A 251,797-nucleotide genomic window follows, 5' to 3' on the forward strand; every position below is an offset into this window, starting at 1 on the left:
CCACATGCCAGGTTGGTACCACCTACCTGTGTGTCAAGCTGGTCCTCGAGATTTTAGTGTGGGTGCTGCCTCCATCGTCTTGGGATCTTGCTGCTGTGGCATGAGAATCTGCCGCTGCCCAGGCTACTGCTGCCCTAGCGTGGTGGTCGTGCTGCTTTCTTTGTGCGTTCTCCGTGCGTGTGCACCTCTGGAGACACACTGCTTCCACTCCCAAAAGTGCACCCTCTCTTTGGCCGCCTGCCCCTGGCCCACCTCAAATCTGCAGGCCCACCTGTTGTGTGGGTCCAGGTCACTCATCTCTTCACTATCCTGCTGACCTGACCAGCTCCCATGGCCAAGTTGTCCAGTTCACAGCACCAGCTAGCTTCATAACTAGGGCCAGCCTCGCACCGACTGTCCCATTCTCCTGGTCTGCCTGACGTTAGCAACCTGTCTCATCAAACGCCCGCCGGGGTGTCCTCTCAGCATGTGGGGAAGGGCTATTAATCTTCCCTCTGTGATTTGGGACCGTGTCCTTCAAAAACCAGCAGACGCCCTTCTCCAAGATCTTTTTTCTGCTTTGTCTTACAGGTGTCTCCCCTGGGCTGTCTGTCTGACAGGTAAGATAGCTATGTGCCTGTACACACCGAGCGCTGTCTGCAGTTGGAGAAGTATCTTAACCTCGACTCTAACTGCCCTGCCCTCCCTTGCTCAGAGCCGATTTCTGCACAAAGTACACGATGGTTCACACGTGTGTGCTGAGATGCAGTGATTATGGATTCACAGACTTCCAAGGTGGTGCCGACAGAAGAGAGAGCTTATAACTTGGTTTCTGGGAAGCAACCAAGATGGGGGTGGAGAGGAAGAAACGTGGATGGGTAGGAAGGAGCAGGAAAGAGTGAGGGGAGGGAAGAGGGAGTATTCTGTAACGTGAAACGGGAGGAAGAGTCACAAGAAAAGAAGCAGAGCCCCTGGGATGTGGCAGAAATGTTGTGTTAAGCAGTTCCACATCTGGGTCAGTCGGGGCCCAGCCCTGGACTGGTCTCCCAGAGACGACCAGGGAAGCTCTCGGGTAGGCTGGGTGGGTACTCACATCTCAGGGCCTTGTTTCATCTGTTTCCCAACCGGTAACTGTACTAACTGTTTCAGTGCCTCAGTGACCCAAAGAAAGGAAGGCCAGGAACACCCAGAGGAGCCAGCTGAGCTTGTTTGTAAAAAGTCAAACGAGTCCTTCCCCGGAACCCTAAAAAGCCAGAAGGATCGAGACAATTGCGGTCCTTGCTCCATGCCTTAGCCAGTGATTCTCAAAGTTGTTCCAAATGCAGATTCCCAGCTGGTGTTTTTAAACAAACATTCTGGGTACTGCTAAGTAATCCTAGAACTTTGAGAAACACTACTTTTCTCCTTCAGTCCCCAAACTGTACATTTTTAATAAAATAGAGATGTGTTTATTTTTAAAATTTTCTGCCTCATTGCTAAAACCCACACCTCCTCAACTCACTCATTTTTGAAACCAGATGCATGACCACCTGGCCACTGACTTAGACATCAGTCACAGGGATCCCCCCAGTGTTGTGTCTGCCCTCTGGGAGCCGACCAGCCAAGACGGCCATAATTAGTGCCTTGCACACAGCAGGGCTCAGTAACTCTTAAAATCAATCAGAGACAGACAAATACGTAACAGATATACTGATGATGAGCGTGAAACTCAGAAGGTAAGAACAGAAGAAGGTACTGAGTACAAGTCAGAGCCAGGTGTGACTGGGTGTGGGAGCAAAGGTGAGTGCATCTCTAAGAAGTGAGGACAAAGATGGAAGAAATAGAGACACGGAGGTTCCAAATCTAGATGGTGTGGGCTTAGGAGGCCATCCCTGTCCGCTAATTAATTGTCTTAATTCAGGGAAGACACTACTTTGGTTGGTTCATACAGCTTACGAGCACCGCCCCATCCTCACTCTCCCTTGCACTCCCCTCCCCCTCCTCCCGCCTAGCCAGACCAGACCTAGGGACCAGGCATGATAAAACGTTAGCTAGGAAATTACCCTGTTCTCAGAGGCCCCACAATCCAGTGATTCTGTTTCTTAGGAATGGAACACCCATCCTTGCTTACGGTTGAAATTCTGGAAGGAAGAGGAGGATGTTGGATGCAAACTGATGGCCCTTGGATGATGCCAGAGTAGGATTTAATTTCTGAGCCACAGCTCAACGTATCACAAGGAAGCCTGGCGGAGGGAGGAAGGTGAGAGGCGTTTCTGATGCAGGTCACACACATGGGACAGCTGTGGCAGGGAAGGGCCATGTCTAGCCGTTCAGGCTTATTTTCTGGAGGCCTCACCCCACTGTAGCCAACATATTAAAATGCCTTCATACTATATGTATTGCTTTATAAATAATTTGAAGGGAATTTTATAACTTTGCTTTGGAAATTAAACGACTATGAGTAAGTTTTTTTAATGTATAGTTGGCTGTGACTTCTCAGCAATCATCATGCATAGAGATGAAATCTAACAAGTTTTGTAAATAAGATGAGAATATTCTGAATATTAAATTTGACAGAATAATGAAACTGACAGTATTGTGTTTTATAAACATTTAATTACATATATTTTTGTATTTTGGTGCCAATGACATTATTTATTTATTTATTTTTACTATCTATTCTTTAAGCCTCGGCATGTGGGATCTTAGTTCCTTGACCAGGGATCAAACCCGGGCCCCCCATAGTGGAAGCGTGCAGTCCTAACCACTGGACCGCCAGGGAAGTCTCACCAATGACATTTTTAAAGGTTTCAGATGCTTCCGTACGCTTTCGGCACTGTGCTTAAATTAAGGTGCCCAGCAGCTAAACCTGCCCCGGTGATGGAGGACTTTGACTTTTTGGTTGTCCTCTAGCAAGCTCTCTGGCAAACAAGCAGAGTGTCTGATAGATGGCCAAGCTGGGTTGAAACCCAAGGAGATATATAGATATAGTATATGGTGTTTTTCTGGTAATGAGGTTATTTAATACTATCCAAGAACCTCATTTTTTTTTTTCAGAGCAAAGTTGATGTATTTGGTCAAACAAGATATTGCCTCAAAAAAACTTGGGGAAGCCAGGGCATGAGAAGGAGTACTTGGCATATTTCTTCTTGGCATATTTCTTCAAGCCAGATTTGGGAGTTGGCCATATCTCTGCTTACATGGCTCATGGCCTCAGGGTTCTCCAAGATGAGGAATCAACACTAATGTGAAAGGGGGCATGAGAGAAGGGTCTACTTTAGCCCTGACTGTGACCTTCATGGAGACATCGGTGAAGTGGAAGGGATAAAAACCTTTTGTAAACAACCCAACCAAAGAACCAGGGAGGCAAAAGCCATGCAGGGTCTGGTGTGTTCCATGTGCTGGGGAGGCCAACTTAGAAAAAGTCAGAAAAAGAATGAGCATGACTATGATTGGAGGAGTCATCTTCTTTTAAAAAAAAAAAAAAGAGGGCTTCCCTGGTGGCACAGTGGTTGAGAGTCCACCTGCCGATGCAGAGGACATGGGTTCATGCCCTGGTCGGGGAAGATCCCACATGCCGCAGAGCGGCTGGGCCCGTGAGCCATGGCCGCTGAGCCTGCGCGTCCGGAGCCTGTGCTCCGCAACGGGAGAGGCCACAACAGTGAGAGGCCCGCGTACCGCAAAAAAAAAAGAATATGAGCATGGCTAAGATGAAACTATCAGTTGGGGACTTTGAGATAGCTATATTTACCATGTTAAAGGATCTAGTCTAGTGGAAAAGGTGAACAACATGCATGAACAGATGGGGAATTTGAGAAGAGAATAGGAAACTAAAAAAGAAATGGAAAACCAGAAATGCTAGAAGTGAAAACCTTAATATCAGAGATGAACAATTCCCTCAACCAGTTAATCAACAAACTGGACAAAAGCAGAGGAAAAAAATCTGTGAGCTTGAAGCTAAGTCAGAAGAAATGTAAACAAACTGTAACATAAAGAGGAAACAAAGGAACAATTGAGCAAACCCAAAACTAAGCACCGACTTGAGTGGGCCAATGACAAATGGTCTAACACACATAATTGAAGTCCTAGAAGAAGGGAGACAGAATGGGGCAGAAGAAATATATGAAGAGATAATCACCAAGAATTTCCCAAATTAATGAAAGAGAACAAACCACAGATCCAAGAATGTCAGAGAACCCCAAACAGGATAAACACAAAACACACCTAAGCATAGCATAGTCTTAACTGCTGAAACCAAAGATAAGAGAACGTCTTGAAAGCTGCCAGAAAGAAAAACAAATTACATAGGAAAGTAAGAAGTCGTCTCATCAGAAACTTTGCCAGCCAGATGGTTACTGAGGCCTGGCTGTATCCCTGCCTTGTAGGTCTACAAGATAACCCAGTGGTATTCCAGGACATTCCCCTGTTTAGGGGCTGATATTAGCTTAGGTGGGTTTCAGTTACCTACAGAAACAGTAACGGGCTGGAACTGAGCAGTGGCTCAGCTAAGCAGTGTCCTCCAGGGCATGGGCTCCAGTTCTCCACAGTGCCCAGCCTTCCTACTCGTGTCACACCCAGCCCCCTCCTCTCTTTACACACACCCGGCCCTGAGCTGGCTGGTGGCTGCCTCACCCCTTAAAAACTATTGGCTGGGAGCTGGGAGGAGGCCGAGTAGGTAGAGGCTAGATATACTAGTTGACTGGCCTGAATGCCCCTCAAGGTAGGCCCTAGGATCTGACTGTTGCCTCAGATTCTTTCCCCAGGGGACTTCCCTGGTGGTCCAGTGGTTAAGAATCTGCCTTCCAATGCAGGGGACACGGGTTCTATCCCTGATCGGGGAACTAGGATCCCACATGCCACAGGGCAACTGAGCCCGTGAGCCACAACTAAAGAGAAGCCCTCGCACTGCAGCGAAGATCCCATGACGCAGCTAAATAAATAAATAAATTTCTTCCCCCAAAGGTGACCTAACCTGGAACAACCAAAGCTGAGTCCAGCTGGCATACCTGTCAGGGCTCTGCTGTCTGCTGAGGGGACGGTCGTCGCTATTAGCAGTAACGTCTGTGGGCGGGAGGGCAGCTGCCAATAATTCAGGGTCTCCATGGGGGTCAAGAAGATTCAGGTTTCCTCTCCCACAGCCCCCTTTCTAAGAGTCCCTGTGTAGGCCTCTGTCACCTCACTTTCAGAAGAGAGTCCCTTTCCTGCAGGAGCCACAAGGAGGCAGCAAAGAGCAAAGTGCTTGTTGAAGGGCCTCGGCTGGCCCGGAGAACAAGAGGGCCAAATGAAAAGTACCGGAACCGCTGAAGGATGGACACAGCTGAAGCTGGGTGGAGTTCATCTGAGAAGGTGCTTGGCTGAGTGAGGAAAGCTAGTATGGCAAAGATTAGGGGAATGAGACAAGGGATTCCTGACCCATCCTTTGGACATCTGGATCCTGCATGTAATTCTTGGTGGCTTCAGCCTAGGGCCACTTCCTCCTCGCTTGACCACTCAGCCCCAGGAGGGTCCTCAGCTGTGCAGTTCAGAGATCTCTCCTTGTCAATGATTCTTCAGGCAACTATTTTTTAGGAACTCCTCCAGAAAGCCCTACCTGAAGACTTCTTCAAACATGTATCACGTCCTCATTCATTCAACAAATACCTATTGGGTAACTAATACTAGGCACTATTGTAGGCATTAGGGATACAGTGCTGAAGAAAATAGTTGTTTTTTTTTTTAAAGTGATTTCGCAGAGCTTACATTCTATTGGGCAAAAATGGACAAATAAAAAATTAGTAAAATACACAGTATGTCAGATAGTAAAAGATGCCATGGAGAAACACAAATTTCAACGAGGGGTAAGGTACCAGAATGTAGAGTTTACCTTTTTTTTTTTGGCCGCACCGCTAGGCTTTTGGGATCTTAGTCCCCCAACCAGGGATTGAACCCATGCCCATGGTAGTAAAAGCGCCGAGTCCTAACCACTGGACTCCCAGGGAAGTCCCAAGGTCACCATTTAAAACAGGGCATAAAATAGGCCTCACTGAGATGACACTCGAGTAAAGACTTGAAGGAGATGAAGAAGCGAGCCCTGGGGAAGGGTATGCAGGCCGAGGGAACAGTCTGAGGTGGGAGCATGCCTGGCATAGTCAAGGAATGGCCGTATCTCCATTGTGACTGGTGCCAGGTGAGTGAGTGGGAGGAGAAAAGCAAGGAAAGTGTTGGAGAATGACTGGAGGGACAGATCACATAAGGCCTTGTAGGCCACAGTAAGGACTTTATTTTCACTCTGAAAGAGTAGGAGCCATTTTTTTTTTTTTTTGCAGTACGCGGGCCTCTCACTGTTGTGGCCTCTCCCGTTGTGGAGCACAGGCTCCGGACACGCAGGCTCAGCGGCCATGGCTCATGGGCCCAGCCGCTCTGCGGCATGCGGGATCTTCCCGGACGGGGGCACGAACTCGTGTCCCCTGCTTCGGCAGGCGGACTCTCAACCACTGCGCCACCAGGGAAGCCCCAGGAGCCATTTTTTACTCTGAATAAAATGGAAACCATTGCAGAATTTTGAGCAGAGAAGTGACATAATCGGACCTCACCTTCAAGAGCATTGCTCTGGCCATAGTGATGTGAACAGACTGAAGTCTGGGAAGGGGGAAACAGGGAGACCAGTTGAACACTGACAATTCCTTTTGCATTCAGGAAAGTTTAGGAAATGAGCGCAAATGCTATTCCCCCTACCAAGATGCCTCTCCTAGTCCTCCCTAAGATGCCCCCTTCTCCTGGAGGCTCTCTCAACCTTTGTTCATGCATCTCTTCCAGCAATGGTCATCTTGTCTTTGTTCTGGGATTATTGTCCTCATCCCCCCAGATCTTAAACTCTTTAGGAGCAGATGCCCAGTTGCTTTCACAGCTGTAGCTGCCCCCAGTACAGAGTGCTGTGCACATAGTAGAAACCAAGTCAGAATTTTCTCTAAGGAATAAGTGATCCCATCCCTCCATAGTTGAGCTGCCTTGCTCTTGCCTCTGAGGCTTCTTCCGGGCTGTGTTTCTGCCTGGAGAGCCACATCTCTTTGTGTTAAACGCTTAACCATCATGACAGCCCTAATTCGGTCTGTTAGCCATACTACACGACATAGCTTGTCAATGGCCTGCAAAGGCAGCCTGTCAGAGCTGGCAAGAAGCACATACCAAACACTGTTTGCCAAAGCCATTGGCCTCTCTGGAGGCTACTGAGAGCAAATTAAATGAGTAATTATTGAGTCCTTAAACATTTATTGAGCACCCACTGTGATGTTATGCTCTGTACTAGGCAGTAAGAGTATAAAAGTCAATAAAACAAACTTCTAAGGAGCTTACTGCAAACATAGGGTACACACCACATGCAAAGCACTGTAGAGGGAATAAAAATAAATAGAACTAGGTCCTTGTACTCCCAAGGACTTACCGTCCACCCATCCACCCGTCACTTATTCAGCAATTACTTAGTGTACTGTGTGAAGGCTGGATGTAATGATGACACTGAGACACAATCCCTTTTCACAGTCCAGTGTGGAGACAGGGTAGTAAATAGGGGGTGCTGGCATATGTAACAAACACAAATACAGTACAGGGCAGGTGATATAATACAGATGCAAAATAATTGGAGAACAGGAGAAGGAGACGTTCATTGCAGTGAGGCTCTGGAAAGGCCTTCAGGTCTAAGTGGGATTTCAACAGAAAGCTGAAGGATGGATAGAACTAACGCAGGTGGCAGGGGGGTGGGGAATCCGAGGGAGTAGAATACTATAAGCACGGAGCATGTTTACGGGCCAAAAAGTAGTCAGTGTGGCGTAGTTCATGGGTAAGAAGCCAGGTGTTACAGGAGCAAAGCTGGGCTGAGATTGGGTTTGGATGAGCTTGAAGGCCAAGCTGAGGATTTTCCTCAGCAGTGGAAAGCCACTGATGATTTTCAAGGAAAAGAGTGATGTTACTAGATCTGCACTTTAGAGAGGCAGCCGTGGCAATGTGGAGAGGCTAGAGAATGGATGCAGGGAGACCAATCAGAGGAACAGTAATGACGATTTGAACTAAAGTAGTGTAAAGACCCAGCTTTGAATGGATTTACTCATTCATGCCCTTATTTTGTTCACAGACATCTCGATTATGTGCAAAACCTTGTATTGACTGAAGGTGGGGATGGAGCAGACAGGGAGAAAACAAAAATAAGACCCAGTTTATGTCCTTAAGGATATTATAACCAAGTGAGAGACATGGACCACTAAAACGCTACCACAGTCTTCCCTTGCTTCTGTCATGTGATACTTGGTTTCCCTCCTGTTCCCCACACTCCTCTGGCTCTAGTAGGGGTGCACAGTCTTCTGCCTGTACTCCAGGGGTCGCTTCAGGGCCTGGACACTCTCCTCATGCGTCAGGATATCCCAAGATGACTTCATCTTCCCTTTTGGCTTCAAACATCAGCTATATGATGACGATTCCCCCAATTTATCCCTAGTCCCAATCTCTCCCCGGAGTCATAGAGCTGTATACCCAAACACCCAACCAAGCATCTCAACTGATTGCCCACTGGCACCTCCAACTCAATTCATCCAAATAAAACTCATCATCTTTCCTTCTTACCCAAACGAGCTTCTCCACTTATGCTCCCTATCTCAATGCATAACTATCACTCTCCATTTACCGCCAAAGCCAGAAACCAGGGTATCATCAGTGCCTCATCTCTTGTACCACTAAACCCAGTCTGTTATCAAGCCCTATCCAGTCTACATTTTTTTTTTTTTTTTTTTTTTTTTTGCGGTATGCGGGCCTCTCACTGTTGTGGCCTCTCCCGTTGTGGAGCACAGGCTCCGGACGCGCAGGCTCAGCGGCCATGGCTCACGGGCCTAGCCGCTCCGCGGCGTGTGGGATCTTCCCGGACCGGGGCACGAACCCGTGTCTCCTGCATCGGCAGGTGGACTCTCAACCACTGTGCCACCAGGGAAGCCCCCAGTCTACATTTTATGTGTCTTCTCCTTGGTGACTACCCTAATTTAGGCTACTGACTGATCTCCCTGTCTCTAGTTTTGCTCTGTCAGTCTATGCTCCATACTAAGCCAGAGAGATCTTTCTAAACTCCAGATCTCATACCATGCTCGTTTAAAAACTTTTTAATAGCTTTTCATGAATTTAATCATGGCCTATAAAGATTTGTGTGACAGCTCTTCAGCCTGGCTGTATGATATTCCATTGTATGGTGGACCATAATTTATTTAAGTAGTTTTCTAGTGATAGATGTTTGAATTGTTTGTAAATTTTTGCTACCGTAAATAATGCTATTGTTGTTATATATAGTTTATTTTGCATGTGTGAAAGTATACTGGATTAGAAATTATATTCATTTGTAATTTTGGCAAGTACTGACAATTTACGGTTCTACCGGTAACATATATGAGGGCCTGTTTCTCCATAACCAGGCCAAGGGCATATTGTCAAACATTTGGATTTTTTGCCTGTCTATAGGTGAAAAATGATATCTAAATGTAGTTTCAATTTTCTTGTGTATGAGATTGAGCATTTTTTTCATATGTCTAAGAGCCATTTATCTTTCCTTTTATGTTAACCATCCCATTTTGTTATTGGATTTTTGTTCTTTTTCATATTGATTTGAAGGGATTTTGTATATACCGAGAAAATTAGTCCTTTTGTCTGTGGTATGAGCTGCAAATATTTCCCCCAGTTTGCCATTTGTCTTTGTTTATGGTGTTTTTTGCTCTGCAGAAATTATAGATTTTTATGTTGACAGAATTGTCTTTTTTAATGCTTTGGGAAACTTTGTGCTATACTGAGATATTTTCTCCACTACAACATATAAATTTATAGTTTTACTATTTTACATTTATTTAAACACAATTGATTCATATGGATTTATTTTAGCGTAAGGACTAAAGTAGAGATACCACATTATTTTTTTTCAGGTGGCTACACAATTGTCTCAATACCACTTACTGTATAATCCATCTTTTCCCTACTGATAGAGAATGCCATCTTTATCATATACTAACATTTTAAATGTCTTGTGTCTATTTCTGGACTCTTTATTTTGTTCTCTTGATCAAATTGTCTATGCTTGCACTAGTGTCCTCTGGATTTTACTATTTTAGATATTGTAGCTTTCATTGGTTTAATATCCAATAGAGCTATTCCCCTTTCATTAACTTTCTTTTTCAGAATGTTCATGGTTATTCTTGATGCAAAAATTTCCGTATGAACTTTATATTCAGGTTATATAGTCTGTTGGTATTAGATTGTGTTAAATGTATAGATTAATGAGAGCTGACGTCTTTATGACAGTGAGTCTTTCAACCCAAAAATAGAGTATGCCTTTCCATTTATTCATGTCTCCTTTTGTGTCCTTCAATAGCATTTTTAGTTTTGGGCACCTACATCCAGCACACTGTTAAGATTACTCTTGGTTACATTACATTTTCATTGCTATTGTAAATGATACATTTTATTCTCATATACTTTCTAATTGGCTGTTGTTTATTGACTTTTTATAAATTAATTTGTACCCACTTTGCTAAAATGTCTTATTTGTATTAGTTTTTCAGTTGATATCCTTGGATTTTCCAGTTAGGCTATTATATCATAAATAAACAATGGTAATTTCACCTCTTCTTCTCTAGTTTTTTTTATCTCATTCCTCTCTCTTCTGTAATTAAGTAGGCTAGTACTTCCAAAGAAGTGTTAAATAAAAATAGTCACAGGGGCCATCCTTGTGGAATACCTAACTTCAATGGGAATAATTTAGGTTTCCTCATTAAGTGTGATTCTGGCTTTCCGACTGAGATATATACATTTTGTCATGTTAAATAAGTTGGATGTTTCATAAAGTTTGTGATTCTCTACCTTGGGGACTGATATTTCAGAGAGATTCAGTCTGTATATGAGACTCATCCTTTGCAAATGGTTTCTCCTCCCTTAGAGAAAAAAAAAAAGGTGTACAGATATCAAGTAGAGTTCATGTTGACTTAAAATGCATTGTGAATCCAAAGGCAACTTTGTACTGATCAACAGCTTTATTAAACTTGCCTTCCTAAGAAGGTATATTTGAGCCAACAGCAGAGAGATCCTGTGTCCTCTGACCAAGTGCCCAGAAGGTAACAGCCTTAGGTGAAAGAAAAACTGGTCCTGCTCTAGTGGATGGGAGCCGGGAAGGGCTGTGCTATCAAAGTCTGGGTCCTAGACTGACCACCTGGCAGGAGACACCAAGACCCAAGCCCTAAGAACAGTACCAACAGCTAACATTTTTTAAGCACTTGCTATATACAACGTACTTGTTTAAACAATGAGTGATTTACTCCTCAGAACCATCCTACAAAGTGGGTACTACTATTTCCCCGCAGATGATGGCAAACTGAGGCAAAGAAATATATTAACTTCTCAAGGTCACAAGATGGTAGGTGATAGAGCTAAGGTTTAAAGTCAGGCAGAGCCTGTATTCTTAACCACCATGTCCTAATCCCCCAGATGAAGGAGCCTGGTGCCCTGAGTAAAGATCCAGGAGAAACCATGATGATCGTGGCCTCCACGGTAAGCCACGTCTATCCCAGGGATAGTGCTGCACTGTGAAAGATTACCATGGAGCCAGGGACAGTTAACTGGAGGTTAGATGACTGGTGCCATTGCTAAGTTTTCTTTTTATCCACACTCTTCTTTTTGTTCCTTTGCTGGCTCCTCCTCTACCTTAACTTAAATGTTGGAGTGCCCCAGCCATGGGTCTTGGACCTTCCTATTCTCTGTCTACACTGTCTCCCTAGGCATTGGCACTATCTTCATGAGAATGATTCCCTAATGTATATCTCCAGCCCAGGTCTCCTCCGTGACTGGACTAGTGTGCCCACCTCTCTACTCAACACCTCCACCAGGATACCTCACAGGCATCTCATACTTAACCTGTCTAAACAGAACTCTTCATTTCTGCGCCTATACAAACCTCCTCCTCCCACAGACTTCCCCTTTCCCCTAGGTTTATTTAACATGCTTATTCAACAAATATTTATTAAGTACCTACTATAGCAGTGAACAAAACAGGCAAAACCCCCTGCCCTCATAGACCTTATATTCTACTGCTGGGGGACATATAATAAACAGGAAAAAAATAAGTAAATTACATCACACATTAGGAGAAAATAAATGCTAACGAAAAAACAAAGCAGGGAAGGGATACAGAATGCAGGGGATGGGGACTGAAACTTTTAAAAGACCAAGTGAGAGAAGCAGGAGATGAGGTCATGACCTCATGAGCTTTTACTCCAAGGATGATGGAGGATTTTAAACAGAGGCTTGATATGAGTGGATTTCCATTTCTTTTAGCTGCTGTGAAGAAATTGGAGGAGAGGCGGTAAAGATGAAAGCTGGGAGACTAGTTAGGGAGCTCTTGCAATAGTCCAGGTGAGAGAAGGTGAATTCAGGGTATTTGGATCAGGAAATAGTGTTGGAGCTGGTGAGGTATGACCAGATTCTGGATATATTCTAAAGAGGGGGGGTTGTCTCATATCCATCCAGGTACTCAGGCCCCAAATCTAGATCTTATCCTTGATTCTTCCTTTTCCCTCATATCCTATATTCAATCCATCAGTAAGTCCTTGTGATTCTACCTGCAAAATATACATCAAAGTCACTATTTCTGCCCATCTTACTGCCCCCACAACCCAGCTAAACCCCCTGAGTTTACCTCTCTCACTTGGATTGCTACAATAGCCTCTTCATCTGATCTCTCTCCTTCCTCTTTTGCCCCCCTACAATCCATTCTCCACAAGTAGACAAAGGGATCATTTAAAACATTAAATCATATCACAGGATGGATGCTTTTGCTTGTCATACTTTAAGGGCTTTCTAATGCGTTAAGAATAAGGGCCAAGGGGACTTCCCTAGGGGTCCAGTGGTTGAGACTCTGTGCTTCCACTGCAGGGGACATGGGTTCGATCCCTGGTGGGGGAACTAAGATCCTGCATGCTGTGCGGCATGGCAATAAATAAATAAATAAATAAAATTGTTTAAAAAAAGAATAAAGATCGGGGGCTTCCCTGGTGGCTCAGTGGTTGAGAGTCCGCCTGCCGATGCAGGGGACACGGGTTCATGCCCCGGTCCGGGAAGATCCCACATGCCACGGAGCGGCTAGGCCCGTGAACCATGGCCGCTGAGCCTGCGCGTCTGGAGCCTGTGCTCCACAACGGGAGAGGCCACAGCAGTGAGAGGCCCGCGTACCGCAAAAAAAAAAAAAAAAAAAAAAAGAATAAAGATCAAAATCTATACCATGAACTACAAGGCCTAATGTGATCTGCCCTGATGACCTCTCTATTCTCATCTACCTCCCTCTTTTTCTTGATCATCCTGTTCCAGCCACACTAATCTCCTTCCTCCTCCTCAAACTCACCAAGCTCTTTTCTGCTTTGGAGTTATGCTGTCCCCTCTGACTAGGTCATCTTAGCCCAGCTCTTTGCCTAACTGGTCCCTTATCAGCTGTCAAATCTCAATTCAATTGTCACCTCCTTAGAGACCTCCCTGATAACTCTCACCTAGTATAGCTACTATGCTATATCTAGTATAGTCCATCACACCTTGTATCAGAAAACACAATCTTTCAGGGGAAATAAAATAGGTTAATACTCATTAAGCAAGATCACAAATGAACACGGGACTCTTGAAGCAGAAGGCTATCATACACTGTCAGGGCCAGAAGCGCTAGCCTCCCATCTGACACTTGAGTCGCCTGGCAATGTCCAGGTGATGTGTGCTTGACACCTCCACTGAGGGGACCACCCTAGCTGCTGGACAGCTTTGGAATTGTATCTTTCTTATTCTGAGCCGCAGTATGTTTCTCTAAGGCTATTACCCTTTTGTGCCCCTCCAAGGAAGCATAAAACAAATAGAAACCCTCTTTTACAGGACAGTCTTTCTGGTTTCTCAAGACAGCTCTCACACCCCCAAACTCCCAACTTCTCCTGTAGTTTTGTCCTCCCATCTCCAGGGCACTCTCCTCTGAAGGTGCATCCTTGGGTCGTCTTACCTCCCGGGGCCCACAGCTGCCTCCAGGAATCCAGGTGGGGTCGGGCTGATGGGAAGGGCACTCCTTCTCCCAGGGCCTCTACCTTCTAGAACCGCGGCCTACAACCCTCCCTCCGTTCCTTAGACATCAACCTCCCTGCCCCTTCTATATGTCACATCTCTCCGGCTAGAGGGAGCTCAACATCATCTCCCCGTGTTGTGCCTAGCACAGGGCCTGCCACAGAGTAGTTTCTCTAAAACCTTTGGTGGAATCAAACAATCCATAATTGGTCCTGAGAAACTATCAAAGAGTCCTAGATGTCTCAGGAGGCCGCAAGATTCGGAAGCCGAAATCTAGTCGGCCGCCCGGCCCCACCCTCGGGCCAGCCCCTTCCAGCGTTGCCTCATCTCGCTACTCAGGCTATCCTGCCCCAAGTCTCGCCTTTCCCTTTAATCACTTTCTCCAACCTGGATCCTATAATCCCTGACGCCTCCCTATATGTTGTCCCAATTGGGAAAGCCTTTAATTTTGGCTGTTAACAAAACAGCCACACCTTCGCTACCACGTCCACGGCCACGCCCCCTTACCCAAGTTACCGGGGTGAACCGGAAGGGGTTGCGCAGCCCTTAGTTCGTAGACCCGGAAGTAGACGGGCCTCACGGAAGCCGGCTTTGGCCCTGCGGCTGCTGCCGTCGCCGCGGAGAAATTGTTGGAGCTGGCAGCCTAGGAATGGTGAGACCTCGCGGTTCGCCTCTGAGTGTTCTGAGCAGAGTTGGGGATGAAATGGAGTTCTCCAGAGTGCCGCTGGGGACGACACCCCGCCAGGTTTGGGGCCCCGCCCCGGGAGCGCCCCGATAATCTGCGCATGCGTGGGCCGGACCGGGCCAGAATCTGGTCCTAGAAGTTACGCATGCGCAAAGGTGGCATGCCGAAGGTGGGGTGAGAATTGGTCTGGGAGTCACCCTTTCCCCGCCACTGGCCCGTGGGGCTTAAACCAAGGCTGCGAGGGCATCGGGGTTCACTCGGTGCTTTGCTTTTGCGTTGCAGGGCTGACTTCGTCACCACTCCTATCCCGAGCCCGTGAAACAGACCTGGACTAATCCCCTACTGTGGGTGTGCCCTTGGGGGGAGAACGAGGGGTGGAGGGCCGGAGAAGGCAGGCGGCGCTGACCCTGCCCCAGTCTACCCGCGGAATCGGGCCCTTCACCCTCTCCCCAGGTGGCAAGATTCCCAGCCGTATCAAATGGTACGGCGCGAGGAGCGCACCTGGGGGCAGGGCTAGAACGCTGCGCGGAGAGACGCCCTGGTCAGAAGGGGCGGGACTCTCCGAAGCGGCGCGCTCCGCAGAGTCCCTACTACCTGAGTTCTCCGGGCTTAGGCGAGGGCCCCCCCCAGGGTGGTTGATATTTGCTCAGTTCCCAAGCCGCGTTTTTTAGCTTCCACGAGGTACCACCCATTAAATCTTCAGCCAGAGCTTCAGATGAAAAAAGTGAGATGGACTGGTGGGAGTTCAATCTCCGTTTCCTTTTCCCTGCTTTGAGCTGGGAGGGGAGCTGCATGGGCAGCTGACAAAAAGTGAGCCAAGAATCCCTTGTTTCTTGCTAGTTTATAGTCAAGGCCCTTAACCTAGGGGCTATGAGTAGAATTAGAGTGGTTTGTGAACCACTCTAATGTGTACATTTTTCTAGGGTCCATAGCTTTTATCACTGTCTCAGAGATGTCGGTGACCTTCGAAAGACTACTGGTTTATCAGGGTCATATTGGCAGAATATATTGTGTCTCTTCTCCTGGTGTTTTCCCTAGCTTATGGGATCCTGGGGACCTGTTCCAGTATAAGGAGGTGAAGCTGGCCAGTTCGAAACCTGAGCCTCAGGGAGCCTCATTTCTCCTTTGCAGAATCTCTTCTCAGCCTCTAAGCTCACCTGGTCAGAATCCTTGGATGAACCTGTGGGACCCTTCCTTCTAGCCCTGTGGTTTGGAACCAGTGGCTTTGGGACTGTGAGAGGATGGACAAAGGTAGTATGAGGCCGGGCCAGCTCCCCAAACGCTCAGGCGCCAAGCATCTGCTGATTCCACCCCGTGCCTGGCACGTGTGTCTTTCGGTCCTGGCTGGGCATTGCCACCTCCCCCTGGGCCAGCACCACCCACGTACCTCTCAGCAGAGGCCACAGTTGACTGACTTGCTGTTGAGCTGACGCTCTTTGGCATGGCTGCATTTTGATGGCAGAGGGAGCAGTTATGCCCAGAGCCCGGTGTGTCGGCATCACCAGTCTGACCTGAGCACCATGTGCTGCACGACATGACACGTGGCACCGGGAGAACTGCCCAGCGTGGAAGGTCTGGGCCCAGATGGGATCTGGATGGCCAAGGAACTCCCACCTTAAAACTTCAAGTGTCAAGGAAGCAGGGGAGGGACCAAGAGGGCTGGTAGGGGAAGGGGGGCTGAGGAGGGTTCCCATGTGCAGAGGCTCAGGGCTCTGCTAGGCATTTAGGAGGCCTGGGTTCACCACTTCTCTTCTTCTAGATTCTCAGGGGCTGCTAGATTCATCCCTGATGGCATCAGGCACTGCTAGCCGCTCAGAGGATGAGGAGTCACTGGCAGGGCAGAAGCGGGCCTCCTCACAGGCTTTGGGCACCATCCCTAAACGGAGAAGCTCCTCCAGGTACTAGGGTTTGAAGGGCCAGAGGCTGAGACTGCTGCATGCCTTCACCCCTGTTGGGAATGGCTCCCTGAGCCCCTCTGGAGCCCAACTGTTGGCAGACTCTTGTGCTTTTCCTGTCCCTACTAAGTCCCTCCCAATGAGACTGAGAGCACGGGAGGGAGATCTTAGGTTTTGGACAGGAAATCTTTGTGGTACAGTACACTGTCATCTCAGGGGTGGAGCATAGCAGTTCCATGCCCCATCCACTGAGCCAGAGCAGTTAGCATCCTACCTGCTGGGAACCTGCTCTACTTTGGGGGCTGGGTGTGTGTGAGTGGGTACCGGGGATGGGGCACAGAGCGTTCACTGGGTAGGACTATTCTCAGGTTCATCAAGAGAAAGAAGTTTGACGATGAGCTGGTGGAGAGCAGCCTGGCTAAGTCCTCTACCCGGGCAAAGGGGGCCAGTGGGGTGGAACCAGGGCGCTGTTCGGGGAGTGAACCCTCCTCCAGTGAGAAGAAGAAGGTAAGGATTGGGAGACGTGGGGAATGGAGAGGGGTGGGGGCCAGTGCCAGATTTTGTGTTTCCCCACAACCTTTGCCAGCTGGCAAGAGCCCTGCAGAGGAGGCTTGTGAGAGGATCAAGCTGCCCCGGCCCACCTCAGATGCCTCCCTCCTGGGAGCCCATCTCTCGCTACTCCGCTTTTCTTGCTGCGCCCATCACCACCCTGTCAGTGCATCCTGTGTCACATTCTGTGTGGGAGGCACAGAGCATGCATCTATTCTGGGAGCAGACAGCCTGTTCCGAGCATTGCTGGCTGTAAAAATAACCCCCAGGTGGCATTGCTCTGGCCCCAGACACTGTACCAGCAAGAGTGTTTTCCTGGTATCCTCCCCACCCACCCTCCATGCTGGGGTTGGGGGGCGCCACCAGCAAAAAGAAGACCCCATATGGTCAAGGACTGTGTAGAAGTACTTTGATGGGGGCGGGAAGGGGGAGGGATGGGCACTGGAAAGCTAGGCCCCCTGCCTGTGGCTTGTTGTTGGGTGGGGCTGGAGCTGCCACACAGTGTGCGAAGCTCTAGGCCTGAAGCCCTAGCTGCCCTGATGAGCTCACTCTGCTCCTGCCCTCTGCCCAGGTGTCCAAGGCCCCCAGCACCCCTGTGCCGCCGAGCCCAGCCCCAGCCCCTGGACTCACCAAACGTGTGAAGAAGAGCAAACAGCCACTCCAGGTGACCAAGGATCTGGGCCGCTGGAAGCCTGCGGACGACCTCCTGCTCATCAATGCCGTGTTGCAGGTAGTGCTTCCCACCACAGGGGTTGTGTTTGCCTTCTCCCCACAGCCTCCAGTTCCCAGCCCCCCATCTAGCCCGGCAGTGTCCTGTAGGTGGCCCGGGAGGGTTCTTCCCAGCTCTGAGGCTGGAGCAAACCACTCTGGGGCCTTGCAGACCAATGACCTGACATCTGTCCACCTGGGCGTGAAGTTCAGCTGCCGCTTCACCCTGCGGGAAGTCCAGGAGCGCTGGTACGCCCTGCTCTACGATCCTGTCATCTCCAAGTGAGTGGGCTGGCCCCAGCAGCGGCGCGGTACTGGGGACACCAGAATTTGGCTCCTGAACAGAAAGAATTGTACAGGGGAGGGGCCTGGGAGGCAGGGCTCCTTGGGGTCTTGTATCTTCTGAGATGATACTGGAGACCTGCCAGGCTTCAGGGGGAAGCTGCTTCCTGATACCAACCCTGCTAATCCAGGCTGGATGTCAAGGAAGTAGCATGAGAGAAAACACCACATGAGTGCCAGGAGCCCTGTTCTACCACCGTGTGCTTTGTGGTTTGGGGCGGTCACCTCCCAGCCTTCCCACACTGACCTCCCACAGTTTCTTCCTCCAGAAGAAGGAGTTGGAACAGAAGAGCACCAGGGCCTCTTCCAGCTCCAACAGTCCAAATACACCTATGCACACACACAACACACACTCTTCCTTCTCAGTCACTTCGTTTGATATCATCAGAATTCGGTCGAATGCTTAACACCCATCTTCTACTCCACAGCCCTTGTCACCACTTAAGCTATAGCCACAGCCCTGATATACCAGGAAATGGACAGGGCACAGCTTGGGAAAGAGGAGGTGGCTAGTGGGTGGCAGCTTTGGCCAAGTATGGAGAAAGTTCTTGGGGCAGGAGCAGCAGCTGGTCTCAGGATCTCCCTCCGGACTGGCCTGTAGGCAGCTGTGCCCTTGAGCCTCTTCACGGGGTTGAACACAGGAAGCTGAGTTTTCTGAGTTGCCTGTTGATGTTTTCGGCAGACGCACGAGGTCACAGGTCCTGTGCTAAAGCCTTGGGCTCTTCCTGTAGAGGGCCTGGATCTTTGAGTTCTGGATCTCAGAGGCCTGCAGGCTTTGGAGAAGTAGGAACCCCAGATTGCTTGACACCCTTCCTTCAACCCTGCCCTGCCCTCTATCTCCCTCCTGCCCAGGCTGGCCTGCCAGGCCATGAGACAGCTGCACCCAGAGGCCATTGCCGCCATCCAGAGCAAGGCCCTGTTTAGCAAGGCTGAAGAGCAGCTGCTGAGCAAAGTGGGATCGGTAAGGCTGAGGGCTGGTAATGCCGAGGGGCAGGGCAGGAGCCGGCTAACCTGGAAAACTGACTGCGGGGAGGCTCCACTGCTTGGAGACGCACGTACACCTGCAGGGCCTTTGTGGACCGGGTCCTCAGGGAGAGCCAAGCCTGGCTTCCTGGGCGGCAGTAGCTATCACTTTTTCCACCTCCTTCTGGGGACTGGGGCAGGGGGCACGGATGGTACAGCAGAGACAGGAGCAAGGAAACCCAGATGCCCAGAGTGTGCTTCTTGCCCTCCAGACCAGCCAGCCCACCTTGGAGACCTTCCAGGACCTGCTGCACAGACACCCTGATGCCTTCTACCTGGCCCGTACTGCCAAGGCTCTGCAGGCCCATTGGCAGCTCATGAAGCAGTATTACCTGTTGGAGGACCAGACAGGTAACTGGGCCCAGGAGCTGGCAGAGTGAGGGTGCGTGTATGTGAGTGTGAGTGTGAAGGGGGCTGGACACAGCTGCCCTCAGGTGCCCTGTAACAAATCCCTCCGTGGCCCCCAGTGTCTTGTTCGTCTCTCTTTGCAGCAAAAACCACTTCCTTCCAGAGGGAGGGAAAGTGGCTGGAATGGTCTTAGGATCATGGTGAGGGTAGCCAAAATTGCCTAGAATCCTGAACAAAAAGACTAAATGGCAGAGTTGTCTCCCACTTCTTGACTTTTTTGGTTTTTTTGACATGTTTTACCATTACATAAATAATAGTATATTCTTCACAAGTAACATTCAAACATGAGTAAAATGTGAAAGTCCCTTCACCGTTCACCTGTCCCCTTTTCCCACCCACTTTCTCTAAGGATTTCTGCCTCTTCCCTCTCTCCACACTCCTTCTCACTGCCTCTCCTTCCACCAAGCATTTGTGCTGTGGGGCTGTCTTCAAGCCATTCCCAAATCCCTACAGGGACTTTAACCCAGGCCGCCTGTCTTTCTCCTTTCCCAGGGGCCAGAAAGCTTCCTCTCTTCCCTCACCAGCAAAACTCTCACTCTCCTAATAACAGATACTAGGAAAGCAGTCTGATTAACCTGCAGGAAGCTCTTCAGTTAGATTTGGGTTTCAGGGTCAGACTTTCACAGTCCAAGCACACTTTACTTCCTAAAGATTATTGCACGTTGGCTACTATGTAGTTGTTCATACTGTTCTGAAAATGAAGCTTCAGTTCTGCCTGTCACCTTACTCGCTAGGCCCTGCAGCTTCTGGATAATAAAAGATTCCTACCAGAGGATTTTAGGAAATCTTGTCAGGGGAGGCCCCATCTTTCCTTCCTGAGGATCTCTGCAATTTAGTGCCCAGTGGGCAGCCGTCTTTATTCCAGATATCTGCTGCTGCCTCAGGCTCAGCTATCACTGACCTCCTGCAGAGAGAACAGACACTGGATAAAGTTTATTTTTGCTGCTGTTGCTAGCTCCTTTGTCACTATTTTAAAAGTTACCATGTGTATATTTGTTTTTTTGTTTGTTTGTTTTTAACAAGTTTATTTTATTTTTGGCTGCATTGGGTCTTCATTGCTGCGCGCGGGCTTTCTCTAGTTGTGGTGAGCGGGGGCTACTCTCCATTGCAGTGCGTGGGCTTCTTGTTGCGGTGGCTTCTCTTGTTGCGGAGCACGGGCTGTAGGCACGCAGGCTTCAGTAGTTGTGGCACGCAGGCTCAGTAGTTGTGGCGCCCGGGCTTAATTGCTCCGCAGCATGTGGTATCTTCCTGGACCAGGGCTCGAACCCACGTCCCCTGCATTGGCAGGCGGGTTCTTAACCACTGCGCCGCCAGGGAAGCCCCTATTGTGTATATTTGTTAACGTAAAGGTATAATATTTCTCTTCAAGGGTCGTCTTATGTGGATATTTGATTTCTCCTTTGCTATTTCATGCTTGGAGTCCCTAGGAACAGGGAGTATACACTGCTTACCTATCAAGTCAGCTGAATACTAGGTTGGTAGGATTCAGGCAGTTCTGGCAGGGTGACTGCCCCAACCCCATCTCCCCACAGTCTGAACTAAGGTGGAGGGTGGTGGTGATGGAGCATTTGTGGCTCCTATGCAGCCCCCCTCACTTCCCTGGCAGTGATGATACCTCAGGGGTTGTCAAACTCCTCAACCAGCAGTCTCACTAGCTAGTCAGAGCTGCTGCTGAGCAGATGCTGCAGCCCTGGGAACAACTGACACTAAGGCAGGAGTTCTCAGATTTGGGGACCCCAATCGCTTTTACATTTTGACCAGAAAAGAACTGAAAAACTTTCATAAAACAATATTTATCCTGAATACATCTGATGGATTCTGATATTATTGCATTCCGTTTCTTTCTTTTTTTTTTTTTTTGGAAAAAAGTGAATCTCATGACCTGTTAACGTGTCATGACCTACAATTTGAAAACACTGGCTTAAGGCTCCCTTCTGACACATCCTGAGTGAGACTTGACAGGCACGTGCCTCTCAGCCCTTTGCCGAATGTGGCAGAAAATGTTTGGGAGCATGTGATGTGGTAGAAGAGGCAGTTTGGATTTGCAATCAGGAAAGCAGGCCTTGATTCCTGGCTGTGTCCTGAACTAGTCACATAGCTTAACCCTTCCTCCTGTATCTGTTTTCTCATCTGTAACGTGCAGCTAATAGTAATGCCTTCCCTATGTAGTTCAAGGCTTTGTAAGTGAGAACTCTTCGCACACTGAAAAGAGCGTGCAAAGGTCAACTTTTTTTTTTTATTATTTTATTTTTATTTATTTTTGGCTGCGTTGGGTCTTTGTTGCTGCACACGGGCTTTCTCTAGTTGCGGCAAGCGGGGGCTACTCTTCATTGAAGTGCACGGGCTTCTCATTGCAGTGGCTTCTCTTGTTGCAGAGCATGGGCTCTAGGCGTGCGGGCTTCAGTAGTTGTGGAGCGCAGGCTGTAGAGCGCAGGCTCAGTAGTTGTGGCGCACGGGCTTAGTTGCTCCGCGGCATGTGGGATCTTCCCGGACCAGGATTTGAACCCGTGTCCCCTGCGTTGGCCGGCAGATTCTTAACTACTGCGCCACCAGGGAAGCCCCAAAGGTCAATTTTAATTCCCTTCACTTTCTAGAACCACCTCTGCCCCCCAGCAAACCCCAGGAATGCTTTGTGCCAAAGTAGCGTGCAGTCTGATCTGCATGCATGCTGTTACCTGTATCAGGTTAACTTTTGTTGATTTCAGCACGAGGCCGTCCCCATGGGCTGTCTTTACAGTTTGTCCTCTTAGTTCATTTGTCTGCTCAGCAGCTTGCGGTTGAGTAGGAGCATTGGCGCTGACCCTCCCTCTGTCCTTCGTTCAGTGCAGCCGCTGCCCAAGGGGGACCAAGTGCTGAATTTCTCCGACGCAGAGGACTTGATTGATGACAGTAAGCTCAAGTGAGTGGCTGGGGCCACAGGCAGGGCCCCAGTGTCTCCGCAGGACAGAGCTCCCTGTGCTGCCTGGCCCTGCCTCTCCTGCTGCAGGGAACGGAGCCCAGCCCAGACTCGGCCTGGAGCTCCAGTTGTAGCTGTTAGTCTCCCTGCTAAGCGCCCTCCCCGGCCCCCCACCCCCGTTGTATCTTACCCCCACCCCAGGGAGGGAAGCTAGGCTAAGGCCAGAGGAGCAGCCCACGGGACCACTGGGCTGAGGGACTGAGGGATCCTACTGAGCCCAGTAGCACCTAATGGTGATGGCAGGTGAGCTCAAATTGGAGTCTGATTCATCCTTCCCTTCTCGCCCCCCAGGGAAATGCGAGATGAAGTCCTAGAACATGGTGAGTGTGCCCTGGTGGGGACAGTGAGGGGGTGGGAGCTCCTGCTGGAACAGAGAGAAACAGTACAAGGTGCTGGTTACCTCAGCGTGTCCTTCATTACCACCCCACCTCACCCCAGAGCTGACAGTGGCTGACCGGCGTCAGAAACGAGAGATTCGGCAGCTGGAACAGGAACTGCATAAGTGGCAGGTGCTAGTAGATAGCATCACAGGTGAGGAGGCCGGGGGACCAGCAGGGTCGTGCTCCAAATCCCTTCGCCCCTCCCTGCGCCCCCTTGGCTGCTTAGCTGGGTTCACCCTCGTTTCCCAGACCTCTGGCTCCTTTCCCTTAGTGGATCTTGCCCTGGCTCCCTGCCTTCCATGCTGTGGCTCTCAAGAGTGGGCTCCTCTCTGACATGAGCTGCTCTCCCCCAGGCATGAGCTCTCCGGACTTTGACAACCAGACCCTGGCAGTGCTGCGGGGCCGCATGGTGCGGTACCTGATGCGCTCGAGAGAGGTGAGGCCGGCCCAGCCCTCGCTGTCCTCATCCCCATCCCCACCCCTACCTCCCCCTTCCTAGGTTCCCCTCCTCCATCGATCTTCCCCTCACTGCCCTTTCTATGTCTGGTCCCTGATTTCTCATCTTTTCTGGGCCTGTGTGGACTCCTCCCCATTCCTCAGGTTCCAGCCCTCACCTGCCCCATTTCCCCAGATCACCCTAGGCAGAGCAACCAAGGATAACCAGATTGACGTGGACCTGTCTCTGGAGGGTCCGGCCTGGAAGATCTCCCGGAAGCAAGGTACCAGCGGGAAGCAGTGTGAGGATGTTGCTCCCAGCCTCTCGCTGCCCTCCAGCCCTGGGGCTTGGTCTCCGTGGGAACCTCAGGGACTGGGTGGGGCTGAGGAGCTGGCATTTTAAGATCTCTAACTTGGGAGTCCTGGGTGCCTTCTAGCGGCCCCAGGAAGCAGAGGGAACATGGGGGTTTCAGGCCCTCTTCTGGCCTTCCCCCCATCCCATCATACCCCCGTTCCTCTCTATTCCCATAGGTGTCATCAAGCTGAAGAACAACGGTGATTTCTTCATTGCCAACGAGGGCCGGCGGCCCATCTACATCGATGGACGACCTGTGCTGTGTGGCTCCAAATGGCGCCTTAGCAACAACTCCGTGGTGGAGGTGAGCTGGGGGGGAGGTGGAAAGGCCGGGATGAGCCCCATGGTGTGGTGAGGGAGCGTGTGGGCCTGCCCCGGCCCCCAGTCTCACCCCCGTCCTTAGCCACCTTCTCTCCCGCCCGCAGATCGCCAGCCTGCGATTCGTCTTCCTCATCAACCAGGACCTCATTGCCCTTATTCGGGCCGAGGCTGCCAAGATCACACCACAGTGAGAAGTGGTGGCAGGAACCCTGGGCTCTCTCTGGCCTCAGTTTCCCCTGCCCTCCCAGACCCCTGGAGCTGGCAACTCAGGCTCCTGGAAAAACCAGAGGGGGCTGCGGGAGACTCAGCTCCTGGCCCCTTGATCTGAGCCTCTGCGGGAGGGCGGGGCTGGCCCTGGGGAAGCCCCTAGAGGCTGGGCCCCTCAGGCTGCCTTAGTGCCAGAGCCCCTCGCCTTCTCTCTGCAGAGGCCCCTACCCTCTCCCCCAGACGCCCACCTTGGTTCCGTGTCTCCAGCTGGTTAGCTTCAGACTTTTCCTTTATTATTTTTCTTTTGTAAATACAAAGCACTGAGTTCCCAAGTAGTTTCTTTTATTATTCTTTTTTTAATATAAAAAATGTGGGGACAGGTGAGGCAGGGGCACATGCAGGGGATAGCAGAACCCCTCCTTGGCCTCAGGCCACTGTCCCCCAGCCTGCAGAGGGAGATGAGACGTCAGAGGAGCAGGCTGAGGTGAGGAAGGGCCCCAGGAGTAGGAGCCCAAAGATTCCTAGCCTGGGGCCTGCGGCTGAAGAAGTTCTAGCCCTCCCTGTGAGAATCCGGGGCCAGGCCCTTGTTTGTTTGCTCTCAAGCTCCCTGCCCTGAGCCAGCGGGCAGCACGGAGTCCCGGGGTGGCTGCCACCCTTCCTCCACCCTGAAGCTGGGCAGATGGCAGCATGTCTGGCAGCAGCTTTGGGGCTGGCGGTCAGACCCCTGTGCCTTCTTCCTGGGTCCACTGGACTGTGCCAGAGCCGTGGCAGCCAATCAGCACCATCTCCAGGCTTTGGGGTTCCCAGGGCAAGGCCAGGCCCCCTGCCCCTGGCGGCGGCTCTCCGGTACTGGCAGCCTCGGCCTGGTTCATGGGCTCCGGGGGCCCAGTCCTAGCCCCTTCTTCAGGAGGCGGTGGGCCTGGGGTGCTGGGCTCGGGGCAGAGTTCTCCTGAGCCTGGGGGCTCTGAGTCAGAGGTGGAGGTCCAAAAAGCTGTGGCTTGAGGCCAGGGGGAGCTCTGAGACGCCGGGGGGCCCCAGGGCCAGGGTGCCACGAGGGGAGGGGGCCCTGGACGAGGGTGGGGCCGGGTCCCACTCAAGACAGAGCCAGCTGGGGGCTGCAGGCAGTAGGAGGACGTCCCAGTGTCCACACACAGAGGCTGCAGGAGCCCAGAGGCGCTGGCCGGGCAGGGCCCCTCTCCTGACGCCCGAGGGGATGGGCCCTCCCCATGGGGTGCCAGGATGAGCTGCACAGCCTGGCGAAGGGACTGCAGCCCCTCCCGCATCTGCAGCACCTGCTCAGACAGCTCCATCACCTGCAGGGAAGGGAGGAGGGTGGGAGGAGGGTGTGGTCAGTGGGGTGGGGACCTCACAACAGCAGGCGCCCCCACCCTTGCCCCTCACCCACCGCCTGCCGAAGCTTGTCCAGCATGTCTGTGTTCCTCACCTCGCTGGGCCCAAGGGGGACAGTGAGCAGGCTGTTCTCTGTGGACAGTAGGGTGGGGTTACCAGGCAGGGCTGGTGAATGAAGACAGCGTGGGGTCCAGGCCTCCGCCCGCTTAGCGCAGACCACACTGGCCTGGCCAGGCCTGCTGCCGCCAGGAACAGCCACTTACAGCCTTACCTGAGTTGCTGAATTCTGTGCAAACCGCCAGGGGGCCTCGGGCACACTGGCTTGTGCTTCTCCCTCAGGAAGCTGCCTTTGTGCCTGTCTCTTGTTCTGTCCTCCAGGCAAGGGGACACTACCTGGGCCGCCTGGCCTGCCCAGGGGCCACTTCCAACTCTGCTTCCCCAGTCCTGTATCCCCCCCAGTGGGCCAGACACGGTGCTGAGGGTTTCAGCACCATTATCTCATTTAACATGCACAACCACCTTTTTACAGATGGGAAGCTGGGGTGAGAACCGAGGTCACACAGAGATCTGGCAGCAGAGATCTCACCAAGCTCCATTCCAGCTACCTTCCAACACCAAGGTGCTGGTCTTACCCACTGCCCTGCCCAAACCATGCAGGTGGGTGAGGGCAAGAGGGCACCCAAAGTCTGTGCCCTGCCACTTTCTCAGAGGCTCCCAGGGCAAAGAGGCTGCCCTGCCAACTTCCCCCCGGACCCGGGCCCCAGTACCTGGTCCGGGAGAGGGGCTGCTGCTACATTCTGGGCCAGACCGCCTCACCCGGAAAGAGAACTTGGGCTGGTCAGAGCCACAGCCGTCCTCAATGCCATCTACTACCCTGTGGACACAGAACAACAAATCAGTTGACAGACAGCCACTGCAGTGTTTCATGGGACAAGATGCCCCACTGTCCGCAGAGGCTGCAGAAGCTTGGAGCTGGGCCGGGGGCTTGGGGCCCCAAGCGAGGGGTAACACGTGGTCCCTTCCTCTAGGAGCTCGCAGTTTCACTAGGGATTCAAACTTGAATGAGGTGAAACAGCAAGAGAGTTCTGAGCAGTGCGTGGCATGAATGGTGGAACGGGGGCAGCAGGGAGGAGGAGGAGTCAAGGAAGGCTTCTTGGAGGAGGCTGGAGGGACAGATGGGCATCCAGGGCAGGGGTGTGCCTGGCCAGGGCCCCAGCCCTATCACTGCAGCTCTGCCCAGAGTTTAGTGGCCCAGAGCTCGCTCACCTGGGGCTCAGATCTGGGGGTACATTCCATGGCACAGAGGGCAGCCGCAGCCCCTCTAAGCTCTGAGGGTGAGCAGAGGGGCCGGCCTCAGCCTGCAAAGCTCCTGCCCTGCCCGGCCGCCCTCTGCCACCCAGTGGGTGCCGGGGTGCTGGTCGTCGTGGTGATAGCAGCTTGGCGGCCGAGGAGGATGAGGTGCAGCTGGGGGACAGCAGGGGGCTGGAGGGCTCATCAGCTGGGGCTGGCGAGGCTGTGGGGCCCTGCTCCCCGTCTGTCTCCTTCTCCTCCAGTGTGGACATGAGGGTGTTGTCGCCGCTCAGGGAGCTGGTGTCCACCTGGGGATAGTGGGGGACAAGGAATCATCATGGGGAGCTCCCGCTATGTCCCACTCACCACCCCCCCGACCTGGTCTCATCGCCCTAGACAGGAGGAGCTGTTTTTGTTAAACAGGATGCCCAGTGTCTCCCACCTCCCAAGGAAGAGACTCGGCAAGGGAACGGGGTGCTTTTCTGCTGCCACCACAAAGCCACCAAGCCCCGGAGGCGTTTGCTGTCCCTCAAAATGCTAGCCAAGTGTGGACACGCTGTCCCTCTACTTGGTCCCTGAGGCTAACTGAACTATCCAGGAGGACCTGGTACCAAAAACCGGTTTGGAATTAGTAAGATAAGGCAAGAAAATTCAAAAGCCCCTCAGAGCAGTCCTGTGTCACTGTGAAGAAGCAGGGGGCACTGCAGGGCTCTCTGCAGAGGCGGCCTGGAGACTAGTGTGCGGCCTGCCTGGCCCCGACCCATGGGCACCACCCCTCATCTGTGACCTCACAGCCTCCTTGTCTGGTACCGCTGGACTCGCGGGCCGTCTCATGGGCCGGCAGAGCTGGGAGTGGCGGCTGAGCAGAGCTGGGCTGGGCTCTAAAGGACAGTGTGAGAGTGTGAAGGGGCAGCAGAGCGTAGAGCCCCACCACCACCACGTGCGGGGTGCTCACACGGCACTCCCACAAACCCCTTCTCTGCCCACACCCTCACCTCTGCGGGGCCTCCGCCAGCACCCAGGTTGTAGCTGAGCTCCCCTCGGAGGCCCCTGCTGAAGCGGGGGGCGAACTCGGGGTACAGCGCGAGGCTCTCGTGCAGGCCAGCCAGCTGCAGACACTGCAGGACGCAGTACGTCAGCCCCTTCACATCGGCGTTGGCCTTGACCACCTGCTCACGCCGGGGCAGCTCACAGCCAATCAGATCGCCCTTCCCTGGGAAGAGGAAGCAGAGGTCAGCAAGTCCTGCCCCTCAGCCACCCGAGCCGAGATGGGGGTTGAGTGGGGCCTCTCCAGCCAGGACAGGTGGGGAGTAGTGGGGCCCGGGCCCTGGCTGACCCCTGCTGCCTGCCTCACTGGCTCCTCAGACAGGCTCGGGGTGAAGAGCACTGTGACCCAGGTGCTCAGGCACATTTGGGATCAAAGCACTGTGCTGAAACAACCCAAATTTCAGAGCTGAGACACCAGTTCTAGTGATTCCCAGGTTGCCTGTGGATCAGAATCCTCCGGGAAAGTTAAACCAACCAGACTCCCCGGGGCCCATCACTACCTACAGAGTCATAATATGTACTGGAGACCCCACAATTGTTAAGCCCTGCAGGTGACTCAGAGTGTGTCCAGGAACCAGTATGTGGAACCAGCAAGTTAGTGCTGTGTGGCACAGTGAAAAAGGCAGGGGGCCGCGTTATTTCACCGCCCTGAGCCCTGGTGCCTCATCTATATGAGAGATCCTGCATTGAACTGAGTCTGTGGTGCTTTCGCGATCTTACCAGAAGGTGTCAATGGAGGGTTTTCCCACCACCCGGCTGAGACTGCCACCTGGCTGACAGCGATTGTAAAATGGCATCAACTCGAGTCCGCATCCTAATCTCAGAGATGTTAAATTGTGGGGAAAAAATGTGTGACTTAGAATCGATGAAATAGGATGTCTCCAATCAGGGACATGGTGATACGTTAGTGTAGGTAACGTGCCTGACACATAGATGGCCAATCAAAGTTCATTTCCTTCCCTTCCCTCCCGAAAAGAGTCCCCTATCGATCATTCCCAAGAGGTATGGCATGCCACCAGGGCTTGGGCAGAGCACTCACGGCCCTCACAAGGCAGCTCAACCCACGGCCAGACATTTCATGAGATTAGACAGCGTTTCCTCATCCTTAAGGAAAACGATGGCTCGCTGCCACCCCCGCTGTGGGCTGCCTCACGCTGCCAGCAGAACTCACTGAGCTTAAAGGCCTCCTCTAAATGTTCATGGACTTTTGCTCAAATTTAAGTGCAGAACGCATCGTCGTTAAATCTTATTTTCTTGGTTTCAGGCCATCCTTCTGGTTCCTTCGGAGAGCTGTTTGCATCTCAGTGTGATCATCTGATGAATGAGCTCTCTGTCCTCACGTGTGTCATCTGGAAATAGGATAAGTATGTATTTCTTGTCTTCATCCAAGAGGGGAGATAAAACCGAGAAATAGGACAGGACTGAGGACGGAGTTCCATACCACTGGTCTCAGGGACCAGAGCCTGCCCTCCAGGCTGGCCTCTCAGACACAGCCTCCAGCTCAGCTCCTCAAGGCCTGTAAGGTCCTCCCTGCACCGTCGCCCAGCTCACCTCTCTTCGTCCTGCCTCTTTCCTCCCCAACTAACTTTGCACACTTAGCTGTTAGTTCATACACAGAGGTAAGGGCCAGAAATGACACTGCTAGATGTGCCGTGAGCCTTAGCTGCAAGGAGAAGGCAGGAAGCACCTGGATGTTCAACTAAGGAGGCAGGTGGGGGATGGGGTGAAGGCAAAGCAGAAAACCAGGCCATGATGAGGGCTGGGGAACCAGGCATCCACCAGGGCATCCAGAGGGGCCACGTCAACAGAGGAAACAGTTCATCCGGAACATGTGGGTAGGGACAGGATGGATCAAAGGTGGCTTAGGTCCCAGTGCTGGGGAATTCTGGAGGCAAAGGCCACGGCACAGGCGGTGGCCACCCGTGAAGCTGTCTTAATACCGAACGTGGATATTCTGAGACCTGGTGCCTGGCATCAGAGAAGAGAGATTCTTTCAGGACCCATGCCAGCTCCCAGCCACGCTGCTTCCTCAGCTCCCAGCTGAAAACCATCTGCTTAATAATCCACTAGACAATCTTGCTTTGGAGTGACCAGTCTGCCACTGTCAAAATCTGCCTTTTTGCCCTTCTGAATCTCTCCAGTTCCCCATCATTTCTCAAGGACTGCCAGCCATATGTGAGTGGCCATAACTCCGTTTGTTCAGAGTCCTGGCATTAACTCCACGTAGGGCGAGAAGTCAAACTCATGAACGACACCTCTCTCAGCTCGCATGGTATTTCTTTCTTCTGTTTCCTGTTGGAAGACCATCCTCCTCAAGGAAGAGAGGATGGACACACAGTCGCTGCTGGGCGTGTGGTCTTGCTGGTTCTCCAGGTTAATGACAGGCTTCAGCCCCTCCAGGCGTCAGCTGTCCCCACAGGGAGTCTGCAAGTGCTGCTGCCTGAGGATTTGGCTGTGGTCCTGGCGCCTTCCATCAGTGTGTGAGGCCCTCCGTGACCCACGCAGATCACAGCATCCCCACCCTCTGGGGTCCCTGCTGAAAGCCTCCCACAGCCCCGGAGCCTGCAGCCCCGTGTTGCCCACTACCCTGAAATCGCGCCCTTTCTGCGGGATGAGTCTCCCCAGAGCAGAGCGCCTAAGAACACAGTGTTAAGAAGCCTGAGGTTTAGAGTTAGCAGACCAGGTTCTAGCCTTAGCCTGCCTGTTCATTAACCTCTTGGAGCCTCAGTTCCCTTCTATGCAAAATGGAATAACGATCATTCCTCCGCACTGGGTTTTGTGAGGTTTGTGTGAGTTGAAGCATGTAAGGGCCGGGACACAGGGCTGACCCCGCTGCGGGACCCCTGGGGCCAGCATTATTATCATGTCAGTTCTGAAACTGCAATCTCCCCTTCCTTGTCTAGGGAACTGATCCCTCATCTTCACCTCTTTCTTTTGCCAAGAAGGGAAGTGTATTCAGAGTCTGAGCTCTGCTGTCACCCATCGCAACCCTGGGCTTGTTCGAGGACCTTCCCTAGGAAAGTAGCATCTTCCCTCTTGGGCCTGGCCGGGGTGGGCGGGGAGGTTGCAGTGAATAAGCATGGCGTTCACACACACCTCCGGTCAGTTAATCTTCAACAAAGGAGGCAAGAATTTACAATGGGAAAAAGACAATCTTTTCAGCAAGGGATGTTGGGAAAGTTGGACAGCCTCATGTAAATTAGAACACACCCTCTCACCATACACAAAAATAAACTCAAAACGGCTCAAAAACTTAAACATAAGAGATTACACCATAAAACCCCTAGAGGGGACATTGGCAAAACATTCTCTGATATAAATCGTATCAATGTTCTCTTAGATCAGTCTCCGAAGGCAATAGAAATAAAAGCAAAAATAAACGAATGGACTAATCAAATACTAGCTTTTGCATAGCAAAGGAAACCATAAACAAAGTGAAAAGACAACCTATGGAATGGGAGAAAATATTTGCAAACGATGCAACCGACAAGGGCTTAATTCCCAAAATATACAAACAGCTCATACAACTCAACAACAAAATAACAAACAATCCAATCGAAAAAGAACCAAACAGACATTTCTCCAAAGAAGACATACAGGTGGCCAAGAGGCACATGAAAAGATGCTCAACATCGCTAATTATTAGAGAAATGCAAACCAAAATTTCAATGAGGTACCATGTCACACCGGTCAGAATGGCCATCATTAAAAAGTCTACAAATAACAAATGCTGGAGAGGGTGTGGAGAAAAGGGAACCCTCCTATACTGTCGGTGGGAATGCAAGTTGGTGCAGCCACTGTGGAAAACAGAATGGAGGTTCCTCAAAAAACTAAAAAGGGAGTTGCCGTATGATCCAGCAATCCCACTCCTGGGCATATATCCAGACAAAACTCTAATTCAAAAAGATATAAGCACCCCTATGTTCACAGCAGCAGTATGTACAATAGCCAAGACATGGAAACAACCTAAATGCTCATCGACAGACAAATGGATAAAGAAGATGTAGTGTATATATATATAATGGAATACTACTTGGCCATAAAAAAGAATGAAATAATTCCATTTGCAGCAACGTGGGTAGAACTAGAGATTATCATACTAAGTGAAGTCAGTCAGACAAAGACAAATACCACGTGTTATCACTTATATGTGGAATCTAAAATATGACACACATGAACATACCTACAAAACAGAAACAGACTCACAGGCATAGAGAACAGACTTGTGGTTGCCAAGGGGGAGGGGGGTGGGGGAGGGTTGGATTGTGAGTTTGGGGTTAGCAGATGCAAACTATTATACATAGAATGGATACACAACAAGTCCTGCTGTATAACAAAGGGAACTATATTAAATATTCTGTGATAAACCAGAATGGAAAAGAATATAAAAAAAGAACATATATATATATATGTATAACTGAATCACTTTGCCGCACAGCAGAAATTAACACAGCGTTGTAAATCGACTCTACTTCAATAAATTAAAAAAAAAAAAAAAAAAGGGCTTCCCTGGTGGCGCAGTGGTTGAGAGTCCGCCTGTCGATGCAGGGGACACGGGTTCGTGCCCCGGTTCGGGAAGATCCCACATGCCGCGGAGCGGCTGGGCCCGTGAGCCATGGCCGCTGAGCCTGCGCGTCCGGAGCCTGTGCTCCGCAACGGGAGAGGCCGCAGCAGTGAGAGGCCCGCGTACCAACAATAAAAAAAAAAAAAAAATGGCGTCCATGCCTCCCTTTCTCCTGCCTGAACACTCTTTCCAGCACTTTCCTCCTTAGCATTTGATTTTCCTCCTTGACAGGAAGTGCTCCCCTCCGTCCCCTCACAGACCGAAGGCTGGTCCTTCGCTCAGTCTGGCCTACAGCACCCGTGAGATTGAGTTCACCTTGTGTTGCCGCCTTGTGGTCACTGGGTCCGCTCTGAGCTTTGCCCAGGGCTCCATGGCTACTCCTGACCCCACCCTGGCTGTTTCTCCCTGGTGGCCTTGCCTGCGTCTTCTCTCCGCGTTTTCTGCAGATGGGGCCCTGGTTCCACCCGCCTCCCCGCAAGCCCTGGCGTCCTCCGTCCCACCCTCACAAACCTAGGATGGCGAGCACGGTGCCGCCCTTGAGCACCTCCATGGAGCCGGAGCAGACGAAGTAGAGGGCCTGGAGGGCGTCGCCTTGGTGGATGAGATACTCGCCAGGCGTGCAAAAGGCGGGCCGCAGGGCCAGGGACAGCGCCCGCAGGCAGCCGCGGCTCGCCGCCTCAAACAGGGGCAGCTGCAGGACCTCCTTGTGAAGGTGCATGGCAATGTCTGCGCGGAGCTCGTCCGGGAGGCTCTGCAACAGCTGCGGGTGGGATCAGGTGCCGAAGGTTAGGGTGGAGAGTGGGAGGCAGCCTCCCGCCAGCCCTTTCCACCCCGAGGGCCTCAGAGCAAGGGCAGGCGTGGGAGGGGCCTTGATTCCCCCCTCCCCCCCCTCGCACAGCATCCAGCTCCACACAGGGTCCAATCAGTGAGGGGGGCCGCCTCTGCCTCCCTCTCAATCACTTTATCCTCCCCGCCCCCCATGGGCAGCCCTGCTTTCCCCCTCCCGGCCTTAGACCTGGCCGGCAGTGAGCAGGGCCTCTAGACCTAGCCGGCAGTGAGCAGGGCCTCTAGACCTAGCGAGCGTGGAGACGGGCCTCCGAGCCGGCCCGGCTGCCTTCTGCTCCTTGCCGCTGGCCGCCCAGGACAGAGCGGAGGCAGGGGGGTCAGAATTCTGCATCTCTTGCCCTCCAGCCCGCTGCTCCTGGGACTCTAGGCCGAGCGCACACTCCTTGAAGGAGCAAAGGCAGGAAGGGCCGGCCCTGGAGGCCTGCGCACCTCGGTGGTGTCGATACCGTTGTTCACCGCCCAGGTCGCCTGGAAGTACTCGAGCATGCGCTGCTTGAGGGGCTTGGGGATGCGGTGGATGCGGATGTAGTCGCGCAGGTCGCGGGTGCGGCTGTGGTACAGAAAGCGGCGGGCGTACATGCGCTGGATGATGGCCGTCACGTTCCCAAACACCACCGCGTGCATCAGGGCTGGGGAGGGTGGCGAGAGGGGTCACCTCCAGGACCAGCCTGGCCCGGCCGGACACCGTGCGGGACACATCTGTCCTCCCCACCCGCAGCCCCGCGCTGGGCAAGGCCCCCGGCCGCTGTGTGGGGTGGAGTCCTGCGGCCAGGTGGGCTCTCCTGGCCCTGGGCTCGGGTTCCTTGGGGCCCCTAGGCGGAAGCACCTCTGGGAAGGACCTCGGGGCCCTGTGGGAGGTGGGGAGGGAGGGGTGGCCCAGGGCATGAGTCGGGGAGAGGGCCCTGGACTGGGAACGGGGCAGGCCTCACCGCCGATGAGCATGGTGCAGATGGAGAAGATCTTCTCCGTGTCCGTGTTGGCAGACACGTTGCCGAAGCCCACGCTGGTGAGGCTGCTGAGTGCGAAGTAGAGGGAGGTGATGTAGGCGCTGCGCAGTGAGGGGCCGCCCAGGAGCTCGGGCCCCGTCCTGTTGGCCTCGCTGCTGCTGCTGCTACAGTTGTCACTCTGGCCAGAGCTGTTCCCTATAGCTGGGCTCCGGCCCACCAGGTAGTAGGGGGTCTCCAGTCGGCGGGCCAGCTCCTGCAGCCAGCCTGGGGAGGGGGCAGGACAGCACTGCTGCACTGTGGGCGCAGGTGTGCCTGCTGGTACCCCCGGGGGGGGGGACACACATGGCTGCAAATCCACCCCCCACGGCTTCCTGCCATGTCCGTCCCTCCTCTGCCAGCCCGGCGTGCCCCTGTGCACCCCCTCCCCCCTCCCCAAGACAAGCACACGAGGTCGAGACTGTCATCTCCCCAGACGGTGTCTCTGGGTGCCGAGGCTGGAGTGAGGAGCTCTGCACCCTCCTCCCTGTGCTGGCGCTAATCCCGGGGCGGTGGGCCCAGCTGGAGGGGGCAGAGGGACTGGGGGGTTCATTGCACCAGCCACAGCCTCATCCGCAGGGCCGCCTCCTCTGCCTTGTCCTCCCAGACTCCTCTTGCTTTTTCTCTGAGCTCCGGAAAGCCGCCCCCGATTCAGCCTCATCCCCCCCACCCCACAACCACACACACCACCCAACCTCATGCACGCGTTCTCGGGCACACCGACGTGGACGTGTGCACACACCAGTAAGGCTACAGACACAGTCGAGAGGACAAGGACACACGTGTGTGAGCACAGTCCCAGGAGCACAGCCACGGCCTGTGCACACTTGGGAGAGACAAGGGTACGCGGGCGCTTGCACACTGACACCCAGGTAGGAGAGGGACACACCTGCATGGACACGAGCACACAGGTGAGTGCACTCAGAGGCCACAGACAGGCAGGCCACCGCCGTGCACACAGCTCTCTACACGCAGACACAAGCCAGCCTGGGACACTGAGAGGAGAATAAAGATCGCCCCAGTCTCATCAACCCCCCATTCTCTGGTCTGGCCTTGGAGGAGGTGGGACTGCGTACTGGGGTCTCTCAGGAGCCCACAGCCGCCCAGAGTTACTCAGCCCAGCTGGAGGGCTGTGGGAATTCTAGGGTGTTAGATGGGGGTTCCCAGGGTCCACAGAGGTCCCAGGGGTCCTGGCAGAGCTGGGGGCCATGGGGAGCAAGGGAGAGAGAGCAGATCTAGCATAGAAGTCCAGAGGGTGGGCTCAGGATCACACGCTGCGGTGGGACCCACCTCTCCACGTGCCCCTCCCCAGCTCCCTACTCCACACTCACCCTAACATCGCACATGCTGCTGCTCTCTGTGGCCCTCACACCCCTCCTCCCACCACACACCCATTCATTCAGCAATCTCACACGTGTGCCAGGAGCCGGGGGACCCCCAGAAGCTTACTGCAAAAACGTCTCACAGGTACACAGCACCCGAGGGTCCCGGGATGGGGCTCAAACCCACGTGCTATTGGCTAGAGCTAGAAGGCTTCCCGGAAAAGGGGACACTGGTGGTTTGTCTCAGAGGATGGGTAGTTTTGAGACAAACTGAGAGGGGGTCATTCCTGATCTAGGGAAAGGTGTGGGCTAAACCTAGAGCTGGAGACAAGTACAGGCGAGCAGCTTGGCTTAGCTAGAATGTGGGGTCCGCACTGAGGGAGCAAACTCCAGGCTAAGGAGTTGGGGGGATGTGTAAAGTCCGGAGCCAAGGTGAAGACTCACCCTCCTGTTATTTGAGATGTGCTGTGAGAACGCAAGGAAGTACACAAAACCCTTCAGTCGTTACTTAGTTGGGCCTCTGAGGTGAAGCCGTAGCTGGGTGAGGAGGGGGCTGGAGGGTGGAGAAGCAGGAGGGTGAGGGCAGGATGCAGAGGGGTCCCTCCTCACTCAGTCTTGGTCATGGGGCATTGGCAGCCCCTGGAGCTGGTGGCGGGATGGTCCCTCTGCGTGTCGGCGGCAGAGGCCGTTCTGGAGGCTTTCATACTGAGAAATGCTCTGAGCGACCTCCCTCAGTGTTTAGCACACTCTTGAAAATCCAGCCCATCTCCACGGGGCTAATGGGATTCTGGGGCTGGAACTTTATGTCCACACCAGGGCAGTGGAGCAGTAGAACCAAGGCAAGGAGGCAAAGGGAAGGCACCTCCCACCACACAGAGCTGGGCCAACAAGAAACGCCACCCTCACCCATGGACATCCCTCCCGAGGTGGACTTAGGGAGGTCTGGGTGTGGCTCCCACCCAGCTGGGGGGTAGTTTCCCTGGAGAAAGAAGGGGCAGATGATGATGTGAAGGACTTGGGAACTCCCCTAATGTGAACTAGCCCCTCTGGAACTTAGGGTTCAAGGGTGTGATCTGCCCAACAGTCAGCCCGCCCCTTACAAGCCCCATGCTCTCCGTGGAGGGGCTCAGAGCCCCTCTGGGAGCCAAAGGTGTTCTTCATGTCAGCTCAGCAGCCCCTGTGACGTGGTCAGAATGGAGGATCCCCATGGACGCAAGACACTGGGTGTCTGGGCTGTGTGTGGGGAGGGGACTGACCTGGGGATGTGGTGTGTCACCCACGTAGGGGTTGGGGCTCTGCATCACTGTTACCCATCTCCCAGTCCTCTGAGCATGTTCGTCGGGGGCGTCTGACCCCAGAGCCGCCTCCGCCACAGCCTTCCTCTGGGAAGGGCAGGCGCCAAGGAGCTGACATACTGCCTGGAACATGTTGGTTCCTGTGCTCAGCAGCTAGAGCTTTGGGGAATATCCAAGTGGGCCTCTGGGCTACACACCAGTCTCCGTGGGCTTGGCGAGGGAGGGAGGATTAGCGGGAGTCTCCTCGTCCCTGGGAACAGATCAGAGCATGTTTCTAAGGCCAACCTGGACTCTTGGTGACCGACCCCATCAAGAGAAGACAGTCATGGGGGGGGGCATCTGAGCAGCTGGGCTCTTGCCCACTGACTGGAAACGGGGGCTAAAGGCCAGTTACGGGGAAGTTGCCAGAGGGCTGGAGGGCATGGGAGGAAGAAGGTGTGTCCAATTTTGGATCTGCGGGCGTGGAGAGTTAGACGTTGTTGGAACAGAACGGTCTGGAGACAGAGAGAGAGGATGGAAGTTGAGATGTTCACACCGTGGTGCCAGTGGAATCGCCCAGGGAGAGCAAGGCGGGGGGCCGGGGAAGGAGGAGGCCTCCTCACAGGGCAGAGAGATGGCTGGCAGGGTCAGGTGCTACAGGGACTTCAAAGGGATAAGAGTTTGGCCCCAGAAGGTCACTGTGACCTTTAGGGTGACATTTGGGGTTGAGAGGTGGAGGTGGAAGCCCTCCTGGCAGGAGTTAAGACGTGAGTGGGAGGTGAGCAGAGAGAGGAGCTGCGAGAGGGGAGGTGAAATGAGAGTGAAGGCGCTGGTGGGACGCAGAGAAAGGCTGCATTTCGGGCTGGGGAAGGGCTGAAGCAGCTGAGAACCATGCTGCCGGAGGTGACAGGAGTGGGCAAGGGGCCTTAGGGGCCAAGATGGTGGGGGATGAGCTTTTGAGAGGGTGGCCGGAAAGCGCCAGGCATCGGAGCAACCCTGGAGAGGTCTTCTGAGAGGGGTGGGGTACCCAGCGGGGCAGGCAGTGGGCGAATGTGAATGTGGCACAAGCTTGACCACGAGGAGGCCATGATGGGTGAATAGACTCCCCCAGGCAGCCCACCAGGCTTCCTCCACAACGTGGGCCTGCAGGAGAGCAGGCCTGCCTCGAGGTGGTGGCTCTGTCACGCTCCCACCTGCACACACACGCGCCAGCCCCCTCATTCTGCTTACAAACACACACCTACTGGCACACATGCCCCTGATACACACCTATGGGCATGTACACATGCAGACTTGCACACATCTCTCTGCTACCTTACATCAGCTCACGGACATCCCCTGCTAGACACACACTTGGACTCACATTTCCCTGACGCACGCACCCTCAAGTGAACAGACTCCTTGGGCACATATGTACACACACACGCACACGCGTGCGCGCACACACACACACGCACACACACAGAGGCAGCCTCCAGTACCGATCTCAGGCAGCTCGGAGGCGCTGCTCTCGATTTCCCGCTGGCCGATGTAGAACCAGATGCAGGCCACCCAGTGGGCGAGCAGGGCGAACACGGCCATGAGCAGGGTCAGCACCACGGCGCTGTACTGCGAGTAGCGGTCCAACCGCGGGAGCAGGCGCAGCAGGCGCAGCAGGCGCAGCGTCTTCAGCAGATGCGCCCCGAAGTACTGAGGTGGGGGGAGGGGGAGGTCACCCCAGGGCCGGCCCCCCCCGTTCTGCCCCAAAGTCCACCCAGCCCAGCCGCACTGACCACGTTGACCTTGAAGGCGTGTAGCAGGTCGAAGGGCAGCGCCGCAATGACATCCAGCAGGAACCAGGTGCTAACGTAGTGGAGGCAAATGGACTTTGGGGCAAACACCACCTGGCCCGACTTGGACACGAACGTGGTGCGGAAATTCAGCACAATGTCTGGGGGAAGTTGGGGCGGGAGTCAGCACCGGTGGGGAGGAGTCACATTTTCCTGGGCACCTGCTCAGTGTGTAACACTGTCCTGGGCCCTTTACCTGCATTGTCTTAGTTTTCGTAGTAAGCCAGAGGGTGGATACTGTGCCTATGTGATGGAGGGAGAAACCAGCTTGGAGAGGCTATGACTAGCTCAGGGCCAAGTAACCCATTAGTGATGAAGACATATTCGGAGCCTAGGTCTGATTTCAAGGCCCACAGGTCATAAACGGGGGAGGGCAAGGGGGACACTGGGGGGCAGTAGAAGCCATGCAGAGTATCCCCATCAAAGCCCGGGGGGTCACTGGCCCAGGGAGGGGTGGGAGGCACAGAGCACACATACCAAGAATGAAGAGGACCTCCACGGCCAGGTCGCAGACGCTGGGAGGGCCACGGGCGGCACTGGGCTCCCGGGCTGTGCTCACGCACACGCTGTAGGGCACGGTGACAGCCACGTAGAGGGTGGCGAGCAGGATGAAGCCGTCCCAAGTGGCCCTCAGTGCCCCACAGTGCAGCAGGATGAAGGGTGACTTCCGGATGGCAGCGACTTTGTACTCGGGCAAATTTGGCTTCTCTCCAAACACCCCCTGAATGAGAGGCAGGGCAGGTCCAGGCAGGGAGAACAGGAAATTGGCACAGACTGAGTTTGGATGGGGTCTGGGACAGGCATCTGCCTCCTTTCTCTCCCTGCATTCTCAGAATGACCTCTGACACAGGCATCAGAGTCCCCTTGTTATAGATCAGAAGACTGAGGATTGGTGAGCTCAAGTGACTTAGGTGAGGTCACACAGCTGCTTAGGGGAGGAGCCAAGATTGAGCCAGGGCCCATCTGACTCCAGGGCCAAAACTCTCCGCCATACCTTCGACAGATGAGGCATGTGACATTCTCACCACAAGTCCCAAAGTGCTGGTGGGGCCTGAGTAGCCCCCTGGACATTCTCTCTGTGGTGGGCTTGGTTCCCCTTCTCCATCTCCTCAACCAGCCCCTACCCTGCCCCACCCCCCAAACACACGCCCTAGTGCCAATCCACCTTATTGAGCTTGTGCTTGCCCTTGGGCTGCTTCTGCAGGTGCCCAGACAGGTGGTAGAGCACAGCCCGGCTCCGTCGCCGGTTGGCATTGAAGCCTTTGGACCCTGCCCGGCCATATCGGCGTCGGCCACCACCTGCAAAAGAAGAGGGGCGGGAGAGAATGATGGGCGAAGCGCTCACACGCCTCAGTCCAGGGGCTTGCGGGTAGGACACCAGTTGCTGGCCCACGGGCTGGTCCGGCTCACTGCCTAGTTAGTCTATTTAGAGCTGGGGGCACCAGCGTTTCTCACTTCCTGGGGTCACTTGCCAACACCAGCAACGGGCAGTCCTGGGGGTGCTTACAGACACTCCCCCCAGTGCCTGCTTCTAGGAGAAGGAGGTTTGGATCCAGGCAAGAGAGGAACACCACAGGGAAAGGCCTGAGAGAGGGGAGTGGGAGGTAGTTCCCAGGGTGGGGGAGTGCAGAGCTAGCAGGAGGCCATTGGGCAGAGTCGAGGCTGCCCAGGGCTGGGGGTGGGGGATGGGGAACAGAGAGCACCCCCAACACCCCCAAATGGCAAAGAGGCCTTGGAGCAGCTTCTGATGACAGCTTTGTGAGCTGTCCAAAGGCCACCCCCAGCCCTTAGAGGATGCAAGAGGGGAAAGACCACAAGGACTTAAAAGAGGGCTTTGGCCAGGGCTCCCCAGACAGGTTTGCATGAGGACAAGGAACCAGGTGGGTCTGTGCTCAGCCTCACTAATTGGTGGGAAAATGGTACTTCACGGGCACTAGTGGAATTTGTTTCTTTCAGTTTCTTAGTAAAGTTGACTTTGAAAGTCCAACTTTGTCTCCACAAGCTCTCCGTACCTGGGCCTGGGGAGATGAGAGCAGCACAGGCTCCTCGGCCAGCAGAGCGGGAGTCCGCGAGTGCAGGCGGGGTGGGGGGCCCACAATGGCCCCGCCAAGGCTTGAGGTACCCAACACCCCAGCCGCGGCAGCCAAGTCGGCAGCCCCACAGGCACCCACCTGTCTCCTTCCAGCTGTCGGGGCCCCCTCGGTTCTTGGTATCACTGATGTCCTTGTGAGAGACCAGGAAGAGGGCCACCTCCCCTTTCTCATTCTTTATGGGTATCACATCCAGGAGACACCAGAATGGGAGCCCTGGGCACAAAGACAGACTCAGCCCAGCTCCCATTCTCCGTCCGAGGCAAGGTGACAGAGGGGCCATTGACACCCCTGGTCAAGGCACATGCCAGCTCCACTTAGGACACTTAGACTTGATCCAACAGGGCGGGGGAAGGCAAGGGAGAGCAGAGACGACAGTCAGACATGTGTGTTCATAGATCTGTCCTGCTAAGTAAGATGGGGACATTTTTCTGCTGGGGTGGGAAATCCAAGATGGGAAATTGAGTACCGGCTGAGATTGGGGTGAGGACCGAAGAAAGGAGGGGCCAGGAACAAGAGGAGGGGTGGAGAAAGAGGAGAGGGGAATGTGGGAAGATGGGATGAGATGGGGAGGTGGAGAAGATGGGATTGGAAAGGAGGGACTGTGGATGGGGTGGGTACCAGGCTGGGTGAGACCGCGAAAGTAAGGCAGGTTGGCCAGGCGGCCCCTCACCGCTCTTCCGGTACAGGATCAGCTCGGCCTTGAACTCCTTGTGCTCATCCAGGGCCTTGCGGATCTGTTGGCGGACGAGCTCACTGGTGTCTGGCCCATAGAGGAAGGAGCAGGCACAGCCCCGCTGCATGACCTCGGCCCGGGAGAAACCCGTGAGGTCGCAGAAGCCATCAGAGCAGTAGACCACAGGGAAGAGCCCCGCCACCTGGGCGTTGCCCAGCACGAAGTTACTATCTGCAAGAGAGCACCCCTCAGAGGAGGTGTGGGGTGAAGGGGCACAGGGTCTACTACCCCTCCTTTCCCAATTGCCTGCAATCAAAGGGTAGGTGTTACAAATCCCAGGAATCCTGTGTGTGAGTGTTTGGGATGGGGAGTTGGGGGAGGGTTAGGACAGGAGCTGTTTATGAACAGGAATTAGAGTGTCACCTGTGTGTCGGTGCCCTGCAAGGTCCCACTCCTAGCATCGTGTGTATAAGTGCATTCAAGAATTGGCATGTGTGAGCCCTGAGGTTGGTGAATGCAGCCCCGTGTGGGTACTGTGCCCTCTGGAGTGTGACCTGAGCAGCTTGGGGTAAGGGGTGGGGTTAGGGATATCCAAAGGAGGACTGCAGGACCAGTTCTAGGCCAGCCTCAGCCCCCCTCCCCCCGCCCCGCCAGCTTCTGCCAGGTTCACTCACCAGCCAGGTACTCGGGTTGGCTATTTGGCTCCTCCCACCGAGACACACTTGGACGGAGAGGCAATCCAAGCCACCATCTATTCTGCACTCTGTTTGAGCCCCAGTTGCCTGAGCCCCTGGCTCAGGAATTAGTGAATGTGATCCACAATGGGGGTGTAAGAACGGTAGCTGAGCTCTGGCAGCCTGGAGCCAGGAGTGTATTGGGTAGTGGGGGGCGCTGAATCAGCAGGCTGCGGGAGCCAAGTGCAGGCAAAGCAGATGGAGAAGCCTGGGGTGGGGATGGTCTCAGAGATGGGCTTCCACCCCTATCAGGAACCAGAGACAGAGGCAGAGAGCTGGGAAGCCCCACTGGGGGTGAGTTTGAAGGAGGAGGAGAAGGGAGGGGGCTTTCACGACTTTCCCAGTGCTCAGAGCCCCGGAAAGCCAGGATCCAGAAGCTCTGGTCACCTTCTCCAAACTTCCCCAGTCTTAGTGGGAGTCCCCAAACCTATCCTTTTGGGGCTAGAGGGCTCAGTGGGTTTAGGCTGGTGGGTTTAGGTGGTGAGGTGAGGTTGGACTAACAGTGCTCTCCTGAGTCCCGCCTACTCTATCTTGGTTTGCAAACCTCTTTTCTAAACCTGTTTTTTTTAGCCTCTAGGCTGTCCCTCGAGCACCGCTTCCTTGCCTCACTTCCCAACCCGCCAGTTCGAGGGTAGTCTCGGTGGGATAGCGCCAGACGCAGGGATGGGATAGGTTACACTGACTAGGTCGGGGTTCGCGACCCCAGGAACAGACGACATGACCGGCCCCCAAACCCAGAGAGTTCTAGCCATTTTGCCTGGCCCGGGGCAGTGTTGACTCTGAATTTTTCGGAAACGGCGTCTGGAAGGAGACGGTGGTCCCAGCTAAAAGTGGGGCTCAGGGAAGAGAGGGCGAGAGCAGGAGGGCTCCAGGCTGAGGTGTCTGGGTGCAGGACTGACGGGAACACTGGCCAGGGACAGCTGGTCCGGGAGCCAGTGGGGCGAGGGTCGGGACTCACGCGTGCCGTCGAAGCGCGTGGCGATGGTGTCCAGGAAGGTGTTCTGCGGCGCCAGGAGTCCCCGCATGGCCGGCATCTTAGGCGGCTGTGGCCGCCTGCCCCATCCCTCCGGGGCGAGGGGGCTCAGCGCCGGGGGAGGGCGCCCAACTCGGCCGCCCCCCGCCGGGCCCCGCGCCCCCTAGCGCAGCCGTCGGGGGGCAATGCCCACCCCGGACTCGCAGGTCCCGCCAGCCGCCCGCGCGCAAGGGGGCGTCCCCGCCGTCGGGGCCCGGAGCATGGCGCGCGGCTCCTCGCGCCCTGGCCGCCCACGATTCCCGGACTCCCGGCTCCGCGCCCTCTGTGCTCTCGGCACCTTCGGCTCGAGGTGGCTGCAGCAGCGGCTCCCGTTTCGGCTGCGGGTCGGCTCCGGCTCGGGCTCCGCTGGGCACCAGATCCCCGCAGCTACCTCCTTCTGTCGGGGAGAAGCGGCAGCCTCCCTCCCTCCCTCCGGCGCCCGCAGCCAGCACCGGGGTAACCATGGAGACGGGGCACACCCAGGCAGGGCTGCCTCCTTAAAGGGACAGGCCTCCCGCCGAGGGATTCCCCCCTCCCCTCGGGACCTCGTGGGGGCAGGGGAAGCGGCGCCCTCCCTCCCTCCCCGCGCCACGCAGGCCGCCCGGGCCACCCCGAGCCGCCCCGCCCGCCCCTCGGAGAACGACGGGCAAGCGCCTGGTCCCGCTCGGGCAGACTCAGCCGCAGGGGTGAGGCGTCTTTCTCTGCAGCATGGGGGTTCTCAGAGAGCCTGGCAGCCTCTCCTCCCCCGGAGGGACCTGAGGAGAGCTCAGGCGGGGGATGAGCGGGGGGTGCGTGGTTTAGAAGATTTCCCCTAAGAAAAATGTAATGGGAAAGGGGGCTGGGCCAGCAGGTGGAGGTGGTGAAGACCGGTGGTTGGCGGAGGTTGGGGCAGGGGAAGTCTAAAAGGAGATTTGGGGGAGGGGGTTTAAACCCAGCTTTTAGGCATCCAAGCCTTTCTTAGCCTCAACTTGACCCTCCAGGGAATGGATCGATCCGTCACTAAGCGACGCCGCGGCTGGCTGGAGCTGCCAGGAAATAGGAGGGTGGGTAGTCCTGGAAATAGGGTTTAGACGACGCTCTCCGTGTGTGCCCGGGAGGTGGAGGGGTGGAAAGTGGAAATGAGGTGTGTGGGGATGGGGGCGCCCCAGATCCTTTGTCTTGCCCCTGTGTTTCTCTCTGTCCCCCTTTGCCGCTCCCAGGCTGCGCTGAAGGGTCAGGTTGCAAATACAGGCAGGGTACAGTAGATGTCAGACGCCGGGGGAAACTTCCTAACCGTGCGCTAGTGGGTCTTTGCGGGCGGGGAATGAGAGGACCGAGTCTCCGCTGCCCCTAGCGCCTTTAGTCCTAGAGAACTAGGCTCTGCGCTGAAGAGGGAGCGGGGGCTGCAGGGACCCCCACCTCCAGCGAGGGGGTGGGGAGGAGGGGCCGGCGGGCGGTGCGGAGCCGGGCCCTGGGCGGCAGTCTCTCACTGGTCTCCAGCGCTGCGTCGGTCCCAGCAGCCTCGCGTTGCCAGCGCCGCTCCTCCTCCCTCCCACGATTTGCCAGCGAGCGCGGCTACCGCCCGCGCCCAGAGGAACCGCCGTGGCCAAAACAGCAATTTGTTCCCGAACGAGCGATGCGGAAGGCTCAGCGCCCCCACCCCTCTAGGAGACACAACCGTAGTCAGCAGCATCGGAAAGGAAGGAGTGTCACCCGCTCCACCCACCCCTCATCTGTGACGAGGGCCAAAGCCCCAGGCACCTGTATTAAAATGAGCTGGTGCTTGGGCAGGAAGAAGAGGAAGCGTCCCCCTCCCCCAGTCCCCAGCGTCCCACTCTCTCACATGGGTCCAGGGCTGCACAGTAACCCCTCCCCCAACGACTCATCTTTGCCCCTCCAGGCGACGTTCAAGCGCTCTGCTGAGGAGCGGCTGCAGTTTAGGAATCGGCTCACCTTGAGAGAAAGGATGAGGCTATGAGGGAAAGCACCCAACTTGAGAACAAGGCTACTTACCCAGGTTCGAATATAGTTCTGCCACTTGCTGTTGTGATTTTCCTTGCATGACTCAATTTTCTCCTCTGTGAAACGGGAACAATAACTACCTCAGAGGGTTGTTAGGAGGATTAAAAGATTAAAGGATGTAGAACAGCGTGTGACATTTGCAACATGTAAATATTATCTGATTTTGGATCTTATGGGAGCCCTGAGAAACATGCAGAGTAGATGCTACTTCCTCTCCATCTCACAAATGAGTAAACAGAGGCAGAGAGAGAGGAGAGACTCGCTCAAGGTAACCAAGGTGGTAAGTGGCTAAGGTTCCAACCCTGACACACTCCCAACCCCAGGTCCAGAGTCTGCCTCACTCCAGCATAGCTGGCTCCCGCTGTGAGGACTCAGAAACAACCCCAGGCTAGCTGTGTGGCACTCACAAGGACTGGTCATCTGGCGTGTGCATCAGATCCAGACGACCCTCCCGTGGAAGCCCAAGTGTTCAGACTTTGAGTCTTCAATCTCCTCCGCCTGTGCTGGTCTTGAACATCAAGCCAAACCATATGCTTTGGGTCAGGGTGAGCAGGCGGTAGACAGAATACGTGGGGTGCCCCAAAGAACCACCATAGCTGAGATCGACTTGGTGTCAAAGCACTGTGCTAAGTGCTTTCCTTGGATTATCCGGTTAACCTTTATCATAACTCTGTGAGGTAGTCACTGTTATAATTGCCAATTTACAGATGAAAACATCGAGGCGGAGAGGTTAAGATGCACTGCCTCCTCCAGAAGCTCCAGGCACAATGCCTGTGTCACTGTTTTGGTGCTCTGGTCCCCATTTCTGGGAGAAGAAAATATACTAACGTTTATTGAATGTTATGATCACTCTTCTTATCACAGAATGAAACAGCAATGTTTTGGGCTTTAAACCGCTTCCCCCATTGCCCTTCAAAGAATTTGTGTGAAAGTGTGTATGGGGTAGAGATGCAGCCACTGACCCTTTGCTTTGGCCTGGCCTGATTTAAGGTGCCTTTTCCATCTAGATGAGTGTCTAGGTCTCAACCCACTTCACTCTTTCACTTTACCTAGTCCCTCAGGTCTTCCTGCCAGACCTGGCTTATGGTGAGTTCCTTGCCTCCTCCTTCCACCCCCACAACCCCCGCACCCACCCCCCATGCACGCGTGCACACGCGCGCGCGCACACACACACACACACACACACACACGCGCGCGTGTAGACAACAGGGCACGGCAGGGTGTGTGTGGGGAGGTTAGGGGCCACTGGGCTCCCCACTATAATCTCCTCTTCTTCTCCCCTTTCCCCAGTTCTTGACTCACTGGCCACAGTGGGGAGTCACAGGGAAGGGAAGGTTGAGAAGGAGCCCTGTTCAGAGATAGCTCAGAGCCATTGTCAACAAGGAGAAACTCAGGAGGCTGCGTTTTGGAGCTGCCGTGGGAGGCCTGTGGGAGTATTATCTACAAAAGGAACAAGGAGAGAGAGGAGGGAAGAGCAAAGCAAGAAAAAACCGCTCAAGACACAAAAGATGGAAAAAGCCCCCCTCCCAAGTGCAGGCGGAGTCAGTTGCTGTGTGCAGCCGGTGAGAACAGGTGGCTGTCGAGGAACAGAGTCCAGGGCCCCTCCCGTCTCCTCTCCTCTTCCTACTCTCTCCACCCTCATTCCTGGAGGTCCCCAGGTCTGTCTCTCCTTCTCAGGCTGTGTGGTGTGGTGGGGAATCTCAGGCTTTCAAGTCAAACTAGTCTAGGTTTCAATTCTAGCTCTGCCACTGTGTGACCCTGGGCAGGGATGGGGGACGGGCGCTCATCTCGAAGAGCATTAGTTCCTTCATTTGTGAAATGATCCTTTCTCAGAGGATTGTGGAGAGAGTGAGATGAGCTTAGTAAGTGGTTGTGATTGTTATTGAGAGTCCCCCCGAGCACTTGTCCTGCCCCTGGGTGCTGGGACCCCAGAAATGAGCTCAGCATGAAGCCTCGCTGAAGGTTCCCCATTCCCACCAAAACAAACACACCATTTTGGAATACTCTGAGGCCTCCAGTACTTGGCCGCCCCTCAGCTGTCTCATTCTAGGCCATGCCTTTTCTTTTAGTGGAGGATCCTAGCTAGTGTGAGGAAACCACAGTAAACTTTCTAAAAGGGAATCCTGGATAAGCTATTGTATATCGCATGGCTAGTTAAGTGGAGGAAAGAGATCTGAACCGGGAGTTAACTAGGTTGACAGCAGTTTGCTACCACGCCACAACGCTGGGGTGCCTTGTCCTATCCTTCGGTAAACAGCCTATTAAAAGGGGACGGTGTGGTCGTTTTGATGAGTGCCCACTGTGAACAGCCACAGGACTTCAGGCCGTGGGGATACGCTGCAGTCGACCGTGGGCCCCGCCTGCCGGAAGGCCAGTTTACCAGTCCTGCCTGCAGTCAGCAAGGGAGGGAGTCTGAGAAATCTTCTCAGTCTCTCAACCTGCGTGTTCTAGCAGCACCAGAAAATGGGTTTGTCTGAAATCTAGTTACAGAGAAAGCCTAACTGGGTTAAGTTGAAGAGAGACATAAAAAGGAGACCTGACTTCTCCCTGGGGAATCAGAGTGGGTGGTATTTGTTCCTGCTGTTTTGACGGCTGTGAAGGGGCGGGGGGGGGGGTGCTGGAGAACAGTTTTGCTGGTGGTGGTGATGGTGCGTGAGTTTCCTCACCCAGAAAAATCCTCAGATAGCGGTTCCCCTTGGTAGGGAGTCACAGACTAGAAACAAAATTCCCTCAGCACCTGTATGGAAACGATGTTCCCTGGCTCTCCTCGGACCCTGCCACAGCCTTGCTCCCTGTTTGCCCATGTTGGTGCCGTCAGCATCAGGCCTGTGCCACCCAAAGAGCTCAGAAACGGGAGTGGGGGTGGCTTTCCTGACAGTTGTCAGGACAAGAGGGCACAGAGCTCACCATGCTGGGGGGATCTGCACTCAGAGGAGAAAAGCGGCAGCAGGAATAGGGTGACTGAAGTATTACTTTTTTATTTTTGGTTAATTTCTCGTTCTATTTTGTTGGTTATTTTTGGTTTTATTTTTATTTTTGGTTAATTAGGTCTGTAAGGCTGGAGATCAGGGAAGTCCTTCATGCACTTTTTAACAGGGCACGAGAGACAGAAAAGTAAAGGAGTTATGGCGAGTGAACGTTGAACTAGTCACAGGTTAGCTTGGACACCAGGGTACTGTTGTCAGCACCTGCTTGACACCTACCTTACCACTCCATGAAGTAGTTACCAGTCTCCACTTCCCAGTTCAAGAAGAGGTTCAAAGATGTTACGTTATTTGCCCAAGGTTAGTTGGTCACATAGCTACCAAGTTGTGAAGCCAGAATTAAAATCCAAGTATCGGTCTCAAAAGTCCAGGGTCTTTCTACTCTACCACACTGCCCAGCCACCAGCCCCTGCTGAGCTCTAAGAGCTCTAGTTCCTTCACCTGCAAAGGGGTTGAGGAAAGAGCTGGAACCATTTATCTTTGCCTCAGAACTCAGCACAGTGCCTGGCACCCAGCAGGTGCCTCAGTGTTTGAAGCAAAGAATGTGCGCAGGTGGCTAAAGCCACCAGAAGTCCAGCTTGGCTGACTTTACGGTATGATGTTCTGCTACCAGCATTATGGTCTGGTACTCTGAACTGGTTAAAATAGTGACAAAACAGCTCCTTGTATCAGTTGCTGACCTTCAAACATGTGCCATCTCGGATACCCATTTCTTCCATTAAGTGTGCTTCCGTACGCATATCATCCTCTCCAGGTGGGATGAATCCTGTAGATCAAGCAAGACAAACCCTCATTTTGTTAGGTCAAATGGCAGGATTTCCAAGGGCAACAAGCCATTACTCTACTGACCTTCTCCAAAGCAGAGGTTCACAGATTGATAACCATGTGTCCTGGCTTTTCTAGGCCACTCCCAACCTAAAGTAGTTTATCCTGTTGTTTCCCATACATACATTCATACTCACAAGACTGTACCCTGGTTTGGGATTCTGAAATACGAGGTCACCCTGTCTATAAACCACTGAGCAAATGCCTGATCACCGCTGGTATGGTTCAAGTTCAAGCACAGGCCCTGCGAGCAGTGTTTCTCCATCATACTCACAGAAGACAGCAAGGCTCTTTCATGCAAGACTATTACCTTGTACTCTTTTATCTGTATGTGTCAGTTGCCCCAACTAGTTTTATCAGCCCCACAGAGGGCTGTGTTTTAGTTATCTTTCTCTCTCCTTAGCTTCCAGCTCAGCAGCTGTACAAAGCACTCCCAAACACTGTTGGTGAGAATCCATGCACCTTTTAAGAGTACTTTATCAATACCTGTATGAGCCAACAACTCCACTCCTAGGAACTGATCCTAAAGGTACACTCTCACTTGTAATGAGTGATGTATGTATTATATTGACGAAATATGCTCATTTCATCAATACACATAATAGCAAAAAACTGAAAATCATCATTAGGGACTGGTAAAACTAATTATGATAAATTTATACAATGGGATACTATGCAGCCATAGAAAGAACAAGGTACATTTACGTATACTGACATGGAAAGAGGTCTAAGCAGCATACATTCTTCTGATATATGTATATAAATACAGAAAACCTCTGGAGGGATAAACAAGAAACTTAACAGTGGTTGCCTCTGGGGAGGGAATAAATAGTCCAGAGTGGGATGGAGGCTAACTTTTCATCATCTATCCTTTTGAACTATTTTTTTTAAAACCATTTACATATATTGATTTTTCTTCAAACCAAACAAAAACTAGTTATAAAAAGTGAGGACAGGGACTTCCCTGGTGGCGCAGTGGATAAGACTCTGTGCTCCCAACGCAGGGGGCCCAGGTTTGATCCCTGGTCCGGGAACTGGATCCCACATGCATGCCACAACTAAGAGTTTGCATGCCACAACTAAGGAGCCCGTGTGCTGCAAGTAAGACCTGGTGCAACCAAATGAATAAATAAATACTTTAAAAAAAAGTGAGGACAAGTTAAAAAAAAAGCAAATTGCTCAGGAATACACATAATATAATTTCCATTTATGTAAAAGAAAGAAAAAACATATTTGCATGTTTGGATTTAGAAAATTTGTGAAAAGATAAACAAGAAACTTATCAGTGATTTCTTCTAGGGAGTGGGACAAGGTAGGGGAGTATTTTTCACTTTCACATCATGTATCCTTTTGTACCTTTAACAAAATTAGCCTGTATTACTTTTTTAAAAAGTGAATTTAAAAAACTGCCGCAAATAAGGGGCCTACGGAATATTTGATGTTCATAATGAGGCCACGCTAATTTAAATTTTCTCTCTCAAGTGGCACATAACTGACAAAGGTAAACCTGAACTTTCAATCTTATCTCTCAGGCTGGGAAAGGACAGGACATTGATCTCTAAGAGGAAATGGAAAGGGAAGGAGAAATGATGGTTAGGAAGGTTGTCTCTGAACACACAGCAGGAACTGCCCAGGGTACAGAGCCTCCCTCCTCTTGGAAGGAAGAGCTGTTGTGGGGAGCAAAGAATGAGCTGCACAGTTCAAACTTAAGGTAAATCTCACTTCTCTTCACTGAAGAAAGTCAAATGGCAAATTTAGGAGAATATCTACAACGTGAGATCCTAAATGAATTATGGTTTAGACATATCTAAAAAAAAGGTTGTAGGATGCATATAGTATGCTCCCTTTTTTGTAAAAAACAAAACAAAAAATTAAAAGCCTATATATCAGGCTTCTCTGGTGGTACAGTAGTTGGGAATCCGCCTGCCAAGGCAGGGGACACAGGTTTGAGCCCTGGTCTGGGACGATCCCACATGCCGCGGAGCAACTAAGCCCGTGCACCACAGCTACTGAGCCTGTGCTCTAGAGCCTGCGAGCCACGACTACTGAGCCCACATGCCACAACTACTGAGCCCATGTGCCACAACTACTGAAGCCCACACACCTAGAGGCCGTGCTCCACAACAAGAGAAGCCACCGCAGTGAGAAGCCTGCATACCACAAGGAAGACCCAACACAGCCAAAAATAAATAAATTTATTTTTAAAAAAGCCTACATATCTATGTGTATAAGCACATATATGCTTTGAAAAGGTTTATAAGGATATATGCCAAATTATTAACAGTTATTACCCCTGAGGAACAGAATGAAAAAGTGGAAAACTTACTTTTTCCTTTTATATTTCTGTATTATTTGATATTTTAAATGCTACTTTTGTAACTAAAAACAATGTGTAAAAAAAAAAGTCATAATTTTCAAACTTTTTGTGGTCATAGAAAAAGTCTTCAAGTATTTTTCTATAAGGAGATTTTAACTTCAACTTCAAGGCAGTTTTGACAAACATGTGGCTTCCCATCTGTTTAGGTGGTTAAATACAGTCTTACCTGGATACGGGCATAGACCTCATAATTCTTCAAGGCCACTTCAATCTCTGGATTTCCTATAAAGTGTAGGTAAGCAATTAATCAGAAAAGCAGGGCTTTTTCCTGATACAGCAGGCTGATGGTGATGTTGGATAAATTCCCCCAAATGAGGTGGCCAGCCCCTTAGAAAATGGCTTCCTAGTACTCCTTGACTATTGTTTTCTTTACTGAAAGACACACACACACACACACACACACACACACACACACTTTTTCTCTCTTTCTTTCTCAATCTGTGCAGCCAACCTGAACCCTGGCAGCTCATCTTCAGCCAAAGAGCTAGGGGAAGCCCTGAGGCAGCTAAGTGTTCTGCACCACTGCCACTTACAGCCTGGGCTTCAGCCTTGAGAGAACAAATGCTGGGGAAGAAAAAGCTCTGCTGTTATTAAATCATAGAGGCTGGGGTGGGTGTGGCACTCTGGCACCAGCACCGCCTGCTACATGCAGGAACCCAGTTACATTGTGATATCCACTACTCCTGTGAGGGGACAGGCAGTGGAAGACAGGGGTGTGGACAGAACCTTTGGTTGCCTGGGTGAGCTGTTGGCAGCTGTGGGTTTTCTGAACTGGTAGGCTCTCCTTCAGAAAGTCACCATTCCCTCTCCTACAGACCTCTTCCCAAGAGGAACCGCTGCATCTGCTCATCCTGGCTTTTACATTTCATTTGGTTCTGAAGGTAAGCAGTGGACAAATGACTTAGGAATTGGACACCCTCATTTAAGCCCCGAACAAGCTGTTCGAGTGACTTTTACCCCATGAGGCCCAAAGAAAAAGAGGTAATGAAATGAAGTCACTTCCTGCTGTGAAACAAACGTGGGACCGTTTATGCAGTTGTTTTTATTTATTCAACTCTAAAGATTGACAGAGGCAATTTTTTGATGGTTAACACCTTAGATTAACACAAATTATATTGCTATAAATTTGGTTCAGGGTCAGAATAGGAATCAGGAAAGAGGGAGAACAACAACAAAAATCTTCAAACACTGAAACGAAGAAAGACTTTTTTTTTCCTTTAATTAAATGCTACTTTCCCATAGACTTCCCTAGACTGGTTTGCAGTCTAAGGTAATAGGAAACAAGGCTGGGGCATTTGGAAGAAACTGCAGGCTAAGCTATGGTGCCAAGCAAGAGGCTGAAACCCCGATCTGAGTGTCAATCTCAGGCACGTTCTGGGAGCACAGGCAGATTCTCAAATGTTTCCTAGTGTTCTTTCCTTTTCACCCATTCAGTTTCCCCTTCTCTGGCTAATCCTGGACAGTACACAACCCCCTCATTGCCTCCCTTGGTCACGTTGTTGTTTACAGGGAACCTGACTGGCAAGTGTGGCTTCTGCTTAGACTGGAAAGGCAGCAAGACCAGCTGCCTGACCCAACTCCTCCTGAAAGCCTGGACAGTAGGGGTTGCTGAGGAAGGCCTCTTCAGGCCCCTGAAAGGCCTGCGGTACTGGGAAGAACACTGCGTACCCTTGGGAAACCTGGCAACAGGTGCCGGTGACTCCTGGGGGAAATGAACAGTCAGAATCAATCCATATCACTGGGAAAGGTCAAGGGAAAAAACAGCTTCCCTTCCAAAAAAAAAAATGGTAAAGCGGAAATGAGGAGAGAAGAACCAAAACATTTAGAATGGCATTAAAAGTGAAGGCGCAAACTTCTTTCTGTCATTAAATCTAACTACAAGTTTCCTAAAGTCCAGTTACCAAGTTGAATTGTGTGGGATAGAAGAGACAGGCCAGCTGGAATCTCCCTCAAGAGTTCACGGCTTCAGGCTGAGAGGTCCTGGGTTTGCGCTGGGGGAGCCCCTTTTTGAATGAGGGCTTGGGTGGGCCGGGCTCCATGCTGGCTCCAATTCCATTGGTCCCTGCAGAGTGAGTCTGGCCCCGTTCACTAGTGTTTCCTGGCGCCTGGGATGGAGCGCTCTGGTACCTGGAACCAGATGAATACCACGAGCTGTTTCTGTAACGACCCCCACTGTCATGTCGTCCTTGGTTCGTGGGGTCATTGGACTTTGGGCCTTGTGGCCTGTAGCCTTGTCCTCCACGTCTGTTCCCCGGCAATACCTAAGGATAAAAGAAGACAATGTTCAGAGCACTGTGGCGTTAGGGCACCCCGTTTGCTCCAGTTCAGTTTATTGAGGAGTATTCTGAAAGCCTAATAGCGGTAGCCCAGGCTTGGGACTCAGTTCTCTCTTAAAACCCACAGAGTTTGATCAGCCAATCCAATCTAGACACTAATCAGAATTAATAAATCATTCACTATTTACCCCCTGCTTTTCACCCCTATGCTCTTCTCCACTGAAGAGCTTTTCTTTAGCTGGGCAGAAAAGGAGGAAAGAGCATCCTCTGAGGTTGTTACAAGCCCTCAGCTGGGCAAGTATCTTATCACGCGTCTGAATTTTGTAGATCATAAGCCATTTGTAAAGATAATGAACATCTGGAATAATAAAATAAACATCACTATGATCTACTCTGCTATATATCGTGAACCACAGATTAAATCACGCTGCTGTGACATTTAACATACCTTTCACATCACAACCCAGAAAGCTTATGGCATAGCATTTTATTTTTGTCCTCCAATTCCAATGTAATACCAGTCTGAAGAATTACTGACAGCACTGCCTTGGACTGCTCTTATGTATCTCCTTCAAACCAAGGAAAAGGGGCTTCCCTGGTGGCGCAGTGGTTGAGAGTCCGCCTGCCGATGCAGGGGACGCGGGTTCGTGCCCCGGTCCGGGAAGATCCTACATGCCGCGGAGCGGCTGGGCCCGTGAGCCATGGCCGCTGAGCCTGCGTGTCCGGAGCCTGTGCTCCGCGACGGGAGAGGCCACAACAGTGAGAGGCTCGCGTACCGCAGAAAAAAACAAAAAACAAAAAACAACCCAAGGAAAAGAAACTATGGATTATACTTCAACTTTCTAGTGGTGCTGCTTTTCTACTTCAAGATGGGTACATGACTCCCAGTGTGACCAATTACCAGGCAATATACTACTACCTACAAAGCTAGGATCACTGCCAACATCAGAAAGTCAGCAGTCTTGGCGACAGGAAATCTAAACTGGCTGGTGATTTGGAACATACATACCAAATGCTTTCTCTGGAAATAACTGAGGCTGGAGGGATTCAAAATAGGTGTGGAATGGGCATAAAGAGAGGAAGGTAATGTACTGAGCTGTCAGTGTTGAAGCTGTGACAAACTGGCAGCATTTCTTCGTAAGTTGCTCAGTGTGGAAGCTAGGTTACCTCTCGATGAGGCTGGTAGGGCCGGCCACTGGAGTTTGCTGTGGTTGCAAGAGTCTCCCCCGGTGCCGAGTTTTTCTTGTTAGCACTTGTATGGCTGGGAGCAGAGGCACAGGTGGAAGAGGAAGCAGCAGAGGCATCACACAGGCTACTCAAAGACACAGATGTCACCGAGCTACATCGAGATCTGGTTGAATAGCTGTTCTTTGGATGGGACACTGAGACAGAAATGTGAGCGATATGTGGTCAGACGATAGAAGAGCATGGTGGGTAACGTATTCCCTATTTCTCCATCTCACAATGAGCAATTTAGGATAAAGGACTGTCTATCTGAGTATTTGTAAAGATAAGCTTAGAAATAGGTAACGGGAAGGAAAATCTCCCTTCTGCCCTCTTCCTCCACTCCTGCCAAATCCCCACTGCTTTGTAAGTGGCCCATCCCCCCACCAACTAATGACTTCTTGGCGTTTCCTACCACCTAAACTCCTGGCTTTGGCTCCAGCGGCTGACTAAGCCTAGGAACAATAGTACGGGCCATATGTTCGCTTTCCTATGCAAGGAACATTCTAAAGTACAGACTTCAAAAAGAAAGAAAAAGTTAAATAAAAAGCCAAATTCTTTTTTAAAAATTTGAATGAGGCAAGATGAGTTACATATGAACAGAACTAGTCTTTACAACAAATATCTATCTTCCCAAGGCTCTTTCTGCAAAAATAACTCCAAATTCAAAATATCAATCTAGCTGAAAAATACTAATATTTTCAATTCAAGTTTTGTCAGAATTCAACGGTCTAAAAGTACCCCATAGATGTTTTTCCTTGGCTTTAAGCCTGGGCTAATGTTGAACTCACAATCACTGCCCTAGGTCCAACATTTATTTCACTTTCACACCGAGACAGAAAGAACGTAGGAGTCAAGCTCGGGGTCTGGGTTTGACTGATGTGTCGCTACAGGCTCTCACCACAGAGGCACCGCCGTGCCCCGCCTCCACACACACCTATTATGCGCTAGGCAAAGCAGGTATTGCTATCTCCACCGAGGAGTAAAATGAGCGGCCCAGTGTAGAGTGCAGAGGCAAGGATTCAAACTTGGTCTGACTCCAGGGCCACGTGCTCTTTATACTATATACCAAACACCTCTCAGCTCAGCAGGAAATGATGAAGAAATATGACCGCAAGTTTAGGGAGCTGGAAAATGCCTAGCCTCAGAGCTCAAAGCATCTGTGTCCACTGACTTATTAAGTATCTCAGAGTTCCTTTTCATAAAAACAAGCAAACAAACCAAAACCCAAGAGGGACTGAGGAAGAATCAGGGGAGAAGCCAATCGGCACTTCAGTTTCTAGTTAGTAGAGGGTGGTCTTCTCATCACCATCTCCGGCGCCCTGAATTTCTCAGCACCTCACCTTGTCCAAATGAATCTATGTTCTTCTTTAGGGTCTCTACATCACAGGTGAATCGGGCCACTCGTCCCAGATCCTCGTCATATTTACGTTCACTAACAAAGTGCTGGAGAAAAGACAAAGAAAAGCCTCCAGTGAGACAAACAATATATGTGGGATTTATAGCTTGCTGTAAACAGATGAAACAATTACTTTCAATTGTTTTCTTTTTGTGCTTCAAAGTTCATTACCTACATGGCCGTCATATTACCAATGCTGGGTGATGGACAAAATTCAGTCATTTTCCTTAAGGGCCCGAAGATAAGTCCATTTGGGAGCTTTATGAAATGCTAATGGTCATTAGGTGAAAATCAAGAGAAACTCTGGAGAAAGAAGGAACTCATGATGGAGGACCACCTTTCTCTCCACTGTTAGCTACTCTCCCCATTGTTCCATTTTATACACAGGCAGAGGCAGCGGAAATGCTCATAAGTTACAACAATGATTCCTTAATTTAAATAGATGATTTGGTGTTCTCTAATATAAACTTCCTTAGTAAACCCACTTCAACCGCTTTATACAGTAGGATTTTTTAGTCCTTGTAATAGGAACAATTTCTTGAGATGGAAAATCATTCATGCGAAAAGTCAGCTTTGCAAATGAGAAGAGTTTGTGCTGCAAGTAATTTAATCCTTTTAAGCAGACTGAGCTGAGAAGTAACCATCCCCTTGGGTCAAAAACTAACTATACTATAGAAATAGCGGGGCTAGAAACATGTCAGGAATAAAGTGCTTCTGGGGGTCTATTTCAATAAACCATTTCTAAGGTAGTCTGGAATCATTTTTTCAGATGTACAAGAGAGTAAGAAAGAAAAGTTAAAGGCCTAGATATAATTTAGAAGAACTGAACTCAGAGCAGTTCTCTAACCGGGGGTGGCCTAATTCCACTTTGGATTTTCAAGGGGTGGAATCAAGTGCATCAGAATCCTCGGGCTGCACCGAGAAGCAATAAACGGGAGAGGAGAAATGAAAATTACCTCTGGGACTTGAAGTCCTAAAGCTTCAGAGTATACTGTGACTTAGGAAACCACAAGAATCTCTATAACAAAGCCTTCAGACATGTAATATCAGTCTGAGATTAATTCTGAAACACATTCTAGGGTTTCCTGAGCCAAAGACATAACAGGAATGACGGAAATAAAATGATCTGGAAATAAGACATTTAAATTGCACAGCACCCACTTCAGTACACTGAAAACGTGGAGAGAAACAGATCCTTAGTCAGCCTGCAGAAATATTTCTAGCAGCTCTTCAACCACGTGGGAAGGGGAACAGATGAAGCCTGTGAGAGCCAGAATTCTTATCTAATTCCAAAGGGGTTTCTGGCTTCTCCCAGATAGTTGAATGAGACTGACTGGCATCAGTGCGAGGAAGACTTTCTATAAAATTTAGCAATATAGTCTTAGTTAATCAGAAAACGGTAATTTAAAACTTGCATTGTTGATTTCACTATTTCTCCCCAATATAGACTAAGGGGAAGGAGTGAGAGAATAATAACGCGACATAGGTTTGTGTGAAAGACTGGGTCAGGATGGTAACAGGGATGCCTGTAAGGTCTCAGATGATCTTCCATCTATGCTTTTATTTTACAAAGGCTGTTATATAGCCTCCCCAGCATGTATTCCTCTTAAATATGGCAATAAATCTCACACGTTCAGAAAGAGCAGAGTTAGGGCACAGGAGCAGAGAAGGCCATACAGTTCACGGTTTAGAAACAATTAATTAGAATGTCAGTGTCCACAACTACCCATGAATAACCCAACCTCTCTCACGTTCCCATCTTAGTCTCAGAAACACTGTTCTTTATATAAGAATTTAAGACATCTGAGTGTGGAATCCAAGTAATCTTTATAAACAGTTTACAATATAATCAACACCTCAAATTGCTCATTTTTCTCTCATAAAATCAGAATTGACCAACCAACTATTTAACTATCTACTGAACACCTATTGTGTGCCAAGGCATTGTGCCAGGGCACTGGAGACACAGCAGTTCCTGTCACTGTAAAGTTCACTATCGAGTGGGAAAGGCAGATTAATCAAATGCACATACAATTATAAGTGTGCTAGGAAGGCACAAAACAGGGGGGACACGTCAGGAAAGTCAGGAAGGATGAGGTCAGGAGTGAGATGTGTGCTGGGAGTGGCAGGGGGAGGGAAAAGAATGTTCTGGACAGATGGAAAAGCATGTGCAGCAGCCTTCACAGGAGGGAACAGGGTATGCCTGTGGAAAGGAGAGCGAGTATGGCTGGAGCAGAGGGGACAAGGGGGATGCTGTGCAAAGCACGGCAGAAGGGCCAGACCATACAGAGCCCTACAGGCCGTTAAGGATTATAGCCTATCCTGAAAGCAACGGGAAGTTTGAAGTAAGTTCTGTAATGCGAGGGACAGATATGAAGGGGTGGGGAGGCCAGGGCAGTGGCAAAGAGGAGGAGTGGAATCAGTTAGGAGGCTACCACAAAGTCCAAGCAAGAGATCACTGTAGCTTGATCATGATGGTGGTGGTGGAGACAAAGGGAAAAGGTCAGATCCGAGATTGCGCTGAAGGTCAAAGGGACAGGGTCTGCTGATAGACTGAACTGTGGGAAAAGGAGAGATTCCCTAAGGTTTCCAGCTTGGACACTGGATAGATGACAGTACCATTTACAGAGAAAGGGAAAGGGCCAGGAAAAGGGCCAGGTTTGGGAAGAGGAGATCATGAGTTAAATATATTAGATACAGCACTTTAGTCCCTGAGGGTAAGAAGAAAGGCAGAAAGGAGAAGGAGGTTCTACCTTGATATCAGCTCTGAGCTCAACCAACTGCTCCTCTGACATCCGAACAGCCACATCAGTCATCTTCTTTAGAAGTTCGGCTTTCTTCTGACGGCTGAGCAAAATTTCCACTGTAGAGGAAAGGGAGCATGACTCTTACGGTCTGCTAAATAGGACAAAGAAGAACTAGAAGTATAGGCCTTGCAGGATGTACTTGGACAGCCAAAGGCTTAGCTGCCCACCCATCCAGAAAGTGAAAATACCAAAGGTCCAGTTTCCACCTTCTTGAGGGACTCTGAAGGCAGTTTACATGGTAAATGCTTTTTATGAATCATAAAGACTCATACATCACTTGTCATTTCTCTTTCTCCTCTTCCCACTTAAAAAAATTTTATCAAGACGCATATAAATTAAAACAAAAATATGCACAAGGTAAAGAATACATCTAGAATAAATGGGTATAAAATGAAAAATAAAACCGTCCCTCCTACTTCTGACTTCCAGAGGAAACCACTGGTAACAATTTCTTATATATACTTTCCATTATACTCTCTGCATATACAATCTCTCTCTCTCTTTTTTCCCCTCACAATGGTCCCTCCTTTACCTTCGCTGGTTTTACTTACTATGTCTTGAAGTTCATTCCTTAGTAATACATTCGATTCCCCTCACTCTGTTTAATAGCCACCTAGTATTCTACTATGTGGATATACAACAATTATTTACCAAGTTCCCTAATGATGGACATTAGATTATTTACAGCCTTTCAAGAAGCATCTTCTCTGGCTTGCTCCCAGATGTGTAACTCAGGTATGGCCATGAAGAATGACAGACAATAAACATTCTCTCAGAGGAGGAAGCCAGGGGTTACAGAGGACAAAGGGCAAAAGAAATTCTCTCAGGAAGCAGATCTAGGGGCTGCCAAATGAACCAAGGAACGTTCTCTACCACTGGGGCAGGGACTCTACTATTCCTGTCCAGTAAGCTTTGATCATTGCATGTCCAAGTGGGAATTTTTACTATAATTATCCTCTTCTCTCCCTATCTATGTAATAACGTTTCTTTCAGTTTATGGAATGCCAGACCACAATATACCATAACCAGAGCTGTTGGAAGATCTGAAACTACCCAGAAGTCCTGGACTTTCAGCTGAATACGTGAACTAGAGGAGACTGTGGAGGTGTTGCCATCAAGAAGGAGGTGAGTGTGTTCTCATTTTGGAAAAAAGAGGACTGCAGGGTAGCTGAGGGGTAGACTGTAGCAAAGACTGTTAGTGACTGAATATCCATTCTCCTCTATCAGAAGTCTAATGTTGTTGGGTACCAATGTGCTTAGGTAAAAAAAAAGCTACATTTCCTGGCTTTGCTACACATAACTGTATCATGTGGTATAGTTTGGCCGTTGAGATCTAAGCAGAATTCAGAGGCGAGGCTTACTAGAAAGCTCTCTAAAGGAGTCTTAGCCTGCATGTAACATTTTGCCCTTCCCTGACTAGAGCCGTAGGATGTATATTTTGACCATAAGCACAATGTAAGGATGGCTGGGGAGAAGGATAGAGAAGCCTGGGTCCCTCATATCATTTTTTTTTTTTTTTTTTTTTTGCGGTACGCGGGCCTCTCACTGTTGCGGCCTCTCCCGTTGCAGAGCACAGGCTCCGGACGTGCAGGCTCAGCGGCCATGGCTCACGGGCCCAGCTGCTCCGCGGCATGTGGGATCTTCCCGGACTGGGGCACGAACCCGTGTCCCCTGCATCGGCAGGCGGACTCTCAACCACTGAGCCAACAGGGAAGCCCAGGACTTGGTTTTTATTCTGATTTAACTTTAGTAGCTGTAATTGCACGAAACCTAGTTCTTATTTATTTAAATAGTAGTATCAAGGATATCTAGACACCACTGTGCGTTTAAATGCCATTTTTCGTTTTGTAGACTTAACTGATAATTGGCCTTATTTGTGTGTTTCATCTGAAAACTCAGAGTTTTCCCTGAGTTCTTATATTTTGAAAGCATTAAAAGGTTTACACTAACAGAGATGGATAAATGCTAATATTTAATCTAAGGAAGGTTAAAATTTGCTTTGTTACCCAGAGCATTTTTTTTTGAAGGAGGAATTTTCATTTGTTTATTTATTTTATTTTTTTGGCTGCGTTGGGTCTTTGTTGCTGTGTTTGGGCTTTCTCTAGTTGCGGTGAGTGGGAGCTACTCTTCGTTGCACTGCGTGGGCTTCTCATTGTGGTAGCTTCTCTTGTTGCAGAGCACGGGCTCTAGGTGCTCGGGCTTCAGGAGTTGTGGCTCGCAGGCTCTGGACCACAGGCTCAGTAGTTGTGGCGCGTGGGCTTAGTTGCTCCGCGGCATGTGGGATCTTCCCAGACCAGGGGTCGAACCCATGTCCCCTGCATTGGCAGGCGGACTCTCAACCACTGTGCCACCAGGGAAGTCCCCTCATATCATTTTGGAGATGCCCTACAGCCCTGGACTGCTTACCTCTGGACCTTTCATTTCATGAGAGAAAAAGAAGCTCACATTTCTTTAGGCCATTCCGTGGCATGCAGTCAAACTCAATTCCTAACTTATACACAGAATCCTGTAACCTACTGAGAAACTAGTCAAATTTACGTGAGAAAAAAATAGAATTTTTAAAGAGCTACATCAGGTGTAAAGCTGAATGTGTTTAGCAAGTTTACTTAGTCCAATTTGCCACATATATGCCACCCATGGGCTGCTCATGCCCATGTCTGGTTAACCGATAAGGGCACACTTTCCCAGTAAGTTAGGAATATGCATACAAAAGTTTCTCAATACAAAGGCCCAACAAATACAAATGATCTGTTGGTCTGGCTCCCAAGATAAAACCTATTTGCCATTTGTATCAAATTCACTTTCTCTCAGCTCCAGCATTCTAGGATTCTAAGATAAAATTACAGATCTCAAGATGTGTCAAGTAAAGATTTCTACACATATCATATAACTCAGAGGGCCTAATTATATGACCTTGGACAACTCACATTTTTCCAAGGAACTTGTTTCTTCGTTTATGAAATGAAAAAAATAAAACAAAATAAAATCCAAAAACCTAACTCTCCCATAAGGTTGATATTAACATAACATATGAATGAGTGTGAAAAAACTCTCAATTGTGAAGTACTATGAACGTATAATTAATAAACTATAATATGTAAAGAAAAGAAACACCTTTTTGATATTATTGGTAAATGAGTAATTACATTAGTGTCATTGAGAACTAAGATTTTTAGCATGAGAGAGGTGGACTGTATTTGATAATTGATTGACCATGAATTGATAACTGGTTGAGGCTGGGTGCTGGGGGTTAATTATATTAGCCTCTCTATTTGAAATATGTTCAAAATTTTCTATAAAAGATGTATTTTAAAAAGCACCTTCGGACTTCCCTGATGGTGCAGTGGTTAAGAATCCGCCTGCCAGTGCAGGGGACACGGGTTCAAGCCCTGGTCCGGGAAGATCTCACATGCTGCGGAGCAACTAAGCCCGTGCGCCACAACTACTGAGCCTGCCCTCTAGAGCCTGCGAGCCACAACAACTGAGCCCACGCGCCCTGGAACCCACGTACCGTAACTAATGAGCCCACGCACTCTAGGGTCCACCTGCTGCAACTACTGAAGCCCGCGCGCCTAGAGCCCATGCTCCGCAACAAGAGAAGCCACCGCAATGAGAAGCCCGCACACTGCAATGAAAAGTAGCCCCTGCTCACCACAACTAGAGAAAGCCCGCGCTCAGCAACAAAGACCCAATGTAGCAAAAAAAAAAAAAAAAAAGCACCTTCTTCTCAACAGTTAAGGACTATGTCTTTTTTTTTTTTTTTTAGGGGCTATGTCTTCTTACTAATTTTATTTTCTCTGAAACTTCAATTTCAAAAAGAGAACACATAGGTACAAGAATGGACTGAAACTGTCACCGGAAATTTCAGGATATACCACTCAATTTAAATGAAATCTCACCTCTGAAAAACAATGGATAGCATCTCTGTTATATACTTAAAATTTCATTAAAATGGATCAAAACTGAACTCAGCTCAGTGCTTCAAAGCTGCCTCCTCTGGCCCATGACCACAGACACAAATGATTTAATTGTGAGTCATCATCTCAACCTATTTCCATTCTCACCAGTTTGAGAGTCGGTTAAAAGAAACAACCTTCCTAATTACAAATCTGGCATTCAATGCACGAAGGAAAAACTGTTGAAAAGTCCCAAATCAATGCCATTGTACAAGGTGCAGTTGGCATTCCTTTCTTTTCATATAGCTGTGTATCTTTAACCTAACCCTTAATAGAAATGACAAAAAACAGATATCTCGTTCTTCTGTATAAAACCCCACAAATTATCCAAGTTAGACTATTCCTCCAGACTCCATTTTAGTAAGCTTTCAAAGAACCCTCGTCATGGGTATCCTGAACCTTCAATTAATTGACTTTTTCCCTACCCAATGATAACAGACACTGAGTGAGGTTTCTACAACCTGAGAAAACAAAGGAAGTTCTGAGAGAGGTAATGACAGGAAGGTATACACTAATTGTAGGCAACCTGGTGACGTCTCCTCTGAACATGCCAAAGGTTTTTTTCCAAGTAGAAAGAAATCCAATGGAATTGTTCAATCACTGGAGGAAAAAACAAAGTAAAACCCAGGCACCTGCAAGATACTTTATTTTCCTTAATTCCCTTAATTGGTGCTGTGGTGGCAGACACCATGAAGTAGTCTCTGAACTCTATATTCAAAATATTAAAATTTGGCACTATTGAAAAACAGGCTCTTGTAAAGTTGTTTCACCTGAAAGGATTCCTATGCCAGCATGGTACAACTGCTCAAGACTGTTTAACCAAATATATAAACTCTTATTGTGGCATCTATATTGAGCTTTCGTTATGGGGGTTGAGAGGCAGGTAATAGCTTTAAGAAAGATCAGTCTTACTTGCTTCAGCTTTCACTTTGTCCATTTCAGCAAGCAATGCCACTTCTCGATCCATTAAACTAGGAAGGGATGACAAAGGGAAAAAAGGTTTGATCAGAAACTCAAACAGGAACACAGCACATTGTTAATAGTGGAGAAAGACTTATGAGTTTGTTCCCTAAAAGCATACTACAAAATAAACACTGTATATACCACATGAAAATCCTATCTCACCCTCAGCAAAGACTGTTTGAAAGATTCCAATAAAGAAACCTAATTCCCTTTTATTTCTCTATATTACAGTAAACCAGTAGCTACTCATCTAAGAGTTGAGAACCAGTAGATGGCAGTAGCAAGCTACAAAACATTTCTCGGTAAGTTGTGCTAAAGCGGAAGTCCTCATGGAAATTACATATTTCTACATGTGTGCATACTTTTTATTTTATATTTTGGTCTATAAAATTGGACAGCTTTGCTTCTAATGAATTTTTACCAGGCAACACTCCTGCTAGGGCAGGATAAATTTACCCACGATTAGGATTTATAGCTCTTCAACATTTTAGCACAGTTGCACCAAGTCCACTGGTGCTTTAGTCTTAAGAATGCAGAGTAGTTAAAAGACATACATATACTGTGCTGGTTTCAGGTAAACGTTTAATAGTAATCCAGAAAAGATGGAATCAAAGGTTTCTGGAAGGCTTTTTACAGAAAAAGAACATTAAATGGTCAATTAGAATTTTCTCCACTGCAAATGTAAACGGTTTGTATGGGAAAGCTTTTCTATGTTCTTAGATAAGAGCCCACCACCTTCAGCGAACATATAAAGAAATAATAGGCTGCCCTAGGATTAAACCTCTGGATGAAAATAATTTTCCTTACCATATCAGTTTTGCTTAGCGGTGGCAAACAAACAAAACCCCAAAAACAAAAACACAAAACTAAAACTTTAATACCTGCACACACAGGAAATGTTCCAAATCTCTTCATATTTGAAATTCATTCTAATTTCTCCTTTTGAGTGGGAATATAACTACAGCGTTAATAAAAGTTCTCTTCTTGTTTCTGGTTGTAAAACTAATCACACACATGTGCATATATATATATGTATATATAGACACACACACACACACACATAGACACACACACACACACAGTCTAATTCAATTTAGCTCAATATGTTGTTATGCTGGCACAAAGTAGTTAATATGGAGACTATAGTGAGATATACAAAAAAGTATAAGGCAGGGACATTTCCTCAAGGAGCAAAATCTGTTACAGTAAAGTGCTGGAGAACACAGGTTTGATAATCATTACGCATGATGTTAATACACAGACTTGTAAAGAAACAAATTTGGCTGGCATTATTAATCCCAAAGCACCAGACTAGAGAGAAGATACAACTATTGTGATAGGGTAGCAATACTTTTGCTAAGAAAGCATTCCCCAAACCTTGGCAAATATTTTGCTCCAAGAACTCTAGCAGCATTTGGAATACCTAAAAGGCAAAACAGAAGCACATCTGAGACAGGAGCTACCAGGCTTCGAGTTTATCATTACCTCTTCTGCCGCTGAATCACCTTAAGATGCAGACACTGTGTCCATCAGATGACAAATTTGTCTCTGACAAAGCTTGTAAAATGTTTATTAAAAGAGCTCAGCAAACAAGTAAGACTTTTGCAGCTTAACAACCTTTATTATGAAAAAGTAGAATGTCACATGATACTTTTTCAGCAAGGAAAAAAGTTCTGCACTGTCACAATAAGACTTTTTTGTGTCAGTATGAGCTACTACATCGCGATGGTACTTTTTTTTCCCTGCAAGAATGATTAGCATCCATTTACATAACCTTTGTCTCTTGAATAACTCATTTCTTAAGAAATTCACAGGGCAGTGTGTGAGCAACCGTATGACCACATCAATTAAAAACGAAACAAAAGCTTACCCTTTCATGCCAAAAAAACACTGAAAAGCAGTAAGCACTTCTATTTCTTTTTGTTTGTCATGTTACCATCTATTGATAACACCTACTGAAAGGTCCTGTGATGTCAGCCAAGCATTAAACAGAGGAATCTATTGGCTAACTGTTGGGATATTTTCTCAGAGAAAAGCCTGATGAATCTTGGCAATTTTTCATTAAATTTTTTACAAGTCTTTAAAATGGAAAAATGAATAAATGTTAAATCATATGTAGTGTAAGTGCCCGACGATTAGCTTTTTTGGTTATAATGTAAGTGCCCAACATTAAGCTTTCGGTTGCCGACATTCATAGAGCCAGGCCACCCCACCTATGAGGTTCCCCTTTTAGAAGGCCCTGGGAGACCCAGATAACTGACCCACTGGAGTGATCCTACTTTTCCTTCCCATGCTTTCTTGCTCTTATGTTTTAAATTTACTAATAAAGAACCCGCAAAACCCTAGGCACCCCACCCTCAACCCCAATAAAGGCATGACCCCAGGTCTGTACTCTCCTTAGGCACACTTTGCTGTGTGGTTCCAGGCATGCCATGTAGCCTCCACGACTTGTGAGTAATAAACCTTGTTTTTTTCTTCAAAATGCCCTGAGAGTTGTTGCTGAGGTGCATGTGGCAATAGTAAGAACCACAAGGGTCAGTCCGCCACAACACTGGCTCATAGGGGCCCAGGTGAGTGCCCCCAGGCATTCCTAGCTGAGAGCGTCACTAAAGATAGGCTGACACCAAAACAAAACACTATTAAGAACTTTCTTAAAAGTACATCACATAATGTATTACAGTTGTGTAGAAGAATAACTGTATTTTAGGTAATTAATACTAAAGCATTTAGGGATGGCCATGTTATGTCTGCAACTTCCAAATGGTTCCACCAAAACACACACACACACACACACACACACACACACACACACACACACAGAGCAAATACACCCATCACTGTACTATCCCTTCAACTTTTCTGTATATTGAAAGTTTAAGTGCGGAAACATGCGCATCACAAAATAAACAGAGAAGGTGAGAAGAGTGCAAAGGTGGGAAGTAGGCTAAGCATAAGATAAATAGCAGAGGCATTTTTCACAATTAAAAATAGTAATTTACTGTAATACAACTTTCTGACAATGAGGAAACTTAAGCTAAAGTTTCCACCTGTTCTAAGCTGTATGGCGGTCCCAGTATGGATCTGTGGCCAAGAGATTCAAAAGTACCTGTGGTTTGAGGTAATAGTTTTCAGATGCCATAGCTACAAGCAATGAGTCCTCTCAGAGAGTGATGAAAGGCTCATTCAGACTGCCAGACTTTCTGTTACCTTTCTTACTCAGTACTTGAGGGTACTAAGCTTGCAACTGTTCTGTCAAGGCTTTCCTGAATGGAAATACATGATGATGAGCATCTGAGAACACTGGACTCAGAAACTGATAATGAAAATCCACTAAATATTGCTGGGACTCTGTTTAGAAAGACACTAGGTCTTATTAAGCCTGGGCCTCATACAGCATAGAGAATTTCCATATCCTTTCTTTGACCATGAAAGATGGTTTTGGATGTCTTGTCACTGTTAAGGAAAAAGACTGGTAAATGTCTGAATGTTCTCTATTTCCTTCTCTCCTTACCAAGACTTTTTACCATCTTCACATTTCCTCAACTTACTCTAAAGCTTTTGCGTAATTTAGTTGGTCAGAGTAGTTGTTCCCATAGCGTCACCATTAATATCTCTAAGATACATTATATATCCATCATTTGAAACAAGCCCTTTAATTAATATATTTAACATGTAGCTTATTGATTAAAGCTATTGCCTTCAGTAATTCCTTGGTACCAAAAAACTGTGAACTGTCATTTGTTTATGGTTGTTGCATTAGAAAACAATGTTATAATAGAAACGACTCCGGCAATTCCTGAGCCAGCTAATTATTTCAAGCGTTTATACTCTAAACCACTCAATAATGTTCTTACAAAACATTTGAACTTGATTTTATTTGCTGAAAACCTAAAACCTATTTATTCTAATTCCACTAAAGCAGAAATCCAAGCAAAGCAAAGCCAATGCAAACACCTTTATTTCTCTGAAGACACTTCTCCCTTCTCAGATAAAACAACCAAAAAAGAGAATTTTCAGTAGTTTTTGTGAGCAGAGAATTAATGATGCTTCAAGTGTTTCATAAAACGCCGTATTCCCAGCACTGGTTTTATGAGTATGGTACACACATCTGGGCTCAAAATAGAAACAAAAACCACCAGTTAGGCAGCCAGGTCATTTTGTTGAGCTGAACAATTGGGGTAAAATGAATGGAAAGAATCAGCTTATTAAATCAAATTTGAATCTTATGAAAACTCAGTTCCTCTTTGTTAGGAGGCCTTTACAAAGCATGTGATGTAATTTTCATATTTCAAGAATCTCAAGTAGCTTTTAAGACGTTAGAATGTGGATATAAGCTGTTCTTGTGGGACAGGCCCTTAATGGAAAACCTTTCTGTTCTTCTCCAGTGGTCAAAGCATCTCGATTCTACAGTAATACTAGAGACCATATGATTCGATGATATTTTACAATATGTTTTGGGAAAAAGAAACAGTAGCAATCTAGATTACCAAGGAGCTCATTGTTCAAGTTTCTAGCTGGTAAGGAAAAATAGTTGGAGTGTTAAGCCACATAACGAGTGGCTGACTTGATCCTAGACCAGGACTTGTTTTTTTGAACCTTCTCTCTGGATATGATAGCAACGTCTAAAGGGAGACATATATGGACTAGGAAGGCGAAGACTGAAAAAATAAAGGCAAACAGAGATACCTGGTAAGACACAAAAAAGGAAGTATGATATAGTGGAAAAGTATCACTTAATAACAAGTATGACTTTTGGCAAATTATTTTTTTCTGTGCCCATTTTTTTCATCTATAAAATGAGTATAATATTACAAATGATATTGTTATATATAGATATTGTGCATAAAAGTTTCTGACATACAATAATACCTCAATAAATGGCAACAGCAATTATTCTTATTTCTGTACTCATGTTGATTTCTCAGTTTCAGCAGAATATGTTTAGTAAAATGCCCTCATATTACTCTGGTAAATCATTATATGTTCCAGATCCACTGTCTAGAAATTCTTTTTTTTTTTTGCCACGCCTCACAGCATGCAGGATGCTAGTTCTTGGACCAGGGATTGAACCTGTGCCCCCTGCAGTGGAAGCGCAGAGCCCTAACTACTGGACCGCCAGGGAAGTCCCTTTTTTTCTTCTTTTTTTTTCCCGATGTGGACCATTTTTAAAGTCTTTATTGAATTTGTTCTTCTGTTTTATGTCTTGGTGTTTTGGCCGTGAGGCATGTGGGATCTTAGCTCCCTGCCAGGGATCGAACCTGCACCCCCTGCATTGGAAGGTGAAGCCTTAACCACTGGACCACCGGGGAAGTCCCTAGAAATTCTTAAATAAACACATACACATACTAACACAGTGCAGGCAGTTATAAAGAGGTGAATCAAAGATAATTTAAGTGAAAAGAATACACTACAAAACTACAATCTCACTATGATTATATCTATTAAGATCACGCAAGCTTATAGATAATGGAACACAAAAAATAAAAAATTAATTATGTGTTAAGGTGGTAGAGTTATATGACTTCTATTTTTTTAAAAACAATTGTTATAATTATGGGAAATATAGTAAAAATAAGAGGGAATAAAGGAAACTTAAAAAAAAAGAAAAACAAAATTCAGATTCCTTCATCAAACGCTCTCCTTCTACTTTAGCCTCTGACTTATCTCTCACTACTTTCAACTATTGCCCCTTAGCTCTAGCTACACTGTGAAGTCCCTACATGTCCCTTCTATGCCTTCGCTTATATCATATCTCTTAAAGGATCCCCGCCCTTTCTGCCAGTGTAAATTCCATGCGTTTTCAAGGCTTGATAATGATTCATTTCCTCCCAGAAATCTTTTCTAATTGACCCCCTCCACAGTAACCTTTCTCTTGAAATCTTCATGCCTTTCCCACAACTAAGATCTGACCTGAAGAATAACTGAATTGCAAGTCACTCCAAATTGTGACTTAAGAAGAGTGATTTAGGCCCTTATGAATTACAACATAAAAAGAACATTAAATATTTTGGATGGAATGGTCCTTCTTATAGTTTTGTTTTATTGAACTAAAAAAATCCTTTAAAGATGTTCATAGGCTCAGTCAAAATCCTGGTCCTCTTCACTCTAACCCTATTCTATAACAACTGAATTCCTTAGTCCCTAAATTCCCTGCAGTGGGGTTTCTCTGTTACACAGTCTTTAAGCTGAGGAGGAGATAACATATGAGATATGCACCAAGAGTCTCTAGCCTTCTTCTCAAGCTTTAGTGGGGAAGTGAGCCATCAGTGATGGGTGGGATGAAGAGCATAGGTTACTGGGAGTCAGAACACACAGATTCAAATACTGAGTCTGCAACTTACGATGTCATGTTAGGCAAATAGCTTAACCTAAGACTCAAATTCCTTTTAATAGTAAAGTAAAATATAAAGTTCCCTCTGCACAGGACAGAAATCTGGATGAATAAATCAGATAGTATGATTGAACATGTTTGGTACTGTCAAGTAATCTTCATATGGTATTTAGTTATTTTCACAGATGGTTAAAGGGTTAGAATTTTAAATCAAAGAATATTGAGAACCATGGAGGCAGCTAGTAGAAATAAGATATCAATGTACTAAACATGTGAAAACTGAAGAATAATTTAAAACTAAAGAGTGCTAGGTACCTTTCTGATAACACATTATAACAGTAGCCCATTCCTTTATTTCTATGGTTTTTAGACATTTTTGAAAGTGCTTTCATTCATAAAATTATTTTCTAAATTTTCAGCATCTCTATAGATGGGCTTTACATTTAAGGATCTAAAAGCCTTTGTTAAGTTTATTATAAGAAGAAAAGAGAAGCTCAAATAAAAGGAAATAACTTTTCTAAGGTGAATGAGGAATCAGCCAGGAAAAACTTCAGTCTTAAGCACAGGCGTACATTGACTTTATGTGCTGTAGAATCCCAAATTTATTAGCCATTTTCTCCTCTTAGTAAGTACCTTTTGACTTTCAATAAAACAGAAATTTTATTTAAAAGGCAGGCTGAGTGTGTATTTTGTTGGCACTTTTCACCGACACATATTATGACAACTGTCCGAAGTAGTTTACACACTCCAGCCTCATGTTCTACTTCATGCCCTACTCCTTAACAGCCTTAAACTTGTCAGCTAGGAGCTCCAACAATGTGTCAGACAAATTTTATTAATTAACAAGAAAAGTAAACCTGGGTCTAGAGATGATTATCACTGGATCACCAGTAAGAACAGATTTGACGTTTTACATCCTGGGACGCCTCTGCTTTTACCTTCCCACAGGTAAATGTCAGCTTTCATTTGGCCTCGATGGGAAAGCAGTTATCGGCATAATTCCCCTAATGCCCCGTCAGGTGTAATGTAATCTTACCGTTGCAAATTTGTTAGAACGCTTTTCTTTTCTTTTATACTGTAACCAACGCAAAAAATGGCTTCCTAAGTGACATTAACTCCAAGCTCTGGTTCAGTGCCAAAGGGAGTTAGCTCACCTGCCAATTATATCTTGACGTAGAAATTACAGGGGCATTGAAATAAGCCAGTTTAAAAACCCAATCATCCAGAGAGAAGGCTTTACACCAGCAGGAAAGGGCAGGTAATGTCTTTCCTCAAGTTAAATTGACCTGGTTTCTACGCCTGCTAATCAATCCTAAATACACAGTTTCTAGGCAGGAAACCATTTCATTTGTCATTTATTAAAGGAGGCTCCCCCTGACTGGGTTCCAAGTCAACAAGGACTCACAAATCTCTCTCCTGGAACTGTATTTCCGGGTTCAGGCTGGTTCTGAATGGAATCAGATCCTGTGGCTAAGTAATCAGTAAACTAAATAATCATGGAGACCGGAGGTTTGTCAAGGCAAAGTTGTGATGCTCTGCTCTTAGCTCTTTATTCTTTTCTTGAGCCAACAATATCTGATACGATAATAATCCAGAGCAAAGGGCACGGGGCTTCCTCCCAGAGGGTCAGGGAGAGGAGAAATCAGCTACCTAGAAAAATTTCCAGGGGAAGTTAGTTTATTAAAGGTGAATTTTGGAGAATTGGTTGGATTTAGATAAGCAGAAAATATAGGAGAGCATTATTAGGCTGGAAAAATGGCCTTAACTAGTATATGGAAGAGGAAATGTGTACGTTAAGTTTTGAGACGAGTAATCTGGCTAGAGCAAAAATGTATAGAAGAAAAACTGAAGATATGACATTGAATTTCTAGCTGTAAAACCTGAAAGGGGAAACTCGGGATTCAGGACAAAGCATGGGTAGACTAGCAGATGAATTATCCTAAAAGTACTTTTTGGTTCGTGGACCACTCTACACTTTGCAAATGATAAGAGCCGTGGTCAGCAACTTTCTGGAGGCTTTATTTTACATCTTTGTTAATTCACTCCCTTCTTCAATTCCACAGAACAGGAGGACTGAGGCTACCCACGCTCCCTCTATCTTTTGTCTGCTGTGGCATGAAGTGACCAGACTAAGTTTGTGAACAGAGACATGGCTGAATATGACCTCAGGAAACAGCCCACAGACAGGCAAGAAAACGGATGGACGGTTGGGAGGAAGAGTGGTGTAGGTCCTCCCTATTCATGAAAACTTCCTCTCACATTTCAGATCCACGCAAGTTTTACAAGTAAGCAGAATGGACAGTCTTAAATCCCCAAATATCAACCTAGCTGCTTGTCTTCCTATCATTTTACTTAATTTGGTCCTTAGGTCTTTTCCATTTTCAAAAAAGTCCCTTATAAAATGCAAATACCCCCCCGAAAGGAGTTATGGTTTAAAAATTAGTTACCACTTTACTATCTAATAGTTAAAACAGCTTCAGTGTTCTAGAAAAAAATTAGAATATATTTCTCCTCCCAAAGATTCTCTAATCTATAATCAAATATATTCGATAAATAGCTCCCTCTTGTAAATTCACAATGCAGATTAGCACTGAAAAGGCATTAAGAAGTCCAGTAGTAAAAAAAAATTTAAGTATTTTCAAACCTCTTTAACTACTAAACCCTATTTCCCCTACAGAACACATATATTTTAAGATAGAATTTTTAAAAACAAGCTTAAAAAACACAAAATTAAAATAAATCAATGATTAATAATAGGGCACAGAAGAGACCATTAGGGTGGGATGCATTAGGAAAACAAAGACATCTTTTCTACTTTATAACTTTGTTCAAAAACATCATGTCATTGGTTACAGATTCCTCGTTTAAAAGACAGACCCTAATGTAAGGATGCATGACCTACTCTTTAATTATTTGTCCCTTTCCGAACAATGTTAATATTAATTTAGGCCCATTCCTAAAGCATTACGAGTTCTCTCTACCACTCATTCCCACACTGTGACCACAAGTAGAATGAAGCAGAAAGCTAAACACAGCATAGGATTTTTAAGTCTTTCTCCACTATGTAGAGTAGTTAAGAGTTTGGAATTAAAGAATTTGGTGAATGACTAACCATCTTTTTTAAACGATCATTTTCGTGCTACTGATATCAAAAGCAACGTAACTTACCAGCTCTGCAATTCAGCAAAAGCTTGTTTCATTTTCTTAATGGAAGCATCCATCTCTTCTTTAACTACAACTCGATATCGTGCAAGAGACACTGTGCAGCGCTGGAGGTCTTTCACAGATTTTTCAATATTAGAACCTTGAAAAAACCCCAATAAAAAAAGGAGCACAGGTGACTTGAAAGCTGGATCTGAACACCTAAGCATGTAACGTAACAAATGTCACATGGACTAAGAATACTTCCTAAATGGCCACACTCCTCAACAAAAAAACTAATGTTTTCATAGATTTTTTTTTTTTAAGTAAGTACTGTAGACAAGATGGAGTAGTAGGAATCGGATTTACCCTCCTGTCTTAAAAAACTTCAGACACACACAAAATATATGAAACAGTGGTTTTCAGACAATGAACAATAGGCAGAGTACTTCTCACCCACTACCCCCCACCCCCCTGCGAAGAAAACAGACACAAAAGAAGTGAGGACTGTGACTGCCCCCACTTACTGCCATAAGAGAGTGTCCAGGCTGCAATGCAAGGAGGAGAAATCCGAAACTGAGCCTGGAAGTCTCCCTGAATTGAGGGGACAGAGTTGAGAATTCAGTGAGGCCAAGGTGGCTAGAATTCTCAGGGCAGAATACTGGAGAGGAGAAAGCTACGCAAAAATGAAAAAATTGTACAAAGACCTACAGAGGATTCTGAGTGCATGGGTGTGCAGAAACTACCCGATGTTTCGGGTAAAAGAACCACTGGAAAGCAGCAGGGGGAATAATCCTCAGAGCTTACCCAGACCAGGAATAGTTCATGTTCATACCAGCCAGAGTGGGGTACCCGGTAGAGTACTTAGAAGGGTACTGCCTCAGTAATTAGCTCTAGACTAAAGGTTGCTCTATTTCCATCTAACAAAGCTTAAAAAAGCAAGCTTCAGATTGTTTCCAAGTAACAGTCCCAGAATAAATCACAAGAATATTTAAAGAAATACAAAAATATCTAGCAATCAACAAAGAGAAATTCACAATGTCTGGCATCCAATAAAAAATTACTAGAGGCAGAAAAATATGACTGATCCATAATGAAGAGAAAAATCAATGAATAGAAACAGGTGCAGAAATGACACAGATGTAGAATCAAGTAGGTAAGGACATCAAAAGAGCTAATGTAATCAGATACCATATGTTCAAGAAGGTAGAGGAAAAGCCTAAGCACGTTAAGGAGAGACATGGAAGATATTTAAAAAGACCCCGACTGAACCTCTAGAGATGAAAAAAAAAAACCAAAACACACAATGTCTGAGATGAAAACTACACTGGATTGGATTAACAGCAGATTAAAAACTATTAAAGAAAAAAAGATTAATAAATTTGAAGACGTCAATTGTAGAAACTATCCAAAATGAAATGAAACACAGAGAGAAAAAAACTAAAAGAAAACCTATGTCAGTAGGTACCAAATTTTCAAAACTCTCTAAATAACAGGATTTAGTGGAATACAATTTACCATGCAGACATTACAAAACTGATAAAGTTCTTTCTCGGTAGTACAGTTTGAAGCATTGTATGTGGGTAAGCCAACACTGGAGATAAAGATGAAATACATTTACCTGCCCAACACATTTTAACCAGTTTCTGAGAGTTCTGTTAACCTTTTTATATTCACCAATGTCAAAATTATTACAACTGGTAGTTGGAATAACTGATCTAACAAATGTATAATGTGCCAAGATACAGATTTTCAATTTTTTATTTAAATCCTTCCTCATCTCAACTTGATTTCTTTAACATCTACCTAAAAGCTTTCAAGCCCTGTGCCTTCAGTTTTGCTTGACTAAACAGTCTCAGACTTGCCTTTCTGCACCAAGTTGAGGACTATATTAGAAAGATGAAAAAGGAGAGCCTCGCTAATTAAGTTTGGCTCATGTGGAATAAATAATTCAATAAAGAGCTACAGGTTACAAGTGTCTTTTACATTTCTCTGTTTCATTTGTTCAGGTGAGTGGACTGCCATGCTTAGATGTATGGCAGAAGGGCTATTATCTCAATCTGTTTAATTATTGGCTGATTATTTAAATAACTGTTATAGTTTAAAAGAAAAGCAAATGGCTACCATCAGTCAATGCTAAGTAAATGCTTAAGAGAAAATGACCTTGTTTAAAGCTATAGTCTTACACGTATCAGTAAGAGCATGAAGTGGTGAAGAGAAATTAAAATATTTCTTCAAAGTGTCATTTCAGAGATGGCAGAGCTTTCTACTGTTGAGTCAACCAGGACATAAAAGTGAAGGAAATAGCACAGAAATGTTGCAGTAAAGCAAATAAAACAAACACGTTAATGTTAGCAGAAAAGTCATCCTGGCATCCTTGACTTTCACTCACAAAAACGATCCCCATTATTGTAGCAAGACTGTACAGCATCTAAACTACTATCAGACTCCAACTGTGTACACAAAACGGGGAAAGGGTGGGTAGACACTGCCTGGAAAACAGAAAAAGTATTACCTGCTGCCCATTCTGAAACCTTACCTATGAGAACAAAGATAATTTGCCCTCTTGAGCTAAAAACACAGATTTTATTGTTTTCTCTCAAAGGAAGGCCTCTGACTTACCTAGCTTTTTGTTGGTGGAAGAGAGTGGAACACCTTCCATTCCTAGATTTGAAAGCTGAGGTCCTATGGCAGGTCTTGAGAGAGATTTGGCAGCATTTCTATTCTGTTGAGAATTCTGAGCAGAGTGCACAGTCAAAGGCCTGGACTCAAAATCAGAGACACCATTCTCCAGCATGGATCCTGTCAAAGGAAGCGGCCAGTATATTAGAGCACAATTTAGGGGTCAATCAAGCAGTCTAAAATATACACAAAGAAAAAAGGTAAAAATGCGCCAAAACGATGCCTCTTTAAAGGTTGTGAACAGAATCAACTGACAAAATAGAACAAAGAGCAGAGTCAGTGAGGCTATGAGTGTTATCTGGCTTAGCCCTAAAAGGCATCCTAACTGAAGAGGAGGGTGCTTTGTGAACCCATCTCCAGACAGGCTAGCTCATTCCCTGTACCTTGGTAACTTCCTTGTAGTTCTGGGCACAAGAAAGTGAAGAGAGTCAATATCACCACCTTCTGACAAGTTTCTGTAAGTTATGTCGAGGAAAAGATTTTTACACTGTCCCAGGGAAAGAAGGGTTTTAAAAGCTTTAGGGAATAGAAAGGGCAAAGCGTTAGGAAATGAGCGGAAAGCTAGTTCAGAAGAAAATGAAAGCCATTGACTATCTTTGGTTTGTTTGAGGTGTTATGTTTTTCTCTAAGTCTTTGTGTGTGTGTGCATGTGAACTAATCAATAAAAGAACATCTGTAAAGTACAGCATAATTTTAAAATTGGCATTACATTTATAAAGCCAGCAGCAACAGAGCAAGTAGAACTGGATTAACAAACAAGTAATTAAAAAGCCTATCTTAAAAAATATATTCCCAATATCTTCCCAGCACTCATCAAAATGGTTAATGAAACAAAATGTACAAGATACCTGAATTTACAAATAAAACTAACCTTAATTCTTTACTAAAAAACAAATGTGGGACTAAAAAAACCAACAGTCTACTTCTAATGAAAGCCATGGGATTACAGTTATGCTTATATATTCCTCATTGCGTTGGGTTTTAGAATAATAATATCAACATCAACTCATCATCATCATTTTCCTTAATAAGTGTGAAATTAAAAAAACACCTTAAGGTCATGTTCTGTAATCTCTAAGTACTACGGGACTATTAAATTAGAAGATTTCCATAAGGCTGATTTAGACTAAAATTAAAATATGAGACAATGGAACAAGAATTATATTTTTCTAGGCCTTTGATAATTACAAAATGTGACTCTTTCACATGAGAGGTAACAAAACTAAAAAGTAGAAGACTAACTAGATTTAATTTATTGATTGGTTTCTCAACCAGGAAGCCCCTGTATTTTTCAATAGAATGGAACTTTTCAAAGACCTGTTGTTAATGTACTCACCTGTTCTATCCAGCATATCTTGTGTGGCAGACTCAGGATCCTCCAATTCTCTGGCATCTATTGAAAGTGCCTCCATACCTTCACTGAGTGAGTCCACAGATTCAGTATCATTGATGGCACCGTTGACATGGTAACCATTAATACCACCTTTCTCTGAGGAAGGCGCAGACTGTTCCTCTTGAATGGAAACCAGTTTATTGGAATCTGGGATACTGTTACTTGGTTCTGCTGCAGGTTTTGGTTTGCTTTTCTTCTTTTTGTTCTAATGGTTATTAGAGATTTGAAAAAAAGAAAAGAAAAAGAACACCCCCCACAATCCAGAGAGGTAACTCCAGCTACCCAAAGGCAACCAATGTTACCAACTTCTCATTTGCTCTTCCAGAAACTGAACACATTTTTGTATATGTTCAAGTACTGACTAACATAACTATGTAAGATACTTTGGATAAACTCAGACACATAAAAATAAAATATTAAAGCATGGCAAAACCCACCATAAGAAAGATCAAAAGATAAATTAAAAAATGTGGGGGCTTCCCCGGTGGCGTAGTGGTTGGGAGTCCGCCTGCCAATGCAGGGGACACAGGTTCGTGCTCCGGTCCGGGAGGATCCCACATGCCGCGGAGCGGCTGGGCCCGTGAGCCATGGTCGCTGGGCCTGCGCGTCCGGAGCCTGTGCTCCGCAACAGGAGAGGCCACAGCAGTGAGAGGCTCGCGTACCGCTAAAAAAAAAAAAAAAAGTGGGAAAAAATGTGTAATATATACAAAGAGCTAAATATAAAGAGAGAGCTCTAACAAAAAACAAACAAAACAATAACCCGACAGAAAAAGTGGTGTAGGATATAAACATGTGGAATGAAGTGAAACTTCAGTCTAATAAAGACAAATTAAATCTGCACTGCAGAGGATGCTGCATCAGAAATCTGTCTCCCCACCTAGACAACAATTACACTGGCAGAATCTGTCTAACTATTTTGGAACTCTGGAGTCTATTGAAGGCTTATAATTTCCAGGAGAAGACTTGGATGGTAAATTGTGGTTAATTTCAGGCAATTTCAGTTCCGAGCTCAGTAGCAGATTCTCACCCTCCCACCCCCAGCTAGGGAATAGGCAGCTGTGCACCTGTTCTTGGAACAGCTGGCACGTAGCTTGCTGAAGCGAGGGTAGTCAAAAAGGAACCTGTCCTTCAAATATCTGGGATCTGTGTTGTGATCACTGACTGCTGCTTTTGATTACAAAGGTAGAGACAAAGAGGTAGGCAACCACTGTTGTTGTACCTCCTCCCACTGTTGCAAGCCCCTACCCCTCTGGCTGAAGTGACCTTCAGGGGAATTAAAGGGGTGGTCCCCTTCCTCCCCACTTCATTTTTCTTTATTCCCTTTTGGGAGCCGGACATCAAAGACTAGGACGTTCAAAAACAACTTCATATACAGAAAAAATTTCAAAGTAACCAATGCATGCCCAGGGAAAGGCTTAGAAAAGACCTGAGAAGACCTTAAGTTTACACCTTAGGCTGACCCTTGGTTCAGAGACAGCTTACAACAATTTAAAAATATAATAATAACAAAAACCAGCAAATCTGGAGAAAGGGGGAGAATCTGATTTCCAGAGTGATCAAATTATCAGATTCAAATGTCTAGTTTTCAACAAAAAAATCACAAGGCACACAAAGAAACAAGCAAGTGTGGCCAATACAAAGGAAAAAAATAAATCAACAGGGCTTCCCTGGTGGCACAGTGGTTGAGAGTCCGCCTGCCAATGCAGGGGACACGGGTTCGTGCCCCAGTCTGGGAAGATCCCACATGCCGCGGAGCGGCTGGGCCCGTGAGCCATGGCCGCTGAGCCTGCGCATCTGGAGCCTGTGCTCTGCAACGGGAGAGGCCACAACAGTGAGAGGCCCCTGTACCACAAAATAAATAAATAAATAAAATTTAAAAATAAATCAACAGAAACTTTCCCTAAAAACGACCTGTTGGGAGATATATTAAAGAATTTATTTAGTTTTTCATCCAAAGATTCACTTTAATTATGTAAACTTGGATTCGTAATATGTTCCTAAGCTAGCAGTTTCTGTAATGAGAATTTTTTTTTCCTCAAATGCCTAGTGCATTTTTTGTTTTGTTTTTAATTTAAAGACTTTAAAACAACAGTCTTAAAGATGCTCAGAGAAATAAAGGAAGATGTGGGAAAAGTCAAGAAAACAAAGTATGAGCAAAATGGAAATATTAGAAAACCTAAAAAGAAATCAAAAGAGAAATTCTGGAGCTGAAGAGTATGATAACTTAAATTTTTAAAAAATCACTAAAGGGATTATTCAAAGGCAGAAGAAAGAATCAGGGAATTTGAAGATAGCACAATTGAAATTATTGAGTCTGAGGATGAGAAAGAAAAGACTGAAGAAAAGTGAACAGAGCCTAAGGGACCTGTGGGGCTCTATCAAGCAAACCAACATAGCATCGTGTAAACTGGAGAAGGGGAGGAGGGAAAGGGAAGAATGTTTGAAGAAATAATGGCTGAAAACTTCCCATATCTGGTGAAAGACATGACTGTAAACATCCAAGAAGCTTAATGAACTCCAAGAGACAGTGAGACACATTGTAATCAAACTTTCAAAAGATAGAGAATCTTGGGCTTCCCTGGTGGCGCAGTGGTTGGGAGTCCGCCTGCCGATGCAGGGGACGCGGGTTCGTGCCCCGGTCTGGGAGGATCCCGCATGCCACGGAGCGGCTGGGCCCGTGGGTCGTGGCCGCTGGGCCTGCGTGTCCGGAGCCTGTGCTCCGTGACGGGAAAGGCCGCAGCGGTGGGGGGCCCATGTACCGCAAAAAAAAAAAAAAAAAAAAGAAGATAGAGAATCTTGAAAGCAATAGAGAAGCTACTTGTCACACACAAGAGATCATCAGTGAGATTATGAGCAGATTTCTCATCAGAAACTTTGGAGGCAAGAAGGCAGATATAATCAAAGCGCTAAAAAAAAAAACACCTGTCAACCCAGAATCCTATATGTGGCAAAACTGTCTTTCAAAACTGAGGGGTAAATTAAGACATTCACAGATAAACAAAAGCTGAGGGAGTTCATAACCACCAGACCTGCCCTGCTGGAAATGCTCAAGGGAGTCCTGTAACATGAAATGAAAGAACACTAGATGGTAATTTGAAGGCATATGGAGAAATAAAGAACTTGATAAAGGCAAAATACATGAGCAATTACAAAAGCTAGTATTATTGTAACAATGTTTTGTAACTGTACTTTTTGTTTTCTACATGATTTTAAAAGACTAATACATAAATAAAAACAACCAACTATCAGTTTAAAACCTAATATTACTGCAACTTTGGTTTGTAACTCCAGATCTTGTTCTCTACATAATTTAAGAGACTAATGCATTTAAAAGAATTATTAGTTTATATTTTTGGGCACACAATGTATAAAGATGTAATTTTGTGACATCAACAACCAAAAAGGGTGGGGATGGAGCTGTAAAGGAGCAAAAATTTTGTATGTTATTGAAGTTAAGTTGGTATAAATTCAATTAGAGTGTTATAACTTTAGGATGTTAAATGGAGTCCCCATGGTAACCATAAAGAAAATAGCTACAGCTTATACACAAAAGGAAACGAGACAGGAATTTAACCATTTCACTACAAAAAACTGATTAAACACACAAAAATACAGTAGTGTAGAAAATGAGGGACAAAAAATCTAAAATCATTGAAAACAAACAGCACAATGAAAGAAGTCCCTCCTTATCAGTCATTACTTTAAATGCAAATGGATTAAACTCTATAATTGAAAGACTGAGAATGGCAGAATGGATAAAAACACACTATCTAACTATAGGCTGCCTACAAGAGACTCACTTTATATTCAAAATCACAAATAGATTGAAAGTGAAAGAATGGAAAAATATATTCCATGCAAATAGCAACCAAAAGAGAGCAGGGATGGCTGGACTAACATCAGACAAAAACAGACTTTAAATAAAAAAAGCTTACAAGAGACAAAGGACATTACACATTAATAAAAAGTTCAATACAGAAAGAAGATTTAATAATTAGAAACATTTATGCACCTGACAGACCGAGACCATCAAAATATATGGAGCAAGGACTTCCCTGGTGGTCTAGTGGTAAAGAATCTGCCTTGCAATGCAGGGGACGCGGGTTCAATCCCTGGTCAGCGAACTAAGATCCCACATGCCAGGGGGCCACTAAGCCCATAAGCCACAAATACTGAGCCTGTGCGCCTCAACTAGAGAGCCTGCGTGCTGCAAACTACAGAACCCATGTGCTCTGGAATCCGCATGCCACAACTACAGAGCCCACCCACCCAGCCTGCATGCCACAACTAGAGAAGAGAAAACCCACACGCCACAACTAGAGAGAAGCCTGCGCGCCATAATGAAAGACCCTGCATGCCTCAACAAAGATCTCACATGCCACAACTAAGACCTGATGCAGCCAAAAATAAGTAAGCAAATAAATAAATAAATAATAAATCTTAAAAAAATTATATATATGGAGCAAGAACTGACAGAATTGAAGGAAGAAATAGTTCTACAATAATACTTGGAGACTTCAATACCCTACTCACAGTAATGGACAGAATAACTAGACAGAAGATAAGTAAAGAAATAAAGGATTTAAAGAATGCAACAGACCCAATAGATCTAACAGACATATACAGAACACTCTACCTAACAACAATAGAATACATATTCTTCGCAAGTGCACATGTGACATCTTCCAGGATAGATGATATGCTGGGGCACAAATGAAGTCTCGACAGATTTTAAAAGATAGGTATCATACAAAGTGTCTTCTCTGACCACAATGAGATAAATTTAGAAATCAATAACAGAAGGAAAGCTTGAAAATCTACGATACAGTGAAAATTAAACAACACATTTTAAAACAATGACTGGATCAAAGAAGAAATAACAAGGGCAATTAGAAAATACTTAGAGATAAGTGAAAATGAAAATACAATATACCAAAACTTACAAGCGGTGCTAAGGAAGAAATTTACAAATGCTTACATTAAAAACTAAGATCTCAAAAAAATAATAATAATAAAATAAAAAATAAACAACAACAAAAAAACTAAGATCTCAAATTAACAACTTAGCTTTACAACTTAAGGAACAAGGAAAAATATAAATAAAAAGAACAAAGTGAACCCAAAGCTAGCAGAAGGAAGAAAATAATAAAGATTAGAGCAGAGATAAATGAAATAGAGAACAGAAAAGTAGAGAAAATCAATAAAAGCAAAAGCTGGTTCTTTGAAAAGATCAACAAAATTGACAAACATTTAGCTAGATGGACTAAGAGAAAAAGAGGAAGATTCAAATTATTAAAATAAGAAATGGAAGTGGGTACATTACTACCAATTCTATAGAAATAAAAAGGATTACAAGAAAATACTATGAACAATTGTATACCAACAAATTGTGTAACCTAGATGAAATGTTTAAATTCCTAGAAACACAAAACCTACCAATACTAAATCATGAAGAAATAGAAAATCTAACTAGTAAGGAGATTGAATCAGTTATCAAAAATTTCCTGACAAAGAAAAGTGCTGGACCCAATGGCTTCACTAGTGAATTCTACCAAACACTTATGCTTGTCAAACTTTAAAAAACAAAAACAAAACAAAACAAAAAATGGCTGAAGAGAAGGGAACATTATCTAACTCTTTCTATGAGGCCAGCATTACCCTGAGACTTAGCCAGACAAAGACACTACAAAGCAATATGCCTGGGCTTCCCTGGTGGCGCGGTGGTTGAGAGTCCGCCTGCCGATGTAGGGGACACGGGTTCGTGCCCCAGTCCGGGAAGATCCCACATGCCACGGAGCAGCTAGGCCCGTGAGCCATGGCCGCTGAGCCTGCACGTCTGGAGCCTGTGCTCCGCAACGGGAGAGGCCACAACAGTGAGAGGCCTGCGTACCGCAAAAAAAAAAAGCAATATCCCTTATGAACATTGATGCAAAAATTCTCAACAAAACAGTACCAAACCAAATTCAGCAGCATACTAAAAGGATTATACACCATGACCAAGTAGGATTTATTCCTTGAACACAAGAATGGTTCAACTTAAGGAAATCGATCAATGTAAAACACCATATTAACAGAATAAAGGGAAAAAAACCCCACATGATCATCTTAATTGATACAGAAAAAATATGTGACAAAATTCAATACCTTCTCATGATAAAAACACTAAAAAATGGGGATTAGAAGAAAACTACTTCAACATAACAAAAGCCATATATGAAGACCCACAGTGAACAATGGTCAAAGACTAGAGCTTTTCCTCAAAGATCAGGAACAAGGTAAGAATGCCCACTTTTGCCACTTCTATTCCACACAGTACTGAAAGTTATAGCCAGGGCAATTAGGAAAGAAAAAGAAATAAAAGACATCTAAGAGGGAAAGGAAAAAGTAAAATATGTTTGCAGATGATATGATCTTATACGCAGAAAACGCTAAAGATTACACACACACACACAAACACACATACACAGTTAGAACAAATAGATAAATTCAGCAAAGCAGCAGGATACAATGTCAACACACAAAAATCAGTTGTACTTCTGGGGACTTCCCTCGTGGTCCAGTGGTTAAGAATCTGCCTTCCAATGCAGGGGACGTGGGTTCAACCCCTGGTCAAGAAACTAAGATCCTACATGCCGTGAGGCAACTAAGCCTGCGCACTGCAACTACTGAGCCCACGCGCTCTGGAGCCCACGCACCACAACTAGAGAGAAGCCCGCACACCACAATGAAGAGCCTGCGCTCCGCGGTGAAAGATCCCATGTGCTGCAACGAAGATCCTGCATGCCACAACTAAGACCCAATGCAGCCTAATAAATAAATGAATAAATAAATAAATATTTAAAAATAAAAAAATATAAAAAATAAAAATAAGAAGTGGGGGCGAGACCAAAGAATCAAAAAAAAAATCAGTTGTACTTTGATACATGAACTAACAATCTAAAAAGTAAATTACAAAATAAATCAATTTACAATAGCATCAAAATGAATAAAATACTTAGGAATTAAGTTAACCCAAGGAAGTGAAAGACTTGTACAATGAAAACTATAAAACACTGTGGACAGAAATTAAAGAAGACATAAATAAATGGAAACACATTACATGTTCATGAACTGGAAGACTTAATATTAAAATGTCAATACTACCCAAAGTGATCTACAGATTCAGTGCAATCCATATCAAAATCCCAATGATATTTTTTGTAGAAATAGAAAAACCCATCTTAAAACTCATATGGAATCTCAAGGGACCAAAACAATCTTGAAAAAGAAGACCTAGAGATTATCATACTAAGTGAAGTCAGACAGAGAAGGACAAATATCATATGATATTTCTTATATGTGGAATCTAAAATAATGATACAAATGAACTTATTTATGAAACAGAAACAGACTCACAGACATAGAAAACAAACTTACGGTCACCAAAGGGGAAAGGTGTGGGGAGCAGGGAGGGATAAATCAGAAGTTTGGGCTTAAAATATATACACGACTATATATAAAATAGATAACCAACAAGGACAGGAAACTACACTCAATATCTTGTAATAACCTACAATTGAAAAGAATCTAAAAAAGTATATGTGTGTGTGTGTATAACTGAATCACTTTGCTATATGCCTGAAATTAACACAACACTGTAAATCAACTACATTTCAATAAAAATTTTTTAAGAAAAGAAAAAGAGGAACAAAACAGGAAGACTTACACAACTTGATTTCAAAACTTACTACAAAGCTACAATAATCAAAACAGTGTAGTACTGGCATAAAGACAGACATATAGGGACTTCCCTGGAGGTCCAGTGGTTAAGACTCTGCCCTTTCATTGCAGGGGGAGCGAGTTCGATCCCTGGTCAGAGAACTAAGATGCCACATGCCGCACAGCGTGGCCAAAAAACTTAAAAAAAGAAAAAAAAAAAAAAAGACAAACATATAGACCAATGGAATAGAATAGACAGCCCAGAAATAAACTCTCACATATATGCCCAAATGATTTTTGACAAGGGTGCCAAAACCACTCAATGGGAAAATGACAGTCTTTTCAACAAATAATGCTGGGAAAACTGGAATGTCCACGTGTAAAAGAACAAAGTTGGACCTTTACCTAAAACATTACACAAAAATTAACTCAAAATGGATCAAACATTTAAATGTAAGACCTAAAACAATAAAACTGTTAGAAGAAAATGATGTAGGACAAAAGCTTCACAATACTGGATTTGGCAATGATTTCTTGGATATGACATCAAAGGCACAGTTAACAAAAGAAAAAAACAGACAAATTGGACTTCATGAGAAAAAAGGCAACATACAGAATGTGAGAAAATATTTGCAAATCATATATCTAAGGGATTAATATCCAGAATATATAGAGAACTCTTAAAACTCAACAACCACAACAACAAAAACCACCTGATTAAAAAACAGGCAAAGGACTTGAATAGACATTTCTCCAAAGAAGATATACAAATGGTCAAACTCATGAAAATGCTCAATGTCACTCATCATAAGGAAATGAAAATCAAAACTACAATGAGATATCTCCTCATACTCATTAGAATGGCTATTATCAGAAAAAACAGAAAACAAGTGTTAGGCTGTTGATAAACTGGGACTCTTGTGCGCTGCTGGTAGGTATATAAAATGGTACAGCTGCTGTGGTTCCTCAAAAAATTAGAATTATCATATGATCCAACAATTCTGTTTTGGGCTATATACCCAAAAGACCTGAAAACAGGGTCTCGAAGACATATTTGTACATCCATTTATTCACAACAGCTAAAACATGGAAGCAACCCAAGTGTCCATTGATGGTTGAATGGATAAACAAAATATGATACATACATACAATGGAATATTATTCAGCCTTTAAAAGGAAGGAAATTCTCTAATATGCTACAACATGGATGAAACTTGAGAACATTATGCTAACTGAATAAGCTAGGCACAAAAAGACAATTACTGTATGATTTCACTTATATGAGTTATCTAAAGTAGTCAAAATTATAGAGACAGAAAGTAGAGTGGTGGTTGCTAGGGGCAGAAGGGAGGTGGGAATGAGACTTACTTTTTAATAAGTATAGAGTTTCAGTTTTATAAAATGAAAGTTCTGGAGATGAATATTTGAAAGATGCTAAGAGTAGATCTTAAGAGTTCTCATCATGACAAAAAAAATTTTTTTGATACCATTATGGTGCTGAATGTTAACTAGACTTATTGTGGTGATCATTTCACAATACATATAAATAGTGAATCATTATACTGTACGCCTCAAACTAATATAATGTTATGTGTCAATTATACCTCGCTTTTTTTTTTTTTTTTTTTTTTGCGGTACGCGGGCCTCTCACTGTTGCGGCCTCTCCCGTTGCGGAGCACAGGCTCCGGATGCGCAGGCTGAGCAGCCATGGCTCACGGGTCCAGCCTCTCCGTGGCATGTGGGGTCTTCCCGGACCGGGGCACGAACCCGTGTCCCCTGCATCGGCAGGCGGACTCTCAACCACTGCGCCACCAGGGAAGCCCCCTCAAGTTTTCTTAAATTAATTTTTATTGGAGTATAGTTGATTTACAAAGTTGTGTTCATTTCTGATGTACAGCAAAGTTAATCAGTTATACATATACATATGTCCACTCATTTTTAGATTCTATTGCCATATAGGTCATTACAGAGTATTGAGTAGAGTTCCCTGTGCTATACAGTAGGTTCTTACTAGTTATCTATTTTATATATAGTAGTGTGTATATGTCAATCCGGTATGTTATCTCAATTTTTTTAAAAAAAGAAGTAAAATATAAACCCTTCGTTGGCATATTAGTCCAGATATTAACTTAGAATAAAAGCCAAAAACAAAAACAAAAAAGAAAAGGAGAGAGAGAGATCTGGAATGGTTAAGATGGTAAATTTTATATGTGTATTTTACCACAGTAAAAAAAATTTGGAAAAAAACTGCACTATAATATCATTTTTCAGCTACTGGATTAGCAAAGTTCAAAATGTTTCATAACACTGTAGGGTTGAGGGAATAAAGAAACAGGCATTTTCATATATCACTTGTGGGAGTGCAAAGTGGTACTCTCTCTATAGCAATCTGGTAATACTTATCAAAATTACAAATACATATACACTTTGACCCAGCAATTCCACTTCTAGGAGTTTATCCTAGGTGATACTAACACATGCAAAATGATATATGTACAAGGTTATTCACTGAAGTATTGTTAATAATAGCAAAGGGTTGCAAACAACCCGAATGTTGATCAATAAAGGAACGGCTAAGTAAGTTATGGTACATCTAAACAGTAGGATGAGTATACATTCATAAAAAAACCACGAAAGCTCTTTATATATTGACATGGAATAAGCTCCAAGATATATTACATGAAAAAGGAGCAAGCAAAGAGGAGAATATATACTCATATTTGCTTATATATATGTATAAAATATCCCATAAGATACATAAGAAATTGATAATACAGTTTGCCTCTGGTGTGTGGAACCAAATGGCTGGGAACTATCCCCAGGGATAAAGATGTTTCAGTATATTCACTTTTATAGCTTTGAATTTTGAGCCACATGAATATATTACCTATGCAAATACTAAAATTAAAACAAAAATCCTTTACCTTTTATTTTGTCAAACCACAGCTCTACTAGAAATACTTAATTCTATTTCTAAGGCTAGACTGACATGACTGAATTAATTTTACCCTAAACCCCTTTCATGGCCCTAACAGGAATACTAATGTAACGCTAGATATAATTTTTTCCTCTCCACAGCTCTCATCTCTCTTTCTCTTAAATACTTTCTCCCATGTGAACTGGCTGAGTTTTCATATCACTGTCCTATATATATAATACCTGTCCCAGTAACTGTTCATGGTTACATCCTATTGAACTAATCCCAGCAGTTAACTGAACTAGATTTGGGCGTTTGGGACTGCCAAACTGAAGCCATTTTTCTTTCTCCAAATTTTAAGAAATTTATGTCTCCAACACATACTTTTCCAGCTTCATGCATATCTCACATCACTAATAACCTATTATCCTGGGCCAATAAATTAATAAGCTGCTGTTCTCCAGAACACACACTCACGTTAGGTGAAAGCAATGGGAAGAAGTTAAGCAAATACTCAAAGCTACAGGTATGGAGAGCTTCAGGGGAATCTGTAGTAGTATTAAGTTCTTCTTAGAAAAAATTCTCAAGGGTCATTGGGGTCAGGCCTGGTTTAATCAATACTTAACAGAACTCCTAATGAAGTGATGTGGAGTCATCAAGAAAGTATTCCAGTACTCCAGCACTAACCTAATATAGACCCTAAAGAGATTTCATAGAGATACTTGATTGAAATTCACACTTCAAGCACTTCCTAAAGGAACCAGATTTAGAGTAAAGAGCTATGGGAAGCATTCTGAGGCCAGCTAGTATCCTTTGGGGAAAGCACTTTGGTTTTAAGTGGATAAGGAGAACTAATATGTTAGACACTGTATTAAGTACTTGCATTTGTTCATATTATTTTCCTATTTTAGAGATAAGCAAAATAAGGCACACTAAGGTTAAACAATATTCCCAGGAAATAAAGCCAGTAAGTAGTGAAAAAGGATATAAATCCAGTTCTGACTGACTCCACGGCCCAAGTGCCTTCTACCTCCCTGAATTGGACCATCAGACCCCTCCGCATAGCTAATAGTAGCAAAGCCCCTCTTTAGGCTTTAAGCCAAAGCTCATTAGTATCAGAGATCACAACACAAGTGGTCTGACCTAAGAAGCTGAACTATTTTAACTGACCTGTGATATGAATTATGTTGAAAACCGCTGGACTAGATCACTTTCTCTAGAGGACCTCTGCTTTCCTTGACATGCTCTCTAGTTTCACCCCTGCCTAATATTAATAATATTAATACCCTCTGCAATTGCACCATGGCAGAGTCATTCTGCTTCCTGCCCAAAATCACGTGGAGGAGATTGTGTGGTATTCTATGTACATAGCTGTGTTTCAGTGTCATAGAAGAAAACTTTTCTTAACCAGGGAAGCTGAAGATGCATATGTAAATCTTCCAAATATTTTGGCAGAGCTTAAATTTTTTTATAATACAAATATTGATATCACACTTCTAAATTTAATTCATTTTTACCTTTTTCTTGCCTGTTACTGTCCATTCTTTGAGTACTTCACTGGCACTACCTGTAAGAGAAACCAATTACATATTTCTTCTCCTACCACATGCATGCTCAAGCAGGAATTAGTGTCCCCGAATTTTGTAACTGCTGGAAAATCTCCAAAGTTCCCAATAGGAAAAGTTAAGGTTCAAGTCTCTAAGCTAATGTAATGAGATAAACATGTCATGCTTACCTTTTAGAATACCTGCCCATTTAGATTCCCCTTCTCCATTCAATTTCCTCAGTAAGTTCTTCCAAGAAGAGACTAATGTAGCCTGACCATTTTAAAGATTCTTTTATTTATATATCTTTGACCGAATACAAAGATGACTGGTTTCAGCCCAAGTACGGTATCCTCTCTCCTCCAGAAGATTACACACCACCTTAGCTACACTGTTTCAGAGAGAACTGTATACTACCCTAGACCCAAATACTAACATTATAAAGAAAACAGATTAAGACGAAGAAAAACCTTACAGTATTTGGACATGTTTATTCTATACTGGTAAATTCAGAAAAAGAGAAACGGGGAGACCTATTCTGATGTCGCTGTCACTGTTCCCTGATGCGATAGCTTTAGGCAGTTTTTCCCAAACAAGTTATGTGGAAAGAATTTTGTAAAACACTCCTCAACTCTATAAATCAGAAGGCTTGGCTAAGCTTACCATTTTTTGTATGGTAGATAAGGATACTCAAACCCATATATTTGAATCACTTGCCAGAGCCAGACTAAATGGTACTGGAGCATGAAAAAGAATGTTGAGTCCCTGAATCTGCCATCTGTGGCTGAGCTACTGGACCACTACTTTGTCATTGTTTCTTAAATTCTTATTACACCCAACTCCAATCAAGTCCCTTATACCACTGGCCACCTAATTTCTTCTTAACTACCATTAGAGAACGTTCTGAATAAAATGATGGAGTCTTCTCAGCTTGTCTCTTATTCCAGGTATTATATAGCTTATGAACGAATTACTTCTAGGGCTGAAATAGGGAGCTTTAAGAGATATCTTTAAAAATGGCATGGTATGTTATGTTATCATGGCGTCTGCTATATCATCTATGAAACACCAGATTGCCGAATGAATGTTATAGAATGCTGAAGCAACTTCTATTTGAACAAATACAAACTTATAAAAATATTGAGCTAGGATTACCTTCCATGAATGCTTGTACTGTTTTGTCCACACAATTATCAAAGTGCTGCAAAACCAGGATAATTTCATTGTTACTCTTATTGGGAACTATTGCACGTACTGCATTTATCTGGAAAAGAAGACAAGTTCATTTAATTCTAATATCAGTAGGTCAGCTGGAAACTGAGATCTCATACAGAGAATAACAGAAAGGGTACCATTTCATTTTTAACAAGATATATCACTCTTTAGTGTCAGTGTGAGTACATACAACCAACTCACTGGGAATGATTAATAGATGAGTGATAACAGTACATAAAAATTAATTTCAAAACTTAGAAAAGCAGAACATTTCTAGAAACAGATTTGTGCCAGGGGATTTCACTGGTGGCACAGTGGTTAAGACACCACGCTCCCAATGCAGGGGGCACAGGTTCGATCCCTGGTCGGGGAACTAGATCCCACATGCTTGCTGCAACTAAGAGTTCACATGTCACAACTAAGGAGACCGCATGCCGCAACTAAGACCCAGTGCAACCTAATTAATTAATTAAAAAAGATTTGTGCCAGATTTTGTTTCAAGGAAGGGTGGTTTAATTTAGGTATCAGGTATTAATTTAGCATCAACATTTCCTCATTTTTAGCAAATTACAGAGAAAGGTGGGAAGTTTAACGAACCACCAACAATAACAGATTTTTTTTTTTTTTGCGGTACGCGGGCCTCTCACTGTTGTGGCCTCTCCCGTTGCGGAGCACAGGCTCCGGACGCGCAGGCTCAGCAGTCATGGCTCACGGGCCTAGCTGCTCCGCGGCATGTGGGATCCTCCCGGACTGGGGCACAAACCCGTGTCCCCTGCATAGGCAGGCGGACTCTCAACCACTGCGCCACCAGGGAAGCCCAACAATAACAGATTTTTGTACAGCATTTTTCAAAACGTTTACTTCATATCATTTAATTGTATAATAATGCTTAAAGATAATTTAAATTATTATAAACTGTTTCAGGTATATAAAACATAATGAACACTCACTATATGACAGCCAGTTTAATAAAATAAAATATATGCAACTGAAGTGCCCATGAAGTCTCTCCTAAACCCCATTTCCCTCCTCTCCACAGAGATCTCTACCTTGAACTTGGTGTTATTTTGATACATGTTTTTGTACTTTTATGATGTATGTATGTATCCACAGGTAATCCATATTACTGTTTTGCATTACATAAATATTATCATATCGTACATGTCTATATTCAATTTGTTTTTTCATGTAACAATTTTTTTAGATTTATTTTTCATGTTGATAAATGCATCTTATTCATTTATTTTAACGGCTACATAGCATTTCCATTGTATGAATATAGCTAATTTATTCATTCTCCTGTTGATGGACATTTACGTTCTTTCCAGTGTTTGGTTACTATGAAAAATGTTATAATAAATATTCCTATGCTTATGCTTACTTGCTGAATACTCAGTGCCTATGACAATGTTTAGCAAATTGTTAGTTAAAAAAAACAAAAAACAAAAGGGTCTTCTGTGAACAGTGAGAGGATGCCTCTATTGTATATAACCACTAGTAGAATTCCTGAACAGTAGGGCATCTACAATTTCATTAGAAATGCCAAATTTCCCTTTAAAACAGGGAATTCCAATTTTGTCAGTTATTCCTAAGGTATTTTAAGGTATTTTATATCTTTTGAGATTAAAAATACTTTATAATAATTGCATATTCTATTTTCATTTTTGTATATCGATTTTATATCCAGCTATTTTGATGACTTCATTATTCCTAATAATTTGATGCTTTCTTGGTTCTTCTATGTAGACAAGAGTATTGTCTATAAATAACGGCAGTTTTTTTTTCTTCCTTTCTAATCCTTATAATTTTCATTTCTTGTCTTACTGCACAATGTGAAATTGGTTATTTTTTCAAGAAGACCTGATTCTTTTTGGTAGAAAGTGGTAGTTAGAAACCAAGATCTAAGAGCTACGTGTGTTTATTGCTACCAGGGAGTCATTATTTCTAGGTCCTTTCAGTGGATAGAGCTAGGAAATTTTGTTTCTTACAACATAAGTTCATATATAATAATGAAAGTTCAAATACAGTATTAAAAGGTTTGGGTTGTTTTGTTTTTTTTGCGTGCCATGTGGCTTGCAGGATCTTAGCTCCCCGACCAGGGATCAAACCCAGGGCCTCTGCAATGAAAGCACAGAGTCCTAACCACTGGACCACCACGGAATTCCCCATCTATGCATTTAAAATGATGTATGTTATTTTTCATTCTGTATTTGTAAGCATTGTATATTAGAAATGTTTTCAGGGTATCTAGTCAGCCATACTGCTTGAAAGGGAAGTTCTTTTATAGACGAAGAGAAGTAAAGTATCTTGTTCAAGTAATTAGCAGAATCTGTATTAGAACCTAAGTCTTTCTTAGTACACTTGTTTTCATATCATTCTATACTTTTTTTGTTTCAGGCTTAATTGAACAATGATAAGGTTTAAAACCACACAAATGGGAAGGTATATAATCTATAATACAAAGAGGGCAAATTTGTAATATACATTTTTGAAATGAGCAAAAAACTTAGCACTGATCACTAGAAAATGGGCTTCAGGCAAAAATAACAGATTCAATGATAAAGGTAAAATTCTGATAACTTAAAATGTGAAAGTGTTTATATTACTGAACCAATATATATCTATGACTCCATAATCAACAATATACTTTTTAAATAAGACAGAGAACACACATAAAGCTTTTTTTTTTAGATGTTTTTCTCAGTATAGCTCATTAAGGGTTATATTACTAAAAACAACCTTTTCTTCCAAAGGTATATTACTTAGAAAATTTATTTCTCTTCTTGCTCTAAAGTCTCCTGGACTTAAAAATCCTCTTCAGGTGAAAGGGTCGATCCTGGGACTTCCCTGGTGGTCCAGTGGTTAAGACACCATGCTCCCAATGCAGGGGGCCCGGGTTCGATCCCTGGGCAGGGAACTAGATCCCACATGCATGCCGCAACTAAGAGTCTGCATCCCACAACTAAGAGTCTGCATGCTGCAACTAAAAGACCCCACGTGCCGCAACGAAGATCCCACGTGCTGCAACTAAGACCCGGCATGGCCAAATAAATAAAAATCAAAAAATAAAAATTGGGTTGTCTTAAAAAAAAAAAAAGGGAAGATCCTACTCAGATTGTTCTTTAAAGAATGTTGCTAGGGTTTCCCTGGTGGCGCAGTGGTTGAGAGTCCGCCTGCCGATGCAGGGGACACGGGTTCGTGCCCCGGTCTGGGAAGATCCCACATGCTGCAGAGTGGCTGGGCCCGTGAGCCATGGCCGCTGAGCCTGCGCGTCTGGAGCCTGCGAGTCCGGAGCCTGTGCTCCGCAACGGGAGAGGCCACAACAATGAGAGGCCCGCGTATCGAAAAAAAAAAAAAAAAAAAAAAAAAAAAGAATGTTGCTAAATGAGATACACACTTAGCCATATAAATATTGTTATAATATTAATTAATTAATATTAAGATGTCTTCAAGAGAATTTAGAATAAATATATGTATATGTATACATGCAAAGCAAATTGCACGTATAGGCTCTGATTCCTCAAAACCTTCATGGTGGTTACTCTCTGATATACAGTGGCATTCATACAGTTTTGTTCTTAAAATTTCACTTTCTTAATGAGTTTGTATAGCCATTGATTTTATTAGTATCTAAATTTTAACAAAACATTCAAGTTTCTTATCCACAGTAACTAGTCATACCTTCTCTTTCATGTTCTCAAAAACTCCTCCCTGGGCCAGTACAGTATTGGACTGCAAATCAAAAATGAATCCTGATGAATCTGAAACAATGAGAAGGAAAAAATATATTCAACATGGTCCAAAGCTAACACATAATCCATCCCATAAAATGGAAGGGCCAATACTAGCTGCTTTTCTCCCATAGACAGCTAACAAGAAGTTAGTTGTTATTTTGCAAATTCTATTATATAGATAACTGATAACTACATTTGCATTAAAATTATAAAATTAATTTTATTTTAATAGAAACTGTCACAGCTTGAGAAAAACACTAAGTACATCACCTATATTAGACTGTCCAGTAATCCTTGGTATCTTTGTTAACTATCTTATGTTAATTTAAAAGACCCTCTAAAGTAAAGTAGCTAGTAAATAGCTCCTCAAGGTAAAGTTTAATACTAACAAATATGAAAATGTGAGAATGAGAGCTTCTGTGGCATTAATAATAACAACACATAAAAGTACTTTCCATCTTCCAGACTGCAACACACACACACCATGTTCTTAGACTATGAACTCCATGAACACATTTGTTTGTGTTCCCAATATAATACTTGATAAAGCAATGTACTTGAGTTTACATTACCAGCACAAATGGGAAAACTTAGTTCAATGTAAGTAATTACAGAAAAGAGTTTGGCTTCCCTGCACTTATAAAGAAGGCTATCTATGAATTTAATCAGTTTCTTTACCCGTGACTATATGATCAACAAATTACCTCAGCTTTAACACTTGACAACTTTGTTTTAATCTAATGAGATGCGATCCTAGGACATGGTTAGAGTGCTTCTCAAATTCTGATGTGTATATTTAACATCTGGGGAAATCTCCAGTTAAAATGCACGTTCTGATTCAGGAGTCTGGCGTGTGGCCTGAGGTTTTTACTCCCAAACGGTATCAACATTGCAGATCCATGCACCATACTTGGGAGTAGCTTGGGGGTTAGAATTTCAACAAAGCAAGTAAAAGGGGAAATTTGAGAAAAGGGGTTGCTGTGGTCTGAATGTTTGTGTTCTCCCCTCCAAATTCATATATGAAATCCTACAGTGATGGTATTAGTAGGTGAGGCCTTTGGAGAGTGGAGTCCTCATGAATGGGATTAGTGCTCTTTTTTTTTTTTTAAATTTTATTTACTTATGTGGCTGCGGTGGGCTCTTCCTTGCGGAGTGCGGGCTCCAGAGTGTGAGGGCTCAGTAGCTGTGGCGCGTGGGCTTAGCTGCCCCACGGCATGTGGGATCTTACTTCTCTGACCAGGGTTTGAACCTGCGTCCCCTGCATTGGAAAGCGGATTCTTAACCACTGGACTACCAGGGAAGTCCCAGGATAAGTGCTCTTATAAAAAAGATTCTACAGAGTTCTCTAGCCCCTGCCACCATGTGAGGACACAATGAGAAGTCTGAAACCCAGAAGAAGGCACTCACCAGACCGTGGTGGCACTCTAATCTCAGATTTCCAGCCTCTAGAACTGTGAGAAGTAAATTTCTGTTGTTTATAAGCTACCCAGTCTGTGGTACTTTGTTACAGCAGTCTGAACGGAATAAGATGGGGGTATAAAAAATACAGTAGCATACTAGTGCGCTTTCCAAATTCTTTTACTATTATTTCAGATTTTTAAAAAAAATTTTTTAACATCTTTATTGGAGTATAATTGCTTTACAATGGTGTGTTAGTTTCTGCTTTATAACAAAGTGAATCATCTATACATATACATATATCCCCATATCCCTTCCCTCTTGTGTCTCCCTCCCTCCCTCCCTATCCCACCCCTCTAGGTGTTCAGAAAGCACCGAGCTGATCTCCCTGTGCTATGGGGCTGCTTCCCACTAGCTACTGGTTCTACATTTGGTAGTGTATATAGGTACATGCCACTCTCTCACTTTGTCCCAGTTAATTAAAGCCTCTTTTACAGCTCAGTTGTTATCCTGTGTTTTAAAATACCTCCTAGTTGCTGTGGAAGACTGATAATTATAAGTTAGAATGATAACAATATTTTGGTACTAAAAGTGGAAAAGAGGATATGAATAGAGCCAATGTCATTCAAAGAGAAACTATGTTTGCCAATTACCATTGAACTGTGAATTAAGTTAGATTTAACCTCTGTAATATTGGCAGTATCATGATTGTTCCCTGAATGAAAAATCAGGTCACATTTACACAAACTCAGTATTTAAAGCCTGAGTTTTCCAGATGACGACATAATATGGTTAACTCCCAATTATCTTTATTAATTGAAAAGAGACACAGTACAGATAAAAATCTTATATAGCCAAAATACTAGTACCCAGCAACCTTCTCAGAACTGCTTTAGGTTATCCAGATGATATAACCTGACAGTTGTAAGTGCAGATGACCCTTGAACAACATGGGTTTGAACCGCCTGGGGCTACTTATACACAGATTTTTTTCAACAGTAAATACTACAGTACTACACAATCTGCGGTTGGTTGGATCCACAGATGCAGAACTGTGGACACTGAGGCCCAATTGTAAGGATTTTCCACTGCACTTGTGGGTCAGCACCCCTAACCCCCATGTTGTTCAAGGGTCAACTGTACTCTCTCCCAAAGACACATTAATGAGCACTGAGATGATACAAAGGACATCAGTAATCTTACTAAGGAATCAAACCACCAATCTCTTTTAGGGAAAAGAGGGGATACTTAAGGTAAAACAGCATTTTGGAATCTATATTTAAATGAACTATTCGTATTTCTAATTTCTACATCATCTAACACTTTTTATTTTTTTTTTTTCCTTTAACAACATGCTAGATGAAACCAAGTGCAAGGAAAACAAAGGGTAGTTCTGCAAACACCTTCAGTTACTGCCCCCTCAAATTAGCATAAGTATTATTAGGGTTTATTTGGCATACCAGTTAGGATAATGATTAAAAATACATAAAGCATAAGAACCTAGGGGCAGGACAGGAATAAAGACACAGACGTAGAGAATGGACTTGAGGACATGGGGAGGGGGAAGGGTAAGCTGGGACGAAGTGAGAGCGGCATGGACATATATACGCTACCAAATGTAAAACAGATAGCTAGTGGGAAGCAGCCACATAGCACAGGGAGATCATCTCGGTGCTTTGTGACCACCTAGAGGGGTGGGAGAGGGAGGGTGGGAGGGAGACGCAAGAGGGAGGAGATATGGGGATATATATATATATATGCATAGCTGATTCACTTTGTTATAAAGCAGAAACTAACACATCATTGTAAAGCAATTATACTCCAATTAAAGATGTTAAGAAAAAATACATAAAGCAGCTGTTTCAGTCAGGATCCCAGCAGGAAACAAACAGCACACTTAGACTGGGAAATCTGAAGAGTTTAATGAAGGGACTATTTTCGAAGGTGCTGGTAGGGAGTAGGGAAACCACAAGATAGAGCACAGTACTCCTTGGCTAATAATAGCAACGTATATTGCTACTGGAGGTTTTAAAGAAGGTAAGGAGGGAGCAATTACTGGAACCCAGAGAGAGCAGGCTCTTTCATCTTTGTTTCATCTGGTGTGGAGACAGCCACAGGATAATAGTCCGTTAGTCAAAGGACACAGTAAGCCCACAGTGACCCCTCAGGGAAAGATTGGGGGAACAGATACTCCTACCTCACTCTCCTCCTTGCCTCTGGTCTCCTGTCTATGCTGCCCAATAGCCAAACTCAACCAGAAGCCCAAGGGCAAGAAACCTGTAGTCTGACCTGTAGTCTGTACAAGTCAGCCTCCCAGGGCACAAATGCCCATTTTGTATTTATATTCTAAATCATGAGTTCGCCAAAAAGGGCAGCAATAATTTAACATCTTAACTTGTCTATTCACCAGCTAATATTGCCTCTTTTTACTTAAACCAACAACTCAAGTAGATTCAAAACCCTGCTTCAATGAACTGGAGCTTAAGTGCCTCTCAACATGACAGGGAAAGTCATTTTTAATTCCCACCAACAACATTTAGTGATTTAACAATTCTCTTATTTTTTCATGCAAAGAAAGCCTAAGATTTACTTAATTCCATTGGTAGGAAATAAGGCAGGGTCTCATCCTTTTATAACTACTCTATGATAGAAGGTCATGTATATTCTATCAGAAATAAATTTTTAAAGAAAAAAAAAATGAAGTTAGGGCTCCCCTGGTGGCGCAGTGGTTGAGAGTCCGCCTGCCGATGCGGGGGACACGGGTTCGTGCCCCGGTCCGGGAAGATCCCACACACCACGGGGCAGCTGGGCCTGTGAGCCATGGCCGCTGAGCCTGCGCGTCTGGAGCCTGTGCTCCGCAACGGGAGAGGCCACAGCAGTGAGAGGCCCACGTACAGCAAAAAAAAAAAAAAAAAAATGAAGTTAAATACTATACTCTGGCAAGATTCATAAAGGATATGAGGAACCCTTGACACTGAGCTTTCTTATTATCATTTATCTCATTCTATCAGGAACCATCTCACAGGTTTCTTGGAATTATTTCAAATAGCACAGATTTAGGAACATTTTGGGAAAAGTATACTATTTATAGGATCACTGACATATCTGTAAATATTGCAGGCTTTGTTATTGTTTTCACTGCCTTCAAAAATCAGGCAAAAGTTATGTCAATGAGGATAACATAGAAATATCTGACTATCACATATATCAAACCAGACTTGAGCAAGTTTTTTTAAAAATTGAGGTATACGGGAGGATCCCACAAGCCGTGGAGCGGCTGGGCCCGTGAGCCATGGCCGCTGGGCCTGCGCGTCTGGAGCCTGTGCTCCGCAACGGGAGAGGCCACAACAGTGAGAGGCCCGCGTACCGCAAAATAAATAAATAAATAAAATAAAATTGAGGTATAATTGACATATATGTAACTTTATATTATGTAGTTTCAGGTATATAGCATAATGATTTGATATTTGTATATATTGTGAAATGATCACCACAATAAGTCTAGTTAACATCCATCACCATACATAGTTAGAATTTTTTTCTTATGGTAAGAACTTTTAAGATACACTCTCTCAGCAACTTTCAAACAAGCAATACGGTATTATTAACTATAGTCACCATGCTGTACATTACAGTCCCAGGACTTATTTATTTTATAACTGGAAGTTTGTACCTTTTGACCCCCTTTACCCATTTGGTCCTCCCCCAACCCCCCATCTTTGGTAACCACCAATCTGTTCTCTGTATCTATGAGCTCTTTTGTTTTCAAATTTTAGATCCCACATTTATGTGAGATCATACGGTTTGTCTTTCACTGACTTATTTCACTTAGCATAATGTCCTCAAGGTCCATCCCTGTTGTCCCAAATGGCAAGATTTTCTTTTTTATGGCTGAATAATATTCCACTGTAATATATACACCACATTTTCTTTATCCATTCATCCATCAATAGACACTTAGGTTGTTTCCATATCTCAACTACTGTAAATCATGCCACAATGAACATGGGGGTACATGTGTCTTTTCGAGTTAATGTTTTTGCTTTCTTTGGATAAATATCCAGAAGTGGAATTGCTGGATCGTATGGTAGTTCTATATTTAATATTTTGAGGAACCTCCATACTGTTTTCCATAGTGGCTGCACCAATTTACATTCCCACCAACAGTGCACAGAGTTCCCTTTTCTCCACATCCTGGCCAACACTTGTTATTTCTTGTCTTTTTGATAATAACCATTCTAACAGGTGGGAGGTGATATCACATTATGGTTCTGATTGCATTTTTCCTGATTAGTGATGTTAAGCACCTTTTCATGTACCTGTTGGCCATCTATCTGTATGTCTTCTTTGTAATTGAACACATATCTCAACCAACTTTGAAACATAGTCTAATTCTGTTTTTAATTTATAATTTAACCTGAAGACCATATTGTATTCAATGTTTCATAATTAGTTTGGTTAAAATGTCTGATTATTCACAACTCTCAGGATGGAAGGAAGAAAGGCAGGCAGGCAGGCAGGCAGGAAGGAAGGGAAGGAGGGAGGAAAGGAACAAAGGAAGAGAGAAAACAGTATTCGTGAGGATGTGGAGAAACTGGAACCGTCATACCTTGCTGGTGGGAATGTAAGATGGTATAGCTGCTGTGGAAAGCTATATGGTGACTCCTTAAATACATAATTAAAGATAGAATTATCATATGATACAGCAATTCCACGTCTGGGTATACACACAGAAAACTGAAAGCAGCAACTTGAACAAATATTGGGTTGGCCAAAAAGTTCATTCAGCTAGTGAATACATTGTTCAATAAAATTCTTGGTGAAGATGAAAAATGTGTCTTTTAGTTTTACTTAAACCCGAACGAACTTTTTGGCCAACCCAATATTTGTATACCCATGTTCATACCAGCATTATTCACAATAGCCAAAAGGTAGAAGAAACAAAATGTCCATCATCAGATGAATGGATAAAGAAAATGTGGTGTGGGGCTTCCCTGGTGGCGCAGTGGTTGGGAGTCCGCCTGCCAATGCAGGGGACACAGGTTCGTGCCCCGGTCTGGGAAGATCCAACATGCCGCAGAGCGGCTGGGCCCGTGAGCCATGGCCGCTGAGCCTGTGCGTCCGGAGTCTGTGCTCCGCAACGGGAGAGGCCACAACAGTGAGAGGCCCTCATACTGCAAAAAAAAAAGAAAATGTGGTGTGTATATATATACACAATGGAATATTATTCAGCATTAAAAAGGAAGGAAATTCTGACACATGCTACAACATGGATGAAGCCTGAAGATATTATGCTAAGTGAATTAAGCCAGTTACAAAAGGACAAATACTGTATGATTCCACTCATATGAGGTGACTGGAGAGTCAAATTAAAAGAAGGGAAAGTAGAATGGTGGTTGCTATGAGCTGGGGAGGAAGGGGGAAAGCAAGATCTTGTTGAACAGATAACAGAGTTTCAGTTTTGCAAGTTGGAAAAGTGTGGAGATGGACAGTGGTGATGGTTGCAGAGCAGTGTGAAAATATGCCACTGAACTGCACACTTAAACATGGTTAAAATAGTAAATTTTATGTCACGTAAATTTTATCACAATTTAAAAAAATTTAAGTTCTAATTATAAAGAATGTTAAGAAAAGAAAATAGCATTGTTTTCTAATGTAAAATTTTAAATGTAAGGATCCCTTACTGAGATTCCAAATTAATCTCTGCAAAAAATATTTGGTAAGCACCTACCATGAGCCAAGCTAGGCATTGAGGATACATTGGCAAACAAGACGTCTATGGTTCCTGCTCTGAGTTTTATAGTCTAGTGCAAGAGACCAGTAAAAATAAACAATCTCTCTAATAATGATAGCAACTATGCATAGCTTATTAAATTGCACAGTACTAAATACATATACTAGATGCCCACCATAACACTATTTTGAGGCAGAGATTTTTTTTTTTTTTTTTTTGGCTGCGTTGTGTCTTCGTTGCTGCACGTGGGCTTTCTCTAGTTGTGGTGAGCGGGGCTACTCTTTGTTGTGCTGCATGGGCTTTTCATTGCGGTAGCTTCTCTTGTTGCGGAGCACAGGCTCTAGCCAAATGGGCTTCAGTAGTTGTGGCACGTGGGCTCAGTAGTTTTGGCTTGCGGGTTCTAGAGCGCAGGCTCAGTAGTGGTGGCCCACGGGCTTAGTTGCTCCACGGCATGTGGGATCTTCCCAGACCAGGGCTCGAACCCCTGTCCCCTGCATTGGCAGGCAGATTCTTAACCACTGAGCCACCAGGGAAGCCCAAGGTGGAGACTGTTGAAAGCTTTACTATTTAGGGTCCTACCTAAAAAGATTTAGCAGAGCTAATATTATTAAGGCGCGGTAAGGCTCTTTGAAAGTACTAAAGTGAATTAAATCTGATTATCAATGAGAAGATTGTTTCCTTCATGGAAAAGTCTGTTCCCCCAAATTCCAGGCTGCTTACAGTAGAGAGAAGCATAGAGGGGGCTCAATCCAGACATGGAGTAAGTCTAAGGATTCTTACAGGGGCTCATGCATTTGTGTCTTTGAATTTAACAACTAAAAACTCATGGTTTTAGATTGTTTATGTATTTTTTTTATTGACATGATGGCAAATTATTATATTATCCAATCTGACAAGTGAGGAGAAAGGTGGAAATATAATCCCTTCCAGAATACCTTCTCTTCACTTTACAATGATGAGAAAAGTCAGTCATGGTACTATTCTTTACCCAAACTCATACAGTAAGAAACCTACTGCAGAACCAAGGACAGAGTCCAAGTTTTATGCTACACACAAAGTGCCACAACTCATCAAATATACTAGTTCTCAAGTTGCCATTATTTTAACTAAAAGGTGGTATATCACCTTTCTTCTAAGGATCTCAGATTTTTGTTATTACTCACTGATGTTCCTCCTACATACATGAAACAAGTTGGATTACAAAATTATTCACATTTCACCATGGCCAAAGACAGGCCATACAGTTAAGAGCCAATTAAGTGCAGGTAAGCCCAGAGGTGAAGAACCCTAGACATACAGATAACCTAACAAGTGTGATGATAACTTGTCATATTTTCCCAAACTGTATCAACTTCCTTTTAAAAATTAAAAAGCAAACTCAAAAGCAGAGGCTAAGTGCCAGAAGTGGTATCTCATGAACAATTAAACAATCTGAAGTTCTCCTTTAGACTGAACACAGCCAGTACTCAACCACCTAAAAGAAGATAACTAGTCTCTTGCAATTGCTTTTTTTGAAAAATTTGCCAATTTTGAGAATAATCCACATATAAATCACCCTTAAAATTACAAGTGGAGTTCAGTTTCTTCATGGGCACTAATGGCAAACATAGGGACAGGGGTTATGTTGCACAAATGTGAGTGCAAGGAAAAGAAAGTTATTGTCACAGGCACTACTAGCTAAAGCCTAGAGTGTATCCACAACTTCAAAACTGAAGATGCCACCAATTTCAGTTTCCTAGGTGGTAATTCTCTCTTCTGTCAATTTACCTTCTAAGCTTAGAAGAATTATGACTGTTTTGGTAAGAAATAAGACACTTATTTAAAAAGGGGGGATATGTGTAAATAAAGGGGATTCAGGCTTAAAAGGGAAGCAAATCAGAGATGAGAAATTTAGAAAGGCAACTATGTCAAAATGCCATTTTGTAAGATTTCTAGTTTGCTTTAAGTAATTCTACTATAGTACACTAGTGTAGCTTTCTGAAATGCTAGCACTTTTATATGTTTAGTTGTTTAAAAGTTATTTAAGAAAGCTCCATCCTAGTTGCCAGTCCTCTTAGTAGGTTGTAAGGAGTCTCATCGATTGGTCTTCCTAGCCATTTCGGATGACTAATGTGGCTTCAGTGTCCAGAAAAATCCACACTTCAACTACCAATCAATCTGCTAAGTAGGTCTTCAATGAAAGAAAGCAGCCTTTTATCTTCCTGTTGCTTCTGCTTTCACTTGTCATCTAGTGTTTTTTCTTTTTCTGGCCGCACCGCGCAGCTTGTGGGATCTTAGTTCCCCAACCAGGGACTGAATCTGTGCCCTCGACAGTGAAAGCGCGGAGTCCTAACCACTGGACCACCAGGGAATTCCCTTGCCATCTAGTCTTAAGAGCTGATTAAATTTTTTCTTTACTTTGCTCCTTTGAGTGCTTCTTCAGCTACATTCTGAAGTACGTTGTGCCTCTTTTTATAGACAAAGCGCTTACACTGGGAAATTTCCTAACATCTAGAATAAGTTCTGATTTTTCAAGGCAGAGCTTGATGGGAAGTCACGGGTTTTATTATGCAAGCAATTAAACCCTACTTTACTCTCACCAATAGATTTTCCCAGGTTTCACGCAGATGCAACAGAATAAGCTTCTATTTTTTAAGTTCCAAAAGTTCTTGAGTGTCTCATTATTTAAAAGGTTCGATGGTTGAATGGTAGATAGGAAATTCAGGTCACGTTTCAAAACTGTCTTAGTAACGTATTCTAGAGAATAGCCAGGAGACAATGATATTGATTTTAATGCCAAACTTCTTCTGTCTCAATGCCATCTCTCATTAGTCTGAAATTAGTTCTCCCACATGTGAAATAAAATGCATAAGTAAAAAAAATTATTTCCTACTCCACACTGTCCTTCAGATTCTCAGAATTCTGCCAGCTGTTTCAAAAAAGAAACTCAATTTCACAAGTCAAAAAAATTTAAAGCACTTAAAAACTGTGATTTTTTTTAAAATAAAGAACTCAAATCTTTAATTACTAAGCTCAGTACATGTTATTTGCTGATTCTAGATTATCTCCGAGGTAATGTTTTATATGCAAAACTCTGTATGTAGTTCCAGGGATGACATGAATTCAAATAGTTACTTCGAAAATTATGAAGCCACGTGATAATTATTTTGATATCTGTTTACAGCCAACTTTCAAGGCTTTTTTTAAGGAAAGCGGCACTAAAATAGAATAAAAAGTAAAATATCTAGTTAAGACCTTCTTTATTTCCAAGCAGTGAGAAGGACGGACTGAGTTTTACCTTTCTACTTGTTAATCTCTCCCAGCCTTTTGTGAAAGGAAGAAATAAATTGTGATGTGGCTAAAAGATGAACAGCCAGTAAAAACGGGGGTGGCGGGGGGAGAATCAAGGAAACTAGATAATCTAAAAAGCAGAAAGTCAGTCTGCGAATAAATCAAGTCTTCTAATATGCCTCTGTGTGAGCTGAGTCTGAAGAAAAACATTAAGTCTGAAGAAAAACATACTTTCCACTGCTAAGGGCCTATATGCAGGCTCTTACAAGTCAAACCCTCTTTTCAGGTTCCACTAATATTTCTCTGTTTAATGGATCTTCTATGTTATGGGATCATTACTCTTGGATGTCCTTACAATATATACCATAGTTCTGGGCTTATTTCGTGCACTGGGTGAGTTGAATGCATAGGTTTTTATTTTTGTTTTTTAAATTCTTTCCTATTCCTCATGGTCTTTCAGATTCTCAAGAATTCTGCCAGCTAATCCAGGAAAGAAACTCAATTTCATAAGTCAAAAAAATTAAAACACTTATGAACTGTGATATTTAAAAGTAAAACAAACCTTCAAATACTAAATCAGTGCACACTAGCTGGCAGAATTCCTGAGAATCTGAAGGAGAGTAAGGAGGAGCGATTTTTTTTTTTAACTGCATTTCATTTCATATGTGGTAGAACTAATTTCAGTTTAGATCTGAGAGATATTCTGTTTGTCATTATAAAAGACTTTGCTTTGCATGTTCCTTCTAGTACTGTAAAACAGTGACTGTCTTCCCTCTCCACCCCATCTCATCCCCCTTGCTTCAAAGTACAGAAATGAACAAGGCAATCCTAATTGCATGCTTCTGTCTCCAACAAAACGATGACTTTTCTCATAATACACAGCACCGCAAAATCTGTTACTCTTCATTCATTAACCTTCACGCAAATAAGAATTAAATCTGTCAGCTTTTCTTTCCTAAACTGACTTATGGATCAATAATCTACTTTGTTTATAAATATTTCTATTTCTAAATAGTTGCTACAATTATCACAAAGTGGACACTAGCTTTTAAGCATTATACTTGTGAATGTAAGAAACATGCTACCTAAATAGCACGCTTGTTTAAACCCATTCTACCTTAATGAAATGTCTTTAAAAAAATTTTATTGTGAAATATATGGAATTATTATATATGAAATTACAATTATAGAATGGAATACTTTATGTGTATGTGCATTTACAGTGTACACACACATAAAAGTATTACAGCTTGATCATTTACCACAAAATAAACATCCAAATACTATTACCCCAGTTAAGAAATAAAACGCTAGTACCTGAGAAGTCCTCCTTATGACCCCCTTCATCATTATCTCCTCCCATCTGCCAAAGGTAACCACGCTCCAAACTTCTTTTCTTTATAGTTGACACCGCCTAAGCACATTTGACTAAATATTAGGGTATAGTTTTACTTTTAAAAGGAATAATTCCGTACATATTTTATTTTTGGTGCATGACTTGTTTTGCTCAACACTGTAAGATCATGCGTGTTCTTGCAAGTAAATGTAGTTTGTTCACTTTCTTTGTTAAAAGTGTTTCATTGTATGAGTATGCCATGGTCTGTTTATCTATCCTGCTAGTAATGGACAAGTGGGTCGCTTCCAGTTTTGGGACAATACAATCAACACTGTTTTGAATATTCTTGTACAAGTCTCTTGGTGTACCTGGAAATGCATTTCTCTTGAGTATACCCAGGAACAGAAGTTAAGTCATAGGGTATGCATATCTTCAGTTTTAATACATAATATCAAAAAGTTTTGCAAAGTAGCTGCACAAATTTAATCTTCCACTAGAGGTTTTTAAAAACTTCTACTGCTCCACATACTCACACTCTTGGCACTGTTACTCTTTTTAATTTTAGCCTTACTAGTGCAAGAGTAGTAGTATCTCACTACTACTGGTTTCAATTTGCATTTCATTCATTTCTAAAGAGACTCGGTGCCTTTATATATGTTATTAGCCATTTTAATACTCTCTTTCCTGACATGCCTACTTTTGCCCAGTTTTTGGAGGGAGAATTGTCTTTTTCTTATTGATCTGTATTAGTTTTCTATCATTGAAACATGATGCAAATTTCTTCTCTGTGACTTGCCTTTTTACTCTCTTGACTGTGCCTTTTGATAAATAGAAGTTTTAAATTTTAATGTAATAATACATTGACATTAATTATTTTCTCTTTTGGTTAGTGATTTTTATATCTATTTAAAAAGTCCTTCCCTGAGATGATGTCAGAAACTTGCTTTGAGGGACTTCCCTGGTGGCACAGCGGTTAAGAATCCGCCTGCCAATGCAGGGGACACAGGTTCAGTCCCTGGTCTGGGAAGATCCCACATGCCTCAGAGCAACTAAGCCCATGTGTCACAGCTACTGAGCCGGCACTCTAGGGCCGTGTGCCACAACTACTGAGCTCGCGTGCTGCAACTACTGAAGCCCGTGTGCCTGAAGCCCGTGCTCTGCAACAAGAGAAGTCACCGCAATGAGAAGCCCACGCACCACAACAAAGAGTAGCCCCCACTCACCGCAACTAGAGAAAGTGTGCGTGCAGCAACGAAGACCCAACACAGCCAAAAAATAAATTAAAAAAAAAAAAAAACTTGCTTGGAAATAATTCACTGGGGGTGGACACGTGTTGTTAATTACGGACCTGAGTTATGGGTTTATGGGAGTTCATTGTACTATTCTCTCTACCTTTTATACAAAAAATTTTTAATTTCTATAATAAAAATTTTTAAATGTTATTAAAAACTCCTGGAATAAGTGATTATAGCAAGGTCGCAGGAAACAAGGTTAATATATAACTGCAATGAACAAGTGAAATTTGAAATTATAAATACAATACCATTTACATTAGCAAACCAAAAAAATATTTAGGTATAAATCTAACAAAGTATGTGTAAGATATATACGAGGAAAACTACACACTACAAGCCTCTGAGGAAAGAAATGAAAGAACTAAATAAATGGAGAGATATTCTATGTTCATGGATAGGAAGATTCAGTATTGTCAAGATTTCAGTTCTTCCCAATTTGGTCTAGGTCTACAGATTAAATGCAAACTCTGAATGATACAATAATAGTAGATACATGTGATTGTACATTTGTCCAAACCCAAAGAATGTGCAACACCAAGAGTGAATACTAATGTAAACTATGGAATTTCGGTGATAATGATGTGTTGGTGTAGGTTCATCAATTGTAACAAATGTGTTACTCTGGTGAAGGATGTTGATAATGGGGGAGGCTATATACGTGTAGGGGCAGGAGGCATATGAGAAATCTCTACCTTCTGCTCAATTTTGCTGTAAATCTACAACTGCTCTAAAAAATAGTCTATTAAAACACTTTAAAAATGCTATTAAGGAAAAAAGTAACAACAACAAAAAAACAGTCTTTCTTATTCTTAGGTCTTGAAGATATTGTTCTTTTTAATAAATTTATTTATTTATTTATTTATGGTTGCATTGGGTCTTCGTTGCCGCACGTGGGTTTCTCCAGTTGTGGCGAGTTGGGGTTACTCTTCGTTGCAGTGCGTGGACTTCTCATTGCAGTGGCCTCTCTTGCTGCAGAGCACGGGCTCTAGGCACATGGGCTTCAGTAGTTGTCGCACGTGGGCTCAGTAGTTGTGGCCCGCGGGCTCTAGAGCACAGGCTCAGTAGTTGTGGTGCACGGGCTTAGGTGCTCCACGGCATGTGGGATCCACCCGGACCAAGGCTCGAGCCCATGTCCCCTGCACTGGCAGGTGGATTCCTAACCACTGCACCACCAGGGAAGCCCTAAGATATTCTTCTAAATTATCATTTATGAGCTTTGTTATCTTGCCATTCACATTTGGGTCTATAACCTAAACCTTGGAATTGATTTATAGGTACGCAGTAAAGTAAGAAACAAGAGTTATATATTTTTTCCACATGGATTTCTAAATGTCTCAGAACAGAAAAAAGACCATCCTTTCCTCAATGCTCTTCAGTATTACCTTTTAAATGAACAAAACTCCATATATGAATAGATCTGTTTCTAGATCTGTGTTTCTAGATCTCTGTGTTTCATTTGTCTATGATTCTATTTTAAGGCTATCCCACATGGTCTTTTTTTAATTATCTATCTATCTATCTATCTATCCAGCCATCCATCTGGGCTGTGCCAGGTCTTCGTTGCGGCATGTGGGATCTTTAGTTGCGGCATGTGGGATCTTTAGTTTCAGCATGCGGACTTCTTAGTTGTGGCATGCATGTGGGATCTAGTTCCCCGACCAGGGATCAAACCCAGGCCCCCTGCATTGGGAGCACGGAGTCTTACCCATTGGACCACCAGGTAAGTCCCTATCCCATATAGTCCTAATTACTGTAGCTTTATGATGTCTTAACATCTGACACAGCAAATTCTCTGACCATCAAGAATTCTTTGGCTATTCTTGGCACTCTGCATTGTTATATACATTTAGAATCACTTTGTCAAGCTACAGAGAAATAATGTTTTTTTTTTAATGGGAATTGCATTAAATCTATAAATCCATTTTGATTTGACTCCATGTTGAGTCTTCCAATCCATGAATATGGTACATCCTTCTATCTAAATGTTCTTTCATTTCTTTCAATAATGCTTTATCATTTTCTGATAGTGTTCTTACACATTTTTAATTAAATTTCTTTCTATTTTATACTTTTGGTACAGTTGTAAGTGGCATCTATTTTTATATTTCATTTTCTAACTACTTATTGCTGATATAAATAGGTGTGACTGCTTTTTGTAAAATGATCTTATATTCAGCAACACTGTTAAAATCACTAATTTTAGTAGTTTAGATTCTTTTGGACTTTCCATGTATGGTATCTACAAAAATTCCACAGCAAACATCAACACAGGGTGAAATGCTGAGGGAGCTTTTCCTTTGAGACCAGAAAACAAGACAAGATGCTTGCTTCATTACTTCTTTATTCTTCCCAACTTTATTGAGGAATAACTGACAAATATAACTGTATATACTTAAAGTGTACAGTGTGATGACCTGATATGCTTATACACTGTGGAATGATTACCAAGATAATTAACACATGCATCCTCTCACATAGTTAACTTTCTTGCTTCACTACTCCTAGTCATCTGGCGGTCCTAGCAACTACAATAAAGCAAGAAAAAGAACTATCATAAATATTAGAACTCTATTATTCACGGATCATCTTATTTCCTTTCATTTACATTTTTGATGATTTGTTTTTCTTTTCCTAACTTCCTAAGATGGACACTTAGCTCACTGATTTGCAGACTATTTTCAGGCATACCTCAGAGATATTGCGGGCTCAGTTCCAGATCACTGCAATAAAGTGAATATTGCAATAAAGTGAGTCACACAAATTTTTTGGTTTCTCAATGCATATAAAAGCTATGTTTACACTATGGTGTAGTCTGTTAAGTGTGCAGTAGTCTATGCACATTTATGTCTAATTATGTCTAAAAAAAATCAATGTACATACCTTAATTTAAAAAATACTTTATTAACCATCATCTGACAATACAGGGTTGACATAAACCTTCAATTTATAAAAAACGTAGTATCTGTGAAATGCAATAAAGCAAAGTACAGTAAAACGAGATATGCCTGGACACTTAAAGCTAAAAAAAAAATTCTCTCTAGGCATGGTTTTAGTTGTATCTTACAAGTTTTTATATATAAATTTCTGTTATTTTTCTGTTTAAAATACTAATTTCTATTTTGATTTCTTTTTTGATCCAACTGTTATTTAGAAATATTTCTTAATACTCAAACATTTGGAGACTTTCTAATTATCTTTTGGATAACTAGCTTAAATGTACTGTGTGCATAACAACCTGTATGATTTTAACTATCTAAAAACTGTGGCAGCTTGCTTTATGACCCAGTATATGGTTAATTTTTAAAATGTTCTAGATGCACTGGAAAAGAAAGTAATAAACAAACAGTTGTTGGAGGTACTGTTCTACATATGGCAATTAAATATTAGCAAATTACATTTGCTAATCATATGATTCAAATATTTTATATCCTTATTAATCCCTCATTTGCTTGTTTTATCAGTTACTAAGGGATCTGTGTTAAGAATGTACTATGACTGGAACTCCCCTGGTGGCACAGTGGTCAAGAATCTGCCTGCCAATACAGGGGACATGGGTTCGATCCCTGGTCCAGGAAGATCCCACATGCCGCGCAACAAATAAGCCCATGCACCACAACTACTGAGTCTGTGCTCTAGAGCCCACGAACCAGAACTACTGAGCCCACGCACCACAACTACTGAAGCCCGCGGGCCCTAGAACCCGCGAGCCACAACTACCGAACCCGTGTGCTGCAACTACTGAAGCCTGCGCACCTAGAGCCCGTGCTCCACAACAAGAGAAGCCACCACAATGAGAAGCCCACGCACCACAACGAAGAGCAGCCCTCACTCACCACAACTAGAGAAAAGCCCACGCTCAGCAACAAAGAGCCAATGCAGCCAAAAAATAAATAAATTTTTGAAAATTTATTTTTATTTTATTTTTTTACTTTAAAAAATATTTTATGTATCCTTATAATTGTCTAATATGAGGAACAGTCATTTTAGGATAGAGTTGCAAAATTCAGAGGAAAAATTATTTTTTAAAAAAGAATGTACTATGACTGTGAATTTGTGTAGTTCTTTAAATTCTGTCAATTTTTGTTTTAAAGCTGTTATTAGAATTAATTTTTCTGTTAAATTAAATCCTTTATCATTATGAACTGCTCCTCCTTTATCCCTAATCATGCTTTTCTGCCTTAAAGTCTACTTTGGCTGATATTAATACATCCATATCCAGAACAGTTTTCTTTTGCTTAGTCACTATTTTTTTCTTATTGTGGTTAAAAAAAAAAAAAAGCCATTTACCATCTTAACCATTTCTAAATGTATGGTTCAGTAGTGTTAAGTGCATTCACATTGCTGTGCAACCAATCTCCAGAATTTTTTCATCTTGCAAAGTTAAAACTCTGTTATCTATTCAACAACACCCCATATCCCCTAGCCCCTGGCAACCATCATTCTTCTTTCTGTTTTTCTGAATTTTACTAATCTAGATACCTCATACAGGTGGAATCAGACAGTATTTATATTTTTGTGATGGGCTTATTTCACTTAGCATAATATCTTCAAAGTATATCTGTGTTGTAGCATGTAGTAACTATGCTTTCAATTTAATAGTTTTCCTGGAGATTATAACATCTATCATTGACTTGAAAATTCTAATATTAGTTGGTAGCTTTACCATCTTCATTGACAAAGCAAGAAAGCTTATGCCCCTCCAAACTTATGGGCCATCGATTTTGTATTATTCTTTATATATTTTTAAATCTTAATAAAACATTCTTATTGTTTTATACAATCAATATTCATTTAGATTTGCCCACAAATTTGTGGTTTTCATTGCTGTTCGTGCCTTCTTGCATCTCCAACTTTCCAACTGGGTAGTCTTTCTTCTGTATTCAATACCTTTAGTACTTTTTTCAGTGGGGTTCTGGTAGTGATGATTTCTATTTTGGTTCATTTTTGGTGTTCTGTTGTTGTTCAAACCATTTATTTGCTCTTTATTCCAGAAGCATATTTTTACTGTAGATGATGTGTATAGAACTGTAGACTGGCAGCTATTTTTACTCAGCCCTTTAAAGATATCATTCCACTGTCTTCTGCCTTCTATCATTTCTGTTGAGAACTTAGCTCATGTGATCCTTGCAAGATTGTTGGATTTTCAAGATTTCCAGTTCTCTGCTGAATTTCTCCAAGTTGTCTTTATTTCCTTGAACCTTTTAAGAATAGCTGTTTTAAGTCTGTTTTGGATAATTCCAATATTTGGGTCTCCTGTGTATCATTTCTATTTCTACCGTTTCTTGTTCCATATTGTTATTATTTCATTGCCTCATGTTTCTAATTATGTTTTATTGTATACTAAACACTCTATTTTTAAAATTTATGGTAAAAGTAATTTGTGAGGTTACCTTCTTCCAGAGAGAATTTGTCTGCTAGTACCAAGGCACCTACATTACCTCAAACCTATCCCAGAGCATAGGGGATCACAAGTGCCCCCTCACACCCCAGAAGGCCTTCTATATCAACTGCAGTCCACTTGGCTCCAGGATTTGTCAGCATTCAGCTTCTCAGCTGCTCTATTCTCTTTGCTTCACCCAAGGGACTGCCACTTATATGAGTTATCAACAGCAGTCAAACTCACAGAGACAGAAAGTAGGATGGTGGCTGTCAGGGGCTGGGGGAAGGGAGAATAGGGAGTTACAGTTCAGTGAGTACAGAATTTCAGTTTTACAAGGTAAAAAAAATTGAGGAGAGGAGGGGAAGAGAGAAACATATAGGTACCTCCGTATAAGATGAAAAGTACCACAGGATAAAGAAATGGTCATTCATGATCAACTATGAAATTTGAGTGAGCTGTTTTAGTGTTTCGGAGGTTTAAATATCAAATGTGGAGGTATTTTATAGCTGAATAGTTTTACAAAGGAGAAAAGAGGAAGAGAGAGAAACAAATTTAAATGCAAGATGAAGTCGACAAAAAAACTACTTATGAATTTGTTCTTATCATTGTAACTTGATATAGTTAGACACTGATAGGCAAACAGTTTTTACGTCTAGAACAATATTAGCAAACCTGACTGTTAAAAAGAGTCTAATATACCACCCCCAGAGATAGTGATTCAGAATTTTTTTTTCCATATCCAGGATGATTCTGATACATGGTTAAGTTTGAGAGACAAAATTATCTGACAAAATCAGTATTCTTAAAATATTTAAAAAATTACAACGTTTGGTCTCACCCTTCTCTAGTCTCTAAAGGCCAATTAGGAATAATATAAGATACACTAGTAACCTGTGGGAATCACAACTAAGCCTATATTCCCAACCTTGGGTTACCCCTAGAGTTGGCCTTCTATAATCCAGTGCTGGATTCAGAGATCAGTCAGAAAAATGTAAAAAGTTATGTATATCTATTCCACTATAAATTCACATTATAAACCTGATAGGTTCTCAAATATTTGCCTTAGGTTCTACTCACAGGTTCTTTTGTTTATCTCGTGATTTTTGGCATTTAGGTGTCCAACAAACAGTATACATAAACCAAGGGTAAGGCCCACAGGAGATTTCTGGCAGAAACATTTCTTACCTAGTTAACTAGTAAGCCACATGAACCAGTAGACCATTTAAGGTCTAAAGACCCACCCTCTGTTGCCACTACCTAACTCAGTGCTAGCCAAACAATCTATGATAAAGAACTAGCTGTTGTTTTAATTTCTAATCCTTTGAGGACCAATGCTTTTATAAAATACAATAAAACCAGGCTGAAGGGCTAGGATGGCATGAGGGGTTCAGCAAGTCCTCTCCTTAAAACGCAAGTATTAAACTGAACAAAACTGCCAAAAACAACCATTTCAGGGTTATGGAAATCAACCAAAGGCACACAACAAATTACTAAGAACCTGCCAGGGCCTTATGTCAAAACAGTGGAGTCTGTACCCTTCTTGCCTAGGACTGCTCCCATTCTCCTATTTCCAGCTCCCTGGGGAACAATAGCTTTATCAGGGCAGGGCAAACCATGAAAATCAGCAGCTTTACTGCCAAAGAAAGCTACCTTGATCTGGAGAGGAGGGCAAAACCTCACAGCTCCATCAGCTCACGTGCAGAACTCAGTAGGAAATGAATAGAAAAACTTGCTGCTTTGCTACTCTGAAGCTGGAGTCTTGGTTGGCTGAGTGGTAAACAAATAGGAAATTATTTATTTATTTATTTATTTTTTAGCGGTACGCAGGCCTCTCACTGTTGTGGCCTCTCCCGTTGCAGAGCACAGGCTCTGGACGCGCAGGTTCAGCGGCCATGGCTCACGGGCCCAGCCGCTCCGCGGCATGTGGGATCCTCCCGGACCGGGGCACAAACCCGTGTCCCCTGCATTGGCAGGCGGACTCTCAACCACTGTGCCAGCAGGGAAGCCCCAAATAGGAAATTTAACAGGGAAATCCTGGAAATGAAAGAGCCATAGAAAAGCTAGATAGGGAATTCCCTGGCGGTCCAGTGGTTAGGACTCCATGCTTTCACTGCAGAGGGCCCAGGTTCCATCCCCGGTTGGGGACCTGATATCCTGCAAGCCACATGGTGCAGCCAAAAAAAAACAAAAAAAACAAAAAAAACAGAAAAATGAAAAGCTAGATAAACTTTCTACACATCCCTAACTAAATGAGAAACTCTGTACATGTACAGGGGAGACCAGTGCAAAGTCAAAGCAAAATTGAGAACTGTCTGAATTTTGAATGTGCTCCCCAACGCACATAGATCAATCAGCAGAGGATAAGAGTCTATAAGGTTTGAGATGTTTGAGCACAACCTTGGTCCAAATCATTGGCTGAGCACTGAACACTGCAGACACAGGGACAACCCATAAAAAAACAAAGCTAAAAAATAAAAATTACAGGGGCTTCCCTAGTGGCACAGTGGTTGAGGGTCCACCTGCCAATGCAGGGGATGCAGGTTCGTGCCCCGGTCCGGGAGGATCCCACGTGCCGCAGAGCGGCTAGGCCTGTGAGCCATGGCCGCTGGGCCTGCGCGTCTGGAGCCTGTGCTCCGCAACGGGAGAGGCCGCAGAGTGAGAGGCCCACGTACCGCAAAAAAATAAAATAAAATAAATAAATAATAAAAATTAGAATTTAAAAATGTGCAGATATATTAGTGGCTGTACACATGGAGGAGGTAGATTCTTCAGTTTTAAGTCCAGACTAATTCTTTAAATACCCTCCGAAAATTAATACCAATCCAGAGTTAACACAATATATTATGTAAACTATCCACTTTTTAAAAAAGCTTTAAGAAAAGGAAGATTCACTCATATACAGGAAAAAACCCAAACACCTGTCAATAGAAACTTATTCTGAGAGGGTTCAGTTGGTGCACTTAACAAAGACTTCAAAACAGTTAATATAAATATATTCAAAGAATTAAAGGAAAATATGGTCATACCAACTCAGCAAATAGAGAATCTCAATAGAGAAATAGAAACTATGAAAAGGAGCTAAAAAGAAAGTCTAACTGAAAATACAATACCCAAATGAAAAGCTTACTACATAGACCTAATAGCAGATCTGAGATGGCAGAAGAATCAGTGAAGTTTAAAAGAAATCAACAGATGGGCTTTCCTGGTGGCGCAGTGGTTGGGAGTCCACCTGCTGATGCAGGGGACGCGGGTTCGTGCCATGGTCCGGGAGGATCCCACATGCCGCGGAGCGGCTGGGCCTGTGAGCCATGGCCGCTGAGCCTGCGCATCTGGAGCCTGTGCTCCGCAACGGGAGAGGCCACAACAGTGAGAGGCCCACGTACCGCCAAAAAAAAAAAAAAAAGAAAGAAAGAAAGAAATCAACAGAAATTAAACAATCTGAAAAGTAGGAAAAAAACAAGAGAAATGAACAGAGCCTCAATCACCTGTGGGATAACACCAAGCTTACCACTATACATATAACAGGATTCCTAGCAGGAGAGGAGAGAATGAAAGAAGCAGAAAAAAAATTTTTTTTGATGAAATTATGGCCAACATTTGATGAAATTCCCAAAAGGGCCATACCAAGCTGTATCACAGTCAAACTGTTAAAGACAAGGAGAAAATCTTAACAGCAACAGTAGAAAAATCACTCATCACAAACAAAGAATAATATGACATATTCAGTGGAATGGCATATTCTAAGTGCTAAAAGAAAAAAAAATGTCAAAGAAGAAGTCTATATCCAGCAAAACTATCCTTCAAAGATGAAGGTTAAAATACAAACATTCCAGACTTTTAAAAAGGCTAAAAGAATCCATTCCTGTCAGATCTGCCCTACAAGAAAAACTAAAGGAAATTCTTCGGGCTGAAAGGAAATAAAACCAGACAGGAACTCAAGTCCAGAGGAAGGAATTAAGGGTACTCAAAATGGTAAATATTTGGGTAAATATAAGAGACTATGGGGACTTCCCTGGTTAGCAGTGGTCAAGAATCCGCCTGCCAATGCAGGGGACATGGGTCCGAGCCCTGGTCCGGGAAGATTCCACATGCCGCGGAGAAACTAAGCCCGTGTGCTGCAACTACTGAGCCTGCGCTCTAGAGCCCGCAAGCCACAACCACTGAGCCCGTGTGCCTCAACTACTGAAGCCCCCACGCCTAGAGCCCGTGCTCCACAACAAGAGAAGCCACCACAATGAGAAGCCTGTGCACTGCAATGAAGAGTAGCCCCCGCTCGCCACAACTAGAGAAAGCCCGCACGCTGCAACAAAGACCCAATACAGGCAAAAATAAATTAATTAATTAATTAAAAAAAAAAGAGACTATGTATATATTTTTTTCTCTTTTCTTCTCCAAATTTCTCCCAAAGGTATAAGATTGTTTAAAACAATAAATAACATGATATTGTCATAATTATCATATAGGGTTATATCATACATAGATATATGTGAAAATAATAGTACAAAACAGAAGGAGAAACTGCAGTTTGCTAAGCTGGTTATGAAGCTATTATTGTAAGCCTGGCAAGTGAAGCAATACAGCAGACTGTTTAAGGATACCAAATCCCAGTCTGGCACCAAATTCCAGATTTGGTCCTTAGTAGCTCTGAGGTGTTGGGGAAATAATTTAATATCCCTGTGCCTCAGCTTCCTCACTTGTAGAACAGAGATAAGAAAAGTAACTACGTTAGAGGGTATTTTTGTGAGCAATTAAACAAGGTAATATACATAAACCCTTAGAACTGTGTCTCCAAATATTTTGTGTTAAATAGTATTATTCATGAGATGATATCTAAACAAATGACATATGCATATCTTATTTCTGTACACTGTCATCTCTTGAACTTCAAACACTGCTATGAAATAGAAACTATTACACGTGCCGCAACTAAGGAGCCCACATGCCGCAACTAAAGGAGCCAGCGAGCTGCAACTAAGGAGCCCTGGAACCACAACTAAGGAGCATGCCTGCCACAACTAAGGAGCCTGCCTGCCGCAACTAAGACCCGGTGCAACCAAATTAATTAATTAATTAATTTTAAAAAAGGAAACTTATTATTTCCCATTGAGAGGGAAATGGGTCCCCAATTCAGGTCTTTCTGACTGAAAATACTCTGTTCATTCTCAACGTGTCTACATCTTCACTCAGGCCAAGGTGGAAGTCACAAATGACAAGCCTGGCTTGGGTTCCAGCCCTCTGAGGATGAGTCTTGCCTCAGCTTTGGTTTTAATGTCTGCAACAACTGATTATAAATGTTGCTGTGATTCTTGCACGGCTTTCCATGTGTTTTGAAGCCAGTTCCCCAGGCTTGTTTATCATATTTATTTTACTGCATTTAAAAAAAAATAAGAAACAAATGTTTGGACAACAAACTAGGGCTTATATATTATTCAGCAGAATAGGGAAGGATTCCCTACCTCATCTGGTAGGGAAGGATTAATTTTTTAAAAAGCCTCTTTTCAGGATCATGGAAAGCTTCTACTCTTCTGATGTAACCAATTCACACTCTAGCCAGTAAAAACAAGAGTCTGTTTCTTCACATCATCTCAAATTCTGGGTTATATCATTTAACATTTGCAAAGCCCATGGGCTAAGCAGTTTCTTATTGTGAGTATAAAAGAGGTCGACTAGCTTGTTATATGTTTATTTATGATTTGCTTTTCATCTTCTGAGAACTGCTTTTTAACATATATTATCCATGTTTTTAATAGATGATTCGTGTACTTCTTACTGGTCTTGAAGTACTATTTTCAGATTAAGAGTAACATCTCTTAAAAAAAGAAAGAGTGTATATGTATATGTATAACTGATTCACTTTGCTGTATACCTGAAACTAACATTGTAAATCAACTATACTCCAGTAAAAATTTAAAACAAAATAAAATAAAATTACCCTGTAAAAAGAAGAATAAAACAAAACAAAACAAAACAGGAGAGGCAATGAGGCTATACTAGAACAAAGTTACTGTATTTTACCAGAATTAAGTCAGTATTAGCCTGAAGTAGCTTGTGGTAAGTTAAAGGTGCATATTGCAACCTAGAGCAATCACTAATAAAATAACTATTTTAAAAATAGCTTTAAAAAAATCAGAGGAGGGACTTCCCTGGTGGTACAGTGGTTAAGAATCTGCCTGCCAATGCAAGGGACATGGGTTCAATCCCTGCTCCGGGAAGAACCCACATGCCGCAGAGCAACTAAGCCCGTGCGCCACAACTACTGAGCCTGTTCACAACTACTGAAACCCGCGCAGCTACAGCCCATGCTCCGCAACAAGAGAAGCCTCTGCAATGAGAAGCCTGCACACCACAACGAAGAGTAGCCCCTTCTTGCCGCAACTAGAGAAAGCCTGCGTGCAGCAACGAAGACCCAACGCAGCCAAAACAAAAACAAAACACTAAAAAATATGTTTAACACAAAAGAAGGAAATAAAGGAGTAACAAAGGAATAAAAATGAGACATATAGAAAACAACAGATGGCAGGCATAAACCCAATCATACTGATAAATACTTTCAATGTGAAGGACTAAATAATCAAAATGTAGAGTTGTTAGACTAGATAAAAAGCAAGATCTAATTATATGGTGCCTACAAGAGACACCCCTTAGACTCCAAGACACAAACAGATTGAAAGTAAAAGGATGAAAAATATATTCCCTGAAAACAGTAACTGTAAGAGAGCTGGAACGGCTATATTACTAGCAGAAAAACTAAAACTTTAAATATATTACTAGAGATAAAAAGAACATTTTGTAATGATAAGAAAATCAATACATCAGCAGAATATAACAATTATTAATCTATATACACTTAATAACAGAGTCCTAAAATATGTGAATTAAAAACGGACAGAATAGGGTTTCCCTGGTGGCACAGTGGTTGAGAGTCTGCCTGCTGATGCAGGGGATAAGGGTTCGTGCCCCAGTATGGGAAGATCCCACATGCCGCGGAGCGGCTAGGCCCGTGAGCCACGGCCGCTGAGCCTGCACGTCCAGAGCCTGTACTCCGCAACGGGAGAGGCCACAACAGTGAGAGGCCCGCATACTGCAAAAAACAAAAACAAAAACAAACAAAAAAACTGACAGAGTAGAAAGGAACAATACACAATTCAACAATTACAGCTGAAGATTTCTATACTTTTCTCTTAGTAAATGACAGAACAAGTAAACAGAAAATTAGTAAGGATATAGATGACTTGAACATCATGATCACCCAACCTAACTGACATAGATAGAACACTCCACCCAACAATAAATCAATACACATTCTTTTAAGGCACACATGGCATATTCTCCAGAACAAATCATATACTAGACAAACACATCACAAGAATGGAAAACTACAGACCAATATCTCTCATGAATACAGGTGTAGAAATCTATGACAAACAGAAACCAGTAACATAAAAAAAGATACATACTATGACCAAGTGGGATTCATACCAGGAATGCAGAATTGGTTTAACATATGAAAATTAATTAATATAATGCTCTATATAAATAAAGGACAAAAACACATGATCATAACAATAGATCAGAGTTTCTCAACTTCAGCAGTATTGACACTTTTAAATAAAGCCAAGCACATCTTTGTTGTGTGGAGCTGTCCTGTGTAGTGCAGAATGTTTACAGCATCCTGGACCTAAATCCACTAGATGCCAATAGAACCCTAGCCCCAAGCTGTGACCACTAAAAATGTCTCCAGACATTGCCATATATCCCCTAGGCAGCAAAATCATCCCTGTTTGAGAACCACTGAAATAGATGCATAAAAAACATCTGACAAAATCCCAATACCCATTCATGTAAAAACTCAGCAAGGTGCAAGATAAGAAGAGAGAGGAACTTCTTCAAACTGATAAAGGGCATCTAGGAAAAACCTACAGGTAACATCATACTTAATGGTAAAAGACTAAATGCTTCTCCTCAAGAGTGAGAGCAAAGCAAAGATGCCTGCCCTCACACTTCTTTGCAACAATATACTGGAAGTTCAAGCCCATGCAAAAGGCAAGAAAAGAGAAATTACAGTCATCTAGAATGGAAGAGAGGAGGAAAACGAACTTTATTCACAGAGGACACAGCATTATATATTGAAAATCTAAGTTATCAACTAAAAACTACTTGAACTAATAAGTGAGTTTAACAACAACAAAAATCAAATGTCTCACTCACAACAGCATCAAAAAGAATAAATTACTGGGACTTCCCTGGTGGCGCAGTGGTTAAGAATCCGACTTCCAACTCAGGGGACGCGGGTTCAAGCCCTGGTCAGGGAACTAGATCCCATATGCATGCCTCAACTAAGAGTTCATGTGCCACAACTAAGCAGCCAGCGAGCTGCAACTAAGGAGCCTACCTGCTGCAACTAAGACCTGGTGCAACCAAAATTAAAAAAAGAATAAATTACTTAGGAATAAACTCAACTAAGGAACTGCAAGGTCTGTTCGCTTAAATCTATAAAACATTACGGAGAGAAAGTAAGATCTAAATAAATGTAGAGATATGCTATGTTCATGAATTGAAAGACTCACTATTGTTAAGATAACAATTCTCCACAAATTGATCTATTGATTAATGCAACCTCTATCAGATTCCAAGAAGATATTTTTGTATGAATTGACAAGCTGATTCTAAATTTCTAAGGAAACATAAAGAAACCAGGATAGCCAATAAAGCTTTGGGGGAAAAAAGGTTGGAGGATTTACTCTACACCTTACTTATTATACTATACTTTAAGAAAAGATAAACTGGGTTTTATCAAAATTAAAAACTTTCGCTTTTAAAAAGACACCATTGGGAATTCCCTGGCGGTCCAGTAGTTAGAACTCTGCGCTTTCACTGCCAAGGGACCAGGTTCGATCCCTCATCGGCGAACTAAGATCCCACAAGCCACATGGTGCGGGGGTGGGGTGGGGGGTGGAGCGGTGGGAAGACACCATTAAGAAAATGAAAAAACAAATCACAGACTGGGAAAATACATAAATATATTTGCAAATCATGCACCTGATAATGGACTTGTATTCAGAATAAAAAATTCTTACAACTATAAATGGAGTATAACCTTTAAAAATTGTGAATCACAAAAAAAAAAAATTGTGAATCATTATGTTGTACACCTGAAATTTATATAATATTATAAATCAACTATACCTCAATTAAAAAAAAATTGTGGGGGGGAAGAAGACCTACAACCCAATTTGTAAAAATGAATAAAGAATTTAAATAGACATTTCACCCAAAAAGATATACAAATGGCTAATAATCACATGAAGAAATAGTCAACATTATCAGTCATTAAGGAAGTACAAATCAAAACCACAATGAAATATCAGTACACACCTAGTAAAAGAGCTATAATAAAAAAGACACCATACCAAGTGTTGGCAAGGATATGAAGCATCCAAAACCAACATTTATTGCTGGTGGCATTATAAAATGGTCAGCCACTTCGGAAAACAGTCTGGCATGGCAATTTCTTTGAAAATTAACCAATTCTGCTCCTAGGTATTTCTCCAAGAGAAACAAAAACATATGTCCACACAAAGACTTGTAAGCAAATGTTCATAATTTATAATTGTTCATAATAGTCAAGACTGGAAATAATCCAAATGAATAATCAACTGGTAAATGGATAAACAAAATGTGATACAACCTGTGATATTGTAGTATAATAAGAAATAAATATTTTGGTCTTCATCCCCAGTTCCTGGCTAAGGACTCCTAAAACCTTTGTAACTCCCTAAGCTGTAAAGGTGCTAGGAGCATCTTCTGTTCTAATATTTGGTATTTGACTCCAGTTCCTAAGAGATCACAAATGCCTTGAAATTTCCTGGGCGACAGGAGCATCTTTAGTTCTAAGGAAGCAACTTGGTGGGTTCCTGGACAGCTTCAGGATGGAGGCATGGTCACCAGAAAGATCAAGCCATAATTAAGGCTTGGAACTTTCAGCCCCACACCCATCCGTTGGGTAAGGGAAAAGAGAGGAGTTAGAGATGAGTTAATAATACTCAATCACATTTATGTGATAAAACCTTGAAAAAAATCTCTGAAGTATGGGGTTCAGAGAGCTTCCAGGTTAGTGAACCCATCCATGTGCTAGGAGGGTAATACACCTCAACTTCATGGAGACAGAAGCTCCTGCACTGGGCACCCTTCCAGACCTCACCCTATATACCTCTTCATCTGGCTGTTCATCTGTATTCTTTATCACATTCTCTTCTATGTATATAAACCAGTAAAAGCAGTAAGTGTTTCCCTGAGTTCTGTGAGCATTATAGCAAATTACTGAACCTGAGGAGGGGGTCGTGGAAACCACCCGTTTGTAGCCAAGTTGGACAGAGGGGTGGATAACTTGGGAATCCACTACTCATGATTGGTGTCTGAAGTGGGAGGGACTGAGCCCTTAACCTGTGGGATCTAATGCTAACTCCAAGTAGACAGTGTCAGAATTGAATTGGATTGTAGGGACACCCAGCTGGTATCAGAGAATTGGTCAATGTGGGAAGAACATCCACACTTCTGGTCACATAAACATCATGAGTAGCAGAGTGTAAAAAGAAACAGGGTTTTTCCTTTTTATACCCTAACGCTACTCAGCAGTAAAAAGGGGCAAGCTACTGATACATTAAAAAACATTAAGGAACCTCAAAAACATTGCACTAAGTGAAAGAAACCAGACACAAAACCATATGGTATTAATCTGTTTATATGAAATCTCTAGAAAAGGCAAAACTAAAGACACAGAAAGTAGATCAGTGTTTGCCTGGGGTTGAAAGCAGGAATTGATTGTAAACAGGTAAGAGTAAATTTTGGGGGTGAGGAAGGTGTTTTAAAATAGGATTGTGGTGATGGTTGCACAACTGCATAAATTTACTAAAAACAGGATATTCCCTGGCAGTCCAGTGGTTAGGACTCAGTGCTTTCACTGCCGAGGGCCTGGGTTCAATCCCTGGTCGGGGAACTAAGATCCTGTAAGCCTCACAGCGAGGCCAAAAAATTTTTTTTTACTAAAAATAATAACATTGTCCATTTATAATTGATGAATTTTATAGTATTTAAATTATACCTCAATAAAACTGTTTTGAAAGGGTCTGGATGTTACAGCACTGTCAAATCACTATAAGAGTTTCTAGGGACTTCCCTGGGGGTCCAGTGGTTGGGACTTCACCTTCCAATACAGGGGGTGCTGGTTCAATCCCTGGTCGGGGAGCTAAGATCCCACATGCCTCGCGGCCAAAAAAACAAAACATAAAACAGAAGCAATATTGTAATAAATTCAATAAAGACTTTAAAAATGGTCAACATCAAAAAAATAAAAGTTTCTAAACAGTCTCCATTTAAAAATATTTCTCTAGTTCACAGATCAGACTTTGAGAAGCACTGATCTGACTTCTGCTAGGTGTTGGCTAAAAGGCTTAGAGCAATCAATGGCTGCAGCTGAAATTGACCTTAATTTAAGCCATACAAGTTTAACTCCACTAAATATTGCATTAAATAAGAAATTTACCAGTATTACTGATATAGGAAAATATGGAAACATGGTCTACTGTGGAATAAAAACATAACTCATTACAAAATGACACTTAGTAAATGAGTTGTCACTAGAGAACAGAAACTACCATAGTATCTATCTTTTTAATGTATTTTAACTAAGCTGATAAAGTGAGTATAATTATTTGGACTAATAAAACCCAAAACTATGAAATTTTAAATATATAAATGAATTAAATGAGATAGAATTTTATAAGTATTTTGTATTTTGGGGGGTTCAAATATCAGTTATATATATGTATATATTTGTTTCAGAGAAAGTCCTAACAACATATAAGCTTTCTTTTGTTTCAACTAAGTGTAAATCTAGGCTACGTTCAATCGAAATTTTTTAGCACTTAATGCCTATGATGTGATCTAAAATTTATATTCATTTTACAGCAACTGGATAGCAGTTATAGAAAGCAATGATACTCTTTTATAGCTCTGGAACAACACAGGCATGAAATAAACAAAGACTCTATAGTTTTTAAAAGGTCAAAGCAATCTGAAGTCAACTTTTTAAGGAAAAATTAAATATTAAACTTTTTAGATGAAATTTTAAAAACTTTTCAGTTGATAAGTCTCACTCCACAGAAGAGTTCAGCTTCTTTAGTAATCTAACCATTCCTTAGATCTCAGATTTTCTTTATACAGGTTTTCTATACAATGAAACTACAGCTTTCAAAACCACAAGCAGCTGTGGTATATTGTTTTCGTATAATGAGATTTTTGATTTGGCCAGTCAAAATTAAGTTTAAAAGCATTTCCTTCAACCTAAATGTCCATCAACAGATGAATGGATAAAAAAGATGTGATACACACACACACACACACACACACACACACACACACACACACACAATGGAATACTACTCAGCCATAAAAAAAGAATGAAATAATGTCATTTGCAGCAACATGGATGGACCTAGAGATTATCATACTAAGTGAAGTAAGTCAGAGAAAGACAAATAGCGTATGATATCACTTATATGTAGAATCTAAAAAAATGATACAATGAACTTATTTACAAAACAGAAATAGACTCACATACGTAGAAAACTAACTTATGGTTCCCAAAGGGGATAGTGGTGGGGAGAGATAAATTAGGAGTTTGGGATTAACAGATACACGCTACTATACCTATAAAACAGGTAAACAACAGGACCTAATTATAGCACAGGGAACTATACTCAATATCTTATAATGACCTAATGGAAAAGAATAGTAGGTATGCATGTGTGTGTGTGTGTCTGTATATACCTGAATCACTTTGCTGTACACTTGACACTAACACAACATTGTAAATAAACTATACTCCATTAAAAAAATTTTTTTTAAGCATTTCCTTCATATTTAACACGTGAGACCTGGGTCTACAGCTTTGTTTTGAATTAAAGAACATTAACTTTACATTGAAAATTAAATTGAGGGGAAAAAAATCCAGGATAGCTATGGTCATTCTTTTAACAAACATATTCCAGTTATGTGTGACAGTTCTAGTGCTATTTGTCCCTTTACATTTTCGCAGCTATTCTTGGAAAGCTGAAAAAGTGACTTCATCGTCTTTGTTGTCCCTTCCTCCTTATAAGTACTCTTGATATTTCTTGACTCTTTGCAACTTATATTTTACTTTATACAAAAAGCTAGAGTCATAATCCCAGAAAGAAAGCTAAAGAAGGAATCGATGACTAGAAGCATTTACTCTTGCTTCATTTCCTGCCTCCGAAGAAACATCAACTCACAGGATATAGAATATCCTGTAGTAAGTTATCTCCTACCTCTTCTAACATATGTTCACTCTCCAAAAAGTGCACTTTCAAGATGCATTTGGCTTTCCTAAAAGTATATTAGTAAGTTTATAAGAGTAGAAAAGCAATTGTTATATGAATTAATTCACAAACTAGTAACACAAAAAGCTATAATCTAATATCCACAAATCCTTAGGTAGTTAAAGGCACAACAGATAAAGCTGTGAATGTTCCATACTCTTCTAAAATTAATTGTGCAGTCATGACAGAAAGATAAGTTATAACTATCAGTAGTATTGCACTAGGTGAGGAAAAGCATGACATCACTCAAAACACTCAAAACTATGTACAGATAGAAATGGTGATCATTACTCCACAACTATGCTTTTAACAATTTATGCCCACATGGAATCTTACCCTTCTGGTTTTGTTTCCTAGACATTTCAGGTTTTTTTAATCTCAAAAAATCCAGAAGAAAAGTATCCTTTTGCCTTGTCTTGGTTCTGATTGTAGTGATCTCTGATTTAAAAACAGGCAACAGAAGGCTGTAGTTGGAGGTGATAAATATAAAAATCCTGGTTATTCAAAATTCTGTTCACTAGCTGTCGATCTCCTTTTCTTCTCTCGTATCAACTTCTTGTCAGGAAATATCATTGCAGACATTCATGTCTCTTTTTCCAGGGAGATTCTGGGGGGAAAACACACACACACATATTCACTATTAGAGTAACAGTTGTACAAAATTTCTAAGAGATATCCACAGGCTTTATTTTATACTTTTTCTAAATGAAACTAGTTATTAAAAGAAAGTACTCTAGAAAGAATATAGTTATAAAAAGCAATATTTTAATTAACACAACATTTTACATCAACTATACTTCAATTTTAAAAAAAAGTTTCTCAAAAAATAAGAAATCACTGTAAACCTTAAAAACAAGCAATATTTTGCTCTTTAAGAAACATTAATCTTAGAATCAAACCATCTTCTTAGTTCAGAAAGCATGTTTTCTTATTCTTCTTAGCTTGTATCTAACTCAAAATCTTATCCCCAACCTAAGTGTCCATAAAAAGAAACGTAACAGGTGGATGGACCTAGAGTCTGTCATACAGAGTGAAGTAAGTCAGAAAGAGAAAAACAAATACCGTATGCTAATACACATATATTGAGTCTAAAAAAATGGTACTGATGAACCTAGTGGCAGGGCAGGAATAAAGACACAGATGTAGAGAATGGACTTGAGGACGTGGAGGGGGGAAGGGGAAGCTGGGACAAAGTGCGAGAGTAGCACTGACATATATACACTACCAAATGTAAAATAGATAGCTAGTGGGAAGCTGCTGCATAGCACAGGGAGATCAGCTCGATGCTCTGTGACCACCTAGAGGGGTGGGATAGGGAGGGTGGGAGGGAGACGCAAGAGGGAGGGGACATGGGGATATATGTATACTTATAGCTGATTCACTTCGTTGTACAGCAGAAACTAACACAACATTGTAAAGCAATTATACTCCAATAAAGATATAAAAAAAATCTTATCCCCATCTCTGCCTCACAGACTAAAATAATTACTTCTTATCATTCCCTAAGATCTCTCTTACCACCTGCTCTTCCTGTCCAAATCAAGGGTCTTTTCTCTTCTTCTAGAATTTCCTTTATCTAACCGCTCCTCAAGTTTCCCAATTCACATATAGTTGCAAGACACTTGGGGTGGGGAGGCGGTGAGTGGGAAGGGGAGAGGATAAGGGGAATTTAATTTGATAAGGAAAACTCAAACATCAAAATTTGGATTAGTCAATACTACAGAAAGCTTTTATAAGTTGCAAAGATACAAATGCTTTTTTTTCCATATTACTGAACATTTAAAAAATACATGTCCAGGGACTTCCCTGGTGGCGCAGTGGTTAAGAATCCGCCTGCCAATGAAGGGGACACGGGTTCGAGCCCTGGTCTGGGAAGATCCCACATGCCGCAGAGCAACTAAGTCCACGTGCCACAATTACGGAGCCTGCGCTCTAGAGCCCACGAACCACAACTACTGAGCCCGTGTGCCCCAACTACTGAAGCCCATGTGCCTAGAACCCGTGCTCCGCAACAAGAGAAGCCACCACAGTGAGAAGCCCACGCACCACAACTAAGAGTAGCCCCCGCTTGCTGCAACTAGAGAAAGCCTGTGTGCAGCAACGAAGACCCAATGCAGCCAAATAATAAATAAATAAATAAATAAATAAATAAATAAATAAAAATACATGTCCAAGATTTCTGGGTAAAGAAAGCATGAGGAGGATCATAGAACTCTTATACCTGGACACCTGATAGGATAAACATTTTTAAAAATGCAACCCAAGAAGGAAACGAGAGTGATCTTATATGAAATACTTTTCAATGTGGAAGGAGGAGAATGAAAGGGATAGTCATGGGTAAGTTTAAAAAAAAAAAAATCCATCAAGAGTAAGAGCCTCTTAGGGAATTCCCTGGTGGTCCAGTGGTTAGGACTCCGCGCTTTCACTGCCATGGGCCCGGGTTCAATCATTGATCGGGGAACTGAGATCCCACAAGCCGCAAAGTGTGGAAAAAGAAAACAAAACTCTATAAACCACTATGGGACCTCAGGAAAAGGAGGCTGAACCTCCTTGGCTTGCCATCTTCCAGGGCATTAAGCCACATTGGGAGAATCTGGCAAAGCTTATGTTAATACATGGAATTTACCACTGGATAAAGTAGGCCTGATAGAAAACATTTTATGAGACTTTAGAAAAAAGAACAGAATTCAAATCACCAAAAATGATTAAACTCTTCAATGGCAAGCTCTTCTCTACCTTCATGCCCTTAGCTTGAAAAGAGGATGAAAGCAACAATCAACCACTAACCATAGTTGATAAGCAAGATTGGGTGGGGATAGGTCTCAAATTAGGTGGGAAACATATCAAGGATATTTCAACGATCTCTCTCAAATAAAAGGTATAAACAGAACTGTTCCACATAAAATATAAAGAAGATCAATAAAAATGACACAGCAACTATCAAATATCCAATAACAAAAGAGAAAGACAATGAGAGAGAAAAAATTACTATGCAGCAGATGAAGAACCTAACCTGGAAAACAATCTAATCCCGCAAAACCAAAAGCAGATTCTCCCTTGAATACTTATTTGAATACTTCAAATAAGAATGTAGAGGGCTTTGGGCTTCCCTGGTGGTGCAGTGGTTGAGAGTCCGCCTGCCGATGCAGGGGATGCGGGTTCGTGCCCCAGTCTGGGAAGATCCCACATGCCGCGGAGTGGCTAGGCCCGTGAGCCATGGCCACTGAGCCTGTGCTCCGCAACGGGAGAGGCCACAGCAGTGAGAGAGCTGTGTACCGCAAAAAAAAAGAAAAGAAAAAGAATTTAGATACAGGGCTTCCTTGGTGGTGCAGTGGTTAAGAATCTGCCTGGCAATGCTGGGGACACGGGTTTGAGCCCTGGTCCGGGAAGATCCCACATGCCACGGAGCAACTAAGTTCATATGTCACAACTACTGAGCCTGCACTCTAGAGCCCGTGAGCCACAACTACTAAGCCCTCATGCCACAACTGCTGAAGCCCGCACACCTACAGCCCGTGCTCCATAACAAGAGAAGCCACCGCAATGAGAAGCCCTCACACCGCAAGGAAGAGTAGTCCCCACTCACCACAACTAGAGAAAGCCCATGCACAGCAATGAAGACCCAACGCAGCCAAAAAAAATAAATAAAACATTTTAAAAAAGAATTTAGATACAATAAAATAAGAGCTAAGAAATAAATTAAAGAATGAATAAGAATAAATAGAATGAAAAGAAAGATGTCTGCAAAGCTGAAGAAAACCTGAAAAACAAAACACCACAATTAAAGGTTCAATAAGATGTCAGAAACAGCAAGAAACAGAAGAGATACAGAGAAAACAGAGTGAACAGAGTGGAGAAAGGCTTTCAGAATTTAAAAAAAAAACAAACAAACAGATATTAAAGCAATTAGAAGATAATATTAGAACATAAAAATGATCCAATCTATGGATAATTAGAATAAATATAATAAACTCAAAAAACATAGGACTCAATAAAGGGAACAGAAAAAACATTCACAGATAATATGCAGGAAAAGCCCCTTAAAATAAGGGACCAGTATCATTCACTCCCCACTGCCAATCCATCAGAAGAAATCCTATCTGTTCTACCTTATGCATACACCAGAACTGGACCACTTGTTACCACCCTTATCTAAGCCACAATCATTTCTTACCTGCATTGCTATGATCAAGACTGTAATAGTCTCCTAACTGGCATCCTGAGCCTTCTATTCTGCCACTCTCTGGCTTCTATTTCACATAGCTGCTTTTAAAATTATAAGACATTGTGTCCCAACTCCACTGTTCAAAGCCCTCTAGCAGCTCCCCATTTCATTCAAGGTAAAAGCCAGAGCCCTTAGAGTGGCCTAAAAGGTCTTACCTGCTCTAACACCCTGTCCCCATCCTCGCTTTATCTCTCTGACCTCACGTCCTACTACTCTTCCTCTCAGGTACCCCACACCAGCCACACTGGCCTCCTTACTGTCCCTTTTATAACTTAGATATGTTCTCACCTTAAGGCCCTTAAGGTATTGCCTCTGCCAGGAATGTTCTTCCCCTAGATATCTACATGGATACTTCCTCACCTCCTTCAGGTCTTTTCTCAAATGTTACCTTCTCTGTGGTTATTCATGAGAAACTACTGAACTTGGGGTAAGAAAAGAGAGAGTCTGTGGCATTATTGCCTAAAGCTACTCCCATCCCCAGAGGTCAGTGGGAAAGGTAGTTCTACCAAGGTGGCGAAAGTCATGAAAACCAGCAGCTTCACTGACAGAGAGGGCTGACTTGATTTAAAGCAAAGCACAGAAAAACCCCACGCCTATCCGCATTGTCAGTAAGAGTTTGCATTCTTAGTGGCAAATGAAAAAGCAAGACCAAGGGCTCAGCGAGCCTGAGGTTGCTGTCAGTTCAAGCAATGGACCAGCAGACTAGACAGAAATTAAAAAAGGAAATCTGGAAACGAAACTTAAGGGACCTTGATAAATGCTCTACACATCTGCACTGGAGAGATTGGAAAGGGTCCACCAGGAGCCTGCATAAACAGGCAGAAAAGACACAAAAGGGCCCAGTAGAAAGTAAAAGTTAGGGCAGACTTTTAAACTGTCTGAACTTTGAAGGAGCTTCCCCAACACACACAATGATCAGCAGAGAGAGGAAGGCTTACTGGCTCAAGGTGTTTAGCACAATCTTTGACCAATCATTAACTGACCACTAAGCAATGCAGATACAGGTGTCACTCCAGGAAGCCAAACTTAAAAATTAAAACAGAAATTAAAAAAACAGAAACAAAACTGAGCAGATATCAGCAGTCACACACCAAGGAGAAAGATTCTACAGGTTGAGTCCAGGCAAGTTACTTAAAAAACAACAATAATAACAAAGCAACAACAACCCTCAAAAGGGAAAAAAATCAGAATCCAAAATTGCTACAACATATTATGTAAAACGTCCACAGTTTCAACAAAAATTTATGGGATGTAAAGACGCAAGAAAGTGTGACCCAAACTGAGAAGGGGAAAACGACCCCATGTGATTGCAAACATCCCTGTGTAGGCTCAATGCCAGACTTAGCAAACACAGACATCAAAGTGCTTTAAAAGACTAAAGAAAATTATATGAACAATGCCTTAAACAGATAGAAAATCTCAACAAAAACAAATCATAAAAAAGAGCCAAATGGAACTCTAGAGTTGAATACTACAGCAGAATAAAAAATAAACCTGAAGAAAGAGCAATAGAAATTATCTAATCTGAAGAGAGAGAAAAGAATAAAGAAAAACAGAGCCTTAAAGACCTGTGGAACAAGTGTACCAAAATACACAAATTAGGAGTTCCAGAAGAAGTGGACAGAAAGGATAGAAAGTGACCAAAAACAATACAAACTGATTTTTAAAATTAATCTACACATTAAGAAGCTCAATGAACCACAACTACAAAAACACAGAAGTCCGTACCTAGACATGTAGTAAAACTGATGAAAGTCCCAAACTGAAAATCTTGGGAGTAGTAAGAAAAAAACAACCCATCATTTACAGGGAAGCAAAGATATAACTAGTGGCTAACTTCCCATCAGAAACAAGGGAGGCTAGAAGGCAGCGAGATGACGTATTCAAAATGCTGAAAGGAAATATTGTCAAGCAAGAATTCTGTATCCAGATAGCTAAACTGTCTTTCAGAAATGAAGGTGAAATAAAGACATCCCCAATAACTCAGAGAATCCACTGACACCAGCTGGTAGCTTAAATCTACACAGGAAAAAGTAAATATATGGGTAAATATAAAAGAATGCGTTTTAAACATTTTATTCTCTCATACAGAGTGAAGTCAGAAAGAGAAAAACAAATATCTTATATTAACACATATATGTGGAAACTGAAAAAACTGGTATAGATGATCTTAACTACAAAGCAGAAATAGAGACCCAGACGTAGAGAACAAACATATGGATACCAAGGGGCAAGTGGGGGTGGGGGGTTGGATGAATTGGGAAATTGAGGCTGACTATTGATAGTATGTATGAAATAGATAAGTAATGAGAACGTACTGTATAGCACAGGGAACTCTACTCGATGCTCTGCAGTGACCTAAATGAGAAGGAAATCCAAAAGAGAGGGCATATATATATATATACACACACGTATAGCTGATTCACTTCACTGTACAGTATAAACTAACACAATACTGTAAAGCAACTATACTCCAATACAAAAAGAATAAAAAAATTATTCTCTTGAATTATTTAAAAGACAAGATTGTATAAAGCAGTAATAACAACACTGTACTGTTGGGTTTATAACAAATATAGACGATATATATGACAATAACTGCACAAAGGAGGGAGAAAGACAAGCTATCTTATAGAATTAAACTAGTACTAATCTAAAGTAGACTCTGGGGACTTAGCCTGGTGGCACAGTGGTTAAGAATCCGCCTGACAATGCAGGGGACACGGATTCGACCCCCGGTCCGGGAAGATCCTACATGCCTCAGAGCAACTAAGCTTGCGGGCCACAACTACTGAAGCCCGCGCGCCTAGAGCCCGTGTTCCACAACAAGAGAAGCCACCACAATGAGAAGCCTGGGCGCCGCAACAAAGAGTAGCCCCCACTCGCCGCAACTAGAGAAAGTCCACATGCAGCAAATGAAGATCCAACGCGGCCAAAAACAAAAAACAAAACAAAACAGTATGGTATTGGCATAAAGACTGAATTTAGATGAATGGAATAGAATACAGAGCCCAGAAATAAACTGTCACATGTATGGTCAAATAATTTTTAACAAAGGCACCAAGACCACTCAATGGGGAAAGAATAGTCTCTCCAACAAATGATGTTTGGAAAACTGGATATCTACATGCAAAAGGATGAAGCTGGACCCATCACTTACACCATATACAAAAGCCAACTCAAAATGGATTAAAGACCTAAACATAAGATCTAAAACTCCTAGAAGAAAACACAGAGGAAAAGCTTCATGACATTGAATTTGGCAATGATTTCTTGAATATGACACCAAAAGCACAGTTAAAAAAGCAAAAATAGACAAACAGGACCATGTGAAAATTAAAAACTTCTGTACATCAACAGAAATAATCAAGAGTGAAAAAGCAATCTATGGAATGGGAGAAAATATTTGTAAATCATTTAACTGATAAGAGGTTAATATCCAGTAGATATAAAGAACACCTACAACTTAACAACAGAAAAATAAATGACCAACTTAAAAATGGGCAAAGAACCTGAACAGACATTCTCCAAAGGAGATATGCAAATGGCCAAAAAACACATGAAAAGATGCTTAACATCACTCATCATTAGAGAAACACAAATCAAAACCACAGTGAGATATCATCTCATACCCATTAGGATGGCTGCTACCAAAACCAACAACAACACAAAAACACACATACACAAAAAAAAAAAAAACAGAAAATAAGTGTTGCTGAGGATGTGGAGAAATTGGAACTCTTGTGCACTATTGGTGGGAATATAAAATGGTGCAGCCACTATAGAAAATAATATGAAGCTTCCTCAAAACTTAAAAATAGAACTACCATAAGATGCAGCAATCCCACCTCTGGGTATATATCCAAAAGAAATGAAAGCAGGATGTCGAAGAAATATTTGCACATTCATGTTCACCGCAGCACTATTTATCAATGTAATAGACAAGAGGTGGAAACAACCCAAATGTCCATTGATGGATGACTGGATAAACAAGATGTGGCATATACATACAATGGAATATTATTTGGCCTTTAAAAAGAAGGAAATCTTGATACATGCCACGATGTAAATGAACCCTGAGGACATTATGCTAAATGAAGTTTCAGTCATAAAAAAGAAAAATATTGTAAGATTCCACTTATATGAGGTATCTAAAGTAGTGAAATTCATAGAAACAGAAAGTAGAATGGTGGATGCCAGGGGCTGTAGGGAGAGGGAAATGGGATATTGTGATTTCACAGGTACAGGCATACCTTGGAGATACTCCAGGTTCAGTTCCAGACCACCGCAGTAAAGTGAACATCGCAATAAAGCAAGTCACAGAAATTTTTTTGGTTTCCCAGTGCATATAAAAGTTATGTTTACACTATACTGTAGTCTATTAAGTGTGCAATAGCATTATGTCTAAAAAAATGTACATACCTTAATTTAAAAATACTTTATTGCTAAAAGAATGTTAACCATCATCTGATAATGCAAGATTGCCACAAACCTTCAATTTGTAAAAAAAAAAAAAAATGCAATTATCTGCGAAGTGTAATAAAGTAGAACACAATAAAACAAAGTATGCCTATAATTTCAGTACTGTTGTGTCTCAGGGAATAGGGAGGCCTGAGGAGAGGGAGAGAGACAGGGGAATGGCCAGTTGGTGGAGCAGTCAGAACACACACAACATTTATCCATTAAATCTGCCTCCCATATGGGCGTGGTTTGTGGCGCTCCAAAACAATTACAGTCCTAACATCAAAAATCACTGATCACAGATCACCATAACAAATACAGTAGGGTGAGCGCCCTCGCCAGACTGGTTAAAGGCGCGGCCGGTCGTGTGCGCCGCTGGAAGGGCGCGGGCTCGGAGGGCACCATCAGACCTGAGGTGGCAGCCGGAGCCCGGGAGGCGCGGGGACGCGTCTGTCACTGCCCCGGGGGGACGGTCCCCGGGGACCACCGCCACCTCGAGGGCCAAGAGCCAAACACCATGGAGACCTTGGATCCTGAACCCCCAGGATGCTGAGCCCAGCAGAACTGGAAGCGAGATTTAAAATGCATGAACTGGGGGACTGTGTCCGACTCATCTTTCCATCTTGGGCTCCCTCACAGTGCTTGGGACATCATGACAACAGTAAGAGGAAGAGGAGCTTATCAAATACTGTTAAGCTTGAGCCTGGAGGTGACCAACAAACCTTTGGATTGAAGGGGGAGCCTTTGGGTCTCAGCATCCTGTAAGACTTTATTTACCTCTTTCTAAGCATCAAGAGTATCTGCAGAGTTCCGGGGTGAAGGTGCTGGCTAGTTTCCCTATGCAAGCCACCATTCACCTCTACAGTGACAAGTCAGATTCAGATGAGGAGCACGAAGAAAAACCCAGCCCTCTGACCTTCAGTGCCAGGAGGAGGAAGACAGCCCAGGAGGAAAGGGCAGAGACCGGCTGACAAACCCAGGACAGCAACCCGGAGTCCGCGGTGGCCTTGGTGGTAAGGGTCTGCTCCCCAACCCTGACTCTCCGGACGATGCTGGGTGCCCTTCATCCCAATAAGTCTGTCTCTCCTACACCAGACCCACCTCACATGTGCCCTTCAGGACAGCCCTTGGGGACAGCCTCGCCAGGACACTTTGCCTTTCAACCGGGTATACAAGGACCTGACTTTCTCTTGCCAGCACCCCACTCTGGCAAGACTCAGCTTTTACTCATCCTTCTACTAGTGATTCTCTGTGCCTCATTTATACCTTTGAGAAAGGATTCTAGGACCAAGAGGTTTGTGTCCACATGGGGTGTTATCAGGTGGGGCCAACTTTCAAAGCACGTTCAGCAATGTCACTGTGCTGATCAAAGGACAGATTAGTCCATATCGATTAATAACTCACCCATGCCTCTCACTTAACCTGAGACCCTTTATTTGGCTATTTCCACTTTTGTAAAAATGATTCAGATATTGTCCAAGGTTGATGTGGTGGCTTACTGGCATTCTGAAAACAAAATTTATTTATGAAAAACACACTGAATAATTTCCATAAAAGTAACAAAAATAAAAAGACAAGGATTTGGGTGGAGGGACCATTCTGGATAAAAACATATATGATTCTTGTCTAAGGGCTGTGTGTATGAATAGAGAGACAAGCTTTAACTCTTAGTTGGGGACCGCTTTGGGCTTATTACTTGAATAGAATAACACTGTTTTCAATCAAGGTACCTAATGTAATACTATTTTCAGCTTTTTATATTTTGATGACCAAATGAGTGTATTCGTCAAGGTTTTTTACTTAACTATTTTACATTTGGTTGTGTTCCCTATTTCTACTTGAAATATTTTGAGAGACCAAAAAAAAAACCAAATACAGTAAAAATGAAAATGTTTGAAATATTGGGAGAATTCTCACAATGTGACACAGAGACAACAAAGTGAGCAATGCTGCTGGAAAAAGGGCCCTGAGAGATTTGCTTAATGCAGGGTTGCCACGAAGCTTCAATTTGTAAAAAATACAATATCTGCAAAGTAAAATAAAGCAAAGTGCAATAAAATGAAGAGATGCCTGCAGAAATTTTCCATTTTACAAGACAAAAAATTTCTAGACATCTGTTCAACTATGTAAATATACTTAACACTACTGACCTGTACATTTAAAAATGGCTAAGATGGTAAATTTTATATTACATATTTTAATTTTTTTCTTAATTTTCAGGAATATACTGATTTGGAAAAAAAAGAAAAAGCGATGAAAAATGTTAAATGTGGATGGAGTAGCATAAATCCATCACTACTCATGGAAATCCAAGCCAAAGCACATGCTCCAGAGGTTGAATATATAGCCTTAGTATAGATGCAGTATAGCGAGTGGATAAGGGAGGGCTTAAAAGCCATATATTTATATATAAATATATATATTTTTATTTTTGGCTGTGTTGGGTCTTCGTTGCTGCGCGCAGGCTTTCTCTAGTTGCAGTGAGCGGGGGCTACTCTTCGTTGTGGTGCATGGGCTTCTCATTTTGGTGGCTTCTCTTGTTGTGGAGTATGGGCTCTAGGCGTGCGGGCTTCAGTAGTTGCAGCACTTGGGCTCAGTAGTTGTGACTCACAAGCTCTAGAGCGCAGGCTCAGTAGTTGTGGCGCACAGGCTTAGTTGCTCCGTGGCATGTGGGATCTTCCCGGACCAGCGCTCCAACCTGTGTCCCCTGCATTGACAGGCGGATTCTTAACCACTGCGCCACGAGGGAAGCCCACTATTTGACTTCTTATACCATGTACAGTCCAGTCCTCCATATCTGCAGTTTCTGCATTCTCGGATTCAACCAACCGAAATCAAAAATATTCAAGGGAAAAAAAATCCAAAAAGTTCCAAAAAGAAAAATTTGGTTTTGCCACACGCCAGCAACTATTTACATAACATTTACATTGTATTGGGTATTATAAGTAATCTAGAGATGATTTAAAATATACAGGAGGAAATGTTTAGGTTATATGCAAATACTATGCCATTTTATATAAAGGGACTTGAGCATCTGCAGATTTTGGTATCTGTGGGGGGTCTTGGAACCAATCCTCAGCAGATACTGAGGGAGGACTACACGTTTATACTTAGATTAAAAAGTACTTAGCCTATTTTATGCACTTTGAAACTACTAAAACACTGTTTTTTACCCTGACAAATGTCCAAAATGATTACACACACTGGTAGTAAGACTATGTAGAAAACAAGCTACCTCACATCTAAGTGAGAATGTCAATTTGTACAATACCTATGAAAAACAACTAGACAGTAGTTATCAAAATTTTAAATACAGGCACTTCCCTGGTGGCGCAGTGGTTGAGAATCCGCCTGCCAATGCAGGGGACACAGGTTTGATCCCTGGTCCGGGAAGATCCCACATGCCATGGAACAACTAAGCCTGTGTGCCACAACTGCTGAGCCTGCACTCTAGAGCCCACGAGCCACAACTACTGAGCCCTCGTAGCCACAACTACTGAAGCCCATGCTCCACAACAAGAGAAGCCACCACAATGAGAAGCCCGCACGCCACAACGAAGCGTAGACCCCACTCGCCACAACTAGAGAAAGCCCAGGCGTAGCAACGAAGACCCAACACAGTCAAAAATAAATAAATAAATTTATACCCCCCCCCCCAGAATTTTTAATACATATACTATTTGACCCAGCAAAAGAATTTCTAGGAATTTACCCTACAAGCATATCTGCAAATGTGTGGAAAGGTATGTTCAAGGTTATCAAATGAAACAATATTTATTAGAGCAAAAGATTGGAAACAACTTAATTGTCCATCAATGGAACGCTAGTTTAATGAATTATGGTTTATTCATACAATGAGATACTATGCAAATGTTTTTGAGGAAAGAGAACGTCCTCTTACGTATTGATATGATATATTGTTAAATGAATATGATGGGGAGAATATATTTATACTATCATATATACATAAATATTGTATATCTGGAAGGATAAACAAGAAACTAGCAACAGTGATGATCCATTGAGGAATGGAAACTGAAAAAATAGGAAACTCGGGTAAGAAAGACTTTTCAATTGGCCTTTTTCTATTTTGGCATTGGAACCATACAAGCATCTTATCTATTCAAAAAAACTGTAATACTTTTTTTAAAAAAGATCCCTTCCTAGTAAATTAAACCAAAGCTGAAAACCCTCAGTTTAACCTAAATAACATTTGTTTCAACTTAGAAATCCAATCAACGGGTTCAAGAAATGTGTCAGTAAGAACCTACAAACACTAACTTCTAGACCTGCACAATAACAACCAAAAACAAGAAAATGGGGAGTTCCAAATAAAAATATTTTTCCTGACTTTTAAAGGTTTGGGTTATGAGAAAGTAACCAAGAGTTCTTATTCCACAATATCATTTTTGCCAATAATTATTCTCATTAGCTTTATAAAGGAATATGAAAGAGAAGAAAAAAAAGAAAAAGGAGAGAGACCCAAAGTAATGCAATGATATATTCTAAAAAATAATTAGGAACAAAGGAGATGATTTCCTTAGGTCAAAAAGGTGAATGTGAGACATTTCCATAAGTCTGTTTTCTCAACAAAGTCTTTATTCATTGGCACTAACTTTCCAATCCATGTGTCATTCTAACCCCAAAACTCCCATAATAATAAGGTCTGATCACCACAATTTTATTTTGGAAAATGGAATTTTCATTTAGAAAAACCAATAAATTCCTTTTTTTAAAATATAAACCTTGAATCGGAACAACACAGAATTGGAAATTGGAATAAAATAGAATTTCTGGAAATTTAAAATACATTCTAGGTGGAAAATCAGAAACCATGTGATAGCACAACTCCTCTTACTACTATTAAAAGACACAGGACCCTCCAAATTGCTTAACATTAGTCATCAGTGGCAGCTGTAAGTGTGGGAGTAGAGGGGGCTCAAAAGGAGCAGAGCAGGAATACATACAAGTTTGTCTTTTCCTGTTTCACTGCTAGCTGCGTGGTGAGTTGTCTGTACCCTCCTCCTCATGCGGGTGGCTGTAACCCAAGCCCAATCAAGCCAAATTATCCTCAGCTGTATAAATTCTTCAATAATGGTTTTAAACAATACTGATCATTTAATCCTCACCCCCTCCACACACATATAAACTCCATTCCTCCCATCTCCCCAAAGCACAGATGCACCAACAGCACAAGGGAATGGAGGCAGCTATTAGGCAAAAACAAAATAAGGCAATTAAGAGCTATATTCACTAATTCTAATCCATAAAGGGAAATTTCACGCAAATAGAAAAAGTGATTTCCAATATACCTTCTAACTTGAAAAAATTATTAACTGATCAATTAATAAGTATTTAAGATAAATTACTATGTGCCAATACTTGACACATACTAAAATATGGATAAACCTTGAGGACATTATGCTTAGTGAAATAAGCCCGTCACAAAAAAGACAAATACTATATGATTCTACCTATATGAGGTACTTAGAGTAGTCAGATTCATAGAGGCGAAGTTGCCAGGTGCTGTGGGGTAGGAGAATGAGGAATTATTGTTTAATGGTACAGAGTTTCAATTTGGGGAGATGAAAAAGTAGTGACAGTTGTACAACTGGAGATGAACGGTAGTGACGGTTGTACAACAATGTGAATGTACTTAACATCACTGAACTGTACACTTTAAAATCGTTTAAATGGTCAATTTTATGTTACGTGTACTTTACCATGATTTTTAAAAATTTTAATGCAATAAGAAAAAAAAATATGAAAGAAAAAATTGACTGCTTGACCCAGCAAGAAACTCCTAAAAGAAGAAGGGAAAAAGAAAAAAAAGCACGAAAGCACAAATATCAATATTATCAATATCAGGAATTTTTTTTTAAAAGTATAGATCTTACAGACATTAAATACAAGACAAAAATAGAGACAACCTTATGTCAATACATTTGAAAACGTAGGTAACAAATTTCTTAAAAAACACGTTACCAAACACAGGCAAAAAATAGAAAATGTAAATAGTAACTATCTCTAAAAGTAACTGAGGTTATAATTTTAAATTCTCTCATAATGAAAAGGCTCTCATCTCTGATCTATTGATGATAGAGTATAAATTGGTATAACTTCTTTGGAATATAGGCATTATTTTGTAAACTAGAACATTTATCAATCCTATGACCCAGAGATTACATTCCTAAGTACCAAGAGAAATTCTTGCTCATGGCACACCAGAAAACATGTAGAATTCATAACAGTAAGAAATGGAAACAACCCAAATGTCATCAACAGGAAATGAATAAACTGTGATGAATCCACTAAATGAAGTATTATATGGCAGAGAAAAATGAGTCAACTATTACAACTGTACACAACAATATAGATAAATCTTAGCAACATAATGTAAAGCATTAAAAAAGAAAGAAAAGAAAATCAATTCCCAGATTGCATACACATATTCTTTAAAAAAAAAACTAAATACAACTAACACTAGACAATATATTATTTAGACACACACATACACCTGATAAAACTATTTTTTGAAAAGGCAATGGAAAGAGTAAAAAAAAAAAAAATTAGAGTATTTACCTTGAAAGGCGAGAGGAGAACATGTAAGACTGTCAATATTCAATATTAAACTTCTCAGGTTAAATGGTGGGTTCATGAATATTCTATATGATATTTTTTAAAACCAAATACACGACATAAACAAAATGATAAAAATACATGGTAAAGTTTTTTTTTAAAGGGCCATCGAGGGATGTGGAATAACTGATTCTCACACACTGCTAGTGGGAGTGTAAAAATCTATTTAGTAAAATCTACTAAGGCTGAACATAAGCATATCCTACAACCAGATGTCCTATTCCTAAGTATATGCTCAACAAAATGCATGTATATGTGCACCAGAGACATGTACGAGAATGTTTATAGCAGCACTATTTTTAAGAGTCCAAAACTAGAAACCAATGTAGACAACTATCAATGACAGAATGGATAAATAAATTGTGATGTATTTACAGAAAAGAATACTATATACCGCAATACAGAAAAAGAATGAGCTACTGACATAACATGGATCAATTTCAAAACCAATGCTAATAGACATATATACACTACCATATGTAAAATAGATAGCTAGTAGGAAGCAGCCGCATAGCATAGGGAGATCAGCTCCATGCTTTGTGACCACCTAGAGGGGTAGGATTGGGAGGGTGGGAGGGAGACGCAAGAGGGAGGAGATATGGGGATATATGTATATGTATAGCTGATTCACTTTGTTATAAAGCAGAAATTAACACACCATTGTAAAGCAATTATACTCCAATAAAGATGTTAAAAAAAAAACCAATGCTAAGAGAAAAATGTCAGATGCAAAAGAGTGTATGTTGTATGATTCCATTTATATGAAGTTCATACATAAGCCAAACTAATCGATAGTGATAGAGGTCACAATAGTAGTGGGAAAGAAACTGGGTCAGGGTACAGGAAGGCTTCTAGGATCCTGGTACTATTCTATTATGATCTGAGTATTTATTATACAGGTCTGTTCACTGTGAAAAAATTCATCTAGTTGTACCCTTAAGCATTTTGCATTTTACTTTATGTATATTACATAAAACTTTAACAAAAAAGAAAATAAACTAAAAACATCCTTTTGCCTCTTAACAGCACAGTTTAACTGATACTCTTCATTCCCTCTGCCAGGCACTGACCAATATCCCTGGCTGAACACTGGCAGCTAACAGGTAACACTGACATTGCGGCATTCTGCTCCTCCTATACTATACTGAGTCTGATGTATTTGTTCTCAAACCTACTTAATTCCAGTTGTGTCCATAATTACAATTACATGATTGTAATGAAATACTAAATACATTAATGAACTACGAATGTAAGAAAAGTTGCTATTTCTTTGAGAACTAAGTTGAAGGCTCTGGAAGACTGAATATAAATCATTTGAAACACCGCCCTCGGGACTTCCCTGGTGGCGCAGTGCATAAGACTCCGCGCTCACAATGCAGGGGGCCTGGGTTCGATCCCTGGTCAGGGAACTAGATCCCACATGCATGCTGCAACTAAGAGTTCGCATGCCACAACTAAGGAGCCCACGTGCCGCAACTAAGACCCTGTGCAACCAAATATTAAAAAAAAAAAAAATCCTCAACTTAAGTGTGGGTGAGACACATAAATAACCTTGGGGAAAAATCAGAAATCTAGGAGGAGTCTATACTCATTGCTTCAAGTCTTTAAGAGTTCTCACTCCACTTAGAAAAACTGTAATTGGAAGTTGTAAGCAATGCATCATGGGCTGCAATTAATGCCAAATAGATGAAGAACTCTCATCAGCAGACTCATAACATAATATATCAAAAGGTTGGTGAAGGGCTTCCCTGGTGGCGCAGTGGTTGAGAGTTCGCCTGCCGATGCAGGGGGCACGGGTTCATGCCCCAGTCCGGGAAGATCCCACATGCCGCGGAGCGGCTGGGCCCATGAGCCATGGCCGCTGAGCCTGCGCGTCCGGAGCCTGTTGCTCCGCAGCGGGAGAGGCCACAGCGGTGAGAGGCCCGCATACCGCAAAAAAAAAAAAAAAAAAGGTTGGTGAACAAATGTACATTTATTTGTTTTAAGCAAAAATAAAATGCTTATGATATGTATGTGTCATTTTTATATCTTGCTTTAACCAATTTTTTCAGTTAATAGTAAACTGTAAGATTGGATGGCACTGAATAAGACTTCTACTATAATCCAAGAAAGCTTGCTCTAATTACTTTTGGCAAACTAATACTATCTACTAGATAGATAAAGCTAAAACTTTAACTGTAGGGAATTCCCTGGAGGTCCAGTGGTTAGGACTCCGCACTTTCACTGCAGGGGGTATGGGTTCCATCCCTAGTTGGGGAACTAAGATGCCACCAGATGCGTGGCCAAAAAAAAAAAATTAACTGTAAACAAGTCTACTTATTAAAACGGCAAAAGAGAAATCAAATTCACCAAAGCTGAGATGCTATATTTAAAAGAATATGCCAGGACTTCCCTGGTGGTCCAGTGGTAAAGAATCCACCTACCAATGCAGGGGACGGGGGTTCGATCCCTGGTCCGGGAACTAAGATCCCACATGCCATGTGCCGCAAACTACAGAGCCCACGTGCTCTGGAGTCCATGCACCACAACTAGAGAGAAGCCCGCGCGCCGCAACAAAAGATCCCTCATGCCACAACTAAGACCCAACACAGCCAAAAATAAATTAAATAAATAAATAAATAAAATAAAAGAATACGCCTCTGGTGCCATATTAGCTATTATTGTTAACAAAATGGCAGCATAGTTACCCTATCTCAGCATAGTCTGGTTAATACAATAAAGGTCTCAGAAGAAGACAGTTGCTGAAAGGACTACCTGGGGCTCAAGGACCAAGGTCTGAGTACCACTGAACTGGAAAAACAATGGTCTGAGTGCTCTTGATAGAAGAAAACAGAAAAGATACTTTGCTAATAAATTTGCCTTGAGAGTTAAACTTTCTCTAAAACACAGTAAGTAAAATTTCTTCCTGGAATCTGATACAAACCATGGGTTTCTGAAAAAAAACAATTCTTGTTAGACATTAGCATCCAGTTAGACTGAATTCCGGCATAATGGTTTCTTACCAGAATTCTTTAAAAGCATTGATCGAAAGCATTAGAGAGCCCTCAGTGATAGTACTCTAAACCTTCTCATTTCATTCATTATTCAACTAATATTCACTGAATGCCTACTACATTCTAAGCCTTGTGTGAGTCTGACTGAGAGGGTGCTGTTTCAGATTCAGGGGAAAATTATGGTATATCAGAATGCAGGGGTTTAATGAGAGCAGGTGGTGGAAAAGTGGCAGCCAAACCCCTTACCTACTCAACTGAGCAGTCTGACAATAAAGGAATGAACGAAATAGAGTATTAGCCAGAGTTCTAGCAAGGCCAAGTAAAAGGGGTTTTCCCCTCAAGGGTTTACCCCTTAAAAAGGAATGCTTTTTGAAAGAGGAGAAGGAAGGAACCCTCCTCCACTGTTGGTGGGAATGTAAATTGGTACAACCATCATGGAGAACAGTATGGAGGCTCCTTTAAAAACTAAAAATTGAGCTACCATATGATCCTGCAATCCCACTCCTGGGCATATACCCGGAGAAAACCATAATTTGAAAACATACATGCACCCCAATGTTCACTGCAGCACTATTTACAGTAGCCAGGACATGGAAACAACCTAAATGTCCATCGACAGAGGAATGGATAAAGAAGATGTGGTACATATACACAACAGAACATTACTCAGCCATAAAAAAGAATGAAATAATGTCATTTGCAGCAACATGGATGGACCTAGAGACTGTCATACTGAGTGAAGTAAGTCAGACAGAGAAAAACAAATATCATATGATATCACTTATACCTATATGTGGAATCTAAAAAAAAGGTACAAATGAGCTTATTTACAAAACAGAAGTAGAGTCACAGATGCAGAAAACAAACTTATGGTTACCAGGGGGGAAGTGGAGGGAGACTGGGATTGACATATACCCACTACTATATATAATACAGATAACTAATAAGGACCTACTGTATAGCACAGGGAACTCTACTCAATACTCTGTAATGACCTTTATGGGAAAATAATTTTAAAAAGAGTGGATGTATGTATATGTAAAAAAAAAAAAGAGGAGAAGGAAAAATCAAACATATTAATACTACAAAGGAGGGCTTCCTTGGTGGCTCAGTGGATAAGAATCTGCCTGCCAATGCAGGGGACAATGGTTCGAGCTCTGGTCCGGGAAGATCCCACATGCCGTAGAGCAACTAAGCTCATGTGCCACAACTGCTGAGCCTGTGCTCTAGAGCCCGTGAGCCACAACTACTGAGCCCAAGTGCCACAACTACTGAAGCCCACATGCCTAGCACCCGTGCTCCAAAACAAGAGAAGCCACCGCAATGAGAAGCCCATGCACCACGACGAAGAGTAGCCCTCGCTCACTGCAAATAGAGAAAGCCCACGCGCAACAAAAAAGACCCAACGCAGTCCAAATAAATAAATAAATAAATAAAATTAAAAAAAATAAAAAATACTACAAAGAAGAGTAATAGTTACAGAAGTAGAAAATAACCTAAAGGAGAGGTAATATCAAAGATAAAATTAACCTTACATTCAGATCCAATTAATCTTCCTTTGATGCCTAATATGTGCTAGGAGATGTACTAAGCAATTTCATACACATTATCTTATTTAATCCTCACAAAAACCTTGTGAGGTAAAAGAAACATACTTCTGAAACAAAAAACACAGAAAGATAATACATCTCTGTATAGAGACAGAAGAGGGGAAGATGAGGAAGTTCATACCAAATGACTCCAATTATTTCAGTAATAGAAACAAGAGGAGAGAAAGCAGGGAAGCTTGAAGGCCTGAGAAGAACAGAGAAGAAAACTAATACTTACTGCCTACCATGTGCTATTACATCATTTATATACAAATTTCATGTAATCCTGTTTAGTATTTATGACTCATTTAATTCAAGAACTTGAGACTGTGAGAATTCCCCAAGATCTAACAGCTAGTAAGTGGTAGGGTGGTGATTCAAACCCAGGTCTATAAGCCTACAAGTTCTATCTCTTTCTACGATACCACACTGCTGCTTCAAAATCAGGAAAGTGCAAGAGAATACATATGAGAGGGATAAAAAGGTCATGAAGCAGCAAAGGTCCAGTTAGAAGCAGACAGCATGAATTTGGAGTAGATAATGCCAACTTTGTGCCCTCTCCCCCTGGGTTCAACTGCCCAGGTAAAAAGTATTTAACATTGGGAAGTTGCTAAAGGTGTAATAATATACACTTTTAAGAATTAAAATTGGGCAGGAGACTTCCACTTTCCTTCAAATTATTACTATTGTTCTTTAGTAACTGAATATCTACAAAATATTATGCACTTGGTAGTCTCATTGAACTTGCTACCTAACCATTTGGAGCTACAGTTTAAGTATCTGCCAATGGTCCAAAATTCAACACTAACCTGAGTAAGTGTTCTAATGTTGATCAAAATACCAGAAAATATCCTCTAAGAATAACTTCATTTTCTTTCATTTTGAAAACTGACTTTATTTACAAGGAATGAGAGTTAAGTCCCTAAGACTAACAGACATAGGATGGTTGTCAAAAACCAGAATGTAGACCCATTTATTTTGTTCTTTTATGAAAGACTGTGAGAGGCTTTGAAATGAACCAAGAAGATCACTTGGCATCTTCAGTGGAAAACTAGGCACTGTGTAATGTGCACCTTCCCTAGTTACCTGATTCTACAAGGTCTGCATTCTTCATGACATTTGAGCTGTTTTATAATTGCAAGTTATAGTTAAATGATAGCAATTCAAAGGATTCTTGTCCATACACTTACAAACAAATTCTGTCCAGTGAGAGAGGAATGATTTTCCCCATGTCCCTATGGAAAAAGACAGTTTTGCATAGATTTGTAAATTCATTTCAGCACACCTGATGCTATACACGTGCAGTACTTTGAATTCTCCTTTGAACTACTTTTAACACCTTACAGGTTCTCCCATTAATTAATGAGTTAAATAACATCTTTTACATGTGTTCATTTTACATTTATATGAAAATCATTATTCTGTCTAACTTTTTAACAATGAATTTTATACAACATGTAGTATATACCATGGAAGACGAAAACTTTAATGCAAAAGCTCAAGGGAAGGAATCATCCTTTTCCACTCATACACATATTTAAGGAAGGCCAGACAAAACTTAGGCCCCGTCTCTTCCCAGTTCTGAAATTTAAGACTCTAAAAAGCACAGTCATTGTTGATCATTCTTGAAAGAGCCCATAATTCACAAAAGAATTCTTTGAAAATTATATTTCCAGCTGCTTTTTTCCCCTAATGCATAGTGTAAACAAAGCACTGTCTCAAGAACAGTTCCATCATTTCAGAAACGCTTAGAATCTTTTGTTTGAACTACTTTTGTTAATTATAGTCACTTAAAAAAATAGATGGTTACTCAATATTCTGTAATAACCTATATGGGAAAAGAATATGAAAAAGAATGGATATATGTATATGTATAACTGAATCACTTTGCTGTACACCTGAAACTAACACAACATTGTAAATCAACTATACTCTAATATAAAATAAAAATTTAATTAAAAAAAAATACATAAATAAAATTTACATTCAATTTAAAAAAAAAGATGGTACATCTTCATATTAAGCTAAAAATCTACATTTGACAAATGCTTTTTCTGCTCCAAAAGATTTTTTTGCCAGTCAACAACTGTACAATCATAAAAATATTAAATACATTTATTTGTTGTTTTCAAAATAATGGTCGTCTTCAATTGGCGTATGTCACATGAAAAATTAAATATTTTTTAACTAACTTGATTCAAATATACATAAACAGCTTAAAGAAGCCAAAGCCATAAATCAATACACAAACCAAACATTAAATCAACAACATATTTTAAATTCATTAATGCAGCGGGAAGCTCAGATCTTCTGGCTTCCAAGTCCCAAATTTAAAACAGCTCTGAAACCAGTAGTCTCTATGGAAGCAGCTTTTATCCTCACTCAGGATCAAACTAATCCCCAGACACTCTGAGGAAAGAAAGAGTAAAATCAAGTTGCACCAAAAATCTTTACACTCAGCATTCATTGAGATCTTCCAAACCACTTTCACGGCTTGTAACATGCCAGAAAAATATTACTCTAGCAAGTAATTATTTTGTCCAAAAATGAACAGAGCAATTTAAATTGGAAATAATTTGCTGCCCATGCCATTCATAAATCCATGCTACTATAATTTTTTTTTTTTTTGCGGTACGCGGGCCTCTCACTGTTGTGGCCTCTCCCATTGCGGAGCACAGGCTCCGGACGCGCAGGCTCAGCGGCCATGGCCCACGGGCCCAGCCGCTCTGCGGCACGTGGGACCCTCCCGGACTGGGGCACGAACCCGTGTCCCCTGCATCGGCAGGCAGACTCCCAACCACTGCGCCACCAGGGAAGCCCTATAATTCTTAATATGAATGGATAATGCATGTAGCATATCATGCATTAAATAATCTAAAAGATAAGTTTTCATCCAGTTGAAATTAGTTAAGTAAATACTGGCCGATTAAAACACATGAAAAGTTAACTCTTCCTTCTCCCTCCCCATCTCTACTCCCTCCAAACCAACAGGAACATTTCAGATGGTAATGTGTGTCAATTAGAAGTAAAGAAAATGCGGATAAAAAAAACAACTGGAAAAGGTACAAAATGCCAGGCCCCAAAAGAGATGTCACCACTTCCAAGTTGCAACTGAAGTTAAAGAACTATAGTAGGAAGTCTTCACCATTTTCAGTAATTCAAAATAAGGTACGTATTGTCCTCCTCCTTGGGAATGTAACTCTTTCCAAAACTTTTCTGACGCTTCTCGAGGCTCTTAAACCTCGAGCATGTGTTGTAGGATTCTATTAAAGCTTTGTAAGAGTATTGTTCAAATACCAAGTAAAGAAAATAACCGAATCGGTTAAGATAAAAGTTAATAGGCTTTTCTCTCTACCCCCAATTCAACAATGTATAGATCTGGATACCAAGGGGAAAAAAAAGGTAGATGATTAAATACAGGCATTTCTTCTTCCCAGAGTAGGAAGAGCAATATGGCAGGCAGCTATTTCTTTAACAACTTCCTATTCACTAAGCCATCTTCTTTTTTCAGATCGTCAGAGAATTTGGGTAAATTTCTAATGATGAAAAAAAAAAAGAAAAAAAAATTCTCATGATGTACAAATCCAGAGAGCAAGGGAAAAAGAAGAAACACCGGAAGAAAAAGAAAACAGTGGGAAGAACACAAAAATGCAGTATTCACATTGCCTGGTTGACCATAAACAATAAAGCAAAATATATTCACTGCCACCTTCTTTTCATCTAGAGAGAAAGGAAAAAATAACACAATAGCCTCTACAAATATATAAGATACCCCAACTTCTCCAAATATTTTACCTCCGGAGCCAGATCACTGTGCTAAGGCGAGCAAAGTCTCTTCAGATGGGGTCAGGCAGTAGAGTGCTTCTAAAGACCATTCCCTAATGCTATTCAAAGTTTCTTATAGCCTGCTTTACCACCTGCTCTAGAGTCCCCAAATTTAAAATTACTTCTATCACCTACCCCCTTTTCAAAATCTCCCTTAAAGGTATCTCTTAAGAAAGCTAGCTAAATTCAACTGAAAGTATAAATGACAAACAGGTACACATACTCTTTAACCCTTGGAAAAATGTTATTCATCGATTCAAACAAATCTCTGTGGCAGACTTTTTAATAGTTTGAGAGTTTTTCTTCTTTCTTTCTTTGTTCCTTTTGTTTTCTCTTTTGGGGATGGAGGCACTGTTATACCTACTCTCACAAAGAAGAAAGAAGAGAAAGAGAAAAAAATGCCAAGTCCAAAGTTCCCATGTCCTATCTCTACTGAAGAAAAGATGTATTTGTTACTGTGAAGTCTCCTTCCACAGCTCTTGACAAATCCATTCTTCAACATTAAATCATGGGAGGTGATCTCCTACTTCCACCATCCCCATGAACAGGAAAGAGAAAGCCTGCCCTAACAAAGTGTGACCCACTATATGCTAGCTTCCAAAATTTTTTGATAGGTGTATGTGTGGCGCATTTTGTGTTTTAAAACATCTTTGCAAATTCTTTGATTTTACTCCCATCAAAAAAACAGAGTCTGGGAATTCCCAAGCGGTCCAGTGGTTAGGACTCCACACTTCCACTGCTGGGGGCCTGGTTTTGATCCCTGGTTGGGGAACTAAGATCCCGCAAGCCGCATGGCGCAGCCAAAAAAAAAAAAAAAAATTAAGTAGGGTCCAATTCTCCTCCCCACGAAGAGAATGAAGCAGAAGTGACACTGAGCAACCTCGGAAATTAGGTCATAAAAGGTGATAAAATCTCTGCCTGGTGCCTTCCCAGTTCAGGCAAGTTTGCAGTCCTGAATTACCATATAAGATATCCAGCCACCCTATATCCCTGATTCTGGAGAAAACATGGGACAAGGCCTCAGAGGGTTAGAGACGTCCGAGGGGTGCCAGCTGTTTCAGTCTTCCGAGCTCTGCCACCAGACTTGTGAATGAGGAATCCTTGGAGATGACCCCATCTGCCTCTAACTGCGTAAGAGATTTCGGTGAGGAAGCCTTTTAGATGATTCCCGCCCCAGCTATCATCTGATTGCATCCTCATGAGAAACCGTGAGAAAGAACTGCTAGCTGAGCCCAAACATCAGAATCATGAAAGATAAAAGGAGCGTTGTTTTACATCACTCAATTTTGGCATGGTGTGTTACAAAGCAAAAGATAACCAAAACAGACTTTGGTATAGGGAGTAGGTTACTTCCATAACAAAAAGTTAAAATGTTAAGCTTTGGGACTGGATGGCAGGAGAAAGCAAGAAGGGCCTTGAAAGTGTTAGTGAAAGCCTGAAGGGTCTTAAGGACACTGGTAGGAAGCTGTCAACAAGGACTTAAAACAGGGATCACCAAACTACAATCTACTGGCAAAATTCAACCTGCTGCCTGTTTTTGTAAATAAAATTTTATTGGAACACAGTAACACCCATTTGCTTACATACTGTCTACGTCTATGGCTGCTTTCTCACTATGACAGCAGAGATCATAAGGTCCAAAAAGCCTAAAATATTTATGATCTGGCCCTTGACAGAAAAAGGTTGCTAATCCTTGGCTTAAAAGAAAGTGAGGAGGGACTTCCCTGGTGGCGCAGTGGTTAAAAATCCGCCTGCCAATGCAGGGGACACGGGTTTGAGCCCTGGTCCAGGAAGATCCCATATGCCGCGGAGCAACTAAGCCTGTGCACCACAACTACTGAGCCTGCGCTCTAGAGCCCACGAGCCACAACTACTGAGCCCACGCGCGTAGAGCCCATGCTCTGCAACAAGAGAAGCCACTGCACTAAGCCCGCGCACTGCAACGAAGAGTAGCCCATGCTAGCCACAACTAGAGAAAGCCCACTCGCAGCAACAAAGACCCAAGGCAGCCAAACATAAATAAATAAATTTAATAATCATTAAAAAAACATTTAAAAAAAAGGAAGTGAGGAAAGCCTTATTGGAAGCTATAGGAAAGGAGAATCTTATTAGATAATGGTGGAAGGTTTAGCAAAGCTGTCACCTGCAGTAATGTGAAAAATAGAAAATATAACTAATGAACTGATGGATCTGGGTAGAGATTTCCAGGCAGAATGTCAAAAGTATCAACTGCTTTTTTTTTTAAGCTGTGTGCCACAAAGTACAGGTAGAGAGAGATAAGAAAAGAAGGAATTATATAATTTTCAAGCAGAATATAGAGGACATACAAAGGAGTCAGGACTTGCTAGGTCCAAAAATAAATGTTTCTTATTCCCAGGCTCCCCATATAGCAAACGTTTCTCAAATTAAGAAATGCCCTCTGGGCAAAGGTCAAATCCAAGGCAGTGTCAGGGAAACATGGCCTAAAGATTAAATTTTTGTTTAGGCCAAGGGTTGGCAAACTTTTCCCATAAAGGGCCAGATAAATATTTTAGGCTTTGAGGGCCATACACAGTCTCTGTTGAACATTCGTCTTTTATTTTTCAACAGCCCTTTAAAAATGTAAAAACAGGGGCTTCCCTGGTGGCGCAGTGATTGGGAATCTGCCTGCCAATGCAGGGGACACGGGTTCAAGCCCTGGTCCAGGAAGATCCCACATGCCACGGAGCAACTAAGCCTGTGTGCCACAACTGCTGAGCCTGCGCTCTGGAGCCCACGAGCTGCAACTACTGAAGCCCTTGAGCCTGGAGCCTGTGCTCCGCTACAAGAGAAGCCACCGCAGGGAGAAGCCTGTGCGCCGCAGTGAAAAGTGGTCCCCGCTCGCCGCAACTGGAGAAAGCCCGCACACAGCAGCGAAGACCCAACGCAGCCAAAAATAAATAAATAAAATAAATAAAAATTTAAAAAAATAAAAAATAAAATTTAAAAACAGAGAATTCCCTGGTTGTCCAGTGGTTAGGGCTCCACGCTTCCACTGCAGAGGGCATGGGTTCGATCCCTGGTCAGGGACTCAGATCCCGAGAGATGCGCGGCGTGGCTCAAAAAAAAAAAAAAAAAAAAAGTAAAAACAAATCTTAGATCACTGGCCATAGTCTGCCTACCCCTAGTTAGGACTCCAAAGAGATTTTAAGGTGGAGTCTCACAGATGCTTTCAAACATAAGGCCTTCTGAGAATATTAAAGGTGTTGTCCCACAAAAGGCTTAAAGGAAGCTGACAGGGTTCAGGACATGCCACCCCAAAATATGGCACCCTAGCATACTGAATATTTTAAGCTGAAGAATCTTGAGAAAAGATCAGAACGAGGAAGGTCACTCTGTGGGGGTCTGCCCCCACCTTCTCCCCTGAAACAAGTCATAAAACCCTCATGTAAGAGGTACCCTCCCTATACCTGGAAGGAGGGAGCATCTGTATCTCCAAAGACAAAGGGACAAGGAAAGGAATCCTAACAAACAGGCCTTGCTATATTTCCCCCAGTTCACTACACTTACTTCATACTCGTTGATCTATCATTTCTCCACACTGTCCACTCTTCATTAAACCTGGCATAAAAATACTCAGGTTCAAACATTTCTTTGCGTCTTCGTTTACATCTCCCATTTCACATAAAATTTACATCAGATAAATTTGTATACTTTTCTCCTCTTAATCAGTCTTTGCCAGTTTAATTTTCAAATCCAGCCAGGGACCCTAAGAGGGTCAAGGAAAACTTTTTTCTCCTCTACAAAACCTAAGGGAGAGAAGGGGTTATATCAATGTGTAAATGTGGCTTTTGTCTAATACAGTGAACCCTTCAGTAAGAGTCACAGAGAATTTTATGTGCAGAAACATTGTCATCTTGGACTAAAAAGGACAGAGACAGTACAAAATGAAAAAAAGGCTTTTGGGACCCCCCACCCCACCCTGCCCGAAGCTCCGTGGGCAGGAAACAGGCTGGGAAAATTACTTACATGCAAACAGAGAATACATTTTATGGAAAAGGAATGATAATTCAAAGGGCAAAACCAAGAGCCGTAGAGGAATGGTTCCTAGGCAGTAGGGGCTGAACCCTAATCACACAACTAGCAATATGTTGGCTGGATTTCAGAACTGGTATGGACCGGTGACTATTGTGTTCCTTACATTTTTTCTTTATTTTTGAACAGGAGTGTCTAAAGTTGTTATCTTAGGCCCACCCATTATTGCATATTGGGTGGGCTGGGTATGGAGAAAGATAAGGTGATTCTTTAGTCCACAGGTCTTCAAAGTGAAGGCAAGGGTACTCAAGGAGCTATACCCAAGGAACTAATATATCCAAATAGCCTTATCTGCACCTGGATCTGATTTAGATTACAAGATCCTGGATCTCTAGCCTGAGCCTGATGCTGTACTAGATAAAACTTTGGAGGCTTTGAGAAGGAGTGCTTGTGTTTTGCATGTGGAGGAAGATAAATACTGTAATTTGTAGCCAGAGAGAAGACTAAAGTGGCTTTGAAATAAGTCTGCATATTCTTGACACTCCTCCCAGCAAGAGGCAGACTCTAATCCCCTTCCCTTTGACTGTGGATTGGCCTTAGTGACTTGCTTCTTTTTCTTTTTTTTCCTTATAAATTTATTTATTTAATTTATTTATTTTTGGCTGTGTTGGGTCTTCCACTGCTGCGTGCGGGCTTTCTTTAGTTGCAGCGAGCGGGGGCTACTCTTCGTTGCAGTGCGCGGGCTTCTCATTGCAGTGGCTTCTCACTATGGAGCACGGGCTCTAGGTGCGCGGGCTTCAGTAGCTGCGGCGCGCGGGCTTCAGTAGCTGCGGCGCGTGGGCTTCAGTAGCTGTGGCGCGGGGGCTCAGTAGTTGTGGCTCACGGGCTCTAAAGCACAGGCTCAGTAGTTGTGGCGCATGGGCTTAGTTGCTCGGTGGCATGTGGGATCCTCCCAGACCGGGGATCAAACCCATGTCCCCTGCATTGGCAGGCGGATTCTCAACCACTGCACCACCAGGGAAGCCCCAGTGACTTGCTTCTAATGAATAAAATGCAGTGGAAATTGACACTGATTCTGAATTTAGGTCATAAAAGACAATATAGTTCCCGTCTGGCTCTCTTACTCGGAACAAGTACTTTTAGAGCCCTAAGCCTCCAGGTAAGAAGTCTGGCTACCATGAAGCCCCTATGCTGGAAAGACTATACAGAAATAGGGAGAGATATCAAGGATCCCCAACTATTCCAGCTTCTACCTATTTGGACTTCCCTGCTCAAGTGCCATGCTTGTGAGTCTGGTAGGAAGCCTCCGAAATAACCCCAGGCCCATCTAACTACCAGTACATAAGAGGACTCATGCAAGAATCACTTAGCTGAGCCCAGTCAACGCCCAGAACCATAAGTTTTATGCCAAATTTGGAGTGGTTTTGTTCTTTAGCAATAGATAACTGCAACAACATGCCTGGAGACCCTAGCCTGAAATGTTAGGAGGTGAAACTTAGCCTGCCTTTCTATATTACCAACCAAATATTTATGCTGCCCCCAACTCCTTCTTCTTCCCACAGTAGAAATATTTGATTTGACCACGGTAAAAAATATTTTCATGGCTGATTTAAATGTATACAATTACAATGTGACAAGTACTATGTTTCAAACTGTATGTCAGTCTAACTTTACACGTTACTTGAAAGCACCTACATTTACACACACACACACACACACACACACACACACACAAATGGATTGCTGCTTCCTAGCATATTATTTCACTTATTTTACAAATGTTTTTTAATAATTAAGTAATTTGAGACTGGTAGTCATACTACCTCCTCTGCAACATAACACTAATGTGTAGTGTTTTAAAAAGTGGTTATACGTGCAGCAGAACTAGAATAATCGTCACTAATATATAATAACCACAATTTCTAAGGTCTCTTCATTGCTAAATGCCATGATCTAAGTTCAGAGAAAATAAATCTTTTGCATTTGAAGATATACAATTCAATATGTTTTAGATCACTGGCAGGGAATTTAACGTTCTAGCTCTTAAAAGAAACAATGGAATATGATGTTCACAGATTATAAACATGGTTAAGCTCAACTTCTGTAGTGAAACTAAAACAGCTGAGCCAAGAACTAATTGGACCTCGCAGAATGGCAGAAGGGACTCTGGAATAGGAAGAGCAAAGAGGCCTGAGGTCAAGATAACTTACTCTGAAAATGTAACCACTTTCTCCATTGTATAAACACTTCCAACTAGACATTTTAAGGAAAAAAGCCTTAATCCTCTATGAAAACAAATAACTAAAACATCCTAAATTATTTAGCAGCAGTTTAATTCACCTTTTTTCACTCTTTCCTAGACTGTCACAGGTTTGATTTTTTTTTTTTTTTTTAGCAAGCAAGCATTGAGAAGAAAAAATCAAATATAATCACTTTGAGAAGAACTTTTAAAGAATAAAATATATGTTCTGCTTCAGATACGATTCTTTGAACACTGAGTAATACGTATACCCCCAAGTATACACATACCCAGCATATACATTACATATACCCAAGTTCGGGTAACTAAAAGGAAAGAGAAGGTCACTGTGCAGAAGTCTATTTAACCCATAATATGGCTGATTTTAAATATCAGTCTGGGTTCTGGGTCCTGATAGCAGAAAGTCATCTAATACAAAGGGAGAAGAAAGACTCTCTCTTGCTCACAGGGCAGAAGTTTAGGCTCTATACAAATTGTGGAATAAGTAAAGGTCATTCTTCCACAGAGAGTCCACAACTACCTAATTCTTCCTTTCTCATTCAAAAGTCCCTCAATAAAACTGACTTCAGGTGTCAGAAAAACACTAAACGCATTCAACTAAGTCACACTGAAGAATGAATTTTTGAGAGCCCCTAACCTTTCCATGAGATAAAAGACTGTACACAGTATAATGCAATATAATGGGAAAAATTCTGGTTTCCCCAAAACATTTCCTTTAAGCTCTACATCAAAGAGATGGGGCCATTATATTTACCACTGGATCCCTCAGCACCTGGTACAGGGATAAGCACATTAGTAAGCACTCGAAACTCTGCATAAATGAATATTTTGCTTTTATTCCCCATATAAGAAATATGCATTCTAGTTCCATTCTATCAGTAATGAGCTACATAACCTTTGGCAAGGTCCTGGATCTCTCAAGCTTTAGTTTCCATCACACAACATAAAATGAGGTGAGGTGCGGACTGGGGATGAGGATTAGATAATAAGTCTCATGAGGCCAGTGACTGTCTTATTCACCTCTGTATCTGTGTCTAACGAAGTGGCTAGGGCACATTCAAATATTTACTGGACAAAGTTTCTTCCAGCTCTAGGACTTCCCTGGTGGTCCAGTGGTTAAGATTCCGCCTTCCAATGCAGGGGACACGGGTTCAATCCCTGGCCAGGGAACTAGGATCCCACATGCTGCAGGGAAACCAAGGCCATGCGCTGCAACTACTGAGCCTGCGGGCTCTAGAGCCCACGCGCCACAACTAGAGAGAAGCTCGCGTGCCACAACTAAGACCTGACACAGCCAAATAAATAAATAAATAATTTTAAAAAAAGGTTCTTCCAGCCCTGACCCTATAATTCTTCGTTTTTAACAAAAAAAAGGTTCTTCCAGTCCTGACCCTATAATTCTTCATCGTTTTTAACTTAGCTTTTTCAGCATACAGTATTATAGTCCACTAAGCAGGAGATTTAAGACTCCTCCTCTACACTGAGATCAGTTCCAGTAAAGGCCTTTTAAAACAAAACACTTCTAAAATCTTCTCCACCTCTCCACACAGGTTCTTTGTGTGACTGATATTATTTATCCACTGGATGCAGCTTTTAGAAAGATAAGATTTGGACAAAGACAGGATGCCAGAAGCAATACAATTTTCCAGATTCTTCTGAATTGGTTTTATTCCAGTTTGATTTTATTATGCTACTTAAAACACTATTAGAAGTACCTGGAATAATCAGGTTAATCCATTTGCAATCCAAAAATGTATTCCAAAGTCAAATATTATTATTATTATCTATTCCATATGCCCATCCTTTAGCATAAATGACTGAGAGCTATATCCATTTATTTAAGTTCATGTTTTTCACAGCATGCAACCAACACTACCACCTACTCATTATTTACAGTCCTTTCTGTAGCACTATTATAAAAGGTTACATTTAAGAGGACCTTGGGGAAATCCCTGGAGGTCCAGTGGTTAGGACTCCCAGCTTTCACTGCCGAGGGCCCAGGTCCAATCCCTGGTCGAGGAAATAAGATCCCACAAGCCGAGTGGTGTGGCAAAAAAAATTAAAACTTTAAAAATAAAGGTCCTTGTGCCTCTGGAACACTATCACTCCAAATTAGGTGTAGCCTTCAAAAAGTCGGCACATCTCTGCTATCAGGTAGTAATGAGCATAATAAATTCAAGGACTTCAGCTCGAACAAATTATTGATTGACATATTCCCCAATTATTAAAGTCTAATAACAACTTTTGAAATATTAATCTATATCCTCAGTAGCAATGTACAGTCTGTACCCTGACAATGAGCACTTACATTATGTCCATTCAATCACCCACTAGGTACCAGACACTGTTCTAGCCCAGGGGTCAGCAATCTTTTTCTGTAAAGGGCCAGACAGCAAATATTTTAGGCTTTACGGGCCTTACAGTCTCTGTTGCAACACTCAACTCCACTGTTGTAGTGTGAAAGCAGCCACAGACAATACAATAATGAATGTGCATGGCTATGTTCTGATTAAACTTTACTTACAAAAACAGGCAGCAGGCCATTTTTAGCTTGCCAGCCCTTGTTCTATGCCTATGGGGAGACAGCAGTGAAACAAATTTTTTTAAGTAAAGTTAAATTTTTTAAATTAATTAATTAATTAAAATACACACAGCCTGTCAGATGCTAATAAGTGCTATGGAGAAAAGTAAAGCAGGATCAAGGCGGTAAGGACACTCAGGACTTCACTGATAAGATGACATCTGAGCCCAACACCTAAAGAAAGGAAAAGCCATGCTACCTCCATAGAAAAAGCATTTCAGGAAGAGGTAATGGCAAGTATAAAGGCTCTGAAGAAGAAACAACCTGGCATCTTAAAAAAAACAGCAAGGATGTCACTGTGGCTACAGGGACGTGAGCACAGGAAAGAGTTATAGGAAATTAGGCCAGAGAGGCAAGCTGAGGCCAGGTTCTTTACAATCTTTTAAGGCCACTGTCAGAACTTTGTTTTTTACTCTGAGATGGAAAGCCCCTGGAAGGCTTTGAGCAAAGGAGTGACAACCCGACTTGACTTACTTTTTAGGGGATTGTTCTGGATGTCTGCTGAGAACAGACTGTACAGAGATAAGGGCAGAAGTAGAGAAATCAGTCAGAAGGCTAATGCAATAATCCAGGAAAGAGAGAACAGCAGTTTGAATTTTGGTGGTAGCAGTAGAAACGGTGATCAGCTTCAGCATGTATCCTAAAGGTAAAACTAGATTAGATGTGAAATGTTACAGACAGAAAAGCATCAACTAGGTTTAAGGCTCGAGTAACCAGGAGAGTCTCTATTTCCTGTTATGGGGACGACTGTGGGAAAAATCTTGGGGGAAGCATATTAAGTTCGAGATGTATAACAGACACCACATAGAGATGTTAGGTGGGCAATGAGATATACAAATTTGGAGTTAATATACTTTTACATTATGATTATTCCCAGTACGTTTGATCTCTCCAACTGGGTTATAAAATCCTTAAGAATAAAACCCCTGGACTTCCCTGGTGGCGCAGTGGTTAAGAATCTGCCTACCAATTCAGCGGAAACAGGTTCAATCCTTGGTCCAGGAAGATCCCACGTGCTGCAGAGCAACTAAGCCCGTGAGCCACAACTACTGAACCTGCCCACAAGCCACAATACTGAAGCCTGTGCGCCTAGAGCCCGCGCTCCGCAACAAGAGAAGACACTGCAATGAGAAGCCCATGCACCGCAACGAAGAGTAGCCCTGCTCGCCGCAACTAGTGAAAGCCTAAGTGCAGCAACAAGGACCCAGTGCAGCCATAAATAAATAAACAAACAAATAAATAAATTTTTTTAAAAAGTGAAACCTCGTTTTCACTTTACTCACAGGTATTATTCCCAAGACTATTTACTTACTTTATACACAGTTTTAATAAGATTAGATTTCTAGTTTCTGAATTCATAAATGATAGAAGCAGCAAATTTACAATGGTGGTGCCAGGGGGTGGAAGACAGCAGCTAAAACTGACAGCTGACAAAGGAATACATAGAAATTATAAAATGCTGACAAAAACTAGAAATATCCAGCATTCCAAGATTACAGTCGTCCCTCAGTATCCACTCAGGGGATTGGTTCCAGGACCCCTGCAGATACCAAAATCCTCGGATACTCAAGTCCCTTATATAAATCATCACAGTATTTGCATATAACCTATGCACATCCTCCTGGATATTTTAAATCATCTCTAGATTATTTTTATATCTAATACAATGAAAATGCTATGTAAATTAATTGTAAACAGAGCGTAAATGCTATGTCAACAGTTGCCAGCCCGTGGCAAATTCAAGTTATGCTTTTGGGAACTTCCTGGAATTTTTTTTTTTAATATTTTCAACCTACAGTTGGTTGAATCCATCCATGCAGAACCCACAGATACGGAAGGCCGCGTACATTTACTGTAAGAACAAACAGCTGTACATATATGTCATTAAGTCAGCAATTCCTGAAAGTGTTTGTTATAGCACAAAATACTTCTAATTATCTTTAGCGACGTTTAATGTTATTAACGTTTTAAATGACATATTTTTTAAATATTGCTAATAAAAATGGAAGAAATGGTATTTAAAAGAGTAAACATAATTTATTTGAAAATTTTATGTATGTGTTATTCTCACAGGATTTGTTAGGGAGCAGATAAAATTATACACATGAAAGTCATTTAATAAACATTACTTGGGACTCGCCCTGTGCTAGAAATGGTAGATATAAGAAAAAGCAAGCCATGGTTCAAGCTCAAGTCTCTTCTTGAGAGATAAAAACATAAACAACTAATTATAATACAATGTGATCCGTGGAATGAAAACAGACTTGGGACTAAGACGTCTGGGTTTGAATTTTGCCACCATTCTTGGCTTACAGTTTGAGCTGCTAACTACGTATGCTTAGCTTGCCGACCATTCAAAAACAGGCAGCAGGCCAGGCCTATGAGCAGCAGCTTGCCAACCTCTGTTGTACAGGAATATTGGGGATAAAGACAGTGATCAGAATAGCTTATTCTGTGCCCTGTTCCCCTGGCTAAGATAAGGTTTGGGAGCTGCAGAGGCAAACATGTAACTGGACATGTAACTTTCCTCCCTATTCTCTTTGCCTGGCTAATTCCCACTCATCTTTCAGGTCTCTGATCAGATGTCACTAACTCAAGAACCTGCACTCTTCCCCTCCTTACCCCCGAGACTGATCCAGTGCTTTTTCTACAGGCTTCCAAAAAGCCCTCACTACTTCTATCAGAGCCTTCACATTAAACTGTAATCTCTGTTTAACTGTCCTTCCCGCTAGACTGTAAATCCAGGTAAGGAGGAACCTGTCTACTTGTTCCACATGATCTCCCAAGCATCTAATTCAGTGCCTGGCACATAGTAGATGCTAGGAAATGTCCACTGAAATGAGTGAATCCAGCAATAGTTGAGTCTCCCATCCAGTAACAGCTCTTTCAGGAACCTGTCAGGACACAGATCCTTGGGTACTGACAGGATCTGTTCTCTCCTTCCAAACAGTACTTTCCTCTCCCCTCCCAGGACACAGGTCAAACTCTTTCCCTCTTCTAACTCCTCTGTTTCCTTGGCCCGATTGAAGGAACTGAAAGCTAATTCTGCCTGAAACCTCTTCCCTCCCTTCCCTTTCCAACTCTAAAGCTACACCTCCCCACTTCCTTACTGTAATCGTGCTGTCATTTCCCCAGCAAGCTAGTAACAGTGTCATTTACCAGTTTCCAGGATATGTAGGATATTTAAGAATAGGGTACTAAAAACATCCAAATATTCTACTTTTCAGTAAGAAAGGGGAGAGAATAGAAGCAGGGAAGGTAAACAACAGGAAATGGAACAGGGAATGCTGGTTTTTGAAGAGATGGAATAACAGCTTTTTACTGCAGATCACTTTGGCCCCAGGAGTAGAAAGCAAGTAACAGAGCTCCAGTTCTGCATCCCCCCAGCCTCTACACCAGCACCAGTAGTCAAGGAACCCTTTTACCCTGCAGCTTCTTCCCATATCTCTATCCTGCATCTACTTATACTACAATTTGCCTTGAAACATCAAGACTAATCTCATTATGATCTCTAACCCTACTTATATCACTCACTACAAGAAACCCAGGACTCTGGAGTCATTCTAAATCCTCCAACTCTCGGGGGAAGGGAGACGGATTTGTAAACCCCGGAGCGAGGTTCTGCCTACCCGAGGCCGCTGCTGTGCGGAGACCCCGGGGGAAACCACCGTCACCATGTCTGACCAGGAGGCAAAACCTTCAACTGAGGACTTGGGGGATAAGAAGGAAGGAGAATATATTAAACTCAAAGTCATCGGACAGCAGTGAGATTCACTTCAAAGTGAAAATGACAACACATCTCAAGAAACTCAAAGAATCATACTGTCAAAGACAGGGAGTTCCCATGAATTCACTCAGGTTTCTCTTTGAAGGTCAGAGAATTGCTGATAATCACACTCCAAAAGAATTGGGAATGGAGGAAGAAGATGTGATTGAAGTTTATCAGGAACAAACAGGGGGTCGTTCAACAATTTAGATATTTTTATTTTTTCTTTTCCCTTAATCCTTTTTTATTTTTAAAAATAGTTCTTTTGTAATGTGGTGTTCAAAACAGAATTGAAAACTGGCACCCCATCTCTTTAGAACATCTGGTAATTTGAATTCTAGTGCCCATTATTCATTATTGTTTGTTTTCATTGTGCTGATTTTTGGTGATCAAACCTCAGCCCCATTCATATCGCCCTCTCCTTTTTAAAAATTATGTGTGTGCACAGAGAGGCCGCCTTTTCCAGGACTGTGCATTTACAGGCTTGTGATAAATAAGATTGACTAATGCGAGTGTTCATAATGACTTTCCAATTGGCCCTGAAGTTCTAGCATGTGATTGCTTCACTCCTGGACTGTGACTTTCAGTGGGAGATGGAAGTTTTTCAGAGAACTGAACTGTGGAAAAATGACCTTTCCTTAACTTGAAGCTACTTTTAAAATCTGAGGGTCTGGACCAAAAGAAGAGGAATATCAGGTTGGAGTCAAGGTGACAGAGGTGGTGAAAATAATGACTAACTCCAAAGATGGCTTCACTGAAGAGAAAGCATTTTAAGATGAAAGAAAAATCTTGTCAGAAGATCCCAGAAAAGTTCTAATTTTCATTAGCAGTTAAAGTTATTCATGCAGAAGTGTATACAGCAGAACGCTGCTCTTTTTGACTTTATTTGTACTTTTTGGCCTGGGATATGGGTTTTAAATGGACATTGTCTGTACCAGCTTCATTAAAATAAACAAAATATTTGTAAAAAAAAAATAAATAAATAAATAAATAAATCCTCCAACTCTCATCCCCATATGGCTAAGTACATCATCTTTCATGAACCAGCCCCCTCTCCCACTCGTCCCTCAATTCCTGAAATCCTTCCATCATATCCTCTGGAACTCATCAGCAAAATCCCCTGTGTCTTCAACCTCTTGTCTGAATGGTCCCTTCACCTTTTTGCTCTAATTGAAATCTAACGGCTGAGGCCACTGCTCTCTCTACAGTCCTATCTGTGGTTGTTTTCTCTCCCACACCCGTTATACTACTGGGCCTGGAGGTAGAAGAAGGAGGTACTCACCTTGTACCTTCTTTCTGCTTCCAGGTTATTCCCCTTTCTTCCTTCCCAAAAAAAGCCCCTGTCAGACCATACCTCCACCTCCCCACCCCTCTGCTACATTTATCTGGATAAGCTGGGTCACTTCTTCTCAAGCCTCAAAGCTTTTGGTTCCTACCTCACTGGTCTGTCATAATTCCAGGTGATTTCAAATGCTCACCTAGATGACTCTTGTGATACTCTGACCTCTCAGTTCCTTGACCTCCTCACATGCAATGATCTTGTCCTCTACCCTACTTTAGCCACTCACTCCCTTAGTCAATATCCTAGAACTTGTCAATATGATAACTACAGTCCTTCCATGATCTCCACTTCATCTGCATCCCACTCTCCAATCACCACTTCCCATCTTTGCAGACTGCTCCTTCTAGCACCCCAACTCCAAGAACACTTTGACCTCAACAGAACTTACAAGCAATTGATCCCACCCCCTCTCCTGTCATGTCCTACCTTAGCTTAGAGCTCAAGGTCCATCATTACAATCACTCCCTTTCCTGCATCTCAGACTTTTGCACCCTCCCACACTTTATCATACTTGCCTGGCAAAACACCTACCCTTGCCAAATATAATTCCCTGTCAAACAACTAAACCCTTTAGGACATTCAAGAGACAAGTGACGTCATATCTGACTTTTGAACTCACAATAGCTTTCTTTTTCCTCTTCCAGGGACGGTATCTAGAGGCATTCAGAGTGGTCCGGCATTTGACATACCGTTGTAGACTATCCTACAATACAGCCTCTAACAGAACTAGGCTGCCCCAAACCCCTGGAAATAGAATTGTTTACCTTCAAACCAAAAAGGTTGGGAAAGCACCAAAATCCACATGTGGCGTGTACCCAGGCCAACTTCTAGGAGTTTGTGCTGTGAGACCTAAAGTTCTTATGAGGTTGTCTAAAATGAAAAAACATGTCAGCAGGGCCTACTGTGGTTCCATGTGTACTAAATGTGTCCATGGCAGGATCAAGCGTATTTTTCTTATTGAGGAGCAGAAAATCGTTCTGAAAGTGTTAAAGGCAGAAACACAGTGTCAGAAAACTAAATTTTTAAAATGAAGCTTTTTTGAGTTAATAATTAAAAAAATCAAAAGAGAGTGAGAGAGAGACAATTGAAAATTTGAAAACTGATAGGATATTTGATATTAAGGAATTATAAATTTTTTTGGTGTGGTAATGGTATTATTTTTGCAGGTGTCCGTATTTTTTAGAGATACAATATGAAATATTTATGCATAAAATATGATGTCTGGGACTGCTTCAAAATAATAAGAAAGGATGGAAGTGGGTAAGACAACAGATAAAACAAGATTGGGGGACTTCCCTGGCGGTCTTGTGGTTAAGACTTCCCCTTCCAATGCAGGGGGTGAGGGTTCGATCCCTGGTCGGGGAGCTAAGATCCCACATACCTCGCAGCTAAAAAACTAAAACGTAAAAAAAAAAAACGAAGCAGTACTGTAACAAATTCAATAAAGACTTTAAAAAATAAAAGCAAAAAAGATTGGCCATGAGTTAATATGTGTTGAAGCTGTGTGATGAGTACATGAGGGCTCTATTTCTTTTGTGTATTTAAATTTTTCCCTAATAACATGGTAAAAAATACAACTGTATCTATCTCTACGCTACGCCTGCAACAAGCAACCAAACATGGCTTTGAAAAGAAAAAGATGAAAACAAACACACCTATACCAAACAGTCTCACTTAAAATTCACAATTGCTGACTTTAAATGGTCTCATAGCTCAGCATGACAATCCTACAACTTTTGCCCTATCCATTCGTTCTCCCACACCCCACTATAGGTCCATTTCATGTCATTTCCTTCCTCCTCAAGCCATCAACACCTCTCCATCTTCACTCCCAGCTGCTGCCCTTCATTCCATTTTCTCAGTGAAACAGGAAGCAATCTCCACCACTACCACCACCGGTTCCCATTTGCCTTTTCTTCCCTCCTGTTATTTACTGTGAATGAACTGACTGCTCCTGTCTAAAGCCAATGCCTCCACTTGGATACCAGATCCCAAACCCCACTGCCCAGTCATTCCTCATTCTCACTCTGCATCAGCACTGTTTCCCTCTCTACTGGATCATCTCTATTGGCATTGTATTAACACATTCTTACTTCTCCCATTTTAGTTTTAGTTTTTTCTTGAGGTACAATTGACAGATAACATTATATTGGTTTCAGGTGTATAATGATTGCTCCCATTTTAAAAAGACAACTCTTAACTCCAGTTTCCCCTCCAGCTATGTATCCATTCCTCTGCTCTCCAGGACAGCAAAACTCCTAGAACAAGAAAGAACAGTGTCTGGCACATGGAACCATATTTCACTGATTCTAAGATGCCTTTTTTTTTTTTCTTCATATCTTAACATCTCTGAAATCCAGACACAACTCATGACAACTGTTATTTGTTTCTTCTAAGTGCCTAAGACACTACCAACCTCAAACAATCTCTAATTAAAAATCTCTGCTTGAGTTTTTGGTACAACATAGGTAGTGTGAATTCAAACTGAACACCAGTTCAAATTCCAAAGAAAGTTTTTACCCCTCCTACACAATGCCAGGGTTGAGACAGGTGAGCTGCCTTGCTGTCCCTTTCTGTGTGGTGGGCTTCTTCTCATTTATATTCTCATGTAGTTTCCCAGCTTTAAGCAGGGCCTCTTACAGATTACCCATCTTGGGCCTACTTCTCTTTTTTAGTAGTACATAAAATTATGGTGTATCTTACAACTGATGGTACCGAAATAGCAATATAAGCATATTATTTAGAGAAATGGAGATAAATACCAAAAAGTATTAACTAAATAAAGCTCTAAAAGTGCCTCTGAAGGGAAATAAAGGGGAAAAGGTATTTTATGTTTTAACAAACTTTACAGAACTATTCGATTCCACAAACTATGTATACATATAACTTTGATAAAAATGAACCCTAGGGCTTCCATGGTGGTGCAGTGGTTAAGAATCTGCCTGCCAACGCAGGCGACAAGGGTTCGAGCCCTGGTCCGGGAAGATGCCACATGCCGCGGAGCAACTAAGCCCGCGCCACAACTACTGAGCCTGAGCTCTAGAGCCCACAAGCCACAACTACCGAGCCCATGTGCCACAACTACTGAAGAACAACAAGAGAAGCCACTGCAATGAGAAGCCCACGCACCACAACGAAGAGTAGCCCCCGCTCGCCGCAACTAGAGAAAGCCTGCACACAGCAACGAAGACCCAACGCAGCCAAAAATAAATAAATTTAAAAGAAAAAAAAGAAAAGAACCCTAAAAGGAAAAAAATTAAGTGATCTTTGAGAAAAAGAGAGGAGAGAGGAAAATGTATGTGGACATGGGAATAATGCAGGAGTCAGAAGTCAGCAATCCCTTAAGTTTACCTGGCAAAGGGCCAAACAAGAAGGACAGAAACAAAGGCAAGAAAAATCTACTACAGTTTTGCAAAGACGGGAGACAAAGCATGCTGAAACTGCCTAAGACAGAAAAAGTAGGGAATTTCCTGGCAGTCCAGTGGTTAGGACTCTGTGCCCCCACTGCAAGGGGCACAGGTTTGATCCCTGATCCCTGGTCAGGGAACTAAGATCCCACATGCCTTGAGGCCAAAAAAAAAAAAAAAAAAAACTATAAAAAAAAAAGTCAAAATCATCAGGTTGGTTTTGTTGTTTTTTTTATAATAATAATAATCTTTTTTGTTTTTTAATAATAAATAAATAAAAATAATTAAATTGGCATAGTTAAGACCAAAAAGATAAAGTGGACATTGTTATCGTACCTTCAGCCCTTGCTTTAACAGGCAAATGAACACAGCTTGAAATACAGGTGACTCTTGCTGTTCTATGAGACAGTGAAGGGAGCTTCTCAATATTTAAATATATTAATATAATCAGTTATAGAAATCTAAATATAAAACCAATCTCCTATAGGGTTTGAGAAGGCTTCACCATATCCCTGAAAAGTTTAACATTCCTTATTCAAGTTTAATCATCTCTTTAGAAAGGGAAAGCAGTGAGAGTACTTGTTGAACCGCAATTACTATCAAAATTCAAAAAGCTGACCATATTTGTTTAGCCACAAGCCAACGTTATTTAAATCAGGACAAAAATATTACATCAGCCATTCATGATCTGAATTCTAGTGTATGAGATCAATTTAAATATGGTACATATAAAAAGTCATGAGACATTTGTTTCATAATAAATAAGGCAGTGGCCAACGATTACGCATTAGCTTTTTTGAGATAAGCTATCAAGTCTGCCCTATCTCCCTTCTTCTTAATGCCAGCGAAGATCATTTTTGTTCCAGGGATGTACTTCTTGGGATTCTCCAAACACTCCATCAGCGCCTCCTCTCCCCCGGTGATGCCTTTGTTCTTGTTGGCATCAGTATAAGAGAATCCGACAGGCTGGCCTGTCTTTCGCCCCAACAGACCATGGAGATTTGGCCCAGTCTTGTGCTTGCCTCCCTTTTCCACAGTATGGCACTGGGCACACTTCTGAACAAAAATCTTCTTGCCCTTCTCAACATTACCCATTTTTAAATCGTTCTTTCTCCGTACCCAACTAAGAGGTTCCCTCTCGCAAGCTGAACGTCCCGCTCTCTAAGCCCAAGGACACGCCAGTTCGCGCCTATGTATGGGTGTTGGTGCCCATCAGGTTGTTTTAACTGAAATTATAAGGAATAGTACAGAAACAGACCTTCTCAACTGAGCTCCATATTACCTATGTACATCTCCACCTGGATATCCCACAGGAAACTCAAATGGAACATGTCCCTAGTAAAAGAACTGCTTAACTCAAATCAGTTTCTTAAAAAACAAGGGGTGGTAGGTTTTGTATATTTATACATAAAGGATTAAGTATGTGTGAGGGAGAAAAAAAAGAAGATCCATAATCCAGCTAAATCTACCAAAAATCAATAAAATTATCCAGATTTCCCATGTTAAAAAAAAATTAACGTCTCAATTAAATTCATTCACTCCCAAACCTGCCCTTCTTCTTAGAGTGCCTACTCTAGGTGGTCTCCCAAATAAGAAACTCAGGGAGTGATGCTAGATTCTTCCCCTTCTTCCCCTACCTTAATCCAGCCATTATCTTAATCTAACATACAGCATTTCTAAATTTCCTTGAATTTGTCTTCTCTATTCCAACTACCTTGTATCAGGGCTTGATCTCTTTCCTATATTACAGCAATAGCTTTATAATGTTCCAACTATCCTCCACATAATTGCTGAAGGGATCCTTCTAGATTGAAGGTAAGCCTGCATATGTCACTCTCCTGCTTAAAATTCCCCAAGGAGTCTAAAATTTAAGCTTCTCAGCATTGCAAATAAAATTCTTTATTAAATGACCTTACTCTGGCCTCCATCCTTATTTAAAACTACTTTTCTCACTCATTCATTCAATTCATCAGTCACCAAATGTTTATTGAGCACCTATAATATCCCAGGTTCTGTAGGCACTGAGAAATACTCTAGTGAACAAAATAAAATGTCCTACCCTCTTGAAGCTTACAGTCTAATGGAGGAAATTACTCAGTGAATATATTCATCCACTTAACAATCTTTTTTGTATATCTACCTGTATAAGCACTCTTGTCAGTGCTGGAAATACAGTGATGAGCAAGACGAAGTCCTTACCCTCAGACAGTTTATATCTGAGAGAAACTGTGATAAATGCCATTAAAATAAAGCTATGATGGGGCTTCCCTGGCGGCGCAGTGGTTGAGAGTCCGCCTGCCGATGCAGGGGACACAGGTTCGTGCCCCGGTCCGGGAAGATCCCACATGCCGCGGAGCGGCTGGGCCCGTGAGCCATGGCCGCTGAGCCTGCGCGTCCGGAGCCTGTGCTCCGCAACGGGAGAGGCCACAACAGTGAGAGGCCCGCGTACCGCAAAAAAAAAAACAAAACAAATAAATAAAAATAAATAAAGCTATGAGATACACAAGGACAGGAAAACCTGAACCAATCTGAGGGGTCAGGAAAGACTTCTGAAATCAAGAGTGATATCTGAGATAAGAACCAAAGATGAAGAGGCAATGGCAAGGAAAAGAGTTGTGATGGTGAAGAGTATTCCAGGCAGAGGGAACAGCCTTTGTACAAGGCCCTGACATGAGTGGGAGACCAGGGCATTAGGGAAAATAAAAAGCCAGAGTAACCAGAGAGTAGGAATGGTGTCCAAGGAAGGTGACAACACAGGCACTAAAATTTAAATCAAATAAACGATCACTGTGTCGGGAATGGATATTAGGCGTCTAAGAGTGGAATCTGGGGGGCCCATTTAAAAGGCTATTACAGGGGACTTCGCTGGCAGCCCAGTGGTTAAGACACTGCGCTTCCAAGGCAGGGGGCGCAGGTTCGATCCCTGGTTGGGGAACAAGATTCCACATGTCGTGTGGCCCAGCCAAAAAAAACAAGGCTATTACAGTAGTCCAGAGCTGAAGCCAAATGATACACAGGAATATCTAAACCAGACAGATGCCTTAATGCCTACGAACTGCAAAGGAATCTAGGCCATAGTCCCTGTGCCAAGCCAACAAGTTGAACTGGCTATAAATTCAAGAAACATAAAGGTCTACTCCATCCATGAAACAGGAAATAGAAACACTCGGCTCACTGAGAGAACAGCAAGCACTGCACCTGCGCCTAGAGATGGAAAAGGTTACCTGGAAGAAAATGGATCCCAGGCCTGCATCATTCACAGATGTGAAGTCTAAATTCACACTACACGTATGGTACAAGGACCTCAATCTGACACTTCATCATAAATAAGGTTCAGAACTAAAGAATGAAATAGGACCACAACAGAGCAAATGAAAAACTGTACAGTAGAGATGATTCCACAATCTGAGACACACAGGACTTAAGTTCAGTTTTTTTGTTTTTTGTGGTTTTTTTTTGTTTTTTGGCTGCTCCATGTGGCCTGTGGGATCCTAGTTCCCCAACCAGGGATCAAACCTGGGCTCCCAGCAGCGAAAGCATGGAGCCCCAACCACTGGATCACCAGGGAATTCCCAAGTTCAGTGTTTAAAGAAAAAAAAAAAGAAAAAACAAACACAGAGAAACAAACCTCCCACAGGGAAATCAGCTGATACAGCCATCAGAGACTGCACCCCAAGAATAAGAAATAATATAACAACCTGAAAAAGACATTTTAAAAGAAAGTTTAAAAATAAGATAGGGTTCCCCCTAAGATCAGGAACAAGACAAGGATATCTATTCTTACTACTTCTCTTTACTACTGTACTAGAGGTTCCAACCAACACAATCAGGCAAGAAAAAGAATTAAAAGGCATCCAGACTGAAAAGAAATAAGTAAAATTGTCTTTACTCATAGACGACATAATTATTTGTATGAAAACGTCTGATGAAACCTACAAAAAAACTATACTAGATTAAGTGAATTTAGGAAGGTTGCAGAATACAAAATCAGTACACAAAAATCAACTGTATTTCTATAACTAGCAATAAACAATCAGAAACTGAAACTAAAAACACAACAGTACAGGAAATTCCCTGGCGGTCCGGTGGTTAGGACTCCATGCTTTCACTGCTGTGGGCCTGGGTTTGATCCCTGGTTGGGGAACTAAGATCCCACAAGTTTCGTGGTGCAGCCAAAAAACAAAAAGAAACAAAAAAACAAAACAAATAGTATAAAAAAATAGTATAAAAAAAATACCCGTAAGAATAAATCTGTCATTGCAGCACTATTTACAATAGCCAAGACATGGAAGCAACCATGTCCATCGACAGAGGAGTGGATAAAGAAGATGTGGTACATATATACAATGGAATATTACTCAGCCATAAAAAAGAACAAAATAATGCCATTTGCAGCAACATGGATGAACCTAAAGATTGTCATACTGAGTGAAGTAAGTCAGACAAAGATAAATATCATAAGATATCGCTTATACTTAGAATCTAAAAAAATGGTACAAATGAACTTATTTACAAAACAGAAATAGAGTCACAGATGTGGAAAACTTATGGTTACCTGGGGGGAAAGGGGGGGAGGATAAATTGGGAGATGGGGATTCACATATACACACTACTATCTATAAAATAGATAACTAATAAGGACCTACTTTATAGCACAGGGAGCTATACTCAGTCCTCTGCAATGACCTATATGAGAAAGAATCTAAAAAAGAGTAGATATATGTATATATATAACTGATTCACTTTGATGTACACCTGACACAACACTGTCAATCAACTATACTCCAACAAAAATTTTTTAAAAAGACTCAACAATTAAAAAAAAGAATAAATCTGACAAAAGATGTGAAAGATCTATACAGTGAAAACTACACAGCATTGTGGAGAGAAATTAAAGACCTAAATAAATGGATATATATACAGACATATATTTGTTATTGGGCTGGAAGGCTTGATATTGTTAGAATGTCAATTCTCTCCAAGTTGATTTAATAGAGCTAAAGCAATTTCAACCAAGATCCCAGCAGACATTTTTGTAGAAACTGACAAACTAGTTCTAAAATCCATATGAATATGCAGAGGTACTAGAATGGCCAAAACAACTTTGAAAAAGAAGTTGGAGGGTGAACAATACCTGATTTCAAGATGTATTATAAAGTTATAGTAATCAAAGACCATGTAGTACTTGCACAAAGATCAGTGGAACAGAATAGAGGGTCCAGAAACATTCCCACACATACACAGACAATTGATTTTTGACAAAGATAAAAGGCAATTTAGTCTTCCAACAAATGGTACTGAAAAATTAGATATCCATATGCAAAAAATGAACTTTCACCCATAGTTTGGTATTATATAAAAAAATTAATTCAAAATGGATTGCAGATCTAAATGTAAAACCTAAAACTATTAAGTTTCCTAGAAGAACTCAGAAGTGAAAAACTTTTTAACCTTGGGTTGGACAAAGATTTCTTAGACATGACACCAAAAGCACAAAACTTTTGTTCTTTGAAAAGACATTGTTATGAGAAAAGATAATGCACAGAGTGATAGAAAATGTTTGCAAATCATATATCCAATGAAGGACTTGTATCCAGAATAAAGAACTCTCAAAACAACAATTAGCAAATGAACTCAATTTTTTAAATGGGTTTATGATTTTAAAACACTTCACCAAAGACGCACATGAAAAGCAGTTCAGCTTCCTTAGTCATCAGGGAAATGCATATTAAAACAATCAGGTACCACTATGCAACTATTAGAAGGACTAAAGTTTTTAAAAATTAAAAAGACTGACCGCATCAAGTACTGGCAAAAATGTGAAGCAACTGGAACTCTCACAGACTGATAGAGGTGTAAAAATGACAAAACCACTTTGGAAAGCACTTTGACAATTCCTTAAAAAACTAAAGGAGTTAAACTATTCGACCCAGCCATTCTACTCCTAGGTATTTATCCAAGAGAAAATAAATGTCCATACAAAGACATGCACACAAATGTTCACCAGCAGTTTTTATTTGTAGTGGTTAAAAACTGCTAACAATCCAAAGTCCATCAGCTGGCTACTGAATGCATAAAAAAAAATTGTAATAGATACACACTAACCATAAACACGGGTTAACCTCAAAATAATTAAGCTGAGTGAAAGAAGCCAGACCCCCATACACAAACAATTAGTATACACAGTATGATTCCATTTATATGAAACAGAAAATGCAAACCAATCGAGTGACAGAAAGCAGATTAATGATTGCCTGGGGGAGGGGAGAGGGAAGTAGGGGAGAAAGGGCATGACAGAGGAAACAAGGAAACTTTTGGGGGGTAATGGACAGTTTCACAGGTATATGTCAAAACTTATCAAACTGTCCACTTTAAACACATGTAGTTTATTCTACGTCAATTACACCTCAATGAAGTTGTTTTATTAAAAAAAAACAAGGCAGGAAGAGCCACAGATTAGGAGAATAACTGCAATGCATACTGACACAGGATTAGTATCCACATGTGTTACTAATACCTATAACTCAATTTAAAACAAAACCGAGACTTCCCTGGTGGTCTAGTGGTAAAGAATCCACCTTCCACTGCAGGGGACGTGGGTTCGATCCTTGGCCAGGGAACTAAACTCCCACATGCTGCAGGGCAACTAAGCCTGTGCGTCACAACTACTGATCTCGAGCGCCTCCACTACAGAGCCCACGCGCCCTGGAGCCCTCGCACCACAACTAGAGAGAGAAAACCCACATGCCACAACTAGAGATCGAAGCCCGAGCGCCGCAATGAAGAGACAGCACGCCGTAACAAAAGAACCCGCATGCCTCAATGAAGACCCCATGTGCCACAACTAAGACCTGATGCAGACAAAAAGTAAGGAAAATAAATAAGTAAAATAAACAGGTATTTAAAAAAACAAACAACTCAATAGGAAAATAAGCCATAGAAATGAACAAATAATTTACAACAGAGAAAAAGTAAATGACAATAAACAAATTAAAATATGCTCAAACTTACTAACAATGGAGAGAATGCAAATTAAAACATAAAATAGGGAAAGTGGTGGGGGAGGTGGTGTGATGAATTGGGAGATTGGGATTGACATGTATACACTAATATGTATAAAATGGATAACTAATAAGAACCTGCTGTATAAAAAAATAAAATACAAAAATTCAAAATAAATAAATAAAATAGTCCCCTCATCCATTAAAAAACAAACCCATAAAATAGTACAACACACATAACATCAGCAAAAGTTGTAAAGATCCAGGACTTCCCTGGTGGTGCAGTGGTTAAGAATCCGCTTGCCAATGCAGGGGACACGGGTTCGAGGCCTCGTCCAGGAAGAGCCCACATACCGTGGATAAACCAGGCCCGTGCACCACAACTACTGAGCCTCGCTCTAGACCCCCATGAGCCACAACTATTGAGCCCGCATGCCACAACTACTGAAGCCCAAGCGCCTAGAGTCTGTGCCCCGCAACAAGAGAAGCCACCACAATGAGAAGCCCGCGCACCGCAACGAAGTGTAGCCCCTGCTCGCTGCAACTAGAGGAAGCCCACTTGCAGCAACAAAGACCCAATGCAGACAAAAATAAAATAAATAAAATAAATTTATATTAAAAAAAAACAAGACTGGAGTGGAGAGAAGGAATGGGATTTAAAGCATTCTAAGTTTCCTGTATTGTTCAGGAAGGCAGAGATACTAATTTTAGAGTTCAATAGGTATGCATGTTAAAAATGTAACGGTTAACTCCTAAAAAGAAAAATACATAAACATAAAATGTTCAATTTGAAAATCAGTAAAAGAAAAAAAGAATATATATATATATATATATATATATATGTATATATATATATGAGAGCAAATAAGCAGCATGGTTTAAAAAAAATAAGGTATAAACTAAAATGGCAGAAATAAGTCTAGAAGTATCAGGAATCACATTAAATATGAAAAGACTAAACTTATCAAAAGACAGACTATCAGACTGATTTTTTTTATTGTATGATTTTTAAAAATTTTTTATTGGAGTAGAGTTGATTTACAATGTTGTCACACTGGCTTTTTTTTAACCCAACTATTCACAGATTACCAAGATACATTTAAAGCAAAGTGAGCCAGAAAGGTAGAAAATTTACAGGAAAATTAAAAGATATGCTATACAAATAGTAATCAAAAGAAATATTAGTATTATTCATTAATTAATATTAATTTTAGACAATAAGACTTAAAGCAAAAATCATTAATATGCAGTCATCAAGAGAGAGCCAACAGCATTCATCAAAAGAGTACCCATTACTCCTGCAGTGAAACAGTCCTCTCCCCCATGGAGAGATATTTAAGAGGGTCCAAGTACTTGGAAGAAAAATGACCTTCCTGAGATCCTGCCATTTGCAACAACATGGATGAACCTGGAGGACATTATGCTAAGTGAAATAAGCCAGACACAGAAAGAAAAAATCTGCAGGATCTCATTATATCTGGAATCCTTTTCAAAAAGTCAAATACTTAGAAGCAGAGAGTAGAATGGTGGTTATGAGAGGCAGGGAGGTGGGGCAAACGGGGAGATGGTGAAAGGGTACAAAGCTGTAATTATGTAGGATGAATAAGTCTAGAGATCTAACGTACAGCATAGTGATTACAGTTTGTAATACTGTATTGGATACTGGACATTTGTTAAGAGAGTAGATTTCAGGTACTCCCATCACACAAAAAAATGTTAGCTATGTGAGAAAATATGTTAATTAGCTTGACTATAGTAATCACTTTGCTGTGATATACCGTGTATATCAAAATATCATGTTGTACATCTTAAATACACACAATTTTTATTTTAAATTAAATTTTTTTTAATTAAAAATTTAAAAGAACGTCCTTCACCAGGATTCAGGACTCCTTGCCCTTCCCTCCCTCCTAACACTCACACCCTCACCTCCAGTATCTATCTGCGTGCTATCTACCAGGCCTAACCTTTTAATGTTCTTTATCTTTATATTGTCCATCAAAAGAAACCCCAGACTTCCAGACCTCTCATCTCCCATGTTCTAATCCCCACACAGTTAGTCCTACACACTCCCTGCTCTGTCCCCATGTGTCACACACCTCTCTCCAAATTCTGAAACCCTTCCACTTGTGCCCAACATTTCCAACCTCTACTCTGGACTCTTCAACTTCTTATCCTAATTGAAACCTGGTTCCCCTCTGAGGCCATACTTCCCTTGCAGCCCTCAAGTAGTGAAAGTTATTTTTCCCATACCCCTCATACCACTGGACCTGGGGGTGGGAAGTGCCCTCCTTGCTCCTCACTGATGCTTCCAAATTAGTCTCCTTCTGTCTTCCCTAAAAAACCTCTACTTTGAATATCATGTGAAAACTCTATTACCCATTACCAGGCTGTGATGGTTAATTTTATGTGTCAACTTGACTGGATCACGGGGTGCCCAGATATTTGGCTAAACATCATATCCGGATATATCTGAGGGGGTGTTTTCAAATGAGACTAACATTTGAATCAGCAGACTGAGTAAAGCAGGTGATCATCCAATCCACTGAGGTACCAAATAAAATAAAAAGAAAGAGGAAGGGAGAATTCATTCTCATTCTCTCTCTCTCTCTCTCTCTCTCTCTCTCTCTGTCTGACTGCTTGAGCTGAGCTATCGGTCTTCCGCTTTTGGACTTGGACTTAAACCATCAGTGTTCCTGGGTCCCAGGCCTTCAGACTCAGACCGGAATTTACACTGCTGGCTTTGCTAGGTCTCCAGCTTCCAGCCCCCAGATTCTCAGCCCCCATAATTGCATGAGCCAATTCTTATAATAAACCTTACTCCAGATAGATATAGATACAGATACAGATGTACCTTATTGATTCTTTTTTTTAAATAAATTTATCTATTTATTTTTGGCTGTGTCAGGTCTTCGTTGCTGCGCACGGCGCTTCTCATTGAGGTGGCTTCTCTTGTTGCAGAGCACAGTCTCTAGGCACACGGGCTTCAGTAGTTGTGGCACACAGGCTCAGTAGTTGTGGCTCATGGGCTCTAGAGCACAGGCTCAGTAGTTGTCACGCATGGGCTGAGCTGCCCCATGGCATGTGGGATCTTCTGGACCAGGGTTCGAACCTGTGTCTCCTGCATTGGCAGGCGGATTCGTTTTTATTTTTTTAACATCATTACTAGAGTATAATTACTTTACAATGTTGTGTTACTTTCTGCTGTATAACAAAGTGAATCAGCTATATGTGTGTGTATATATATCTCCACTCCCTCTTGCATCTCCCTCCCGTGCTCCCTATCCCACCCCTCTAGGTGGTCACAAAGCCCCAAGCTGATCTCCCTGTGCTATGCAGCTGCTTCCACTAACTATTTATTTTACATTTAGCAGTGTATATATGTCCATGCCACTCTCTCACTTCGTCCCAGCTATCCCTTCCCCCTCCCCGTGTCCTCAAGTCCATTCTCTACATCTGCGTCTTTATTCTTGTCCTGGTAGGTGGATTCTTAACCACTGCGTCACCAGGGAAGTCCCCCTACGGATTCTTTCTCTCTGGAAAACCCTACATTGTGACTCTCCACAACACTGTTCCTGTCCTAACTCTCAGTGATTTCAATTTCACATAGATAATCTTTCTAACACTCATCTCCTTGAATTCGTATCTCACTTCTTTGAATTCCTTGCTTCCAATGATCTTGTCCTTCACCTACACAGCCCACAATGATGCCTCCATAACCATGCTCCGTCTCTCACCTACTCAGATTCCAACATCTTTTGATCCCACCACAACATTCAATTAACTGATTATACCAGCTTTTCACCATCTCTTGGCAACTTCACGTCCTCCCTTCCCTCCTGACCTGGTTTAAATTCCACAGTGTATTATCACAATCACTCTCTTACACATATTCTCCATTGCCTTGACCCTCTCATGTTTTGTTCTACGATCTGAGTAAAACCTTTCTCTGGTTAAATCCACTCCAAACATACACCCCTGCAGCTGAATGTGGCTGGAGGAAAAAAACATGTTGACTAATCTCACTTTAAATTCATGTCCACAAACCTGGAGGGATCCTTAATGACACCTGGCAATCATACAGCATTTCCCTGCTGCAGCCACTCTTACACTCTCCCAATCAAGTTCACACCTCCTCCACTCTCCAAACCTCCATCACCTCCTCCCCACCCTCACTCTCAGCTGAGCATTTTGATTCCTTACTCACTGAGAATATTAAAACGGAAGAAAACTTTCACAAACTCCTACTGCCAAAGCAATCCACCTACTTGATGGTGGGTTTGAGATACATTTTGAAGATGAAATCAACAAGAATTGGAGATGGATCTGATGCGAGGTATGGGGAAGAGAAAGGGATCAAAGATGACTTTCAAGTCTTTGCTCAAATATTATTTTCTCAACAAGACTTTCCCTTATCGCCTTTCAGTCTCTGTCTTTCCCGTGCTCTCGCGCGCGCTCTCTCTCTCTCTCTCTCTCTCTCTCTCTCTCTCACACACACACACACACACACAGTCACACAGTCACATGTTCACACATTGTCTCTGTCTCCTTTCCTGTTTTTTGTTTTGAGTTTTTTCTTTTCAATACCAGTTATCACCAACTGAAATACTAAACATTTTACTCCTTTGCTTAACATCTGCCTTCCCCTACTAGAGTATAACTGCGCGCAGGCAAGGATTTTTATGCTTAGTTCACTCCTGCAGATCAGAAAAATAGTAGGCACTCAGTAATATTGATACTTTGTTAAAGAAATGAACTGTTCCTGGCATGAGCAAATGGTTGGATGGCGGTGCCATTTACATAGAAGAAGAATACCTTAATGGGGGAAGAATCATAGTCTCTATACAAAGGAGCTTATAATCTAGTGAGAGAAAGACACTGAAACATACATTTACAACATATTAGGATTCTATGATTTGTTAAATCTACGATAAAAGCAGAATTGAAGAACTAATATTCTATGATCTGATTTTTATCAAAACTGCATGCTTTTATATATATATATATACACACTTGCACACACAACACATACACATACATATATGTGTACATACACACAACACATACATATGTTTCCGCAACTATACAGAAAAAGTTCTGGAAGGAAAGTTACCAAACTGTTAGCCTGTGGGGCAAGAACAGTACTATGCTATGTATGGGGAATGAGACTGAAGAGAGGGTGAGGAGACTTTCACTTTTCACCTTATACATGTTTTACAATAAGCATATTGCTCTTATAATTTAAAAATGAGACATGGAAAAATTTCCTTCCTAAAGGGAAAAAAACATATTTAACAGAAGATTAACACCCAGACTATAAAAAACTTCTATAAAACAAACAAAAAAAAAATTTAAAAATGGGCAAAGTACATAAAAAGATATTTTACAAAGAAATATAGTCAATAAACATACACAACACACTCAACCTCATGTTTAATCAAGAAAAACAAAACACTTTTTTTTTTTTTTTTTTTTGGTACGCGGGCCTCTCACTGTTGTGGCCTCTCCCGTTGCGGAGCACAAGCTCCGGACGCGCAGGCTCAGCAGCCATGGCTCACGGGCCTAGCCACTCCGCGGCATGTGGGATCTTCCCGGATCGGGGCACGAACCCGTGTCCCCTGCATCGGCAGGCAGACTCTCAACCACTGCACCACCAGGGAAGCCCACAAAACACTTTTAATTCACCAGATAATAGCAAATGTTTTAAGTGTATAAGTTCGTTACCTACAACTACTGGTAGGACTGCAAATTGGTATTTTTTTTAAAGTAATTTAGTGAGCAGCAAAGTAAACAGTGTTATAATCCAAAGAATAATAAATATCCATGAGCCCATAATGTGTAAATAAATTATTAAATAAATAAATGGGGGACAAAGTACAAGTCTCTTTACAAAAAAATTCTAATTAATAAATGTAGAAGTAATGAGAGAAACAGAAAATAACAATTAGGATACCATAGTAATAACTGCTGCAGGCAAGATCTGATGAATGCTAAAATTAACAGGTGATCTTTTAAGAGAAACAGTATATTTGCATAGACTCAAAATATCGCCCTAAAATATTTACTGTGGAGGTTTAAACCTGTGTCCAAATTCTGAGACTTCACCCTCCAGAAGGTGGAACTTTTTTTTCTTTTAATAAACTTATTTATTTATATTTTATTTTTGTCTGCGTTGGGTTTTCGTTGCGGCGAGCGGAGGCTACTCTTCGTTGCGGTGTGGGGGCTTCTCATTGCGGTGCCTTCTCTTGTTGCAGAGCACGGGCTCTAGAGCGCAGGCTCAGTAGTTGTGGCGCACGGGCTTAGTTGCTCTGAGGCATGTGGGATCTTCCCAGACCAGGGCTCGAACCCGTGTCCCCTGCATTGGCAGGCGGATTCTTAACCATTGCGCCACCAGGGAAGCCCTCAAATAACTTTTAAAAGACATCCAGGGAATTCCCTGGCGGTCCAGTGGTTAGGACTCAGCACTTTCACTGCTGGAGCCCGAGTTCAATCCCCGACTGGAGAACTAAGATCCTGCAAGCCTCACAGCACAGCCAAAAAAAAAAAAGACCTCCATAAAATACAACGTTTGAATCGAGACAGAGGTGAAAAAGATTACCCAACCAAGCTTTGTTTAAAGTACTGTCAACTTAACAAGGAATTAGATAACCATCTCAAGAAACCTAGTGTGTCCTGACTACTAAGATGTAACAAAACATCAAGTTTGCATCTGAGTTAAATGGCTGCCTTAGTCTGTGGTGGTTCTGTGCCACCTACTATTCAGGTCCTGCAACACCTTTATTTCCTGTCATTCATCATAGTTATAAACGAGTTTCACTGTTCTCATCAAATGTGACGGAGCTTCTAATGATGAGATCCTTGTCCTGAGCACTTGTGCAGCATATGAAGGTAGGCTATGATGGCAATTTACTACAAAGATATAAGAGGATAACCAAAGTGAGCAGAAGAGTCACTTCCACCACACACTACCGTACATTCTGAATCAATGTAACAGTAGAAGATAGCCAGGAAGAGCCAGCAGTGGGTTGACCACACTGACATGTTGTAATCAGAGACTAAGTAGATAATTTAAAGAAAAGTATTGCTCTACTACTGATGGTAGCCTTCAAACAGCAGCAGATCATTTACTACTGGACAGATCACATGTACTCAAGAGAGGAAAGACTGTAGGTTTTACAAACAGGTCTTTGCAGTTCTATACACGTCAACAGGAAGTAACCTCACTGGCAGCATCTTCAGGTACGAAAGATATCTTCACTTACTAACATGACCCATCTATAATCATATAATGGCCTCATCACAAACCTACTTCTCAGTCCCAACACCCTTTAGCCAACTCTAAAAATGAACACCGCCACACACACACACACACACACACACACACACACACACACACTCCACAACTAGTAATCATGTCATCTTGTTAATTAAGTAATATAAAAATCCTTACCAACAATCCAAGGTTGTCATTTAAGGTCTGAACTAGTAAGAATCCCTGTGTAACCCTAACCACAAATTAGTCATAGGACAATGACTGCAGAAGCTGCCTTTAAGCTGATGGTTATGTTCTCAGACCCTACAGAATATTTTAAGGGTCTGGGGCTGCTGCTGCTGAATCTGTGTAGAAGATGGATGTATATTTCAGGAACTCACCACAACCAGCTGCTATGGTGGATTTGAACATAGAGAGTAAATGCTGGCTTCTGGCCAATCCTTAATATCAGTAACCTAAAGTGTATATAAACTTTAAATCTTCTGGAAAAATATTTCAGAACCAACAGACCACCTCCAAGGTAAGTGTGAGCTCACTAAGACTCCTATGAGGCTCCCAGAAAACGGCATGTGAGCCTGAAGTCCCTTTGTAACCCAGTAACTCAAGGAGCAAGATGCAGGTGTAATTAACCTCCTGCGACAATTAGAAAAAATGAAATTGGAGGTTAGACCCATCCTAAGAGACAGTTCACTGTCAGCCTGCAGATATTTCAATCTATTATATCTGGTACTATGTGACAACTCTCTCTCTCTCAAATACATACAGGGAAGGAGAAAAAAATGGACTCAAACAGTACTTCCTGTATTACAGCTACCTTCTTGAAATATTTAAAGTATATAGTAGGCACTCAAACTTTTTTCAATGAATAAAGAAGGGATATAAGCAATATATCCCTTCTGTTGGTAAGCAATAACCAACAGCTCATACATGTAAAACATTTTAAAATGAAAAAAAGCACCCTAAATTTCAATCAAAGGCAGCAAAGTGAACTGAAGATACTCTACACTATTGACACATTTTTCAAATATACACACAAATAACGTTCTTAAAATGATCATCCACATTTATAGGTATGACTGGAAAGATCTGTATATAACAAATGGTTCCTTCCACATTGGATACATTTCATACTTTAGAACAGAAACTCCCACTTTCTTCATCAACTGAACCATCTACACGATTTTCAAAAGTACTTTTATTGCTAAGTTGAAATGTATTTTCATGTGCTTGCCAGATGTCTTGACACATAAATATAATTAGACAGAAGCTAGGAGAGAGCCATGAACACTGGATAAATCATTTCCTTTTGAATCATTTCCAGTGCAAGTGTCCGGCAAACTGTGCAGAAAGTCAGCAGAGGAAACAGCAGCTCTCAAACATAAGGCCAAGTACTACCTTCAGGTGAACACACTACAACCACCGTTTAAAAGTCACCAAACTTCCACAAAAAATTAAACATAGGATTACCATATGAACAGATATCAAACATATATTTGTATACCAATGTTCACAGCAGCATTATTCACAATAGCCAAAAGGTGGAAACAACCTGTGTCCATTTACAGATGAATGGATAAACAAAATGTGGTATATGCTTACAATGGAATATTACTCAGTCCTAAAAAGGAATGAAATTCTGACACAGGCTAAAACACTGATGAACCTTGAAGACACTGTGCTAAGTGAAATAAGCCAGAGACAAATGGACAAATACTATATGATTCCACTTATGTAAGGTGCCTAGAATAATAGTATTCCTAGAGATGGAAAGTGGAATAGTGGTTGCCAGGGGCTGAGGGAAAAGAGGAATGGGGAGTTATTGTTTAATAGCAGTTTCAGTTTGGGAATATAAAAATGTTCTGGAGTTGGACGGTGGTCATGGTTACACAGCAATATGAATGTACTTAATGCCACTGAAGTGTAGACTTAAAAAATGGTTTAAATGGCAAATTTTATGTTATGTGTATTTTACCACAACTTTTTTTTTAAGTAACCAAGCAAGAATGATGGTCAAACCTTTGTGGCAAAAACATATCAAGAAAAGTGGTAAGAGTCTGCAACAAGCATGCTTCACTGTCATCCTCCAGAGCCTAGATGACTTGCCTGAATGTCAAGACCTCAGAATAGGAGGGATGGACATGCCATTTTCATGTTGCTACAGATATATATATATCAATATCATATACTGGTATATATGAATGAGAAGATATATTAGAAGGTGAATTATATTCTGTAGGAGGTTGTTTGCTAAATAATGAATGGGCTCCCCTTCCCAACAATTAAATCAGAAAAATATAAGCTTTACCTTCCAGGCTCCAATGTAAGCAGCAAGACTGAAATAATCAGTTTTACTTCTAACAAAGAAGCACAGTGGATCCTAAAGAGTGACTTTAAGTTCCCAGTTTTAATATGGTGGCTCTACAATGGAAAGTGCAAGCAGCAATACAATAATAATAATAATAAAAATACAAACTTCTTTCACCACCATTATGAAGTTACTTAACCTTTCTAAGCCTCATCTGAAATACGAGAAAAATGCTTACAACTACCTTATAAGGATTGTTTGAAGATCTAATAAAGTAATATATATAAAACACAGTGAGTTCAGTCCCTAGAATACCTAAATGCTCAACAACAAAATTCCCTCCCCTCCTGCAATTCACTAGTATCTGTAGCTTTTGCTGCTCCTGGATCAGCCTCCACAGGCTATGCTGATGTTGTGGCCATTAAGCTCTGGCTCCTCCCTCAGGCCCCAGCTGTTTCTCTCGGTTCTAGTTGTTTTACTCCTGGTTTCTAAGAGGATCCCGTCTATATTTAGACATAATGCCAGTACCAACTGTGGACTCAACAGGTGCTTGGAGGGCACTTGAGCACTCAGCAGTTTTCGACTGTTTTCCAGAGTTAATTGGTTTTGGCTCCACAACTGGCTGTCTTGACTTCTACAAGGAAGAGTGCCACGTATGCACAGTACTTCAGCAGTACACCAGACTGAACAGAAAATTAAGTGTGCTCACAGGACAAACCCTTAGCAAGAATATGTTTTTGCCTATTATCTGGGCCCCCAAAGATTTGTTAAATCACAGGGGCAATAAACCTTCCATAAACTCTACAGATGTAGCCCATCAACCCAATCTTTGCCTAAATCACTGTATCAAACCCAGGTTTCAACCAATTCATGCTGCTTGTACTTCAACCAAGATCAGGAGGAGAAAGCAGGCAGAACAACAGGAAAGATTTAAAGAAGGCATCAAACAGAGCTGGGTCTGAATTCAGCTTTATTTACTACTAGTTTTGTGACCTTAGTAAGTTATTCAATCTCTTAATTTATAAAATAGGAAATGATAGTGAGGATTAAATTAAATGAGGTAATACACACAAAACAATCTTAGCACCTTGCCTAGCCTACCGTAAGAGGTCAATAAAGAGCCTCATTATCACTAATGAGGAAGCTGCACTCACTTCTTGCTTTGTTCAGTTTTTATAACATAGAAGAAAAGTGACATTTAGATCATTATTTTTGGACTTTTATAAAATAGTATAATGCCACTATCCAAGACCTAGCTGAGAAATGTAAACCGAAAACTTCGCAGATATCCTAGATGAGTCAGCAAAACGTTAATGCTCCCCAAAATAAAAAGCTTAATGTGTACTATTTATGAACACATAATGGTAACTACAATTCCAAAATCAGCAATCTTGTACCTAGTACCATTCAAAATTTGGTCTGGAAATCCAAGTATCAAGGAAATGCAAAGATCATAACCCCAAATATACTTTCCCACAATATTTTCAAATCACCTTAATTCAAACTGGAAGGTACAAGGCAGCCTGATAATTTGAAATCAGCATCAAGAATTTCTTGAGGCAGAATCCAAACTCTCCCCCACAAGCATAAAACCAGTAGCAGATGGTACATGCTCATTTCTCAGTGAGAAACTGTAATTCTAACAAAGTACAGATAACTTAGATTTTATCAAGTCTGCTCATCACCTTTTAGTCTAAATGAAAACAAACTCTTGGTTCTCCTCCAAACACTCTAACCTCTGCATTATCAATGACCAAACACCCTAAACTCTGCATTATCAATGACCAAACTCAAAGCAAGATGCCTATTTTTAGTGATCTGTCCTCTCCTTCTTCATTAACCGCAGGTAAATTACATAGAGAGGGAAAATAAATATTACAAGCATGCTTTATCAATGAAATGAACTATAAATGATAACCAATTATTAAAAGAACGGCTTGTACTCGTTGGCAGAGGGACATGCCAGAGAAAGATCCACCTTCTAAAAGAACCCAGTCATCCTGGATGAATTAGGAGAAAAATGCCACTCCAGTCCACCTAACTTATACTCTCTAACTGGATTTATCCTTCTGCTTTAATTCAAGCCCAAACCACATATATTTTATGTCTCTGCCCCACTTTGCTTTATTTTCCGCTTCGTTTCCCGCTCCCCCATTCCAAGAATGCCCCCCTATCTCTTATTTTTAAATCCCACTTTGCCCCCAAATCCTAAATACGTCGGACACCCACGCAGATGACCTTACGCATCCCCGTTGAATTCCCAGTTCATCGTACTTCTCATACCAAATGATCCATTCTTTCATTCCTTTCGATCTCTCGTTGGTTCTTAAAATCCAGTACCCCACACACGCTCACATCAGAGTCCCCCCTCACTCCATTGTTTCCCTGGCCTATGCCTCCGGAAACCCCCCAACTCGGACCCGTGTGCTTCGGCCCGCCCCACTGACCACAGAAACCTTTCACCATCTGGGCACCCAGGTTCCAAAGGGTTCACGTCCCCCTCCTCTCGGTACCCCAACCCCCACCAACTGCCCCCTCCCCCTGTGCCTTCCCTCAAGCCCGCTCTCTGCACCTCTGTGCCCCGCTTCATCCCCCACCAACTCCTCCATCCAGCACCCTCAGCCTCACCTACCCCAGGCCCCCGCAGTCGCCGTGTCCCCCAGTTCCGGCTCTGCGTCCGGGACGCTCCCGGGTCTGAGAAGAGGAAAGGAGCTCCTCCGCCGCCGCCTCCTCCTCTTCTAGAGCAGCCGCCGTAGCCGCCGCGCTCCTCCCCCAGCTCTCCCGGAGCCGGACGCCGCCCCGCCCCAACCGCCCCTTTCCTCTCTTTCCTCCTCTGCCGGGCGGCGGGCTGGGAATCGCAGCCACGGCTCAGGCCCGGAGGGCCAGCCGATCCACACCGACCTCGCCGGAGCTCGAGCTCTTCGCCCCGCCCTGCAGCCCACTCGGGCGCGTGCGCGCCAGCCAGCCAGCGCACAGGGCGCGTGCTCGCGCCGGCGCGACCCCGGCGCGCCGAGCTCGAGGCCATTGCAGCCAACGGGCGCGCGAGCGAGGCCTGGGCGCGAGGCGGCCCGCGAGCCGAGGATCTGCGCGCGGAGAGGTGCGGGGTCGGAGAGCGCCTCCAGTCCGTCGGGTTGCCGCTCCTATCGTGACCGGGTCCCTTGCACCTCGCACCGCCCGCCAGATCGCGCGCCCGAGTTCAGGGAGCGCAGGCGTCGCTGGGGATTGGGAAGAACGACAAAGGGAAGGGGCTGGAAGAGTGGGTCGGGAACCAACTAGATGGAAGTGGGGACGGGTGGGACACGAGCTCGCGCCCGCGTGCAGAATGGCCAGTGCCCAGAAGGAGCTGGGCGGCGTGGGGAGGGGAGACAGCGCGCGTTAGGAGTGGAGGGCCCGAGCTGGAACTGCCGGAAAGAGCCGAAACTCCCCCGGAGGTTGCCGAAGGCAGACGCCTGGAGGGGAACCTTTCTGAGGGGCTTTTCTCACTAGGTCCCGGTCGGGATTCTGTCTCCCAGGCTGCTGTCCATTTCGGCACTACGACTCCGCCCCGACGACTTAACACCATTTTCCACTTTGCCTCCTTCCCGACCCAAGTTTTACTCCAGAAGTCCATTTCAGAGCCACCAGCTGCGGAAAACGCCTGGACGTCTGGACTTCGCAGCCGCTCAGCCTCCTGGGAATCCATAGAGGCAGATGCGGAGTGGTGGCGGGAGGATGCGCCTCCCAGGCCCGGCACAAGATAAATTCGGGAGTAACTTGAGGGTTCTCAGCCTAGTCCGCCAGTCACACTGCCCAAGTCCATTTCTGCGTCGGTTTTCTGGCATACTAAGTTGTCTGCATCCCCCTACGCGGCTGTGGTCACATTGCCCGAATCTTTCTGTTAAATACTCTTCTGTCTTCGTGGTTAGATTCCCAAGCACCCCGGGCGGGGCCAGAACCATCTCTAATATTTGCGCGCCTTTCCAGCCAGTGTCCTCCATGTATGAAGCACTCACCCCACTGCCAACTGGTCAGCGATCTGTTGGGAGTGGCTAGAGGCTGGGCATTTAGACAATCAGCAGTGAAAAGGTTAATCAGAATCTGTCCCCATGTTCTTATCTTTTGAAGCCAAAGCATAAGGGGCTCTGGACAGGCACCAACAACAAGCCAGAGAGTATATATGAGTGTGTACAGACACCACAGTCACAATGTAGTTTTGGTTTCCACAGGTTTGTTGTTGGAGTTGCAGTACTAGTACATCTCTACAAAGTCATCTGGTCCTTTGGTTTTTAACCTCGCATGGAGTGGAAGGGTCAAAAATCCTCTGGAGCCCACTGGCCCCTGGTTAATAATGCCTAACCTAATACAACCATATATCATTTACAGATCTAAAGAAACAGAAGACTAGGCCATCCAACTAGTTAGGGCACTACACCATGTGTTCCTTACTATTGAATCTTCTTTCAAAGATTCAAATAGAAGAAAACCATCCAAATACCTGCTCTCTCTTCATTTACTAAATTGACCACCCAGTGAGTGGGAGGCATTGTTCTAGGTGTGGGTCACTTACAAAGAATAAAAGTAGATCATTGGGCTTCCCTGGTGGTACAGTGGTTCAGAATCTGCCTGCCAAGGTAGGGGACACGGGTTCGAGCCCTGGTCCGGGAAGATCCCACATGCTGCGGAGCAACTAAGCCCGTGTGCCACAACTACTGAAGCCCTTGTGCCTAGAGCCCGTGCTCCCCAACAAGAGAAGCCACCACAATGAGAAGCCTGCACACCGCAACGAAGAGTAGCCCCCGCAACTAGAGAAAGCCCACGTGCAGCAACGAAGATCCAATACAGCCAAAAATAAATAAATAAAATTAAGAAAAAACACAAAACTAGATCATTATCCTCAAGGAGAGTATCCAGTTGTAATGGAGGATAAAAGCTAGTAAATAATTAACTATAACATGTGATAAGTGCTGAAACAGAAAAGTGCAAGGTAGTATAGGAACATACAGTGTAGGAATGGGATAATATTACCCTGGTTAATAGAAAACTTCATACTAAAGAATGGGGCCTGAACCAATAGGATCCAAGATCTTATTCCATAACTGGTTTCACCTACCAAAAGTCACTTGGGGAACGCCTTCATTAGAGGGCCTGATGCTGCTTGCCAAGCCAATAGTTTCTTCTTTGGGAGGAAAATTAAATCCCCACTTTTGGAAACCTTACAGTCTATTAGGAAAGACATAACGCCTTTCCTAAGAGAGTCCCTGATCTAATGGGAGAGAATTTTTGTATGTGGATATGCCACTCAAAAAGAAGGGAGGTGGATAAAGGAACATGCCTAGGTCAGATCTATAAGAGCTGTCAAAACATCACTGGAAATCGAATGAGATGGAATCATATCTCCTCTAAGAGAGAGTTCTGAGTGTTGTTGAGAGGAACAGTTTGCTAAGTCCCTGGGCTGACAGTAAGGGTAGACTCTTCACAAGGATTTTACTCAAGAAATAGTGGCCCTCCGAGAAGGGTGGGTCACACAGAGCATATGTTTTGTTGAATGGAATTTGCAAGAGGGGTACTGCAATCATGGTCCACCTTCGCCCTTTCTCCACGCAGCACTCAACCTCTCTAAAAGGACATTGAGCAAATGTTTCAAAAATGCCTTTTTAACCTGAGCTATAAAGATTATTTTTATCATTGTTCTTTATACTACATACACATTTTCCATTTTATATGCTATACTTCACAATAAAACAAAGTAAGCATTTAAAATAGTGGCAAATTGGGGGCTTCCCTGGTGGCGCAGTGGTTGGGAGTCCGCCTGCCGATGCAGGGGACACGGGTTCGTGCCCCGGTCCGGGAGGATCCCGCATGCCGCGGAGCGGCTGGGTCCGTGGGCCATGGCCGCTGGGCCTGCGCGTCCGGAGCCTGTGCTCCGCAACGGGAGAGGCCGCGGCTGTGAGAGGCCCACGTACTGCAAAAAAAAAAAAAAAAAAAATAGTGGCAAATTGTTTTAAAGCTGCCTATAAATTATATTGGAGCAAAAGAAATGCTGTAATAAATTCAACATATAATACTGTGACCTACTCTGAAGAAAACACAAAAACAACCAAATTTTTGAAATGATTAGAGTAACTGCTATGGATTACAACAGAAGACTATTTAGAAATAACATCCATGTGTCTTAGTTTGGCTTAAGGGCATTGATTTATCCCAGGTTACCTAATGACTGAGGCAAAATTAGAACTAAAGGTAAGTCATGACACAGTCGTCACCTTGGCAGATATATTCTGCAGAAATTAACACGACCTAATTTAAAATATTTTCAAATAGATTCTGGAGATCAGAACTTTTATCATGTTTTTCTTTGAGTTGATATTTTGTATCTTAAGTGATGGATTGTCAGATTCCATGTTTTTATTAGGGGACAAAAAAGAGGCTGAAGTTAAAGTCTCTGTTGACTAAAGGTGAAGCTGCAAACCACAACAAGCATGAAGACCAGCAGAGAATACCTCATAAGGGTGTACTTTTCCCTTTGCTTGGACTACCTCTGATACCTAAGAATATTGATGCTGGCAGTCCACACTGTGTGTCTTAGAAATTTAGTTTCATGGGATGCTGAATAGATGTTATCTGAAAAAACTATTCCATGTCCAAGTAAGTTTGGGAAATACTGGGTAAAATAAAAATAAATTGGTTTACTTCCCAGAGCATTTAACATGATAATGTGCATTGTTAATATTGAAGGGAGGGACTTCCCTGGTGGCGCAGTGGTTAAGAATCCGCCTGCCAATTCAGTGGACACAGGTTTGATCCCTGGTCCAGGAAGATTCCACATGCCACAGAGCACCTAAGCCTGTGCGCCACAGCTACTGAGCCTGCGCTCTAGAGCCCAGAGCCACAACTACTGAGCCCACGTGCCGCAACTACTGAAGCCTGTGGGCCTAGGGCCCGTGCTCTGCAACAAGAGAAGCCACCTCAATGAGAAGCCCACACACCGCAACAAAGAGTAGCCCCTGCTCTCTGCAACTAGAGAAAGTCCGCGTGCAGCAACGAAGACCCAACGCAGCAAAAAATAATAATAATTAATTAATTTTAAATTAATTTTAAAAAATATTGAAGGGAATGTAGTATATAGTGTGCAGCTTTCCCCCAAGGAAACTTTTTGTGCAGGATTAATGTTTCTTTGAACAGCCACTTTATAAAGTTTTATTAAAGGGGTTTGATGGGGCTTCCCTGGGGCTTCCCTGGGGCTTCCCTGGTGGCTCAGTGGTTGAGAGTCCGCCTGCCGATGCAGGGGACACAGGTTCGTGCCCCGGTCTGGGAAGATCCCACATGCCGCAGAGCGGCTGGGCCCGTGAGCCATGGCCGCTGAGCCTGTGCGTCCAGAGCCTGTGTTCCACAGCGGGAGAGGCCCCAACAGTGAGAGGCCCACGTACCGCAAAAAAAAAAAAAAAAAAAAAAAAGGGGGGTTTGATTAGGTTGTAATTTCCCATTTTATAGATAACAAAACTGAGGTTCAAAGACATGGGTAACATACCCAAATTCAGTTGTGCATCAGATGTTTAGAGCTGCAAAAGGCCTTAAATTGTCAAAGGTTGAATTGTTAAATCATGAAATTAGTGGCAATGTCAGAACCAAAACTCAGATTTGAAACACTCAGTTCAGTAAAAGTGCCTTGCAGGTTCATTAAAAACTTGAAATTGAATTTGTTTCTATGTGTGAGATTTATAACTAATACTGCTTTACTGAAAGTTCATGCATGGAATTTCAGCATGCTCTTTCACTTATACAGTCTGTCACCACTTTTTAAAGTGATAATGCCACCCTCTGTAAAATGTTTTATGGTTTAGAAAGTGCCCTCAACACATCTCATTTGAATGTCTCAACAACCCTGTGATGCAAGCATCATTGTCCTCATTTAACAAATGAGGAAACCGAGGCTCTAAATTGTTAAATAGCAGGGGGGTTTTGTTTGTTTGGTTTTTGGAGGAAAGGTTTATTGCAAGGCCAAGCAAAGAAACGGGTGGCTCATGCTCAAAAAACCTGGACTCTCTTAAGTAGCAATTTACCATATTTAGTAAATGTCCTGTTATTTGCATTGAGAGAAGACAGTCCTGCTGTCAAGGGCCTTTGGTATAGTCAAGGAGACAAGACTTAAAAACGTGAGATAGAGAATGATTATATTGCAACATGTAAGAAAATGCTTGATAGAATGGTACAAACTGGACAAGACTGCTGAAGGAATTCAAGGAGGAAAGATTACTGGGGATGGACTTAATCAGCAAAGGCATCACTTAGGGATAAACCTTAAGCTGGATCATAAAAGAAGTGTAAAGATTTGGATTAGCAGAGGGGAAAAAGGATTATAGAAAAGAAGAGTGACATCAGCAAAGACATAAACATGAGAACAAAAAACACACTGCTGGAAAAGAATTAGAGTTTGAAGGGAGATGGGTCTGAAATGATCAGTCTCTTGGCTGTACAAGAAAAATCACCTGCTAAGAGGCAGAGTTCCCAGTCACTTAATATAAAATGAGGGAGTGCTTTCCAACCCAAATTACACAGAAAAGCAGTAAACTTACACTCTCTGTTGTGGACCCCAGGAATGAAAACGAGAAAGTAGCAACAGAAGCCAAGTCCAAACTGGCGGTTATGGGTAGGAAGGAGAGGTGGGGTAGTAACATGAGCCTCACTGGCCCTCAGATCTGTGATTGGGAAATATATGAATAGAAGACATCTATATTTCCTCTATACCCTCCCCATTCCTTTCCTGATACTAAATCATTTGAAAGGTGCCTGACCTCCTGATGGTAAGGAAAATGCCCCTTTAAGTGATGCTTGGAAGCCAGGCTCTCATGCTAATTTAGTCACTGCACAGCAGAGAATGTTCCCCACAGCCTTTCTTAGCCCAGAAATGGACCTAAGGTCTGGCCAGAATGGGTTAAAATCATTCCCTTCCAACTTTCCCACACAGGGCACTTCTCTATTCTATTGAAACTTATCACTGAGGTTTAAATCTAGAAAATCCAAGGTCTTGCTGAAAGTTATAATAGTTTGCAAGTAAGCAGATGGATGAGAGGTGGAGAGAAAGAAGAGAATTGGGAAGAAAAGGAAAAGGAAAATGAAGAAAGCAACAAACTATTGAAATGAAACCTCGGGTCTTCCCTGGTGGTCCAGTGGTAAAGAATCCACCTTCCAATGCAGGGGACGCGGGTTCGATCACTGGTCAGGGAACTAAGATCGCACATGCCCCGGGGCAACTAAGCTCTCGTGCCTCAACGAGAGAGCCTGCGTGCCGCAAACTACAGAGCCCACGCGACCTGAAGCCTGCGTGCCACAACTAGAGAGAGAAAATCCACATGCCACAACTAGAGAAAAGCCTGAGCACCACAACAAAAAGTCCACGTGCCGCAAGGAAAAATCCTGCATGCCTCAAGGAAGATCCCACGTGCTGCAACCAAGACCCGATGCAGCCAAAAAAGTAAGGAAAATAAATAAATAAATATTAACCAAAAAAATTGACCTTGACTAAAGTCATTAAAAAAAAAAGGGGGGGGACCTCCCTGGTGGTCCAGTGGTTAAGAATCTGCCTACCAATGCAGGGGACGCAGATTCTATCCCTGGTCTGGGAACTAAGATCCCACACGCCGTGGGGCAACGAAGCCTGTAATGCTCTAGAGCCTGCGTGCCACAACTAGAGAGAAGCCTGTGCGCAGCAACGAAGATCCCACGTGCTGCACCTAAGACCGACACAGCCAAAGAAGGAAAGAAATGAAACCGCATTTAGCTGGAACCCTATGTAAATATTCTGCATTTGTTGTTCAAAACCCATCTTAGCAAAACAAACAAACAAAACCAGTTAGTTGAACAAGTTTCAATCCCTTGGAATGACTAAGAGAAAAAGATGGCAAGGAACATGAAGAGAAACCAAAAAAGCAGCTTCTCAGGGTGTGAACTGGCATGAAATTTGTGTTCAAGCAAAGCTCTAACATGAGATTTCACCAGAGTTTCTGGGGAGATCAAATGACATCTAGAAAACATACTTCATTTGGAGTTTGACCTGAATAACACCCAAAGACAACTTCACAGTTTCTCTCACCTTCCCAACAAAAGGAAGGGACTGAACTCTGGTAATGAACCAACTAAGGAGGTACCACTACCAGATTCTAAAAAAAAGTGGACATATTTTACCCTTGTGACAGCCTTCAGGCGCCACCTGCAGTTCTCAGCTAAGACTGCAGTAAACCTAGACCTCCTGCTAGCTTGTTAGGACCACCCACTGCTAAAGAAAAAAGAAAACAAAGAAAGAAAGAAAGAAATTCCATCCAGGGAGTCCTCAAAAGCCTCCTAGGTCCTAGAGTAGGTGCAAACGCAGCTTGAAGACACAGAGCCTAGGAAAAGACCTAAGGGCCTTAGTTGGCTATAAGCTCCATGAGCAAACCACCCCCTCAAAAAACAAGCTAAGAAATTCTTATACTGCTTGATTTAAAGGATGATATATTGTCCAGACCTTGAGAACTTAATAGCTCCACAGAACCCTGTTCTGTCTGAACACATCTGAGAATTGCATTTAGTTCTGGGCACCACAATTTAAGAGCAATATTGACAACAGTCATAAAAATGTTCATACCCTTTGACCCAGTAATCCCACGCATGGGAATTTATTCTGAAATAATTCAAGAGACTAGATGAATTAGAAGCATGAAAATATCGATGCAGCATTCTTTATAACAACAAATATATATATGTGGGTGTGTGTGTATATTTGTGTGTATATATAGCTTAAATGTCTCCCAAGAAGGTAATATTATACAGCATTTCAGTATAATTATGTTATTTGAAAAAAATTAAAAATATTTAATAATAATGCGTACTACAACATGGATGAATCCTGAAAATATTATGCTAAGTGAAAGAAGCCAGACAGAAAAGCAGACATTTATGATTCCATTTATATAAAATGTCTAGAATAGACAAATCTATAGAGACAGAAAGTAGATTCATAGTTGCCAGGGGATGGGGGCAAGGAGAGAATGGAGAATGATTGTCCCTATGTATGGGGTTTCTTTCTGGGGTGGTAAAAATATTCTGCAGTTAAGGTTGATGGTTGTACAACCTCATGAATATACTAAAAACCACTTAACTTTTTACTTTCAAAGGGTAAATTTTACGTGATGTGAATTATATCTCAGTAAAATATATATATATATATATATATATATATGAAGTCTTCCTAGTAATATATATAAATGCTTATGATGCTTATGATTCAGGGAGGAGAAAAAACTATAAAATTATATTCCTGATATGATATGTACATTTATGGATGAGGACTAAAAGACATCATGAATAAATGAAAACTGAAAGTTTGATACAGGTGAATTTTTGATAGGGGGGTGGCCATTATATTGTTCTTTGAGCAATTAAATATTTTATTTTCTTCCCAAGACAGTGTCCACAAGAGGGCAGAGAGATGAAAAACCAAACCATTTCTCACAAGCTTCAGTCGAACAGTTAGAAACCCAGAATCCAGTGTGGAAAGCAATCTTAAAGGTCATCTAAGTCCAATTTCCTCACCTTACAAGGAAAAAACTGAGGCCCAGAGTGGTGAAGTGGCTCCTCGAAGTCAGCAGGCTGTTCACGCAAGAGGCAGAAGCAAACCCCCCCCACCCCCATCACTTCTCCACCCATCCTCTTTCTACCAAATTACAATGCTTCCTTAAACAAGGCAATGTTTAATCTAGAAAAGGAAAGCTTTAGAAGGATATGAGGTGAAGGGCAGGTTCTTATCAAGAATGGGTTTTTTGTTGGTTTTTGTTCTTTGCAGCAAGACGTGGCAGATCTAGGGAATTCCCTGGTGGTCCAGTGGTTAGGACTCGGCACTTTCACTGCCATGGGCCCTGGTTCGATCCCTTGTCGGGGAACTAAGATTCAGTAAGCGGCATGACGTAGCCAAAATAATAATAATAAGAGAGAGAGAGAGAGAGACGGCAGATCTAGAAAGAAATTTCAGGGAAGCAAATTTCAGTCTAATAAAAGAACAACAGTTAAGGATGTCCAAAAGGTGGGACAGGTAGAGGATTTCCAATTAAATCAAAAGCCAGAATTGGTCATCTCTGAGGCAGGCTATTCTCAAGATCCTGCTATGGATAGGTACTTGGGGTAGAGGCCTTCTCAGTTCCCTTCCAACTCTTTAAAGGGTCTATACACTTTTTATTCGTGGGAGTGGGAGAGTACAGCATCATTGGATTTCATTACATCAACCCAGGTAGAGAATAAGGAAGACCTCTCACTTGCTAATATCTTAGTTCGTTTTTTAAAAATAATTATATTATAGTGAATTTCTGCTTTCAGCTGATTTTCACTATGTCAGGTCCTTTAGGAAGCACATTCCCAGAAAAGTCTTAGTGATTATAATATTCTAGGGCTGGTAGCAAAGCAGAATTTCCTTCCAAAAGTTCTAAATTCATATGATTTGTGCCATTTCTTTGTTTTCCAAAAATGGCTGGGCTACACCACTGGCTATTAGATGTCCTCTGGGGGTGGGTAGGTAGCCTAATCCTGGGAAGCACTCAATTTCAGTACCTGCTCACAGGCCAGGACAAGAGGGAAGATGAAATCCAAAGATGGTTTAATCAAACAGTCTTTCCTACTAAGAGGTAAACATTCTTTAACCTCTTTCTCACTTCTTACGTAGTAACCCAGCCCACACCCACAAACTCTCTCCTATGGAAAGCTTCATACCAATCCACACTGAAGTGACCAATGGGGGTAAGAGTTGGGCAGCAGACCTATGCTGCAGCGTTTCATAAACTATAAATACCCCTGCTTTTCGGCATAGAAGGACTGAGACTCCAGATGTCAGGGAACAGCCTCCCTAATTGAAATGAATCTGTCAAAGGATGACAAGAATTCTGCAAGGAGAATCTGCAGGTAAAAAGGGCCATCTTACAAGCAGTTCCCCATCTCCTTCCCATTAAATTCATCTTACCCTCAGAGTTGCTGCATTCTGAGGCCTTCTGCTATAATCACTGGCCCAGAGGAGCTCCGCCCCATTTTAAAATGATAGTCCGAGAATGACCAAACCCAAACCACTTCCCTGGTTCCCCATAAACAGCTAAGAAAGACTGGAAATTTCTTTTTTTTTTTTTTTGCTGCACCGTGAGGCATTTTGGATCTTAGCTCCCCGACCAGGATCGAACCATGCCCCCTGCAGTGGAAGCGCAGTCTTAACCACTGGACCACCATGGAAGTCCTGGAATTTTCTTAATTATAAAACAAGAGAGTCTAGAGAAGGGGAGGGGAACACTTGTAACCCTACCATCACAATACAATCCATCATTCCTATTTATTTCTTTCTAACCATTATTTGCAAGCATTCATACACAGATTTACAGGAAGCCAAGAGGACCTTTTTTTAATACAAAATACACTAATACACTCTAGGAAAATTCATCCTTACAGGTAGAACCTTCATTCTATACCAGTAACTCACTAGACACTCAAGCACTATTTCCTTACATAGGCTGAAAAGAGTTTGAAAGGGAACTACTAGTTATATTTGCTTACTCTACATGTGCTAGCTTCTATATTACAGCAACTCTTTAAAAGTACGTACTATTATCTCAATTTTGGAGGAAACTAAGGCTCTAAGAGGCTAAAGAAACCCAAGATCACAGAGCTAAAAAATCATGGAACCAGATTCAAATCCTAATCCTAATCCTCCTGACTCTAAAACCCAAGCTTAAAGTCAAAAGACCATCCATAAACTGGGGGAAAATATCTCCAACACATACGATGAAGGGCTAAGGTTCCTAACAAGCAAGGATACCAAGAAAATAGATTTCACAGAGACAAACAGGAACACAATTAAAAAAAAAAAAAGGTAGATGAAATTATCAGGCAATTCACTGAAGAGGAAATGCAAGGGCCCAATAAACATTTGGAAAGATGCTGAACTTTACTTGGAGTCAGGGAAAGGCAAACTGAAGTCATCAGATACTATTTCTCACCCATCATGTTGGCAAAAAATTAAAAGAAAGATAACAGTCCATACCGGTTACAAAGAAAGGCCCACTTGTACTGCTGGTAGAAGTGTAGCTTGTTTACAGTCTTTTCCAAAAGTAACCTGATACAGTATCAATCAAAATGTAAAGCATACATTCTGTTTGACCCTGCATTATCACTTATTGGAATCTAGCCTTAGAAAAACAAAAAGCACCAATACACATATTTAAAGATATTCATTGTAGCGTTGCTCATGTTGAAAAAATAGAAACTGCTCATCAATAGTTCCTGTTTGAATAAATTAAAATATATTTTTATAACAAAAACTCGTAAGAAAATTTGAGGACAGTAAAATAATTTTCCAAATCAAGTAAAACCTCAATCACTCTTGTTTCTTTTTCCTTATAGACTGTTTTTAATATATTTACATTTTGCAGATGTAGTACTACATAACATGTTAATAAATTACTAATTAATAGCCTATGAAAATGCCACATGATAATTTGACAAATTATGTTCTTCAAAGGAAATGTATATCAATTTCTGACTTTAAAAAGGTGTGACATTGTAAATTAACTATACTTCAATTTAAAAATACTGACAAAAAAACAAAAATAACTTGATATGATGAAACATTTGAGTAAATTAATAGTAAAAAAAAGAAGTGTGAAAGTTAATTTGTTTTTTTTTTTTTTTTTGGCTGCACCGGGATTGCGGCATGCAGGATCTAGCTCCCGGACCAGGGATCAAACCAGGGCCCCCTCCATCGGGAGCGTGGAGTCTTCATCACTGGACCTCCAGGGAAGCCCCTAATTTGGTCTTAAAATCATGGTATATAAATTCATTGGCAAATTTTTTTTTATATATGGATGCAAAAAAAACACATCTACAAATTTCATTCCTCTCAATTGACCTGACCATTTTTTTTTAATCAGTAGGGAAAACTAGCCAAAATAATTTTACTTTTTAAGAATACATATACCGGGGCTTCCCTGGTGGTGCAGTGGTCCAGAATCTGCCTGCCAAGGTAGGGGACACGGGTTCGAGCCCTGGTCCGGGAAGATCCCACATGCCATGGAGCAACTAAGCCCGTGCGCCACAGCTACTGAGCCTGCACTCTAGAATCTGTGAGCCACAACTACTGAGCCGCGTGCCACAACTACTGAAGCCCGCGCACCTAGAGTGCGTGCTCCCGAACAAGAGAAGCCACCGCAATGAGAAGCCTGCGCACCACAACGAAGAGTAGCCCCCGCTCGCCACAACTAGAGAAAGCCCGCTCACAGCAACGAAGACCCAACGCAGCCAATAAATAAACAAATAAAATAAATTTTAAAAAGAATACATATACCACTCAGAGTTAACTTCCAGAAAAAAGAAAAGGACTGAGTGTTGTACACACAAATAAAGAAAAGCAAGAAAGCTGGAGTAAGTGTACATAATTTTAACATCGTGTTCCTGGTCTCCAGTCTTCCTCTGCAAACTGAGGCATCTTGGGCTGTTCCTTCCACACTTGGGAATTAAATAAGGCCCCCTTGAGATTCTCAAGTTGTTGGTTCCCTAGGGTTTCCCCAAAGTCCCCATAAAGCCATATGAGATATAAAATCATGAATTTTCCCATGAGTCCCCATAAAACAGTGTCATCTGTTCCTTCTGCAATTTTCTAATGCATTCTATTTACACCTCTTAGGACACAGTTCAGAACACTGAATGGGGCAGACTTTGATATCTGTGTACCTGTGTTATGATCCCCCAATGGACTGTAAACAACGAGGGAGCAAGGTGTGTAGCTCAGAATCAAATCCCAAGTTTCAGGAAGACCTGACAATTCAGCCAGTCGAACCACCTGTGTAAAGTTTGAGGGCTCTCCACAATACACCAAGCAGAAGAGTCTGTGATAGGGGGATTACACCCTACCCCCCTACCCCATAGCAGCTTGTTCCTTCTTGGGAAAAGTATAGCTCCTAGGAAGTTCTCCTATAAATGGAATTAAAATCTTTTTCTGAAATTTTGAAACTTAACCCCAGTCTTACCCCTTGGTAGCCCACAGAATAGATCAAATCCCTCTTGTCACAGGACACCTTGTGAAATATTAGAACCCTTATATTTTTCTTCAATCACCTAACTCAGTGCTTTGCACATTAAAAAAAAAAAATTGTTAAGTAAACTTCCTCCATCATCCATCAATGTACCAGGGGTGAAATAATGTGGTATAGACTCTAAAAGATATTTTATTGGTTTTATAATATGTCTATCATTGCATTATCTCATTTTAAGAAAAAATAATCAGGAATACGATAGCCAAGAATTCAGAAATTCAAAACATAAACACATTCTTCTACCACAAAAGCTTTCTCACCCCTTTAAGGTTTTCTCATCTCCACTGCAAGTGACAGCTTCTTAAACACTGTTGGGATGCCTCATGTGGGCAAAGCTGGGCTGGGACAAGCTGCTCAGCTGTGCCAGGAAGAGTCCATCCTCAAAGGGAAGTTTCTTCTCACCTGCAGGATCCCCTTGGCTTCCTGGGCTGACTCAGGACTTCATACGCAGCCTGGATCTCCAGAAAGTGCCTCTGAGCTTCCTCCACCTGGTGCCAATTGTGGTCTTCACGAGCTCCAGGTATCTGCAATGTATTTCTTCATTTGTTGCCCCTTCTGAGAGACCCAAAACCTTAGGGAGACACAAGCTAACAAATTAGAACCTCATAAGTTGTCAGGGCTCCTGAGCCTCTCCTTGTTCCCTTCCTAAATCAGGCTGGAATTGGCTTCCACTTGCTGGTGGGAAAGGCACAGAACCTCAGATTAGAATTCCAGCCTTTTGAAACATGGACAACCTCTGGATCTCATGGCAAGAACCAGGATTCGCTTTTAATCACAGATGCTCATTTTCCAACCTGGAACTTGGCATCCCTGACAAGATCTCCTCCTTGCAAGAGAAATAAGCATATATGTCCACCAAAGACATGTACAAGAATGTTTATAACAGCTTTATTCAGAATAGTCCCAAACTGGAAACCACCCAAACGTTCACTGACAAAAGTGGATAGATAAACTGTGGTATATTCATACAATGGGATACTATACAACAATGAAAACAAACAGTTTATAATCCCATGCAACAGTATGAATAAATCTCACAAACATAATGTTGAATGAAAGAACTCAGACACAAAAGAGTACACACTGAGTGATTCCATTTATATGAAGCCCAAGAATAGGCAAAACTAATCTATGGTAATAGAAGTCAGAATAGAGGTTTTTTCCCAGGAAAGGAGGATAGATTGGGAAGGGGTATGAGCGAACCTTCTTAGTGCTAGAAATATTCCATACCTTCATTGGAGTGGTGGTTACATAGGTATCTATATAAAATTATTGTACTCTATATATGTTATACCTCAATAAAAAGTAAATAATATACATGTATCTTTCCCTACTCCCTGTTAGAGCCTCTGAACCTTCACCCATTGCACACAGAAGCCCAAAGAAGCCAGGACACCCTTCCGGGGGCTGACCCAGCAGACATGAAATCAGGACTTCCACATTACGGGTACCTGCTCCAATAAGGCTTAGCCTAGGGCTTCCCTGGTGGCACAGTGGTTAAGAATCCGCCTGCCAATGCAGGGGACACGGGTTCGAGCACTGGTCTGGGAAGATCCCACATGCCACGGAGCAACTAAGCCCGGGCGCCACAACTACTGAGCCTGCACTCTAGAGCCCATGAGCCACAACTACTGAGCCTACAAGCCTAGAGCCCATGCTCCGCAGCAAGAGAAGCCACTGCAATGAGGAGCCCGCGCACCGCAACGAAGCGTAGCCCCTGCTCACGCAACTAAAGAAAGCCCGCGCACAGCAACGAAGACCCAAGGCAGCCAAAAGTAAATAAATAAATTTATATTTTCAAAAAAGGCTTAGCCTCACTTCCGGAGCCATTCCAGACAGGAATGAGAGGGAAGAAAACTTACCTGGTAAGCCAACTGACGCTTCTAATCCTGAAAACTGTGAACAAACTCATAGAGCTTTTACCACTCTTGGAAGTAGCCGCTGCTGAAGCCATGATCTCCCACCAGCAGCTTCTAGACCCAGTAAGGCAGAAGGAGGACAGACTCCATCAGGTGCCCACGGAGGGAGAAGAAGCTGAACCAACTGAAGAAGGAGCCAAGGGTCTCTGCCACATAGCTAAGGGCGGCAGCCGTGTTGCAGAGGGCACTGTATGCTAGCGGGCATGTGAAAGCAAGGTAAGCCAGGCCCAGGCAGTAGAGCCGCACACTGAGCATCTCTGAGCCAACTGAAGCTTTGTAGAGGCGATGCTTCTGGGCTGTGATGCCAGCAGCCAAGCTGGTGGGCAGGATGGCTATGGGGTGGCCATAGAAAATAGGGGAAGTACGAAACGCTGCTCCTGGAGTGTTCTTAAAGTCTGAGGTCTGGTTACCAACAGCAGCCATCAGCAAAACCCCTAAGCCAGCTGCCAGTGGGAGGCCCACAATATAGAAGCTGCCCATGAAGGAGAGGCTAATGAGAGCCACAAGGCCAAAATAAATGCCCACTATCACCTGGGCAGCAAAGTGAATGGGACTCAAAGGGTGTGTCCCCCCTCCTGAACTCTGCCTCTGCCGCTGGGGTCTGTTGGCCTGAGCAACAAAGCTCGGGAGCTTCCAGAATTCCCAGAGTCAGCCTAGGCCATCCCTCCCCCCCCCCCCCGCCCCCCAGGGGCATCCAGAGCTGTGCGTGGCTGTCCCACCCAAGGTACAGGTGATGGAGCCCAGCAAGGCCCCCTACAGCCCAGAGGGCATAGGTCCTCAGGAGCCCCTTGGCCATCCTCTAGGAGAAGGGTCTCAGAACAAGTCCAGTGGTACCTGCCATTGCTCAGAATGCCAAAATCTGGGATCATCTGTGAGAATCATGGCAGTCACGGGTCCAGAGTTATCCTTAGACCCTAAGACATGGAAAAAAGCAGTCATAAGATTATATCCAGGTCCCCACACAGTAACCATCTCTCCTTCCAATATTAGTCAAGTCCAGATCTTCCTGAGTGTCCCTGAAATTGTGGTTCTCCCATACCCTTAGGTCTAGCACCTCATCTCTGTGTTTTACAACCACAGTGACTCCAAATTTAGGGGAGAAGAACGTTTGAAATGCTTTCAGTTGAGTAACTGAGAACTCAGCACACGGACAATAAAAAGCAGGAGCTTAAATTTCAGACCTTCCCTCAGACCACTGACCTCCTGGTCAGTGGGGTGCGGGGGCCGAGGTGGAATGAATCGGAGTGAATACAATGTTCCCGAAAGTTCCTACACATTTTAAAAGTCCCCTGCCACACAGCCCGCTCCACCCGGCCCCAGCTCCGCCTGTGGCTGCCCTCACACACTTGGCGGAGATTTTAGCCCCTCTCCAGCCTCCCATCTCTCCAGACCAGGACATCCTCCCACAAGTCAACCTTGAAAGAAGTCCTGAGTTCCCTCCAGCTCTGAAAAACTACATTTTGACCTAGACCCTGGCACCCCGCAATTCAACCACCTCCTTCCAGGGCAAACTTGTAAAGTCTCTCCACAGCGGCCCGATGAATCCCCAGGATATCAAACCAGACGTAAAGTGCCCCTGCTAGTCTCTTCCCTCTACGCAGAGCGGGCCTCCTGACCACCAGCCAGCACCCGCTAGTCCCAGAGTGAGCAGCGGTACCTGGGCACCTCGGCTCCCAGACCCCATCAGATCAGTCATCTCCTCTGACCACAGAGTCAAAATGGCCCCTCTCTTTCCGCTCCCACTTCCATCCAAATGGACTTTGTCTTTCTGTGTTTGCTGTGTCACGGAAGTCGGGCCGTCCTGGCCAGGCCCCTCCCCAAGGCCCTCCCTGGCCCCTAAGGGATCACCTTTCAGGCTGGGGCTCCTCTCGCCCGCCCGCTCGGGTAAACTCGGTTTAAGGTGTTCCCGGCGTATTCCGCCTTCCCAGGCTCACCCCGACTGGCGCAGGGCCCACCCCAGGCCGAGAGCGCCTATACAGCGACACCACGACCGCCAGGTGGCGCTGCCGCTCGCGGACGGGAGGTGCCGGGCGGGTCCCCAGACTCACCTTGTCCAGATGCCCGGGCAAAGCAGCCCAGGGCGGTCCCCTATAAAAGCAAAAACAAGCCCTTGATCTCCCCTTTCCACCCCCGCAAATGGGAGGGTGGCTCCTCCCTCGCCGCAGCCTGCAGTCCTCTCTCCCTGTTCCACTGCCGTTCAAGGCTGTCTTGGATGGCTCCACTTCCAATTCCCCTAAGGCAGACACACCAGTGGACAGGCTGCAGAGAGGGGCTCTCCCCCTGAGTTCGCCTCACTGCCCCGCCTCCAGGCCTGCCAGTCAGGGGCACTACGTCTAGATCTGAGCCTGAGACCTCAGGAGCCTCCCGTTCCCCCAGGAACCCCAAATCAGCTGTATGTCGCTAACTTTGGCGAGAGGGAGAACCAGGAGCAAAAAGGGATGGGAGTGAGGGCCTCCCCGCGAGGAGAATAGTCTGCGTCCTCACGCCTCGATGCTGGAATAGAACTGGGATTCAAGATGCCTTCATTTTAATGTCGTGGGCTCCAACCCTGCTACGTGACCTCGGTCAAGTCTGGCCGCTTCTTTGGGCCTGTTTCCTCCTCTGTAAAGGAAAAGCGTGGATCTCCAAGGTCCCCCAGCTTTGACTTGGGGTTGCGGTGGGCCTCACCCATGTTGCCTCCCCGCAGTCGGCCGAATGCTTCTGTCCCCTCCTACGTTCCCAGCCCCTTCAGTCCTTATCCCCGCCCGGCGAGGGAACGCGGCTCCCCATGTTGCCCCCTAGGGCTCACTGAGGGGCCAGGGCTGGGAGGGGCCTCAAAGCGACACTGGAGCCGCCAGCTGGGGGGCGGGGGCGGACGGGGGCGCTGAATAATGAATGAGACTTAATTGGGCAGGCACTGCGCAGCAGCGCGCTAAGCTCGGCAAATAGCTCCAGCGTCGCCAGCCGCCGCTGGACAAACAAACTGACTCCGGGCGCGGGGAGAGGGGTGGGAGAGGCAGCGGCGGGAGGGGGAGAGAAAACGCAGGCCGCCTGGGCCCCCGGGCCGCCGCGCGCCCCTGGCTGTGAGGCAGGAGGAACCCCCGTGTGCCCGGCTGAGCTGACCTCCCAGAAAGTGAGGACCGGGGAGGAGGCTCAGGGCTTGACATCAGGAAGCCGGAACTGGGGCGGGAGAGAAGCGGATTGTGCGGTGGGAGCCAGGGCCCCAAGGGCTACTGAGCACGAGGAGAGGATGGAGAAACAAGTGAAGGGCGGAGGAGAGAGGGAGAAGTGAGAGAGGAAAAAGCGCACCGGGGGAGGGGCTGCGGCGGGGCGGGGGCGGGAGAAAAGCCGTTACCGAGAGGAAAGGGAAGAGCGATGGAGGAACAAGCGAAGGGAGGCGAGGGGAGCCGAGAGAAAAAGAACTGGAGAAGAGTCAAGGAGAGGGATGGGAGATGACCGGAATGAGAACGAGGGGGCGGCAGGGCGAGCTGGCGGCGCCCCTACCTCCGCCTCGCCCCGCTGCGCTCCCGCCCTAGCGCTCTCTCCAGCCGCCCGCACTCACTTTGTCACAATTACGGGGCCGTCACTCGGCCCGGATTGTTTTCCCCAAATTGTTGTTCTATAAACCGGCGAAAGATCTGACAAGCTGAAGCGGGAAGGAAGGGTCTGAGCTGCGGTGGGGACGTGGTGGTGTATTTACCCAGGGCGGACCCGGGGCGGGCAGGCGAATCCAGAGACCCACGCGGGAATTCTGGTTGCTGCCCCAGCCTCGTCGCTAACATCGCTTTTAACCTTCCTGGCCCTTCTCAGCCTCGGCTGCCTCGGTTTCCCCAAGAGAGAACTGAGAGGCTTGGAGGGCAGGAGCGGCGGAGGCGGCTGTAGGTGGGGCCCGAACTTGCCTTCTCACCCCATTCTCTTTTGTTCTCTGCTACCCCGGTCACATGGAGAGGGGGTCTATCCAGCTTGGCCTCCCCAGAGCGCCCTCGGGTGCCTGCTCATCCCCGCTGGATGGCCAGACTCTCAGCTCCGACAGGTCTGGGCCGCCCCCCGCCCCGCCCGCGCCTGCAGCCCCGGCTCCGCGCCGCTCGGTGCCCACGCCACCTTGCTGTCCCTCAATTCCGCAAACATCTGTTGCGCGCCCACTGTGAGCCAGATCCGCGCCAGCCTTCCCCCCACCTCTCCCCCGCCACCCTCCCCTTCCCGGTCGGCCTGGCCTGTCAGCTTCGTGACAGCCGCCGCTGAAGCCCAGGCCCCGCGGGAGCGGCCGGAGAGGAGCCGCCGCATGGCTGGCTCCGACACCGGCCTCCCCGGCGGCTCCAGGAGCAACGGAGGGTGGTGGCCGCTGAAGCGAGACCAGAGCCGCCCCGCAGAGTTAGAGCTGCGCTGGAGAGTGGGGAGCCCAAGGGCGGGCTTGTCTCTCGGTCTCTAAGGTCTATCGGTCTCCTCATTCCATTGCCCTGGGGTTGGGCCGGGCCGGGACCTCGTCTAGCTCCGAAAGCCTGGGAAGCTATTGGCTCCCGCGCCCCCTCCCCCAGTTCGGGTGATTTACACTCCGGCTCCGCTCAGCGGCCGCTTCCCAATCAGGAATATCGACCCCGGGCGGGGCCCCCGGGCCGCATCGATCCCTCTAAGGCTCGGGATTTAAAAATGTCAAATTTGCCTTTTCCAGGCGGGTGGAGGGGGCGGGGGCTTGGAGGAGGACGACTTGGGAATGGGGGGGGGGGGGGCGGGCGGATAGCAGGACATCGACCAGGTGCCTGTGCCCTGAATGAGAAGCTACCAGGCCCAGGCCGTGGCCGGACCCTGACATTACCTAGCCATCCTTAGGTTGCAGTCCCCTCTGGATGGGGGCAGGAAGGAAGCCCTACGGGGCCTTCCCCATCCCCATGGGCCTCGCTGTTGTGCTGGGCTATTCCCAGAGGGAGAAGCCCCAGAGGAACAGAGAGAGATCTCTAAAGTAGGGAGACACATTTGGAAGAGACTCCTAAACGCAGAGACATACAGACACAAGGAGGGGCGCAGACACAAAGATACAGAGGCTCCAAGAGATACCCTATGTTTAAAGAAGAGCAAGGCAAAGGGAAGGTGGCTCAAAGACACACTGAACAAAACAGGGGACCAGAGACCCAGAATCGCCTCAACTCCCTGCCCTATAGACCCAGGAGATTCAGGACTGGGAAGGTCCCCCTTTGGTGTGTTTGAGAGTGGGGAAGGAGAGTGGAGACAAAGCCAGGTGGAGAAAGAGAGTTATTAGGGGAAGGAATTCGAATATAATTAGCATTATCCTCCCAAGGTGTCCACTAGGAACTGGACCTGAAATCCAAAAGGTAAGCGTCCTAGAAGCAATAGCCCAGGCCCCAAAGAGATGTGCTCTTTGAGAGGTCTAATGGTCTGCCCTTTCCTGTCCTGAGATCTACCTCTTCCTCTCTGTCCACCACCAGCCTGGGGAAGCCAGATGGGTTGTGGCTCACATCTTATATTGGAGACTGTATATGTGATGGCGACTGTGTATATGTGGGTATGTATGTGGACTGTAGAAAACTCTGGTGGTAAACACTTCCTTCCCCGGGACTTAGCAACTGGGTCTCCAGACTTTGGAAAAAGCCATCCACTACTTTCAGGAAGCTTGGGAAAGGGATGATGTTGGGGTGGAGGTGGTGGAAGGGAGCAGTTGTCCAAACCAGCACCCTCACAGTTAACATCTATCCCCCCTGCCCCACCCCCGGCAGCACACCTCAGCTGTCACCGTGCACATTACTGTTTCCTACAGAACTGGAGACAGAGCTGACAGCAAATGTGTGTGGGGGGCACAGTCACGCGGGGAGAGGTGGTAGCTCATCCTCAGACACACGCAGCACACACCTCCACTGACAAAATCAGGCCGACACGTCCCTAACACTGACACACACAATCACTGACCCCCACACGCGACCCACACCCATCAATCCCTGTCACAACACGCCACCTCTGCGTGCGCAATTATGCACGGTTCCTCCTAGGTCAGGTACAAGCGCCTAGTCTTAAAGCCTGTCTACACCCTGTCTTGACATCTTAGATCTTCAATCGCCTAACCTAAGCAGAGGGCTTAGGTCCCCGTCCTCGCTCCCCAAATTCTTCAACCATGGCCAGCTCCAACAGGTAAAAGGCTGAGCTTAAGGAAGTCAAGTAAGTACCAGGGTCGAGGTGAAGAACCGGGAGCTGACGGGGCAGTGGGGCTGCTATACGCCTCCCTTATTCTCCTTCCTGCCACTGCCTCTTTCCCGGCACGTCCACTCGCGGCCCGGCCGGCCCGCCCGGCCCGCCGCCCGCCTGTCAGTCGAGTAATGAATGCGCGCTCGGGGCCCTGCCCCCCCCCCCAAGTCGTTCATCACTGCCAGCACCGCCCACCTCTCTGCCGCCCTCAGGGAGGGCTAAGCGGCCCAGGCGGCGAAAGCCCGTCTCCCCCCACCTCGACTAATAATTGTCAGATTGAGATGTTGATTTGTCAGCTGGGAGCTAGCGCCAAAGAACCCGCAGTAAAAACCGGACTCCTTGAACTTCCTCTGGCTCCATTCGGGCTCGCCCAGCCTTGCAGCTTTTCTGGATTTGATGTGCATGGGTTGGATTTCACTTAAGAGATCCGGGTATAGAAGCGCAGTATCATTTTATTCCAATAGGAGGCGCACCAGGCTACAGACCCTAAGGGGGCTCGTCCTGGGCTCGGTTCCACTTCTTCAGATCCGAGGCCCTAAGGCTTCGTCCCGCAGCCTCCTAGCAGGGGGCGCGTTGGCCACCATCTTCCTCTCTCCCGCCGCTGAAGTCCCCGCTTCTGTACAGGAAGCCCCCAGGCAGCAGTCCCACAGTCCGCCTTCAGGGATCTGGGGGGGCCATGTCCTGCCCTCTCTCTCCTCCAGGTACCTCCGGCCTCCCGCAGTCCTCCATTCTCCAGCAGGAGGCGCCCCTGTTGCAGGTCCGCCTTCGCCATGCCCTAGGCACCTAGGCTGCAGTCCCGCCCTCGCCCTCCCCCAGCCCGGGCCCCGGAGCTCCCCGGGAGGCCGGCTGAGTGACGGGCGGCCGGTGATTATGCGGAGGGGGAGCGGGGTGCGCCGCGGGCGGCAGCGCTGACCCTTCACATTTCCGATCCGCCGGGACCCTCATCCATCCGAAGCTGCTCTTTGTCTGGCCGCCTAATTGCCAGCGGACAGGATGGATGGCGGGACCGACAGCCGCGGAATCCCTAATAAAGGCCGCGGCCGCCGGGGAGGAAGCTCGGGAAGGAGGGGGAGAAAGAAGGAAGAGATGGAAGGAGGTGGGAGGAAGCACCGGGCCGCGGCCGCCGGCTCAGAGACGCTATGCGCAGCGCACAAGGGGGGGCAGATCTTCTAGGGTGCGGGACCAGGAGTCCCGGGTCGACGAGGGTCAGGGCGCCGTGGCTGTGGGGTGTGTGAAGTCTCCTGCTTGATGGAGAAAAGGAAAGAGCTAGGGGCCCCGGGCAGAAAGCATGCTACGGCCGACCTCGTTTCGCAGGGCCTTCGAAGATTTCAGCTTGGCGCTGCCCCCTGCGCTCCGGACTCCCACCAGCCGGAGCCCAGCCCTCCGTTCCCCGCATCACCTCTCCTCTGCTCACCTGTCGGTCTCCCAGGGCGGGATCCAATATCCCGGAGGAGAAATGAGGGGTCTGACAGCTGTCTGTGCGGCCGCTCGCCACATTTCATTAACTGCAGGCTGGAGTTGGTGGACGGCGCGGGGAGAGGGGAGCAAAATGGGGTGGAGAGAGAGGCTATGGCGGGGAGCCGCACCTGGCCAGGGGTCAAGGGCTGGCCTGACAGATACCTTGGAAGCAATCTCTAGCCCCTCCTTGTGGAGCCAGGAGCCTGTTCTCAGCCCCGTGGGCTCTGGCGGCGGCCCTTAGAACCTCAGGCTGCACTGAGCTGCCGTGCCAGGGGATCCGTGCGGCGGATGAGTAGAAGCCCTGGGCCCGGCGGCATACTTGCTCCCTCGCCGCTCGCTGGGGCCTGTCGACCCTCTGCGCCAGAGGGCAAAGTGTGCGCGGGCTCTTGGGCCGCTACTGTTTTCCCACCGGTGGCGAGTGGAGAGCTGTCCTCAGCCCTCTGGCCAGCTTTCCTACCTTTGGCCTTTTGAGCACGTTTTTCTGCAGTTCGCTTCGTTTCCCTCTCCCTCCCCTTTCTCTTCCCTCTCCTCTTCGGACTGAACAGCTCTTCTCCGCAGCTGACTTCGGCCGACATCCTTTAGCTAACAGCCGAGCACCTGTTGTGTGTCAGCGCTGGGGGTGGGGGATGGGGGACACCCTGAGCCAAGGCCCTGCCCCGTTGGCCTCACACACATAGGTCTCCCCTGAGACCAATTCAAATCTCTCTCCCCACTCCAGTCCTGCTTCTCTCACCCTTCCACTGCCTTGGGTGTCATTTCTCTTCTCCAGGGCAGTGAGAAGGAAGCCAGGAGATCGGAACTCCAGTTCTAGGGCTGCCACTTACAAAGTGATACAGGACAAGGCATTTCTCATTTCCAGGCCTCAGTTTCCTCATCTGTAAAATGGAGACAATACATCCTCTCAGGGAGGCATCGAGGATGCAGTAACTCTCAAGTAAAAGCCCTAAAATGCTGTAAGCACGCAATAATGTTATTTCCCTATCCATGTTATTCCCTTTCCTCTCAGGTGGGCATTTTTCCTTTCTCTTCATACCAGGGGTCTGGTACCAGGCAACCCAGGTTGCTTCCAGTTCTGTGTGATCTTACATGTAGGAGCTGAGAGCCAGAGTGTGTGTATGGGTGGGGTGGAGGGAAGTGGAGAAGAACCACACTATGGACGGCCCTGAAGGGTGAGGAAGGAGAGAGGGCGGGGTGCGGCGGGCGGTGGAGTGCATTTCCTTAGATCTTAATGTAACATCAGCCAGCTGGTTCCTCTGCTCTTATGGATGAGGAAACTGAGGCTTGTGGAGGTTATACTGCAAGTGACAGGGGTAGATCACACTACCAGGATCTTTCCTCCCATGAATTTTCTACTGCTCATTTCCTCACCCCCTTTCTTCCCTTGAAGGGGTCTGGGTCAGTGACAAGGAGTGTGGGAGAAGGAACAAAAAGAGAAAAACTTCAAGGAGCCAGGACCTTTCCGCTAGACTTCATAAAATTTTAACAAGAAAACTTCCTCAGAGTAGAAGGCACATATCACATGCAAATCATATGCTAATCACATGCTAATCTAAAGTCTGGTCCTCAGAACTCTGACACACACCTGGCCCTAAGCCCTGGGGGAAATTCTTGGGAGACCCCTAGGTTCCAGGACAGGACAGGTCGGGATGGGTTCTATTTAGAGTCAGGTTATGGAGTTAGGATTCATTTTAGAGGAGAGGAGTCAAGTGTATACTTTGGGATTAGGGTCAGGGTTAGTGCAGAGTCAAGGGCAGAGGGTAAGGCAGGATTCAGTCTGGGCTGTGCTTTTAAATAGGGGAGGCTGGGGAACTCAGTCTTCCTCTCCTCTCCCCTCCTCCACTGCCCATTCTGTGTCCTGCAGCACACATCTCTGCCTACCTCCCATTCCCAACCACACAACCTCCCTGGGGCCTCCCAGTCTGGCTGCCCAAGGAGCTCTGGGTAAATTGTCCCAGACCCCAGCCTGGGCCCCAGTATTTCCTCTTGAGCCCAGACACTTGGCTTCTGGCCCCAGGAGCTGGCCTAGCTGACCCTAGCTGGCCTTGACCCTACCCAGGTCCCTTCTCGGCCGAATGTTGACAGCTGCAGAGGAAGCAGTAAGGACCTGGTGAGCTGGCAGCTTCATTCCAGAGCGTGGGGAAAGAGCAACAGAACATGAATAAATTCATGGAGCTGGCCCCTCAGCTCCCTGTGAGCTAAGCCTGCTTCCCCCACCATACACACCCGCTACCGCCTGCAGCCCTGCTGGTCACCGAAGCTCACAGCCTGGGCTGGGGATGGGAGGAGAAGGGAAGCTCCGAGAGAAGAGGGCTAGGACCTGACAGGGGCTGAGGTGAGGGGCTCAAAAAGAGGGCCTTGGTTAGTAGGAGAGAGGGGTGGGGAGCGGGGCTGAGCAGAGAGGGCCTTTAGTGAGTGGGTGGCAGGAGAGGGGGGAGGAGGAGGGAGAGGGGTGGCAGGACCTGGGGCCGATGAGGCTTGAGGATCGGGTGGTGAGGTCAGTGTGAGCCCTGGCCTGCTCTCCTCTCTGATCCATCCATCATCCAGCCTAGGGGAGCAGATTCGGAATTAGACATGCACGGGCCGACATGGCCCTCAGCCCCCCGAGGAAGACAAATGGCAACAAAGACCTTGAATAAAATTTGTATTTATGGTTGGAGGAGGCCCCACCCCCACTGACTGCCAATCCTTTCTCTCCCAACCCTTTCAAGCATGTAGGGGCCTCCCTCCACACAGGCCCGTCCTCAGCAACCTCCTTCTTCCTGCACCATTACGGGCTGGGAGGGGCAGGGAAGGAGTACAGGAAACAAGAGATGAGGAAATCATCTCCCACCCAATAATTATGCCCTGATGTGCCCTGTGCTCTCCATTTTACATAATGTACTCTTATACATTACAGTACTGGCTTACCCTAGTCTCTAACAGATCCTTTGCAGTTGTCCACCTCCAGGGCCTCCAAATACCCCACTTTTGCCAGTCCTGGAACCTCTTCTCCAGGCCTCTGGCCCTGGAGTCCCTGTGAGCAAGAAATTTCTCCCAGAGGGGCGAGACCCTGAGGAAGGATGCAGACCCCTCACAGAGAGGGACCTATCAAAGCTTGTGTTTCCTCTTGGTCACCCGAATGACAGACACAGCCACCCCTCACAGGTGGGTGCCTAGCACTGAAACTGCATTTTAGTTATATTACTTTGCATAACCAATTTCAAATTTCAAATCCCTCCCCCAAACATTTATTATGTGGGGTCCAACTTCTCTGAGTTTCCATCTAACCACAGCCCTTTGTGGAAGGGTGAAGGGGCAGAGATCCTGGGGCTGGACAAGGTCTGGGACCTGAGCAGGGGTGGGACTGGGCTGGGCTGCCAGGGCAAGAGCTGCCTTCTGACTCTTTCTCCCCAGTAAACTCTCTACTCTTCAGTCCTGAGATAAGAAAGATGACATTCATGGGGTTCCACATTTAGGGACTAAGAGGAAGACAAATATAAAACCTCCCTTCAAACAGCCCTCACACATACATACACAAAGGCAATCCACAATCCACAATCCCACTCACCCAGGGACACACAAGGCCAGGGTCCCATGGACACGTCCACACTTGCCAGCACACTGTCACAATGCACAGGCCCAGAGCCTACCACACTGCTCCAAGAAGCGCCCCGCCTCCGCGTCGTCCCCACAGTTGATATGTCACATTGGAGTCCGAACACGGACCTGGGTGTCTCTCTGCAGCGCGCCATTTACATTTCTCTCTCGATCTGTCAACCTGTCTTGGCTCCTGTCTCTCTCTCTCCGTCTCTGTCTCTCCTTCTCCCCCTCTGGGGCTGTCATTTAGTCTCTTTTTCAAGCTTTGTCTCTGTCTCTGCGTCTCTATCTGGCTTTGCATCCCTTTGATTTCTCTGTAGCTCCTCTGCTTTCCTGTCGGTTTCCTGCTCGCTTTCCCAGGCTGGTCTGTTTTCTCACTCTCTCTGTTCCCTCACTCTCTCGATTGCTCTGCGGCCCCCTCCGCCAACACTGGGGGTCGAGGGTAGAGGTGCCTGGAGATTTGCCTTTTCCAGTTCAGGCCAACCCGTACCCGTTGAACCCTTTACCATATGTTATTCGGTCACGGGCACTGAGTGGCGAATTTCTATTTTTTTCTAGTCCTTGTTGTTTGCTCGTGGGCTTTTTTCTTTTTTCTTTTTTTGAGGGGGGGAGCCGGGGAGGGCTCTTTTTAGCTCTGGAATCCACGTCTGTCTTCTGTGTGTGTGCATCTCCACCGCTTTTTATCCCATCCCCGTTTCTGGCCTCCTCCGGGCTCTGAGAATACCAAACTCAGGGTAGAGGGTGAAAGTAAGGATAGGGTGAGGGCAGTGAATCCCTGCAGAATTGGTTTAGAGCCGGTCAGGAACCGAGAGGCTGTGGGGACGCGGGTGGGGGCCGTGGCCTGCCCCGCCTCCACGCTTCCCTCTCTGGGCGCCAGGGGTCGCTCCGCCCCCGCCCCCCCCGCCGCGGCCTCTTAGAGCGGCTCCCGCCGCGTCGCGGCTCACACCACCCGCACTGCCGCTCCGGGAGGGAGGGAAGGAAGGTTAGGGACGCAGAGAGGGAGAGCGCTAGCTGGAGAGAGACGCGGGGCCAGGGCTTCAGCAGGGGCTGGGGCCGCGGCTAGGGTAGAAAGGTGGGTCAAGGCTCGCCAAGAGCCAGAGCGCAAACCTGCGAGGAGGTCGCGTCCGGTGGGCGCCACCCGCAGCGCAGAGCCCCGGACGTCCAGAGCGCGGAGAGTAGTCCCAGCTCCGGCCGGGAGCTATCCGTCTGGGTAGCCTGGGACCTAGGCGCCGCCATCCTCGAGAAAGCAGCTGTCCGGAGGGCAGGCATCCTAGATCTGTAAGAAACCAGCCGTCCGAGAAGCCACCGATTTCAGGCGCCTGGGAACGTTAGACTGAACGAGAGGGTAATAGAGGACCACGGACTCTGAACTGTCGGGAGCTGTCCCTGGTCCAAACAACGGGGGGACCTCCGCCTTGACGGAAGGTTTGGGGAACGGCACCACTGAGGCGGGAGCCCACAGGGGCGGGGGGGCCGGGCGCAGCCGTCGGGGGGATCCCGACCCAGGCCCGAGCCCGGTCACCGCCTCTGGCGCCCGCGGAAAGCCCCGGGCCTCCGCCACCATTGCACCCAAGAGTGAGGAGGATCTGCTGGCCCTGGCCGCGTCGCGGCTGAGCCGCCGCAAGAGGGTGGCGGGCGCGGCCGTCGGGGTGGCCATGGTGCTGCTGCTGCTGGTGGCCATTCCGCTGCTAGTGCACAGCTCCCGCGGGCCGGCGCACTACGAGATGCTGGGTCGCTGCCGCATGGTGTGCGACCCCCACGGGCCGCGAGGCCCAGGACCCGACGGCGCGCCCGCCTCCGTACCCCCCTTCCCTCAGGGCGCCAAGGGAGAGGTGGGCCGGCGCGGGAAGGCAGGTCTGCGAGGGCCCCCGGGACCACCAGGTCCCAGAGGACCTCCAGGAGAGCCGGGCAGGCCAGGGCCCCCGGGCCCTCCAGGCCCAGGCCCCGGCGGGGTAGCGCCCCCTGCCGGCTACGTGCCTCGAATTGCCTTCTATGCTGGCCTGCGGCGGCCACACGAAGGTTACGAAGTGCTGCGCTTCGACGACGTGGTGACCAACGTGGGCAACGCTTACGAGGCAGCCAGTGGCAAGTTCACCTGCCCCATGCCAGGTGTCTACTTCTTCGCTTACCATGTGCTTATGCGCGGCGGTGACGGCACCAGCATGTGGGCGGACTTGATGAAGAATGGACAGGTGAGCTGCCCCTCTCCCACCCAGCCCCAGACAAGGTAGCTTTCTAATTCTCCCTGCATTTATTACGCAACCCGAACCTCTTCCCCAAACACCGTCACTAAATCCAAGAAGGCCACATTGCCAAGAACTTGTAAATTGCTTCATTTAGTCCAAAAGGAATTGGGGGGCCAGAGAAAGAAAACGACCTGCCCAGGGTCTTATGGAACATTAGGAATGGTGTCAGAATTAAAACTCAGAGCCTCACACTCCGACTATAGGCAACTATACAGCAAACCTCTTTGGTATCTCACCCTGCCTCTTAGCCTCTTTTCACCTGTCTTGGGCAGCCCTCCTGGCCTTTGGGTTACCCAGCCACTTGATGGGCAAGTTACCGGAGTCTGGCTCCTTCGAGTTAGAATGGAGTCCGGGTATCACGCCGTGGGCAGTTGGTATCTGTTCCCGTATGGGGGTCATTAAGCTTGGATTTTCAAGGAGAAGGTAAAAAAAGAAAGAAAACACTGTCTCATTTTCCAGGCAACTCTATTACTAGTCCCAGGGCCTGAGGTCAATTCTAGAGTGGGCCTTACCCTCAGCTAATACTGAGTCCATAGGCAGAGGTGGAAAATGAGGCAGCACTGGGGCCAGCCAGGCGGCTTGCAGGAACGAATTTGGGAGAAGGGAAGAGGCAAGAACAGATAAAGCAGAAGCCTTGGACCCCGGCCTGGTCCCTGCTCCTGTGGTCAGAGTCGGAGTCACTGCTGCCTTAGCTTGGAAGAAAAGTCCCAAAGACTCAGCTCAAGGTCCAGGACACGCTTAGGGGGAGCCAGAGGCAACAGGGGTGGGGCTGGGGAAATGTGCCTGGGCCACGCAAGCCGCAGGGTGTAAGGCTAGGGCTGAGCTGTGACCTCCGAACGCCCCGTGCGCGGTGGGGTGATTTGACCGTGGCGCGTCAGGCCTGCTTATCCCACCTGTCCGAACCCCAGGTCTTGCTACCGCTGCAGCACCCTTCCGCTCCAAGAACCGAAGGCACTACATTGAGGTCTCCCCCTAGCAGGGCCGCCCCAGGAGCCCAGGGAAAGGGAGTGAGAGTGTATGTGTGTAAGACTGTAGCGTGTGTGTGCGTGATTCAAGTGTGTCTGTGGGTGCGGGGTGCGAAGGTGTGAGAGTAGAGAGGTGGCTGCTTGCCTGTGGCACTGAGTAGGTGTGTGTGGTCTGTGCGGCGTGTCTGTGAGGGGCGGAGGGGGGGAGTATGTATCTAGAGTGCGTCGCTTCCCGAGGGGGCGGGGGCCGCGTGGCTCCCACACTGTATTCCGCGGTGCGGGCGCTGCGGCTTTGGGCACGGTAAATAGTGATTAGAATAATGATGAATAATTAATCAGTTAATAACCAGCCCCCTCGGGACAGGAAGAGGGGGGCTGGGGAGGGGGCTGGCTGCGACGCTAAGGCGTCGGTGAGGCGACCTACAGCAGCGAGGCCAGAGGGGAAGAGGCACTACCTGTTTGGGCGGAAGGCGACCCCCACGTCGGGGCGCCCGCGGGCACTAGGAGGGACAATCGAGGAGGATTACATCATGGCATCTTCCCACAGCCTGCACCCTTGCTTACACACGCACAGACACACCTGTGCCCTATCTCTGGGGGAAGGGAGCACAAGTTTAGAAGGTCCGAGTGGGTTCAGAATCTTAAAAATTATCCTACAGTCTAATTTTATTTTTTAAATAAGAATAATAGCAAAACCTATATAGCATTTTCTTTGTGCAAAGCGCTGTTTTGTAACACACTTCGCACGTAGTAACTCATTTAATCCTAACAACCTGAGGAGGTAGGTTCTATTACTACCTCCTACCTTATAGGTCAAATTAAGGACCACAGAAAGCGTGAAACTTGCCCGAGTCCCAGCAGCTAGTGAATGGCAGTGCCTGCGAAGCACCTTGTCCTTCCCAAACCCTGCAGCCTGCTACCCTCGCGTCACCTTCACAGGCCCAGCTGCATCTCCTCGGCCGACCCCTCATCACCCCAGCTCCGCACAGGGCATGAGTGGGTTGTTCTGTTCCCCCTCTCTAGGTCCGGGCCAGCGCCATTGCACAGGACGCGGACCAGAACTACGACTATGCCAGCAACAGCGTCATCCTGCACCTGGATGTGGGAGATGAAGTCTTCATCAAGCTGGACGGCGGGAAGGTGCACGGCGGTAACACCAACAAGTACAGCACCTTCTCTGGCTTCATCATCTACCCGGACTGAGTCGGGCCCCATCCCCCGCCACCCCTCCGCTCCCCCCCTCACCCACCTTCAGCTTGCCCCACCCAAGGCGCCACCCCATCCTTTGAGAGACTGGGGGTGGGACGGGCCCTCCCGCTCCCGGAGGTGGCCTTTAATGGGCGGACTCTTGGTGCTCCGGGGTATAACTGAGTGGCTGGGGAGCTGAGGAAACCGGCCAGAGGAGCAGAGCGGCTTGGGAAGGGACCACCAGCATCCGCGCACATGCCTGTGAAAGCCGGGCCAGGAGGGGGGCGCAGGTCGTGGCCCTCTCTTCTCTCGGGAGCTAGGAAACAGGTTCACTAACTGCAGCACAGAGGCACGGAAAGCAGAAAACAGAAGGGAAGCCCTGGCTTTTGGGGAGGGAGAGAACAGAAACAGAAGGAGCCCTTCTAGGCGGGAGGAGACATCAGGGTGGGTAGGCGCTGGTCCTCTGTCATGACAACTTCTCTGCCATCCCCTCCTCCCCTCATCTCCATTTTCAGGCTTCAGGCTCTAGCCTTGGCAGCCTCCCTGTGAACTGGAGGAACCAGGAAATTCTTTCCTAGCATTTAAAACTCATCCTGCAGTCCCCATTTCACCCCCATCGGGGGTTAGGCCCTGGGGCTACAGCTGCTGTTGCCTCTTCCAATAAAGTGAAGTGGGAGAATGTGTGTGCCTCTTAACTCGGTGCACAGAGTGGGGGAGAGTGGCTGACCCTTTCCTCACTCCTCTCAAGGACCCCTACCCTATCACTCTCTGCCAGAGGCAAAAGTTTCATTATTCCTGGCAAGGCCTGCCTCTGGGGAAGCCGAGGAGGGGAGTAGCCCAGGGTTTCTACTCTGATATGGGGAAGGGTATCAGCTTCAGGAGAGCTTTGAGGCCTGACACTGTAGGGAGACGCCAACCAGAGGGACACTAGCAAGGGAGGATTCCAGAGGTATGGGTCTGGTGCTTCTGCTGATGCAGGGGGAGAGTTCTAGGGAACTCTAGGCGATGCAGGAGTTGCTGACGGCTCCTGGGAGCGGCCAAGATCTCAGGGAGCAAGGAGAAAAGCAGCTCCCCAAAGGCCCACGTTCACGCCCCCCCCAAAAAAAACACTCACTCATAGTGCTTGCTGGGAGGGTGGGGTGTGCAGGAGTGGGATGACCTGGACAGCTTCTGGGCGAGGGAGCCTGGGGAAGACTGAGAACCCAGGGCTGGCCTCTAAGCTGGAGGACACTGCCACCATGTGGACAATTGAGGAGAAACAGCAGTAGCTGGCCTAAGTAGGACCGGAGGAAAACAGACATTTGGACATTTTAGAAACTTTATTGAAGGACAAAAGGGTGTCAGCCCCCAGTACATGGTGTGGAAAATAAATAAGGGTTAAAAGGAAGGTGCAAGGCAGGACAGGAGTGGGTGGAGGCGTATGCCTCATGACGGAGAGTCCTGTGGGGCAGCAGAACCGACTGGAATAAAACACTAGGGAGAGAGAAGACCTCGTCACAGCCCAGCCGTCCTTGAACTGTAACCAGCTCTTCCCCCTGACCTCGTCACAGCCCAGCTGTCCTTGAACTGTAACCAGCTCTTCCCCCTGACCTCGTCACAGCCCAGCCGTCCTTGAACTGTAGCCAGCTCTTCCCCCTGACCTCTGTAAAGGAGCCGAGGATGGCCCCCTGCCCTACTTCCTACTTCCCACAGGCACAGCTGGCTGTGGACCGGAGGCTCACCAGGGCATCCTGCCGTTCGAGCAATGTGGCCACAGGGTTGGTGCAGACCCGGGTGAGGCCTGAGGGAGGGGCTCGGCTGGTGTAGAAGGCACACTCGTCGTCCAGGCGGGCCTCGTGGAAGTGGTGGATGGCGGTCAGACATGCTTTGAGGCGCTGCCTCAGGGCCAGGGTTCGAGGGGCCAGATTGCTGGGGCCTGAGGGCCAAAGGCCACAGAGAGATCAGGGCAGACTCTGGAGTCCTAGACTCCCACCATATACTGCCCTTTCCCACTCCGCGACCAAGGGCCAAGCCAATTAGGAGCACAGGGCTGAAGGTGCAGCCCCCCACTTCTTCCTGTGGGAGAGCCGGACTGGGGCAAGGGAGGTAGGGGAAAGAAAGCGTAGGATCACCTGGTGCAGGGCAGGCCCTGCTCCCAGCGAGAGATGAGGACCTCCTTTGTTCACAACCCCTTCCAACCAACTCCTTACCTGCCTGGCCTGTTGGGGGCTTCAGAGACTGGAGTGAGTGGATAGGGGGGCTGGCACAAAGTGGGCGTTGGGAGGAGAAGGTCAGGCTGGTGGTCGCTGGAGCCCACTGACTGCAGCAGGACCATGGGCTGGACTCTGGACTTCTGGGTTCCAGGGAGCAGGCCTCTGATACCCCAGGCTCTACCCTAGGGGAGGGCTCTGGGAGTCCTGTCTGCCCCTGGGGGCAGGCCTGAAGGGGTCCAGGCTCTCCCAGAGGGCAGGGCTCTGAAGCCTCCTGGGTGGAGGGCTCTGATATCTCAGGCCCCCTCCTATGGTAGGACTCTGGGGGCCCTGGTTCTGCTGGAGGGCAGGGCAGAGCTACCTCGGGCTCTGCTCCAGGGCAGGGCTCTGGTTCCCCACACCCCTCTGGAAGGTAGGGTTTGGGCAACCCAGAGTGCTGTAACATTCCAGGAAGATGAAAAGCCCCAGATTTATTCTCTGGGGCATTCAGAGTTCTAGAAATCTCAGCCAGCAGGGGCTGAAGTTCAACCACATCCAGAGAGGAGCCTCCATGAAGGGGGGCACACTTGCCGTCCACCAGCCCCTCTACCTCCTGTCGCAAAAGCTGTTGCAGGATACTGATGCGCTGTGGGTGGGACAGAGTGTGATGTCAAGAAGTGGGTGCAAGTCTTGTACCCACACTGTCCTATTTCCATGCCCACCCCCACCCCCGCCATTTCTCGCTTTCCCAGCCCCGTCACTGGCCATCGGGCATCAAAGCTGCTGCCCACACCAGCCCACCTGCAGCTTCAGCTCCTGGAGGTTGGGGGTTCTACTGGGGTGGGGTCCATAAGGAGTTGACACGGGTGGCTTCCCAGGACCCTCCTGCAACCTTATGCCACTCTCCTGGTCAAATAACCGGACTGCAATCTGCTCCTGCCACATGGGAGGAGAGGGGCCACGTGAGGAAGCCAGGCTGGAGTAGGAAGAAGACTAGTTTGAGTCTTCAAACTAGTGAGGAAGGGATCAGGGCCTTAACTGAGTGGCCCTAGACCTGGATTAGGAGGGGCAGCAGAGAAGCAGGGAGAGTTGGAGAGTTAGGCAGCTTTTCCAGAGAGCCCACTTGCTTCAAAACTGCTGGGCCTCAGGCCAACGGGACAGAGCGAGGAAGCTCAGCATGGGAAGGTTTCAGATACTTACCCAGGGCAGGGCAGGCTCTTCGGGGCAAGGCTGAGGGGAGAGGCCACTCAACCACTGGGCCTGGGACAGAAGTGAGATGCCATGACTTTCCCTGTACCCATCCATCCCCTTCCTCCTCCAGCCCTGGCCTAAGCCAGCTACCTCCCCTGCCCTCTCTCACCTGCCGAGCTCTGGGGGCCGATGGAAGGGGTGTGAACTGGGTTTTGGGGCGGATGGCGAGACGCCGCAACACTGAATATGAGGTCTGGGGAGAGATGGGTGTGGTTGGGCAGGGACAAAACCGAGACCTCACAGTGATCCCAGCCCCCAGGAGTTGTGGATACAAACTGGAGCTGAGGGGCCAGGGGAAGGCACACGCTGAGCCCGTCCAAAGGGTGATGGCCGGGTGATGGCAGGTGGTATCACTTGGCCAGGGGAGGGCATCAGGCAGGAGTCACGGCCGTCCTGTGGAGAACAAGGTGGAAGAGTGATCCCTCCCGCTTGGCATTGCTCTTTCTTGTCCTCACTTGAGCAGCCAGTGTGATTCTTTTGAGATCTAATCAAGTCATGTCCCTCCCTTGTTCATCCCCCCTCCCCATGGCTTTGCACTCATTCCAAGTAATAGTCAAGATCTTACGCTGTTTTATAAATCCTTACCCAACCTGATTCTGTCATTGCTCTAACCTCTCACTTCCTTTCCTTCTTACTCTGCTTCAGCCTCGCTTTTTTGCTGATCCTTAAACACACCATCTTTGCATCTGCAGTTCTTGTGGCCTGGAACGTTCTTCCCCAGATTATCTGCATGGCTCACTCCCTCAACTCTTTCTGCTCTTCACTTAGCCGCACCTCAGTGAGATTCCCCTGACCGATCTACCTGAAACTACAGTACCAATCACCCCCTTCCACTTCTCCTTCCCTTTCAGTGCCTTACTTTCTTTTTTTTAAACAGATAACTTAGCACCATCTGACCTACTATATATTTTACGCGTGTGTTTATTTTTTGTCTCCCCCTTCTAGAATGTAAACTTATTTCCTACTGTATATCCAGAACCTAGAACATTGCTTGGCACACAGTAGCTGTTCAATAAACCCTTGTGGAGTGAAAGAATGAACTCTCAGATCTGTCTTACTCTCAGCACTGATCTGATGGTGATACAAATGTATAACAGACTGTGACCTCTCACTCGCAGGCCCCGGACACCTGGTAAACAGAGGCCAGTACCACTCTGGAGAGGGCCTTGGGTCCATCTAGGGCAAACCAGGACCCAGTTAACATGCTGAGATCCAGGCTGGGACTGCCTGGCTCTACCCACAATCCTCAGTGCCGCTGCTGCTGGGGAATCCCCCCCTGCATCTCCTCTGTGCCCTTCCCCCAGCACAGAGGAGGAAGGTCCCAGCTCACCTTGGTGTGTGTTGTCTCTCGGGTTTCTTTTAATGGTACTCGCTGAGCCAGACCGAGGGGGCCCCCTCCTCTTTCATCTGAGTGAGTGACAACTTCATATTCTCCTTCAGGGAGAGAGGAAGCTAGGAGGAGACAGGAAATTTGCTGCAGTGTCTGGAACACACATCAAAGTCTGGCACAGGGCCCTGCAACCCTAGTCGGAGGTTGCAACCTCCGACTAGGGTATGCCAGTTTGACAGCCCCCACTGCACCATCAGGGGTGGGGACCCATCCAGCATCCCTTTGCAGGCCAGCACTATTTCAGTAGTAAATCATTAATCTGAATACCCTGAGTGGGCTAGGGGTGCGGTGATGGCTCTTAGGACCGAACAGTGAGTGGAAGGTAAACCCTACAGGAAGCGGCAGAGAGAGGGTAGAGACGGGGACCACCTCCTCCGACACAAGTGCAACTGGGCCAACCTCTGGCCTATCAAGAAGATCTCTTCCTCTCTGTCTCCTTCTGATCTGGGCTTCCCGCCACAGCCTGCTGAGCTTTCTCTTGTTTTGCTCCCTACAAGCAGCTCCCCTGCCCCTGTTGTCTCCCCATGGCCAGACACACTCACCAGGCTTGACAAGGGTCTCCAGAAGCAATCCTGAGGCCTGGCTCACTGAAGTCCTGATGGCGATAAGGACAGCAGCTAGCAGTCACTGAGTACCAAGTACGAGCTGGGCCCTGTGCTAAGTGCTTTTCAAACATCATCTCATTTAATTCTCACGATAACCTCAAATGATAATACAAACATTATCCTCATTTGACAGATTAGAGAAACTGAAGTGGGAATTCCCTGGCAGTCCAGTGGTTAGGACTCTGCGCTTTCACTGCCAAGCGCCCGGGTTCAATCCCTGGTTGGGGAACTAAGATCCCACAATCCACGCAGTGGCGCAGCCAGAAAAAAAAAAAAAGAAAAGAAAAGAAACTGGAGCTCGGAGGGTAAGGCAAGCTTGCACAAATCATAAGTACTAAGAGTCAGAAATCAAACCCAAATCCCATTTACTGCCACGGTCTGTGCTCTGGCCACGAAACAAAAGAGATGGTACCTCTCAGTTCTGTCCCCTCCTTGTCCCACAGCCTGATGAAACTGATGTCATATTGAGGCCTGGCTGTGAAGGCCTGACCCCTATTGCAAGGGCTCACCCTGAGCACTCACAGATTTCCCCCTTCCGCCCTGGGCTGCTGGGAAGTCCTAAAGCTACCGGAAGGCCCCAGCTCTGAGGGACCCCTGTATCAGACACTGAATCATTCTTTTCCAGATGACCCTCTCCTCACTTGCTGTTGCCACCTGTCTCTCTTCTTAGCTCCTGGAAACCGGGAGGAGCAGAGGGGTGAGAGGAAGGTCCTGAAGGTGGAATCTGAGCCATAGGAGCAAGAGAAAAAACAGAGTCAGAGGTAGGCCTCAAACCTTCAGGCTTCACCAACAACCCCATCGGCCTCCATACCAACCCTCTGGCTCATCATGAGGTACCTTCCCTCCTAAGGCCCAGCTCTGTCCTTGGAAGGAGTTTCCAGAAGCACTGAGTATCAGCCCCTCAAGGGCACTCACCAGAGCCTCTAGCCTCTGGGGACACAAGGTCCGGCCTCGAGGTCCTGGTCCCTCCAGCCTGGAGAAGCAGGAAGCCCTGGCAGGGTCCAGTCGGTGGGTGGGGGTTCTGGGAGCCAAGTATGCAGAGGCCCGGGCATCCTAGGACCCCAAGAGAGGCTATCAGTACAGGCTCAGGATTCCCTCATCAGCCTACTCCAGCCTGATCTCCTCCTATCCTGGCTCATTACCTGGCGCCTCCGGATGGTGCCTCCCTGGTTCCCTCGAACCAGTACTCTCTGAGCCAGACTGGGCTGGCGCCCCAGGCGACAGCTCTTCACCCCCTCACCTGACAGGATGGTGGCCAGGGCTGCAGGGTCAGCCACAAACTCTATGGTCCCTGGAGCCTCTGCAAGGGAAGAGGAGAAGGAAAGGTGAGAAGGAACAGGAAGCGGGGAGGCTGAGGGGTCAGGGAGCCCAGCAGAGTCACCTTGAGGTGTAAGAGTGAGCCGAAGAGACTCATATAACTGAACTCAGCTCACCAAACATTCATAGGACTTTGCTCTGTGTAAGACACTATTCTAGGCACTGACACCCTGAGACAAATAAGACAAAGCCCCCATACTCAGGAAAGCTATCATCAAACTATAGAGAGGTAACAGACTCAAGTCCAAGTATGGACATGTTATAAAAGAAGTACAGCAAAGCATGCGAACACAGAGCAATTGATTACGACTGGGAGAGGCGGAAAAGGCTTTAGAAGAGATGACGCTTTGCTGAAGAAAGCAAAGGGCTTCTAAGAGCAAAGAGCTTTCTAGCAGCAGGGACTAGGAATTATAGTAAGCAGGAGACCCGGGAATGCAAAGCCCCCAAACCCCACTGCCACCAGCCAATTCTCCTACCCAGCCAAAGAAACTGTCTTCAAGCCTCCAACAGGTACCTGTCTGGAGAGGGGGCCTAGGTCCCACATTTTGTCTCCCAGGGCTAGGCCTGAGCTCCTCCAAGGGGTTCCGAAGCTGAGTACTCCCCACCAATCTCTCCGATTGCTCTGTTTGATGTGTGGCTTTCGGCCTGGGGCCTGCTGAGTCAACGAGAGGGCGCTGACTACTGAGCTTCTGCACCAATCTCTGAGGGAAGGGAGAACAAAAAGCTGGGGCTCAGCGTTGGGGTGCGTTGCTGGTGTGTGCTGCGTCCTTGTAGCTACTGTCTTCACCCCCCACAACCCCTCTTACCCTTGGATCTTGGTTCTCCTGGTCCAGGGCGCTGGGTTTGACTGTGGGGAGAGGCGGGCGTCTCTGAGAGCGAACGGGAATCTTGCTGGGAGTAGGAGATACACCCCGGAGGAGAGGATCCTTCGTGGCTTGGAGGGTAGTCATGACGACTACAACTGAGACGGAGAAGAAGGCAGGATCAGGGATCAAAGGTCAGCCAGCTCGGGGCTTCGGTCCTGACATCCCTGATACTCCCACCTCCACCCAAATCCATGCGCCCAGAGGACCCGGCGCCTGCAAGGCCTCTTTTCTGGGGGTCTCCTCCTAACCCTCTGAGCCTATTCTTTAGCCCCAGGACCCCAAACTGCTTCTCCTCCCTACGAGCCCCCGAAGCCCTCATTCCCTCCAAGATCCCGGTGCCGCACCTCCCCCGGAACCCCTCAGCGTCGCCCTCACTTGCTTCGCTTTTTCCCCGGACTCTCTCGGTTTCTGCTGCAGATACTTCCCCAGTTTGTAAAATACGCCAAGCTCCTGATTGGCTTGTCTGCGCTCCTGCGGAGGCGTGTGTCACAGGATTCAGCTGTCCAATCCGCAGGCTTCGGAGGCGAGGCCAAAAGAAGGACTAGTCGTCGAGCCGCTTTCTGGCCAGGAAAAAAACTGACCCGACTCAACCAGCCAATCCGAGAGCGGAGCGCGGGGTGGAAGAAGAAGAAGGAGACCTTTCTGAGGCCGGCGAAGGCGTGGGCTCGGAGTCTGAGAGACAACGGGCGCTGGGTACTCTCGCGAGGTCTCGGGACTGGTGCGGGACGGTGCAGTCTCGCGGCATTGTGGGAAGGGCTGGTGTCCTGAATGAGGCTAACTGACGGTGTTGGAGGCTGTCCCGAACCGCTCACCCGACTCTGATCAGAGTTCGGCGTCAAGCTGTGGGGACTCCGCTCCAGACACATTGTAGGAAACGACCGTACGTTGTGCCTAGGCCGAGGAACTGCCTCCAAACGGGCGGAGAGGGCTGGAAAAAATTGAACTGAGGCTAACAATAACAAAAATAAAAAGAAACAATCACTTTTTTCACTCCACCTTTACGAATGGTGAGGTGTGGTCTCCATTTCACAGATAAGAAAACAAGGCTCAAAACAGTGTCATTGGAACTCAACACCAGAGGCCTGGAGGACCGTTGGCAGGCAGGGGTGTGAAAATGAGGGAACCTAGAACACTGGTTAGAATGGAAGGGGTTAACCTCTAATGGGAAATGGGCGATGGTTTCAAGCGTACAGGACTCTGGTAGATTCTCTCCCTGACTTGTGCTTCCTATTATACAAGCCCTCCCCTTCCAATTTCTCCTTCACACCTTTTCATTACCTTTGGATTTCATTTACCTTCTTCCTCTTCATTATCTCCACCCTAATCTCACCTAGAGGATTGCAAAAGCCTCCCACCCTCCATTCCCTCTTGCTTTCCACAATAATCCATTCACCATATAGCAGCTAGAGTAATCTTTCCAAAATGCAAATCTGGTCATGTTACCACTGTGCCTTGACCTCTCCCCACTCATACTCCCCATCTTGTACCACTTTCCGCCTTGTTCTCTGCTTTTCAACTCCATTGCCATTTCCAATCCCTGAAAGTTGTTGTGTTCCTTCTAGTCTCTCTGTCTGCGATACCTTCCACTTTGCCTATTCATGCCTCCAAATGGATGTTCGCTGTTACTTTCTTGTAGAGGGCTTCCTTGAACCCCTCCACTCAAAACCCACCCTAATCTAAAAAAGTTTCCTTAGTTGTGTGCTCTCAAAGAACAGTGTTTCCTCAGAGCATGTATCTCAGTTGGTAATTGTATATTCACCAATGTGAACCTAATGTATCGTGTTTATTAAACCTGATCTCTCCTGCTAGACCTCCATGAAGGTGGTGACCTTTTATTTTTGGCTTACATTATATTTTCAATGTCTTGCATTGTGCCTGCCTGTAAGGGTGTTCACTATTTGTTGAATGAGTCAATGGATGAATGAATAATTGATCAAATGAATACCTGGAGAGATAGGGAAGACCTCCAAAAAGAAGTAATATTTGAACTTCCTGTAAAAGAGAGAAGGCTCTTCTAGTCACTCGGAACAGCACTTGCAAAGGCAAGGAAACTTGGAGTGTTCAGATGAGGGTAAGTCCTTAGGGATAGATGGAACGTAGGATAGTAGGAAATAAAACTAGAAAGATGGTCTGACTGGAAGGAAGGGGACAGTCCCCTCATTCCACTCACAGGTACTGTGAATGTGCTGGACCCTGACTCCTAGATTAGCAGGGATGGCTACTGACAAACATTGTGCACCTACTGTGTGTAAGGCCCTTTATCACACATTTGGGATACGTGGAGGAATAAGGCTGAAGTTTGAAGGATGGAGGTTGGCTGCACAGTGGCTTTACATGATTTTAAGGTAGTCAGCACAGTCCAGGGCCAAGTTCACAAACCTGGAAACTTGAGTTTGTCAGGCTACCCAGAGTAGATCTTGGAGTCACACTCATCGAATTTGTAAGAGAAACTGAGTGATTTACCATGAGCGATATGCCTTCTGGTGAACAAAATATTTATGCCTGCTCCTCAGGGCACCACCTTCACAGAATCGAGGTACAAGGAGACTGATTTTATATCATAAAAGTCTTTCAAACGGCCAATGCTCAGAATATCTGCTATGCCTGTCATAGCGTCCAACCTGTTTTCTATACAGCAGTCAGAGCGACCTGCTTCTGTTTGTCTTTGCTGGACCTCGAATATGGGGAGGTGCAAGCCACCTCTCTTGTTTTATTCTATCAATCCCCCTTTACTTCCTGTCTGCTCTCCCCCATAGACACCACTCTAATGTGATTGATGTAAGTTCTTACCTATGCATGTGTGCTTATAAAATATGTCGGGTTGTATACTTGTTTCCTATTGCTGCTGTAACAAATTGCCACGAAGTTAGTGGCTTAAAACAATACAAATTTATTCTCTTACAGGTCTGGGGGTCTGAATTCTAAAATTTGGTCTGGTTCCATTCCTTCTGAGGCTTCAGAGGAGAATCTGTTTGCTTGCCTTTTGCAGCTCCGAGAGGCTGCCAGCATTCCTTAGCTTGTGACCCCTTCTTCCATCACTCTAACTGGAAGAGGGAAGAACCTTTTGTATTCTATGACAAGTTAATCACTAAAGGGATGTTGCCTATAAGCTTAAATTATACATAATGGCCCATCTCTGGGAACCCTGCTCCCCAGGTAATGAGCATTAAGCTAAAATACCTTTGTTTAGCTCACAGGAAACATCTTGACCAGGTCCACCTGTGAATGACTGCAGGGAGGAAGAAATGAACACATCCCCTCATGAGGCAGATGGGAACCAGGAAGCATTTGACTTTATTCCCTCCCCTTTTAGTATAAAAGGAGCCTGAATTCTAACTCGGGCGAGATGGTTCTTTGGGGGCACAAACCCACCATCTTCTCAGCTTGCGCAATTTCTATCTGGTCATGGAAACCGTAGGACAATTGAAGCCACGAGTAAGAAGAAACTGTGAGTCAGCAAGAGCCAGGGCAAAGGGTGAGGTCATTTGCTTATTGTGACAGGAGCAGTCGAAGCAGTAGGAGCACTGGTCAGGGAGCCTTGTGCTCCTGCCGTGGATGGAGCTTCCTGTCACCTGTCATGCTCCGTGAAGCCTGACGGGGCTGCAGAGCCCGTGTCACACAGGTGTTTCTGGGTTCCTGTGAAATGACTCCCACTCCACCCCAGGCAGCTGCAATTCTTGTCCCCCTTATTTCTACGTGTAACTTCACAATGAACTCCCGTTTGCTTGGGATATTCATTTAGTCTCTCTTCTTCGCAACTCAGATAACTGAACCCCCTTTTCCACGCACGGCAGGTGGCCCCTAAGGAATTATTCCACTACAACAGTGGGCACCTCCCTGGGGTCCAGGATACCCACCACAACTGGTTCGCTCTAGGAACTGCTAAGTAAATGTGGTCACGTCCTCACTTTTGAGGTGACCTTCTTACAGATGACATGAAAACGACTTCCCCTCTTCCAACAAGCAGAATACAATAAAGTCAATACGGTATAGGCTTTCTTAATCACAATCAAATCCCAGCCCTGTCTTCTTGAGGTTAACATCAGATCGCTTTTCTAGAATTGGATTTTGAGTTTTCCTAAAACTCTTCAATCACAGCCAAGTCTGAGGTTGTATAATTTCAATAGGTGGCTGGATCCACGCGTGACAAATTGATTCTTTCAATTCTCCCCAGCACTTAAACTCGTTCAAGTCTGGTCTTTTTCAATTTTTCCCCCCTGCGATCCAAGATAAAAAAATGTATTTTACATGAAAACCCAGAACACACATACATACACTGAAAATAACAGTTTCACCATACCCTAAAGTTTTCTATTCTTTTTATTTTAAAATGTTTGTCTTGACCCAATAATTTTTATTACAATGTTTCATGACCCGCAGCTTGAAAACGATTGGTGCAGTCTCTCCTTTCTTCAAAATTTCACTTCTCCAACACAGATCTTTCTTGCTCTGGTTCTTTCTTTTCTTTCAACAATCAAACATCTCATGAGAGTAGTCTGCTCTCCACTTCCCCATCTCTCATTCGCTCTTCAGTTGACCGTGTTTTGTCTCTGACCCTACCCTGCCCTGAAGCTGCCCTCACTGAGGTCTAACATCTTCCTTGCTGATAAATCCCACATTTCCCACCTGTTACTTAACCTGGGTTCCCAGCATCCTCTGACGCAGCTAGCCACTCCCTCTGGAAAGCTCTCTCTTGCCCTGGCTTCCTGAGGCCTCCTACCTCTCTGCCAGTTAATTCTCAGGATTCACTTCCTCTGCTCCTCTACGAGTCTCCCCAAGGCATTTCTCTTTTCTCACTTAATACACCGTTCTTGAGTGGTTTCATTTTTTTCTCATATGGGACACCTGAGAAACCCAGCTCAAACTCTTCCTTCTATCCAGTACAAGTCATAGGCCACAGACTCTGATGTGAAAGTTTCCAAACTGGAAATTTTGCTCACTTGAAAATCTAAATCGTTGAAACTCCAAAGCTTTTGTCTGCTTTTCTTCAGTGACATTTCTCCTCTGAGATAAGAAATGCTATTGAATGAAAAGGAGAGAAGGCAAGGGGTGGAGGGTGAAAATGGTGGGAAGCTTGAGTAATATTTGCAATGGACATTGTGGTTGATCCCCAATGTCCATTCCATACCAGACAATTAGCCCAAGTCAGTGATGACTGTTACTGCTCCAGGAGCGGACACACCAATGATCCTTGCCAGACGGTCTGAAGGAAAGGACTTATATCTCATCCTTGGGAGGAGGGGTTTCTCTTTCTTCCACTGAATATGAAGACAGAAGCATCACGCAGTAGCTACTGGCAGCCACCTTCAGACAATAAGGAGAACCATCCCGAGGATGAAACTTCCCTCCGAGGAGGAAGGCTGAACAGAACCATGGACAGAGCCTGGGTCCGTGATATTATTGAGCTGCTGAATCAACCAACTTCAGAGCCCACCTACCTCTGGCTCCTTGTTACATGAAGTAGTTTACTTTCTTTTTTTTTTTTTTTTAAAAATGAGGTTGTATGTTACTTGTAGCAGAAAGCATCCTGATAGATTCAGCATCTCAAAATATTCCATCACACCTGAACTCCAGACCTGTGGACATGAATGCCTGCCAGCCCTTCCCCTGGGCTGTTCCGTGGCATCTCACACTCAGTAAGTCTAAAACTGACGTTGTTGTCTTGGGCCCCCTTGTCTCCCTATACCAATCTTCCCTGTTTCTGTGAAAAGTCCCACCATCTGCCTGGGTGTTCAACTCAAAACCTTGGGTAATCTTTGCTATTTCCCTTTTCCTCACACTGACAATCCCCACTTAGGAACTGCAGATTCTACCCCCTGAATAGTGCTCAAATCCATCCACTTCTTTGCCCACCACCATCTCTTGCATGTTTCACTGCACAGTCTCTGAACTGGTCCTCCTTCTCCTTCCAACTGTGTCTGAACACCACAGCCAGAGTGACCTTTCTAAGATGCAGCTCTGAATACTTCACCCATTAAACCCTTTTCTTTCCCTTTTCCTTAGAATAAATTCTAAGTGCCTTCATATGTCCTATAAGGCCCTCGGTGACCTGGCCCTCATTGCATCTTTCCAACCTCAATGCAATTCCTTCCTTTCTAGCCTTCATTCCAGCAACGTAGAACTACTTTCACTTTCCAGACATGCTCCCTCTTGTCTTCTGGCTGATGTATCTACCTAGAAAGTCCTCTTCCTCTCCCTGCTTCACCTGAGTAACTGCTGTTCATTCTCCAGCGCTCACTGTGATGGTGCCTCCTTTGGGAAGCCATCTCTACCCTAAGGCTGGGTTAGGTGTTCTTCTTCATGTTTCCAGAACACCATCTCCTTATCCCAATCACATCACTCGTCGCGAGGTTGGAATTGTATGCTTATTTATCTATGTCCCCCACCCAGACTGTGAGCTCCTTGAGAGCAGGGACTCTGGCTTACTCCCTACACCTAGCACTATAATAGAGTGAAAAAGATCATTCTAAATTCAGAAGTAAATTTTGACTTCAAGGCAAGGGTAGGATGGAATGGAGTTGGAGGACAGCATGGAAATAGACATTTTCAAGCAAGGGGTGGGGTGGTGGCAGCAGAATTGATCTGCTGGCTAAGTGTGCTGAATAGGTTTAGGTGGGTGGCAGGGCCAGGCCAGGGGAAAAGACCACTGAGGCAGACAATGTAACCCAGGCAAGAGATGACGGTGGTGGGACTTCACTGGTGGCGCAGTGGTTAACAATCCACCTGCCAATGCAGGGGACACGGGTTCGAGCCCTGGTCCAGGAAGATCCCACATGCCGGGGAGCAACTAAGCCTGTGCACCACAACTACTGAGCCTGCAGTCTAGAGCCCACAAGCCACAACTACTGAGCCCGTGTGCCACAACAAGAGAAGCCACTGCAATGAGAAGCCCACGCACCGCAACGAAGAGTAGCCCCCGCTCGCCGCAACTAGAGAAAGCCTGCACGCAACAACGAAGACCCAACGCAGCCAAAAATAAATAAATTTTTTTTTAAAAAAAGAGATGATGGTGGCCTGGACTAGGGTGGTGGCAGTGGAGACGGGGAGAACCAGACAGCCTTGAAAGAGTTATAAAGTAGAATTAACAGAATTGGGGGTGGGTGAAGAAAAGAAAGGAGTATAAGATGAGGTGGGTTCTAATTGGGGCCACGGAAGTCCTAGTGGTGACTTCATCTTAGGGCGGGGAATCCAGAAGGAAGAACGTGACTGCAGAAGGTGTAAAGCGAGGTAAGGGGCTCTGCTTCGGACATCTGGGGCTGCAGATGGGGCACAGAAGTTGAGAAGGAATGGACAGAGAGGTAGGAGGAAAACCAGAGGGGCAGACAGGAGTCATAGATGCCGAGATAGTGGGAGTCAGAAGAGAAATGACCTGAGGCAGGGGGAAAATACCGCTGAGCCTCCTTTGCATTGACGCTCCCATGACACAGACACAAGTGCGCTAGGGAGGGTCCCCCCTGCCCCGCCCCCATTACTATTTTATGATGTTTTAAAAATCGAAGTATAATTCACTTACAATATTATATTAGTTTCAGGTGTATAACATAGTCATTCCATATTTTTATACATTACAAAATGATCACCACTGGAGAGGGTTCCCTTGATAGCAGTTTTATTTGATTTAAAAGTGAAACTCAGACCCTGACCCACCCACTAATCTTGGGGTCGTGGCAGGAGTAGACTCATCCTGGGGATGGTTGGCCTCTTACCAGGACAAGAAATGGGGGAACATATAGATTCTTACCAGGACAAGAAATGGGGGAACATATAGACTCTTACCAAGATAAGAAATGAGAAACATATGGATCATGTCTCTGTGGGCATGGAGAGGCCCAGCTGTGGTGCTGGGTAGGGTTTGGCCACGGCCAGGGAAGGGGTGACTGGAGCCAACTGGTGGGCACATGCAGAGGGGGAGGAGACTAATTCGGGACCGGTGTTAGGATTGGGGCTTAGAGGTCTAGGGCAGGGTCAGGGAGCTCTGGACCAACAAGTTCAGTAGCTGTGAGTAGAAGACTTGTCCAGCTCACTGTGCTGCTCCTTGTGAGACTCTGTCACCACCTGCTGGGGGCCGAGGCATGTGAGGCGCACAAACCGTTCAGCACCACCCTCCTTCCAGCTCCTTTGTGGCACGGTGTCCCCCCTCCCTGGCATAACCAGTTGAGGCTCCAGTCTGACCATCCACTTCCATCTCCCTGTCTCACTGCCACCCCAAGAATCACTAACCCACAAACACCCTAAGATTACCTGCAGCCAGGCTGGGGCTCAGAAATACTACGAGAAATGATGGGGTCCTACGCTCAAGTGACCCATCTTACCTCCCCATCCCGGGTCTCAATGGTCTTGATCAGAACCATCTTCCGGCTGTGGCTCTCCTGGGGAGGCTCCACCTCAGGCACTGGAAAAAGCAAGATGAGAGGTGGAAGGGAGGAGGCTTGGGATTTCTCTTGTTTTAAGCCCTCACTCCGTCTGGGAGGTGAGGGAGGGGCGGGGAGGGGCAGAGCCTGAGGAGCGAAGGCGAGTGTAGACCAGGACTCAGAAGTTCACGGAGAGAACCAATCCCTGAGCAGAGCCAGAGTAAGAGTCCAGTCAGGGCAGAAATAGACAAGGGGACAGACAGTTGGAAGTCAGACGTGAAAGACTCACCAGTCGTCTTTATACTTAAGGATGCAAAGGAATGGACTGGCACGGAGATCCTGGGGGCGAAGCACTCGGTCAGCTACTCCTGTGAGCCGCTGGCCTCTCCCCCACAAGCCCTGACCAAACCCTATCCGACCCGCTGCCTCTCACCGGCTCTCCTCGCCCTCAAGTAGCTTCCGGTAGGTGGCGATCTCGATGTCCAGGGCCATCTTGACGTTGAGGAGCTCCTGGTACTCTCGCAGGTGTCGCGCCATCTCCTCCTTTAGCTGCCGCAGCTCCTCCTCGAGCCGTGCGGTGCCCGCCTGGTACCCGCCGGCTTCCAGGGCAAACTGCTCCTCCAGCTCCCGCAGCTGTCTGAGCAGCGCCTCGTTCTGGGGGTTGGGGGTGAAGAGGGGGCGTCAATGGGGGGAGCAGCCTTCATCCTCCACCCCCTGGGCGGGGGCGCGCAGCCTGGTACTCACCGTGCCGCGAAGCCCATCCACCTCGCACGTCAGGCTCTGGATCTGGCGTCGCGACTCGTTCATCTCCTGCTTGGCCTGGCGCAGGGCCTCGTGGTTCCGGTTGGCGGCGTCAGACAGGTCCGCGTACTGCGGCCAGGGGGGCAACCCGGACGTGAGTGGACCAGATGCGCCCTCTCCCCAGCTCTCCACGCTTCCAGGTCCTCCCAAACCCTCCCGTGCCCTGGCACCTTGGACTTGTACCACTCTTCTGCTTCCTGCAGGTTCTTCGCTGCGATGCTCTCGTACTGGGCACGGATGTCCCTCAGCGCCGCCGTCAGCTCGGGCTTCACGGTCGCCTCCACCTCGACCTGCTGCACCTGCTGGCTCTCCACGCTCATCTGCAGGTCTCTCAGCTCCTGCCGCCCAGGGCGAGAGGCCGAGTTCATCGCGCAGATCCCACACGGGCCGCGCGGTTGGCACACAGAAAAGAGAAGAAACACTTGAATGAACAGAAGGGGGCGCTAGGGAGTGCAGCGCGCTTGGTACTGCACGGCCCGCGCCACGCCCGTACTAAGCCTCTGGCCAGGTTACGGGGGTGCAGCTCCGCTGCTCGCCACCAGGCGACGCAGGGGTGTGAGTCAAACCACCTGTAGAGGGGGTTGAGAGCCTGCGTCTACCCTACGAATCTCACTTCTCTTCCTCAGGTCCACTCGCCAGTCTCTTCCAGAGCTTATACTCCAGCTCCAATGAGACCACCCCCAACCTCCTGACACCCGGGTCCACCCACCTCCTCGTGCAGCTTCTTGAGGAACTCAATCTCATCCATCAGAGACTCAATCTTGCGCTCTAGCTCCAGGCGGGACAGGGTGGCGTCGTCCACGTCCTTCACGGGGTGGCAGTAGGGGTTCGAGAGCAGGGAGGGGTTGCTTAGGTCGACGAAGAGCCTGGCCCTCCCTGTCTGCCTCTGGAGGCTTCTGGTCGCCTCCCTTTGCCCACAGATGCCACCCTGGATACGCAGGCCGGGGGTAGGAATGGGGAGACCGAGCTCACCTTACGGAAAAGCACGAGGCTGTGCTCCGCATCCTCGCGCTTGCGAGTCTCCTCCTCCAGCCTGGTGGGAGGGGTGTGCAGAAGCTGAGCTCCGGGGTCACTGCCCAGCCGTAAGACCGCGACCCCCAGGATCTGGGTCAGAGGCTGCTACTGCCCAGGACTCTGAGGAGGGGCCTTCAGGCTGCCTGATGGACTTGCCCCATATTTCCCTTTAACCTGCTGGGAGCTGAGATGTGGCCCCTTTATACACAGGGGAGACATAGTAACTCCCCCTTCCTCCCCTCCCCAGAGACTCAGCAAAGTGGTAGACGGGGGTTGGGGGTGTTGCCCGCCGGCGAGGATGCTGCCTGCACACGCCCAGGTGGATAAGGCGGGCCACTCCCTCTGGCGGCCGCCTCGACGGCCGCCGCCCAGCCCCGGCCCTGTCCCCTGACCTCTGCTTGAGCGCCGCCAGGTCCTCCGCCAGCCCGTCGCGCTCCACCTGCACCCGGTCTCGCTCGCGGCCCAGCAGCTCTAGCTCCCTCCGCAGCTCGCGCAGCTCCTGCTGGCACAGCTGGTCGGCGCGCGCCGGCTCCTGGCCCCGGGCCTGGCTCAGCTCCCCGCGCAAGGCCGCGTTCTGCTGCTCCAGGAAGCGCACCTTCTCGATGAAGTTGGCGAAGCGGTCGTTGAGCTCCTGCAGCTCCTGCTTCTCGTTGCTGCGCGTGGCCAGGAACTCCTGGTTGAGGGCCTCGGCCATGGAGAAGTCGAGGCGCTCCGAGGGCAGGCGCAGGAGGGCGCCCGCGGCCGCCCGGGGACTGCGGAAACTGCCTAGGCGCACGGAGGAGCCGGGGGACGCCGAGCCCAGCAGGCGGCTGCTCGAGAAGCGGGAGCTGGAAGAGTAGGAGAGGGCCCCCGGGGACAGCGAGGGCGGTGGCCCGAAGGTGCGGCGGTAGTAGGTGGAACTGACGCCGGACCGGAGGCCCGACGGGTGGCTCATGGCGGCCGAGGATGGGGAGTCACCGCTGACAGAGCTTGTCCGGGCGCTGGGAAGGAGCCGCAAACCGCTGCGAGGCGGCTTTATAGCCCTGCGGGCTCAGGGGGGGCATGGGCTGCTCCTCCCACTGGCCTGACGGTGGGGCTATGTGGGGAGGGGGACGCCCCACCCCTGCAGAGCTGCAGGAGCGCCGCACCCTCCCTCCCTGGTTGCCGGCGCCCTGCCTACTTGATTCCCCCAGTTCGTGGTGGGGAAGGAGACAGGGATGGCCACCACAGGCCACAGGGAGGCGGGAGGGGGGGGTTCGGGTGTTGGGGGGGTCAGTGCCTTCCAGCAAATATCCGGAGCTGGAGCCTAGGGTGGGAGGGCCTCACTGGAACTGGGGTCCCTGCCTGAAAGAGCTGGTAAAAACTGGAGGCTAGGTGGACTGTATGTTAAAGGGCAGGCTTCTGGTACGTGGGCAGGGAGGACGCAGCCCAGGTGCAGGGAGGACGCAGCCCAGGTGCAGGGAGGACGCAGCCCAGGTGCAGGGAGAATTGGCCTGGCTTAGGCCCCAGAGGCTGTACCTCCACATGGCCCCTGAAGGCTAGGCTCTGCTTTCAAATGCTGTCAGCTGCCCCCTCTGTCACCACACCCAGGGAGATCTGGGGGACGGGAGTGCAGAGGCAGCTGAGGTGGGTGAGGAAGGGCTGCTCTCCCTGAAATCCCCAGGGCTCTGTGAAGGGTTGCTGCCTGGCGCCAGCTCTGCTGCTAATGGACTTGCTTCTTCCCCTCCCCCTCCCCTGGACACTTGGCCAGGAGGTTGCCTGCTGATGTCTCAGCCTTAAAGACACAGATCCCAAATCTACCCCAGGCCCCAGCAAGGTGGGCACATCAGAGGGGGCTCAGGGTGACTAGGCCCAGCTCTGGGTCCCACTTGGGAGGGTCTGTGCCATGCCGGAGGCTGAACTGAGTGAGCTAGCGTGTGCTGTCTGGCTTTACTGGATACTCCCTTCCCCCAACCCACCGCTGCTCAGTCAGGGCCTTACAGGAACCGGGGCGATTCCTGAAGGAGGAAGGGGAGGGGGCTGAAGGGTAGCAGCTGCTGCCAAGGCTGAGAGATAGACACACGGGCAGGAGCCGGTTTCCAGTGCTGAGGAGCTGCAGGTACCCAGCGAGAGGAGGGCTGGATTGGGAGAGAAGGGGAAAGAGAAAGTGCCCATCCCCGTAGGCTCAGGGACTGAAAGAGGAGAAGAAGGCCCAGAACAGAGCCATAGATGCATATGCGTAATGGCACCGCGCACCTATGTGCACGCACATTAGACACACCCAACCACAGGGCCCTTCATACCCTCCCCCACCCCAGAGTTAGCAGGGAGGCTGATGTCTGGCCTTTGCATGTCAAACGGCTTCCAGAACGCAGGCACGGGCTGCCCAGGAGTGGACAGAGGCAGCTTGGATGGTCTGCAGGAGTCGAGGTGCTGAGGCCTGTTGGGCTTGCCAGGAGCTAAGGGGCTGCTGCTGCTGGGGACTCCGGGGCTCTCCAGTAAGGACAGGTCCGCGTAGGATCGGCCCTGAGGACAAGAGCTGGGCGTCTGGGGAAACAGGTCTGGGACTCCGGGCTGCACCTCTGGCTGAGGGGATGAGGAGGGCGGCTCCCTGGCTGGCCATCCCCTCAGCACTGCAGGGCAGAGGGGCCTCCCCGCCTTTGTGTGTCCTCTGAGATGGGCCAACGCCCTTAGGCTCACATCCCTACCGCCTTAGCCTTCGTCTCCTCTCCAGGCCCCTCCTTCCTTCTGGGCTATTAGTCTCTCCCTGAACAGCTGCCAGGTCCTTCTCCTTGATGAATCTGGTTTGGTTGCCAGGGGAATGGGAAGAGGGAGGATGGGAGAGAGGGGTGGGATGGCTAAACCAGGCCGGGTTGCCGCTAACTCTTGGAAGTGGGGAGGGGTAGGGTCCTGCCTGGGTTAGGGGGAGGGGGCTTGATAGGTGTGAGGAGGGGAGTGGGGAAGCTAAGTGCTTTCTGCTGCAGCCCTGGGCTCTGAGCCCCAGCTACCACTGAAGCCCCATCCACTCCAGCCTAGGCCCTGCCCTGCCCTGCCTGCTGTCCTCCGGGTACAAACTGGGAGTCTGAGCTGGTACTTCACGCAAAGGGACAGGTAAGGCCTGGGGAGGACGAGCTCAGGCTTTATTTTTACAGGGAACTGCTGGCAGACCTGGGCCTTTCAGAGTAGAGGCCTCTAGGGCTGGCCCTGGGGAATTACCAGTGGGGTTCCCATCCTCTCCCCTGCTTAAGCTCCCAGCTCACCACCCAGAAGCCTCAGAGTAGAGGGAACCAGGACCACCTCGGTAGGGGTCTGGGAGTTGTAAGGCCAGGGTCTGGCCTGGGTTTGGGAACCAGGCCTGCTGGCAATGCAGAGAAGACTCCTCCCCCGTCCTCAGAAAGAGCTGGGCCTGGGAGGTCTTGTGGCCGGAGAAAAGTAGGAAAGGGTCCTGGTTAAGAGCCAGGGCTCTGGCATCCAGCTACCAAGCTTCCCACCTGATTCCAACACTCTGTTGTACAAATGTAGTTTCATTACTATGTCCTCTCATGTGCTCCAGCAAAAGGGGGAAAATTGTAGTTTCCACCTCACAGTGTTGTTGAGAGGGTTAAATAAATACATGTAAAATACTTAGGACACACGTAATAAAAGCTGAAAACGTAATTTATTACTACTACTATTACTACTATTACAAATTGTCAGCCCCCAAGTACAGTGAAGAAGGATCTGGACTTCCTTTGGACTGTCCCCACTAAGAGCAGTGCTGGACCGGGGTGGCAGGAACCCAGTACTTCCTGGCTGATGGAAGGAGGGAAGGGTGGCCTCAGTGCACTGGGCAAATAGTATACTGATCAAAACACGGACTCTGGACAGACTGCATGGGTTTGATCATGGCTCCTCAACTTAATTAGCTGTATGCTTTGAGTCTGGTTGAGTGATTTAACCTCTATTCTCTCCATGTTCTTTGCCCATCAGTGGGGATGATAATAATAGTACCTAGCCCATAGTGCTGGAGGAGGAATTGAGTTCCAGTATGTGAAGCACTTAGTGCTTGGCACATAACACATGCCATGTAAGTATTAGCCAGCGTTATTATTACCCCTCCTCCTTCTGCTGTCCTTGGCTGCCCTGGCGAAAGCTCAAAGAGAAATAACCACTGTATTCAGAGGTTTGCAAGGCAGGTAAGCAATGAAGTTTAGGTTACTGGCAAGAGAGCTGCTAAATGACAGGCCATGGACTCAAAGCTGGATGAGGAGGGGTGTGTAGACAAGAGAGGATGGGGTATTGGCAGAGTAAAGAGGTCCATAGCTGGACTTCCAGGCAAGGCCAAAGACCAGTCACAGTACAAGGAACTGAAAGAGGCACTGAGAGGGTAGGAAGTTGTTTTCGGAGAGCAGGGTACATGAATTCGTGATTCTGGAGCTGGGGTATTTATGGATAAGATTCCCAGGGTGGGGCTTCCCTGGTGGCGCAGTGGTTAAGAATCCGCCTGCCAATGCAGGGGACGCGGGTTCGAGCCCTGGTCCAGGAAGGTCCCACATGCCGCGGAGCAACTAAACCCGTGCTTCACAACTACTGAGCCTGCGCTCTAGAGCCCGTGCTCCGCAACAAGAGAAGTCACTGCAATGAGAAGCCTGCGCACGGCAACGAAGAGTAGCCCCCGCTCGCCGCCACTAGAGAAAGCCCATGTGCAGCAACGAAGACCCAACACAGCCAAAAATAATAAATTTAAAAAAAAAAAGATTCCCAGGGTGTTTCTAAGGAGTGAGCGGCTAAGGTAGAATGCTGGGAAAGGTCATGGGAGAAGAGATCAGGCCATCAGACTGGGCACTTACTAGCTGTGTGACCCTGGGCAAGTTACATATCCTCTCTGAGCTTCAGTTTCTTCATCTGTAAAATAGGAATGATGATACCTTCCTTCCAGAGGTGTCATGAGATCTAAATGAGGTATTATGCATAAAGCGATTAGCATGTTGTGAGGCTCACAGTAGGTGCTCAACACTGTTGATTGCCTTCTTCCCCTCCCATGTGACAGAGAGGAAACAGACACACAGAATCAATGACATAACCCTAATTACTTGTACCTAAGGGTTAGCTGGCATCTCCCTGCCCCTTGAGGTCTAGGATTGGCTCAACCTCCACTCCACATCCTGGGGAAATTCCAATGTCCTCCCCAAGATCTCTTTGCCTTCCTGTTGCTTCCTCTTTGCATCCCTAGCTCCAGGTCCCTGCTGCCCCTGAACTGGCTGACTTTACAGCTAACTCTCCACAGCGTCTCAGATGTAGAACTTGGCACCGTCCCTCGGGTCCTGTGATCCCCTTTCCCATCACTTGGGTAGGAACTGAGGCTCAGAGGGACAAAGTTGCCTGTCTGAGGTTGCACAGTGAACAAATTACGGCTTCCTCTCCAGGAAGACACGTCCTGGTTGGTCAGGGCCTGCTGGTGTTCTGTGTTCTGGGCCTGCAGGAGCCCAGATGAGCCCCAGCCAGAAGGAGTCCAGCTCCATTCGAGGTGGGCTCTCCCAGGCTGGTCTGGTTGCAGGGTCCCTATTGACAGACTGGCTCCACCGGCGTGGAATCCTTTCCCCATTATCTCCATTTGGGGGCTCCACTCCTCCCGGTTAGGGAGCACCCTGGGTATCTTCTCCATCTCATCAGTTCTCTCACTGTATAATATAGCAATAGCTAACATTTCCTATGTGCCAAGCACTATGCTAAGCATTTTACACGTGTTATCATTTTTAATCCTCACAATAACCCTATGACATAGGTACTACTACTATTCCCATTTTACAGTTGGAGAAACTGAGGCACGGAGAGGTTAGGCAACTTGCCCAACGTCACACAGCTAGTAAACTAGTAATCTGTTTATATGTCTGACTCTCCTGCTCCCTGACAATATGATATTTGAGGGCAGCCATCAGATCTTATTCACTTTTGTGTCTGTGGTGTCTAGCACAGGACCTACGTCAAACAGCTGTTGGTTAAACTGAAGGGAACCCAGAGGCACCTGAAAAAAATTTTTCCCGTGGTTGTCGAGTCAGGAAAATAGAGAGGTGTGTTGCTGCCACCTTCTGGCCAGATGCTAGAATGACATGTCTGCAGTCGGAATCCATCCACGTTTATTGAGTTTTAACACTCAAGGCTCAGGAACATTGGAATTTGGGGGATGCTCCAAAACTATTTATTATGACCTCCTTTTTAAAGATGAGGGGACTTCCCTGGTGGTCCAGTGGTTAAGACTCCACGCTCCTGATGCAGGGGGCCCAGGTTCGACCCCTGGTCAGGGAAATAGATCCCGCATGCCGCAACTAAGAGTCCGCATGCCGCAACTAAAGATCCTGGATGCTGGAACGAAGACCCGACACAGCCAAATAAATAAATAGTTTTAAAAAAAGAAGCACTTCCCTATTCTTTAAAATAAATTAATTAATTAAATAAAGAGGAGAATTATCCAAGAGTGAATAAAATAGAATAGCAGCACTGGTATTAGGACCTCTGAGCCCTGATCTCGTTCTTCCCCTGGGCTCTAGGAACCTCCTCTGCACCCCCAGAAGCCCAAAACCAGGGAAGGAGGCAAAGTCTGTCCTCAACTCCCCCCTTATCCTCTACTCTGTCCACAATCTCCTGTCCTGCCCTCACTGTAAAATTGCATCTCCATCCATCTGCCTGCCTGACCCTTCCAACCAGCTACCGGTCAACTGGAGAACAGGAGAGCAGCTTATGGCCACAGGATGCTAAGTGAACCTTCCTCCTCGTGGTGTGGCCTAGAGACCCGACTCAGAATCACCTGGGGGCCCATTAAAAAGCAGATTTCAGTGCTCCACCTAGATCTTCTGAATCCCTAGAATTCTGCATTTTAACAAACTTCCTAGGTGATTTTTAATGCACATGAAAATTTGAGCAGGGACGTCCCTGGCGGTGGTTAAGACTTTGCCTTCTGATGCAGGGGGGTACTCGTTTGATCCCTGGTCGGGGAGCTAAGATCCCACATGCCTCGCTGCTAAAAAACCAAAACATAAAACAGAAGCAATATTGTAACAAATTCAATAAAGACTTTAAAAATGGTCCACATCAAAAAAAAATCTTAAAAAAAAAATCCGAGCATACCTGGATTAAGATTTTTTCTTTAAATTGTCCATTTCCCCCTCCCCCCTGCCATTTTATTTTGATTTTCAAACCCAGAGAAAAGTCAAGAGAATATTGGGACTTCCCTGGTGGCACAGTGGCTAAGAATCCGCCTGCCAATGTAAGGGACACGGGTTCGAGCCCTGGTCTGGGAAGATCCCACATGCCACGGAACAATAGAGCCCGTGTGCCACAACTCCTGAGCCTCAGTGACGCAACTACTGAAGCCGGTGCGCCTAGAGCCCGTGCTCCACAACAAGAGAAGCCACTGCAATGAGAAGCCCACGCACCGCAACGAAGAGGGGCCGCCGCTCGTCGCAACTAGAGAAAGCCCGCGCACAGCAACGAAGACCCAACGCAGCCGAAAATAAATAATAAATAAATTTATTTAAAAAAAGAGAATATTGCTATCAACACCAATATATCTTTCCCCAGGGTATAATAATTACCAGTTGTTAATATTTTGCCACAGTTCCTTTGAAAGTAATTTCCAGACATTATGTCTCACCCCTAAGTACTTCAGCATGCATCTCCTAAGAATAAGGACATTTTCCTATACAACCACAGTACTATTAACCCCCCAAGAAACTTAACATTGATACAACAGTATTATCTAATATATAGTTTATATTCATTTTCCCTACCCCTACAATGATCCCAATAATGTCCTTCATAGCTGTTTTCCCCTGATCCAGTACTCAAAGATAAAGAATTGTATTTGGTTGTCACCTGGGCAGGGATAAGTCTGGGATGAGCTTGGCATGTTTGCGGGACTGTAGAAAGGTGAGGCTGGAGTGAGATGGGTGGGAGGAGAGAAGGGAAGGTGACATGAGAGGAATGGGGAGGAGTCAGACCACAGGCTTTCTAAATCAGAGGAAAGGGTTTATAGCTTATTTTTTAAATTTATTTTTAAAATAAATTTATTTCTTTATTTTTAATATTTATTTATTTATTTGTCTAGGCTGTACCGGGTCTTAGCTGTGGTACTCGGGATCTTCGTTGTGGCATGTGGACTCTTAGTTGCGGCACGCGTGCAGGATCTAGTTGCCCGACCAGGGATCGAACCCAGACCCCCTGCATTGGGAGCATGGACCACCAAGGAAGTCCCTATAGCTGATTATAAATGCAATAAAAAGCCACTGAAGGGTTTTATTTTTATTTATTTATTTTTAATAAATTTATTTTATTTATTTTTGGCTGTGTTGAGTTCATTTCTGTGCATGGACTTTCTCTAGTTGCGGTGAGTGGGGACTACTGTTCGTTGCAATGCACAGGCTTCTCATTGCAGTGGCTTCTCTTGTTGCAGAGCACGGGCTCTAGGCATGCAGGCCTCAGTAGTTGTGGCTTGCAGGCTCTAGAGCGCAGGCTCAGTAGTTGTGGCGCATGGGCTTGGTTGCTCTGAGGCATGTGGGATCTTCCTGGACCAGGGCTCGAACCTGTGTCCCCTGCATTGGCAGGCGGATTCTTAACCACTGCGCCACTAAGGAAGCCCCCACTGGAGGGTTTTAAGCAGAGGAATGACTTGATCAGGTTTATGACTTTAAAAGGTCAATGTGAAGACAATTTCAGATTTGGGACATTCTGTCAGATGATTCCTAGGCTCTAAGAAGTCAAAGCCATTTTTTAAAAAAGTGAGTGTATTAGTTTTCTAGGGATGTCATAAGAAATTACCACAAACGTGGTGGCTTAAAACAACAGAAATTTATTCTTTCACAGTTCTGGAGACTGGAAGTCCAACACCAAGATGTTGGTAAGGCATATTCCCAAAGCCTCTAGGGGAGAATCCTTCCTTGCCTCTTCCAGCTTCTGGTGGCTCCCGGAGATACTTGGCTGCAGCTGTATTGTTCTAATCTCTGCCTCTGCCTTCACATGGCCTTCTCCTCTTCTGTGTCTATGTCTTCTCTTTCCTTCCTATAAAGACACTTGTCACTGGATTTGGGGACCCAGGTAACCCAGGACTATCTCAAGGTCCTTATCTTGCAAAGACCCTTTTTCCAAATAAGGTTATATTCACTGGTTCTGGGATATGGACATATCTTTTAGGTGTGAAGACGGGAATGCGGTTGTATAAGAGAAGATTCTTGTTCTTAGGAGGTGCCTGCAGGAGCATTTAGGGGTGAAGTGTCATAATGTCCACAACCTTCCTTCTAGTGGCTTAGTTCCATTGTCCTAGATATCGTTATGGTGCAAGGCAGTGGTTCTGGCTACTGGGTAAGCGTGACAGAGAAGGAGAAGAGTTAGTCACACCGCTTACTAGAATAGAACCCGGGCGTCTCACCCTGGTCTCCACTTGATTCTGCAGGTCTCTTATAAGAGACTGTGCCTGATACGAATTTCTTGAGCGCATGCTCATGCCTGAGATGAGACAGGACAGGGCTCCTGCCCCTCAGGCCAGCCACCAGGAGACTCCTTTTTGCAGTCATAGCACTCTGCCATCTACGTTCCCCCCACCTCCTGCGGGGAGAGGCCAGGTGGCAGCTGAACGGACAAGTTCAAAGCGTCTGATGCCCTACAAACGGCCCTGTCTGCCCTCTGCCTGCAGGCCGCACAGGTACTCATCTGACAGCTGGGTCTGGCTGGGCCTGAGCTTTCAGAGCGAGCCTGTTGGATCTCACAGCCATTGAGGGCCAATTGTCAGCATCTGTTAGATGTTGTCTCACTCTCCAGGTGAATTCTCTCCGCCACACACTGTTGTGTTGGCACCTGGCCAGAGGGAAAGGAGGTGATGGAGGAAATGAGGATGGGGAAGGAGGAGATGAGTGAGAGAGGGAAGGGAGAAATGGAAGTGGAGGGAGAAGTTGAGGGTGGGGAGAGAGGGGAGCAGTGGGGGAGAGTAAAAGAAACCAAATGGGCCAGAGAAGGAGAAAAAGCCTCTCAGGCTTTTTCCTCTCAAGGATCCAAGGGCCCCCCACACAAGAGAATAACTGGTCAAATGACCCCTGTTCATACCCTGGAGCCCCCAGAACCTGGCCTGGTTCCTGTCCCGAGTCCCCCAGTACCACCCCCTTGTCTACAAGGGCAGCTCAAAGCTCCTTAGGCTCTGCAAGATTTGGGACTGCCCTGGGGTTGAGCTCCTTCTGGCTGGGCTTCCAGAGTGGGCCTCCTTGCTCTTCTGTATCAGAAGGTACCTATATCTTCTGATCCACAGATCAGGCTATGGCTCCATTCACCGTTGCATGTCAAAGGGAAGAAGGTTTTTCAGGCCTGCAGATGTCTTCTGGGTACTTTTAATCTGTGGCTTAAATCCATCCAAGGCTCCTGGAAAGACTGAAAGGAAGCAGCAGATCAGTTTGGTTGACCAGGCACTGCAGGCAGAGGAAGGTCAAAAACCAAAGAAAGGAAGGGAGGCATGGAATCTTTACTCTCCCAGGCCAGTGTCTGCACTGGAAAGGGGATTACACAATTTTAAAAGGGTCTTAATATTTTTATTATTATTTCACTAAACTCTTCTATGAACTATTGCATGAAGCTTTTATATTAGTTAGAATACTTTTGGCAGGAAGCAATAGAAGACCCAACTCAAAATGACCCAACAATAAAAGGATTATAATCTCACATAATGAAAAATCCAGAGGGAGAGAAGTTTCAGAACTAGTTATTGAGGGGCTCAACATCCTATCCAGGACCCAGGTTCTTTGTATCTTTCTGTTCTGTTAGGCTGGGAATGTTAGCTTTTGTCATCATATCTGCGCAGTTGTGGTCACAAGATAACTGTGGCAACTTCAAGTATTATGTGCTCACAAAATAATGTCAAAGGTTCAAAAGAGAAAATCCTTTCCCTGTGTTCCTTTTTTTTTAATATAAGCAGGCTATTTTATTATTTTTTTAATTCTAAAATATTTATTTATGTATTTATTTAGGCTGCACTTGGTCTTAGTTGCTGCACATGGGATCTTTTAGTTGCGGCATGCATGCAGGATCTAGTTCCCTGACCAGGGATCAAAGCCAGGCCCCCTGCATTGGGAGCGAGAAGTCTTACCCACTGGACTACCAGGGAAGTGCCCCGTGTTCCTTTTTTTTTAAATAAATAAATTTATTTATTTACTTCTGGCTGCATTGGGTCCTCATTGCTGCACGCGGGCTTTCTCTAGCTGCCCCGAGCCGGGGCTACTCTTCATTGCGGTGCGCGGGCTTTCTCTAGCTGCCCCGAGCCGGGGCTACTCTTCATTGCGGTGCGCGGGCTTCTCATTGTGGTGGCTTCTCTTGTTTCGGAGCACAGGCTCTAGGCACACGGGCTTCAGTAGTTGTGGCACGTGGACTCAGTAGTTGTGGCTCACGGGCTCTAGAGCTCAGGCTCAGTAGTTGTGGCACACAAGCTCAGCTGCTCTGCGGCATGTGGGATCTTCCCGGACCAGGGCTCTAACCAGTGACCCCTACATTGGCAGGCAGATTCTTAACCACTGTGCCATCAGGGAAGCCCCGCTGCGTTCCTTTTTAAGAGCAAGGAAATTCTTCCAAGAATATCTTCCCATCAACCCCCATCCAGAAGACTTTACCTCCCCTCTCATTTGCATAATTGCATCACCTGCTGCTTCCTTAACCAGTCCCAGGCAAGAGAACTGGAATTACCTTGATGAGCTTAGACTAAGATTTGCCCTGGTGGTGGAGAGGCCCAGAGGGTGAGTTGGCAAATAAAACCACCAGCCGGGAATGGCTTTGGGCGTAGATATGCGATAGTGGCTGCCACAGTTGCCCACCTCTTCTGACATGCGGCATATACTGCCTTGAATTAGGATTGTGCCTATGCGATCTGTCTCTAAAAACTGATGGGGACAAAAAAGCTAAATATATTCCCTATAGAACCCAGCACAGTGACTTGCACCAAACAGGTTCTTCAAAAATAATGAATGAATTAAACTTAAAAACTGCAATAATTGTTATAATAGTATAATTGGCCATGATTACCTTTGTCAAAGACACTTCAGTATTAGTTTACTGTTGGGCTAGACATCTCCAGTGAGCCAAATGAAATATTTAATAAGAACAGAGTGGAGCGGGGGAAGGGGATGAAGTGTGACAGCAATGAGATTGTACTTATACCCACCTCCCCAATGAATTAAACTAATTTGTGAATGTAGACAAAATTCTCATGTAATTAGGAATGCTTTATATTCTGTTCTCTTTTTTATAAGAGAGAGAAAAAGAAGTCTTCTGGTGGGGAGACCAGTGGTCAAAAGCATTTCCTGTATTATGACTAAAGAAGACATGTCTCTAGTTCTGTAAGACTCTGCTCCTGAATAGTTTTCTCCTGCTGCAGAATCAGAGGGACCCTCAGAGGAGGAAAGAACAGTTTTTCCAGAACCTGATCAGGGCTGACAAACTCAGAGATACCAGTCTCTTGCAATGAATGGGGCAGTGACGACAGGCTAATAAGATGTCAGCAAAGGGGACTTTCTTTCTTCACGGGGCTGAAGATGGGAACCTTCCCCACCCTAACACACTGGGTGTATTTTCCCTTCACCTTCTGCTGCCCTGTGACTATTGCTACTCAAAATGATGGGCCATGGCAGTGGGCTGCAGGAGCCATCTGCCTGGGTCATCTCTGCCAGCTTCACCTTGTGGCCTGGGTGGAAAGAAGCTGACCATCCTGGCCCCAGCGCTTAGGCGAGCAACGCTCCAGGTGAGAGCTGTCCTGTCTGCACGAGTCCAGCCAGGGGGTAGCAGCTACCCACCAAGGACAGACTCCGTATCTCTACGATCTGAGAATTGATTCCCTGAGATCAGGAGGCCTGAAATGAAGGCCCCCTCACTAGGAAGCTGCCGCCTGGACAGGGGCGACCAGCTGACTTTGCCCCTCTGGATCAGTGTGCTGCCGCCTGGTCCCAGGAATGGGGCTCCTGGGAGGCGATCTGACAATAGCAGAACGAGATCTCCTTTCTCCAACGGTGGTTCCACCTAGAGCTCCACCCGAGGGCTGGCCTCCGTGTCCCTTCTCCCTGAGAACTGGAAAGGCTGCCGGGCACGGTGACGGCTTCCCCTCGGGGTGCTCGGAGGCTGCCCAGCAGAGTGGGGTGCTGCTTTGGAGTCAGAGCTCCGGGCCCAGATTTCAGTTCGGCCACTCGCTCAGTAGCTTTAAGCTAGATGCTTCATCGCTCCAAGGTTTGATTTCCTCAGGTGTGGAGAGGGGTGTGATGACGTCACCTCACAGGTGCTGTGAAGATCATGAAACACCCAAGACGTGAAAGGGTCTTCCTGCCACCCTGACAGAGCCTCCTCCCCTCCGTCCCACAACCCCAGGCAGGGCTGCCACGCACCTTCCAGAAGTTAGAGGCCTGAAGACAGGCTCTCTCTAAGCTCTACCCCACCTGGCCACCTCTGGCCTGATAGCGGGCTGTTTGACAGATTCCCGTGGGAGCAGAGACATCTGCCGGCTGCCTCCCAAACACCTGGGATGACAGGTAGACAAGCCAGCACACTGGTCCTCGCAGCCATTCTCTCCTCCTCACCCCAACTTGAACCACAGCTCTGCTGGGGTGTCCACTGGCCTCGCCCAGGGTGGGCAGCCTCCGTGGGGTGGAAGCAGATTGCTCCACGGATCGGGTCAGGTGAGGGCAGCGTATAAGCACAGCCAGAATCTGGGGCCCTGGCCAGTCTGGGAGCTGCACCCTCTTAGGCTTTCTCCATTTATCCCCATCAAGCCTCAGTGGCCTCAGCAATGGCTGCAGTTCTGAGCCCAGACTTTCCATTTGTGCTCAAGGGCAGATCAGATGATTGTCATCCACAAGGCAGTGACCTAGACCTTGGGGTATGTTTGTTCTTGCTGCAGGCTAACTTCTATTCACTCTCTCGCCAGCACAGGAGGGAGAGAAATCCTCACTGCAAGGACAGATCCCTCCTCAACCTCTGGCCCTTTGCTCCTTCAATTCTCCAGGCTCTGTTCTACCGGAATATTTTTTCTCAGCTAAACTCTTCTTTCACCTTCTTTCCCCCCTACACCGTAGAGGCTGCTTAAAGGTTTCCAACCCTTTTCACATCCTGGCAGAAGATAATTCACCTGTCAGGCTTACAGAGGTCACTGGAGGGGCTCGCTACTGGCCACGGGTGACTGGCCCAGGGGCTTCAGGCTCTTTAGTTTCCACCAGCCTGTTCTGAAGGCTGAGGGATGATAATTGGCAAGGCCTGAATCCCACTTCGGGGCACCCAGCTTGGTACATGCGGGCTCAGAGAACGGACCTTTCAGGTATTGTGGGGTATCATGCCCAGCTGAAGCTGGATGACTTAATCTGCTCCTTCTCACACCCGAATATCCTCTTCCCTCCAGAGCTCGCACTGTGGCAATCAGCAGATACCCCGGGTTGGGAAGGTCTCTGAGTACAGCTGGGGTGACCAGCCACTCCAAGGTTCATTTTCACCCCAGAACTCCCATGCTCAGGCTGTAGAAGGAATGTAGCCCATCATTTTGAGTAGCAATAGCTGACTCTGTACTCAACGATGGGGCTGGGCTGGGCCTCGCCCTGCGGGGCATAAGACCACCGTTGCTCTCATGATGAATGCTGCGAGACCCTTCCAAGCCCAAAGCTGAAACAGCGCAGGCTGGAAGCTGTGCTGTGCTCCAAGACAGAAATTTTTTTTTTTTTTTGGTGTGCTACATGGCTTCCTGGATCTTTGTTCCCCAACCAGGGATTGAACCCTGGCCCTTGGCAGTGAAAGCGCCAAGTCCTAACCACTGGACTGCCAGGGAATTCCCAGAATGTGCATTTTATTTATTTATTTGTTTATTTTTGGCTGCGTTGGGGCTTCGTTGCTGTGCGCAGGCTTTCCCTAGTTGTGGAGAGCGGGGGCTACTCTTCATTGCAGTGCGCGGGTTTCTCATTCCAGTGGCTTCTCTTGTTGCGGAGCATGGGCTCTAGAGCGCAGGCCCAGTAGTTGTGGCGCACGGGCTTAGTTGCTCCACAGCATGTGGGATCTTTCCGGACCAGGGATCGAACCCGTGTCCCCTCCATTGGCAGGCGGATTCTTAACCACTGCGCCACCAGGGAAGCCCCAGAATGTTCATTTTTAAAATGCTCTCCTTGGGGCTTCCCTGGTGGCGCAGTGGTTGAGAGTCCGCCTGCCGATGCAGGGGACACGGGTTCGTGCCCCGGTCTGGGAGGGTCCCGCGTGCCGCGGAGCGGCTGGGCCCGTGAGCCATGGCCGCTGGGCTTGCGCGCCCGGAGCCTGTGCTCCGCAACGGGAGAGGCCGCGACAGTGAGAGGCCCGCGTACCACAAAAAAAAAAAAAAAAAAAAAATGCTCTCCTTGGCACAGTGGATAGGACACCGCGCTCCCAATGCAGGGGGGCCTGGATTTGACCCCTGGTCAGGGAACTAGATCCCACATGCATGCCGCAACTAAGAGTTCGCATGCCACAGCAAAGGAGCCCACCTGCCCCAACTAAGACCTAGTGCAACCGAATAAATAAATATTTAAAAAAATAAAATGCTCTCCTTCAAGACGAAGGATGCAGAGGTGAGCAATGGGTAAGGGGTGAAAACACCAGGAGGAAAAGAAAGATGGTAACAGAGCACCATTGGAATAAGCTCAGGTGAACGGATCTGCACCCACCCCCAGCTCCTGCCACTTGTTTGGCCTCCCCTCTCAGGCCAGCACCTAAGCACCAAAGCTGGCTCCTCCCTTCGGCATGACCTGGCCCTCTGATCATCCTTGTCATTTTTCATTGCTTGGTTCAACCTTATAGGCCACACCACTAGTCCCTGAGCACGTCACCAAGCTCTCCAGCCACCCACCCACACTTTCATGTGCATTCTTCCCCCACCCTCATCTTCTCACAGTTGCCTCCTGCCCCTGCTCAAGAACCACACTGCTTCCAACAGGTTCTCAGAAGAGGGTCCGAATTAGGGAGCTCTCCTCTCCAACCTTCCTTACACACACATTCCTTCAGTTTTCCTTATTATTCCCCTACTTCAAATATTTCCAATAACACACACTGGGTCAAGGACCAACACCATAACAACCCGAGACTATTGTAATTTTGTGTCTCGGCCTGCTCCACTTTCTCCAAGCAGTAACTTCTACTTATTTATTTAGCTGTGCCAGGTCTTCACTGCAGCACTTGGGATCTTAAATTGTGGCATTCGAACTCTTAGTTGTGGCATGTGGGA

The 251,797-nt window shown here is 45.2% G+C and overlaps 9 protein-coding genes, 1 non-coding gene and 1 pseudogene across 29 annotated transcripts; 5 read left to right on the top strand and 6 right to left on the bottom strand.

Annotated features, from left to right (window-relative positions):
- The first annotated feature begins 14,572 nt into the window (after nucleotides 1-14,572).
- Nucleotides 14,573-24,636, top strand: MCRS1 (microspherule protein 1). Of its 6 annotated transcripts, none has more exons than XM_073788721.1 (16): nucleotides 14,592-14,692; nucleotides 15,008-15,206; nucleotides 15,857-16,297; nucleotides 16,485-16,623; nucleotides 16,989-17,127; nucleotides 17,741-17,899; nucleotides 18,050-18,159; nucleotides 19,072-19,180; nucleotides 19,455-19,593; nucleotides 22,474-22,549; nucleotides 22,898-22,926; nucleotides 23,045-23,137; nucleotides 23,340-23,422; nucleotides 23,618-23,705; nucleotides 23,953-24,080; nucleotides 24,180-24,636. In XM_073788721.1, exons 4-16 carry the CDS (start codon nucleotides 16,514-16,516, stop codon nucleotides 24,423-24,425), a joined length of 1,509 nt encoding a protein of 502 aa, XP_073644822.1. In that variant the 5' UTR covers nucleotides 14,592-14,692; nucleotides 15,008-15,206; nucleotides 15,857-16,297; nucleotides 16,485-16,513; the 3' UTR covers nucleotides 24,426-24,636. The 6 variants fall into 6 exon arrangements, 5 of the variants coding, with proteins under 5 accessions (XP_073644820.1, XP_073644822.1, XP_073644819.1 ...); XM_073788718.1 differs by having other exon boundaries at nucleotides 14,593-14,692; nucleotides 15,857-15,976; XM_033866786.2 differs by having other exon boundaries at nucleotides 14,594-14,692; nucleotides 15,857-15,976; nucleotides 24,202-24,425.
- A 4-nt stretch (nucleotides 24,637-24,640) lies between these two features.
- On the bottom strand, nucleotides 24,641-44,986 carry KCNH3 (potassium voltage-gated channel subfamily H member 3). 5 transcript variants are annotated; one of them, XM_033866784.2, is made up of 15 exons: nucleotides 43,268-44,985; nucleotides 41,573-41,806; nucleotides 40,981-41,115; nucleotides 39,975-40,108; nucleotides 39,287-39,530; nucleotides 38,753-38,910; nucleotides 38,462-38,669; nucleotides 34,331-34,612; nucleotides 33,831-34,030; nucleotides 33,066-33,315; nucleotides 27,940-28,157; nucleotides 26,921-27,252; nucleotides 26,422-26,528; nucleotides 25,710-25,786; nucleotides 24,641-25,617 (listed from the first exon to the last, which is right to left on the bottom strand). In XM_033866784.2, exons 1-15 carry the CDS (start codon nucleotides 43,341-43,343, stop codon nucleotides 25,021-25,023), a joined length of 3,252 nt encoding a protein of 1,083 aa, XP_033722675.1. In that variant the 5' UTR covers nucleotides 43,344-44,985; the 3' UTR covers nucleotides 24,641-25,020. The 5 variants fall into 5 exon arrangements, 3 of the variants coding, with proteins under 3 accessions (XP_033722675.1, XP_073644803.1, XP_033722676.1); XM_073788702.1 differs by having other exon boundaries at nucleotides 41,573-42,554; XM_033866785.2 differs by having other exon boundaries at nucleotides 42,250-44,985.
- A 7,544-nt stretch (nucleotides 44,987-52,530) lies between these two features.
- Nucleotides 52,531-127,068, bottom strand: SPATS2 (spermatogenesis associated serine rich 2). Its single transcript, XM_019934481.3, has 12 exons — nucleotides 126,935-127,068; nucleotides 94,736-94,815; nucleotides 90,995-91,103; nucleotides 89,813-89,862; nucleotides 77,624-77,885; nucleotides 76,228-76,407; nucleotides 73,633-73,768; nucleotides 64,083-64,141; nucleotides 59,161-59,270; nucleotides 56,352-56,454; nucleotides 54,952-55,166; nucleotides 52,531-53,769 (listed from the first exon to the last, which is right to left on the bottom strand). The coding sequence occupies exons 1-12, from the start codon at nucleotides 126,957-126,959 to the stop codon at nucleotides 53,458-53,460; spliced, it is 1,641 nt and encodes a 546-aa protein (XP_019790040.1). The 5' UTR covers nucleotides 126,960-127,068; the 3' UTR covers nucleotides 52,531-53,457.
- A 23-nt stretch (nucleotides 127,069-127,091) lies between these two features.
- Nucleotides 127,092-175,348, bottom strand: LOC109549862 (cytochrome c-like). The gene is made up of 2 exons (XM_073788726.1): nucleotides 165,037-175,348; nucleotides 127,092-127,205 (listed from the first exon to the last, which is right to left on the bottom strand). The coding sequence occupies exon 1, from the start codon at nucleotides 168,772-168,774 to the stop codon at nucleotides 168,460-168,462; it is 315 nt and encodes a 104-aa protein (XP_073644827.1). The 5' UTR covers nucleotides 168,775-175,348; the 3' UTR covers nucleotides 127,092-127,205; nucleotides 165,037-168,459.
- LOC117314258 (small ubiquitin-related modifier 1-like) lies at nucleotides 162,747-163,740 on the top strand (annotated as a pseudogene).
- On the top strand, nucleotides 163,676-165,303 carry LOC101331276 (large ribosomal subunit protein eL34-like). Its single transcript, XM_033867299.1, has 2 exons — nucleotides 163,676-163,721; nucleotides 164,897-165,303. Exons 1-2 carry the CDS (start codon nucleotides 163,676-163,678, stop codon nucleotides 165,301-165,303), a joined length of 453 nt encoding a protein of 150 aa, XP_033723190.1.
- A 25,102-nt stretch (nucleotides 175,349-200,450) lies between the features above and the next one.
- Nucleotides 200,451-203,078, bottom strand: DNAJC22 (DnaJ heat shock protein family (Hsp40) member C22). The gene is given in 4 exon segments (XM_033867300.2): nucleotides 200,451-200,839; nucleotides 200,842-200,902; nucleotides 202,194-202,898; nucleotides 202,900-203,078. Coding segments are annotated over 4 exon segments (1,023 nt in total). The 5' UTR covers nucleotides 203,047-203,078; the 3' UTR covers nucleotides 200,451-200,729.
- Nucleotides 203,079-215,043: 11,965 nt separating this feature from the next.
- C1QL4 (complement C1q like 4) lies at nucleotides 215,044-219,196 on the top strand. Its single transcript, XM_033866796.2, has 2 exons — nucleotides 215,044-215,647; nucleotides 217,690-219,196. Exons 1-2 carry the CDS (start codon nucleotides 215,111-215,113, stop codon nucleotides 217,867-217,869), a joined length of 717 nt encoding a protein of 238 aa, XP_033722687.1. The 5' UTR covers nucleotides 215,044-215,110; the 3' UTR covers nucleotides 217,870-219,196.
- TROAP (trophinin associated protein) lies at nucleotides 219,113-226,101 on the bottom strand. Of its 4 annotated transcripts, XM_073788728.1 has the most exons (15): nucleotides 225,831-226,097; nucleotides 225,392-225,546; nucleotides 225,100-225,286; nucleotides 224,411-224,568; nucleotides 224,184-224,321; nucleotides 223,910-223,992; nucleotides 223,206-223,258; nucleotides 222,604-222,725; nucleotides 221,550-221,666; nucleotides 221,383-221,466; nucleotides 221,223-221,282; nucleotides 220,824-220,958; nucleotides 220,044-220,668; nucleotides 219,576-219,769; nucleotides 219,155-219,327 (listed from the first exon to the last, which is right to left on the bottom strand). In XM_073788728.1, the coding sequence occupies exons 2-15, from the start codon at nucleotides 225,533-225,535 to the stop codon at nucleotides 219,280-219,282; spliced, it is 2,148 nt and encodes a 715-aa protein (XP_073644829.1). In that variant the 5' UTR covers nucleotides 225,536-225,546; nucleotides 225,831-226,097; the 3' UTR covers nucleotides 219,155-219,279. The 4 variants fall into 4 exon arrangements, with proteins under 4 accessions (XP_073644828.1, XP_033722684.1, XP_033722683.1 ...); XM_073788727.1 differs by having other exon boundaries at nucleotides 219,113-219,327; nucleotides 219,576-220,668; nucleotides 225,831-226,101; XM_033866793.2 differs by having other exon boundaries at nucleotides 219,113-219,327; nucleotides 219,576-220,668; nucleotides 225,827-225,950.
- A 234-nt stretch (nucleotides 226,102-226,335) lies between these two features.
- Nucleotides 226,336-245,893, bottom strand: PRPH (peripherin). 8 transcript variants are annotated; one of them, XM_004318271.4, is made up of 9 exons: nucleotides 236,010-245,893; nucleotides 235,576-235,636; nucleotides 235,313-235,408; nucleotides 234,774-234,941; nucleotides 234,547-234,672; nucleotides 234,236-234,456; nucleotides 234,092-234,141; nucleotides 233,764-233,843; nucleotides 226,336-233,506 (listed from the first exon to the last, which is right to left on the bottom strand). In XM_004318271.4, the coding sequence occupies exons 1-9, from the start codon at nucleotides 236,549-236,551 to the stop codon at nucleotides 233,441-233,443; spliced, it is 1,410 nt and encodes a 469-aa protein (XP_004318319.2). In that variant the 5' UTR covers nucleotides 236,552-245,893; the 3' UTR covers nucleotides 226,336-233,440. The 8 variants fall into 8 exon arrangements, 4 of the variants coding, with proteins under 4 accessions (XP_004318319.2, XP_019790045.2, XP_019790046.1 ...); XM_019934486.3 differs by having other exon boundaries at nucleotides 226,336-233,509; XR_004528978.2 differs by having other exon boundaries at nucleotides 233,439-233,506; nucleotides 233,764-234,141.
- Nucleotides 241,788-241,860, top strand: TRNAQ-CUG (transfer RNA glutamine (anticodon CUG)). Its single transcript has one exon. It is a non-coding gene; the product is annotated as a tRNA-Gln (tRNA).
- Nucleotides 245,894-251,797: the final 5,904 nt, after the last annotated feature.

This window comes from Tursiops truncatus, chromosome 11 (genome assembly GCF_011762595.2).
Source record: "Tursiops truncatus isolate mTurTru1 chromosome 11, mTurTru1.mat.Y, whole genome shotgun sequence".
Lineage (NCBI taxonomy): Eukaryota > Metazoa > Chordata > Mammalia > Artiodactyla > Delphinidae > Tursiops > Tursiops truncatus.

Coding starts and splice junctions, on each gene's coding strand:
- SPATS2 (XM_019934481.3), bottom strand. CDS start 126,959: ATGTCTAGGAAACAAAACCAGAAGG. Junction 77,886..89,812: donor CAGTAACAGGCAAGAAAAAG/GTAAAAATGAAT, acceptor AATAACCATTAG/AACAAAAAGAAGAAAAGCAA. Junction 59,271..64,082: donor CAAAGTGAAAGCTGAAGCAA/GTAAGACTGATC, acceptor TTTCCTCTACAG/TGGAAATTTTGCTCAGCCGT.
- LOC101331276 (XM_033867299.1), top strand. CDS start 163,676: ATGGCTTCACTGAAGAGAAAGCATTTTAAGATGAAAGAAAAATCTT. Junction 163,722..164,896: donor TAAGATGAAAGAAAAATCTT/GTCAGAAGATCC, acceptor AACTCACAATAG/CTTTCTTTTTCCTCTTCCAG.
- MCRS1 (XM_073788719.1), top strand. Junction 17,128..17,740: donor CCTCCAGTGAGAAGAAGAAG/GTAAGGATTGGG, acceptor CCCTCTGCCCAG/GTGTCCAAGGCCCCCAGCAC. Junction 24,081..24,179: donor GCAACAACTCCGTGGTGGAG/GTGAGCTGGGGG, acceptor CCCCGTCCTTAG/CCACCTTCTCTCCCGCCCGC.
- PRPH (XM_019934485.3), bottom strand. CDS start 236,551: ATGAGCCACCCGTCGGGCCTCCGGTCCGGCGTCAGTTCCACCTACTAC. Junction 234,942..235,312: donor TCAAGAAGCTGCACGAGGAG/GTGGGTGGACCC, acceptor CCTGGGCGGCAG/GAGCTGAGAGACCTGCAGAT. Junction 234,673..234,773: donor AAGAGTGGTACAAGTCCAAG/GTGCCAGGGCAC, acceptor CCCTGGCCGCAG/TACGCGGACCTGTCTGACGC.
- C1QL4 (XM_033866796.2), top strand. CDS start 215,111: ATGGTGCTGCTGCTGCTGGTGGCCATTCCGCTGCTAGTGCACAGCTCC. Junction 215,648..217,689: donor ACTTGATGAAGAATGGACAG/GTGAGCTGCCCC, acceptor CCCCCTCTCTAG/GTCCGGGCCAGCGCCATTGC.
- KCNH3 (XM_033866784.2), bottom strand. CDS start 43,343: ATGCCGGCCATGCGGGGACTCCTGGCGCCGCAGAACACCTTCCTGGAC. Junction 41,116..41,572: donor GATCCTGTACCGGAAGAGCG/GTGAGGGGCCGC, acceptor CTTTGTGCCCAG/GGCTCCCATTCTGGTGTCTC. Junction 25,618..25,709: donor TGGACAAGCTTCGGCAGGCG/GTGGGTGAGGGG, acceptor CCTTCCCTGCAG/GTGATGGAGCTGTCTGAGCA.
- TROAP (XM_073788727.1), bottom strand. CDS start 225,535: ATGACTACCCTCCAAGCCACGAAGGATCCTCTCCTCCGGGGTGTATCT. Junction 223,993..224,183: donor CCCAGAGGCTAGAGGCTCTG/GTGAGTGCCCTT, acceptor CCTATGGCTCAG/ATTCCACCTTCAGGACCTTC. Junction 219,328..219,575: donor TCGAACGGCAGGATGCCCTG/GTGAGCCTCCGG, acceptor CTCTCTCCCTAG/TGTTTTATTCCAGTCGGTTC.
- LOC109549862 (XM_073788726.1), bottom strand. CDS start 168,774: ATGGGTAATGTTGAGAAGGGCAAGAAGATTTTTGTTCAGAAGTGTGCC.